We start from the raw sequence: 204074 nt of genomic DNA, 5'->3' as shown, positions 1-204074 counted from the left end.
CTGACCTTGGAAGTCTTAGTTTGTCATTGCATGAGGGTGTGGGCTCAAGACTTGAAACTTGAAGTCTCCTCAACTTCCAAATGCTATGAAGACCAGAGAGAGAAAGGTCTGATGTCAGGTCACCACAGCGAGTTAGTGACACAGGTGGTGGTTGGGGATGTACAGATAAATTTAAGCTGAGTAAAAATAAGCAGAGAGAGGAGGCCAGTGTTCACTGCGCGCCTGGGGCAATCCGTTCCTTATCTGCGTCCTCCTGTTGAATCTCTAGCTAGCCTTGGTGGTGCACGGTGTAGCTCTGGTTTTGCAAATGAGGAAACTGAGGATAGAGGCAGGGTGACTTGCCCAAGGTCATACAAGGGGAATCAGGATTTTAACCCAGGTTTTTTTTTATTTTATTTTTTACTATTATTTTTTAAAAGTCAGGCCCTCTCTCTGTTGCCCAGGCTGGAGTGCAGTGGCATGATTATGGCTCACTGCTGCCTCAACCTCCTGGCCTCAAACAGTCCTCCCACTTCAGCCTCCCAAGTAGTTGGGACTACAGGTGTGCACCACTGTGCCCAGCTAATTTTTTAAAAAATTGTTTCTTTTTTATAGAGGTGAGATTTTGCCCTGTTGCACAGGCTGCTCAAACTGCTGGCCTTAAGCAGCATTCCTGCCTCGGCCTCCCAAAGTGCTGGGATTACAGGTGCAAGCCACTGCCCCTGGTAGGAACCCAGATTTTTTGAAAATGTCAAAGCGCCTGTGCTTTCTCCTGTCCTGGGCTGTCCCCTTATGTGTCTCAAAGAGAAGCTGAGGCTCAGACACAGGAGAGCTGCCCCCTCTAGGGTTCCTAAGGGGCCTCGGTCCAGGGTCTCTGACCATCCCCCATGAGGCGTTAAAACCTGTCAAATAGTTAAGTGACCAGATAGACCTGGTCCTTTGTCCTCCCCTGAGGAGGCTGATGCTCAGTCTCTGTCCAAAGCTCTGGAGTTGGGGGACGGTGCCATAGGGAGACAGCTACCAGGATGGGCAGAGGGGCAGGGCCAGTGCCCCAGCTCTGCCTCTCCAAGGGCCTCCCTGGGCAGGCCTCTCTCCCCACGGCCTGCTGAGGATCCAGGAGGTCTTGGTCTAACACAGACCTGGCATGCAGGTGCTCGGGGGGCACTCAGGCCTCTGACCCCTGCAGCTGGCTGTGAGCCTCACACCTGAGCTGTGGGCTTGGGATCTAGTCTCTTCTCCCTGAGTGACGCCACCCTAGTGGTCCATGTGGGCCATGTGTCTGCAGTCACTTGCTCCCTCCTTAGGCCCGGGGAGCCAGCCACAAGTTGAACAGGCCCCTGGCAGTCATAGAGTCCAGCTGGTCTCACTCACAGGCTGCCTTAACTCAGCAAACCTCAGGCCTGGGGGCCTCGGCCAGCACACCTTCTCATTGCCTCCAGCCACTATATCAAGGTCCCTCCAGCATGGACCTGGACATGGCCAGGCCAGCTGCCCAGAAGGAGCAGTGGTTTCTTGGGGTCACCCAACCCAAGAGACGGGCATCCTGGTCTCCTTCCTTCCTTGATCCATCTCTGCCCCTCCAAGTACTCTTTCTCTTCCTCACGATGCTGCAATTCTCACTTTGGGGTCTTTCCCCAAATCTTTGAGTGGCCCTTGGCTAGTAGCTCAAACATCGCATCCCTAGCTAGGATCTCTGGGCTAAAGCAGTGTCCCCTGCCCCGGTCACTTTCTGCCACATCACCCTGCATTGTTCTCTTTAAGGCATCACAACTCTGAAATCACTTTGTTGACGTGTGTGTTGATGTGTGTGTTTACCTGTGTGTTATCCGTCTCCCTCATAGGGAAGTTGTATTTAGCACGGGTTAAATGAGTGAAGGAAGAAAGAGTGAACGAATGAATGGGTCATGGCCTGACTGTTGCTCAGAGCTTAGAAGGGGTGCTCTGACTCAGTGGGCTTAAATCCCCGCCCTGCCACTAACTAGCTGAGTGAATAGTAAACAAGTGACCTCATGTCTCTGGGCCTCTGTTTTCCCTTCTGCAAAGTGGGACCAGTGACAGCTTCCTCCCAAGGAATAGGAAAGTGAACACAGTGGTCAGGTGAGGGTCTCAGGATGCAGTGAGAGCTCACTGCCAGGGGCTGATGAATTGCTGGGCAAAGAACATTTCCTTGGGGTGTGTGGGGCTGGGGTCGGGGAAGTTTGAGTGCAGTGAGTGAATTTGGGAGCAGCGGGAACCTTGGATTCCGGTCCCAGCAGCTCCTCACTGGCCATGTGACTTTGGTCTGATGACTGTTCCGGGCCTCAGTTTCTCCATCAGACTCATGGGAAGACTCATTTTTCATGAAGACACACAAGAGATGGTTTGGGAGCGCAAGTGAGAGCATGTATCCGTGGAGCAGAGGGAGAAGGAGCACACACTTGGGCATCTGATGGGCCTGGGCTTGTGCCTCGGCTTGGAGAACCACTAGCTGTGTGGCCTTAGCCACAGTGAAGTGAAGGTGGGCCCCACTGAGAGTGGGACCAGCCCTGAGGTTGCCAGCTCCAGGCCTGCCCTTGGGTGCTCGCAGGAGGTGCTAAGTAGAGACAGATGGTAAAGGAACAATGTTGGCCCAGCAGGGAGAGTACACTCACACAGGAGGCCCAGGGGCTGTGGGAACCAGCCCTAACCCTGTGTGTCCCTAATCCAGACACTGTGTCAAGGAAGGCTTCCCAGAGGAGGCAGCACGGAAGCCAAGACCCAAAGGGTGAGGAGGAGCTGGCTAGTGATAGAGTGAGGAATGGGGAGGGGGAATGCCAGGCAGGAGAGAGCTGTGCAAAGGCCTGAAGGTGAGCAAGAGCTTGTTCTCCATAGGCCCCATCTGGTGGGTCTCCACTCCCTCCCAGGAGACTCCTGTTGTGAAACACCCCAGCCTAACATGGAAGCTGTGGATCTCTGAACTCAGGCAATCGGCCATCAGCATTTGTCTCAGTCTGCTCTGGTTGCTGCAAAAAAACACCACAGATGGGGTGCTTAAACAACACACAGTTACTTCTCACAGCTCTAGAGTCTGAGAAGTTCAAGATTAAGGTGCCGGCCAGTTTGGTTCCTGGTGAGGGCTCCCTTCCTATCTTGCAGATGGCCACCTTCTCACTGTGTCTGCGTGTGGTGGAGAAAGAGTGATTTCTCCCTCTTCCTCTTCTCATAAGGGCACTAATCCCATCATGAGGGGCCAGCCTCAAGACTGCATCTAACCCTGATTACCTCCCAAAGCTCCCATCTCTAAGTACCATCACATTGTGGGGGTTGGACTCCAACCAATGAATGTTTGCAGGGACACAATTCAGTCCATAGCAGCATTTGTTGGAGGCCTGAGGGCCAAGTAGGAGTACATGGGATCTGGAAGGACCCTCAGTGGTTTTATTCTAGAGGATCAGCATCATGAGGGCAGGTGCTGTGTCTGTCTGGGGCCCAGAACACAGTGTGGCACGTGGCAGGTGCTTGGAACATACTTGTTAAATGGAAGGGGGAATCCAGCACTCTCCTATTAGGTGGAAAAACAGGCTGAGCTAGCTAGGGCAAAGGGTATGTCCAGCATCATGCTGAAGGCTGACGGCCACACCGGGAAAAGGGCTGCCCCTCAGACCAGTTCAGCTCCACTTGCATCCTTTTATTCGACATTTATTTATTAATACCTACTGTATCCCAGGGAGCATTCCAGTGCAGGAGGTACAGCAGTGAGCAAAACTGACTGTCTGATTTCATGGAGCCTACTCTAGTGGGGAGAGGAGGGCAATAAACAAGATTAAGAATTAAAATAGATAGGATGTCAGGTGCTGACAGATGCCATGCAGAAAAGGAGTAGATCCAGAGGGGAGAGACAATGAAGAGAGGGCTGGAGTCCTTAAAACAGACATGTCCGGGAAGGCATCTCTGGGAAGGTGACATTTGAGCAAGGCCTAAAGGAAGATGGCGGTTTAAAACTATGCCCCCAAATTCCTTGATATTCTTCCCTTCAAGAGACGAGTTTAGGCCAGCCACGGTGGCTCCTGTCTGTAATTCCAGCACTTTGGGAGGCCGACGTGGGCGGATCACCTGAGGTCAAGAATTCAAGACCAGCCTGGCCAACATGGTGAAACCCTGTCTCTACTAAAAATACAAAAATTAGCCGGGTGTGGTGGCAGATGCCTGTAGTCCCAGTTACTCAGGAGGCTGAAGCCAGAGAATCGCTTGAACCCGGGAGGTGGAGGTTGCAGTGAACAGAGATTGTGCCACTGCACCCCAGCCTGGATGACAGAGCAAGACTTCATCTCACAAAAAAAAAAAAAAGAGAGAACTTAATTTTCTTTCCTTGGAGTGTGGACTGAACTTGGAGACTCACTTCAAGCTAGTAGAATGTGCCACAAACCAAGGCTTATGACTTCCATGGGTAGGTCATGAAATACGTTGCAGTTTCTGGTTTGCTCTTTCACTTGGAGGACCGCTCTGGACAAAACCAGCTGCCATGCCATGGAGAGGCCCACCTAGAGAGGAACTAACCCCTTCTTCCAGCAGCCAGGGAGGAACCAAGGCTTCCTGCCAGCAGCCTTGTGAATGCGCCACCTGGGAAGAGGACCCTTCTGCCCCGGTCAAGCCTTCAGATGGCTGCAGCCGCTGCCAACATTCCCAGAGCAGTGTCATCCGAGGGCCTGAGCCAGAATCAGCCACTCCTGGATTTCTGACCCATAGAAACTGTGTGATAATACGTGCTTGTTGTTTTAAGCTACTAAATTTTGGGGTAACTTGTTATGCAGCAGTAGACAAATATAGAAAGGGAAGAGTCAACCGTAGGGAAACTGGGGGTGACAGTGACCAGCAGAGGGAGTAGCAGGTGCAAAGGCCCTGAGCCTCCACATAGGGAAGGTGGAGACAGCACCTGTGGCCCAGCCCCCCATCTGGTTGGTCCTCAGTGTCTTTGTTTGCCACCAGTGCTCTCTTGACCCCTCCAGGGGTATTATTGAATGAGAAATTTGATGAAAGACCCAGGAAGGCTCAGAGAAGTTAGGGACTTGCTCAGCCACATGGCCAGTTGTGGCGAACCTGAGATGTGGGCTCACTCCAAGCAGGCATCTTCCGTGTTATGGCCACCAACGCTGACTTCTGACCCCTTCCCACACCTCCTGGATCAGACTTCCCAGAGGAGGGGCCTGGAATCCCCACTTTTATCACTTCCTGGGTGATTTGGATCCATGTTCCTGATGGCAAGCCCCTGCCCTGCAGGCCTCGGTTTCCTTGGGTTCTCTGCAGCTCCTGATCTTCAAGCCTCCCAGCCAAGACCATCTCATCCTTCAGAATCTACCCCAGGTGTTACCTCCTCTAGGGAGCGTTCCCCCGACCCTTCCCTGATCCCCAGGGTCAGAACTCCCAGCCACAGGTGGGTGCTGAGCCCTGCTCTGGCCCCTCTTCCACAGAGGTATTAATGATTGTCCATGTCATTGCTCTTAAACACTGGCTCGCCATTATTCATTTAGACGTCTGAGTCCCTGAGGCTGGAGAACACGTATGCTGTACCCCATACAAGCCCAAAAGCCAGTGTAGGGCCTGGAGCCTCATAAACTCCAGGCCCTACAGTACAGTGCAGTGTTCTGGATGGGGAGAAAAATCAAAAGATGGAAAAAAAATTGGAAGAAAGGAAGAAAAGGATAGGAGGAAGATGGGGAGAAGATGAAGGAGGGATAAGAGGAGAGACAGGAAAATTGTGAGGAGGGATGAGAGGAAGGACGGGGGGAGGGTTGAGAGGCGGGATAGGAGGAGGGACAGGAAGAACCAGGAGGAGGGTGGGAGGAGGAATAGGGAGAGTCCAAAAGAAGGCTTAGAGGAGGGATGACAAGGGGCTGGAGAGTGAAAGGATGGATAGGAGGAAGGTTGGGAGGGGAGGGATGGGGAAATGAATGCATGAATGAGTATCCAAGTGGGTGAACACAGTCTCTCCAACCACCGTGGCTCCCGTCTACCCAGACAGGAGTTGCAACTTGCTGTAACTCCAGGCGGGCTCGGCTAAGTTAACCAGGCCTCTGTTTTACTAACGCCCTCTTTTGCAGCAGAGGCAATTAGAGCTAACGGCTGGAAGCTTCTCCCCAGGCAGCCCCACCTGCCCTGTCCTGTCCCATTAACTTCCAATTCAACAGCCATCCCTGACCTGCAATGTATAATGAAAGACATTCAAAATATATCCAAATGGCATGAGTATTGATTTATTAATGCTGGGGAATGTTGCTCTAATTGAATTGAGATCCAGGAAGTAAGTTAATGTAGCTGACGGTGCTACAGGAATTGAATTACCCCAGGGCCCAGAATTATTACCTTTTCACTCTCTTTGTTGTCAGTGGGATAAATAACAAATCAATTGACGATTCACCCTGGTGGCAAGAAAAAAAGGCCCACGGAGCCCTGGGCACAGGGCTGGGGAACAGGCATGGGTGAGGGGTGAGGAGCTTCCTGGAGGAGGTGGAGCGGGAAGGGGAGAAGAGGAGGGTCGGCCCCTAGGCTTAGAACCCTGCCTGAACTCCCTACTCTTGCCAGCTTCTCTATTCCAGCAGCCAGAGTTCCATAACCCACAAGCTGCCCGGGCTGGAACAGCCATCTCTGCCCACTGAGGGCATCCCTCACTGCCTCTCTGGGGTCCAGAGAGTGGGATGAAGTTTCTCCAAGTCACCCGGAGAGTCTCACCACATCCCTGGCCTCACTTCTGTTTGCTCATCCTCAGGTGTCTGCGCCTGGTCCCTCTCCTTCTCCCTCTCGCCCTGGGCTTCCTATCTCTAAGGGTCCTCTGTGGTTGGAGGCCTCCACTGGGCAAGGGTTTCTGTCCCTCTGTGGAAGGCCTGATGTTCCTTTCACCTTGCCACTGAGAGATTCGTGCAAGAATTCTGGAAACGTCTGAGAGGAAGAAAGATTCTGGTTTGCTCCATTGTAAGGAAGAACCCCAGGAGTGAGGCCAAGAGGTTACAACTTCAACTAGCATCTTCCTTAAAATCCCCTGCACTCCTCTTCCCCGTTGTGTCTTCCAGCTTTCTCTCTGCCTCACCTCCAATGCCACACCTTTTAGGGGCGTGGCAGTCTCTTCAAAATAGAGGCTTGTGGACAAAGGCATGCCTGGTTTGCAAACCTAGGAATGCTCGTTGCTAGCTTTGCAACCTTATTGAATTCTTACCTCGGAGCCTCAATTTGCCCACCCATCAAATAAGAGCAAACCCCCCTTGAACCTCACACACTGGTGGCTCAGAAGTGCTGCAGAAAACACTCAGCTGTCAACGACAGCGGGGCTGGCGAGTGGCTGCCAGGGACCACATGCTCCTCCTGCCAGACGCCTCCAGCCGTCGGCTGTCCAAATGGGTGTCTGCAGAGCAGCCCGGCTGGCCGTGTTCTGGTCAAGGAAGAGAAAGGCTGAGTTAATTAAATCAACAGCTAACAGTGCAGGTTACCCACAAAAGTGAACTTTAGTGCCCCTAAAACCACTGACCAAAGGAGGGCTGGGAAAAAAAAAAGAAACCACAGTTGGAGTAAAATGGAAAAAGAAATCAGCAGCTCTCCATCACTTCAGCTGGCCACAGGTATCAGAATATTAATTGGTCTTTGACTCGATTTGGCTGTGGGAGTCAGGGCAGGCTGTGGCTTCGGGGAGCCTGACAGCACCATGGGGCCAGCGCAGGGCAGGCTGGGAGCTCACTGGCCACAGGGGAGGGGAGGGGAGAGGGGCGGGGGCCTGGGGCCTGGGAGGACGCACTTGTGAGCAGGGGGGTGGGCGGGTGTGAGTGTGGAAGTGGGTGTGGGCGCCCTGCGGGTGTGAGGCATGAGAGGCACGTGTGAGTGTGGTGAGCTGGCCGGGCCACACGCAGCGTCACTTGAAAAGAGCCCAAACCGTGCTGGGTGCAGAAAAGCTCTCCAGGCATGCTGGCTGTTGTTCTCATCTGGTTCTCACAACAGCTCCAGCAAGAAGGAGGCAATTCCGTGAAGGAGGCGGTGGAGGCTGGCAGATAGGGCTTGCCAGGTCTCTCCCGAGAGCTCCCGCCGCAGCTGCAGCAATCACGACACAGATCATGATATGGTTAGTTCATATTTAGGAAGTGACTGGTGGGACTTGAGCCCACTGCCAGGCACGGAGGAGGCACCGGAAGCATTTGGGTTGAATTTGCTCAGACTCTGAATCTGTGCTCTGGACAGGCACCTGTGCCCGGCCCAGGCCCTGCACTCTTTTCCAGTGGCTTCTCAGGGGTCGGCCTGCAGCAGCCAGGGGTGGGTATCCATGCCGTGGCGGAGAGATCAGAGTTGCACTGTGGGGAGTGGCTTTCTTTTGCCTGCAGCTGCTGCTTGGTGTTCTCTGCCGCTCACGGCCTATGAGCACAGAGATTGTGTCCTGCTCTTCCGCCTGCTGCCCACCCATTACATGTGCCCATGGAACATAAGAAGAGCAAGTCATCTATCTGAGGGGCATACCCGCTGCTGGGGACAGGTTCAGTGGAGCTCATGAGTGGTGTGGAGGGGCAGCAAGTGCCCAGCAGACCCTCAGGAGCACCTGGATGCACTTTGAGTTTGGGGGAGTCGGGAGGATGCAGTCTCTTTGCAGCAGTGCCCCCCATGCCTGGACAGAGGCCTTCAACCAAGGAAGGTCTGCTCAACTCCCCAGCCCTCTTTATTGATTTTGGGACACTGTGGGCAAGAAGGGCTCTTAGATCACTTGTCTGGCCCTTCAGTTCATAAAGGAAGTGATGAGGCACAGAGAGGGGAAGGGACTTGCTTGAGGTCACAGAGCAAGTCAGAACGCAGGGCTCCAGGTTTCCAGCTCCAGGCCTCTCAGACTTCCGTGCTTCCAGGGGCCATGTCGGTGACATTAAAACCATAGTGCAAGTGACAATGTGGCAACTGACGTTGGCTTCAGTGTCAGGAAGGCAAGAGGGAGAGTCCTTGTCTGATCCCAGGGAGGGGGGGCTGCCACCCAGCAGGAAGGTGGGCTTTATTCCACCAGAGCTTCTGCTTTTTCCAGCAAAGTTGGAAATCGGGGTTTTCATGTGATGTGAAGTTTTACAATTGTTAAATGTTGACAAAGCTAAAACAAAAAAAAATTCAAAAGCATGGTGACATGCAAAGCAAAATGACTCATTTGACACCTGTGGGTTACAAGTTTGCCACCTTGGGACTGTCTTTCTGTGGGGCTTGGTGGGTGGAATTGTGGGAGGAGGCGAAAGGCCTAGATGCTGCCAAGAGGATCTGAGCTTTGAGACACTGTTGTCTGATTATATTCATTCATTCATTCATTCATTCATTCATTCATTCATTCACCCTCTGGTCTGGGCTTTGCAGTCTCTCTTCCTTGTTTCAGGGGGTCTGCCTTCCCGTTGGCAAAATAACCTTGTTCTGAGATTCCCAACATCCCAGCAGCCAGACTACGGGCAATGAAGGATTTCCAGGGAACATGGGAACCTGCTGGTATCTCTCCTTGCATTTTTCTGGATAAGGTTTAAGGGCTTTCTTGGTGCGGTGGAGAGTGAAGCTGAGCTGCAGAGCCCACTCTAGACAGACCTAACCCCTAGTCCTGGTCCCATTCCTACCCTGGGGATTAAAATTTGGGATTGGCAGATCAGGTTTGGATCCAGGTTCTGCCACTAACAAGCTGTGTGACCTTAAACCAGTGACTACCCCTCTCTGAGCCTCGGAAAGAAGACCCTGCAGATGCCTGGCCCAAGTCCCCTCAGCCTTCACTTTTTCCCATTTGGTGCTGCTTACTGCACACGCCATGACTGTTTGCCCGAGGGCATTTCCTCTCTGTGTGAGTGAAATCGAAGCTGAAGGGCTTTGAGCCCTGGAACATATGCATCCGCTGAAGCAGCCCTCGGGCAGTAAGGCCTGAAGGCAGACAAATATCCCAGCCTCCTGTCCCCTCAGTTGGGATGATCCTGGGGCATATTCCACGCCATCTCCCAGCAAGCCCCAACCACTTTGGTTGCCCGCAGTGGTCATTTGTTTAATGACTCAGCCTTTTATGTCTTTCTTCCCTTCCCTGTCTCATTTCTCCTCTTCCTTACCGGTATTTCCTGGTATCATCTCTGAAATGCACTACTCACAGGGAACTGAGCCCTCACCTAAGGGCTGCTTCTGGGGGACACCATACTAAGAACCTCAGTTTATGCAGCTGTCAAATGGGTCCACTTACCATCAGCATAGCTTCAGAATTGCTGTGAGGGTAAACAACTTACTGCATATGTAAAATGCCTGGGAGCTGCCTGGTACCCTGCTAGCCTTTCCTCAATGGGTGGTAGGTTTTTTTATTTTTTATTTTATTTTTATTTTTATTTTTTAGACAGATTCTCACTCTTGTCGCCCAGGCTGGAGTGCATTGGCAACATCTCGGTGCACTGCAACCTCCGTCTCGCAGGTTCAAGTGATTCTCCTGCCTCAGCCTCCTGAGTAGCTAGGATTACAGGTGCCCACTACCATGCATGGCTAATTTTTTGTACTTTTAGTAGAGACGGGGTTTCACAATTTTGGCCAGGCTGGTCTTGACTCCTGACCTCAGGTGATCCGCCCACCTCGGCCTCCCAAAGTGCTGGGATTACAGGCATGAGCCACCGGGCCTGGCCAGGTGGTAGGTTTTATTGTTGTTGATGAAGGTGTTGTGACATTGGGCTGACCCCCAGGTCCCAATTTCAGGTCCTTTAGGGCAGTTTCGATGTGGGGGCCTGGCTGCTGCAGGAGGGCCTCAGGGGCTGGCTTGTGCACTGAGGGTGAAAGAGGCAGGAAAGACAGTGGCCTCTGTGGTGGGGACAGAGGGGATAGTGGGGTCTGGGTAGCAAGAGGGTTGGGCCCCCAGGGGAGCGCATTGGCACTACCCCTGCCCCCAGACCTCAGAGTTGTTATTGAAAATGGTGCTAATGGGGCCAAGCCCAGCTGTCACCATCAAGGGAGTGGGCACCACAAGGGAAGGGGGCAGAGGATGAAGGGGACCCTGTAGCCTGGTATGCCCCATGGCCACCTCATGTTTTAGGAGTTGCCTGAACTGAGTCTCCAGCAGGGGCAGGGTTTAAGAGAGACAGAGTCTGCTGAACTCAGAACAGAAGACTTCTGGGGTGGTGGTGCAAAGGCCTGGCTGTCTCCCTGGAAGAGCACATGCGAGATCTTTAACCTGCCCAGATTCTGGGGAGGCCACAGAGGTCAAGATCCCAGTAGGTTCTTGAGCCAGAACCTTGGTCAAGACACTCCCCACCTCCCGCCCCCTAATCAGTTTCCTCATCTTTAAAATGGAACTAAAAAGAATCCCACTGACTTCCTAGGCTTGTTTTGAAGTGTCCATAAAATAAAATTGAGCCAGAGAAGCATGTGCAAGCTCCTTCCCTGGGAAAGATCATGGCCTCCCTTCTCTGCCCAGGCCCTGAGCTTGTCCCTGTCTATGCCTCTGACCTTCTGCCTGCCTGGCCTGGAGGGTGGAGGTGCTGCACCTACATTTTCTTCCGACTTACCTGCCTTTGGCTGCAAACCTCACACAAACTCAGGGGGCCTGTGGTTGCAGCAGAATCTTTACGTCCAAAGGGATGTAGCTCCCTTTGGGATAAAGGGTTTAGGGTGCCCCCCAAAGCCTTTAAGGAATGAGGTTCCAAGTGAATCTCTTGTCTTCAATCAGTAGTATCCGTCCCTGCCACCAACACACACACATACTCACACACACACACACGTGTCCTCTCTCACAATCCTGCACGAACCTCCTGGGAGAGCCGTTCTGGACTTGGTCTCTGAGTTCCCACAGCCAGAATCACCCTCTCCTGCTTCACAGCCATCTTGCTCAAGAATCCTAAATCAAGCACCTGAGAGTGTGCAAAGCCCCGTCGTGTACTCAACTCTCTCATTTGCTCCACAGAATCGCCCCTTGAGGGTTGTAGGTCACAGTTAAGATTCCCATTTTGCAGATAAGAAAACTGAGCCAGTGGCCAGGACTAGGGTGAGGCAGGCAAGAGGCCCGGGGTGTAAAATCTAAGGAGGTGCTTGTGGTGTGGCACCCATCCGGCACGCGTGGGAGCCTGGGGGTGAGCTGCCCTGTGCCCCTCGCTTGACTCCATCCTCACCGTGGGCCACTGAGTCCTGGCTCTGAAGCTGAGGCTGGAGGGGCTCCAGGACCTGCCTGAGTGTCTCAGTGAGGAGGTGGCAGAGCTGTCACCAAGGTCCCTTTTCCCTGACCCTGGGCTGGGGCTCTTTCGTCTACACCACAGTGAGATAATATTTTTGGATGGAGGGATTTTTAGTGGGGAAAATGACCCTGGTAGAAGGAAGAGGGGTTTGTGTGGGGTTTTGGTTTTTGGTTAAATACAAGACCTGGAAATACACCAGGAGTCTGTCCAGGAACAGCTGGGAAAGCCCTTCGTGCACACAGTATGAGGCCCAGTGTGGGGGTTTGCAATTCTCATGATTCTTATCAGTCTTCCAGAAGGAGGGGACACCTCAGCATTGGGAGGTACTAGTGTCCTCAGGGGTGTGGGAACAGGACTATTTGGCAGAATCTGGTAACACTAACAAGTGCACAAATCCTGAGGCGCAGCCATCCCACCTCTAGAAGTAACTGGAATGGCTGCTGATGCTCCTGACGCGGCAGGCATTGTTCTTAGTGCTCTACACGGTATAACTCATTGCATGCTCACAGGGGCCTCTGAGGTAGGTGCAGTTATTGTCCCCATTTTCCAGATGAGGAAACTGAATTCCAGAGAGACCTGTCCAAGGTCACTTAGCCCGTAAGTGGCAGAGCCGGCTCCTGTGTCTGTGCTCTAAGCTGCTGTCTTTTTCATTTATTTATTTATTTTTATTATTATTATACTTTAAGTTTTAGGGTACATGTGCACAATGTACAGGTTAGTTACATATGTATACATGTGCCATGCTGGTGCGCTGCACCCACTAACTCGTCATCTAGCATTAGGTATATCTCCCAATGCTATCCCTCCCCCTTCTCCCCACCCCACAACAGTCCCCAGGGTGTGATGTTCCCCTTCCTGTGTCCATGTGTTCTCATTGTTCAATTCCCACCTATGAGTGAGAATATGCGGTGTTTGGTTTTTTGTTCTTGTGATAGTTTACTGAGAATGATGATTTCCAATTTCATCCATGTCCCTACAAAGGACATGAACTCATCATTTTTTATGGCTGCATAGTATTCCATGGTGTATATGCGCCACATTTTCTTAATCCAGTCCATCATTGTTGGACATTTGGGTTGGTTCCAAGTCTTTGCTATTGTGAATAATGCCGCAATAAACATATGTGTGCATGTATCTTTATAGCAGCATGATTTATAGTCCTTTGGGTATATACCCAGTAATGGGATGGCTGGGTCAAATGGTATTTCTAGTTCTAGATCCCTGAGGAATCGCCACACTGACTTCCACAATGGTTGGACTAGTTTACATTCCCACCAACAGTGTAAAAGTGTTCCTATTTCTCCACATCCTCTCCAGCACCTGTTGTTTCCTGACCTTTTAATGATTGCCATTCTAACTGGTGTGAGATGGTATCTCATTGTGGTTTTGATTTGCATTTCTCTGATGGCCAGTGATGGTGAGCATTTTTTCATGTGTTTTTTGGCTGCATAAATGTCTTCTTTTGAGAAGTGTCTGTTCATGCCCTTTGCCCACTTTTTGATGGGGTTGTTTGTTTTTTTCTTGTAAATTTGCTTGAGTTCATTGTGGATTCTGGATATTAGCTCTTTGTCAGATGAGTAGGTTGAGAAAATTTTCTCCCATTTTGTAGGTTGCGTGTTCACTCTGATGGTAGTTTCTTTTGCTGTGCAGAAGCTCTTTAGTTTAATTAGATCCCATTTATCAATTTTGGCTTTTGTTGCCATTGCTTTTGGTGTTTTAGACATGAAGTCCTTGCCCATGCCTATGTCCTGAATGGTAATGCCTAGGTTTTCTTCTAGGGTTTTTATGGTTTTAGGTCTAATGTTTAAGTCTTTAATCCATCTTGAATTGATTTTTGTATAAGGTGTAAGGAAGGGATCCAGTTTCAGCTCTCTACATATGGATAGCCAGTTTTCCCAGCACCATTTATTAAATAGGGAATCCTTTCCCCATTGCATGTTTTTCTCAGGTTTGTCAAAGATCAGATAGTTGTAGATATGCAGCGTTATTTCTGAGGGCTTTGTTCTGTTCCATTGATCTATATCTCTGTTTTGGTTACTGTAGCCTTGTAGTATAGTTTGAAGTCAGGTAGTGTGATGCCTCCAGCTTTGTTCTTTTGGCTTAAGATTGACTTGGCGATGCGGGCTCTTTTTTGGTTCCATATGAACTTTAAAGTAGTTTTTTCCAATTCTGTGAAGAAAGTCATTGGTAGCTTGATGGGGATGGCATTGAATCTGTAAATTACCTTGGGCAGTATGGCCATTTTCACGATATTGATTCTTCCTACCCATGAGCATGGAATGTTCTTCCATTTGTTTGTATCCTCTTTTATTTCATTGAGCAGTGGTTTGTAGTTCTCCTTAAAGAGGTCCTTCACGTCCCTTGTAAGTTGGATTCCTAGGTATTTTATTCTCTTTGAAGCAATTGTGAATGGGAGTTCACTCATGATTTGGCTCTCTGTTTGTCTGTTTTTGGTGTATAAGAATGCTTGTGATTTTTGTACATTGATTTTGTATCCTGAGACTTTGCTGAAGTTGCTTATCAGCTTAAGGAGATTTTGGGCTGAGACAATGGGGTTCTCTAGATATACAATCATGTCGTCTGCAAACAGGGACAATTTGACTTCCTCTTTTCCTAATTGAATACCCTTTGTTTCCTTCTCCTGCCTGATTGCCCTGGCCAGAACTTCCAACGCTATGTTGAATAGGAGTGGTGAGAGAGGGCAGCCCTGCGTTGTGCCAGTTTTCAAAGGGAATGCTTCCAGTTTTTGCCCATTCAGTATGATATTGGCTGTGGGTTTGTCATAGATAGCTCTTATTATTTTGAGATACGTCCCATCAATACCTAATTTATTGGGAGTTTTTAGCATGAAGGGTTGTTGAATTTTGTCAAAGGCCTTTTCTGCATCTATTGAGATAATCATGTGGTTTTTGTCTTTGGTTCTGTTTATATGCTGGATTACATTTATTGATTTGCGTATATTGAACCAGCCTTGCATCCCAGGGATGAAGCCCACTTGATCATGGTGGATAAGCTCTTTGATGTGCTGCTGAATTCGGTTTGCCAGTATTTTATTGAGGATTTTTGCATCAATGTTCATCAAGGATATTGGTCTAAAATTCTCTTTTTTGGTTGCGTCTCTGCCCGGCTTTGGTATCAGGATGATGCTGGCCTCATAAAATGAGTTAGGGAGGACTCCCTCTTTTTCTATTGATTGGAATAGTTTCAGAAGGAATGGTACCAGTTCCTCCTTGTACCTCTGGTAGAATTCGGCTGTGAATCCATCTGGTCCTGGACTCTTTTTGGTTGGTAAGCTATTGATTATTGCCACAATTTCAGCTCCTGTTATTGGTCTATTCAGAGATTCAACTTCTTCCCGGTTTAGTCTTGGGAGAGTGTATGTGTCGAGGAATTTATCCATTTCTTCTAGATTTCCTAGTTTATTTGCATAGAGGTGTTTGTAGTATTCTCTGATGGTAGTTTGTATTTCTGTGGGATCAGTGGTGATAACCCCTTTATCATTTTTTATTGCATCTATTTGATTCTGTCTTTAGAAGCGTTCGCCTGAGGGTGATCACACTCTCAGGACTGCAGAATGTTCACAAAGAAGGGAATCACATCAGTGCCATGAACAGGGGAGCCACACCCTCCAGAACATCCCTCAGTCCTCCCGGACTGTGAAACAGAATGAACGCAAACTACACACTGTTCCCCCGTGCTTTCTACTGACACTATATATAACTACATATTAACCGGAAAAAAAGGGACATGCTACTCTGTACCCGATCCCATCTGTTTAAGAGAAAAAGCAAAAGCACACACGGCTCTCTAAGCATTGAATGGGCTGGGGGTATCCAGACCAACTGGGTGCTGGTGCCGAGGCTGCCTCTAGGGATTGGTGGGGATGGAGAACTAGCTCTGGGAATGTGGGCAGTGGGCAGTGATCTGTAACAATGAGCCGGTGTTACTTTTCTAATTAATCAGGAAACATGTATTTTTTAAAAGAAAAGGTATAAAAGGATCTTAAAAAATGTGTCCTGAGGGGTCCCCCCTTAAGTTTTGGCTCCCAGACTCCCTGTGGAGGCCTCTGCCTCAATGACTCAGGTCTGTCCTTAGGGAGAGGGGAGGGACGAACGTGTCACAAGGAAATATTTCTGCTTTTTGTCTTTCTCAGCTCACCCTTTAGCCTGGGGCAGGTGAGGGGCTGGGGGCGTGGTGCCTGATCTTCTGCTGATGGCCTCAGTGGCAGAGGGCAGTGGACCAGGAAACTGGACTCTGCCTGGGAGCCCTCACCCTTCCTAGGTCGCCATGTCCCTCCTCTCCTCTTCCTGCCCAACCCTGACCACTTGTGTACACTTGGGGTATTTCTTTCCTCTGGCCTCAGTTTTCTCACCTGCAGAATGGGAATAATTTCTCTCCTAAACTCCCTCTAAGGATGAAGTAAAATGCACTTGAGAACTGTCGAGAAGGGAAAGATTGGAGAGATAATTACAGTTTTTATTTAGTAGTAACCTTTTGGATCAGAGAGATCTGGATTTGAATTCTAGCTCTCGCACTGACTAGCTGTGAATAAGGTAGTGAACCTCTGGCCTGTTTCTTCATCTGCGAAATAGAAATAAAAGTAAGTAATTTGCAGAGCTGAAATAGAAATTCAATGAACTAATTCAAGGAAGCATTCAACCTGGCTCCTGGCATACAGTAAGTGCTCAATAGTTGGTTGTCGTGATAAGGAGGAAGGGGCAAGGAGCTGCCCGGGGTGCCTGCAGCTCACTGAGGCCTGAGGGCATCAGCGGCTGTGCGGCCGGGAGGATGGCCAGTGTGAAGGGCAGGCACTTGGGAAGCTGGGCCTTCTTTCTGCCGTGACTTTGAGAAGGGGAACCAGGGCTGGGGTTTGGCAGGAGGAGTGTGGCCACTATGGCAAGTCCCACAGCCCGAACCTGGGGGCTGCTCTCCCACCGCACGCCGGTGGGCCGTTGGGGAATGGAGAAGTTAAGAGCCATCTCCTGGGGAGGGCCAGACAGGCCTGGCCGAGGGTGGAAAATCCCTCTGGTCAGAAGGCATGAGGAGTGGGAAATGCTGGCTCCAGGCCTGGCCACCTGCACCCCCCACAATCCTCAGTCTCACACCCGCTGCCTGGGCCCCAGGCTTCCCCAGCTCAGCCCCACCAGGTCAACCGAGGCCAGATTAACCTTCCTGAGGCCCAGCCTGGACTGGCCCCTCTGCCGGTCAGGCCTCTCAATGGCTCCCCAGTGTCCACAGACCCACCTTCTCACCCTGGCCTTCTGAGCCTGCCTCAGTGCACCCTCAACTTGTCTTCAGCCTTCCCAGTGTGGCTGGAGGGGTGGCATGAGGATCAACCAGTCCCAGAGTCTCCCAGGCTGATGGGGGACAGCCCTCCCTTCCTCACCTTTGCCCAATCCGGCACCCTAGACTTCTCCCCTGCATGGAGTACGCACTGGCTCCTGTGGGGACAGCACTTCCCAGCTTATGCAGCAGATCATCCATAGTCCCACTGCACAGCAAGGTGGGGACTGGGACCTCCAGGTAGCAGCCATGGAGATGGCCCTGCAGCTCCCCTTCAGGAGATGCTGCCTGGAGCACAGCAACTGAGCGCCAGCTCTCTGGATCCACCACCACGTTTCCCTGGAGGCCACAGGCCCTGCCCGTTTCTTCCTACCCTCCCTTCCCCAGCACAGTGGAGGTGTCATACCTGCACCCTGGCCTGGAGCCCTCTCTGCCTGCTCCTGTTCCCTCTCCTGGTTAATCTGCCCAGGGTCTCCCCCAAGAGGCCTCTCGCCCATCTCACCCCATCCTGGTGCCTGCTTGTCAGAGACCCAAACCAATGCACCCATTCAATAGTGGGGCAAATGGAAACAGAAGTGAGAAGTGACTTCCCAAAGTCACACAACTAATTATGGCCAGATCCAGGTCCAGAACCCAGGTTTCTTCCTTCCAGCACTTTTCCCCATGGCCTCACCCCCTTGATCAATAGTGAGATCCAGTGGCAGGACAGCCTCCCTCACAGGGAACGAGGCTGCCCTGGAGGCCCTGAACTCAGGCAAGAGATTCTTACCTGAACCCACATCTTGAGAGATCTGGGCTCCTGCCCGCAGGAGCCAACACCCTCTCCCCGGTGGTGGTGGGGGCTCAGGTCCTGTTGCCTGTGGGGGTCCTGCTGGGATGGGGAGGACTGTCTGCAGGGAGCCTGGGCGCCTGAGCCACTGGCTTTTAAAGCTGCACAACATTATTAAGTCCAGGCCACAGCAGGAGGGGCGGGTGGGCGCTGGGGCAGGGACGACAGGCCCTAATGGCTTCTGAACGACTCTCTGTCGCCATTTCCCACTTCTGGGGAGGGCAGGACAGGGGCTCAGGGCTCCGCGTGCGGGGAGGGACTGCTGGCGGGTGGGAGCTCTGGGGAGCCTGATCTTGCACTTGGGAGGCAGCCGTTTGTGAGGGAGGCTGTGTGACCAGCTCCACCTTTCATTATCAAGGGCCTCATTCTCCAGGGAGGGAAGGCAAGGCCCTGGGTGCAGGGACTTACTCAAGGCCACAAAGTGAACCAGCACGAGAGGCTTCCTGACCGCCTTTGCCCCTTGCAGTGAAGTGCCCCCTGCCCCAGCCTGCCCTGCATCAGATTCTCTCCCGCTCTTCCCACACCCAGGCCAACCATCTCCATCAGCTCCCTGGAAGATGCCAGGGTTGCGGCTTCTCCCAGGGAGAAAATAATCCAGCACAGCCAGCGCTTCTGCCTGCTTGACTCCCTCACTTCGGTGGGGGTTTATCTTCATCACAAAGCACACTCCTGTTACACATAAGTAATGCAATGTTAGCCTCTGCTCTCCAGGTGAATCATGAACCCGGGAGTTCCCACTTCTGCATCTTCCTTCTTGCAGCCATTCTCCCCGGCCCCCTCCTCTCCGTCCCTCCAGCACGACAAGCCTGTCCCTCCACTGGGCTTTAGCTGGGCCCTGCTCCCCCTGCTCCCCATGCCCCACCACGGAGCTCCACTCATCCCCCACATCCCAGCTCCAGGGCCACGCCTTTGGAAAGGCACCCTGCCCCGAACCCTTGATGCAGTGAGGCCCCCCACATGTCTCTTCCTGACACCCATTCCTGCTTGTCATAATTATAGTCATTGTCGATACATTTGGGATTCTTTGGTTCATATGTTTCTCTCTGTGCTCTACAGCAGGCTCCAAGAGCACACAGGGTCAGCTCTTGTTGTGTTTATAGTAGCATTTGATAATAATGAAAGGAAGGGAGGGAGGGAGGGAGGAAGGAAGGAAGGAGAAAAGGCGGGGGAGGGGAGGGGAGAAAAGGGAAGGGAGGAAGGGAGGGATGGAGGAAGGAAGGAAGGATGGATGGATGGATGGAAGGAAGGAGAAAGGAGGAGAGGGAGAGGGAAGGGAAGGAAAAGGAAGGGAGGAAGGGAGGGAGGGAGGAAGGGAGGGAGGGAGGAAGGAAAGAAGGAAGAATGGAAGGAAGGATGGATGGAAGGAAGGACAGAAACTGAGATTTGGGAAATAGACCATCAAACTCACACAGAAAATAACACCATAAAGGCAAGATGATTGCTTGAGTTGAGTTCCAAATTTGGCTTTGAGCTTCCCAGCAGCCAAAGCAGAAAGGAAGATATGGTCAGTGACATGAGTGTTGGTGTCAGAAAGGGGGAACCCATCAGTTCCTCAAGGAAGTCCAGCTGTTTGTGGGAGAGCGCATGGTGGCAGGGCGGCTGGGGTCCTCTGCCCCCCTCTGTGTGTGCACTCATGGCTTTCTCGAGGCAGTCTGTGGGTAAAAGCTGAGACGCTGCTGAGCGACGGTGTCTGTGCAGAGAGCTGAGGCGACGGACCACGGCTAGCCCAGGGGAATGGGTGTGTGGTGTGCCCACTCCCCTACCCCATGTGCTCCCAAATCCTCAGTCCATGGGTCAGGGATGATCATCCCAGCCGGGGAGCCCAGCTCCATGCCTGGCTCTTGGCAAAGCTTGGCTCTCAGAAGATCTTAGGCTGCGCCTCAAGGAGTCACCTCTGGCCGGGGAGAAGGGCTACCTGTGGCTGCAGGGTGTGGAGTGTGGTGGTGGAGGGTGGGCCCTGGAGTCAGCCTCATTTTCATGCCTACTCCAGCTCTGCCATTTCCCACAAGTTCCCTCCCCTTGCCCTGCTTCCTTCCTGCTTTGTGGAATGGGATTGTCACAGCACCGCCCTCGGGACGACGCTGGAAGGATTGAATGAGACAAAGCACATCCAGGGATGAACATCGTAGGAGCCCAAGACATGTCAGCACTTGTTAGGGTCATTATAACTAGAGGTGCCCAGTGCCAAAGCCAGAAGGTTCTCACCAAAGAGGCAGAGACTTGGTGAGAGGAATGTTTGCTTCCGAAATGAAAAAAACCAGGGGGACATATCTTATGGTACAATTTTAGACACTGTTGTCTTCAGCATCTCCCATGGACTTGCCCTGAACTTGGTTTCTCTGGAAGGAAGCAAACTGAGGCTCAGAGCCGCAGCCTTGGGCACGCCTAGAATGTGTGTGTGGGGATGGGGGTGGGTGGAGATGGGATGGACCATTTGGGAAGATGAAAAATACCAGGTATTAGGCAAATGCCCAGGCTCACATATACCCAGGAGGGGCTCTAGGAGTTCTGGAGAGAAAGAGACCATGCAGGAGGCCAAGAAGGGGTCCCAGGGGTGAACTAGGAAGAAGGGTAGGATTCAGGTGCCAGGAGGGAGGAGAAGGGCATTGCAGGTGCAGAATTTGTTCAGGGGACAGCCATGGGAGCAGCTGCCACCTGGTGCGGGACTCCACCCTGACTGAGCTTTGTCATGTGTGCTTACGGTCCTCAGAGCTCACATATGAGGAAACTGAGGCATGGGGAGACTAAGAAACCTGCCTGAGGTCACATAGCTTGTGTCTGGTCTGCTCAGGCTGCCATAACAAAATACCATGGATTGGGTGGCTTAAATAACAGAAATTTATTTCTCACAGTTCTGGAGGTTGGAAGGTCCAAGATCAAGGTGCCAGCAAGGTAAGCTTTATTACCAGAGAGGTTTCACCCTTCTCTTGGCCGTGGGCTGTTGCCATCTCGCTTTGTGTGTGCGTGGAGAGAGGGAATGAGTTCTCTGGTGTCTCTTCTTATGAGGACAATAGTACCCGCCTTGGGTCCACAGGGCCCCACCCTCAGGACCTCATTTAACCTTAATTACTCCCTTAGGGGCCCCATCTCCAAATATAGCCATAGTGGGGGTGATGGCATGTGAATTTGGGGGTCACAAATGTTCAGTTCATAACTTGCTATCGAATCTCTTGGTCCTAGCATTGGTTTAACCAGGCGCCAAGTCGAGATCTGAACCCAGACCACAGCCCTGGCCTTGAGCACACATGTCGGGGGGATGAGTGGTTGGGGCTCCCAGGCTCAGGGGTGCCTGGACAGAGCGAGGTCCTGCCAGAGCCGACGAGAGTCTGGGGTGAGCAGCAGTAGCAACCATGTAGAGGCAGAAGTGGAGGAGGGAGCTTCCCCAGGAAGGTCAAGGATCGATGGAGAGTAAGGAGAGCTGGTCTGGGCAGGACGAGGCACTCATTAGTGGGAGGCCCAGCTGGCCGACTGCTCCAGACCGTGAACTTGGCAAAGGGCAGCCACCCAGGGGCAGAGGGTGGCCTGTCCATGCAGATGGGACTCCCGAGGGGGTCCTGGCCAGATCAATGCGGGCAGCCAGGTCGATGACAGCTCAGCAGGCCCTGGGGGCGAGACTCCGGCTCCCCACACAGGGGGATCATAATAGCACTCATGCTGCATCAGAGCATGTGCTAAGCACTTCCCAGGCCACGGGTGCTATTGCAGAAGCCCTCAGTCAAGTTCAACGCCTTAGGTGTTTCACAAAGCCACCCTGCAAAGCTGCTCTTGCAATCCCCATTTTACAGAGGAAGAAATTGAGTCTTAAGAGAAATCGAAGGAATTTGCCCAATGCTGGGGAGTGGCTCAGACCCAGACAGCCCGACTCCAAACCCCAGACTCTTGATGATGAATTTTTGCAGGACCATCTCTCCTTGGCTGGGGCCTGGGCGCCTGTTTCTCCTGCGGGCTTGGTGGACAGACTGGTGGGCGGTCTTATCCCCTCTCCTTTGGCTGTCTCTGGTTTGGTTTCTTCAGTGAATGGCAGGTGGAGGTGGAGTGCAGAGGGGCAGGAAAGCAGAATTGAACTCCATAAGGCAGCTGAGCAAACAGGCTGGCCTGAGACCCAGTGAGGAAGCTGGGGAGGAGGAGCTGGGGCAACCATTGTGCAGGCGTGTGCACTGGCTGCCATCTCTCCACCCTCATGCCCCAGCTGTGGACTGGCATGGGCCCATAAGGCTTCTCTCCCAGACTGACCCTTACAACTTTGCCCTTTCAGGTCACTGAAACCTGGAGCCCCATGTTGGTGGGGAGGGGTACCAGCCCAGTGTAGATTGTTGTGTACCTACTGAGTGCCAGGCACAGTGGTAGGCACAAGGGATTCTATGGCAGGTTAAACCAGGACAGTCTCTACTTACATGTGGCTTACCGTCAATCAGGGAAGTCTGGCATTCATCACCTAATCCCACACAGCAAGGTGAGATTGTGGCTGGGACCAGCGCTGCGGAGGGGCCACAAGACAGAATAATGGTGGTGGTGGTGTGATCTAGCAAAGAGGATGAGGGAAGGCCTTCCCAAGGAAGCGGCAGTTGAGTTGTGCTCTCAAAGAGAGTAGGTTAAGAAGGAAAGGGAAGAATGTATGGCCTGTGCAAAGTTCCTGTCTGGGGAGGAAACGAGGAGGATGCTGGGGTCTGAAAGAAGGCAGCCAGAGGGCGGGAGCGCAGAGGAGGCGAGAATGGTTTGGGGAGGTGGCTGGAGAGGTAGGCAAGGGCTGGACACACAGGGCCTTGGGGTCATGTGGAGGAGGTGAGGCTTACTCTAAGAGCTGTGGGACATCACTGAAGGAAGGGACCGCATACACTATTTTGTGGATTCTAGAACACACATTTCACCTTTGCTGCCTATGAGACTGATATGCATCTTATAATCCATGGCACCTGGCGGTGTCTTTCTGCGTGGTACATAAAACTGTGGTGTGTCTTACAATCGATCAAAGATGCAGTTTATGGAATGGATGAGAGTGGGATGCTCCAGTTCAAGAGGTGAGGAGCCTGGGGTCCCACGTGCTCAGCTCCCCTCACCATGCAGGAGCCCCGGGTCCCTCTGCCATTCCCAAGACTCCAGAGAACACAATTCGCTTGGAAATTAAGGGTCCTGAGCTTGGACATGTTTTCACAATACATATACCCAGGCGCCACCCCACACATGCCGAATCAGACGCCCTCGGGGGTGACCTGGGAGTCTGCACCTGTCAGAGCTGCTGATGACTCTCATGTGTGCCAGACTTGGGAGCTGCTGGTCTATTTACTCTCCAAGGCCTCAGTCCTGACTTTCCAGGATGCTGTTTCTGGAACATGAGTTTTTAACTTACACAGGACATCATGTACTTTAAAGAGCACCCCACATGCTGCGCACAGTAGGCTGGGTGTGGGACTGCAGACATGGCGCAGCAGAAGTGGCCTGAGGTTGCTTCCCTGACACCTGTGGGAAGGGAGGTCCCAGGAGCCCCTAGAGCTGCCCTGCTCCAACAGCCTTTTCTATGCCAGCAAATCTTTTTCCTGAAAACCTTTCTACAGGCAATGGAAGGGTTGCTTGTCCCCATCCTGGTTCCCACCCTTTCCTCTGTCTTTATCTTCACTTTTTTTTTTTTTTTTTGCATCATCTGGGACAAGGGCAGCTGAGTTGGGGGACCCCAGGCTCCTCCCATCTACAACTGAACAGAATCAAATAACCACACACACTCTTTGTTTTCAGGGCAGTTGCTTTTGGCTGGGTTGTGGCTAATATGGGTCACAGGAGTCACCCAAGTGATGAGGATCAATAGCAGATCCAATTTTTCCTGCTTCAATTTTAGAGCATTTCAGGTTCACATTAGTTTGATGCAATTGAACAGAAAAGCAGCTGAGCAGCTGCCCAGATCCCAGAGGTCGTGCTGGGAGCTCCCCATTTTGTGGAAATGAACCTGCAAAGTCCTCTTCTCCCAGATGGGCCTCTGAGGCCTGCCAGGGCCATATAGGGGTCCTCTGCCCCCTTTCCTGCCCCAGGTAATCCCTCTGCTGGAGGAAGGAGGAAAGCAGTGGAGGGTGGGGTGGATGGCACAGCCAAGGCAAGGGGGTGCTGGGAAGATGGCCTGGAAGCTGCTTCTCTTCTTACCCCCAAACCAGGGTGTGGGGTCACCCTGGGCAGATGTAATTCTGCAACCTGCTTGCTAAATGCAGACAAAGGAGCTCATCTGTTTATTTTTAGTGCCTGGCAGCTGCCTGAGTCTCTGACAGGCTTAACAGTTCTGCTGCCTGGAGGAGGCTGTGTTGTGAGTGTGCGTGGGGTGGAGGGTGATTTTGGGGTCCCCAGATTTATCTTCCTTTCACAGGGCAGACATGTGGTTTACATGCTCACCATCACGACACCACACAATTGTCCCCAGTTCCTCAGACTTCAGACCTGGGATGAGGAGTGCAGAGATATATAAGGAAGGGTGTTCATTTCAGCAAAGGCCTGGAACTAACTGAAATGTCCATTAAGAGGGGAACAGTGGTTCATCCGGACAATGGAATCATAGTGGATAAACAGAATCTAGTGACATGAAAATGCACCAATCTGGAAAAATCTCCAAGACAGACTGCTAAGCAGAAAAATTAATAATAAAGCAGCACGACTGGCATGATGCCACTCTGTAAGAAAATGCATGACTATGTTTGAACCAGTGCACATCCACACAGCTCCGCCTCCGTAATCTTGGGAAAAGGATACGAAAGATTCATATGCTATGTTTGGAGGCTTTTACTTCTTCGTTCATGTACTTGACAAAAAAGCTATGGGAGTATGGGTATTTAGCCTTAGCCTTTCTGTTTTCTTTTCAGTATAAAATCTGCAATAGCTAAGAATTATGGTAGATGTGTATACATAAATATGGAAAGATTTCCACACTACTAAAAAAAGGCACATCAGAGAAAAATGTATATGGCTTGGCGCTATTTCTGTAAAGTAAATCCTACATATGTCGATCTCTGTGATATCCATGTGGAGTTTTTTTAATGCACATAAAAGGGTCTGTAGAATAGACACCAACCTGCTAGCGGGGCTCACCTGCTAGGAGGGGCAGGGGATTGTAGAGAGGAGAAGAAGGTGAAGGGAACTGTCACTTTTTAACTCCTAGGGCTTGTGACACCATCAGAACATAGGGACCCTGAGAAATGGGGACACATGGGCAGTGAGGAGGGGTGTGGGGCTCAGAGGCCCTGGTGATGGCGATGGTGATGGGAGACAGGTGGCTGGGGTGACTGTCTGTCTTTGAACTTCACGTCCTGGGATCTTCTGCTGCTCCTCCTGCTGCCTCGGAGACTCAGGGGCCAGGAAGGGAGGGGGACACTGTAGGGAGACTGCGTGTGTATGGTGGGGTGGGGAGCAGGTACGGGGGGCTTCTCCAGGGGCTGGCCCCTGCCTGTCCCTGAGGTTGGTGAGTAGCTAGGGGAGCTCTGAAGTCCTAACCTGCTCCCAGTTCTTCCTCCTCTCCCAGCCCTTTCTGGTGACCAGGGCAGGCAAGCATGGCCTTGGACGCTGGCTCTCGCCCCAGGGACTGACCATGGCAGACACATCCACAGCCCCTTTTCAGAGCCCTAATAAGTCATTCGTGTCTACCCACAGAGGCTGGACCTGGCCCTTGGCTGATACCAGCCACTCACAAGTCCCCAGGGCCTCCTGACTGCCCCTAAACTCCACTGAATAAATGAATAAGTGAAATGAGAGGAATAACAGATCTGCTGGTCACCTGGGGAACTGGAAGCAAAGAGAATCCTAGGGGGCCCATGGGCTAACGGTCCAGCTCTGAACAGGAGGGTGGACGCTGGGATGAGAGGGCGAGGAGAGGGCCCAGCTATCCCAGCTCTGGGGTGGAGAGCATGGTCCCAGCAGAGCCAGAGGAGTAAGGAAGGGTTCACAGGACTGGGTCGGGGGGCCACAGCACAGGGTTCCTGCCGTGTGCCCAGCCTGGGGCTGCTACTTTGCTGTGAGGACAGTGTCCCGATGGGCTAGGTCCAGGGAAACCTCAAAGAGGCTGTCGGGAAGGACTGTGTCTGGAGGGGCCAGTCTCTTGTAGCAAGTGGGTGCTACTCCTGGCCTCTCTGCTTTCTAGCTGTGTGACCTTTGGTAAAGGACTTCATCTTCTGAGCCCTAGCTTTCATCATCTATAAAACAAGGGTAATCATGGCACCTCCCTCACAGGCCTGTTTAGGATTAAAATGAGAGGCTGTATTTATTTAAAGTGCTTTGTGCAGCCCCCAGCATTTATTAAGGGTTGAATAAATGGCAGCGATTCTCCCTGCCCTCCACCTCATTCATATGAATATTATGGATTCGGGGTCTCGGAAATGCACAGCTACTCAGGGGGCTAGGCTGGATGATTCAAGGACAGGATTTCATGAGGGGAGAGGCTGGATGGGGACTTCTGAAGGCATTCTCTAAAGAGCTGGTGCCCAGGAAACGCTGCCTCCCTGGGAGCCACACACTGTTGTGGGTTTGGGTCTAGGCCCCGCCAGCCTTGCCCAGGACGAGGTCAGAGCTGGTCAGTGGCACATGGAGTTGTGTGCAAGTGTGGGTCTGCAGAGCAGCTGGGTGAGTGGGGAGGGCTTTCATGCTCTGGGGCTGAGGCCGGGGTGTCTGATCCTCCTGCTCCAGCCCTGGGGTTGGGAGCTCAACAGCCACTTCCTCAAAGAATCTTCAAGGGGCCATGACCTTGACACGATGCTGCCTGACCTGAGCAGGGATTCCCATGAATGCCTCCTTGAAGCCATGTGCAGTGGGATGGACAGATCAAGGCAAAACCTTGGCCCAGGAGCCGAGGCGGGTGGTGTGGGAGCCAGCATTCCCCAGAGGACGTCCTGCGTGGCCCCTTTGGTAGCAGCCTTGAAAAATAGAAAGTGGAAAAAAACAGCCCCCACATTAACTTGCAGGTGAGCAAATGGGCCTGGGAGGGGTGGGCCTGGGAAGGAAAGCATTTCTTCCTAAACCTGGAACCTGGCCTCCTTCAGGGACCTGGCCTCCCTGAAGGAGGCCAGCTCTAGGCCAGGCTGGTCACTTCCCTGAGTCTCAGCGTCCCCATTTGTGACACGAGCTTCACAGCTGGCCTAATCTCCCCAAAGATAAAGCTTTTTGGAACATGTAAGCCTCAGTTTCTGCATCTTTAAAATGGGGAAAATCATAGCATGCACCTCAGGGGCTGTAGTGAGAGTTAACGAGTTGATGTAAAGCACCAAGGCACCAGGCCCAGCCCGAAATACCAGACCGTGTCCAAAGCAAAGGCGGTGGGGATTTCCCCCGTCCCCTCCATTTTACAGAGGAGCAAATGAGGCTCAGAGAAAAGTGGTTTGGCAAAGCTCACCAGCAAGGCGTGGGTGCAGCTGAGACTGGTCACTGGCCCACTACCCTGCACCTCCCGGGCCCCACCCCAGGCCCTCCTTTGTCTCCCGGGGCTGGCGTCAGCAGAGTGCAGGCCCCTGTGGACCCACAGAAGTAACGCAGGTGACAGCTCACACCCACCCCACCCGCTGTCACCTCCTCAATTCCCAGCTCCAGCCCCGGGTGGACCTGTGGTCTGGACCAGCTGGACTCCTGTGGCTGGTGGTTGAGACCCCAAAGCCACAATCAGCCAGGCTATTGATTGAGGGACCCCTGCATGGTGGGACACTGAAATGGGTGGCAGGGCCGGGCCCAGCCCTCCAAGAAAGCAGTTTGTCTCTGCTCAGCCTTGTGGTCGTGGGCAGGGGGCTGGGCTTTGGAAACCCAAGGGGAAGCAGGCCAGGGGCTCTTTGCCAGTGGTCAGTGATGACAATAGCCAACACTTATTGGGCCCACACTCCACCGTTAACCTTTTCCCAGATGAGCTCATCTAATCCTCCTGGTTCTTGGAGGTAGGTAGTACCATTCGCCTCACTTTACAGGAGGGGAGACAGGAATGCATTGAATACCCTGCCCTGGGTCATACCACAAGGCAAACAGCAGAACCAGGGTTTGAACCCGGGCCATCTGGCTCCAGAGCCTGAGCTATTTGTGCCTACTCTACAGGGAAACCAGGGCCCATTAGAGGCCCATCCTTGAGGGGGGCAGAGGCAGCTCCTTGACTGGAGAGAATCAGAAGCCACTCAAGGCTCATGTGGATTAGTACCCACAAGGCCTGTCCCTGCGGCGGAGGCCTGAGCTGAGCCCCCAGGGACTCCACATCAGGCAGTTGGTGCCTTGGTCCAGCAGCAGGGCTTTGGGGCCAAAAGGCATGGGCTGCGTGAACTGGGATAGGCTCCCTACCCTTAGTTTGGAACAGACTAAAATCTCTGCTCTCACGAAGAAACCGAGCACTATGAGGGAAGATCCTGCTAAGGGGTCATGACTGCTTTCTGGGATAACATGGAAATCCAGGTGTGCTCTGACTGCTTTTCTGTCCCAGAAAGGTGGGGCAGGAGATGCCTTCCCCAGAGGTCCAGGGACCCAAACTCCAATAGGCCTGTCCAGCGGTGTCCAGCAGCCTAAAGCCTGGGTCACAGGACCCTCCTGGCTGATGGAGGCCACCCACTCCCTAGCCTGTTGAAGTTGACTCTTTCCTCCTTCATTTCTTCCTTCCCTCCCCATCCCTTCCCTCCCCATCCCTTCCCTTCCCCTCCCTTCTTCCTTCTTCCTTCCTTCCTTCCTTCTTCCTTCCTTCCTTCCTTCCTTCCTCCCTTCCTTCCTTCCTTCTTCCTTCCTTCATTTCTTCCTTCCCTTCTTTATTTGTCTTATACCAAGAATAGTCAAGACACTATTTTAAAATTGGGGGCAGGGCGCAGTGGCTCACGCCTGTAATCCCAGCACTTGGGGAAGCCAAGGCAAGCAGATCACGAGGTCAATAGATCGAGACCATCCTGGCCAACATGGTGAAATTCTGTCTCTACTAAAAATACAAAAATTAGCTGGGTGTGGTGGTACGCGCTTGTAGTCCCAGCTACTCAGGAGCTTGAGGCAGGAGAATCGCTTGAATCCGGGAGGCAGAGGTTGCAGTGAGGCAGAGGTTGCAGTGAGGTGAGATCGCACCACTGTACTCCAGCTTGGCGACAGAGCGAGACTCTGTCTCAGAAAAAAAAAATTAGGGTATAGTTTACATATAATAAGAGTCACCCTTTCTAGTATATAGTTGGATGAGTTTTGAAAACATATACAGTTGTGAGAACATTTCCATCACCCCCAACAGCCACCCCACACTCCTTTGTTGTCAATCAGTTTCCACCCCTGCTACCTGGCCACTGGCCGTCACTGATCTGCCTTCTGTCATGATAGCTGTGTATTTCCTAGAATTTCATATGTACTGAATCCTATATGATGTGTGCTTTTGTGTCTGGCTTTTCCACTTAGCATAATGCTTCTTTAGGGGACTATAATTCATTTGAGTTCATTTTTATAGATGGTGTGAGGTAAGGTCCAAAGTTGCTGCTGTTGTTGCTGTTTTGCATACAGAGGGCAGAGGATTTTTCCCAGGCCTTGAAACCTGATGGAGTTTGTCTGATTGGATTTTGAAATTGCTTGGGACTGGTGACTCCTTTTTTCCTTCCATTTTCTCCCTATTTGAATGGAAATGTCTATAACTGTTGTCTTATGCTGTCCCACCACTGTATTTTGGGAGCAGAAAGCTTGTTTTCTAGTTTCACAAATCTGCACATCCAGAGGAATTTTGCCCAGAACTGATTATATCCTCAGCCCCACCCATACCTGAGACTTTGCAGATGTGATGAAGGATCTTGAGATAGGGAGAATATCCTGGATTATCCTTTTCAGATGGATGCAGGAGGAGTCGGAGCTGGAGGAAAAGGCGATGTGATGACAGAAGCAGAAATTGGAGCGATGCACTTTGAGATGGAGGAAGAGGCCACAAGCCAAGGAATGCAGGTGCCTCTAGAATCTGATAAAAAGAAAGGGAATGGTTTTCCCTCAGAGCCTCCAGGAAGAAACACAGCCCTGCTGACACCTTATCTGTCTCAGGGAAAAATCTGAAATCTTGACCTCTGTAGCTGTGTGACAATAAATTTGTATTGCTTAAAGCCACAGTTTTTTTTGTGGTAATTTGTTTTGGCAATAACAGGAAACTAATGATGGCAGCAGCGGGCCATCTGGAGGGGCTGCTGCCATCACACCGGCTTCATCAGGGAGGCATGGCTGGGGCTGCATTCTCCATGGAGCTGGCAGGAGCCAGGGACAAGCAGGAGCTCCACCCCCTTCTGAGTTGGGGCGGGATCTCCGCTGGTACCACTGCAGCCACCCCAACCATGGCTGCGGACCCGGGCATCCCTGTGCTCTCGGGACCTGGGAGCAGGTGGGAGCCCCACTCTCCTGGGCGGAGCCACAGCTGCCCAAACTGTGGGTGTGAACCCAGGCATCCTTGCATTCTTGGGGACCCAGGAAGGGGCTCCCTGCCTTCACAGGCTCAGAAGTGCCCGCTCCCACTGCCTGGATTCTTTCTACTGTCGGTGCCTGCTCCGATCTCAGAGCAATGTGGGGCCAAGCCTGTGTGCTATCACAGCCAGGCCAGCGGTGCACACACTTGGGGCAGCACTGACATTCTGGCTCCCTGCTGCCTTGGCCCCCTCCAGACTTTGGGCACTGACAAACGTTGGGGAGGAAGCTGAGGGGGTTGCTGAGGGTGGGTCGACGCTGGCCTGCAGGTGCCCATTGGTGGGTGCAAGCAGCCTGGGGGCCATGAACAAGCCTGGGAGCAAGAGGCAGACAGGCCAGGGAGGGCTGCCATCTGCCTTCAGAGAAAAGCAACCCACCCCAGGTCCTCCTCTCTGCTGAGAGGACAAAGAGACGATAGGATGACCAGCTGTAGAGAGGAGCTAGCCTCTCTGCTGAGAGCCGCAGAGACAACAGAATAACCTGCCTGCAGAGAGAAGCCACCCCCTCTAGGGCCTCCTCTCTGCGGAGAGCTGCAGACAACAGGATGGCCAGCAGCAGAGAGAAGCAACCCTCTCTGCTGATAGCTGAACACTTGTCAGGACAACTAGCTGCAGAGAGGAGCTACCCTCTCTGCTGAGACCTCAACACTTGTTGGAACCTGCCTGCAGGAACTACACGCTCTGCTAGGAGCTGAACACTCATCGAGACACTCTGGCTGCAGAAAGGAGCTACCCATGGCAGGTCTCCTCTGAGCTGCGCTATTGCTCAGTAAAGCTCCTCTTCCTTTTGCTCACCCTCCACTTGTCTGCATACTTCATTATTCTGGATTGCAGGACAAGAACTCAGGACCTGATGAATGGCAAGGCTAAAGAGCTGTAACACAAACAGGGCTGAGATATGTCCCTTGCTCGCCATGCCACAGGCAAAGAGGAGAGAGGAGCTGCAGCCCTTCAGGGAGCTCAGGCCTGGGTGCTCCCTGAGCCAGACCTATGACTCCCTCCTTGGGTCCCTGTGGTTCCTGGCATCTCCAAGCTTCCAGGTGCCACTATGTTCCCAGTGCCAGCTGTGGATGCTGCTTGCAATGCACCTGGTCCAACCACAGACTCACAGAAAGCTGGCACTGGTGCTGGCACCTGGAGCTGCCTGCCCCACTGCAGCAGCCACACAGAGGTTTCCGGCCAGAAAAGTGACACCCCAAAGATCCCGTAGCACTAATACACCAACTCAAATTTGAAGAAGAATATTAAGAAAGCCTTGTCTTTTTAGAGACGATGGCTTATTATAAAGTGTAGTGATTCAAGGAGGATGTTCAAAAAATGGAAGAGAGAACCTCTGAACGCACCCACTTATAAATGGGCACTTCGAACGTGGAAGACGTCAGCATTTACAGAGCAACCTATTTAATAAAGAAATGGTGCTAGGCTAACTGGCTCTTCACACAGAAGAGATAAAATGCTATTCCTACCTCACACCAAACATAACGTACATTTCAGATGACCCAAAGCCCTGAATGGGAAAGAGCAAAATTTAAAATTTTTAGAAGAAAGTAATTATTCATGACATTGGGGGTACAGAAGTCTTAAAACAAAAACAAAAACAAACTAGATACAAAATTGAAATAATAAAATAAAAAATTAATAGTTAAGACTACATCTGTATTGAGCATATACTATGTATCAAGCATGATCTGCTCCACACTGCCACCAGAGCCACACATCTGACCACACCTGTGCCTGATTGAAGCCTTCTGAGCAGGGTGGTGCCCAGCCCACCAGGGGCAATGCAGGCCTACTTCTAGAGCAAAGGTTCCCACCCTCTCCTGAAGGCATCACACCCCACACACCTTCATTGCTTTCCGGCATTCCTTAAATACAACACCCTCTTTCGTGTCTCTAAGCCTTTGCACCTGCTCTTCCTTCTGCCTGGAGTGCATTCTCTTATTCACCACCTGGACAACTCCAGTGCATCCTTAAACGCCCAGCTCAGGTATCATGTCCCCAGGAAAGCATGCTGGCTTGCTGCGGGACTACTGCCTGCAGGACAACAGGCAATGTTGCAGTTCTCTCATCTCCACAAGCACTTACCTGGTGCTGTTCATTATGAAGTCTTTGCTGCTGCTTCCATTATGAGGGAGGTCCCTGGGGGTGAGGTGGGATGATGCATAACGTGATAGTTGAGTGTTGGCTCTGGAGACAGACAGTCCTGGGGAGAAATTCCAGATCTGCCATATTCTTGACAATGACCTTAAGCTTTCTGAGCATTTGTTTCTGTAGAGTGGGGCAGCAGGCCCACCTCCCAGGGGTGTTGTGAAGGTGAGATGAGATGACATGCGATGTGTTCATACCTGAGTTTGGGCTGATCTGAAAGCAGACCCTGCAACTCACACTAGGATGTGAGTTGCAGGTAGTTCATTTATGATCCCAAGGAGTACCTGTAAGGGGGTGGGGAAGAAACCAGGGAGGAATATGCATTAGCCAGCAAGTTATAGCTGTGGGCAACCGGGGCTCCATCCCACTGGGGACCCTGGGAAGACAGCGTAGAACACACCTGAGTGACCCCAGCTGAGCGGGGAGGGAGCTGAGTGTGTATTCCTCGGCTCTGTTCCAACATTGCTTGAGGGTCACTCCTAGGTGTGTGCTAACTCCCAGGACTCTGGCTTGCCCCCAACCACTGACCAGAGAACATTGTTGTGGGGCAGGGGGAGTTGCAGGTGCTGTGGTTGGAAGCTTTCCCATGGGCATGAGCCACAGGAATAACCAAGGCACGCGGGCGGCACTGCCATCTGCTGCAACCACGCATGCACCTGTGCGCAGTCACCAGAAGTTGCCCATTTGTTTTCTCATTTGTTTCCACAACCATCCTGGGAAAGGCATTCTGCCCATTTACAGATCAGGAGACTGAGGTCCAGAGAGGTTACCTAAGAAGACATTTGTTGAATAAATGAATCAATGAACAAGTGAACGCACAGACCTCTCTGAAGTGGTGAATTAAGTCAATCTGAGAAGATGAGAATCCAAGAGTCCCGATTCCCAGCTGAGGCTTGCATTCTCTCCCCTCATGCCCAGCTATCTCTGCACAGTGCTCTGCCGTCTCGAATCCCTTTCCACTCAGTAATCACTGAGCCAGTGGTGACTCCATGTTCAGGCTCAGGGGGGAAGCCCACTGGTGTAGGAGATTTGAGTTCTGGTCCTGGCTGTGTCTTCATCTGCGCTATGATGTTGGGTATGTCCTGGCCCCACTCTGGGCTCAGTTTTTCCATCTGTTAAATGGGAATGGGTGGATGTTAGATCAGCTAAGTCCCCCAGGCTGTTGGAACAGTGGGGAGGCTTTGGGTTGGGTTGCCCAGACTTGCCAGGTCTGGCATGGGAGATGGAGGGAACTGATGTGTCCCCTCTGCCCAGCATCCTGCTTGACAGGGCTGGCAGCTCAGTGGTTACAGCATCTCCTGATTTGGCCACACCTGGCTCTGAGGTCAGATTTTGGCCTGATGCAACGCTGGTGGCAGGCTTCACTCCGCAGACACACACTTCTGACGCTGGCCATGTTTGAGTCCTGACTTGGGCCTATTTGCTCTTTGACCCTGGTGATGGATGAAGTCCTGATTTGAACATAAACCGACGGCTGTCCCTTGTCACAGACTGATCCCTCAGCCAAACCATACACTGACTCCTGCCGGGGTACCCACTGACTCCTGATCCAACCACAAACCTCTGGCCCAGGCTGACTGCTGACCTTGGCCCCACGCTGACCACTGGGCAGCGGCTGGGCAGCCTGAGATTAGTCACTGGTGTTCCTCAGCCACTCTCCCCTGCTGGTGGACTTGAGATACAGCCCTTGTAAGTAGGAGAGTCCCCTTACTCTAAAGGGGACACACTGGACGAGACAGCAGGAGGCACTATTGACTGGGCCTCTCTGTCCCACCATAGCCGAGCACTGCCACCCAGGCTGGCTCTGCCTCCCCCAGGCTGGGATTCATCACCCGTGCTTGGTTCAGTAGCCTTTCTGGAGACTGCATCGTGCCCCAGTCCTTTGGGGTCCCTGAACTTTGGGGGTGCCAGAAGTGATGCATTCCATTAGAAACTAAAGAACCTTGAGTTACTCTCGGAAGAGCTCTGGTATGGAAGGCAGAAGACCGAGGCATGAATTCCAGCTATGCCACAGACTCACTGTGTGACTTTGAGCATGATCTTTCTGGGCCTCAGTTTCTCCATCTGCCCTGCCTCTTCCCTGCCAGATGTAGAAAGTGCTCCTTAACTAGGGGCATCTATGAAATGGGAACAACAGCGATTTCTAACTCAAGGTTGAATGAGATGAATCAAGGAGACAGTTGCCTCAGGGCCTTTGCACGGCTATTGTCGCTGCCTAGAATGCTCTTCCCCCAGACACCCACATGGTTCTTTCTGCTTTCTGCTTAAATGTCATCTCAGGGAACCTCCCCTGACCACACAGCTTAAAGTACTAACACCTTCCCCAAATGCCTTCTCTCCTCCTCCTAATTAATTTTTCTCCAGAAGTTATTATATGATCACTGGCACACACTGTATGCTTTTATTTTGCTTATTATCTTTCTCTCATGTCCAGAATATAAGTCTCATGAGGTCAGGAATTTTTGTCTGTTTTGTTCACTGTTGTGATCCAGCACCTAGCACACAGGTGCATAGGAGATGCTCAGTAAATATATAAATGAATGAATGAGTAAATAATCCATGTAAAGTACTTAAACTGCAGCACCCAGCACTAAGTACTTAATGCATGGTACTTGTTGTTGTGATGATTGTTGTCACCAGTGGGTGATGGCAAGGAGTTGGATCTTGTCTTTGAGACAGTGGAGCCCCACCTCCTCCTGGGAGCCTTCCAAGACTACTACCGTCCAAGCCTACCACACTCACTCAGAGCTACAGGGGTTATTGCATGGGGCAGCTGAACCAGCCGTTGACTTGAAATCAGCCAGTGTGGACTCCAATGGCAAGGTTACATCCCCTTGCTAAGCCTCAGTTTCCTCAGCTGTCAATGAAGGTGAATACAAGTACCTACCCCATAGGATGGTGTGGCCTAAAAGAAGTGGAGCATCACCAGTGCTGAGTGCAGTGCTGGTTGCATGGGGTGGCCATTGGCTGTAATTCCTGGAACTCCGGCACATGAGCTCTGTGTTCTGTTCTGGGGCCATCTTGCCTCATCCTGTGGCCTGTGAGTCCCTGGAGGGACTGGAACCTGGTGCTCTTGGTCCCTTGCTACCCCAGCAGCCTGTGGTCAGACCTGGGCCTATAAGGTGGAGATGCATCCTCATGGCAGGGGGATTGACAAAATCGAGACTGTGCATTTGCGTACTGCCAGTCACAGACACCAGGGGGCGGCCTGGCTATGTGTGCGGGGGGGTGGGGAGGGGAGGGAGGGGAATGGGGCTGGGGCATAAGGTGGGGTGGGGTGGGGTGGGGTAGGGTAGGAGGGATGGTAAGCAGGGTTAGGGGTTTGCCCTGGCTGGTAACTTTCAACGTCCCTCTTCCAGAGCCCACCTTGTCTTGTTTTGACAGACAGGGAGATGTCTGGTCTATCTTCCCATCTGTCAGCTGTTTTTTGAGTTCTGGTTGGGAAAGAGCCCAGGAGACCTAGGTTCTTCAGCCTGGCTTTGCCACTCACTTGCTGCATGACCTTGGGCAACGACCTTTCCCTTTCTGAACCTCAGTTTCCTCAGCTGTCAAATAGAAAATACCAGCCATAGTGTCCCATCATGTGGTAGGTTCCAAGGTTTGTCTCAATTTTGTTTTTAATCAATAAGTGCATTCATGCCTGCCACAAAGTATTGCCTCCTCTTCCTCCTAATTCCTTCTTCCTGGCTGATGGCCGATCTCACCCTATTATACATGTTGCCCTCTGTTGGCTGGCAGTAGAACTACAGCTTCCGATACTGCCCTCAAGTGCGGCTCAGGGGAGGAAGGAAGAGGTGCCGGGGGAAGGGTTTGAAGCCCAGTGTTACCGATCAATTCACTTATTCAGCTAACATTTATTGAGCCCTTACTGTATACCAGGCCTGGTGATAGGCTCTGAGAACACAGCAGCGCAAATGATATGGCCCATGCCTTCAAGGAGATCACAGTTACTTGCAGGTTTGCACACCTGGGATTTTCTTTGGCGTGTCCCATGCTCCTTCCATCTGACAGTGAGTGTAGTGGTTAGGTGCGTGGACTCTGCGTGTTGGGATGTCTGAGTTCAAATCTTGGCCTTGCCATTTACTAAGTGCCTGGCCTTGGATAAGCTATTTCACTTCTGTACCTTTGTTTCCTCGACTGCAAAATAGGGATAATAATACTACCCACCTCATAGGGTTACTACAAAGGTTGAATTAGTTCATATATCTAAAGTAATTAAAACAGTGCTTGATCAGTGGTGCATAGGTGTCAGCTAAAATAATATATAGTAAATATTTGTTGAGAGATAGAGGGACCAATATGTACATTTCTCCTACCATCCCCAAGGGGGTCTGATGTGAAGGTCAGGTCAGTTAAGCTCATTTTGCAATTGGCATTTTCCATTCGGAATGTCCTCACCTGCCTCAGAGCACAGAGGTTCATTTTCACCCACCCTTGGCTGGTCCCACAGGGTTCTGGGTGAAGCCTGAGCTGGGTATCCCAATTACCAGCAGGGTAATGGTAGAAGCAAGATGATTAGCTCAGTCTCTAATGCAGACCATGTGTCAATGGCGGTGCTGGCAGTGCTTGTGGTTATGGTGTTGATGGTGGTGGTGGTGATGATGGTGTTGATGGAGATACTGGTAGTCTGATAGTAGTGCTGGTGTCAATAGGGATGGTGGTGATGGTGGTGTTGATAGTGATGGTAGTGATTGTAGTGGTGATGACGTTGATGATGATGCTGGTAATCAGATAGTAGTGCTGGTGTCAGTAGTGACGGTGGTGATGGTGGTAGTAAGAGTGGTGTCAATAGTGATGGTGGTGATGGTAGTGGTGGTGGTAATGATGGTGGTGCTGATGCTTGTAATGGTGTTGATTGTGGTAGTGATGGTAGTGCTGGTTATGGTGTTAGTGGTGATGATGGTGGTGTTGGTGGTGGTGTTGATGATGTGGATGGTGGGGATGGTGTTGATAGTGGTGATGGTGGTAGTGGTGGTGATTCCAGTGGTATTAGTGATGGTGGTTGATAATGATGCTAGTGGTGATGGTAGTGATGTTCATGGTGATGATGGTAGTGTTGCTGGTGATGGTGATTATGGTAGTGCTGATGATAATGGTGGTGTTGGTGTTGATGGTGGTGCTGGTAGTGATGGTGGTGTTGATGGTAGTGGTGGTGGTGTTGATGGTGGTAACAGTGATGCTAGTGGTGACTGTGGTAGTGTTGATAGTGGTGGTGCTGGTGATGGTAGTGGTGCTGGTGGTGATGATGGTGGTGGCGATGGTGGTAGTGCTGGTGGGAGCTCTGGGGTTTGGTTCAGGAGACCTAACCTCTTCTCCTGGGTGAGCTCACTCTTCCAGCCACAGCTACCATCAATGTTCTGGGACAGGAAGATGGGATAGAGTCTCCCTCTGAACTCTCCAGAGACCTTTTTTGAACCAGAAAAAGGAAGTCATCATTGGAACATCAACTACCCTTCCTTATCCTGCCTGTAAGAACTGTGAGGTAATTTTTTCTCTGTGCCTCAACTGCCTCATCTGGGAATGGGAAAAGGGAAAAAGCATCCTGGTCCTGAACATGTTATTTTTGTCTTTGAGAATCTGATGAAACCTGACCCTCCTCCTTGGGAAATGCAGATAATGTGTGTATATGAACACACACACACACACACACACATACATACACACACACACACATACATACACACACACACATATCCCATAATTCCACATGGGATTTGCGGTTCCCAGCTCTTCTTTAGGTCCATGGACTCTCATTCTGTCCCCACGATGGGCTAGCCTCTACCTCCTCTGCCAGCTCTGCCATCCTGAGGCCCACTCTCCAGAAGCCTGAGCTGGGACTGGGCAGTGGTGCCAACAGCATCAGGAAGCCTGCTGCTGGAGGGCTGCTCCGGGCCCCGCCCAGCCTCCCCCTTACCCCTTGGCTGCACCACAAAGGCTGTTTGGGCTCCGGGGTCTGTGGAGGGCTCTGCCAGCCTGCAGTAGACGGGGGTTTGGGTGCCACAGTGTCAGTGGCAATGGCGTCTCTGGCTGCTGATGTGGGAGAGGTGACTTCACACGCAGCTCCTCCAAGAGCACGGCCTCCAGTGACTCAGTGGAATCAAGGAAAGAGATTTGCCACCTCTCACCCAATGGGGGGAGGCAGGGGTAGAGGCAAGCAAGAGGAGTCCTCCCCTCAGGAGGTGCCAGACCCCACTCCTTGCATATGGAGTTCAGGGGAGGGGCAGCAAAGAACGGGAACCCTTGAGATCTGAGTTCCAGTCTACCTCCAGCAAGAAGCCCTTCCTGTTCACAACACAGTACGGAGCATCTGCGCGCCCCAGGAGCCCTGGGAGACGAGGTTTGCTGTCTTGTAGGAAAAGGCCCAGGGGCCTTGGTTGACTTGGCCAAGGTCCCATAGCTAGGAAGGAGCTGAGTGAGGCTTGGGCCAAGTGCTACCTCCCAATGCAGTGCTCTTTCCAGAACCTCACGGCCCTGCTACCCACTGGCTGTGGGACCGGGGACAATCTCCCTCCTTTCCCACCTGCCTCCTCTGTAAGGACTCTTCGGGGACTTTCCAGCTCTGGCCTTTCAGGACTCCCCATTTTCACTGTCCCTCTGAGGCGGCGGGTGGTGGGTGATCACCCCATTTAACAGACGAGGAACAGGTCCAGACGGGGAAGCAACTTGGCTGAGGCTTCAGGGCGAGGAAGTGGCAAAGCGGGGCTGAGAACCCAGGTCTGTGGACCCCCAGCCACAACATCAGGGGCCCCGGCCGGACCCAGGCTTCTAAGAATGCAGTGCTGGTCCCAGAACCTGAGAACAGGGACTTTCAGGCTGGCTGGTTCCCAAGTGTGAGTGCAGGAGGGCCTGGCTCGGCAGGGGGTGGGAAGGGGCCAGCCACTTCCTGCTGGGGCTGGTGCGGTCCCCATGCGGTGGCCATCAGAAGCTGGCCACTTCCTGGTCTGGGCTGCCTTCCCCTTTCTGAGCCTGGGAGGGAACGAAGGAGCGGAGTGAGGTGCCCTTGCGTGCTGCGGCCTGGACGACGTCTGGCCTCTTTTCATTTCCCCTGCATACCGCTTCGCTCTCCACAGCCACCAACGGTCGGAAGCTTCTGGGAGCTGACTGCCAGGTCCCCTGTCCACAGCCGAACCCCTCCTGCCTACGGGCTTCCTCCTCCCTGGGGCTCAAGGGACTCCTAGCCCTGCTGGGGGTCTGCCCACCAAGGGCCTAGAATGAGGCATTGTCGTTTGTACCGAGGCTGAGAGGTGGCCATCGGTCTGAGGTTACACGCACAGCCAATAAGTGGCAGAGCTGTAATTGGAGCTCAGATGTGTCTGACTCCAAAATCCACATCCTTTGCATATTTAACAACCCCCTGTCCCCTCAGAGGAAGTCTGACCAGAGGAGGCTTGGACGAGGGGACATGGAATGACCCTGCTAGACACTGACCTCTGAGGCCAGTGATGGGACCAGCTTCTCCTTCCTGTTAGATCCTGGAACCCAGCCTGGTGCATGCCCCAGAGCAGGTGCTCGCGACACTGGCAGAAACACAAAAGGCATCCTGACTGTTCCTGTCCAGCTCCTGACACTCATGAGCACCTGCTGCATACCAGGCCTGGGCGTGGAGACACAGGACCAAGGGAGAAGACCTTGCCCCAAGATCGGTGGCCATCTTCCGTACCAGGCTTAGTGTGGACAATGTTTAAATGCACCTCAAATTCCACATGCAAGAGAGATCCTTTAAGTCCTTCCAGCAGGAAAGCCAGACCTGGGTTGCACAGGGACCCCCTCTGGTGCAACAAGGAGGTAGCAGGGTGTGAGGATGAAGAACGTGGAGCCAGGCAGGCCTGGGTTCAGATCCCAGCTAGACGAGCCTAGGGTGGCCTTGGGGAAGTGACTTCATGTACCTCAGTTTCCTCACCTGTAGAATGGGAATCAAACCATAGAAAGTGCCTTACAAGACCTCCCTTCAACCCACTCTGGATTAACAAACACTCTCCCTGTCCTTTGAAAGAGAGGCTAGTAGATGCCACAGCTTCCTGAATGTTCCAGGCAGGCCGGCCGCTGCTATTCCCACCTAGGCGGCTCCTCTGACTCAGTGAGGCTTCTTCCCAGACCTGCAGCTGCTGGCTGTAGTGGCCGAACCAGGGAGACCAGAATGTGAATGGGAAAGAGAGTCGTGTCACAGAAAACCAAGAAAGGACTTTGCAAAGGCCCAGTTATAGGCGAGTTGTCAACGGAAGAAAAAAAAAAAGTGCTGCCAAATGAGGTGTGGGCAAGACAGCCATAAAAGACTGGGGAAGACAATAGTTAAAATCCGTCACAAACTTTCATTGAATTAGGTGTAGACTAAAACTGGAGGGAGGGGGTGATTATTAAAAATCCAGAGGGAGTCTAGGGAGTCTGTGCTCAGATGGCTTCACAAGCATCTCTAAGGTCCCACTCCGCTTTAAAGGACTCCTAATGAGAGCCATAAACGCTGCTGCACAGGTTGGTTTTATGCAAGAAAAACAAGGTAGGACACCAGCTGGGGGCCTCAGTCTCAAAGACAGCCTTGGCCCTGCATCAGAAGATCATCTCATAAAAGTACACGCGCACGTGTTACGTTCAATAAAATGCCTACTTTATGTATCATATGATTTCCTGCATTAATTTTTTTTTCTATTAACCAACCACTGGTTTTGCTCTCATTGGATAAGAGGCTTCTGCTATTAATAGCACTTACCTCACTGGGCGGATGTGAAGGCTGAACGAGGTACCGATGCAAAGTGTCTGGCGCGATGCCTGGCACACAGTAAATGTTCAGCAAATATTAGCTGTAATAATCATCTCCAAATCCAGAACTCTCACTTGGCAGATGAGAAAACTGAGTCTCAGCGGCGTGGAGTGAGCGGGCTGCAGACCAAGGCCTAGAATCTGCAGCCCGTGTGAGAATCGCCCACATCTGAAACCCAAGCCTGCGTCTCCCCAGGGCCTCTCTCGTTGCATATTTTGGAGGGGGTGTCACTTCCCTGAGGAACGTCAGGTGGAGGTCACGGGAGCAGTGGTGGGTCCCTCAGCATCCTTCAGGATCATTGCACCCCAGCCTCCCACTGCCCATCCTACTCGGTGGAGGTCTGAGTTTTCCCTCTGGTTCAAGCTTAGGGTCAACCCTAAGCTTGTCTCAGTGACTCTCTCTGTGTTCACCGATCTTGTGTATTTTTATCTCAGAGGCTTTCATTCGTGTCTTTAATTATTTGTTTCAATGTCTGTCTCTCTTCTGAACGACTGGGAGTCCCCCGGGGAGCAGGCCTGATTCATCTGGAAACCCTGAACCCAGCCCAGTGCCTGGCTCCAAGCAGGGGCTTCACGCGTGTTTTTTGAACAAGTGAGCAACGGAACAAATGTGAACAAGTGGGGGTCCCCAGTGTCTCATCGTCTCTGCACCAGACTTTCTGGCCAAGGTTGTAGCAGAGAGAGGTTCACACTTTGTCTGACTTTGGAACCAGCCAAAAATGCCTCCAGGATTCATGGATTCCCTGCCATGGTACAGGCCCAGCAGCTGAGGCCCTAGCCTAGTGCCCAGACCCCTCCCGCTCTTTGTTTTCCTCCTTTATCCCTCCAGCCTCCATCCCTCCAGCCTCCATCCTTGTATTGCTCCAGCCTCCATCTTTCCATCTCTCCAGCCTCTATCCTTCCAGCCTCCATCCTTTCATCCCTCCAGCCTCCATTCCTCCCATCCCGCCATCCTTCTATCCCTCCAGCCTCCACCCTCCAGCCCCTATCCTTACAGCGTCCATCCCTCCCATCCCTCCATCTTTTCAGCCTCCATCCCTCTAGTCTCCATCCCTCCAGCCTCCATCCTTCCATCTCTCCAGCCTCCATTCCTCCAGCCTCCATCCCTCCATCCCTCCAGCCTCCATCCCTTCATCCTCCATCCCTCCAGTCTCCATCTCTCCAGCCTCCATCCTTCCATCCCTCCATCTCTCCAGTCTCCATCCTCCTCTTCCTAGGGAGCCTGAGAGTGTCTGGCAGGGCAGAACAGACCCTGGGAAACCCAGCCCTGGAGTGAGGCTCCCCTCCAAACCGTGAATGGGGTGTGGTTTGGGGCTTTGTCTCCTCTGAGTCACCTCCATGGTGTGGTGGGGTTGACTCAGACAGAGAGTGAGAAGGAGAACTTGGTTGGTCCTCCTGGTTTCCACAGGTCCTGAGACTGGCCAGGGTGGGGCTGGGTGGGGTGGGAGGACAGGGAGAGGCCCACACTGAGGAAGGTGTTAGAACCACACACTGGGAGGACTGACATGGATCTCAGGTCCCCGGGAGCATCTAAACCCCACACTTTCTGCTCTGGAACAGTGAGGGCTGGAAGCAGCAAGGTGTGGCGGAGGGAGGAGTCTGACTCTGTTCTTACCTCCTCCCCTCCCTAAATTTCAGACTCTTCACCTTACACCAAGGGGGTTAGTTCCAAATCCCCTCTAGCCAACTTCCAGCCTGAGTGCCAAGGCCAGGCTTTACCTAATGACCATGGGGACTGGAAGAGAAGAAAAACAGCCAGACGCAGTGGCTCATGCCTGTAATCCCAGCACTTTGGGAGGCTGAGGCGGGTGGATCACTTGAGGCCAGGAGTTCAAGATCAGCCTGGCCAACATGGCAAAACCCTCTCTCTAGTAAAAATACAAAAAAGTTAGCCAGGTGTGGTGGCATGCACCTGTAATCTCAGCTACTCAGGAAGCTGAGGCAGGAGAATCACTTGAACCCAGGAGGCGGAGGCTGCAGTGAGCTGAGATCATTCCATTGCACTCCAGCCTGGGTGACAGAGCAAGACTCTGTCTCAGGAAAAAAAAAAAAATAAAAGAAGAAGAAGAAGAATGACCAAGAGCTACCCTTATTTGAGCACTTACTGCATGCTAAGGACTGGCTGATTGTTCCATATGCATGACCTCATTTAGTCCTCATGATAGCCTTCCAGAAACCCACTTTGCAGATGGGGAAACTGAGGCTCAGTAGAACAATGACTTGCCGCAGGGCACACTCTAGGCTAGATGGTGAGCTGGGCTTCCCAGGTCTCTTGACCCCCAAATCCTCATCCTTGACTGCTTGCTCCCAAAGTTACTGTTTCCCCTCATCACCTGCACCCCAAGATGCTCAAAGTGGTATCTTCTGATTCTAAGAGGGTCAACCAGGGAGGCCAGCCAGGGCCACTGGTCTCTGACCTCTCTTGCTTGTTGACAGCCCCCGGGGGCTGTACTGCTGACTGCAGCCTCCCCAGACCATCTCTCCCCAAAACCCTGTCAGACAGCTCTGGAGGAGGCATTTGGCTTTCCTTTTACGGTTTTTCTTTTCTTTTAACTTCTCTGCAACAAATATAGAAAATACAGATAAGCACAGGAAAGAGCAAGAAAATCACATTCCTTATCATCTTCATTAGAATAGTGACATTTGGGTGCATTTCATTCCAGTATTTTTCTTTTATGCACTTGCATTGCCAGTTTTGTTTTTATGAAGACAGGATTGTTTGTCAACAGACATTTCCTGAGTACCCACTGCGGGTGGGGAGCTGTGCTCCGTCCATCAGCGACAGCTCCGCCTCTCCCCTCGCAACAGGTTCTTCCCTGAGAAGGGCTCCCGCTGCTGGGCTGGGCAAGATGGGCACCAGGAGAATGGGGCTTTGCAGCCTCGCAATTCAGAGCCAAGCTTTGGAGAAGGTAGATCTGGGCTGCTGGCTGTGTGGCCGCGGGGGTGCCGCTTGGCATCCTTTTCAAGAGTGGAGTGGCTTCCTTTTCTGTGGAGTGAGAGTCACCACTTGTCACACAACAGGTTTTGAAAATTAAATGGCCAAGTGAATGGGAAGGGTTTGGCGCCAAGTCGGCGCTCGGTGAGTGTTTCGTGGGCTCTCTGTGGGTCTCAGGGGACCTCTGTGTTGAGGGCATTTTACTTCCTGGTGCTCTCAGGGAGCAATGCTGGACCCAGGACTTGGGAGACACCTCATGACAGTTCAGTGATTCAAATCTTGCCTCTTGGCTTGAGGCAGGGCCTGGAAAACCTCTCACCGCCCTGCGGTGTTTCCAGAAAACACAGGCTCTGGCGCAGTCATCTTCCTTCCCGCCGGTTCCTAATATGGGTGTGATTTGCAACCGAAAAACCAAAGCCAACTTCACAGCTGAGACCACGAGCTCATCTCTCTTTGGGTTCTGTCCCAGCTCCCCGAGCCCTGGGGCTGATGAGGGTGGCGGAGGAGAGTCAGGGAGAGAAGGGGACCTGCAGAGGACGGAGGTGGGGTGCGGACTCGGATGAGGACTCAGGCGAGCTGCAGGGCCCAGAGGCACTCGGCCCCCCAGAGGTGCTCAGTACATGTTTGCCGAGTGAACACGAGTGAATGAGGAAGCCAGCTGAGGCGTGCGCACTGGGAGAATGGGAGGAAAGAAGCCTTCATCTTTTCTGCCCATATTTCAAACCCCAGTGCCCGCCGCAGAGCCTAGGGGCACCCAAAGGGCCCAGCAGAGAGGAGAGGAACAAACTCACCTTGCTGGTGGCTGCCCTCAGTCTCAGATGCCACTCTGTGACCCTGCCCTGGGCTCTGACCACCTCATTCCCCTGCAGCACCCCCCATGCCCTCTTAGGTCTCCCAGCTCCCATCTTTCCTGGGGAGCTTAGCAGGTACCATGCTGCGTGCTTGACTCTGGAGGATGGCACGCTCATGGTGGACTTTCCGGCACGCAGGGAAGACATTCTAGAAGCCATCTTGCAGGCAAGCAACTGCTCCACCCAGGGATGAAGCCACCATGTGTGTCGAAGCCAAGAGCCTAGCCAGCCATCCCCAGTGGCCCTGCTGCCTGGTGGCAGGAGGCAGCTGACTCTGGGAAAGGACCCAGAAAGAAGAGGAAGAAGGGGCTGGGGGGCTGCACGTGCTGGAGCCACTGTGGGGTCCTGGGAAGTGGCCTCTCCCTGCCTCTGAAATGAGGGGGCTGAGCCACAGGCCTTCAGAAGGGCCCCCAGACCTCTGCCCCCTGGAGGCACATCCATGGGTTTTGGAGGACAGAGAGTGCAGAGGAGGCTCCCAGCTGGAGGCGGTGGGCACCCCATGGGGAGCAGTGGGCAGGAGTTGGACTTACGAGGCAGGGCCGGCCCTCACCAGGGAAAGGAGGAAAGTGAGTAACGGTGACAATAATATGACAACTTCCATGACTGAGCACAGGGAGCTGGAAACTTCTCTCAAATGATCTCCTTTCATCTGCAAGACCGCCTCTTGCATGGCAGGCAGCAAAGGCCAGGGCATCTGGAGTCGGGCGGGCAGTGTTCATGCCAAACCTCACACCCTCGTCTCCTACTTGGGATCCTCAGAGCCTCTACCCTAGAGGGTGATTGGGCCGTGTCAGAGAGGAGTCACTTGGAAGAGTGTCTGGCAGAAAAACGGGGCTCACATCCTGTGATTATTATTAGTATTATTAATGCAGAGATGGAACCTCAGAGAGGTGAAGTCACTTGCCCAGGGCCACACAGCAAGTAAGTGGTGGGGCCAGCATTTGATTTCAGACTGTCCAATTCAAAACCTTAGTCCTTCCCCAATACCTCCTGGCTTGGCTTCTGTCTTACGTCCCTTCTGGTCCCTCAGGAGGACAAAGTAGTTAAAACCACAGTTGCCAGACAATTGCCCTTAGGTCCCATCCATTTCAGAGGAGAGGGATTTGCCAGAAGTCACACAGATAGACCTGGCCAGGGTGGAACCCTCAGTGGACAGACTCTCACGCCAGAGCCCCCCAAGTGTATCTGTGGAACCTGACAACAAGGTCACCCCCTTTCTGGCCCCCTGTTCCGCTCCCACCTCCCATGGGGCACAGGAAGTGATGGCTGAGATCCATTTCAAACCACAGGGGAAATTTTTTGTCTGGGCTGTACTGGAATCCCGCCAGGGCTTCAGGTCAGAGGTTCTCAGTCATATGCAAAAGACAGGGGATGTAGAATGGGCTGGGGAGGGGGCATTGCATTCCCATCACTACTTGGCCTTGGGATTCCCCTCGCCTGATCGGGCAGCTCTGAACTAGGCAGGCTTCCGAGTCTCCATCCCAGACTTGACTGCCCGGATCTTCCTGAGGTCATGGTCAAGTCAGGCCCTGGTCATCTCAGCTCCACGTCTGATCAGAGCTGAGTGCTGGGTGAGGCACGGCCGACCAGCCTCCCCTGCTGGCTCTGCACACTCACTGTGGGACCCTGGACAGGTCTCTCATCTTCAAAATCATCAGCTTCCCGCTGTCTCAGAATCCTTCCCAAACTTCCCTTCTGGGATTTCCAGGGAAGCTCGTCATAAGCACTTCTGCTTCTGCAGGACCAGCCTCCTGAACCCCAGCACCAAAAGAAAAGCTAAAGAACATTTTAAAAAATTTTTATTTTAAGCAGAGCAGGTGCCTGTGGCTTCTATCTTGTCCACCCTCCCAGCTGGCATGAGGATGCAATGAGCTTGGAGGAGAAATCTTTGCTCTGTAAAACTATAAAGGGCTGGAAAAGAACTGCAAACCATTCCTTCTTAGGCTGAAAGCTTCTGGAGGACAGCTGCTGGCCCCCTGCCGAGGCCTAACAGAGCACTGACACTCAGGGCTTTCCTGGGGGCAGCTTGGCTGGCAATGGGTAGTGTCCAAGTCTCTACAGCACACAGTGTGCCCCATCCCTGAGGCTGGCAAGGCTGAACCGTAAGGCAAGGGTTGGATCAAAGCAGGAATCGAATCTGGCTGGCACAGGTGTGAATAGTCCCAGACAGACCAGAGCTGATTTCCAGGGCCCTCGATACATTTATTATTATTATTATTATTTTGAGACAGGGTCTTAGCTCTGTTGCCCAGGCTGGAGTGCAGTGGTGCAATCACAGCTCACTGCAGCCTCGACCTCCTGGGCTCAAGCCACCCACCCGCCTCAGCCTCCCAAAGTGCTGGAATCCCAGGTGTGAGCCACTGTGCCTGGCCTATTACTATTATTATTATTTGGCGATGATGGTGGGGACTACTGGGCAGGGAACCAAGAGTCAGGATGCTAGCCCCTGCTTTAGCATGGCCTCCCTGGGAGTCCTTGGACAAGTCCCCTGCCTTTGCTGGGCCTCAGCCTTCCCCTCTGTACAATGGGGGGATGCCTATGATTCTGGGGCCAGGGCAGAAAGTTGGAAATGGGCAGAGCAGGGCCTCAAGTTTTCAGTGCATTTGTGACTTTCAGTTTGGAGACAGGCAGCTCTGGCCTTGGTGGAGATGGCTCTCCCAGCGTCTGTGTTTCAGAAGACGGGCTGGGAGTGAGGACTCTCAGCTGCAGTCTCCCATCCTTCCCCAACATGCCTGAGCCTCCAGGTTCTGCCCCGCCCAGTCAAGCAGGGTTCCCTTCCCCAACCCCCCAGTGAGTTGCTGTATGACCTTGGCTAAGTCACTCTACCTCTCTGGCTTCCATTTGGGGTAACAGAGTCACAAAGGCCTCAGCAAAGGGCAGCCTGTCCTGGCCACCCACTCCCCTCCCTTTGGCCACATATCATCCCTCCTATTGTAGCACCACTGAGCTGGGAGAGCCTTGGGGGATGGTGGAGGCCAAGTGTCCAGTTTCACAGGTGAGGAAACTGAGGCCCTGAAAGGTCTGCCCAGGGCCAGCCATCTCCAGTCCTCATGCCCTCTTTCTCTGCAGCATCGCTCTGTAGTAATAAAGAACACACCCAAATGACAGAGGCCGGCAGCTAGAGCTCCAGCCGACTTCCAAATCCCCAGGCTTCCACATTCCCAGACTTCTTTGAGCCCCTCTGTCCTTGTCTGTGGAACCGGGATAGCAGCAGACTCTGCTCACAGGCAGGGTAAGCCCTGGAGGGAGGAGGAGGGCATGAGAAGCAGTCTGAGGACACCGGTGTCCAGGGTGGCCCTCCTTCTCCCCACTCCCCCCAGGCCCCGTGCAGCGGCCCAGCCTCTCTCTTGCCATCCTTTGGCTTCCTGCCCTCAGTTTCCCCCTCGTGCCTCCCTGGCCCGTGCTGCCTCTTGCTAGGCCTCTAGGGCAACCAGGAGAACCCCACAGAAGAGGCAGCAGTGATGGCAGGTGGTGGGCACCGAAGCCCAAGCCCCTCAACCGTCCTCAGAGCATTTGATGTCAGAAGGCAGTATTTGTTTCCAAGGCCAGCTGCACTGCTGCTTGGTGTGCCCCTGCTCCTCTGCATGATTCCTACCTGGCGTGGCTGCTGCTGTGGCTTCTTCCGTGGTCATCTATCCTTTCCCCCCTTGCTGGCCTGGCTGCACCCCCTGAACACTGCATTGCCCCTGTTGGCGTGGCTGCTGCAGCCACTGTAGCCCTTATGTGGGCAGAAACGGCAGCGCCTTTGCTGGCATGGCTGGTCTGTGGTCAGATAAGCTGCTCCCCACCCACCCTGGCATGGCCACTGGGAAGCACGCTGTGGTCCACTGATGGCCTCTGCTGCCAGGATCCAGGTCTGAGGCCACAGCTGTCTGCATCAATGGCAGTGCTCGAGGCACTCACTGGACATCTCTAGATGGCGGCTGCTGTTCCTTCAATGGGGGCAGCCCAGCCTCACTTTGAAGTCCATCACTCAAGGGACCCCAGCTCCTCCAAGACCCTGGACCCCCAAGACTCTCTGTGCCCACCTCTTCCCAGAACCTCTCTCTGGCCCTGGTGATCTTTCGACTCCCAAGGATGGAGCTGAGTGGTCCTTTCTTACGGGACTTCAGGGTAGCAGAGAGTGGCAGCAGGACAGGGGACCTTCCTCCCTGCTCCCATAATGCTCCAAGGCCATCACAAATAGCCCGGGATCTCCAATAGCCCGTGGCACAGCTGCCCTGGGAGAGTAGGCTACTCTGAGACCGCCTGTCTCCCCCAAACCCTCATCAGGCAGCAGTTTCAAGGCCTGTGTTCTCCAGGGGGCATCAAAGGGATTTCTGTATAATGACAGAGAAGCTTCTGGAAAATTTTCATGGCCATTGGTGCTCCAGGCTTCTCCCAGCCTCTGGCCACCTTGGTGGTACTTATTCAGTCCACAAACCTTGGGGACCTACTGTGTGCCAGAGACTGTGCTTGCCGTGGGGATGGGGCAATGGGAGGCCAGACCCATCTCTACCCTGGGGACACTCACAGTCTGGGTGAGGACACAGGCGGAAACAGTGATTTAGCTGCCGTGGTAGTGAGTACACAGAGACTCGCTGTGCGTCACCAGGGTACCTGACAGAGACAATCCTGGAAAGTTCCTGGAGGAAGTGACCTTCCAGCCCATCTCTGAGCCTTGGGGAGGATATAGTCAGGCAATTGGGGAAGGGTCAGTGCTTCAGGCAGGGGAAGAGCATGTGCAAAGCCTCTGAACAGAAGGGGCATGCCCTTTATAGCCTTGAGTCCAAATCCTTATTAGTTACGTTTGCCAGGGACAGGTTGGCACAGTGGCTAAAGGCTGGGGCTCTGGCATCACATGGCCTAGGTTTGAATCTCACTTTGCTGCTTACTAACTATGAGACAATGTATAAATTACTTGACCCCCTCCCCATCCTTCAGTTTCTTCATCTGTAAAATGGGAATATTACTTTACACGAATGGTCCTGCTGAATCCCAACAACACTTCGCAAAGCTGTTGGGATTCAATGGGACCATTCATGTAAAGCACTTAGCACACAATAAATGCTCAATAAATCTTACCACGAATCTCACCTACTGAGCATCTGTGTGTGTTCCGCAGTTTATCTTCACACAGATCTGTGAAGCTTGGACCCACTGCTCCATTTCATAGATAAGAAGACTGAGGGTTAGAGGACTGAATAAGGTGGAGATCGACTGAGGTTTTGGAGGAATCAGGGAGGCTTCTTGGAGGAGGTGGTGGCTGAGCTGGGTGTTGAGAATGGCCACCCCTGCCCCACCCACCAGTCAGGAAGGCTCACTCTAAGCAGAGTATTTCAGCTTCAGGGGCTCCACTGGTCCCGGGCTCCCTGGGTCTGGGGATGGAACAAAAGGGCTGCCCTGGGCACTCCCAAGGCCTCCCAGGAGTCTCAGCAGGGAAGGCCCCATCGGGCCAGGTTCTCAGGCTACAGAGCCTCCAGCGAGCATCAAACAACAAAAAGGCTTTTCTCACTCTGGATGAGTCACCAGAGCGAGCAGACGCCCCGTCCCTGTGCTGAAGAAGATGAAACCACACATCTGAAGAAGTTTCCCACGCCACCACTTGCTTTAAATAGCTGCAGAGAGAAGTGGAGGAGGGAGGGAAGGGGAGAGGGGGTAGGGAAGCAGGGCTGTCCGCACCAGGACCTGGCTGGGGTCTCCCCCATACCCCAGGACCCTGACACGCACCCCTTGAAGCAGGTTGTTGATGAGAACTCAGGCCCCATGGGTGCCAGGGGAGCCCAGCAGAGGCCCAGAGCCCACGGTGGGCCAGGGCACAGCAGACAGATAGGCAGACAGCAGGAGACACATCCAGCTGGGCCGTGGGGTGCACACCCCTGTGTCAGGGTGCAGGCCCAGGAAGGGGGAAGTTGACCTCACTGTGCACCCCGGTGCAGCCTCTAGGCCCCCAGCCAAGCTTCCTCGCAGGTCACCTGACACCCCTGAGTGCTCTGGCTGTGCCCCCCTGCCTGGCTAGGTTCGTGACTGAGCCCTGGGCGGCATTTCCGGAGGCAGGCCGGGAGCTGGGGCTGCTTACGCACTTGCTGTCCCCCCCCGCCTCCAGCAGGGCCGGGTGAGAAGAGAGCCCCCCATCCCCCCCTTCCCGTAAATGAGCTCACCCCCACCCCAGGGCCTCACAGGGATTCTAAGAAGTGGAAGCCAGGCACCTGCTCCTCGCCCACAGCAGGGGGTGGGGGTGGGGTAGGAGGGGGAGGGGCAAGGGAGAGGCCAGGGGTCCTCATAACCCCTCAGCTCAGCCCTCAGGCCTAGGCCAGGGTTCAGGGGCGGCCCCAGGGGTTGGTAAATATTCTTTCCCTTAGGTGTGGAAGAATGCCCTCTCTGTTGTCCATGCGAGAGCAGTGCAGTTCAGGATGCCTCCATGGCCCGGGCCCATTTTTCAGAAGGCAAACTAAGGGAATCCCAGAGATGCCTTGGAGGCCAGTCTGGTTCCCTCCCACGCTGGGAGTAAGATCACCTCCTGGATGTTCGGGCAGCCCTTGGTGACCATCAGTGGCTCACTAAATATCTGCCTTTGGAGACCCTCTAAGCCAAGGCCCAGAGAGGGCAGTGATTTGTCCAAGGTCACACAGCAGGCCGGGGGAGGTCCAGGCATACCTCTAGGTGAGTCCATACCCTGCCCAACCCACCAGTACTGCCAGCAAACATTCATTTGGCATCTACTGGATCCTTTGCAGGGACATGGGATTAAATAAGACAGCATCCCACCGACGGGGTCCAAAAAATAATCATGAGCAGTCGCCAGAACCTGGGCCAGGGGATCTCAGTGCTGCCTTCTCATCCAGGTCTCGAGGCTTTGAAAAAATACAGATTCCAGGGCTCCAGCCCTGAGATTAGGATTCAGCAGACTGGGAAGGAGCCCAGGAACCTGCATTTTATAAAGTTCCTCTAGTTGATCTGATGGATTGAGAAGCTTGGAACAGACTGTAAGCAAATTGAGGGCAGGGGCTGCCCCGAAGGAGGGGAGGGGTTTTCCAAGGGCTTCCAGTGAGAGACACACACCCCAGCCTTCCCCTCCCACACCAACCTCTGCCTGTACACAGGGCCCAGCCCAAAGAGGCTTCCAGGAACGAGGCACTGACAAGAATAGTTCCAAGAGGCTGAATGACGGCCCCCGCCTCTCTCTGCTCTCCCCACTCCCGAGTTCACATGCAGGACAGGGTGGCCATGCTCCAGGCAGCCAACGAGGTGGGCGATCCCACTGTGGACGGCTCTGCCTGGTGTTAGGGCCCTGGCCTGTGCCCTCCGTCCCCCGTCTGCACCCTCCCTGAGGTCCCTGCGGCCCAGGCTGGGTGGCTCCAGGCCTCCGTAGGCTGTAGGTCCTGGGGTGAGGGGGAGTCTCTTGTCTGTCCAGAGAGTATGAGGCTGGGAAAGGCGGGGGTGCTAGGACCTGCAGCTAAGGTGTGTGCGGGCTCGCTTCCTGGTACTCGAGGAGTTTGGTGCTCCCGGGCCTGGTAGCGTGGGAAGCAACATGGAGGCCCTGGGCTGGGCTGTCCCTGTGTGCCTGGCAGAGCATCCAGCCAGGACCAGGCTCAGTGAGGACTCATGGACCGACTGATCTGGGGATGTGGGTGGCAGAAGCTGCCCCCTCCCTGTCTCTAACGCAGTGCCCAGCTCGGCCACCTCACGAGGCCACTGTCCTCTCAGACTCCATGTCTGCTTCTGTGCAATGGGCAGCAGGGGTGGGAAGAGAAAGGCTTGTCCAGGGCCACAGTGGGGCTAGAGGGAGCAGCCAGGCCCCTCAGCAGGCCTGCTCCTAGCGCCAGGGGCCACATCCCCACAGCCTCCGCTTTTGCAGAGGGCAGGGGAGACAGAAGTCACCGAGAGGAAGTAGAGAGCCCTCCCCAGACCCATCTGAGTGGGGCTGCCAATCGCCGGCTCTGGAGCTTCGAGCAGGGCATGGTGCCACGCCTCTCAGAACCCCATTTTCTCATCTGTGCAGCAGAGACCCCCCGACTCCAGAGGGCTGCTTTGAGGGTTAAATGAGCAAAATCTCGTGAATGTGTGAGGAATAGTCATTATTTCGATAGGCGTGATTGACATTTTTCTCACTAGAGTGTGAGTTCCAGGGGCAGGGGTTGTGCCTGACATTGGTAGGTGCTCAGTTGGTTTGTGGAGTGAATAAACGAGTGTAGAGGGAGCCGTTCTCTTGGCCTGTGCTGGAGGCTTCCTGGGGCCTTGTTCAGCACATGTGTGTGCTCACGTTTGTGTGCACCCATGTGTGTAGGCATGCATGTGCATGTGTATGTGCAGGCATGTATGTGTGTGCACGTGTGTGTAGGCATGTATGTGAATATGTGTGTGCAGGTATGTATGTGTGTGCAGATGTGTGCATGCAAGAATGTATGTGTGTATGCATGTGTGTAGGCATGTATGTGAATGTGTGTGTGCAGGCATGTATGTGTGTGTAGGTGTGTGTATGCAGGTAGGTATGTGTGTGCATGTGTGTGTGGGCATGTATGTGAATGTGTGTGTGCAGGCATGTATGTGTGCGTGTGCAGGCATGTATGTGTGTGTGCAGGTGTGTGTGCGCGCAGGTGTGTGTGCAGGCATGTGTGTGTCCGGGCATGTACGTGTGTGTCCAGGCATGTATGCGTGTGTGCAGGTGTGTGTGTGCACAGGCATGTAGGTGTGTGTGTGTGGGCATGTATGCATGTGTGCAGGGGTGTGTGTGTGTGCAGGCATGTGTATGTGTGCAGGTGTGTGTGTGTGCAGGCATGTATGTGCGGGAGTGTGTGTGCACGCATCCACATGCCTGCACACTCCTGCATGCGGGTCTGGCCCCGGTGTGGAAATGTGGGTCTGTGCATGGCCTGTCTGGGTCTGTGTTTTGCATATGGGTCTGGCATGTGGCCATTTGCATGTACTTCTCAGTCTGTGGGCCTATAGCTATGAGTGTGCTCACCCCACAGGTGTCCAGGCTTGGTCCGGAGTGAGGGTGTCTGATTATTGGTGTATGGCGGGTATGGGAGGTTGCCTCCTGCTCTCCTGACTCCCTCTCCCCAACCAGGACTCCAAGTTGTGAGCCCGCCTGGGAGTGCCAGACTATGTAAAACAGAGACCAGGCCCAGGGAAGCCCCTGCAGAGTGGCCCCTGGGGACTTCCAGGCCCCTCCTCCCTGGATGCCCCTCCCCTCAGTAAAGCCTTCTGCCCCTTCCAAAGTCTCATGACTCTCCACTCAGGGGCTTCCTCTCATATCTGGGGGCTGCACACAGTGCCCAGATTTCCCTGTCTGCCCTCTCTCCCACCACTGCTTTCAGCCCCTCTTGCAATGCCAGGCCTGGCGTCTCCCTCCTTCCTTTCTGAGGCCCCCGCTTCACTTCTGCACAGTTCCCCCAGCTGCTTTTGTGAGCTCCACTGTGCGCCAGCTCCTGGGCCCTGGCCCTTCGCCTGCATCATGGTTACCACTGAGAGAGCTTCTAGCTGAAGCCCCATTTTACCAATGAGGAAACTGAAGCTCAGAGAAGTTAAGGAACTTGTTCGAGGTCACACAGCAAGTGAGTGAGAATCAGACACAAACAAGACTCCAAATCCAGGTCTCTTTCTCATACAGCCACACCACCACCATGCTTCAAGTCATATCAATGACTGAGCCTCACTGGGAGGACCGTGTAAACCCCTTCCCCAGATGGACCCCAGGGGTTCAGGCACCTCCCATATCCATGGCTCATAGGATGAAGGCTCCTGGCTCTGGAAAAGGCCTCCTGGCCTCCTTGTGGAGGAACTCAGGCTCACCCTCTGCTCCTGGCGGAGCCATGTTTGGGCCTGGAAACCTCCAAGCCTACCCCAGTTGGGCCAACTTGAAGCCCCCAGGTCTTCTCAATGCCACATAGCACTTGCCTGGCGGGCCCCATGGAGAGGTCAGAATCCCCTTCGGCAGGGTCATTACTGTTTCCCCAGAACACGCTTCCATTTGGCAAGGACACGTGTGTTGGGGGAGCCATGTGGCTTTGATTTAAATTTCACCCTGGAAAAACGATGGTTTGGATTAAGGGAAGAAACAGTTGGTGAAATGTCATGGAAAGAAAGGAGGGGAGAACAGGGAACCTTTGTAGCAAGAGCAGCCCCCAAACTTTCAAACCCACATTCCAGAGGTTTCTGAAGGCCTGCCATGCAGACCTGACCTCCTACCCCAGCATGCTCCTGTCCTCTTCAGTAGCAGTGAGGTGTCCTCAGGAGATATCCCACTGGTCCTGCTCCCTCCTCTTACAGAAGCTGAAACAGAGGCTCAGGGAAGGGTGGCGACCTGCCTGGGGCTATGATGAGTTCTGGTGGCTCATGGAGCTCAAAGGAGGCTAGGGGTGGGGTGAGAAGAGGGACATGAGGCTCTGCTTTCCCCCACTCTGTTGGCACGGGGCTTGACCTCTCTAGGCCTCAGTGTCCCCAATGAGAAAGGGAAGAAAAAGGAATTACAGTATTTTCAATCTCCACTGGAGCTGAGCGAAGCCCAGGAGCCCTGTGGAAGGCCAGTGTGCTTGGCTCTGACTTCCTGACCCTTTGCTTATGCTGGGCTTGGCTCTGACAGCATCCCACGCGTGGCCTGCGCTGAGTTCCCAACACCCACAGTCCCCACCCTACAGACAGCAGACTGAGGCTCCTAGAGGCTAGGAAACTTACAAGGCTCCAAGAGGCTAGGAAACTTACGAGGCCCCTTGGCTAGGATGCGGCCCCAGGGGCTGTTCCTAACCACTGGACTGTGAGGTTGAGGCTGGGAAGAGAGTGGAGAGGATTTAGCCCAGGGCTGTGAGAGCTGGGAACAACCTGAAGCCCACACCCCCAGGAGTACCTCACAGTTTCTAGGTCACCAGCTCTGAGTCAGGAAGTCTCTCGATGTCATCCATTCATTTAGAGGCGGGAGCTGAGGTCAAGCAGAGGGATGTATCCAGGGCCACACAGTGGGGAGGTGCCACATCTCCAGATGGCCAGTGGGGGCTCTGTGGTGTGGATCCTGGAACCAATGCGGGATGACACTCTGACCCGTCAGGCTGGCCTCAGGGACTGTGCAGCCCTGCATCTTCATCTCTGTAGTGGCTGCTTGGGGTCGGAACTCCAGCTGTGGTTATGGGTCCATCTGAGACCAGGGTCAGGGCTCAGTGTGTGGCCGGGGCTATATGTCAGCAATGAGGGCTTGGTCTGTGACCAGGGTCAAGGCTGAGGAGTTTAATGCAGTGAATTGGCTGTAGAAGATAAAAATGGACTCGAAACCCAAAGGACAGAATCGCTGATGGGGGTTGTGCGTGCTGTGATGGGCCAGGGAAGAGCTGGGCACGGGGGCTCTGGATCTACAGAGGCAGGAGCTGGGGCACTTCGACCCCATGAAGTCCTCTTCACACCCACCTCTGCCTGGTGCAGCCCTCCCCCTTCATCCCTGTGCCCCCAGGACAACCCCATCTCTTTCCTCTGGGGAGAAGCCACTGGAAGTCATCCCCCTCCTGACTTGACACCTAAAGGGGCCAGAAGAACCATCTGCCCCCCAGTGCTGGGTTCCACCCGTGCTCAGAGCCCCATCTCACCCCACAGGATGGGAAGGGAACCATCTGGAGGACAGGAGAAAGGCCGCTCTGCACGGGTGGGGCGGGGATGCTGACGATGGACTGTCCAGAGCCAGGACTTAACCTGGACAGGTTGGTTCTTGAGTTCATGCTTTTAACCAACCACCATAGATTCCCAGAAGCACTGATAAAAGGTAGCCTTAGTATTATTTTAGCCAAGTCTGGCAGTGTGTGGCAAAATGCAGAGACTCAGGGGCCACCCTGAGAGAGTGCTGAGCAAGTCACAGCACACCCTGGGCCCTGGCACACAGTAGGGGTTTAACCAATGGGAGCCGGAGATGATCCGACAGAAGTGGCTTTCAGGCCCCAGGGCCCCCAGGTCAGGAGACACCACAGTGCGGAAATGAGAAGCCAGCTGGAGACCCCTTCCATGCCTGTCTGGCATGGGAACACAGCTGGCACTGCTTGATGGACTGTGCCTAAGCACCAGGGTCAGATAACCGGGCGCTGCTCTTCCTTTTTTTTTTTTTTTTTTTTTTTGAGATGGAGTCTTACTCTGTTGCCCAGGCTGGAGTGCAGTGGCATGGTCTTGGTTCACTGCAACCTCCGCCTCCTGGGTTCAAGCAATTCTCCCTTCTCAGCCTCCCCAGTAGCTAGAATTACAGGTGTGCGCCACCACGCGTGGCTAATTTTTGTATTTTTAGTAGAGACAGAGTTTCACCATGTTGGCCAGGGCGGTCTCGAACTCCTGACCTCAAGTGATCCACCCGCCTGGGCCTCCCAAAGTGCTGGGATTACGGGCGTGAGCCACTGTGCCCAGCCGGTGCTGTCCTTGTTGACTCTGTCTGCCCCAACCTTGCAACATCGCACTCTCTAAAAACAGACAAAAAATAACCGCAAACAACTGGGCAGGAAGGGACCCTAGAAATCATCACCCCTGATTTTACAGAGAAGAAAATTGAGGCTTAGGGAGAGGAAGGGACTTGGCCACAGTCGTACAGTGCTGTGGGAACAGTCCAGAACAGGGGACTTGCAAGCACACGGCTGCCCCAGGGACAGTGCCTGGTGATTATAGCCAGCATTTACACGGGCCTGTGGGAAGCCCCCTCAGGCTTCTTCTCATCTAATCCTCCCAGAGTCAGGTGACCATCAGGGTGGGCGCTTAGGGATGCACTCACCTAACACGCAAATGGAAGTGGTGAGGTCTGAGCCTGGCCACTGAGCACCAAGCCAAGTGCACCCGTGCTGTGCCACTGGCCTCATTCACACAGCCCAGGCTAGGGGGCCCTAGCATGTCTCAGCCTCCGCGCCAGCCCCCTCACCCCAGAGTCTTTGCAGAAGTGCAGCCTGTCCTCATTCCACCAGGAACACTGTTCTCTTCACCTCCTAGGCCATCTCATGAGAGGTAAGAGGAAGAAAAACCCACAGAGACAGAGGCAAAGCCATCCCACACCTGCCACCATTCCCCCTGGTGGATTTTCCCTGTGTCTCTGAATGCAGAGGCACCAGTTAACGTGGAGAAGAAATCAGGCTGGGGGCTCAGGAGCTGTGGCCTGGGGCGACCAGGGGCCAGGGCTGAAGGTGGGCAGCAGGTTGACCGACTAGATGCAATTAATTCATTCAGCACCGACCTTGAAAAGTGTCAGAGGGACTGCAAGAGCCAGGTCTAGTATCACGGACTAGAACACATCACTTGCCTTCTCTGGGCCTTTGTCATCCCACCTGTAAAATGAGAGGCTTGGTCCCATCAGTGATTCTCAGTCCCAGCTACACAGGGGATCTTTTATTTTTATTTTTGTTTTTATTTTATTTTATTAGTTTTATTTTTGTTTTATTTTTGAGATGGAGTCTCGCTCTGTCACCCAGGCTGGAGTGCAGTGGTGTGATCTCGGCTCACTGCAACCTCCGCCTCCTGGGTTCAAGCAATTCTCCTGACTCAGCCTCCTGACTGGATTACAGGCACAGGAGACCATCCCCAGCTAATTTTTGTATTTTTAATAGAGACATAGTTTCACCACGTTGGCCAGGCCGGTCTTGAATTCCTGGCCTCAAGTGATCTGCCTGCCTCGGCCTCCCAAAGGGCTGGGATTACAGGTGTGAGCCACGACGCCCAGCTTGGGGATCTTTTGAAACATATACTTAATTGATTCTGGGATGGACACCATTTAAACTCTTCCCAGTGATTCAACTGAACAGCTGGGGTTGAGGGTCCCTGGGCCAGACTCTGTGTCAGGGCCCCTCTGGCGCTGAAGTTTCGCCAGAGTATGGGGGTTACGCGTGTGGCTGCAGGTGTCAGACTGACTGAGGTTGGTGTCTGTGCGCCACTTGCTGCTGCGTGTGCCTGGGCAGGCCATGTCACTGCTCTGTGCCTCAGTTTCTCTGTCCGTGGTTAATCATAGCCTTCCCTGCACAGCATTTTTGGGAGGATTAATTGTCCTGGTTGTGTAAAGTTCTGGCACATGCAGAGGTAGGACTTGATAAGCCTGTGTCAAAATAGTAGGGATGACCGTTCCGGGAACAGGGCCTCAGCTGGTCACCTGCTCCTAGGAAAATGGGGAGGCTGCAGTGGGCTTTACCCCTGGACTTTCCTGGACTAGATGCTTTCCCACCAGCCTGAGCAGTGCTGACCTGTGGTGCAGCGGGGGCTGCAGGTCAGAGGCTGAGGCACCGCCTAGCGGAAACTGGGTGGGCTGGCTTGGGTACCTGCGGAGAGGGTTGGATGGACAGGAGCTCTGGGGCCATGATCTCTGAGCATGTCTGCTGCTGCCACTCCAAGATTTGGGGAGCCTAGAGTCCCTTTGGTCAGTTCTAGGTCTCTCCCTCTTGGCATCTGTGGCCTCTCCCGCCCCAAGCCCTCCCAATTGGCCCAGTGTCCCTGTGGAGGGGGGTGCTAAGCCGTAGTGGGAGGGGCGGAAGCTGAGAGGTGTAAGGGGAGGATGGGGGCTGCGGGTGGCTACCTCAGAGCCAGCAGCCCTCCTGAGTTCATCAAATGTCAGAAATATGACTTTGGACCGTTCACTGCCTTCGGTAAGCCTCAGTTTCCTCACCTGTAAATCGTGGCTGTTAAGTCCCAACTCGGGAAACTGTGGTGAGGAGAAAACGAGATCGTGCTCACAGCCAACATCTCGTAGACACGTGCTGCCAGATGGGCATCATGCCAATGTTATCTCAGTTTGTCCTCTCCATCCTATGAGGCTTATCAACACCAGCACCAAGCATCCCCATTTCACAGATGAGAAACTGAGGCCTGTTTGTTTCACTGAGCACCTGCTCTGCCCTCTCCCCTGAGAATGGGAAGGAAACTGTGCAAGGTGCCACAGCAGCAAGAGCCACGGCCTGGATTCGAGCTCGGGAACATTAGACACCAAAGCTCTAAGCCCTCCAAGCCCTGGGTGGACTGTGATGGGCAGACAGGTCCTGGCAGGGTTCCTGGAGTGAGGCAGCTGCTGTGAAGGTGGCAGTGGGAGGTGACACCTGTCAGAATCCAGAAAGCCTGGGTGCAGGCCCTGGGCTGTCAGTAAAGAGGAGGTGAGGTGTCTCCACTTGTGCCGGACCCAGGCTGGTGTCAGGACAGCAGGAGGTGTGGGTCTTCAGGTCCAGAGAACGCCTCAGGCCTGGTGTGGGTAGCACTGGTGACTGTGACGTGTCACCTGACACATGACTCCAGGTGACTGAGCATCTACTGCCTCTCCACCTCTGTTCCAGGCACTTCCTGCCCACTAACACAACTATCCAGAAAGCAGGACTACCACATCCCCATTTTACAGATGAAGACGCCAAGGAACAGAGAGGTCTAGTCAATTGCCCAAGGTCACAAAGCTAGGAAGGAGCAGAGTCACCGTCAAAGTCCAGACCCCCACCCTTGAACAGCTGTGCCATCCACCTCAAGTGTAGATACCTGCATGAAACCAAGAGGATCTGACATCTAGACTCTTGAACCTGCTGCCCGGGTTCAAATCCCAGCTCTGCCACTTACCGGCTGTAGGACCTTGGGCAACCGACTCAACCTCTCTGTGTATTCCAGTTTCCCCATCCATGAAATGGGGATAAAAATCAAGTACCTCCCTTAGGGGTACTTTGATGCTTAATATATCAAGTAGCCCGGCCCAGAGCAGGCCCCAGGAAAGAGTGGACTGTGGAAATTCACGTGGGGAATTTTTCATGGGAAAAATCTTTCATGGGAAGATAGTATATGCGGGATGGTCAGCAGTGGTTACTTTGGGAGTGGAATGGCAGGAGGCTTCCACTTTGTAATCACCACACTTCAACACATTCTCTGTTTTTACCTATGTTGTGATATATATTTTTTAAATAAAGAAAACTCTCTGAGCTGGGTGTGAGTGGGTGTCAAGACGTCTCTTGTGGCTAGTAAGTTGCTCTCTTTAGAGAAAAAAACAGGGCATTTTTATTGTACTTCACATAATCTGAGACACAGCTCATGGGGGTGCACAGAGGCCATGTCATTTCCATTCAGAGTGACAGGAAACAATCTGGCCCTCACTGGGCGCTCCATGCACAGGGCTGTGGGAGGAGCGCCAGCCCTGGAGCCCAGGACGTAGGTATCAGCCTCCTGTTCTGCCCCAACTTGTGATGAAATCTTTATTTGTTTGCTCAGCAAACTCCCCCTGCTGCTTCCTTGGTGCCAGGCCCTGGACTCCAGGGCTCTGAGTGTCCACTTCTCACTTGCGCCTACTGCGAATCCTGGAGACAAAAGGTAGGACAAGGCAGAAGCAGTCCCTGTCCCTCTGTGACCTGCAACCCAGCAAGGGAAGCCAGCACTATCAAATCATCCCACAAGCAAAGGTCAAATTACCACCTAATGAGTGTGGGAGTGGGGGGCGGGAGTGATGGAGAATAGGCGCTTGGAGAACCTCCCTGGGGACAGAGAATGATCAAGGCGAGGGGAAGTGCTCCTACAGATGAAGGGTGCACTGCCATGGGGAGCTAGAACGGCGTAAGCAAAGGTCAGGCAGTGCAAGGGATCCTCGTGAACCTGAGGGAGTGAGAGTGCCAATGGAATGAAGATGCTGACGGGGAGCTCGGTGTGAGACAAGAAGGAGGGGGGCAGGGCCAGGCCACAGAGGACATTGTAGCAGGGATCTGACCTTTATTCCAAGAGCCAGAGGCCATGAAGGGGATTAGGGACGGGGGCTAAAGATTTCATCCGAGATCCCCCTAGAGCATGGGGAGAAGGGAATGGGTGGAGGGTCAGAGTGGACCCCTGCCAATCTCCAGTTCTTCGAACTGCACAGGCCTGTACACAGCAGCATCAATAAATGGCTCTTTTCTCGGATCCATTCTTCTTCAACTCATGGAAGTAAAATTTAGATCTCAATTTTTATTATTTATTTAATGACTTCTTTTTCTGAACACAAAATATGTAGTCTAGAGTGCAAAGCGATAGGAAATTACCAAATTTGATGAGCTGCTGTGGGAATTAGGGGTTCGGCTCACTTCCTGAGGTTTTCTCAAAGGGAGAACCAGGGACAGAGGGTGCAGCTATGAGAATAAGGAAGAAGCCCTAAGCCTGTTTTAGGAGCTGTTCTAAGATCCCCAAGTTCCTTGATAGGTAGTGAGTTCCCTATTTCCGGGGCACACGTAAGCTGTCAAAGTATAATTTCAAAAAAAATAGAGTAAAAGCATAACTCTCATTCAAATATAGGTTGAACACATGTCAAAATTTGTTTAACTCCTGAATGAGGGAACCAGTAAGAAGATAAAGCTGATTCAAAGGAGAAGTAGAGGAATAGCACTACAGAATACTGGGAAAAGAATACTGGAATACAATGGCTCAGTGAGATACAAAACTGGTTAATGTCCTGATGGGCCAGAAGTCCGTAACTTTTGGGGCATTTTCTACTGGACAGAAATCTATATATTAACATATAACTTCTAAAGTCTGGTCTTCTAATGGCTCATACTAAGTCAAAGGTACCTTCCTCTAGATAATTAAATACTATCTTAGTCTGTTTGGGGAGCTATAACAAAATACCATAAACTGGGTAATGCATAAACCACAGATATTTATTTCTCACGGTTCTGGAGGCTGGGAAATCCAAGATCAAGGCGTCTGGTGAGGGCCCGTGTTCTCATAGATGGTGCCTTCCCGCTGTGTCTTCACTTGGTGGAAGGGGCAAGGCAGCTTTCTGGGGCCTCTTTTATAAAGACACTAATTCTATTCATGAGGACTCCACACTCATGATTCAATGACCTCCTAAAGGCCCTTCCTCCTAACCCCATCCCATTGGTGATTAAATTTCAACATATGAATTTTGCAAAGACACAAACATTCAGACCATAGCAGATACCCTTAGTGGGCCTGCTAAACAACACCCCAATATGACATTGAAAAGACCTGCTGCCCTGTCTTTGCCTATTTCCAAGTTTTGGGTAATTTTTCTTAACAAAGCTGGAGCAAATGGCTGCAGTGAGAGGCTGCAGGAGAGTTCTGGTGGTGGAGGGGCTGGCTGGCATGTTATCTTTTGCTGTGTAAAAGATTACCCCAAAACCTGCTGGCTTAAAACAATAAACATTTATTATGTTGCAATTTCTGCAGGCCAGGAATTCGAGAGCAGCTCAGCTGGGCATTTCTTGCTCAGGGTCTCTCAGGAGGCTGCGATCATGTGTCAGCTTGGACTACACTCATCTGAAGTCTTGACTGGGGCTGGCAGACCTGCACCCAAGGTGGTGCACTCACACAGCTGGCAAGGTGGTGCAAACTGTTGGCTGGCCTTGCCATGTGGGCCTCTCCATGGGTTGCTTGAATGTCCTCACAGCATGGCAGCCAGCTTCTCTCAGAGCAAGTGATCGATCCCAGAGAGAAGTAAAGCAGAAAAGTAGTATGCCTTTAATGACCTAGCCTCAGAAGTCACACTCATTCATTTCTGCAGTAGCCTATTGCCTACAGAAGTCAGCCCTGCCCAGTGTGGGTGGGGACTTCCTAAGGGAGGTGGTTAAGGGCCTTGTCAGTTTTGGAGACTGGTTCCTGCACTGGGCACCTTCAGGGTGCCTCAAGCCAGAGGCTGGAGTTGGTGCCGGTAGCAAGCAGGGATTGCCTTCAGCTGTATCACTGCCCAGGCTCCTTCCTATTCACCTGCTTGCAGCTGCTACACAGTGTAGGGCCTGGGACAGATGGCTCTGCTTTGGAGTCTCTCATTGTAGCACCTGGTTGTGTCTTCTGAGTAGCTTTCCCACCCCAGAATCTCAGCCCACAACAAAGTCTGTCTCTGGGAGAGTGCAGACGGTCAATCATTCACACCTTAGTATGAATGAGTTCATCAAACTTCACCTCTGGCAGTAGAAAAAATGTGAGATTTGGGATGGGAGCTGGGGCAGAGGGGTGTCGAGGTTGTAGGGAGGGTGGGTTGAGCAGTAGCCTTTCTGGGGAGTGGCAGAGGAGACTGTCTTGGAGGGAGCATTCAAAGGGGGACACCTCAGGCAGCACATGGGAGACTCCCTGAAAGCCAGTGGGGAGAGGAGGACCCAGGAGGCTGCCCACTGCTGAGGGTCACGGGAATCACCAAGTACCCAGGTGAGGGCATCAGGAGAGGGCAGAGCATGGCAAAGAGAAGCTTCTGTTCCTGGTGGTTTGACCCTGGCTGCCCGTCAGGACATGCCTGGCTGCCTGCTGGTGTGTCTGATTGAGGGGTGGTCTGCAGACCAGCAGAGCCAGACATAGCATCTGGGCCACCCTGGGCTCCCAGGGAAGTGAGGAAGGAAGGAGGATCCCACTTTGCCCATGCAGGCTGGCAACAGCCAGGGTTGGGAGTGTGACCAACCAAGAGACGCATTTCCCAGAGGCCTCCCGAGGCTTCAGGCCCAAGGCTGACCCGAAGCTTCCAGGCAAGGCAGCTGGAAAGAAGAGCCGGCGGTCCAGGGTGCAGACCTGGCCCTGTCCTCCACTGCACTCTGCTGAGCCATCAGACGGCTTCCTTCCCCGCCCTGGTTCCCAGCTCCCATCTGTGGAGCAGCTCGGGGCACTGCAATGGCCAGCTCAGGGAACATTCCCTCCTCTGTCCTCTCCTCTTGGCCAATCCTCATCAGAGGAGGAGGTGGGCAACCGGGAGAGAGGGTAATGGCCCCAGGGGACCCCATGCCCAGCAGATGCCCAGAGTCTGATCTGGGGTAGGTAGCCTCAGGGCGAGCCCAGGGGCACATCCAGCTGGGATATAAAGCTTATGGAAATGTCCCAGAGACGTTCATTTGAGGAGAAAGGGGGAGGAAGTCTGCCAGTTTGGGGGGTAATTATTTTGCAAAACTTTATGAAGTTTCCGAAAATCTTGTTTCCCCCTTCATTGAAACCATTGTTTTTCAAGGGAAATTGAATTAGAAGGTGGTGGTGGCTGGAGGGGGCAGGAGAGGGAAGAGTAAGCCACATGTTTTTCTAACTAACTGGGCGTCTGTCCTGTGCCAACAATTCCAGCAGCTCCTTGTGCTCTGCATCTGGGACCACCAGGGCTGTGGCTGGGGCCAGGAGACAGCCCAGCAGCTCTGGGGACAGTGGCAAGGCTGAAGAGCATGCCCCAACATCAGCTGCCTTCATCAGGGCTGGGCAGACATTTGGAGTTTAACTGAAAAGTGGGGTCAGGCCCTTGGTGCTGGGGTTTAAACTTAGGAGAAACTTTTGCAGAAAGCTGAGTGACCTTGGGTAAGCCTGGCAACCTCTCTGTGCCTCCGTTTTCCTCCTTGGAAGACAGTAGCCAGTAATGGGTGTCCTGAGTGGTGAGTCAGACAGAAGGCAGCATGAAAAGTGAAGAGTGCTGCAGGCTTCATTACGATTAGCACCACTGCCATCATCATCTAGTTAAGAGAGAGCCATTTACTAACACCCTTCAGGCCAATTCCGTGTGATTGGTAGAGACTGGCTGGGACACTCTAGAGCTGAATTGGAGCTTGATGGGAGAGAAAGTGCAAGGATCAACTAGCGATGCCTGTTATGGGTGCAGACTGGGAAGTAATGCACCTGTAATTCCAGCACTTTAGGAGGCCGAGGAGGGCAGATCACGAGGTCAAGAGATCGAGACCATCTTGGCCAATATGGTGAAACCCTGCCTCTACTAAAAATACAAAAATTAGCTGGGCGTGGGGGCGGGTGCCTGTAGTGCCATCTGCTTGCGGGGCTGAGGCAGGAAAATCGCTTGAACCTGGGAGGCGGAGGTTGCAGTGCAAGATTGCGCCACTACACTCCAGCCTGGCAACAGAGCAAGACTCCGTCTCAAAAGAAAAAAAAAGAAAGAAAGAAAGAAAGAAATAGAGGAGTGGCCAGGTGCAGTGGCTCTCCCCTGGAATCCTAGCACTTCGGAAGGCAGAGGCAAGTGGATCCCTTGAGCCCAGGAGTTCAAGACCAGCCGGGGCAACATGGCGAAAAACCATCTCTAAAAAGCAAACTGGGTGTGGTGGCACGTGCCTGTAGTCCTAGCTACTCAGGAAGCTGAAACGCAAAGCTTGCCTCAGCCCAGGAGGTCAAGGCTGCAGCGAGCTGTGATTGTGTCACTGCACTCCAGCCTGGGAGATAGAGTGAGACCCTGTCTCAAAAAAAAGAAAAAGAAAGAAAGGGGCATTAAACTTTCAAAATGTGCCTCTTCCTGCTTCACACATTTATTGGCATGTCTGCACTCAAAAACCTTCAGTGGCTCCTGCCACCTGCAGAATGAAGTCCAAAATCTTTAGCTGGTCATTCAAGACCCACTCTGATCTGGTACCATGCACACGTTCCAAATGTTTGTTTCCTCCTTCCCTAGGACGGGGTTCCAGCTGAGCAGGGCCATATGCCCACCCCTTCTTCCCCACCTTTGCTCCTGCAGTGTCTGTGCCTGAAATGCCCTTCCCACATCTCACCTGATGGGCTTCCTCTCCCAGCACCCCCACCCTAAAGCCCCGCAGCCCTCCCTCTCTATTTTCCCTTGCAGTCGTGATCAAACTTTATATCTCAACAAGATCCCCACGTGTTCTCTCGCCCGCTGAACAGTGAGCTTCTGTAACTGACCAAGTCGGCTTGATTTTTCCCTCTCCCTTTCCTGGCACAGGGCCAGGCATGTAGTTCCTTAGCCGGTATTCACTGCATCAATGAAATGAATGTCGAAGCACACAGAAGGCAGGGAGCTCCTCACGCTGGACCCTGGGTCTCTGACTCCCTGGCTAGTGCTCCTCCCGGAGCCCCAGCTTCTCCTCTGAAAGTCTGACTTTCATTCACATCGGCTCTTTCACGGCTTCCCAGGGCCAGCTAAACCTCCCTTCTCACCCTCTCTCCTTCTCTCCCATCCCCCTCCTAGCATGATCTGGCCACTGCCTGGCCGTGGAAGCCAAGAATGAAGACAGTAAGCCTGGAAGGAAAGCCATGACTGAAACCCTGCCACTGTCATCTCTGCAACCCGTTGGCTCCCAGCATTTATGAACTTACATGTCAATCCTTCCAGTGGGGTAGAGGGGGGATACAAGGACACCTCAGAGCTCTGACTAATCCTTCATCTCTAGGCAAGTGAACCCAGTGCTGGGGAAAGCGCCCTGGATTGGGGGCGTCTAAGTCACACGCTGTGACTGCATGGCCTCGGACAAGTCCCTTGCCCTCCCTGGGCTCACCTGCACAAGAGATCAAAGGATCCCTCCTGCACTAACAGACAAGGCTCATCCATGCCTCCCAGGAGAGCGGCAGGCTGGGACTGTCTCCTGGGGGTGAAGGGGCCTGCCCTGCCGTGCTCTGAGGGCCTGGCCTCTTGGCCCTAGTGCTTGAGCCCCCTCTTCCTGGGCTGAGTGTCTCAGGCTGCCTTGGAGGCTGTTTCTCCTAAACCTCAGCAGTCACAGGGACCTTCCTGGGCCAGAGCAATGCCTGAAGGGAAGATCAGAAGACAGCTCTGGGTTCTCCACCTATTTTGCAAACGGAAATGCCTTTGAGGGGGCCAGCTCTCATTGAAGACATTTACTTTGTTAATATATTTATTTATTTAGAGTAAGTTACATTGTAAAAATAAAAAAAAAGGTTCTGCAAAGAAAGGGAGGCTCCATTCCAGAGAAACAGAGACAAACAAATAGAGACAGAGAGAGGGGAACCCGACTCTGACAATCTGGGCATCTCCAAAGGCATCTCAGCCACTTGCAGGTGTCCTGACTGAACCTTCCAGCCCTGTTCCACTTCCCGCTCCTCCTTCTCCCGAACTCCATGCTCTTTCCACTTTCCGCTCCTCCTCCTTCCCAACTCCATGCTCTGGGACGCAAATTCCAGCCTCCAAGCCTTTGCTCCTACAGCCTCCCTCACCGGGAGTGTCCTTTCAGTCGGCTCAATCTTGTTCCTTGGGGAAGCAGTAGAGGGTGGTGGCTAAAGGTGGGTCTCTGGGCTTGGAAAGGCCTGGGTCCCAGCTGTGCCTCTGCCTCCTGTCTGCCACTGACTGCACCTCTCTGAGCCTCAATTCCCTGTCTGAAGAGATAACAGTAATATCATCCCTTGGCTTTGAGGAGATTTAAATGCTCTAAAATGCTGAGAATGGTGCCTGGTATATATTAAGTGCGTAACTTTAAGATGTTAGCTATTAAATAATTATAAGGTCCATAAATGCTCCACTGACAGCATGCCTCTGCTGACTGCTGAGCCCCCGAGGCTGCTGCCTCCTACCTGCATCCCTCAGCACTGATGCCACACTGGGATGCAAGTGCTGCCATGGCAGGAACCGCCTCTCCAATTCCCAGGCCACACAGTGCCTAACACAGCACTCCATCAGTGTTTGGGAATGAATGAAGGAGTGCTCAGCACGGTTGCTGAGGGGCTCAGTTCATTGCAAGAAACATTGATTGAGCACCTGCAGTGTACCCTGGCTGGGATGCGTTAGCTTCATCTGTGTCCTCTCCTCTAATTAGGCAGGGACCTCCCCTACTTGCCTCCTTGATGCCTCTTTTAGGAATGCCGAAATTGCCCATGATGCAAAGTATCCAGTAGGTGCTCAGCAAATGTTTGTTGCTGGTGAGGCTACAGTTGGAGAGGAGGGACGGGGAGGCTGTGGCATCTCATCAAAGCCACAACCTCTGGGCAGTCCTCATCCACGGCTGATCCCAGATAGTCTTATACTTTTTTGTTTTTGAACCACATGAATGTGTCACTCATTAATCCAGTTGCTATTGCAAGACACGTGACTCTAAAACATAACGGCTTAAAACAACATTTTATTTTGCTCGTGATGTCGCGGTCAGGAATTCAAGAAAGGCAAAGCAGGGTCTCTCTTGCTTGGGGTCACCTACAGTTGTCATCAGAGGCTGGCCAGGGCTGCATTCATCTGAAGGCCTGGCTGAGCTGGATGTTCAAGTTGACTTGTCACACTGCTGGCAGTTGATGCTGGCTGGTGGCTGGAGCACCCACCCGTGGCCTCTCAGCATGGTGGTCTTGGGCCTACTCAGGTGTCTTATGTGGAAGCTGGCTTCTCAAGCAGGAGTGTCCCAAGACACCCAGCCAGAAGCTGCACAGCCTTTTATAAGCTGACCACGGAAGCCACATCATGTCACTTTCATGACACTCTTGGTGGAAGCAGACACAAGCCTGCCCAGATTCATGGGAGGAGGCATAAAGCCCACCTCTTGATGAGTGTCAAAAAATTTGGCCCATGTTTGGATATACCACACTGATTTTTAAAATTGGATTAACTAATTTTTTAAAATGTTAAAGAAACTTTTTATCTCCACACTACATAGAAAATCAGTATCAGTGGCTGGGTGTGGTGGCTCATGCCTGTAATCCCAGCACTTTGGGAGGCCAAGGCAGGTGGATCACTTGAGGCCAGGAGTTTGAGACCAGCCTAGCCAACATGGTTAAACCCCGTCTCTATTAAAAATACAAAAATTAGCCAGGTGTGGTGGCACCAGCCTGTAATCCCAGCTACTCAGGAGGCTGAGGCATGAGAATCGCTTGAACCCGGGAGGCGGAGGTTGCAGTGAGCTGAGATTAAAAGCAAAAAGCACTATTACTTTCCTACTGCTGTGTATGAATTTATCAGCTTACATCAACACAAATGTACTCTCCCACAGTTCCCATAGGGCTGGAGTCCAGGCATGAGTCAGCTGGGCCCTCTGCTAAGGGTCACACTAGGCTGAAATTAAGGTGTCAATGGAGCTATAATCTCACCTGCTCTCGGAGTCCTCTTCCAAGCTCACTGGTGACAGAATTCAGTTCGTCATAGCTGTAGGACTGTGTCTCTATTTCCCTGCTAGCTGTCAGCCAGGGACCATCCCCAGCTCTTAAAAGCCACTCAAAGTTCCCTGCCACGTGGCCCCCTCGTGGGCTGTTCATAACAAGGCTGTTGGTTGTCTCCCAGGCTGGCAGAGCACACCTCCTGACATTTCACCTTTAAAATTTTCCTCTGATGAGGTCAGGCCAGCCAGAATAAACTCCCTTGTGACTGACTCAAAGTGAGGTTCATGGGTTCTGCCCACACTCAAGGGACAGGAATTATACATGCTGTGTACACCAGCAGCAGTGAGGAGGGGGTGCTGACCACAGCCATTATGAGCCCCCAGCTAGACACCATCATCCATTGAAGGCCCTGCCTGGGAGGCTCTGTTTAGGTGGGAGGTTAGCAAGTCCAAGAGTACAAGGACTCTCCAGCTGGAACTTCTGCCCTGATGCTAATCAAAGACATAAGCAAGAATGGAAAAGGGCACTCCACTCTCACCCTGTGGGTCGGTGCCCATCAGCAGCTGCCCCAAAGCACCCCATAGACCAGCTTCAGAAAGCACAAGACCAAATAACCACTAGGCCCTTCCAGCGATAACATTCTGAGACGTTGTCCATCAATGTCAGCTCCATTCTTTTCGGTCACGTGGTCTTAGGCTGGTCGTGGCAAGCCTAGGATGTGACAATGGGCTCTGCAAACTGTAAAGTGCTGTGCCAATATATGGGGTTGTTATCATCAGTCCTGCCTCCTGAGCCAAGCCAAGCTGGACTCAGTGTCTCCTCTGGGTACCCATAAAGGCTGAGCAGAGCAGAGCCCATCAACCTTCATGACACGGAGTAGCTTTCAGTGTTCTTGTAGCTGGGGGTGGCTCAGAAGGGACTGGGCTGTGACATCTCAGAGGCCTGAGAAGAGATGGACTCAGGGAACCTTCATACGAATAACCCTTCGAATCACTCTTCAAGGACACCATTATAGATGGTTCACCAACCAGAATTTGCTATTTTCATGGTTATCTAATATGCTTTAGGAGAAAAACATCTCTAGGGAATCCAAACTATGATTTGACAAATAAGGTTTTTTAGGATGAGGATAAATTTATTTAAGTAGAAAGAATGAATTAATTAATATAGATGTTATAATATATAATATATACTATAACATATATAAATATATTATAATATATAATATTCATGATGTGAATTAACATGAATATAACATAATATATAATATAACATATTATATAATATATGTTATTATCATATATGACAATATAAAATATATAATATATAATATATAGTATATTATATGTTATACGATATGTTATAACACATACCATGTGTTACATAGAGCAACGTATATAACATATATGTTACATAGAGCAACGTATATAACATATATGTTACATAGAGCAACGTATATAACATATATGTTACATAGAGCAACGTATATAACATATATGTTACATAGAGCAACGTATATAACATATATGTTACATAGAGCAACGTATATAACATATATGTTACATAGAGCAACGTATATAACATATATGTTACATAGAGCAACGTATATAACATATATGTTACATAGAGCAACGTATATAACATATATGTTACATAGAGTAACGTATATAACATATATGTTATAATGAGTAACGTATATAACATATATGTTATAATGAGTAACGTATATAACATATATGTTATAATGAGTATATAACATATATGTTATAATGAGTATATAACATATGTTATAATGAGTATATAACATATATGTTATAATATAGTATATTAAATATATTATATTAAATATATAACATATATGTTATATATATTTATATATAATTATAATATATATTATAATACATAACATATATATTAAATATATTATAACATATATTATATTTAATATAATATATATGTTTTCCTTTATATATATGTTCTATTATAATATATAATATAATGTATGTTACTATATTATAACATAACTCATATAATACGTGTATATGCACAATATGAATTTAGGGTAAGAAAAGCCATTAAGTTGTTACTGGAATGATTAAAATTTGGAAAAAACATCTTTGGGAAGACAGTTCACCACAGAGTGGCCCCAGAGCCCAAGGTTGTGGGGTGTGGCTGTTTCTTCCTGAGTCATCAAGCCAACAGGCAGGAGTTTAAAACGGGTCTTTAAGATGGGTCACCGCCCCCAGCCCCAACTCCCCAGCCCAATCCAGGATGCTGGTCTCTAACAATGGTCAGAAGCGCCTGAGGCAGAAAGCACCTCTTTGTAGACCCGGGGCTGCAAGGCAGTGGCTCCCTGTGTTCCGGAACAGCTGACCAGTGTGTAGTCTGCGGCCTTCCTAGTTGGACCAAAGAACGACCTGGCCCAGGCCAGTTGCCCTTGGGTGCCAACTTCCTGCTGAGGGAGAACCCGAGGGCCCCTGGAGGCTTCTGAGTCTGATTTCCGGTGGCCAGGGAGGGTACGTAGCGGGAGAGCTTGTGGCCAAGGTGGAGGGGCCCCGGGTTGGGTGGCTGGAAGACATGGCAACCCAGCACCGGCCAGGGAAAACCCAGGCAGGAAACATGGGCACCCAGCAGGCCTTCACGTCAGCAACAGAGAAACCAGCCTCGGCAAAGAGTAAATACATCCAGCCCTGCCCAGCCCAAGCTTGTCTCCTGGGGGCATGGCTGGCAGTAGCCAGAGCAGAGGGCACAGGAGGGGCGGCTTGGGGGAGCCCAGGCAGATGGTAGTGAGGCCATGGTGTGATGTCTTCCAGGTGCCCAAGGACAAGCCCACAGGCCCTGGCCTGTTCCAGGGACCACAAGTGCTCCAAGCTGGGTCTCTGGAGGCTCTCTATCACTGGGGAGGGCCTGGGATGAGGGACCTGGAGGGAGGAACAAGAGGCAGGATGAAAAAGGAAAGGGAGAGGAATTCACGCGGACTGAGCGTCTCCTGGAGTGTTCATGACTGGAGTGGCTGACACCCGCTGACCACTGACCACGTAGTCTCCCTGCAGCATCTTTTCACCAGATCCTCCCCGAAAGCCCTGGGAAGGAGGTATGGTTATACTGCCATTTACATGGAAACTGAGGCCCAGAGAAATTAAGAAACTTGCTCAACATTACACAGCAAGGAAGTGGTAGAGGACAATGACAGGCTGTCCCCTCTGCCCTCGAGAGCCAAAGTGCATTTCTAGTCAAGAAAACTTCTCCGGCCAGGCACGGTGGCTCATGCCTGTAATCCCAGCACTTTGGGAGGCCAAGGTGGGTGGATCACTTGAGGTCAAGAGTTCAAGACCAGCTGGCCAACATGGCGAAAACCCCACTCTACTAAAAATACAAAAATTAGCTGGGCGTGGTGGCACGCACCTGTAGTACCAGCTACTCCGGAGGCTGAGGCAGGAGAATCACTTGAACCTGGGAGGCGGAGGTTGCAGTGAGCCGAGATCATGTCACTGCACTCCAGCCTCCAGCCTGGGCGACAGAGTGAGACTCCATCTCAAAAAAAAAAAAAAAAATACCAACATGTCCTTCATATGAATATAATTTCCCATATGCTCACGCCTGCATACTGTGTTGTAATCAGCTTTGGCCCTCAGTGTACAGCAAACCTCTTGCCACATTATTGATTTTGATCCTGATGTTTCTCAAGGATGCAAGACCAGGCCTCCTTCGGGTCTCTGCACCAACACCGAGCCAGGTATCATGCAGTGGGGGTGACAGGCAGGGAAGACAGTGTGTCCAGGACTCTCAGAGGGTGCAGCCTGGCCCCTGGCAAGGGCTCACAGGTTCACTTTCTTCAGTGGACATTTGCTCTTCTATTCTCCACACCAGGCCCTGGGCTGGGCATTGGGGCACAGACATGCACCCGCCACAGCCCCTGCCCTCAGGGAGCTTTCAGTCTAGTTGGGGCATGAACAGGGAATCACAGAATTCCTGGAGAATAAATTAAACAACCTGGGAAGAAGACTCTTAACCCTCAAAACACCTGGTAGCTAAGTAGGAACCCATGATGGGCCAGAGATTGGCTGAGCGGGACAGACAGTGTTGTGGTGGGAAGTCAGAGGAGGGAGAGGTCTCTGTGGAAGGGCTGGTCGGAGACAGTTCCCTGGAGGTGCTTGGTCTGTGAGCCTTAGGAAGGTTGGCCAGGCTTAGAAGAGGGGAAAGGAGTGGCCACCAGGAGAAAGGCCTGTAGGAGGAGGAAGCCTAGTGAGCATCCGTGTCACGGGAATAATCGCCACTGGGCTTGCTCAGGGCTGACCTGGGCCTGGCATGGTGCTGAGCCGTCAGCACACAGACTCTCACGCAGCCTGTGACAGTGCTGTGGGGAAGGTAACGATGGTCTCATTTTACAGAGGAAGAAGCTAGCGTGACCAACGATCCTTGTTGCCCTGGACTGTCCCAGTTTTAGTACTGAAGGTCCCATGTCCCAGGAAACCCTTCAGTCCCAGGCTAACTGGGACAACTGGTCAGCGTAGAACAGTTTCTGAGCTTCACCACTACTGACGTTTAGGACCAGACAATTTTTTGTTGTAGGAGGTTGCCCTGGGCACTGTTGGATGTTAGCAGCATTCCTGGCTACTACCCACCAGGTGCCATTGCACGCCCCGAGTTGTGACAACCGAAAATGTCTCCAGACATTGACAAATGTTCCCCTAAGAGACAAAATCACCTAGGGTTGAGAACCATTGCCCTGAAGGAAGCTGAGGCTGAGAGATGAAGACACTTGCCCAAGGCCACACAGATGTAAATATCAAGGCTGGGACTGCTGGACTTCCCACGGAGCCAGGTGGCTGCTCCCGGCGTGGGCAGTCAGGGCATCCAGACAGCAACCCTCGCTCTGCCTCCGATGCACCATGTATCCTAGGCAAGCCATGCTCCGACTCTAGGCCCCAATTTCTTCATCTCTACAGCGTGAGCTTAGATTTGACAAACTCTGAGGCCCCTTGTGTTTCACTGTTCTGCCTTCCCAGGGACTAGGGCAGGGTCAGCCCAGCTGGTATGGGTGGGGAGGTAGGGTGTGGCACAGACCAGAGGCAGGGAAGTTAGAGGGCTGGGCAGGGGGAAGGGAGGGTGCTGGGCTGCAAGTGCCACCATCACGTCTGCCCACAGGGCACACCTTGTCTGAGCACAGGCAGGTTCTGAGCTGCCCACAGTGGGTCCCTTCAAAGGAGCAACAGAAAGGGGCTGAGCAGAGGGAATAAGAATACAGGGGATGGCGTGGCGACACCGCCCTCCAGGAAGCCTCAGCCTGTCTCTGTGGCCATCCCCATCTCTCCTTCCTTTGACCCTTGTCTGCAGGTCTTTGCACTTAATGAATGCTCAAGAAATAGTTTTTTGAGGCCGGGCGCGGTGGCTCACGCCTGTAATCCCAGCACTGTGGAAGGCTGAGGCGGGTGGATCATGAGGTCAGGAGATCGAGACCATCCTGGCTAACAAGGTGAAACCCCGTCTCTACTAAAAATACAAAAAATTAGCCGGGCGCAGTGGCGGGCGCCTGTAGTCCCAGCTACTCGGGAGGCTGAGGCAGGAGAATGGCGTGAACCTGGGAAGCGGAGCTTGCAGTGAGCCGAGATTGCGCCACTGCAGTCCGCAGTCCGGCCTGGGCGACAGAGCGAGACTCCGTCTCAAAAAAAAAAAAAAAAAAAAAAAAAAGAAATAGTTTTTTGAATAAATGAATGAATGAATGAATGTCCACCCAGATCCCGCCACAGCTGTGCAGAAACCAAGCTCTCAGACACTCTTGACTCTCCCAGGCCTGTAGTTGAACCATCACCCCCACCTCTGCTCCTGCCTCCCCACAGCCCTTCCTCCTCTCAAGCCCCTGCTGGGCCTGGCACATCGGCCATGCCAGGGCTGCCGTAGGGGAGGGGATATTCCCCCTAATGCAGGGTCAGTATCTCTAGTATCTCTCCCCTCGGCAGAGAGCAGCTGGCACCTAAGCTGGGGGATGCCTGGCAAGGCCTGCCTGGCTCCTGTGGGGAGACTCGGAGCCCCCAAGCTCCCTCCTCTCCCGCCCCCCACACTGTGGTTTGCTCACAGAGGAAGCAGCAGCTGGGCCCGAACACAAGGCCTAGAGACGTGCTTGCTGGGGCCGTGTGGAAAGTTACAGCCGCCACCACTGAGGTCTTTGAAGACCAAACTGTTTGTGTTCCCCACAGCTATTTGTGGCCACCGCGCCCACCCCCTACCTCCCGCTCTGACTTAGAGCTGGAGACTGAGCAGAGTTCAGAGGGCTGCGGCCATCCCTCCGCCAACCCGGAACCCAGCCAGGCCATAACCCAGCCCACCAAGCCGGCCTACCCCAACAGACAAGCCAACCAACCCAATCTGTCTAAGCCAGTCCAGTTCTAGAAACCCAAGTGACCTATCTCATCCCACTAGCTCTACCCAACTAACCCTGCCCAAGCCAACCCAAATCAGTCACCCAAGCAACAAACCCAACCCAAGGAATGGGCTCAACCCATCTAACCAAACCTAACCGCCCACCCCAACCCAAGGAGCCCTGCCCCACTACCTATCCAGCCTAATCAACTGATTAGCCCAACTCAACTGAACCAGCCCAATTGGCCAATCCAACTCAACTCAGCAGCCTAACACAACTAACTTGCTGAATGCAACTAACCAGACAACTCCAGTTAAACCAGCCCAAACCAACCCAACTGAACTAACCCAAACAAAGCCAACCCCAAAACCCAGTTCAACTAGGCCAAACCAACTCAATTTACCCAGCTCAAACCAACCTGGCTCTCTCAGTCCAAATAACCCAACCCAATTCAACCACACAGGTCATTTCACCTAACCAGGACAACCCAACTAATCCAGCCCCACTCTACTAACAAGCCCAATCTAACTAGCTCAGTTTAATCCAGTTGAACCCAGATAACTCTGCCTAACCATCCTGGGTGGTTGGGCCTAACTCAACTTAAATCCACCACATTTAAGATAAATCCTCCTAATCCAGCTCACTCCTTTTAACCCAACCCAGTCCCAAACAAACTACCCCCGCTCTCCCTACAAAGGGCACCCCAGCAGGTTCCAACACCCATACTATTGTTGTGCTGCTACCTTTCTTTATTAAAGAGCCCCTGGGGAAAGATGGGGACAACTCTGCCCCTGCCCTCAGGGACCCCACAGTCTCTCAGAGTTTGGGAGAGGACGCCAGCCTCCATGGAGCAAACCCTCCCTTGTGGGGGTCACCTGGAATCTGAGCCAGGCCTGCAGCGGGAGTGGCTGTAGCCAGTGCTGTGGGAGCTCTAAAGGGGGCACACCTGGTCCCATGGCTGACATGACACGTGTGCGGGTCTTGAAGCATTATTTTGACCAAGGGAAAAGGATGGGAAAGCACTGTAGGCAGAGGGAAGGACAGGTACTGGGCCTGCAGGTGGGGAAGCCCTGGGCCCACTTGACAACAGGAACAGTGTGCTGGGGCTGGAAGCTGGAGGCCCAGGAAGGACCACTAGGAGGAGGCTGGGGGGCCTCGAATGTTACCTGAAGGACTGGATCTCCGTGTCTTGGGCACCGGGGAACCAGGAATTTTGCTGAGCAGGGCAGGAGCTGATCAGACATGTGCTTTTGATGGCTCATCTTAAAGGAGAGAGTGGAACAGGGGAGAGAAGGGCCAGCCTGGGCCAGGAGGCCAGGCAGCAGGTGAGACACAGGAGGAGGGCCAAGAAGGGAGGAGCAGCATGGAGGGGGGAAGATGGGGGGAGCAGAGAGACAGAGAGGAGGGAATGTGAGAATATCAGCCTGGAAGGGCCTTTCTACCCTTCCTAGCTCAGGGTGCCCCTTTGCAGATGGAGACACTGAGGGCCAAAGATCAGGGTATGCCCAGAGCTTAGGACCCAGCGCAGAACTCCAGCCCAGTGTTCCTTCCTGAAGCAAATACTGGAGCCCAGCTCCAGGGGCCATTGTACGGCCCCTGTCTGTGGGCCCAGCAAATGAGGTCTCCTCCTGGTGGACAGCCCTGCCCCCACAGAGAAGGCCAAAGATGCAGGGCCCCTTTCCTGGCCCCGTGGGGAGCTGCAGCCTCCTTGGGAGACAGGCAGGCCCTGGGGATGTGTGTGGGATGGGGTGGGCATATCATGAGGTCTTTGGAAAAGAGCTTTGCCAGGAGAGGGTAGATGTGTGTGGGAAGGGGCAGTAATTGACACTGGGATGTCAGGGGCTAGGGTGTGAAATGGGCCCCCCAAGAGCCATGCCTACCCCATGAGCCATCACTTGGGGGATGGGGGCGCAACATGCCCAGACAGGAGGAAATATTGTCACCATCACCCTTCAGGGCAGAGCTGGACTGTCCTTACTGACCATTGGTCTGACCTCATCCTTTGACACCTGGGGACAGAGACTTTCCCTAGTCTACCCAGCAGATCAATGTCCGAGGAGGGGCTAGAACCAGATTGATGACCCAGCCCAGGGATGTCAGGCCTGTACCACCAGGCCATGCATCAGGTTCAGAGTCCAGGGCTGGAGGGGGACAGCCATGAGCTGAAGCACGGAGCATCTCGGTGCGCCCTGAGCCGGGAAGGGGCCCCTGGCCCGGGCCTCTTCCCAGCATGCTCTGCAGCCCCACCTTGCCAGCTGACTCTCAAAGGAAGCCCAGTCTGATCTGCCCTGGCCTGTGTTTCTAAAACTCAAGGGGAACTATTTCCTGGCTCCAAACCCTCTGCCCCCATCTGCTGGGCTGGGTCTCATTGATTTCAGATTGGGAAGAAAACAACTGCTTTCCCTGTGCTGACAGTGCAGATCAATAGAAACAGCTCTGCCCCTTGCCAGACAGCCTTGTGTGGCTGGTGGGCAGTGGATCTATACCAACCCAGGACCTCTAGATCCTGCCCACCCAGACTGCCTGCTTACCCCATTAGAGGAGCGAGGCCAGGAGATAGGCAGCCTGCTGGTTCTAAGTGCGAGTCGCCAGAGGAGGGGTCACAGTTTGGAGGGGGGAGGAATGGACACCTTGGGGTCAGGGGTGGGGGGCGGAGGGTTGCTAAGAGCCCACGCACTCCCAGAAGGTGCAAAAAGCTTGGAGCACCAGAACCCATCTCTCCATAACTGGGAAAACTGAGGCTCAGAGAGGACCATTGACCTGCCCAGGGTCTCATGTGAGTGAGCTCAGAGCTGGGATTCCCATTGTGCTTCCTTAAGACCAGAGCCAACCAGGAAGCTGGGGAGTGGGGCCAAGGCCAGCACCCTTACCACCCTTGCTCAGTGAGGACACCCCATCCCTGCTAGGAGGGGTGGGATGGTCAGCAGTTCAAGAGCATAGACAGTGAAGCAGACGGCTGGGTTCCAATTGCAGCACTTACTGGCCCTGTGAACTTTTGGTGCCTCCGTTTTCCTGCCTGTGAGATGGGAGTAAGCATTTATCTCAGATGTGATCAGAGAGACGCAGTGAGGCTTCCATGTTGGGGCCATGATGACTCCCCAGCATCCACGCTTAACAACGGTCTGTTGAGTAAATGGAAGGGCTTCCTCAAGTTCACGGTGAGTCAGTGGCAGAACCAGGAGCTGGAATCAGGCTTCTTGACTCCTGTTTCCTCATCTATATCATGGGGAGAGCAATGCTGCGAAGGGTCCACAGTCATGCACAAGCTCATCTGCAACAGCACCCAGCATGCGACCCACGCTCAAGGAAGGCCAGGCTCCCCTCGGTCCAGCTTGGGTCATATGTCCCTTCACAAACCAATCAACCAATCACCTTGACCAAGGGGTGGGAAGCCGCAGTGTCCCATCTGGGTTAGGTGCCACCCGGAGATGGGGCTGCAGCAGGTCCCAGAGCCCCAGGGACTTGACCTCCAGGCCCTGATGCCCACAGAGGGACAAAGCCCTGTGCATCCCCCACCTGTGGAATTCGAGCCTGGGACAAGAAAGTACATAATCCCTGCCATGGTTTCTAAGCACTGCCTAGGGATGCCCACGCCCAGATGCTCACTATCAAGCGGGGACTGTTCTAGCCCATGTCACCGGTGAGAACACCAGGGCAGCATAGGAGGTTAAAACGCCTTAATCATGATGTCTTGGAGCAAAATGTATGGCAAGTGTCCCCATCAGAGGCCTCCTTGAATTTAACTGAGAATTATTACATGTTCTCCTGCTGAATGGCTATTAGAATCGTTTGAATAACTGATAATAATAATAGCTGACATTGATTAAGCACTTACTATGTGCTAGGCATTGTCCTAAGCACGTTTCATCTATTAACTCATTTAATTCGTGCAATACTCCTATGTGGTAGGTCCTATTATAAACTCTGTCTTATAGATTAGGAAACTAAGGCACAAATAGGTTAACTCATCTAAGACCCCACAGCTAATGATTGGAAGTTTCCATCAAGAGAAATTCAATTCATCACGGTTTTGCCATATAATGGGAGAAGACCTCAGTTAGCATTTATAGGGAACGCTTCCCTTTCTTCTGCCTCTCCACCCGCTCCCTGCTGGTCTAAGGTTATCTCAATACTGCCTACTTACCAGGCGTTCTGCTAGGTGTGTTATCTACATGTAGTCCCCCTGGCAAGACCCCCAAGTCGGCTTCATCATCCCCATTTCACAGATGAGGAAACTGAGGCTCACAGAGGCACAGTGACTTGCCCCAGCTAATACCCACAGCAGGAGGAGGTGGAGCAGGGCCTGGACTTAGGGGCTGGGAGGGGGGTGGGGGACCTCTGGCCCTGCGGTGAGGACCTGGATAAATGGGGCGCGACTGTGGTGTGTGGTAGAACATTCTGTGCCCGTCCCAGCTCTCTCCCCAGCACACGTCTGGAAAACTCATCCCCAGGGAGGGCAGGAGTGGCCTGGGCATCCCGGAGGGCTGCACTGCCGGAGACTGGATTCCAGGTGACCTTGGCATCGGCTCCTTTAGGACCACAGCCTGACCCTTGTTTTGCTCAGAAAGCCCACACACCATTTCACACAGGAAATTCAACCTGGCCTTCTCACGTCCTGTTCTCAAGAAGAGAGGAAAAAAACCTGTAAATTCAGTCTCTGTGTTGTTTTTTAAACAGACTTTGAAATGTTTCCTGAGAGGGAGGAAGAGTTCACGAAAAGAAACGATAGAGAAACCTGCAGATAGAAATGGGAGGGAAAACACAGCACGAGGATGAAGAACCAGAAGAAGGAGAGACCTAGCAGAGAGGGCATCTAAGATGGAGACCTGGTGCAGGGAAGCTTCGGAAGTAGCCGAGAAGTTGCTGCAGAGGCAGAGGGACGGGGAGCCAGCAAGATACAGAGCAGCACAGGAACGCTTGAGGCTGGTGGAGGTCCCCACCCCACCTCCATCCCCGGCACCTCCCTCTGTCCAGCAGCAGCAACATCGCAGCAACATCATCCAGTCCTTCCACCCCCCACCTCTTCCAGGACGGTGGGAAGAAGCCTCGCTATGGGGTCAGACAGACTATCAGTGGCGTGCTGGACATGGCTGGCCTGGGCTGCTACCAGCTTGTACGAGGCAATTGTGAAATATTTGGGAATTTTACAGGCCCGTGTTGGTAGCTTGAAAATGGCCTTGGTGGGGAGTATTTACACCACAGGAATTGGCAAACACTACAAATTGGGGCTTTTGTTTTGTTTTGTTTTGTTTTTGAGAGCCAGTTTACCACTAGCATACCATTCATTGCCTAGGGCCTGGGGTACAATTCCAGCCATGTCTCTGAACAGCTGTGTGACCTTGATCTTGTCATTCCACCTCTTTGAGCCTCAGTTTCTTCACCTGTGCAATTAGAAGACCAATACTCATCTCACAGGGCTTTAGCGAAAATAAATTCCGAGTGTGTACGGAGCATCCACACACAGCAGGCACTCAACCACTGTCCCCTTCTTCTCTGGAGAACTCACAAGCCTGTCCTCTTCCACCCTTCTCACTTCCTTTTTATGCCTGAGGTTCTCCTGCTCGAGAATAATGGAGCTGAGCCTTGCACTATTTCAGTAGGAAAATGCTGATCATCCTGAGAGCGGAGGACACTGGTATGTTTACAAGGCCTTTAGTCTTCTTAAGTCAGCAGCCGTTAAGCCCTTGTAGGCACAGCATGCCAGGGAGGGCACAGGAGGGGAGGAGGAGGCAGGAGCAAAAGAGACGACTAAGACATGTTTCCTGGAATCACAGGACAGGGAGATGAGGTGGCACATCCAGAAATGACTGGTGCTGAGAAATAAATCACAGCGGACTTTGAAAATGGGATTCAGGGGATGCTCCCAAGGAAGGTAACATTCGAACTGGATTGTCCTCCCTGCCCTTCTCTCCCCTCCCTCCGTCTCTCACCTCTCTCTTTCATCATTCAATTATAATGTATTCATTCATCATTCATTCATTCAGCCAATATTTCCTGCTCACCTGCCCAAACTAAGAGATGAGGACACAGAACATGTGTTTCCCCTGCCCTCTAGGAGCTCACGGTGAGAGGAGACACAGGCCCGCAAGCAGCCAATTCCAGTGCAGGGCTGCCCCCTTTGCAGGCTGGCAGGATTGCAATACATGGAGATGCTAAAGAGGGCATTCCAGGGAGAGGAGATGGCATGAGCAAGGGCCCAGGGGTTGGACTGGGCAGGGCATATTCAGAAGGAGTGAGGAGGCTGAGTGGCTGGAGGGGAGGGTGGGATCCAGAGCCCAAGCTGGAAAAGGGAAGTCAGATCCCTGAATGCCTGGGGCAGGACATTGTTACCTCACCCAGCAGGGTGACTTCCATGGACTGGCAGAAGAGAGAGAGGACATAGAGGAGGAGGAACCTGAAGTCCGTGCTCCCTGACACCACAGTTGTCTTCAGGCAGCCGCTTGTCTATATACCCACCCTATTCTGCAGAGCTGGGTAGCTGCCACCCTCCGCAATGGCTGTCTGTGGTTTGGACACCCCCAGCTCCCTCTCTTCCCTCCTTCAAAAACAACATCTGGATTTTCTTGTGAGGAGCCGCCCCTCCCCGTGTTCCCTCCTTGTGGTGTGGGAGAGAGCTGACCCCGCCTCAAGTTCCAGGGGAGGGCTCATGACCCAGGCTACCCAGTGACAGTCAATCCTGGGGCCATGACTGCATTGTCAGCCAAGAGGTGTTCTCTTTCACAGAGGGTGGAAGCTGATGGGATGAAAGCCAAGTTGATGGTGACCCTTTATGACAAAGGGTCAGAAAAGCCTACGCGAGAAGCAGCTAAAGCAGAGAAAATCAGACTGGAATGAGGGGCAGAGGGAGTTTCTGATGGTATCATTTGAGCTCCCGGATCCATCTGTGCCTGAAGCAGGCCCTATTCCTGGAATTTTCAGTTCTATGAACCAGTATAATATTCCTATTGCCTGTTTATTTTGCTTTGTTTTGTAAGAGCCAGCTTGACAGTCTCTTCGTCTGTCACTTGCCACTTATCCTGACACAGCGGCTCCCCTAGTCCTTGCTAATGTCCGGCATCTCTTTCAGACTCAGCCCTGGGCTCACTGCGTGGACCTGAAGAAGCCGCTTAACCTCTGTGAGGCTCTGTTTCTCAGCTGTAAAGTGGGTGTGACCATCCCCGCCAACCCCGTAGGATCACCAACTAGCGGATGCGACCGTGCTGGTGAGGGGGTTAGTCGGGCAACTCCACAGAGCTGGGACTTGAAATGGAGCCTGTGTTTAAGTGGTTTCGATCATTGACCCCTCCCTCCGCTGTGTCTGTAGCCCACCTCCCCTCCTTTGACCTCCAGGCTCATCTCCAACCGTGCCCTGTGTCTCCACTTGCACCTCAAACACCTCATGCCCAAAAGAAAATTCTTGACTGTTCTCCCCCGAGCCTGCCTCCCACAGTCTTCCCTCCTCAGGTAGTGGGCACTTCATCCTTCCCCGTGCTCAAACTGAAACCTCCCTACAGCCTTGCCACCCACCAGCCTCTGCCCCGGTCCCCGCAGTCAGGAAGTCCTGCTGCTTCCACCTTCAAGGTACAACTCCCATTTCTCCCCACCTCCAGTGCTTCCTCCCTGGCCAGCCCCCATCACCTCCAGCTCGTGTTACTGGGGGAGCCTCCTAGGATCTCCCTGCTTCCACACATGTTCCCTACAGTCTAGTCTCAACAGTAGCCAGGTGGTCCACCTGGATCACCTGATCAGGAGTCTGATGAGGTCACCCCTCTGCTAAAAACCCTCCAATGGCTCCCACTACCATGGGAAAAAAAAAGAAAAAAAGCCAGGCTGGGCACAGTTGCTCATGCCTGTAATCCAAGCACTTTGGGATGCTGAGGCAGGCGGATCACTTGAGCCCAAAAGTTCGAGACCAGCCTGGGCAACACAGTGAAACCCCATCTCTACTAAAAAAAAAAAAAAAAAAAAAATTAGCCAGGCATGGTGGCTCATGCCGGTAGTCCCAGTTACTCGGAGGCTGAGGCAGGAGGATGCCCTGAGCCTTGGAAGTCGAGGCTGCAGCGAGCTGACATCCTGCCACTGCACTCCAGCCTGGGCAATGGGAGTGAGACCGTGTTTGGAAAGAAAAGGAAAAAACAAGAAGAACTCCTCACAATGGGCTTCATTCAGGCCCTGCACACCCTGGCCTCTGTTTCTCTCCAACTCCTCTCCTCCCACCCTTCCCCTCTGCTGCCTCCTTGCTATTCCCAGAACTTGCCAAGCCTGTTCCCACCTCAGGGCCTTTGCACGTGCTCTTCCTCTGCCTGGAATGTCCTTCCTCCAGATGACAGCAGAGTCCATGCACTCATTTCATTCAGGCCTCTGCTCAAGGGTCCCTTCATCCAAGAGACCTTTCCTGACACCTCTGTGCCTTTCAATCCTCTTATCCTGAATATTGTTTCCTTTTTAATGCTCTCTGCCATCTGACATATTCCATTTTTGTTTGCTTCTTGTGGTTTATTATCTTTCTCTGACTCCCCCACCAGTGTTGCTCTGTGAAGGCAGGGTCTTTTTGGCACCAAGCCTACAGGTGCCCGAAGTGGCTACATAGCAGGGCTGGCTAAGGTGCCACAGGCTGGTCTCATTCATTCATTCCACAAACATTCACTGAGCATATGGACTGAGTGTTGTTCTAGGTTGCAGAGGACACAACAGTGAACAAGGCAGACAAAGACCCTGGCCGCCAGGAGGCTTTCATTTGAGTGTAACAAGATAGGATGTCAGAGGGACACCAGGACAAGTGCTGGACTTGCGTCCAAAGCACAGCAGGAAGAGGCTGGGCTGAGCTGTGGTGTGTGGGGCAGGAGTCAGCACTTAGAGGGGCATCGACTGGGTGACACGGCTGCGAAAATTGACTTTGGGATTCTCGACTGCATTACTAAAAGAAGGGCACCCAGAAAAAGGAGGTAAGCATTCCCTTTAGCTCACACACCTGCACCCAGTGCCCAGCAATAGGGAAATAGAGAAATTTTGGCTCAGGAGTAGACTTCTGTGTGTGTGTCTGCCGTCCATTTTCACTTCTTCTGTGAACAGCACCTTTATTCTCCTTTGGGGAACTCCCCCAGCAAACACACACATACTTTCAATGCATGTGATTCGGGTAGAATGATACTCCACCCAAGCTTGAGCTCCACCATCTCTTGAGCTCACTCCGCAGCTCAAGAGATGAGCACATGACCCAGGCCTGGCCAATCAGCACTGGATCCTATATCTAATCATCGGTTTAAGTGAGAGCACATGACCCAAGCCCAGCCAATGATAATCAGTCCTGAGACTTTGCCTAGAAGGATAGAGAGGGGAAGCTCTTTCCCTTGGAATTGTTAAACTGATAAAATACAAAGCTTTAGTTGCTGAGGGCCACTAAGGGGAGAGGCCTGCCTGAAAGTGAGGCTAAGACAGAGTAGAGCACTGTGGAGAGCTGAGAGGGAGAATAAGAGGATCTGAGTCCTAATCGTGTTGTTTGAGCTTCTGGATGCAGCCATGCCTGAAGTCATCTGCCCCTGAAATTTTCAGTTGTATGAGCCAATGATTAAGCCAGTTTGCAGGGAATTTCCATAATACAGAACTACAGGAATCCTGATCATTATAATTCAGTTGTGGGTATCCCACTTTGGGAAGCTTTGATCTACTGGACCATTAGCAGAAGAAGGGTTTCAGGGTAGCAGGATGTTCTCAAAATCATGGCATTTGAGGAACAGTTGAGGGCAGGGTACCTGATGGCAAAGAACATGGGCTTTGGAGTCAGAGCTGGCCTCCTGCTCAGCCTTGTATTAGTCGGGTGATCTTAAGCAGGTCGCTTCGTGTCGCTGATGCTCCGTCTCCTCCTCTGTAAAACAGGCACAGTAACAGTGCCTGCCTCAGGCAGGAGGACATGAGATAACATGAGCGATGTCCTCAGTCCGGCGTCTGGAGAGCACCTGATGGGAGAGCTGACTTAGAGGCCTGGATAGTGTGGATGAGGGATTAGCCTAGTACTGGGGCTGAGGCAGGCAGGAAGCGGCGAGGGAGCGGGGATGGGTAGAGGGCAGAACTGGGACTGATGAGTAGAGATACAGAGGCTGACTTCAGCTGGACATAAAGGAGAACTTTCTCCCAGTCCAAGCTAGCCCAAAATGGCATGGACTGCCATGACAGGTAATGAGCTCCCCATCACCAGAATATGTGGCCACTTCAGAATGCTGTAGAGAAAGTTCAAGCATTAAGCCACGGCAGGAACTAAAGGAGCCCTGAGGTCCATGGAGCCTGGGGGTTGGTGGGGAGGGGGAGTCATAAGCGAGTTCCCTGAATGTTTCAGTTTTAGCGAACTCCCTGGGGGGATATTTAAAGCTTGATTCCCCCCAACCCCATTCCACCAACCCCAGGGCTCCACTATATTCGAGTGATTTTTTTCCTTCAGATTTGCAGTTCCCCTGTCAGGCTGGTCCAAGTCCAGGGATCTACTTCAAGGCAAACATGTAGGAATCATTGTCAGACCACAGAATGGAGGGCTACCTGGCCCCCTAGCCCGCCAGAGCCACAGCAATTGGCTCAGGAATCAATGGTCATGTGAACTGAGCCAAGCCAATGAGTGTCAGCCCCGGAACTTTTGCTGGAATTATTGAAAAACAGGCCCTCCCTTTATCTGGTTTGCTAAGCTTCAGCAGTAAGTTAGAGCTGCTGGCTGCCTTCTTTGCAGTTTGTAAGAAGAGCCTTCTCAAGAATGAAGCCAGCACAGAGGAAAGCAGAACAAAAGGGGTGGAGGGGAGCCAGGGTCGGGGAGGGATTTATTTTAAGGAATTGGCTCATGCAATTGTGGAGGCTGACAAGTCCAAAATCTGCAGGGTAGGCTGACAGGCTGGAGACCCAGGGAAAAGCTGATGTTGCAGCTTGAGTCTGAAGACAGATTGCAGGCAGAAATCCCTCTTCCTTGGGGAAGTCAGTCCTTTTTCTCTGAAGATGGTCACCTGATAGGATGAGGCCCACCCACATTATGGAGGGTCACCTGCTTTACTCAAAATTGACTGATTTAAATGTTAATCTTATCTAAAGAGTACCTTCCTAGCAGTGTTTAGACTAGTGCTTGATGATATATTGGGGCACTCTGGCCTAGGCAAGTTGACACATAAAATTACCATCAGAGCTGGGTTTTGTAACTTGCAATAACCAAATCGGTCCTGATACAGTCGGTTGCCTGGAGGCAGGGGGCGTGGACCAGGTCACCTTCCCACCTTCTCTGACTCAGGGAGTCCACCTGAAACAGAGGCGTTGGGGTATCTTGGAAAGAGCACTGGAATCAAGGGTCAGACCAGAGCATACATTTCTTTTGTTATAAGAAAAGAAATAATAAAGAGTGGTTGAAATCAAAGTAAGCATGGAAACAGCAGGTCACCCTTCTCTTTCTTCTAAGACCCAGTTACATAGAAGTGCTACAAGGTGTTCCAGCTGGACAGACAAAGCAGGTAGTAGAAACAGCCAGAATCTGAACCCAGAAAGGCCTCGGCATAGGCCCAACTCGGACACTTCTTGGCAATGTGACTAGGGGGTGTCCCCTGGCATCTCTGAGCCTGTTTCCTGACATATGAATGGAGGCAGTGATACTGACATCACCACATCATTATGGAAATTTAAGGAGGCCCAACCCAGTATGTGAAGTTTTTAGGGAGGCCTGCCTGGAGTAGGTTCCTAATATATGTGAGTTTAAGCTGAACAGGGTAAAAAATTCAACAAAAGCATTTATGGGTGCCCATGCCGCATACCACACAGTGCTGGGCACTAAAGGGCAAACAGATTCCTAGATGCTGACATCTTGACTACAAAGAATAGATGATGAGCCTGGCAGCTGGGGACTTCCTGGAGGAGGCATATGCAAGCTGGGTCATGAAGGATGAGCAGGATTTAGACAATGGCAGAAGAAGGGAGGGAATTCTGAGAGGAGAGAGCCCTGTGGGCAATGACCTGGAGGCTGAAAGGCACAGAGCATATTCCATCCTGGCCAGTATAAGGTGCATGGGGAGAAGCAGGAAGAGGGTTACCTAGAAGGACCCCAACACCAGGCTGAGGAGTATAGTGGTGACGCTGTGGTCCTAGGGAGCCATGGGAGATTGTAGACCAGGAGAGGACCAGGTATTTTGCATTTCCTGGGATTTTAATGGGGCTGAGGATTCCACCCCAGCCCAGGCTCCATGGTGAGTGGTCTCTGCCTACATCCTCCCCAGGCTTCCTGGAGGCCCAGACAAGCAGTGAGAACCACGGAGGGAGGCAGACAGCAGCCAGCTCGTCTGACACTTTGACCACATACAAGAAAAGAAGCTTATCTGATGTGCCTTAATGTGCAGAGTCTGCAGAGCCATGAGGGAAGTGTCTTGATTTCTCTCTTTCTCTGGCTGCTTTGCCTTGGAAATGCTACTGTAGCTCTGGTGAGGGTTGGGAGCAAGTACTCTGCTGTCATTATTGGGTCACATGGTGTGGTGGGACCCCAGAATAACATGGGGGGATCGGGCTCCTAATGCAATTGCAGGAGCAGGCTCTGCACCGCTGGGAGGATCTCTCCCTGTCCTCTGCTTCCCACTGCCTGGAATCCACCAGGACAGCTGCCTCCCCTGGCCCAGGGCCTGCTTTGGTCCTCACTAGGATGCAAGTGTGGGCCTGGGCAGGGGGCTCTGCCATCCAGGAGGACTCACAGGGAAGGCATTTCCATTGTTTTCTGGAAATGGATAGAAAAGCATAGGGATTCTGGGGGGTGGGAACAGGAGGCAACAAGCAGGGAAAGGGACAGACTGGGGGCCCTGGGACTTCTGAAGCCAAACCCTGTCCCTTTTGGCCCAGAGTTCCCCTGCTCATCACTGGAGCTTCCTGTACCTTGACATCCTCTCTCCTCATCACACCAAACCTTGCCACAGAGCACCTTGGGTCCCCAGGCCATGGTCACCAGTGTGCTGAAGATTCAAGGTCTTCTGGGAGTTTCTTTTCACATCCCACTTGCCTGAACCTGGCTGTCTCGAAAGACACCACCTCCATGCAGCCCTCCAGGAGAGGTTGCTCTCCATCAACTCCCCACTGTCAAGGGCTTCCAGACGTTGCCCCAGACAGTTCTCCCTCTCATCTCCCACTGAGCCCTCTGTTCCTCAGGGCCATCCCCTTCCTATCCCTACTCTCCAGGCCCCTGACCACACCCCCTTAGCCCTTCCAGCCCTGGGCTCCTGGGGGGTCATGTTCCTCTTTGCCCCCAGGCTGAAAGAAAGAACGAATCTGTGAATGGATGAGTGAATAAGCGCATGTTGTCTGCCTTCTGCCGGCCTCTCCTGCGAGACCCACTCACCACCTGAAATTGCCCCTGATAACTCGCCAGCGGATCCTGGTCACCGCACCCTATTTATGACCCCTTCCTTACAGGCCTCCTTGGACTCCCCTCATCCCTGAACCCACCCAGTCACCTTCTATGCTCACCCCGCCCCACCCTCAAAGCCTGACACATCCCAGCTTCCTGCCCTCTGACCTATCTCCTTAGGCACAACATTTCCATGGCCACGTCTGGACAACTGATGGATGCCCAAACTCCTGTCTTCTCTCGTGGGCTCCAGAGCTGTAGGAGAGACCTCCTCAGACATGGCAGGGCCAGTGTGAACCCCTCACACTCTGACCTAACAGGGTCCACCCCCATGTTCCTAAAGGCTCCACCCTCATCCCACCACACCTCAACAGGCCCTGCTGTGCTCCTCACCACCGTCCAGTCTCCAGGCCACAAATCTGGGCCAGCCTTGACTCATTTGACTCAGCTTTCTAAACACTTCTTAAATCCATCTCTCCCCTTTCCACAAAGCCACTGTCCCGTGTCAGGCCTCAGCCCCAGTCCTGGACATCACAGAAGCCTGGACATCTCCTGCCACCAATCCTCTCTCCCCACCACTCCCCGTCCAGTGCCACCCTGCAGTCACCCAGGTGACTTTTCGGAAATGCAAATTGGAGCCTGCCTCTCCCCTGCTCAATACCCTCCCGTGGCTCCCTACTGCCTGCCCACGGCTAAGTACAAATGCTGTGTCAGGGAACAGCAGCTTTCCCTTCTAAATCAACCTCTGTCCATGGTCCAGGACCAGACAGCATCACCAGACAAAATACAGAATGTCCAGTTAAATTAGAATTTCAGAAAGGCAACAACTATTTGGTATGGCCCAGGTAATATTTGACGTCCCACATTTTTATGCACTAGATCAGCCAACCCTAGGTTCAAAGTCATCTTGAGCTGTGCTCCCAAACCACCACCATGGCCTCAGCTGAGGGCTGGCGAGATGAGCCCCCAGCGTTCTGGAGCTGAGAAAACAGCGACACGGGGGCTTCTTCCTGTCCCTCCACACGTGCTGTGTTTGCCGTTCCCTCGGCCTGGAAGGCATCTGCCTACCCCATGTATGGGGCTCACCCCTTCTTTCCTCTGGGTCTCTGCTCACATGTCCCCTGCTGAGAGAAGTGTCCCTGACCACCCACCTAAAATAGGCCCTCCCTCACTCCATCCCTTTCCCTGCTTTATTTTCCCCAGATGTGGATGCCACCTGCCATGGCACACACTTACTCCTCCATTCTTTATCATCTCTGCCTAGGACCCAGCTCCAGAGGGACAGAGACTTTATCTGGTTCACTGTGAATCTTAGACCTGATTTGTGCCTAGAACATAGCAGGTGCAAAATAAATACCTGCGAGCAGAAGAAAGTCATCTGTCCCTCTGTTTTGGCACACTGCCCCGGGGAGCCACTCCGAAAGGGGCCAGTGCACCTCTTTGGCTCTGCAAAGCTCAGAAACCAGAGGGCACGTTTCTGACTTTTCCAAGTGCAGGAAAGTGGAGTGGCTGGAGGGGTGCAGGTTGCATTTGAGTGGGCAGAAGCCAGTCTGCCATTCTGGGAAGCTATATTTTCACAAATGCCACGTGTAGGGGAGCCACGGACCACCCCCCAAAACACACTCCTGTCCTCGGGGTCATACTGCAGAGAACCCCCGGCACATCCATGACCATGTTTGTGTGGCGATCACCTCCCTAGAGTGAGTGGGCCCGGTTGGCGAGCCCCTTCCACAGTTACAGCCCCTGTCTGTGGCCTGGGCCAGCAGGGGCCCATCCCAAAAAAAAAAAAAAAACCCAGGCAGAGGAGGGGTTCTTAACCTTTATTCGGGTTCCAGAACCCTTTGGGAACTTTATGAAAGCCAGAGACCCTCTCGCTGGAGACCACACGTTTTATATACTTTTGTGTCGGGATTTCGGGGGTCCCTGAAGCTTGTGTGCTCTGGGTAAGAATGCCAGTTGTGTTAAAAGAGAGTCTGTCTCTGTGGGGGAGAAGTCAGGAAAATTTAGGTATGGGGGAACATTTGGAAATATGGGGGGGGGATATTTGGAGAAAGAAAGAAGGAAAGATGAAAAGACAGCTTGAGCTCAAGAGGAAGAAACACCCCAAAACGTTGACAGTGTTTCATTCTGGATAACAGGACAGGAGTGATTTTTAAGATTTTTTTTTAGTCTTTTCAACTGTTCAGTATGAACCACGCGTCACTTTTGTTACCAGGGAGGAGAGGCAGACAGCACCATCGGGAGGGGAAAAAAGCCGGTGAAGGGTGCAGTGGGGCAGGCCTGGGGGAGGCCACAAAGGTCAGAGCCCAGCCGCTGGGCTCAGGCCTGTGGAGCAGCCCTAGCCCCCGGGGTCAGTGCCGTGCTTGGCCTAAGCCTCAGTTTTCCCACCTGGTAAATGGGGACTGATAGTGACGCCCCGGTCGTCACGTGAGGGTGAGTGTGAGGACGAGGGTGGGGGTGAGACGTAAGGGGAAATGTAGGCACACAGTTGCCTCTCTGAGGCCTGGGGTGGGGAGAGAGCTGGCAAGTTTTTTTCCTTTTTGTGGGAGGCAACTTCAGGTTCTTTGATCTGTTTCCTCGAAAGGGGGAAATCAAACCTCTGTGAGCAGGGGGCAGGGCGGGGTGGGGTGAGGGGAGTTAGGAACAGGGAGGAGTGGGAGCAACTTCTCCTCAGCACCCCCCACAAGAAGCCTGGAGGGCAGCTCCCCCTGAGTGACAGGACCACTTTCTGGGGGTCCCTGGCTTCTAGGCCCTGTGAGGGGCTGAGGTCAAGGGAGGAGACGCCTGGGGTGAGCCGATGGGCACGTCCAAGCCTGTGGGCTGATCCCTGAGGTCCAGAGGACACTGTTGAAACCACCTGCTGAGAGCTGCCCCCAGTCCAATTCCCTGATGCCTTCCAGACCCTCAGAGGGCCATACAGCTTCAGAGAGGGTAAGACATTGGCCTCAGATACACAGCCAGCATGCAGCAGACCTACATTCAAACCCCGTGCCGTCTGATACCAAAGGTGATCTAACTCTCGCAGCAGACATCCCCTCCTCAGGGCCTGGGCCCTTCCCATTCCCCGCCTTGTCTAGGAGATGGGTGCTGGCATCACACTCATTTTACAGATGTGGGGGTTGTGTCACGTGCTGTGGGTCACATTGCTTAAGTAACTGGCAGAGCCAGGACTTGAATACAGGTTGCTTGGTTGACAAGCCCAGCCTTGTCCACTTGCAAACTCTCCTCAATTTGATTCAACAAATGCACATTGAGCAACGGAGGTGCAGCAAGCCCTGGGCTGGGCACTCCGGACACTGGCCCAGCCAGTGAGGTCCAGGACATCAGACCCATTTAACAAAAACCCCAGTCAGCAAGCGGGGTCTCTGCCTGCACCTTCCCTCTCTGGGGCTGCCACGGCACCACACCACAAGCTGGGTGGCTTGGGACAGCAGCAGTTTATTATTTCCCAGCTCTGGAGGCCTCAAGTCTGAAATCAGGGTGTAGGCAGGGCCTCGCTCCCTCTGGAGGCTTGAGAGGAGAATCCTTTGACTCGAGGCTGCACCTGTCTGATATCTGCCTCCACAGCCCCATCACCTCCTCCTCTTGTCTGTTACTCTCCTTTGCCTCTTTATATAAAGATGCTTGTGATGGTGTTTACAGCCCATCCAGATAATTCCACATCATCTCACCTCAAAATCCCTAACTTAATCACATATGCCACCATATAAGGTAATATTCACTGTTTTGCCATATGAAGTAATATTCACAGGTCCCAGAGCTTAGCATGTGAATGCATCATTTTTGGGGTCACCATTCAAGTTGGGAAAGGCCACCCCTTTCTCCAATGATGTGGGGTACCTGGGGAAGCTTATGATGGGTATATGGGGGCAGGGGGTTCAGAAGATATAGGTTTACCTCAGGGGTGGTGGGGACAGGAGCCCAGGGCTACCTTAAAAGTAAGCCCTTACATGGGGCATGGTGGCTCACACCTGTAATCCCAGCATTTAGGGAGGCAGAAGCAGGAGGGTAGCTTGAGCTCAGGAATTCAAGATCTGCCTGAGCCATATAGCGAGACCCCATTCTCCACAACAAGGAAAAAAAAAGACAACAAAAGTAAATCCTTAGAAGACACTAGGGGGGGGCTCAGGGGAGTGGTGGAGATGGGAGTCACCTGCCTTCTGCCCTTGGTGACAGGGGGCTGCAGGCTGTCCCTGTGTATGTGTGGACACCCCCAACCCCACCTCCCAGGCCCCCTACAACTAGTTATCCAGAGACAACTTTAAGAATGTAACCGATCATGTCATGTACCTACCCCAAGATCAAATTAAACCCATCAGGAGCTTGTCAATGCTCTGCTTACCTGTGACCACCTTGACCACCTGACCATGCTGGCCCAGCCCAGCCTGCCTTTCTGTCCTCTCTTCACTGCCCCTGACCCCTTTGTTCAGTTTCTAAACCAGGCTGGACTCTTGCCCTCCTCTGAGCCTTTGCCCATGCTGTTCCCTCCACCAAGCACACTTTTCCCAGACCTCACCCACCTCCCCATACTTTCCACTCCTGACTCTGTGTAAATGTCATGTCATCCATGAAGCCTTCATGATTAAAATTAAATAATTATTTGTGAAGCTACTTGTTGAATGTCTGTGTATTAGTTCGTTTTCATGCTGCTAACAAAGACATACCTGAGACTGGATAATTTATAAGGAAAGAGGTTTAAGGGACTCACAGTTCCACCTGGCTGGGGAGGCCTCACAATTATGGCAGAAGGCGAAGGAGGAGCAAAGGCACGTCTTACATGGTAGCAGGCAAGAGTGCATGTGCAGAGGAACTGCCTTTTATAAAACCATCGGATCTCATGAGACTTATTCACTACCACCAGAACAGTATGAGAGAAACTGCCCCCATGATTCAATTATCTCCTCCTGGCCCCACCATGGACATGTGGGGATTATTACAATTCAAGGTAAGATTTGGGTGGAGACATAGCCAAACCATATCAGTCTGTTTCCCCCGTTAGACTCTAAGTCCCACAAGGGGAGAGATACTCTCCACATTGTTAATTGCCCTATCCTTAGCACCAAGCACAGGGCCTGACGCCTAGTAAGTGTACACAGTACATAGCTATCAAAGAAATGAAACAAATGCCAAGCCCAACTATCTGAGCTCTCTCTTCTTCAATGTTTCAGAAAAGCAGGGCATTCATTCGATCCCCCATTGGGTCAATCAATCAAATATTCATTCAACAAACATTTGTGGATGTCTGCTTTGTATGAAACCCTGTGCTGGGAGCTGGGGACACACTTCCTGTTCTTAGGACACTCACAGACTGGTGGAGGGGGCCAGACATGGGAACAAAAGCTGCTACAAACCACAAGCCTGGAGAGGGTGAGGAGCCTGAATGAGGTTTAGAGACAGTAGCTCCTCCATGGTTGGGAAGCAAGTGCAGGGAGGAGCCCAGTCTCTACAAAGTTCGAGTCAGCAGATGTGAAGTCTGGAGCTCTGGAGGCCCCACACACGGTCTGGAGGGCTGGGGCTGGGAGGGGTGGGTGGAGGAAAAACTAGGGTTTTCTTGCAGAAAGTGGAAGTTGTGAAAGCTTCAGCAAGGTGCTAACCGATTGTTCACCTATCTGGATGAGAGGTGGGGAATGAGTTGCTCACACCACCAGACAAGAGGTGGTACATGGGGAGTGGACAGTGAGGGAGGATGTAGCTTGGTGATGGAGTGAGTGGCATTCAGTAAGCCTTCCCCTTCGCCCCCTGAAGGGTCACCGAAAATGAACCGACAAAAGGCACATTACCAGGGGAAAAAGGCATACAGATTTAACATGCGTAGCGTGAGACAATCACAGGAGAACCATTACCCAATAGCCCAGTGAGGTCCAGATGCTTATATGCCCTTCTTCATGAGAGAAGAGGGAATAGGGGGCATAGAAGTAAACGGTTTTTAGGGGGAATGAAATGAATGGACCCAGGAGGCAGACATTATCCTGTGAATGAATCTCTGGAAACTGAATGGAAGAGGAAAGCAAGCAATGGTTTGGGACAAAATTTGAAGTTCAGTTTGGGCTCTATATGTGGCGTTTAATTTTCAGTGGTTTTCTCTATGGTTGCAGTTTTAATCTTCTCTGGTTAATAAAATTTCAGAGAAGGGGTGGAAGGCAATTGTGTTTCTCTCGGGGGGGTCCAGTTTCTGGAGAGATAGGGGAACTTCAGAGAATGGCTTTATCCTGGGCTTTGACAGCCAGGAAGGGCGCGGAAGGTAGAGAGAGCTCGAGGCTGCTTCTTCAGTTCAGCATGTGGAGTTGCTATATTTATTATTATTATTATTATTATTATTATTATTATTATTTTATTTTTTGAGACAGGGTTTCACTCTGTTGCTTGTGCTGGAGTGCAGTGGCACAATTTTGGCTAGCGGCAATCTCGACCTCTTGGGCTCAGGTGATCCTCCCACCTCAGCCTCCCAAGTAGCTGGGACTACAGGTGCACACCACCATGCCTGGCTCATTTTTGTATCTTTTGTAGAGATGGGGTTTTGCCATGTTGCCCAGGCTGGTCTCAAACTCCTAAGCTCAAGCAATCTTCCCACCTCAGCCTCCCAAAGTGCTGGGATTACAGGCATGAGCCACTGTGCCCGGCCTCCTTGCTCCTCTTTTATAGAACTGTCTTGGCTTTCCTTGGCCATTTATTCTCCTATATGAACTTTATTTTATTTTATTTTATTTTTTGAGATAGAGTCTCACTGTGTCACCCAGGCTGGAGGACAGTGGCATGAGCTCAGCTCATTGCAGGCTTGGGTTCAAGTTATTCTCGCCTCGGCCTCCCAAGTAGCTGTAATTACAGGTGTTTGCCACCACGGCCAGATAATTTTTGTATTTTTAGTAGAGACGGGGTTTCACCATGTTGGCTAGGCTGGTCTTGAACTCTTGGCTTTAAGTGATCTGTCCTCCTCAGACTCCCAAAGTGCTGGTATTACAGGTGTGAGCCACCACACCTGGCCTCCTATATGAACTTTAAAAACAATTTGTCAACTCCTATAAAAGATCTTGTTGGGGCTTTCATTGGACTTGCTAATATAATTTGTAAATTAATTGGAAAGAATGAGCATCTTTTGAAAATTAAGTCTTCCCAAACATAAGATGCATTGGGAATTCTTACCTCAAACAAAATCTCCCCCGCGATGTAGAAAACAGAAAGGTGTGGTTTGGACGCATGCATTCACCTCTGCTTCCTCTCTATAAAGTACTGTTGTTGTTGGTGGTGTTTTGTGTTGTTTTAGGCATAAACCCACAAAGTCAAAGAGAACAGGGGAAAAGATAACAACAACAAAGCGTAGGAACCTGGAAAGCAACGGCATGAGAAGCCACGGACTTGGCAGATCTGAGAGACCTGAATCCCTACAGACAGCAGTGGGGAAAGCCAGAAAGCCACTCAGCCTCTTACCCTGCAAAACCTCTGAAGACTCAGGGATTGGCAGCACAAGAGATATATCCGGAAATGGAGGTAAAGATGGGGCTGACAACAGGAAAAGTCTGCTTAGAAAGCAGTTAGACCCCCAGGTCTTCTCCCCACCCCAGTGGAATATTCGAGGTTTATTTTCTAAAAAGAGAAAAACAGAGGGACTCTGGATAGGAGGGGACAAGCCATGTAAAAGACAAAGGCTACTCTGCTGAAATGAAGGATCCAGTGAATGTGGCATACATACGTTTACGATCTTTTCACTCCAGAACATTGATAGCCAGTCCAGTACCTTCCAAACAGATCAGAAGGGTCTACCCTGGGGAATCCAAGCAGAATAAGATGAAAGATATAAAGATACTGACCAAGAAAATGACCCAGCCAGACCCCCTCTATAAAGTCCAGAGTCTGGCCGTCCCACACAATTACACAGAGCTTCTGATCAGAGTTTAGTACCTTGTTATTAAATAAGGTCAAACAGCAAAGAATCGTCAGCCATACGAAGAAAACCTCTACCCAGAAAGACAAGACAAAACAGAGAATTTTTTTAAAGTAACTTGGAAAAAACAGACTATGCAGGGAGATGAAATATTTTTAAAAATTATATCAACACAATCCTCAGAAAGTAAGAGAAGGGACTCCATCTATGCAGTAAGAAAAAGTAGTATGAAATGTAATAATTAGAAAACAAAATACAAATTCAAATTATTATAATAGAAATCAAAAACTCGATAGAGGCATTCAAAGAAAAAAAATTAAGATACCATCCCCCTCCCCATCTAAAGACTATAAAAATACAAAGAGATAGAAAATAAGAAAGAATGAGAATTTTATAATTCTTTAGAATCTAAAAAAAGAACAATGAAAAGGCAAGAGAGAAAATGATCAAAGAAATAATTATGAAAATGACCCAGGATTGATCACTATAAATGTCCAGATCAAAAAGATTAACTGAATGTCCAGAACAATAGAGAAGACAGGATTACATGAAGGCATCTCACTATGGGATTTCAGAACACTTGAGACAAAGAGAATATCTTCAAAACTTCAAGAAAGAAAAAGTAGGCTATTTTCAGATATTAAGAATTAGTATCTCTAGACTTATCAACAGCAGCACAAGAAGCAAGAAAGCAATAGAGAAATACCTTTAAAATCTGAAGAAAAATCATTTCAATCGTAATTTCTATACCCAGCCAAACTATCTATGACGTATGACCAAAGACATCAAATGCAACAAGCTCCCAAATAAATCTACCTCTCATGTGTGCTTTCTCAGGAAGCTAATGGAAGATATGCTCCATCAAAAAAGGGAGTAAACCAAGAAAGAGAAAGGATCCAGAAAACAGAGGGCTCAGTGTAAGAGAAGGCAAAGAGAACCCCAGGATGACAATGAAGGGAGTTCCCAAGTTGACAGATAGCAGCATTCCTTAAGAGCAATCGGTACAGACTGGATCAAGTTAGGGGATTCCAGGAGAGAGGGCTCAAAAAAGATGAAACTGAGAGAATACCTGAAGTTTTTGAATTTCTTCCCTTTCCCTTTCCCTTTCCCTTTCCCTCTTCCTTCCTTCCTTCCTTCCTTCCTTCCTTCCTTCCTTCCTTCCTTCCATCTGCTTCTATCACCCAGGCTGGAGGGCAGTGGTGCTATTACACTCACTGCAACCTCAATCTCCTGGGCTCAAGCAATTTTCCCACCTCAGCCTCCTGGGTAGTTGGAACTACAGGTGTGTGCCACCACCCCCAGCTAATTTTTATTCATTTATTTTTTGAGAGACAGGGTTTCAACATGTTGCCCAGGCTGGTCTTGAACTCCTGGACTCAAGTGATCCTCCCACCTCAGCCTCCCAAAGTGCTAGGATTATAGGCATGAGCCACTGTACTCAGCCATGACCTTCTTAATAGGAGATTTGGACAGCTAGCAGAGAGTGTAGGGATGTATTAGTGACAAGTACACAGAAAATTATGCAAATGAAAAGCTAAACAAATAACAACTCTAGGGAAAACAAAGCTGTGCAAGGAAGGAAATGAAATCAGAGCATACTACATGGCTCATCTGTGGGAAGCATTTACCCAGCTATAAAAATGGAAATACTAACAGTTAATCTAAACAAAATTGTAACTATTCAGTGAGGATGGAAAGGCGCTTGGTAAGGAGGGAGCCAGGTGAAAAGCAGCTCAGTCCTCCTCCATGGTGGAAAGTCATTAGATAATGCCAAAAATGGAAAAATCACAATGAGCTTGGGAAACATGCTATTTAGAGAAATCAAGGAAATACTAGAAGAAACAGTTCAAAGAACTGAAAGTGATTTTTCTCTGGGGCTAGGAAGGACAGCCTTCTAGAAATATTTGACTCTTTAAACCATGAGCATGTATAACTTTGAGGTAGAAAATGAAAGCTAAAATAAAAATGAAAAGATAGACAAAGCAGGTTTCTCTGGTCAAAGTGGTGAAGTGGACAGAGATGCCTTTCCCCCATCCAGCCTAGTCCTTGGGGCACCCTGAGGCATTGTCTCCCAGGGTTCCAGGGGACACTATTTAAAAACCAAGGCCTCACATGCTGAAGCTTGGGTAGGGGAATTTCAGGCCCTGGCACGGGGGTGAGGGAGTGATTTTGTCCCCTATCTACTGTGCCAACACATCACTTTCTTGATGGCAGGACAGCTTAGAAGGGTTGAGTTAGGAGTTAATGAAGATGCACGTGAAATGATGAGTCCTCACCTATCAGAGCTGGGAGACACCCTAGAAATCATATGCCCTGGCCGGGCACAGTGGCTCATACCTGTAATCCCAGCACTTTGGGAGGCTGAGGCGGGTAGATTAGTTGAATCCAGGAGTTCATGGACAACATGTTGAAACCCTGTCTCTACTAAAAATACAAAAAAAAAAAAAAAAGTAGCCAAGTGTGGTGGCTCATGCCTGTAGTCCTAGCTATTCTGGAAGATAAGGTGGGAGAATCACCTGAGCCCAGGGGGTCAAAGCTGCAGTGAGGTGAGATTGCACCACTGTACTCCAGCCTGGGCAACCAGAGTTTTCCTTTTTTTAATTTTAAAAATTAAAAAAAATAATAATTTATTTTAAATTTTTATTTATTTATTTTTATTTCAAAAAATAAAAGATAAATCATATGCCCTAAACTGACACCTCCCCATAAGGACAGGTTGGCCTGAAGATGTTTTCTGGCTTTGAGTGAGCTTTACTCAGTGGTGATGCAAGAATTGCCGAGAGTCATTATTGCCAGAGCAACCCTCGACCAATGAGACCTGGGAGCCAGTGGATACATACCCCAGCTCCCACGCCCCAGGGGAGCAGCTCTGTACTGCACTCCACACAGTCCCTCTGAACGTCCCTGGTGGGGTTGAGCTCCAGATATCCAGGACGGTAAGCCACCCCACCCTGCACCCTGTATGGGCTGCCTTCCCTTCCCTATGTCACTCATCACTTGCCCCTCTCCCTCACCCCTGCTTCCTGGGATCACCCCCCAGATAAACTGTTTAGACTCAGGGTCTGCCTGTGGGGGAACCCAAACTAAGACACCGATCTCAATCCTCCTTTCCCAGATGAGGAAAATGATGCAGAGAGAGAAAAGAACTTTTCTGTGTGCACACAGCAGGTTACTCCCAGAACGTGACATTGTAGAAAGAGCACTGGACCAAGAGTCGGGTGATGCAGATCTTGGCCTTGGCTGTGTGGCCCAGGACAAGTTCCTGCCCCTCTCTGAGCCTGAGTCCTCCAACTGTCAGCCTCGGCCTGTAACCTCACTGGCCAGGGCTCTCTCCTCACGCCAGGCAGACCCTCTTCCCACACGCTGTTATGTGCAGATGCTCAAAGCATCCTAGTTTAATGTCAGGAAAATGCACACAGAGAGAGATGGGAAGCCACAATCCTGGATGGGAACTCATTCTGTCATTTCCTTGAGGGCTGCTGAAATTCCTGGGATGCTAAGTCGGTGGCATACAAAATGCCCCACCATTTCCCAACCACATAATGACATCCCCCCTCCTTTTGCCTGGGTCAGCGAATTTGCTGGCCGGCACACCCCTGAAAACAAGGTCATTATTGTTGAAAGAGAAAGAAAAAGAGTGAGGGAGAAGGGGGGAAAAACCCTGAAGATCAAATTATTTTTTAAAATTACAACCCAATCCTGACATTCCCTGGGACCCAGTCCCTCAAGGAAAGCAGCAGGGACTGGGAGCGGCGTGGGAGCTGGGGGTTGATATGTCAGCTTCTAGCAAAGGCTTTGGGAATTCCAGCAGAATTCAGACACCGAATCTACCACTTCCTACCTATGCAAGCCCAGGCAAGTCCCTTTTCCTCTCTCAGCCTGTTTCCTTCTCAGTAATATGAGGAAGAGCAAGATAGGAGGACTTCCCCTCCACACATACATATGCATCATTTGTTAGGAGAATCAATGGAGGTCATAGGCACCACACCATGGAAGCCTGGAGACTGGAGAGAGCTCAGAGGGCTCTGGGAGATCCGAGTGAGCTCAGAGGGCTCTGGGAGATTGGAGAGAGCTCAGAGGGCTCTGGCTCAGACAGCCCTGTCACGGATCCTGATTCGACGTTTGTTTTAGGTTATTTTGAGCAAATCCTTCAGCTTCTCCAAGCCTCTGCTTCCTCTGCTGTCAATGGGACTAATAATAATAATAATAGAGACTGTCTGGGTTCAAATCTCAGCTCTGTCCCTTCTGAGCTGGACTTGGGCAAGTGATTTGACCTCTCTGAACCTCAGTCTTCTTATGTGTTAAATGAATTAAGTTGATTTATGCAAGGTTCTTAGACGAGTCCCCAGCTTGTGGTAGGTGCTAAAGAAGTGCTAGCTTGTGATTATTGTTAGTATTACTAGGTTTGTAGCGAGAATGCACTAAGAGGAAATGGTGAGGGCACAAGGCCTGGCCCCAAACAGATGCTCACTGAATGGAATGGGAAGGAGCCCTGGGCCAGGCATCCAGAGAGTGGGGCTCTCGGTGGCTCTCTCCCTGCTCTGCCTGCCCTGAGGGTGGGGCTCCCTTCCTTGCGCCCTCCTGCCCCATCCTAGCTGAGGAGTGCCCGCCTCTGAGCCACGCTGTGGTCACACAAAGCCCTTCCCTTACTAGGTCTAAGCCCGTGGCAGAACCCTTTGATGCTAAAAATAGATTATTCCACCCAAAGACCCAGAGAAAGATCATTTTATGAGCCAAAAGGGCTGTCGTTTGGGATTTTTCTTCTTCCTCTGAGGGGCCTGGAACTCTGAGGGAGGGAAGCATCTTATGGGCAAGACTCCAGGTCTCAAAGGAACACAAGAGAGGCCCCTGAGCTGAACAGCATCTCAGGGAGGTCACGCCGAGTGACTTCTCCAGCACCCCATCCTGCAGTCTGGTACCCAGGTTCAGGCAGCCCTTGGCTGGGTCGGCCTCCAGAAACCGCGGGAGCTCAGTGCCCCTCACAGCAGGCCTTGGAGGAAGTGAGTGGGAGGGCAGGAATCTGCTGGGGGGCGCTAAGGCCCTGGCAAAGTGGTGAGTCAGACACGCGCCCCCTTCCACCATGCACCTCTGCCCTGTACTCCCCTACACGCATGCATACACATGCAGTCTCACACACACGCGCACACAGACACGAGCTCACACTCACACATACACACCCACACACATGCACACATACATGAGTTCACACACTCATACACATGCACACTCACACACACTCACATTCATGCATGCTCACACCTACGTGCGTGCAGACACGAACTCACACACACATACACACCCACACACATGCACACACACAAGCTCACACACACCCCTACACACACTCACACACACAGACACGACTTCACCCTGGCCGAGTGCCCACCACATGCTCTTCCCAGGAGGTCCCTCTTCACCTTCACCCCTGAGGAGATGACAGGTGCTTATTTTTCCCACTTTGCAGGTGAGAACAGTGAGGTTCTGATAGCCCCGGACACTAGCACGCCCTTAGGTGGTGCCAGAGCTGGGATCTGAATCTGGCTCATCCATCCAACTCTATGGCCTCAGCACCTTCACCCCCTTGGAAGGGACTTTAGGGAGACACGGGGAGTGGAGGGGTATCCTGGGGACACGACGGGATGTGGCTGCAGCAGACCTGCCGGTGAATCCTTCTGACTCACCGTGTGACCGTATGTGAGGCCTTCCCCGGTGAGCCTCAGTTCCTGGGCTGGACGCTGGGGAGAGCCGTCTCCACCCTGTCTGCCTCCCGAACAGCTTGCTCTGGAAACTCCCATAGGAGGCATTTGTGCGTAGGTGGCTGTGGGGTGAGAGGAGCATTGCTGATCATTATTTAAGCAAAGATGACACTGGGCAGAAGGGGGCAGCGAGCCCATTCCTGGGGAAACAGGATGCATCCCAGCCTGCGCTCTCCCCCCTCAGTCAGCTAATCTCCCCAGGCCGACGCTGCTCCTCCTCCCGATTCCATCTGCCTCTTAAACGCGGGACTTCTCACTGAAACGTATTCAAACCCGAACATGCACTAAGGGAACTTCAGACAGGAGGAGAGGCAGCAGGTTGAGCTCTTGGGGTCCCTGGCGAGGCAGACGCTGCGGGTGGAGACAGTCCTTAGTTTGTCCTCGGTGCCACCACCCCTGTGGTACAAGAGACACTGAAGCAGCTGTATGGGGTGGCAGCTCCAGGCTCGGCCAAGAGCAGGGCCCGAGGCAGGAGGTGAGGACTGGTGGTTCTCGTTCTGAAGTGGGCACCGAGAGCAGTTTTTCAAAACAACAGGAAAGAGAGAAGCGGAGGGCGGGCTGGGTTTGAATCCTGCTTCCTCCACCAGCAAGCTGGGGGACCTTGGGCAGGTCTCTCCACCTCTCTGGCTCTCCCCCAGAGACTATCAGACTGCTTAGGCGCGTGGTGCCGTCCTCAGAGCCCACCCCTGGAGGGATCATGCCTAAAGCTCTCAGCATGTGCGCCCCAGGTGGTAGGTCCTCAGCTGATGATCCCTTGGCTTGGCCTGGGTGTTCTGGTCCTGGGTGGGTTGCACAGCTCTGCAGGCCCCATTCTCCACCCCCGGAGAGGGGCTGATCTGGCTGAGTGGCGGCATCTTAGTGTCTCTGTGCTAGCCCTCGAAAGGGAAGTGCCCCACCCCCACACCCACCCCCAGCCCACGGCAGATATCGCTCCAGCAGCTTCCCTGGGCTCACACCAGGATCTGCTGATGAAAGGCCAGAATTTGAACTCCAAGGCCAGTGTCCACCTCGAATCTGCTACCTGCCCGGTCCAAGCTGGCAGTGCGACTCCTGGAGGCTAAATCTTGGGGTTAATCCCTGTATTAGTTTTTTCCTCCTCTGAAAAGTGAGGAGGGCCACCCTGTCCTGTAGGTTGTTGGGAGGATCTGGTGGTTTGAGGTGTGCTGTCATCGAAATCATAACGTTCAGAGGCAGGGTCTGCATCCAGTGCTCATCGTGGTGACATAACCTCAGCCCTGCACACAGGTTAGGGAAATGAATTTCATCACCATTCACAGGAGACACCTTCTTAATTGACCCCCGGGTATCTCCCAGGATTCACCTGTACTTCTCGTATAAAATACCAATGGATGCCCTCAGCTGGCAGGCCCTTCTCTGGAATGCCACATCTCCTCCCACCAGCCACTGAACCGTCAGCTTACCAGACGTGAGTTGGAATGTGTCCCAACCAGTTGGTGCCAGCTGGGTTTGCATGGCTATAGAACGTCATTGGAGATTATGCCAGTCCTGGGCCAGTTTGCCCACAGATCAGCTCTGCTCATTCCCCTGTTTGGCTCTGTCACACAAGGGTTTGATGGCACGGGCTGCATTCCCCGAGCTCCTTGGCCAGCTGGTCCCCGCTACATTCAACCAATGGGAGGCACCAAGAGAAGATGAAAAACAAAAGCAAGGGAGAAGCCAGGGTGTTTCTCCCCTCTATTCTTTGTCTCAGGTGATGTCTCCATGTGGCTAAGTCTCCTCTGTGACTCTAGCAAATGCCGGACTGGCCCACTAAGTTCCTGCTTCTGCTGGGGGCCCTGGTAACCCCACCTCTCTCCGTGTCCCTCTTACCCAAAGGGTGTCAGTGGCTGAACTGATGCTCACACTGGGACTCCTCACTGTCTCTGTTTGGCTCCTCAGGTTGTCCCTCACCTGTGTTGCTAACACTCCCTGAATTAACTTCCAGGACTCAATATGGCTCCTGTTTTCCTGGTTGGACTCCGACTGATGATAATGCCATGAGGTCAATCGTGTGATGCCGAACAGGAGCCTCTGCTTCTATGAAAATTGGGAAGATTCAATGAAGGCAAATTGCTAAAAAATAAATTGAATTTGGTATGGGTGGGACATTGTAAAGGATGGAAAGAAATAGTAAAATCTAGATGATGCCACATGCTCATTCTTTCCTTAGCATCTTTACGTTCATATTCCACGTTAAAGAAATCAAAACTACGCCAGGCATGGGGGCTCATACTTGTAATCCCAGCACTTTGAGAGGCCGAGGCAAGAGGATCATCTGAAGCCAGGATTTCGAGACCAGCCTGGGCAATATAGTGAGACCCTGACTCTACAGAAAAAAAAATTTAAATTAGCTGGGCGTGGTAGTGCACACCTGTAATCCTAGCTACTTGGGAGGCTGAAGCGAGAGGATTGCTTGAGCCCAGGAGCTCAAGGTTACAGTGAGCTATGATTGCACCACTGCACTCTAGACTGGGCAACAGAGCAAGACCCCGTTTCTAAAAAAAAAAAAAAAAAAGAAAGAAAAGAAAAAAGAAACCCAAACTGGAAATTGTTAAGCTAGAAGAACAAGAGGAAGGCCATTTAATGCATATTTATAAGTTTAAAGCTAAAAGAAGGGTTTAAGATACTATTTTTATGATTCCCTTTTATTTTTATATAATATTTCTTATGATTCCCTACTTCAACCATATTTTTTTATTAACCTGATTTAAGTTTTTTTCAGTGGAGAACAAGAGGAAGCCTGACTGCCCACTGCACGACAGGGGAATGCACAATCAGAATTTCAAGGGAAGGGAGTCCCTGGAAATTGAGCACCTACTATGTGCCAAGCACACTCACAATTATTTTCTCATTGAGTCCTCTTTATGACTTTGGGAGGTGGGCACTACAGTTGGCTCCATTTCACAGGCGAGGAAACCGAGGCTCAGAAGAGTAAAGCCTCTTGCCCAGAATCTCACAGTTCATAAGAAACAAAGCAGGCTTCAGGTATGGCTGGTTTCAGCCTCCTTGTCCTTTCTGCTTCCCTTGGCAGCTTCCCCAGGGCTGTTTAAAGCTTAGCACATGCTTATGAGGGGGCATGTAGAGATGATAAGCCCCTTAGCGGCAAGGACCAAGCTTGGCTCCAATTCACCACATTGCCCCGAGAATGCATTGAACTACTCGGTGCACAGATGGATCACTGGGCCGTGCACAGCCTCTTGAATTCCCTCCCCTTCCTGGGCCTGGACTCAGGTTCCCAGGGAGGGGGAAGCCCCTCAGGGTGATCAAGTTATAGGGGCTTGGGGGGGGCCCACTCTTAGGTGTGGAAAAAACAGCAAAGCACGTAGGGTGGTATGTTCAAAACTGGAGGCGGTGTTGGTGGAATGGAAACAGCTCCTGGGCTGGGAAGCAGGGGCTTGGGTTCCACTGACTCATTGGGTGAACTTGGATGAGTCTCTGCTCCTCTGGGGGCCGCAGTTTCGGCTTCTGTATAAGGGGGGGTCTTCCCAGCTGTGTCATTCTCCAATCTATTTCACAGATGGCTGACTCCAAAAGGCATCAAATTCAACCAGGAGGTCAAGGCCCCTTGGCAGGTCCCCCCTGTGCCATTGACCCCTGAGGGTCCCATGCAGGCTGGCCAGCTGATGAGTTTACAACACAGGGTGGGGGCGGGGCAGCCTCTCCCCCTGCATGACTGTCATAGCTCCTTACTTGAGCTGACTCATAACGGAGCCCAAATTGCGTCATGGAGGCTCAGCCAAGGAAACCAATGTTTATGATGCCCTCACCCCGTGCCTGTCCCTTTGAAGAAGGTGTTATCCCCATTTTACAGGGAAGAAAACTGAGGCCCAGAGAAAGGAAGTGACTTTCCCCAGGGTCTGGCTGCTCAGATTCAGCAGAGCTGGGGCTGGAAGCCAAATCTGACTCTAGAGCTCTGTGGCTGTCACCATAAACCTGCTTCCTCTCTGGCCAAATTAGAACTCTTGTCCCCACCACCCCCACCCTCAGCACCAATTGACCCACCATTCAGGGACAGAAGACTGAATCTTCATGAGGCTTGAGATGAGGCTGAGTGAGCGTTTCCAAGGCCATCTTCTGCACATGTGCCTTGGGCAGAAACAAGTCTCTTTGGGACCTTGGACCAGCCCATCCTCTTCCAGGGATGTCCCCACCCCATCCTTGTTGGCCTACAGAGGCTACTGTGAGTCAGAGGCTGGTGCTAGGTTCTAGCCCCAAGCCTGGGGTCCCTGGGAGAGGCCAGGGGTTGGTGGCCAGGCTGCAGAGGGACTTTCTGAAGTCTTCATTTAAAGGGCATGGAAGGGCACTCTGGTGTCATGCCCAAGGTCGGGGCTGGTGAGTCAGAGGCTGAAGTTCCAATCCCATTCCAGAATACCACATGACCTTAGACAAGCTGGCGTCACCACCCTGGGCCTCGCAGCCTGGCCTGTGAAATGGGAGAGTAGAGCTTGCAAGGGAAATGGTAAAAGCCGCCACCTTTCCCCCACTCTCCACCCTCTCTCCCATCCTGACATGACTTTGGGGAACATGCAAGTATAGGGTTCAATCGTCTTCATGACTTTTCTACTTTTGAGCCTCTCTGGGCCTTGACTCCTCAAGGACATGAAGACACAAAGGGCGCTTCTGGTGAGGGGAACAGCATGAGCGAAGGCCCGGAGGCAGGGAAGCTCCCGAGCATCATGCTGGGGCAGAGACCCCCAAGGGGATGCGCAGGTGGCAACAAGAGGAGTAAAGGGCCCTGAATGACATGCTGGGGACTCAGCCCCCAGCCCTGCAGAGGGCCCCCCAGTGCGGGCAGGCCACCAGGTTTCCACAGGAAGGCCCTTCTCGGTGGGCAGGCCGAGGCCAGGCGTGAGTGCTGGCAATGCCACTTCATGTGTTTCCCGTTGTACTTAGTCCCAACTCCCATAAAAGCCCCAGAGGTGCCACCCAGCCACACATGTGGACACCTCTCCCTGGCAACAATGGTGGTGGACAATGGCAGGGAGTCAGCCGCAGCCCAGGGGCGAGGTGGCATGGCAGGGAGCTCTCCGGCCGCTGGTGGATCCGGGCTCTGGGCACTCGGTGAGGGGCCCGCGGGGCTCCTAGCCCGCCCAGGCCAATGCTGGCCTTAATTAAGAAGGAGTCTCCCACCCAGGAGCCAAACCACCCTCCTGGCCACGCCCACTGCAACCGCTTTCAGTTCTGTTTCTTGGGCCGCGTGCTGAGGCCAGCCTCACAAATAAAAGCCATCACTTTTCTATTTCTCTCTCTCTCTCTCTTTCTTTTTTTTTTTTTTCTTTTCCAAAAAGAGAGGCAGCCACAAGATCTTCTAAAAGGCCGTGACATCACGGCCCAGGTGACCGCGGCCCAGCCAATGAGCCAAGGCCGCGAGCAGGCTTCTCGCATCCTGTGAGCTGAGGTTGGGTTGACACTGGGAAGGCCTGGTCCCTCAACCACAGAACCACAAGGCCAGGCCCTTGCCGCCTCCAGGGCCCTGCGCGGGAGCTGGTTGGCTCCTGGTGCTCCCCACCCCCGGCCGCCCTCGTACCCACCAGAGCCTGGGCTCTGTCAAGGGTAAGCCTCATTCATTCATTCCCCGTGGCACTGGAGGCGGCCCACTCTGCTCTGTCAGCTTCGGAGCTCCTCCACCCTGGCTGCCGAAAGCCCCTTCCCGCCATCTAATGATACACTCTGCATACGCTTCTGTTGAGAATTTGTGGCTAGACATTCCTGTGGGACCGGGAATCCAAATTCTTGGGTACAAACAGAAACTTACTTTCCTTGGGGATTTTTTTCTCTCTCTCACTCACACACACTCTCGCGTTCTTTCCTTTTTTCTTTTTCGTAGCAGCAGGGGGGAAAAAAGAGACAAAAACAAAACAAAAAACAACAAAAAGCAACACCCCCCCCTTTTATTTTCAAAAGTAGCTAGAGGAAAAAAAAATAAAACAACAGCCAACCAAGTGAATCCCAACCCAACCCCCTGAAGGGCTGAAAATTCTCGCCTTCTTCAGAGCGGGGCATGGCATCGAACAGCATCTTCGACTCCTTCCCGACCTACTCGCCGACCTTCATCCGCGGTGAGTAACAATAGCCCAGGGCCCTGGGTGGGGAGCTGTGGCCAGGCCCCGGACCACGTCCCTCCACTGACCGCCCTGGCTGCCCTCAAGCGCACAGCCTGTCCGCCTAAATCCGCTGGCCTCTGAAAGCCTGAGGTGGGAAGAGGGGTTGGTGGTCTCTGTGGTCTCTTGGCGTGGAACATCGCTGTGGCACTTTCATCCTCCGCTGGTGGGGACAGTAAGCCGTGGGGGCGATGGATACTCCAAGACCTCAAGACCTCAAAGGGCAGCCCTCAGAGGGGCCAAGGGAAACTCTCAGGGACCCTCGGCTTGCTGCTTCACTAACAGGGCCCCAGGGCCTGCAGCCCCAGCCCCTGTCCTGCCTGGGACTCCCCACCTGGGCTCAGGAGGTCACTGCTGGCAACTTCTGGGGAGAGCTGTGGGATGCAGGGGTCTTCCTGGAGACCACCGCCAACATTTTGTGTGTAACTCCTGGGGTATCAGAAGCAGAGGGAGGAGAAGGAAGCCACAGGCTTTTGTGGAAAACTGCACAGAGCTGGGCTGCACTGAAGCTGGACCTGCACGGGGCAGGGGGACAGACCTCGAGAAAGTTCGTGGATTTGGCCACGGAAGAGGAGAAAGTGTTTCTGGGCAGCTTTTGCCTTTTTTGGTGGCTGCAGGGATGCAGAGTTCTGGGTTGTGTCTCCCAGCAAGGATAGGGGGTCTGGGATCCCCGACCTGGAGCCTCTAATGGGGCTGGGACTCATGGGGAGACTTCTCCTGCCTCTGTCTGGCATTTAGGGCTGATGCACCCTGGCCTCAGACACCCCCTGCTGCCTTCCTCCTCCCTAGCAGGAGCCCAGATGGGGCTGTGACACCTGAGACTGGGGATCAAGAGTCCCTGAGCTCAAGTCCCACGGCTCAGTGGCTTCCTTGCTGAGAGACCTTAGGAGGGGAGTTACTTAACCTCTCTGTGCCCCAAATAGAGTCCCCTCTGCTTGTGGAATTCTCATTGTCTGAGCCTGGGGGTGGACCATGTATAAGGGCAGTGCCTCTGGATGGTTCCAGAACAGAGAGGCTGCATGAGATCTAGAACTTCAGGGTTGGGGGCTGGTGCTGCCTTTCCTCAGCCGAGGCAGTCAGCAGAGATGCAGAGGTGGGTCTGCCTGCCTGCCTACCCTCCAGCCCATTGGCCTGCCCTGCCGCTGGCTGACCGAGTGATTCAGGGCTGCTGCCTGGGTGGCCGGCTCGGGGCAGGGACCCAGACACATTTGGGTGTTTGAGTCCTCAGGCTTCTGGGAAGGCTTGTCTGAGAGCGGGGCCTGTTCTTCTTCCCTGGTGAGGCCAAGGAAGGCTGTGCTGCTGCAGATGGGGACTGAGTCGGGGAGTGAAGGGGGCCTGCTGTCCCCTGAAATGGGGGCACTCCCATCAAACCTAGCTGTAGCTGATGATGAGCGGCAGCCCCAGGTCTGAGAGCTGAGAGCTGTGGCTGCTTCCTTGGAGTTGCTGCTATTATAACGTTGTTCCCTTTGTAGTCCTCGGAGCTAATTAAAGGCAGTTCTGTGGCAAGAAAATAAGAGTTTATAAAATCCATTTGCCGGGTCTTTGTAATCTGTATTTCTCCTTCCGTGCGCAAGATGGAGAAATGTAGGGTTTAAAACAAAGGAACCTTGGGAGACAGGGCTAGAGCCCCGGTCGGCCTGGGCTGGGTCCTGATCCTCGGAGCCTGGGAGGTGGCTGGCAGTAGCACAAAGGGCACAAAGGGAGAGGTGGCTTTGGCCCAACATGTCATGTATGCGCCCAGAGACAGGAGGCCGCTGGGCAGAGCGGGCTGATCCTGGCCAGCAGTGGCACAGAAGGCGCCTCATAGGCTAGGGTCTGTGGAGATGTTTGGATCTGGGGTCTGTGGCCCGAGGGCCTTCCCTCCACTTTTGTGGAGACCTGTCTCCCCTCTTCAGCCTTCTCTCTCCTGTTCATTTCTGCTCACGACGTGCTCGCCATGGGGGCCTGTCTCCCAAATCCCATCCCTGGAGGCTTACAGGGCTCCAGCTGCCAATTCCTTCCTCAAAGAGACGCAGCCCCAGGGTCCCATTTGCAGGGTGCCAACCCCACGCTGCCCCCTACAGGGTCCCTAACCCACCGACCCTTGGCAGTCTCAGGGAACCTTCAGGTTCCTCCTCGGAGTTGCGTTTTTAAACGCGTAAGACAAAATCCAAAGGATTACAAAGGAAAAGAAATCGATGGAAATACCATTGTCAAACTCAGAAAGCAAGCTGGTGACATATTGACTCACGTTTTCCATTTGTTGAACTCCATTTGTCTGTGCCTCTTCAAGAACTCACTGAGTGACAAGACCCCGCGGTGGGCCATGCAGTTGTGATGAGCATGAACAATATTTCAGGTCATCCCTGACCCCGCTGTGATACCAGAGAACACCTGTGATTTCCACTGGTGGAAAATCGCCATGGAATATGATGCTAAATTTCAGCTAGAGGCCAGGGAAAGGAAAGACACGGTTATCTCCAGCCCAGTGTCACAGACCCCCTAAATTATACGCAAGACAAAAACTCCAGGTCCATCCGGGTCTCGGGTTCTCAGAATCTTACTCGGGCTGTTCTCTCGTCCACAGGCTTTTACCAGAAGGGGAAGGGTCTCCCTGTGCCCCCCACTGCCTCCTCTTCCTCCTACCTGTGTCTTCCAAATGCCATCCCATCTCAGTCCCTGAGCAAAGTGTGATGGAGCCAGCAGGTTTTCTGAAATCACCGCCCCTAGAGAGTTTTAAACACTGGATTCCCAGTTCCTACCTCAGGCTGTGGAGGATTCTCCATTCCTACCTCAGACTGCGGAATCAGAATCTCTAGGGTTTGGGCCTGGGCAGGTGTGGTTTTGCAAATCCCCTAAAGCGATTCTGATGTGCCTCTCAGGCAGGCTTGGGGACTGCTGCCAGGGAAGCCCAGTCCCCTACCTGCCTCTGCCGCCTGTGTGCTGTGAGACTGTGTCTGAGTCACTTGACATCTCTGGATCCGTGTTCTCTCATGAGTAAAAGGGCACGAGTGAGTTGCATTTGGTGCCTCCTATGTGGGCTTCTCTGTCTCCCCCACCTGACAACCCAGGGTGGTCCCTAGAATTATCACCGAGCTCCTACTACCTCAGGGTCCCCATAGACCAACGGAAGATGACTTCCCTTTTGTCTTCACTGGCAAAAACAGGCTGAGAATGAAGCATCCCATCCATGCCTCTGCCTTCAGGCACCTGTACTCAGCCAGTGCCACAGCCTGTGCAGGGGCCTTCAAGGCAGCAAGGGAGAGATCCAGACCCCTGGAGAGTCCGACTGCTTGTGCATGACATTCCCACGGCTCCCACCCAGCCCTCCCCTCTCAGTTTCTCTGACTTTGAGCTAAGGGATCAGAAACTCCCCTCAGTTCACTGTGGAGAGAAGGGGTGTGGGAAAAGGGTGGAGAGGCATTTGGTTCCCATCCTGCAGTAGAGGCGTGAGCAGGAGGTGAGAAGAGGGCAACGCCTACCCTCAGGGCTGGTGCATGGATGGTGGAATTCTAGAAGCTGGAATGGAAGGTGTGAGAGGGCACAGGGGCCCCCTGGGGTCTACCCCCAGGCAGGACAAGGGGGATTTATTCTCCCTGTGTGACAAATGGGGAAGCTGAGACCTAAGAGCTGTGATCCAGACACTCTGTGTAACTAAGGACAAGTCCCTTCCTCTCTCTGGGCCTCAGTTTCCCCGTCTGACAATTATGGGCCAATGGCCCTGAGGACCCCTTGCCCATGCACGGTTCCACTGGGGGCCAGAACCTTCATTCTGAATCTGCCTCATGAGGCCCTCCTCTGCACCCCCTGGGGCACCCCCCCCTCACACCAGGTCACCTTTGCTGAACCCTCACTTGTACCCCCACAGGCAAACACTCACCAGGGACACTGGCAGTGGGTGCCCCTCCAGGGAGGGAAGCCAAGGAAATGGGCCCAAACTGCCACATGTAGGCTTTAAGGGGGCTCTGGGGCGGCGGGGGGGCAAACGCGTTCATCTGTTTAGTCAGTCATTTCCCAAAAACTTATCGAGGTGTAGAGTATCGAGATTCCAGCTTGGGCTTTAGAGCCAGGCTCTCCAGGTTCAAGTCCTGACTCTGCCCTCTGCCGTCACCTGCATGAGTTACTTCACTTCTCTGTCTCTGGTTTCCTCATCTGTAGGGGTTACACCAACCTTGCAGAGCTATGGAGAGAATTAAAGGAGCATGATGCCTGGCACAGAGTAGTTGCTCAATAAGCATTTTCCATTTGATGAACACCATGAGCATGGCCTTGTACTGGGAGCCCGGGGGAAACTGGGTCAGGATCTCCATCCTAAGAGCTCACCATCTGGTGTAGAAAAAGATGGGTCAACAGAAAATTGCCCTGGGGCGTGACAAAGGTTTTTTGGGAGAAGAACCAGGGCTGTGAGTTCAAAGAGGGGTACTAGCCCAGCCTTGGGAAAGAGAGAACAAGTCCTCTGGAGGAGTGACTTGGAAACTGGGTCCCTAAGGGTAAAGAGGTAACAAAGACAGGGAAAGGATGTTCCAGGCAGAAGGAACGTCCTGGGCAAAGGTGTGGAAGCAGGAAAGTATGAGCTGGCTCGGGAGCCACAGGGAGGGCTGGGAGCGTGGTGTGGGTCTGGCCGAGGTCCCCCTAGCAGTGGTTGGAGTTGGCCGGCAGCTCCTCCCCTGAAGATGCCTGGGAGAAATGGAAAGTGGACTCTTGGGTATGAGGCAGGCCTGTGTGGAGGCAGGGGGTGGACAAAATGGCCCTGGGCAGGTCTGGCCGAGATGGTCTGACTCAGAGGTCACCGGACAGGGAGGAGGCTGCCCAGACCAGAGAGGTCAGTCACTGTATCCTTTCCGAAGGTCCAGGAAGTTCCAATAACAGGGGACTCTCTGTTTTAGCACTGAAAGCTCCACGTCCCAGGAAACCCCTTCATCCCAGGCAACCCCTGATGGCTGGTCACCCTGAGCACATGTGTCCATGGGGCCTCCCCCTCCCCGCCATCCCTGGGAGAGGAACAGACTGACCGCCAGCCCTTCCGTGCCCACTATGGCGCTTGCCTGGCGCCACGTCTGCTAGGTCCCTTTGATGGCGGCTTCTGAGGCTGCCCTGCACACACCCGTCTCCCCAGACCACCCTGCCTGTCCAAAGTGCCCCCCAGGCTGGAAAAGCATTCCTAGGAGCCCCCCACTGCCCACAGGGTCTAGGCAGGCATGAGCCGACCCCACACAGCGGGACTGTGTGTCCAGGCCTCACCGCACCCACTCTGGCGGGCTGGAGGCCCCCAGCAGCCCCACTGGTCATATAGAGGGCTCATTGACGCCTGGGCCTGGAGGTGGCCGCATCAAAGCGGAGGCTCCCTCGGTTACCTGGAGGGAGGAGGCCGGGAGACGGATAAGCAGAGCCTGAAAACCTGACCTTCCAGCGGGCTGTGAGAGGCAGGAGGAGAGTGGCAGCCTCTGACCCCGGCCTTGCCACTGAGCCAGTCCGGACTCCTCCATGGGTGGGGAAACAGGCCTGGGCTCTGGGTTCAGTGGGGCAGCCCCAACACCAGCTCTTATTGCCATCTCCTGGGGATGCCTTATCTGCAGACTCTTCCTCAAATCTGCCACCCAGAGTGTGCCCCCACCCCCCGTAGTTGGGGAATCTCACCCAATCTTCCAGACTGAACCCAAACACCCCCTCTGCTAGGAGTCAGTGCTGGGACACCTGCAGCCACTGGGGAGCCCTGTCCTCCTGAGCTTCAGTCCGTGGGCCTGCCCTGAGACTCAGCGAGTAGTTCCCTACCTTGCTTAGTGGAAGTAAAGAGAAGGAAGGAAGGAAGGGAGGGGTGGAGGGAAGAAAGATTGCCTTTAGCCCTCAGTGGATCTACAGCCCAGGCCTTTGCCATCTGCCCTAAAATAGCACCTCCTGAAGCCCCTGGACACAGTGGGGATGGGAATCTCGGGCCTAGGGCTGGGAGTGGGACTCTGGTCTTGCTTTGAGAAGTCACAAGAACAAGGAACAGTGAATCAGTCCAGGAGCATATCAGAGCCCGGAGGCAGAGAGTTCCCCTCCTCATTTCATACATGACGAAACTGAGGTCTAAAGAGGTGTGTGGTCTTGTAAAACATTGAATTCAGCAGCAGGAAAACTGACTTTCCTTGCCTCCCTGGGGTCCAATCATCCGCCTTGCACACAGTTTAGGAGTCAGAACAATCTAGGCTTAAACTGCATGGTAGCTGGGTGACCTGACATGTTAATTCACCTCTTAAGGTCTCAGTTTCCTCCTCTGTAAAATGGGCTAGTAACACTGACCTCAAAGGGTGGTTGGGAGGAGCAACTGTGGCCCTACCCTGAGCCCCGCATGTGGCACCTGGTACACAGGGAGCACTGGCCTGGCACAGGCCGGCCTCCTGATCGGCTCGGGCCCCTCTGCGCCAGCGTGATCCCCTGCCACTCAACAGATGTTTCCACATCTCACCCTCCTGCTCTTTCTCCAGCGCCAAGCCCTGGTTTTTTCAGGGCTAGAGAGGGCTGAGCAGGCACAAGACTAGAGGGACTGTCAGACCCCTTGTCAATGGCTCCCAGGGATAAAGGAAGGCACTCTTCGGAGAGAAAGCAATGTAAAATGCGGCTATAAGCCTCAGCTGCAGCCAGGCTCTGCCACTTCCTCGCTGTGTGGCGTTGGGAGAGGTGCCTCACCTCTCTGTGTTTCATTTTCTTACCTGTAAAATGGAGAAAATGAATAGCACCCCCTCAAGGCATGTTGGGTAGGTTTAATGAGGTAGTGTGTATCACGTGCACAGCACAGGGCCCGGCACAGACAAGCCCTCATGGAATGCCAGAAATTACTACTATTTAATGTTCCTCCTCCTCTGCAAAAGCCTTCTGTCTGACTCTAAGCAGGATGTGGAAGGTGAGAAACCCTGGCCTGTCTTCTCAAGGCCCAGCTTCATGGCCGCCCCCTTGGGGAGCCTTCCCAGCCCTTCCCTTTCTCCCCTCCAGGCGGTGGGGGTGCTCTGCCATTGCTGCCCCTCACTACTCACCCCACAGGTGTCCAAAGGGTGTTCTTGGGAGCAGGGGCAGGCTCACAGGTGATATTCAGCCCTTCTCACTGAATGGATAGAGGAAAGAAAGAAAGAATGGATGGATGGATGGATGGATGGATGGATGGATGGATGGATGGATGAACGAATGAATGGGCTGACGATTGGTCAGCCTGAGAGTTTTCCAGCTTCTCCCTCACTTCCCCCTTCACTGTCTGGCTTCTTCTTTGAAACACTTGTTGGCGCGAGCCTGAGCACTCCGGTCCAATCGGTGCAGGCAGCGTGAAGGTTTAGGTTCCTCTTTGGGGTTTTCTTTCGAGTCTGGGAAAAGTGTTTTTGGCAAAAGGTTCAGACTTACGTGTGGGCGGAAAGGGCAGACGCATATAACTTATGATTTGAAGGGTGACCAAAGTCAGCCCCCTCCAAACATCCTTCAACGTGGGACATGGTGACTGAGATTCCACCAGCACATGCAGTCCCTGTGGGGGGGAGCTTTTGTAAATGCAGGTCCCTTCCCATCATGCACACCTGAGTGTCCACAGTCTGCCTGATTCCTTGGCCTTTGTTGAGAGGAGTTAAAAGGCTGGAGCAGAGGAAACAGAGGGCATCTGGGGGACGGAACGCTTGGAGAACGCAAAGGGAAAGGCGGATGGAGTGGAAAGGGGTGGGGAGGAAAGGAGGGGTCCATTTTGGTCATGCCCCTATTCCCAAACCCAACTTGCCTGGGCACCAGGGCTGAGGACCAGCACCTGTGGCTTGGCCTCCAGTGCTCCTTCCTCAAGCCTGAGTTCTGTCCCACCCCACCTCCGTGGGGTAAGCAGGGGCAGGAGGGGAGGCCTGCTGACGTACCTCCCCCAGCTCTTCGCACCCCTGTGTCTCGGGAAGAGGTGCTAGGTCCAGGGGGGGTGGAGAAAGGACCTCCAAGTCAGAAGTGATAAAGAGCCCATGGAGAGAGCCTGGTGCCCCCACATCTCCTACAGAGCAGCTATATCCCTTCCCAGGGGGAGAGAAAGCCACCTCTGAGAGCAAAGCCACCTCAGAAAAAAGACTAGAGGGAAACACTGAAAAGTCCATAGTAGTTAATACTGTGTGGTCCGCCATGATGGCAGGTAACCTTTATTTTATATTCTTTTGATTATTGTGTATTTTCCAAACTTTTAATACTTGTAAATTTAAGGGAAAACAATTTTTGTTTTCAGAGAAAGAAAGAGGAAGAGGCAGTCCCACCCTCCCAGGAACAGGCAAGCTGGGGCTCCCATCAGCCTGAGCTCCAGCCTGGGAACGGCCTGCTCCCACCCAGGCAAGGCCCTGCTGGCCACCCTGCTCTCTGTTCTTCTTCCCAAATCACTGTGTCTGTCACCTGCCTCCTTGGCTCTGCCCTGTCGGGCTGTGGAGCAAGGGTCTGCCCCGGGCTGCGCAGAGCCATGCATACAGTAGGTGCTCAGGAAATGCTTGTGACCTGAGGTGTGGTCCCAATCTGCAGACAGTTTCCCTGGAGAGGTGGGCCTACGTCCCCAGCGGACTTAGGATGTGAGGTGGGCGAATTGGTTGCTGCTGATTCATTCAATGAACATTTATTGAGCATCTACTGCATGCAAGCACTGTTCTGGGCACTGGAGATGCAGAAGTGAACACAATGGACAAAGATGCCTTCTCCCTGGGGCGCCACATTCCTGTGATGTGTGGAGAGAGACTGCCTCAGGAACCACCCTCCCCCCCAGTGTTTTTCAGTGTCCCAGCTTTCCATTTATAGATGGGGAAACTGACACTCAGAGAGGAGGCAGTCCTTGCCTGAACCCCGACAGCCAGGGAGTTGCAGATGCTGTTCTAAGCTCCAGAGCCTCGAGATTCAGCCCAGACCTTAGCCTACCAAGCCCTACTAAGGTAGGCTCTCTCCTCTGGCCACCCACACCCCTCTGGCTTAGGTCCTTCCTACCTATGCAGAATCTTGGCCTCCTGGCACTTCCATAAATGCTCTGGATTCCCCATTAAATCCTCATCACAGCTCCGTGTGCTGGGCATCACCACCTCCATTGTGGAGATGAAAACAGACTCAGGCAGATGGTGGGACTTGCTGCAACTAATGTTTAAGAAGAGGAAAGAGGACCTTGAGTCATCCTGTGGTCTGTCTGACATCAAACCAGCCCGTCAAACTCTCCCTTCTGCCCGGAAGATATCTTCTCTTCCTTGGCCTGAGGGCACCACCTCCATGGAGCCCTCCCCGATACCTCTAAGCGAGGTGATTCATATCCTCCTCTATGCAACCACAGCATCTTCAGGCCCTTCTCAAATACTTCCTGAAGTCTTTCTAGAAAGGGTGGAATCTGAGATGGGTCTAGAAAGGGCAGATCTGGGGAGGAAGGAACCTTGCTGGTACAAGCAGAGTGAACAGCATGGGCAAAGGTATGGAAGAAGGATCACACAAAAGGATTACATGGAGATGGAAGGTTTATGGGTCCTGTGGAGGGCTTGAGGGAGAGGAGACTGAGGAAGAAGGTGGGCCAGGCCTGGGGTTGGTCATGGCTTCAGGACACAGGGCTCCAGGACTGAACCAAGCTGGGCCGTGATGTGGGGCAAAGCATCCCATGATGCACAGGGCGGTTCTCTGAAATAGGCCAGTGTAGACATGGCCTTGAGGGTAGGTACGTGTGTGAACAGAGACCACAGGGGCCTCCCGCACCCACTCACGAGCCCTGTTTTTATCAGTCTCTAGACACACACCTGAGCAGCCGAAGCACACTTGCTCTGAGGCACGTAGAGGGCTCCGTGGATGGCCACGTCCGTGGTTGGACAAGGACAAGGGCGAAGGCTTAGAGCAGCTGAAGGGAAACCTGTCCTGGGGAGAATCCCAGGGCTAGTGACGGCGGCATGATTTTCAGGGCACAGTGCAAAATGAAAATACAGGATCCCTTGTTCAAAAATCAGTAAGAATTTCAGGACAGCGACCACAGAACACGAAACCAAGCATGAGGCCCTTCTAAGCAAGGGACCCTGTGCAACTGCCCAGGCCTGAAAATAAGCCTCTGTCTGCCTTTCCTTCCTTCCCTGGACTTGTGTGGGCTTCCATTCTTTATGAATCCACAGTGTTAAAATAATAATAAGTGAAGCCTTGGGTGAGAGCATAGCTTGAAGATTTTAGAACCAGTAAGAACATTAGGGAAAACATGACTCCAACCAACGTCCCCACCCTGTCTGCATTTTACGTTGTAGAACACCTGAAGGATCTAAGAAATTTAAAAATAAGCTCGGTAATCTCAACACCCAGAAAAAACCACTATCATTCGGTGTGTTTCCTTCCAGTCTATTTTTACCCCATGTCTTGTTTTTGCCTCTGTGGGTCTCTTTCCTCCATGTGTGAGGCCATGCAGATATGTCTGAGAACCTCAACAAGAATATCAATAGGCTGGGGCATGGCGGCTCCCGCCTGTAATCCCAACACTTTGGGAGGCTGAGGCAGGAGGATAACTTGAGCTCAAGAGGTGAAGGCTGCAGTGAACTATGATCGTGCCACTGCACTCTAGCTTGGGCGACAGAGCAAGACCTGGTCTCCAAAAAAAAAAACCACACATTAACAGTCATTACAGGTTGAACATCCCTTACCCAAGATGGCTGGGACCAGAAGCATTCAAATTTAGGACTTCTGATTTTGTCAGATTTCGGAATAGTTGGATTATACTTCAGTCCAAAATCCAAAATTCTCCAATGAGCATTTCCTTTGAGTACCATGTTGGCCCTAAAAAAGTTTTGGATTTTGGAGCATTTCAGATTTTAGATTTTTGAATTAGGGATAATCAACCTGTATAGGTGTTAGGATATGTCTAAGAAGAATCTAGAACGGCACCGTCCCGTAGGATTCTCTGTGATGATAGTAATGTCCCATGTCTGTGCTGCCCAACACAGTAGCCACCAGGGGCACGTGAATCCCGAGCGCTTGAAACGTGGCTACTGTAACTGAGGAACTGAATTTTTTATCTTATTTCATTTTAACTATTTTCATTTAGATAGCATTTAAGTATTTTCATTTAAAAGCTAATGGCTACTTTGTAGGGCTATGCAGATCTGTTTTTTTTTTTTTTTCATTTTTCTTTTCTTTTCTTTTCTTTTTTTTTTTTTTTTCAGACGGAGTCTGGCTCTGTCGCCCAGGCTGGCGTGCAGTGGCGCAATCGCACTCACTGCAAGCTCCGCCTCCTGGGTTCACGCCATTCTCCTGCCTCAGCCTCTCGAGTAGCTGGGACTACAGGTGCCCGCCACTACGCCTGGCTAATTTTTGTATTTTTAGTAGAGACGGGGTTTCACTGTGTTAGCCAGGATGGTCTCGATCTCCTGACCTCGTGATCCGCCCGCCTCAGCCTCCCAAAGTGATGGGATTGCAGGCTTGAGCCACCGCGCCCTGCCTTTTTTTCATTTTTCAACTCAAAATGTTTGAAAAGTTTTATACATAACAAGCACGTACTGCTTTAGTAATCAAAAGAAAGATAGTAAAAATTTTAAGTTTTTAAAGCATTCAATGCTACCGGAAAAAAAAAATACCTGAGTTTTTTAAAAGCCTATGATGGGGGAAGATTGATCCTGTTAGAATAGGATCTATTTTTACTTTTCCAGTCAACATACAGAAGAACGAATGTGGGGTTTAGAATCAGAAGCTGTGGGTTTGTCTACCGGATCTGCCACTTACTGGCTATGTGCCCACTTAACCTTTGTGAACCTCAATTTCCTCATCTGTATGATGGAGACATTGATGCTAGTGACCTCTCCAGGCCGCTGTGGGGGCTGAATCAGACAAGGAAGGTGAGAACAGGAGGAATGGCCTAGCGATGGTGCACATGACTGGAGATGATTTCTGTAGAGGTGGAGCCACTCATCCCTGCGAGAGGGTGTTCCTCACAGCTCTGACTCCCCTTGCCATTTCCTAGAAAGCAGGAAATGAGGGTGGCATCTCCCAACGTGTGTTCAGATGTTATCAGCTGTTGAGCAGAAATAATGGAACTCTGTGGTCAAACAAGATTGGGATTGGTTGTTTCAAACAATGTTCAATGGTGTTTTGCTGCAGGACTTGTCAGAGTCTTTGATATGCTAATGGCTACCTTGTTGGGCCATGGAGATCTAAAATAGTGTATGCTCAACTGTTTATTGAGTTATCTCTTGGGGTGAGATGATGCATCTGGAAGGGGCTGGTGTGTGCAAAGTCCACTTTTGGAAAAGCTGCTCTAGAGAGAGCTATTGGATCCACCATGGGCTATAAGCACTGTGGGGGCGGGGAAATTATCTTCTCAAGGACCTAGGAAATTGTATTGAGATTTCAAAGGAAAATTTGCTGGATCCTAAATACAAAAGGGAAAAGCACAACATTGAAATGAATCAATTCGTAATTGACAGTCTAGAAAATATAAATTATGACTCAACTTTTAAATAGTTCCATTAGCAGTAAACATTTACATAGCTCTTAACTCTATGTCAGCCACTGTCTAAGTGTTTTCCATACCTTTGCTCATTTTGTTTATATATGTATTTGAGACAGGTTCTGGCTCTGTCTTCCAGGCTGGAGTGCAGTGGCATAATCTTGCTCACTAAAGTCTCTGCCTCCCAGGCTCAAGTGATATACCTTAGCTCATTTAATCCTCACAACCCTATAAGACAAAAGCTCTTATGAGGCCTATTTTACAGATGAGAAAACTGAACCCCAGAGAGATTAAGGCATCTGCTCAGGTCACCCACCCAGGCAGCCTGCATCCAGAGCCTGCGTGGCTCGCCAAAGCACAGTAGCTATGAATTAATGGACGTTTCCTCAGGTCAAGGAGCATCCTTGGTCTTCTCTTGGCCCCATTTCTGGCAAGAGCTGGTGGTGCCCCCACGAGCTTGGTTCCCACGTCCTCCACCCAAACCTAGAGAGGCTGGAGCGACTCAAGGGGTGAAGGGAAGCCAGGCAGAACCAGCTCCACCACCTTCTTACTGGGTGAGTCATTGCCTCCTCTGGGCTTCAGTTTCCTCGTCTGAGAAATGGGCCAGTAATCATTTGTGGAACAAGAGAGGGGAGATTCATAAAACTCAGTGTATGGCCCATGCAGAAGGTACTTGAGGTGTGGTGGTCTTCTCCTTGCTCAGTGCATAGTTAGAGAAATTGAGGCACAGAGAGAGAGGGACAGGGCCAAAGCTGAGCTCAGAGAGCACCCCAGGGAGCTGGGCCAGAATCCCATGGCAACACATGCAGGGAAAGAGCTTCTTTCTCTCTCTCTCAGCAGGCACCCATGCTGCCTTATTTTTTTTTTTTTTTTTTTGAGATGGAGTCTCTCTCTGTTGCCAGACTGGAGTGCAGTGGCATGATCTTGGCTCACTGCAACCTCCAACTCCCTGGTTCAAGCAATTCTTCTACCTCAGCCTTCCGAGTAGCTGGGATTACAGGCACGCACCACCACAACCGGCTAATTTTTGTATTTTTAGTAGAGACAGGGTTTCCCCATGTTATCCAGGAGGGTCTCAATCTCCTGACCTCGTGATCCACCCACCTCAGCCTCCCAAGGTGCTAGGATTACAGGCGTGAGCCACCACGCCCGGCCTATGCTGCCCTTCTTACGGCAGCACATCAAGCACTTTGGCAGGGACCTCTGGGTTCCTCTCCCCTAGGCTCCTCAGCTCTCCTGGGGCCCTTCCACCTACTACAGGTCTGCCTGATCCAGGGTCATGCCCAGGCCTACTGCCCGGGCATGGTGCAGATATGCCCTGGTATTCCCGTCAGGTGCCCTCTTCTGAGCGAGGGGCAGGCACACAGGCATGGCCCTGTTCATGGCCCCCTGTGCTTGTCCAGGTACCCCAGATACTCCAAGCAGAGGGAGGTACTCCACATCCCTCTACTCCAAGAACAGAGATCCACCCCACGCCCAGCCACCTGTGAGACTGCTATGTTCCAGGGCTACCTGGCCCCCCCACCTCCTGTGCTTGAATTTAACGCTCAGCAGTTGCCATATTGAAATGCTGGATCATTTTCGCTCTGAATTAGTGTGTTGTAAATGAAGCCTGATGGGCTAGTGCAGCATGCCTGGGGACTTGGGGCCCGGGTCCAGTCTGCCTCCTGCTGCCTCCAGGGATGGGTTCTCAGCAGCCCACTACCTGCACTGCCGCCCTCCACTGAGGCAGGCATGGGGAGGAGAAAGGGGTTGGAATCTGCACACCAAGTTTTGGGGTGGCCCCTGAGCATCTGTGAGGGTCTGCACTTTCTGCACAAGTCTCCCCAGGTCCAAGTACGTGTGACATTGAACAGCAAATAAAAAACACCACCGTGGGTTGAGAGTCCACAGAAGAAAGGAAAAACTTTTGTTCCTGCATTTTGAAAAGGGGTCCTGTATTTTCTTTTTGCACTGGGTCCTATAAAGTAGGTAACTGGCCCTGCCTGAGGATTGGAGAGACATGCAGGACCCCCAGAAATACAGTGCAGGCATCGGGGGAGCTCAGATGAGCTGCCCTGTTGAGTTTCTGCAAGTGAGAGGAGGGAGCAACGGCTCCTGGGGTCTCCTGGGGTTCCAGGGCCCAGGCAAAAAGAGGAGGCTGCAGTGTGAGGACCCTGGGACATGGAAGCCCCGCCCACAGGTACCCTGAGCTCAGCTATGCTGACCCCTCCTGGGGTGGCCCCATGCTCTGAGCCAAGGCCCACCCTTCTGCCAAGCAGGGTGCCAAGGGCCAAGGCCAAACCCCCGCTCCAGAGAGGCCTGGCCCAGAGTGGCAGGCCAGAGGTGGTGGGTGGGCTCCTGACGGCCTCCCTGGCCCAGGCCGCGTGGATGATAGGCTGGGTGAGGTGGGCTGCTGGCCTTGGCTTTCACACACATCACGGGGAATGAAAAGCTCACAGAGGCCACTGCAGAGTGCAGGAGGCCAGGTCACAGTTCAGTCAGTGATGAAGGCCAGTGGGGGTCAGTGACAACTTGGACTAGAAATCAAGCTGTGGTCAAGGTTGGGACTCAGTTTGTGGCCGCTTGGGGAGTCAGGTTGGGGCCTCTCTCTGTCTCGTTCACATCCGCCAAGTCCTTGGTGTGGGTGCTGGGCAGGGTCTGAGTCACAGGAGGTGCTCAGTAAATGCTCCTGGAGGAATGAATAAATGAGTGGTCTGCTCACGGGGGGCGGGGCATGGCTGGAGTGCAGCCCTGGACGCTGGACGATTTGCACTTTCCATTTAGCCAGACTTGGATTCAAATCTTGGCTCTGCTTCTTACACCCTGAGGGGGATATTTAACCTCCTTTTTGCTGTTTCTTCAGCCATACAATGGGGAGAATAACAGTACCTCCCTCTCAGGCTGTTAGAGAATTCACTAAGACAAACCTGAAGTGCTCAGCTCCACAGCCGCCCGTGGGAAATGCTCCAGTATGTGGGAATGAATGTGATTGTATCAAGAAGACCTGCAGACCCCCATCCCCTCAAAGACACTCGCAGTGTTCACTGTGGTTATAAGACTTCAGGCTTTAACATTTTTTATGTGTTTTCTGTATTTTCCAAGATTTTTCATTGTGCTCATATTATTTGTATCACAGGGGCAAGCAGCAGGAGGCAGGGAGGTGGGTTCGATTAATGTGATTAATTTACAGTATTGTTTAAATAGACAATCATAAGAGGAGGTCAGGCAGAGTTGGCTCCCCTCAAGCATTCACTGGGGTCCCAGCTTCCCAGAGGCCCTGACAGCATTTGAGCCCTGTGGCCTCCCCACATGTACCCTTGTCCTGGATATGCCCCTCCCCCACATGCACACCTGCCCTGCATGCACCCCCAATGCACCCCTGCCATGTACAAACCCTTCTCTCCCATGCACCTCTGTCTTGCACGCACCCCCCACATGCACCCCGTCCTGCACATGACCCTCCCCGACATGCACCCATCCTGCATGTACCCCTCCTCCACATGCACCCCTGCCCTGTACATGGCCCTCCCCCACATGCACCCCTGTCCTGCATGTACCCCTTCCCTGCATGTGCCCACCTTCAGGTCAGACCAGCACCATCTGAGGGTTTCTGGTAAGACCTGCGGGTGTGCTGGGGCCTCTGTCACAGGCTGTCCCAGCTCAGCAACCAAAGTCTGTCCCTGCCACCATGTTAGGCCTCCCGCCTTGTGTGCCCACCCCCACCATGTGCATGTGAACACACACCACCCTCACACAAGCATACACACACTTCACAGGCCGCACCTGCTGCAACAGACACAGACTTTTCAGGAACTCCTTTTGGGGGGACCAAGGGCCACCTGGTGGCGTGGTCTGAGGGAGGCTGCAGGGGGAGGATGCTTAACCCCTACCCACGCTGCTCTTCTTATCTCTGGCCAGGAAATCCTTCCTCTTCCTGGGGGTCCCCAGACACCTGCCACGAGCTCCTGTCCACTGGGTGGATGCTTCTGGAGGGCTGAGGCCTCCAGGAATCCAGGACTGATGTGACAGAGTCAGGGCCCCAGCTCAGAAGGAGGTTTCCCAGCTGGGAGAAGCCTCAGTGATGTCTGGAGGGTCCCATTGTCTGACAGATGGGGAAACTGGCCCGGGAGAAGGTGGGGCCTCCCCAGGTCACCCCAGGAAGAAAGGTAGAAGCGGAGGAGGCAGCCTCACCTGGTGGAAGCACACAGCAGAGAGGGCAGAGGAAGCCAGTCCTGGTCAAACTTCTCTGGGCTCTGGGTCCCTCGCCTGGCAGACAGGGGCCACTCAGGCCCTGCCAGCTCCGGCTGTGATCTGCGGGGAGCTCCAGAAGGATTCAGGGAACTCCAGGTGAAGCCCACATAGCTCTCTGGGTTGTGGGGAAAGGAGGATGCAAACAGGGAGCGTCCCCAGGGGCCTAGGTTAACCCCCTGCAATCATTTCTGTCCTCTTCTTCCTGTGGGGTTAAAAAATAGCCTCCCATCTGCTGGGGCAGGGTGGGCCAGCCTCCATCTGGGGCCGTCAGGTCCCTCCTAGCTCAGCCTTGGTCAAAGGCCTGCCCACTCCAACCCCTCAAAGACCGGGCTTGGCTGCTTGTGGTGAGCTGGCCCATCTGGCAGGGTTCTCTCTCTCTTTGACTCAGCACTGAGTATCTGCACCCACTGTGCTCAGAGCCGCCACAGGCCTAGGAGGCTGTCTCTGACTCCCTGCTCTCCCATTTCACAGACGGAGAGGGTGAGCTGCCCAGGGCACATATGGAGAAAAAACAGGCACAGGACCTGGCTGCCCAGCTTCTAGGCCAAAGCTTGTCCTTGTTTCGGGGTAGTGCTGGGACTTTGCCCCATTGGGTAGCAGGCAGCCAGGTAGCAGGCAGCCGGACTACTGGGGCAGCGCCTTTGCACCCCCAGGTGACAAGGCCTAGGGCCCACAGCTCTCTGGAGCACCCTCAGTGTTCTCACCTGTAAGATGGGAGACAGCCATCCCTAGCTTCAGGGTTACCGTGAGGACACACAGAGACGCAGAGGGTCTGGCACGTGGTGAGCTCCGTGGGTTAATTATTACCAAGTATGATGTCTACACAGGCCTGAGGTCCAGAGGACCCTCAGACCACAGTGACCTCTGTGGCTATTTTGGTTGGAACTAAGCATCTGGGCCTTAGACCATAACGTGGAGAAATAGCTGAGTAAATGGGTATTTTCAGCGTTGGATGGAATCAGTGAGGCCTTGGGTGTAGACAAGGCTTTTCTCTGGAGGAGGTGGAATACTGCCCCCGGCTTTCTGCCAAGCTGAGAAGTCCAGGCTGCCAGTGGGAGTGGGGCTGGAGAGCAGCTGTGGGGAGGATGTGGGGCGGTGTCCGGAGCCTCTCAGTGTCTATACTGGTCTCAGCAACCCCAGTCCCAGAATCTGTCCTAAGGAAGGAACCAGGGATGCAGCTAAGACATCCACGCAGGGTGTTCCCTGACAGAAATCTGGAAACCCCCTAAACAGCCCATCACAAGGGAACTATGGTGGTCCATGAGTAGGGGGGGAATGGGCTTTCCACACCCTGGCCCCTACCAGGCTTGTCTAGCAGCCACTTGTCCCCTGCCATCAGGGAGGCTTTAAGAAAACAGGAGAACACACATACACACATGTTGGGGGATTTCAAAAGCAGGTTTAAAGGACCCCATACTGTATGTTCCCAACACTCAAAAAAAAAAGGAAGGAGAGAAGGGAGGGAGGGCGGGGAAGAGAAGAAGATAATAAATCTATACATACAGTAAGAAGAGCAGAAGGCTGAACACCCAGTGGGAACCATTGTTCTGGGTGGCAGGATTATGGATGGTTTTAATTTTCTTCTTCATAATTTTATTATTTTCCAATTTTTCTTTAATGAATGTGTATTATTTTTATAATCAGAAAAAAATGTGTTTTGTTTTAAGGAATGGGGGGCGGTTCAGGATTGTTCTTCCCCTTTTATAGACTCTGAAACTGAGGCCCAGAGTGGAAACAAACAGCATTCGTTCATTCACTCAGCCATTCATTCACTCACTCATTCATTCATTCATTCATTCATTCTCAAATGCTTCTGGGAACCCCCCTAAAGCCAGACTCAGTTTGAAGCCCCATGCCAAAGAGCTGAAAGGGGCCCATCTCCGTTCTCAGGGAGGTCACAGTCAGGGAACGTAAAGGACACAATAGCAAGTCCTTACAACGCATTCAGACAAGGGGCCATGGTGGGGAGGGGAAAGAGAGGGGGCCAAGTCCTCCTGGGAGTTTTAGAGATGGTCTCACAAAGAGAGAAAAGTAGGACAGGGCTTTGATGTATGAGGAGGAGTTCAGCAGTCAGAGAATGCGGAAGCACATACCCTGAAAAGGAACCGGGGGCTGTTAGAGAGAGAGGATCCACAGTGTTCAGGGGAATGGGTAGGGAGATAACATTAGAACATTCCATGAGCCAAGTTTTCAAAGGCCTGGAATTGCCTGGCTCTGCTGCTCAATGGTTATGTGACTTTGAACAAGTTACTAAGCCTCCTGGGCCTCAGTTTCCTCATCTGGAAAATGGGCTAACCACCTCATTGGGTTATTGCAAGAACCGAGTGAGTTAATAAGTGTAAAGCACTCAGCCCGGGTCTGGCATATTGAAGCGGCTATGAAACTGTCTGCTTTTATCATTTGCTATGATTTACACTTTACCCTGTAGGCATTCTGGGAGCCAAAGAGGGTTTTTAAGCTAGAAGTTAATGTGAATTCATTTGCTTATCTATTTCACTCATTCAACAGACATTTATTGAGATCCTAATACATACCCAGGAATGGTTTTATGTGTTGGGGATGAATTCGCCAGATAAAATACAAGACTCCTAAATTATTTTAATTTCAGATAAACGATAAATAATTGCAATATTTGGGGCAACTTTATACTAAAAAGGAGTTCATTATTTATCTGAAATTCAATTTAACTGGGTGTTTTATATTTCCATTTGTTAAATGTGACAACTCTATCTGCGAATGTAACACCAAGCAAGCAAAAAATCCCTGCCCTCCTGCAGCTGACCTTCTGTGAGAGAAAAGAGACAATTCATAAGTCAAGCTATTGTGTATCAGGCACTAATAAATGTGCTGAGGAACTGTCAATCAAGGAAGGGAGACATATTCGTTTCCTATGCCTGCCATCATAAATTAACCCACTTTTAGTGCCTTAAAAAAAACATGCATTTATAATCTTACAGTTCCAGGGATCAGAAATTCTCTATGAGTCTCCCTTGGCCAAGATCAAGGTCAGGGCAGGGCTGTGTTCCTTGCTGGAGGCTCTGGTGGAGAATTTGTTTCCTTGTCTTGTCCAGCTCCTAAAGGCTGTCTGCTTTCCATGGCTCATAGCCCCTTCCTCCACCTTCAAAGCCCACAGCTTTGAGCCATGTTTTTCCCACGCTGCCATCTCTCAGGTTCCCTAATCAGTTTCCACACCCCATCTCCCTCCGACTGTCCTTTTCTGCCTCCCTATTCCATGTGTGAGGATCCTTGTGATCATATGGGGCCCACCTGGGGAATCCAGGATAATCTCCCATCTGAAAGTCTTTATCCTTCATCACATCTGCGAAGTCCCTTTTGCCATATAAGGTAACATAGCCACAGGTTTGGGGATTAGGATGTGGACATCTCTGTGGCCATTATTCTGCCTACCACAGGAGACCAGAGAAGGCCTCTTGGAGGAGGCAGCAGGGACCTGAATGAAGTGGGTAGCTGAGCCAGGCAGACAGAATGGGAAGGGTTTTCCAGGTAAAGGGCAGCACAGACAAAGGCCCTGTGGTGGGAGTATGATGGGCATATTTGAAGGCAGGGTGGCTGGAGCAGGGTGAGGGAGGGGCAGAGTGGAAGCAGATGAGGTCAGAGAGGTGGAGGGTGGCAGGTCATGTAGACCCCATCAAGCCTGGCTAGAAGGGGAGAATCAGCTCTCTCCTGCCCCTCAACGGCCCCCAAGCCCTGCCCCTGAAGTACCACCCTGTCCTGCTAAGCTGACACCCATTCCAGGAGTACTCACATTTTAATAAGAAACTCTGTAAGGCCCCAAGGGCTAAGTCGCTAATGTTTAGGCCCAGCGATGGACAGTAAAGAGATATTTTATGGCAGAGAGGGGCACAGTCTCACCTCCCACAACACCAGGGAACTGGTGATCTTCCCTAACATCAAAGGCCAAACTCTTCTTAGAGTACTGCAAGATGAGAAGGAAGAGGCTTTCCCTGCAAACGAGGGATTCAGGTTAGATGTTCAAAAGAACTTCCTGTGTGCTAGCAGAAAACTGTCAGTTAAGGTTGGTAACATCTGGGAGCCTAGGTCCTGGCTGAGGACCCTGCCCTCAGGGGGCCTGACATTCAGGGACCAGCGGAGGTCCCACGATGACCTGGGGGAAGAATGAGTCCTGACTTTGGACTCCCCTGGGCCCCAGCACGTCACATCCCCTCTCCAGACCTGTTTTTCCGACACAAGGGGACTAGCCTCAGAGATCTTCGGGGGTCCTCTCCGCACTGGCCAACTGTTCCAGGGCTCTTATTTCCTAAGACAAAAACCTGGTAGCTGTGTGTTTGGCAGGCTACTTAACCTTGCCGAGCCTCAGTTTCCCCAACTGTAAGTGGGGATGATCACAGAACCCCCTCTTAGGATGGAGCAAGGATGAAGAGTTAAGCTGTGTGAGTTCTCAGAACCGTGCCTGGCACCGTGAGCACACCATCAGTGGGAGCTACTGCGATGAAGATTCTAACATCCTCAGGGTCTCAGAGCCTCAAGTCCATGACCCTGTCTCCAGGAGCCTCACATTTGCTGGCTGTGGGATTCTGAGTCTCCAGACACCCCCCTCCACCCTGCTGCCAGCATGCTCCCAAAGCCCTGGCCTCCCCCACGTGCTGGGTGGCATGCCTGCCCCACAACCACATGAAAAGTCATTCCCTCAGGGTGTCCCCACACCTGGGAAAACCGGCAGTCTGCCCGGCGCTGGTCCCGCCTGGTGGCTGGAACACCGGGCAAGATCAATGACACCCGGCTCGGCTCCCGGTGCTGCCACCTTGTTCCAATCAGGGCTGGGCGCCTTCCGCTCCGGACCCCCGCCCAGTCCTGAGCCGCTGCCCCCTCCTAGACCCTACCCAGCTGCCCACATTTCCAGCCTGTGACCTCTCAGGAGCGGTGCCCACGGGCTGGCTCCACAGTGGCTGCAGCCTGCCTGGACTGGGGTGGTTGAATAACATGCCAGGCAATGGGCAGGCTCCGAGGAGCACCAGGCTGGGAGGCGGGAGCCCGGGTCAGGTCCTGGCATTAGGGCACCGCTGATGCTGACCCTCCCCACTCTAGCCTCAGTTTCCTGCACTGCAGGTCAGGCTACTTAGGCTCACCCCATCTGGCTCTCAGGGCTGTTGTGGGAGAAGCAACAGAGAGAAAGGGCAGTAAGAGTTTTAGGAACTGGGGATACTAGCAGTGCAGAGGAGTGGGGAGAAGGCAGGTGGGTAAAGCCAGTTCCACTGTGCAGTGGGCCCTCCTACCAGCCCCCTTCTCCCTTCCTGGGTCCCTCTCAACCCTCTGGTCTCAGCTCGCATGTCACCTGCTCCGACAGACCTTCCCTGACCACCCTGTCTAAAGTATTGCCAAGAGCCCCTCTCTCCCCATCCACCCAGTCACTCTCTCTGACTTTACCCCCATCTGTTTTCTTGAGTGTCCCAAGACACTATCAAATATTGGCGTGCTTATTTATTTGCCTCCTTGTCTGTCTTCTGTCTGCCCTGCTGGAATCAAAGCCCCCAAGGAGCTCCATGGCTTTCTGGTCCATTGCTTGTATCCCCAGCACCTAAAATAGCCCTAGGTGCCTAATAAGTGTGTGTTGACTGCTTCAATCTAGTGCCAACTCCTTTTCCTCTGTCTGTTTCTTACTTCTCCTTTTCCTTTCCATCTCATCTCCCCCCCTCATCTAAGCTCAGAGCTGCTAAGGGCAGGACTGGGAACCTTTTCCCCTGAGGACACGGATGGGGGCAGGGGCAAGCCCAGGCCTCCGTGAGCTAAAAGGGCCTTCAGATCATCCAGCCACCCTGGATTTGATTAAGGCTCAGAGGTGAGGCAGTGAGAGGGCCCCCCACCCCAGGTCTGAGGACATTCAGTGGGCTTCTGGAAGCCCACTCAGGTGATAAATGTCACATTCCTGCCAGTGGAAACTTATGCCAACAGCAAATGACAGAGTGCCCAGTGTCTGAGCCTGTCACCTGGACTTGCCAGGCAGGGAGTCCAAAGCCTGCTCTAGCTCCGTTTGGCTGTACCCACAGCCTCAGCACCTCCCCAGCAGCCATGACCCTGTAAGGAGGCGGGGACTCAGGTCATCACACAGGGCTAGCATCACTCTGGGAGCAGATCTCCTAGGCAGCATCCTCCAACCCCAGCCAACCCCCCTGCTGGCCTCTGGTCCCTTGGGATCCGCTGTGGACCCTGGAGCCACCGTTCTGTCTTTTGTTTCCATGAAGTCTGAGCTCCCCACACAGCCAGGCCAGGAAACACAATCTGGGATCAGGCTGCTGAGGTTCAAGGCTCAGCTCTGATACTCACCTAGGGTGTGAACTTGAACACGTTCCTGACCTTGCTATGCCTCCGTTGTCCTACTGTTACAATGGGGATGATGATAAATGTACCTAATACAAAAGTGGCTCCGGGGATTCAACAGCATGTGTGAGTGTACATAACGCTAGTTACTATAATCAAGGGGCCTGGCTCCTCGGGTGAGGTTGCTGCACAACTTTGGCATTGACAGAGCTGGTTCAAATCCCAGCTCTGCCCCTTCCTATGTAGGTGCAAGGGACTTCCTTGCCTGTAAAGTGGGCCCACTGACACATACCTGAAGGGCTACTGGTCGGCCATGAGGAGTGCTTGGGGAGCGTGCTCAGCAGGGGCTGTTACCTAGAAGTGCTTACCTAGGTGGGGGTTGCCATGATGAGGACAGCTGCAAGGGCCTGCAGAGATTCAACTGAGAGTGTGATGGTACACAGGACCATCCGGATGAAACAGTGCAGCTTTGCTGCATCATGAATAATTGTACGATATTATGCACATTTGAGCATATTGTCCATTTTTTCAGAGGTTTGGGGCAGGGGAACTTTTTCTATATTTTATCTTTTGCTTTCCTTTAAAATATTTTTAAACATGTAAAATACATGTACAGAAGAATGTATAAAATATAAGTATTGTTTAAAGAAGAAGAATAAAGCAGACATCTATCTACCTACCACCTGGCTTTAAAAAACAAAGCACTAATGGGACCTTAGGGCTCCCACCAGTGTCCCTTCCCTGACTGCATCCCTCTCCCTACTCATCACAGGTGGCAAGTGGTGGGGACCACTCTCCTGATTTTTTTTTTTTTTTTTGGTAGATACAGAGTCTCACTTTGTTGCCCAGGCTAGTCTTGAACTCTAGGCCTCAAGTAGATCCCCCCACCTCACCCTTCCAAGTAGCTGAGATTACAGACACAAGTTACCACGCCTAGCTATGATTTTTGTATTAACTATTCTCTTGCTTGTCTGTCTGCTTTTCACCTTCAATGTCATTTTCTATTTATAAGAGCAGAAATTCTGGGATGACCTGAAAGACCAACAATAGGGGATGTGACTTGCTGGAGCTCTTGGAAATAATTTGTTCTCCCCATTTCATAGATGAGGAAACTGAGGTTTGGAGAGGGCCAAGGTCATGCAGATGGCAAGGTGGGAACCCAGAGCTGGTATGCTCTGAATCACGGATGATTGGCTCAGAAATGGAGCTCTGCAGTCGCTCTCTCATTTGTTCAATACGTGTTTGCTATGAGCTGAGCGTTTGAGACACTAGTATCTGGTCCGGCCCCTGCCCCATCTAACACTCGAACTCCCTGCACAATATCCTGGTCTCAACTTGATCTCTACCTCTGAGGGGACGTGTCCCTATTCCAAGCCAGCTCTCAATATTTCTATTCCTGGTATGGAGCCCCCAGCATCCATATGGTCCCTGCCACCTGGGAGCTCTTCATAGATCTGCCAGAGGAGCTCTTACCCCCCAAGCCTGCTCTCCTCCAGGGCAAAGTCTCCAGTTGCTTTAATAGTTCATCATGTGACATGGTTTCAGTGCTCTTCCCCATGCTGAGGCCCCTGGGGGTGTCACATGGCCCTAACAGAGGGGGCTCAGGATGAAGCCCAGAGAGGCCATGTGTTGGCCTAGGGCATCTCAACCTAAACCCAAACTCAGGTCTCTGGGCCCCTAGGCTAGTGCCCTGCCCTTCCACCCATGCTGCCGTGGGGCACCCTAGCTGCAACCCTCCCACTTCTCCCCTCCCACTGCCTTTCTCTGGACCAGGAAGACAGGCTCTCCTTGTCCCCATCGAACAATGAGGGAGCGGGTTAAACTCAGATGCTGGGGAATGGTTTGGAAGCCCCAGGGGGGCAAACCACCCAGAAAGTCCATGCCTCTGAATTGAGGAGAAGCAGAAACTTCCAGAGCCAGGGTTCGACTCCTCCCAGAGCTGCTCTGTAGAACAAATCCAAAGCTCTGAGCCCTGATTCCATGCCTGCCTCTGTGTGTAAAGATTTGTCCACACAATGGTCTGCTGTTTACACAGCTGTGATGTGGGTTTCTGCCCATGTGTGTGTCCACACCACTCATATAATGGGGCCTATCTGTGCATCTATCTGCGCATCTATACCAATAGGTCCATGCATGATGATGCAGACAGAGGCATCTCCTAGGAGCATCTTTGCACACACCTGCACTTAACTGTTTGCACCTGTGGCTGCACTGTAACAATGCTGTCCTCCATGAGGGCTTGTCCATGTGGGTGTGAGCTGCCAGTGAATGTGTGAGAGACTGTGCCCATGAGCGTGGGTGCTGTGTGTGAGTGCACACATGTAGGGTATAGATGTGTGTGCGTGTGTGTGTGCACTCTGCGTGCCCAGGGTCCAGTGGAGACTTTTCCCATCCTAGCCTCCTACTTCATGTGCCCCTCCAGTCCTGGAGTCTGGTCTTTCCTCCTCATTTTCCAGCCAAATTATAACCCCTGGAAAAGGGGCCTTTATTACGGAAACACTGACACAGCCCAAATGCGATTGGGGAGAAAAGGGTTGCTGCCATCCCCTGGCCCACTTTTGTCTAAAGAGAGTGTCTTAGTTCACTCTGTGTCGCTGTAACAAAATACCTGAGACGGGATAATTTATAAATAGAGAAATAGAAACTTACTACACATGGTTCTGGAGACTGGGAAGTCCAAGATCAAGGCTCTGGCAGGTTCCGCATCTGGTGAGGTCCTGGACTCCCTGTTTCCAAGGCAGTGTCTTCTGGCTGTGTCCTCCGGAGGACACAGAACATTGTGTCCTGAAGTCAGAAGGGCAAAGAGGGCCTAATCCATTCATGAGGGCAGAGCCTTCACCACTTAATCACTTCCCGAAAGGCCCCCCACTGCCTCTTAATACCATCACAATGGGGGTGAAGTTTTAATGTATGACTTTTGGGAGACATTCAAGCCATAGAAGAGGAACTTTATTGCCTGCCAAGGACTCTTAGCTGTGATTTCCAGGCCTGGACACTGAGGGTGCCTGACAGACCACCTGGGCTAAAGGCGGCGGGACAAGGGCAAGCTGAGCTGATGCTGAGGCCAGATCCTCCGAAAGTTTGTGCAGAGGCAACCGGGCCAGCTGACAGGAGCCTCAGAGTCAAGTCCACTTGTCAATAAGCACCTTCTGTGACGGTGGGCAAATCTCTGATCCTTCCTGGGCCTCGGTTTCCCCAGCTATTAGATGCGGAAATGAACAGACCTGTTGTAGATTAATATGGAATTCTAGAATGTTGAAGACAGAGAGGCCTCCTGGGGCTCAGGTGTGGTCCAATGCATTTATCTCCCTGAAGGGGAGTCTGAGGGCCAGAGAGGGAAGGGACTTGCTCAAGGTTACCCAGCAAGGAACAAGGAAATGGCTGCCCTGGATCTAGCAGTTGGCTCTATGAGCCTTAGGCCCAGGCCTGGTTATAGGACATGGCAATCTATGGGCTCTGTTCAGCCCCAACTTTCATCAAGAATTTGGACTCTTTTGAGTTTATCAAGGTGCCAGATCCAACTGCTTCCCAACCAGTGAGGGTGGCAGAGGAAAACTGCAGCGTGAAAGAGTGGAAGAAGACACAAGGAAGGACTTCCAGATGTTTAGAATGGAGAGCTGTGGGGGAGGGGGACAGGGTAGGGCTCCAGCCACATTCCAGACCAGACTCAAGGCAGTGACCTGCATGGAAAGAGCTAATAAATTTACAAGTGGCACAAACAACTATAAAACTGAGACTCCATCCCCAGCCCTATGGATCCAGGCCCAGGTCCACTGTTGCCCAGGCCCTCGGTTTGACACTGACTTGAGAACCTTCACTTCTCTGGCCTCAGTTATGCCTTCTGTTATCTGGGAATAGAGCAGCCTAACTGTGTGTATCCCCATCCCCCTGGGCATGGTGAAGATGAAATAATGCAGAATGTAGAGCTGCTAAGAGCACTCACTTTGGAGTCAGGGAGACCTGAGTTCAAGTCTAGGCTTCCTTGCCATATGGAAGCCTCTCTGAGCCTCAATTTTCCACATCTGCCCAATTCACAAAGTCATTCTGAAGTTCATCTCAGGTGATATAAGCAAACTGGCTAGTAGGCACTCAAGAAACCCTACTCCCCGGGATTGGGTACATGGCAGGGGCCAGGAGAGACGTGACAATTGGTGATGAGGGGTGGATTTGTGGTCAGGACTGGCTATATAATTTGGGGGGCCCAGTACAAAATGAAAACGCAGGACCTTTGTTGAGCAAGTATTCAGAAGTTCAAGGCAGTGGTGGCAGGGCATTAAAACAAGCTCAGGACCCTTCTGAGACCAGGGCCCTGTGCGACTGCATGGGTCACAGGCCAGAAAGCCGGCCCTGCCTCTGGGATATCTAGGGTGGCTCAAATCCAGTTCAGGTGGAGAAGCTGAGGCTTCCCCCACCACACTGGGGGTCACTCCCTCTCCCCAGGATTGCAGCTGGGACCATGACCGCTGGCCCTGCCACTGTCAGTGGACATCAGAGGCGGCATAAAAGACCGACTGTTGCCCACCTCCGTATGCCCATTTGTATCTCATGCCATGCGTACAGCACATAGTTGATTTATTTCCGCAAAGGGCTGCACTTTTTTTTCTTTTCCAAGGGCGATGCTGGAAAGCCATGTGGCTTTTATTGCTGGCAGGAATGTCTGAGGCGTTCTTTCACCACCACATGAAATAGAGCCGCAATCTTCATCTGCGTAAGGCCAAAGCCCCCAGTCTCCTCCGAGCCATCGGCCTCTGAGATTAATTAAGGCTTCACAAGGACTGACAGTCATCAGGACCTTTTTGGGGAGGTGGAAAATCCCTAATGGGCCTGGCTGGGCCCAGAAGCTGCTGGGTGGGCAGTGGGGAGAGGAGGGCCTGCGAGAGAGGAAGGTGCGGAGTCAGCGGGAGGTAGCTGGAGAGGCAGGGGGTGCAGACTCTGTCCCTGGCACTGGCTGTGACCTTGAGTGAGACTCTTCCTTCCTAGGCCTCAGTTCTGTCATTTGAGAAATGGGGATTTGGATTTGATATCTCAGAGCCCTTTCGAGTCTGACATTGTAAAATTCCGAATCCTGCCCACAGTTCTTCTGCCAGGATTCTAATTCTATTCCATGACTGTAACTCTGAGCATCTGGTTTTAGTCCACAAGAGTAGAGTGTAGTGGGCAGCAACATGGGCTCTGGGGCCAGGCTGCCTCGTTGGAATCCTACCCCTGTGGTTTCCCAGTGGTGCCAACTTGGACAAGTTACTTGAGCTCTCTAAGCCTCAGTTTTCTTTCCTGTAAAATGGGAGTGATAACTGTCGCTACTCCCTAAGAATACTGTGAAGCAAAAATGTGTGTAAAGCAACAGCCACTCAGAAGAGCCCTTTCTCTCCCTGCCCGCCAGAGCTGAACCCCACCCTGGGGGAAGGGCACATGTTTCCCAGAAGCCCCCTTGGCTCCAAGCTGCCCAGGTCTCTCTCACCACTCCATGGCTCCCAGTAGAAGAGTCCGTGTTTGATGGCTCTGCTGGCAGGTAGCTCTGCACGCACCTGCTGCTTTGGATGGAGAGCTCTGCGCTGAGAGCAGCGGTCAGAGTGCAGACAGCCCCTCCCTGATCGAGGAGTGGGGTGCTGGAAGGGCTCCTGAGAACCTGTTTGAACTTCTCAGATTCTGAGGCCCACAGAGGAAAAGCTCTTTACTTTCGGAGCTTGGGTTTCCCCATCTGTGAAATGGAAAGAATAAAATCTCTGCCCTTCAGAGGCACCTGAGGGTGAGCGACAATTGGCGGAAAACTCCCAGCATGCGGCAGGTGTTCAAAAAATTAGGGCAATTATTAGTCATAGACCAATGATCAAAGTCACAGACCAGATAACTGTCTTCCAGAAGTATTTCCCTGATTTACAGATGACAAGAGCGAGTAGCAGGGAGGGTGGTAGGAAGGCCCCACCAAGTGATGGGATCTGAAACCAGAAACCCCTTCCCTGGTAACCGATGGAGACGGTTTTTCTGCTCTGCGCTCCCGCAAAAGAAGTCTCTTTTCTCCGTCCTTGCCTCCCTTTCTCTCTCCCATCCTCAAAGCAGAGCACCCTCTGACCACCCACCTGCAGAACAGGGTGGGGATGGGCGTGGAAGGATCCGAGGTCATGTGGACGCAAGGGAGCTGGCGCCCCGCGGGAGGTGGAGAGGAGGTGGGTGGGGAGGAGGGGCCTCGGGTCACAACCAAACCCTGGGGTCCTATGGAACCCGCATGGCATGTAGAGGGGCCTTGAAAGTGCACCCCCGCATTCAGATGCAAACACTGAGGCCCAGAGGGAAACACGTCTGATTAGCACTTCCCCTGGGCGAGAGGCACTGAATGTGGCATCAGGGTGCTAGTGTATGAGGCCCAGGACTGGGCTGCAGTCTCCTGCAAGGCAAAGGTCCTGTCCAACTGCGTTTTGCCTCGAGGTGCTTGCTCCTGGCCTTGCTGGAGCTCATTCCAGATCCTGATCACGCCCTTTCCCCTTTCTGGGCCTCAGTGTTCCCATCTGTAAACTGGGGACTACTGCCAGTCCTGCCTCCTCGCAGACTGGTTCTGAGGCCAAAGGAGAGCAGGTGGTGGGTGCACCTTGACTATCACAGGACCCTCCCGAATGACCCTGGCAAGTCCTTCCTGACTCCCTGCAGATTTGAAGAGTTTACTGATTTCCAAGCCCAGGGCTGCTTAGCAGGATTTACCAAACCCAGCTCCCTCTCCCCATCACAATAGCTCTTTCCTCTGTATCTAGATGCTAGCTCTTCCCATTACTCAGCCACTAGGAGGAGAGTGCTGACATGCTTGGCCAGGTGATGCGTTCATGCCCCACATTTTGAACCAGAGCAGACTTTTAACCCGGGTCTGGCCCTCTCTAGCCTGGCTGACCTCGGACAACGTTCCTCTTTGCTTACATGGGCATAACACCTACCACATATGACGCCGTGGGGATTGAATACCATGAGCAATGCCCATGTGCGGCGCCTGGCACAAGGTAAAGCCTCAGCACCCCCAGCTGTTACTGTTCTTCCCATTTTACCCTCGGGGACCAAGGCTCAGGGGAGCGTGGACACCAGGCAAAAGTCTCAGACCGCACAGGCAGCATCTGGGTCCTAACACCCTCACCACCCTGCTCTCCCTTGCTCCTTCTCCCTCCCCTCCAAGTCTGGAACTTTCCAAAAAGGAAGAAAGATCTCTGTAATTTGAGAAGCACATTTGTGCTCCCACACATTCTGAATCCTTCCAGAGAGGCTGCCCAGGATAGATGACCCCAGAGCTGGACTCTCTGGAGCTGGACCCCCGGCCTACAGGAGACAACCCCTCAACCCAGATATATTGCCATTTTTCATTAACATTTCTCGCTTATATATTCAGAGATCATTATCTGAAATCAGGATGCAGATGAGTCCTAGTTTACTCAGCAGCATTTTCTTTCTGTTTCTTCAAACAATCGATCATCAATCACAATGATGCCCCTCCCCTCCTAGAGGGAATCCTTAATCCCCCTCCCGTGAAATGGAGTGGTTAGAATGACCTCCATTGACAGAAGAGGAAATTGAGGCTCAGTGAGGGGCATGAATGTCCCCTTTGAGTTCTAGGGCACTGGGCAGGAGATAGGTTTCACCACGGGTCCCTCTGGACAGGGGATTTAGGGCCAGGCTGGGAGAAATTTTCAGTTCTAGAAGAGAGTCCTCTGCTCTCTTCGCTGGACTAGGCTCCTGTGTGATTCGGGATATGGGGAACAGAGGCCTCCTGGGAAGGAAACGGGGTCCCTGGCAGTGTCCGCTGAGGCCCAGTTGCTACTCAGGAAAGGGTCTGCCCACAGGAGGGCGGCCGGCTGGGGGCGAAAGTGAGGTTCTGAGAGGAATGGTCAGACAGGCAATCATCGAGACCCAGCTCTGGCCGCCCTGTGATGGTTGCTGGAAACCCCGCTATGAGCTGACTCCACGTGGAGGTAGGTCACAGCCAGTCCTTACCTCCCCCAGGCAGCCTGTGGGCGAATTGAGGGATCAGGACAGCATGGACTGGCTTGGAGTCCTAGTAAGCTTTGAATATGAGAACTGGACATTTCACAGATGGAAGTGTGAGGCCCAGAGAGAGGAGGGGTGGGTCAAAGGCCCCCAGCAAGGATTGAGAGGTCTTATTTTTTCATGACAGTGATGGCTCCCGGAGGCTGGAGCACCCTCCATGTGCCAGGCCTGTGCTAAGCACTTTACACACAATTCTATGAAGGGCCACTATGAGTGCCCCACTTTACAAATGAAAGAAATGAGGCTCAGAGAGGTTTAGGCAACTTTCCCTAGAGCGCTGTGGGTGAGGGAAAAAGACACGCTCAGGCAGAGGGACTGTGGACCCCAGCTCCTTCCATAGCCCATGGACCTCTTAGGCGGTTTCCCAGGGCACACCTGCCCCTTGTCTGGTATACCTGGGGATCCCTGCCCAGGCGCCACAGAGTCCACATGAATCACACCTGCCCTGGGAAGGCGGCACCCTCACTGCCAAGAACGCACTTAGAGAGCACTCCTAAATGCCAGAGGGAGACGAATCCCCTTCCTGGGGCAAAGGAGCTGGCTCTATTTGCCCGGGGATGGGTTCTGGGTTTACCCAGCTCTAAGTCAAGGTAGGGTAGGGGAGTGTCCTGACCTTCTGCTTCCTAGCCCTGCTGTGGACAACTTAGGGTGCTCTTAGGTGGGGGCCACTGGGGAGAAACTGGCCTGTTTGTCCATCGATCTGATGGAAGAGGGAGAAAAGACGACGGTCCATGCCAACTGGGGAAGGGCGAGGGTGTCTGCATGCCCCAGGTGGGGGAGTCGGAGTTCTCCCTCCCATCAAACAGACGACAATTTTTGTCGGTCCGGGATGGGGAGGAAGCAGGTGGAAATTGGGAACAAGCTAGCCTGTTCTGTGGGTCTTCCCCGGGTGCCTGAAAACGCGAAGACAGAAGGCGTCCATCTTATCAGAGGTGAGGAAGGCGGCCTTGGTTTGACACAAAGCCATCGGTTTGTCTGAGACCTGGCCGCATGGATGGCAAGGAAAGGGCAGCTCCTCGGGGGCGGTCGCCGCGCCTGCACCCGGGGCCGCAGCTGGCGCGCATCTGTAGCCCGGCCGGGCCCGCACCTCCGCGGCTGGCAGGGCGCGGGCGCCAACTAGCGGCGGCTCCCGCCACTGTGCCTGCCAGGCGGCCCCGCGACCTTGGTCTGGGGACCCAAGGGCCTGCACCCGCCCCCCCTCCCCCCGCCGCCCTGGTCCCTTGGATCTGGTGCCCACGGGGAGCCAGCGCCCTACGGAGAGCCGGAGCCGTGCCGGGCCCTGCGCCAGGTGCCAGGGCCCACAAGAGTCCCTCATTCTCTGGAAACTTGTCTGTGAACCCATCGTAAGCGGAGAGGGAGAAATCAGGCGGAGGAACAAGCAAAGGGCACGGTGCAAACCGAAACCATTCGACAAATGGAATTTACCACCACCTGAAACAGCGGGTCATGGTCCCGCAACCTGCTCGAGGGCAGCACGTGTTGCCCGCCCCCGGCCAGGGCCCTACCTGGCCACGACGCGCTGCGCCTTCTCGGAGACGTTCCCGGAGGTGGGAGCGCCCAGGCTGGATCACTCGCTTTCCTCTAGTTCTGCTGCTCGTGCCAGCGCGTCCGAGGGCGCGCGGGCCTGGGTCCGCAATCGACAACTGCCAGGCGCAGGCTCTCTTAAAAGGTTCAGTAAGGGACCTTTGCCGTCCTTCCTTTCGACACGGCCTGAGGGCGTGCTGTGAGGTCCCGAGGTGGGTAGGGGCCAGCTCTCCCGGTGGTCGGGGTGAGTCCAGAGTCCTTCGCCCCTGGAGCGCACGCGGGGCTTGATTTCGTTTGGCAACGACGAAATGGCGCGCGCTGAGCAGGGGTCAGATCCATGATGAGATCTTGCGGCCACCGTCGGATCCTAAGCTTCTTTGCTTCCGAGGCTTGGAATTCATTGTTTTGCACCTGTCGAGAGCCGGAGGCAACGAAAATCTAGCCCCGTCTCCAAAGCGGCGGGGAGGCTCAGCACGCGTTCGTTCCCCAGAGTCTAGGGAGGTGTCTGGGGCGATAATTCGGAATGATTGTGGCTTGATCTTTCCCGTTGCCCTCCCAACTGTAGCCGGCCCCTAGGTCTGCTCGACAGACTTAGGAGGCGGGAGAGGAAGGGGTGATTTGCAGTGAAGCCCAGGAGAGGTTGGGCCACGCGGCTGGGAGTGGGAGCGGGGACCCGGAGCCGGGCGGGCAGGCAGTGCCTTGGCGAAGCTGTCCGCGGTCCCTGCGGCGCAGCCGGAGCGCACGGGCCCAAGAAGAAGTGGGGTTGGACCCGCAGAGGCCACTTTCCACCCGCATGGAGAAAGAAAATTCTCTCCTCTGAAAGCGAGGGCCCTTAGCTTTGCAGCCACTGCTGTTTTTCTTTTGCCACCGACGCGCGTACCGTTTCACGATGCAGGACCGTGGTTACATGCGTAAAGGAAAAAAAGAAAAACGCATTTTGCAGGCCTCGTCGTGTTTTTCAAAGAGCCACAGGCCGCCACAACGAAGAACGACGCCGCGAGGCCTGCAAGATCCTGAAACTTGTTTTGAGGGGAGAGCAGAGAGGAAAGGGGTTGTTGGCCCCAGGCTACTTAGGGTCCCTAGGAGACTCCCTTCCGCCTGTCCCCGGTTTGGCACAGGGGCCACCGAGGCTGGGACCAAAGCCGCGCAGGGCTGGGAGCAGCAAAGGCCGCCGGCCGGGCGTGGACGACGCGCAAAATCCCGTGTGGGGTGGAGGCTCTTGGGTCAGAATAATGTGCGGGACGAGGGAGGTGAGTAACCTCTTTGGGGCGGCTCCCAGTGCGGCGTCACCGGCCCTGAGACCCCGCGGCCCCCAGCCCGGGGTTGCAGAAGTCACAGGCCCGAAGCAGCAAGAGCTGGGGAAGCCCGGCCGCGGCCAGCGGGGAGGAGGAGCGAAGGGGTTGCGCCCCAGCGTCAGGGAGCTACGACCCGAGAGAGGGCGGCAAGGGCGCCTTCCGTGGGACCCGGACGTTCTAAGCAAATTTCTAGCATTTGCCCCGGGCTCCCAGAGCTCTCGGGGGCCCTGGGCTGTGGCACTGGGGCCTCCTCCGCGGGGTGGCGCCTTCCGCCCCTCCCCGTTGGGCGGCCTCCGGCAGGCCCCGTTCCTCCCCGCGAACGCCACCGAGGTGCCCGCGATGGGGGCTCCGCCGATTGGCTGTGCGACGCGTCGCTCCGCCAGCCCCGCCCCGCGGGCCCCGGGGGTACTAACCCCGCGCGGGCGGCCGCGGCCCCGCCACTTGATTCTGGAGGATTTGTTCTGGGGCTGCGGCCGCGGAGTCGGGGCGGCCGCGGGCGAGCTTCGGGGCGGGAGGCGGCGGCAGCGGCACAGCCCCGCGCGGGCCCCGCCGCGGCCCAGGCAGCCGGGACAGCCACGAGGGGCGGCCGCACGCGGGGCCGCGCGCCGAGGATGCGGGACTAGCCGGGCAGGCTGCGGGCGGCCGTCGGGCCAGCGAGGCCTCGCAGCGGGCGGGCCCTGGCGAGTAGTGGCCGGGCGCCGCCCCCTGCGCCCTGAGGCCCGGGCCCCGCCGCTTCTGCTTTCCCGCTTCTCGCGGCAGCGGCGGCCGAGGAGGCGCCCGCGCCGGCCGCCCCCGGGGGAAGCCGCGCCGTCTCCGCCTGCCCGGCGCCCTGACGGCCGCTGTTATGCGTATTCCCGTAGACCCAAGCACCAGCCGCCGCTTCACACCTCCCTCCCCGGCCTTCCCCTGCGGCGGCGGCGGCGGCAAGATGGGCGAGAACAGCGGCGCGCTGAGCGCGCAGGCGGCCGTGGGGCCCGGAGGGCGCGCCCGGCCCGAGGTGCGCTCGATGGTGGACGTGCTGGCGGACCACGCAGGCGAGCTCGTGCGCACCGACAGCCCCAACTTCCTCTGCTCCGTGCTGCCCTCGCACTGGCGCTGCAACAAGACGCTGCCCGTCGCCTTCAAGGTGAGTGCGGGACCCGGGGCGGGAGGGCGCCGGCCCTGGGGCTCCGGGCGTCTGAGCTGCGGGAGCCAGAGCCTCGGGAGCAGTGGGGATGGGAGGTGCCCGAGACGCCGCGGCGACACCCGGGCACCCGGTTCAGTCTGGCTGCGCGCTCGGCTCCGGGACCTCGGCGTTCCGTTTTGGATGCGCCCTGCAGGAATGACTTTTAACGGGGTTGCCCCGCTCCACCTGGGTTTTGGGGCGCCTTGCGTAGAGACGTTGGTGCGGAAATGGGCGGATGGGGTTTTGCGCCCCCCTAACCCGGATCGCTCAGATACAGCCCTGCGGGTAACGGAGAAGAGGATCCCGGGACAGGGGCAAGGACACCGCGGGTGGGGTGCGAACGGTGAAAGGGCCTACCCTCCGCCTCCAGCACCCCTCCTCCCGCGCCGCTTCGCAAAAGCTTCCTGCTCACACCCTCGGGCTTCCGAAATTTTACCGGACGGCGCTAGGCCGGGATCGGGGCACTGCTCTCCAGACGTTTGCTCGGGGATATTATGCGTCCCGAATGGCGAGTTGAGATTGGGGGACCCCTAACCCTGGCAGCCCCCAGCCATTTAGAGGACCTTTTTCTTTATGCCAGGGAGTAGGCGACTGTTTCATTTTCATTTTTTTAAGGGGGCAGCGAGATGAAACGAAAACGCCTCGGTTTTCCCCTAAACCTCTCACAGCTGCCGTGAGAAAAGGGCAGGGCAGGAAGGGCCGGCGGCTGGGGGTGGTGCTGCCCGAGGTGGCTGGAAGCTGAGGCCGTCCCTGCTCCCATTAAGACGACTCTAAATGGGAAAAAAAGGAAGAGTGGCTCTTTGAGGTCTCCCGGGTGACATCTTAAAATACCAGTGGGGGAAATCTCGCCGGGAGGGGCGGGAGGCCCGTGTGACTTTAATCGTCAGATCGGAGGTTTTACTGTCACTTGGAGCTTAAAAGGAGTCTTTGAAATTAAAAGAAGACAGGATGTTGACAGGAAATCTGGTCTTCTTAATCAGATCCCAAACATTTTCTCCTTGAAATTTTTACCATATGGATCCCCAGTCCCTGCACGCGGCGGCCACGTTTAAATAGTTGTGACTCTGTTTAAAGTCTGATTCTTTTTCAAAAGGCATCCGCCTCTCCGTGCTCCTGGGGGTGGGGGATTTGGGGGAGATGGTGTTTAGGGGGACATCGCCACCCCCATCCTGCAATTCCCGGCAGGTGCATCCTTCCATTATCAAAAGCCCCACTCTCACTTTAAAGGGGTTTTCTGGTGGCCTTTTTCAAAACACCAGTGAGTTTTGCATTCTGCATTTTCTCTGCATAACGAATTTAGGCTCTGCAGAGGCCAATAAACTGGGCCTGGTCCACATTTCAGGGCCAAATTTCATGCCCTAAACAGCTCTTGCATAAATTGAGTGGGGGTAGCAGCCCTGTTGTTATTATTGTTGTTACTCTTTCTCATTTGGAGACTTCGTTGCTAGGAGCATGTTGATTCCTCTTTCGCTGCAGCCGAAGACAACAGGGGAACTGCACCCCACATCATAGTGACTGAGCTGATTCACAGCTCTGGCTTAGATTTCATTGAAAGGATGATTTCTTGGGACACAGTTTATGTAAGCAGTTGATCTAGGATTTTGGTGTGGAAGCTCGAGATTCCATCTTCTTGTTTTCGTGATATTTGGGGGAAGGTCTTTATTGTTTTTAAGCCTCTTCTCCACCCTGCATTGGAGAAATACTCAGTGTGCCTGGGACCTGGGGGAGCTGCCCAGCCCAGCCCCTCCCCTCCTTTCCCTGGTCACCCTCTTCCTTTCTAAGCTGTCCCCCTGCATCCCCCCGCCCCGTGTCTTCAGGTGGTGGCATTGGGGGACGTGCCGGATGGTACGGTGGTGACTGTGATGGCAGGCAATGACGAGAACTACTCCGCTGAGCTGCGCAATGCCTCGGCCGTCATGAAGAACCAGGTGGCCAGGTTCAACGACCTTCGCTTCGTGGGCCGCAGTGGGCGAGGTAAGTGGAAGGGAGGCCTCGCCATTTCAGCATTGGCAATGGCAGGGGCAGCAGGGAAGGAGGTTGAAAGAGGGGCCTTAGAATCCCGAAAAACAGGTCTCCAGATGCAGCTCTGTCTAAAAACAGCAATTTGTAATCCTGTAGGATATTACAGATCGCTTTGAGGAGGTGAGGAAAGTTATGGTCTCTTGCCAGAAAAAGACAATTTTCTCCCAGTTTCTAGGGTTTACCAACTCCTGAAACCGTTCATGCCACCCCCTCTTTCCCGGTTAAGCACACCTGGTCTCACAAAAAATGCTGGCAGGAGATGGTGGATTAACAAGCTCAAAAAGGGAGCTTATAGGTCTTTCAGCAAGGCGGTTGCAGGACAAGTCCCTGATCTGTGGGGCCCAAGCACCCCAGCCACTCTCTCCATAGGGGGCAGAATATCCCCCACACTCTGAGGCTGTCTCTCCAGCTGTGGTCTCCCAGACCCAGTTTCCCAGCGCCTTTGAGCCCTAGGTGGTCTAGAACGGAAGCTAACGCAGCTGAATGTTGGAAAGCACAGCTCGAAGGCTGCCATCTCCTGCCCCAGAGTCAAGGCGGGTGTGCCACCCTGCCTGTCTGACCGACCTTGAGCAGCAGAAGGAAGGCGGGACGGGGGTGGGGGGCTGTTGAATGGGAGGCTTCTGGGACCTGAAACCCATCATCACTTAACTCCTGGATGGGAAAGTCCTGGAAACCCTGCCCCTGTGGAACGGAGGCCTGAGGGTCCACTGGCCCTTTAAGACCAGCCTGCCTACGAGAAGTGGCTGAAGTGGGAGTCGCCCTTCCCAAGCACCAGGCCCGCCTCTAGCTTTGTTAAGAAGTAAGCTGGGTTCCCTCTGCTCCCCAACTCCACAGCAGGCTGAAGTGGCTGAAGCAGAACCGTGCTTTTCATCACCAATAAACAGGACCTTCTCAAGGTTCTAGTTCCCTCTGAGCTGCCAGCCCCGCTCTGAAACAGGCATCTGGGCACCATTTTTTCCTTTCCAGCCGTTCGATGTATACATACAAATGTCAGCCATATTTTGACTTTTCAGCATTAATTAAAACCAGGACATTATTTGCATGTAATAACTGTTTACTTGTTACTTTTTATGAAACTGAAATAGTTTACATTCTTTCAAACATTTCCTGTTCCTGTTGGCTCCCTTCCCCACACACAGATTTCTTTCAAACGGTGCCCTTAACTGGTTGCAGGTTGATGGATGGAAAATGTTTGCTTTTATGAATTAAGCTTTCATTGCTGCTCCTAATTAGTCTCCAAGTCCCTTTTGTCATCCCCAATCTCTCAAACCCTTTGCGACTTAATCCCAACCCTGAGAGGACAGTCACTGGTCCTTGGTCGGTGGCAGACAAGGCTGATGAGCTCTGCTGACTGCGGGGCAGTGGCCAGGTCTGCTAGCCCAGGTATGTGTCAGGAGCACTATAGCTGCTGCCTGTTGCGAGGCGGGCAGAAGGTGCTGTCGATCTGGGAGCCCAGCAAGGCATCAGGAACTTGATTCTCCCTTCCCACTCTCTCTCCTGGGAAGCGAGAGAAAGAGAAGAGACGACGATTTTCTGAGTTACCGAGACCTTGTCTGGCCATTCTGCACACTGAGAATGATTTTTTTAGGGGTTTTCATGCCCACAGACCTTGAGCCCCCCTCCCCAGGCCTGCAGGGAGGGAAATGGGTTTCCAAGGCGTTGGTTGGGAGCTTGTCCTTGTAGCAGGAATGGCCGAGGCTGGGACTGTGGCTCTGGGAGATGCAAGAGGCTGAGTTTATAAACCATTCTCTCATCCATCTCCTCTCAGAGGTCCATAACCAGTCTCAGTGGTCCTGGGAGGCAGGAAGTGATCTGAGGAGGAGTTCCGATGTCTGAGGAACTGTGGCTAAGGCGTTCAGCCTTCAGAGGCTCGAGGTCTTTGAGAGCCTGCATTCTAGTATCAGCCACCCTGCGTTTGAGTCCCAGCTCTGCTAATGACTTGCTGGATGACATTGGGCAAATGACTTAACCACTCTGTGCCTCAGTTTCCTCATCTGTGAGATGGGGATGATAATGGTACCTACCTCATGAGATTTTGGGAAGGTTAGGGAAATTGACACAAGTGTATCAGCTGGCGCATATTGAGAGCTGGATACATGTTAGAGATTTTGTTACTTCAAATGCCTGGGACTGGAGGAGGACTTTGAGGTCCCTTTGAGCGGTGACAGCCACTGATTCTCTGATTACTGTGTGGTTTGGGCGGGGGTGGGGGAAACCCAGAAGGTGTGAACTGCTGAGTGGGAGAGGTGGAGGCGGTTGGCAGGGAGGAAGGAGGGTGCCGGGTCCGCTGGCATGCAGACACACATCTGCAGTGCCCATCCTGCTGACTGGGAAATTCCCACCTGAGAGAACAGTCAGTGGTTGACAGTGACAATCTGGGCCACTTTAGGAGATGGGACACTTTGGGAGTTAAGACTGGGGGTTGGGACCCAGAACCCTTGCCTGGGTCTCTTGACTTCTGCCAGAACTAAGAAGTCTGATGGAAACCTCTGCTTGTTGCCTCAATTTTTAGTTCTACATTCTGTCTGAATTCCAGGAAGATGGCTTTCCATGAAAGACACGCACCCAGTAACACCACAGAGCTCTTAACAACAGGGCTGAAGGTGTGAACCAAGAAAAGGAAGGGAGGAAAACCAGGTCATTGCTGTCTCCTGCAGTGATTAGGGCTGAGGTCCCTGCCCTGCCAGACACGAGGAGCCTTTCTTACAATACATATTTTATATCAAGCCTTACTATTCTACGTTGAAATGTATAAATAATGAAACCTACCTATTTACATGCAGTTGCAAACTATGTTATTCCATAGCTATGATGGAGAAAAAAAGGGAAAGTAATTTATAATAAAACACTGATTTGAATATGTAAACGTTGGGGCCACAGGACTCCATGAGGTGGACGAATGCCCTCCATGCAGAAGCCCACAGCAGAGGGAACAGGCAGGGTGGCAGGGCTCAATCTGAACCTGGCCTTGCTGCCAATACCATGACTTTCTGAAGTTGTCAACACCTGTTGGCAAAGCGCTGAACAAAATTAAAAAAAAAAAAAGAACTGTCTTTCCTTCTGGAAAATTCAGTAGATATTAAAAGTACAAAAAAAACCCTTGTTTTATGTAAAACTGAGTTAGGTTCATGACTCAGATAATTTTTTTTTCTTTTACTTTTTTTTGGGACAAGGTCTCGCTCTGTCGCCCAGGCCAGGGTGCAGTGGTGCGATCACTGCAGTCTCAACCTCCTGGTCTCAAGCAGTCCTCCCACCTCAATAGCTGGGACTATAGGCATGCGCCACCATGCTCAGCTGATTTTTTAAAATTATTTGTTGTAGAGATGGGGGTGTTGTTCACTGTGTTGCTCAGGCTGGTCTTGAACTCCTGGACTCAAGCGATCCTCCTGCCTCAGCCTCTCAAAGTGTTGGGATTACAGGCATGAGCCACTGCGACCAGCCAGAGAACTTTTATAAGCAAGTTTTTCCCTCCCAGGAAGAATTGAATCTTCACCACCCTGGGCAGCGTTGGGTGCTGGCATCCCCCACCACATACACGCACCCCACCCCTAACGCTGGCAGTGCCACCCCAACACTATGTTGACCACACGCCACCACAAATCCCAAAAATGCCCCTCTAGCAGGCGGCCACTGGCCTAAGTGAAAATGAAAAGCACATGAGCTCTCGAGCTGTGATCAACTGGTTAAAAAGCAACTGTGTGTCGACAGAGATTCGGGGTGCAGTGTGCCGGTGCAGGCTGAGGGGAACCGCTGGTTGGGGGAGAGATGAATGGCTTCTTGGCTGAAGCTGAGAAAACCCCGAGGTCCCCTGAGACTGAGACACGTCCCCTCCCCCCACCCATGCAGCTCCTGTGGGTGGGGCGGGGACCTTATACACATAGGAACCCAGGCAGAGAATGCTCAAGGACTTGCCTGAGGCCCTGCTGCCACCCCGGCTGGTTGATGATGGGTCCTGGAGGAGTTTCTGGAGCCCTAAAGGAAACCCATTTCCCAGACCAAGACTTCTCCCCTGCAACCAGGGCCAGCCCTCAGAGAGCCTGGGTTTACACTTCCTGGGCTCCTGATGGATTGCAGGTTTGCCTGGGACTCCTGCACAGAGTTATATCTAGAGGCTGAGAGAGAGGGATGGATGGGTTTGCCACTGCCAGGCAGAGAGAGAGCTGGGCAGGGCCGGGGTAGCTGAGGGGCACTCAGGGAGACAGCTTTCTCCCACCCCTGCTCCCCAGGCTCCCTGTCTCCCGAGGTCCAGGACTCCTGCCCCTCCCTCTCACTCCTCCTCTTAGGCCCCACACTCCTCTCCTTTGTACCTGGGAGGGGTGGTGACAGGCGTGGAAGCTGGTGGAAGCGGCCGAGGAGTGCTGGTGACCTCAGGGGTGGCATGTGGTTTGCTACCTGGTATGGGTGGGGGCTTCTCACTTCTCAGGAGCGGGACGTTAGTACCTGTGTGCAAAATGGGAGCCATTATCTCTGCCCTTAATTTATTTAACAAATGTTGTTGAGCACCTACTCTGTGCCGGATGCCGTCCTAGGGGCTGGAGACACTGCATGAACAAGACAAAAACTTGGGCCCCTGGGGAGGTTATAATCTAGTAGAAGGAGACAAAATGAGTAGATGGATTATTAAAAGCATATGCATTGTGAGAAAATTCCAGCAGGTGCAGGGAATAGAGAAAGGGAGTGGTAGGGCCTGTGATACTTCAGGTTGAGCTGCTTAGCGCTTTTTTTTTTTTTTTTTTTTTTTTTGCCCTGTGGGCCCCTCTGATAGCTGGTGAAGCCCGCACACCTTTCTCAGAACAATGATATTTTTAAGGTATAAAATCAAATACAAAGTATTACAATAGAAACCATTTCTATTAAAACATAGCAAAATACTTTAAAAATTGTGGTAAATGTGCTGCTTTATTCAATGTATTAAATAAGATCTAGCATTGGGCCTAATGACAACCATGGTTTTGAAGTTGTGATGAGCATAAAAGATATTTAGAGCAATCTGCAGCAACTGTAATGTGATATGTAAGTATCTGTGACGTCTGTTGGTGACAAGGTCACAGGTACGGCTGATAATACCTCTGTGGTTTGTTGCCTACGCTCGTACTTGAGAGTGATGCTAAATTTCAGTTAGAGGTTAGGGACAATACAATTGTAATTTTTTCCTACCCTAGTTCTCAGGCTCATTCAACTCTACGGAGCCAAGTTAAAAATGCCTTCCAGGTGTAGTGGTTTACGACTGTAATCCCAACACTTTGGGAGGCCAAGGCAGGAGGATCACTTGAGCCCAGGAGTTCAAGACCAGCCTGGGCACATAGTAAAAGCTTGAAAAAAAAAAAAAAGAAAGAAAGGAAAGAAAGAAAAGAAAGGAAAGGAAGGAAGGAAGGGAGGGAAGGAAAAGAAGGAAGGGAAAAAAAGAAATAGCCGGGCATGGTGGCGCTCACCTGTTGTCCCAGCTACTCAGGAGGCTGAGACAGGAGGATCACTTGAGCCCGGGAGGTCCAGGCTGCAGTGAGCTATGATCATGCCACTGCACTCCAACCTGGGTGACAGAGCAAGACCTTGTCTCAAAAAAATTAATTAAAATTAAAAATGCCTACTTCAGATAAAGTGACCAGGGAAGGCCTGACTGAGAAGGTGGGCGACCTGAAGGAGGGTTTTAGTAAGCTTTCAAATGCTGCTGTGGGCCCGGGGCCCTGTGGCAGGGCACTGGGACCCATTAGTCCTCCGTGTCTCCAGTCTGGCCCCTAGGGCTCTGGGCTGTCTGCCTAAACTCCCCGTCATAACCAAGAAGGTGCTGGACAATGCTGGCAGGGTCAGAGGCTCAGGGACCCCAGGAGAGTGCTGGGCTGGTTGGAGGAGAAAGAGGTCCAGCAGAGAAATGACCTCAGAGTGAGGAAAGGCAGTAGGAGGGGTCGGGCAGGGAGCCCGAGGCATCTGCCTGGCACTTCCCTAGACCATCTGCACTTCTGCTTCCAGAAATCATACAAAGTGGCCCCTGTGACCTGAGAGTGGGAGACCAGGTCTGTTCTGACCTGGGGCTCCGGGGGCAAGTGCAGTCAGAATTTCTATCCCTGCCTCAGCCGACTGGCTTAGGAAAAGGCTTCCAGAGAAGCCCCTCATTTCCCAGCTGGAGTGACACTCAGTGGGTCTTGAGCTTTAAATTCCCCCTGGTGTCTCAGAGGGCCTTGGGTCCTGTGGCATGGCTCCTGGCAGCCTGGCTGGTTTAATTTTGTTCCGGATTCTCCTGCCTCTGGGGCTAGAATTTTCACTTGATCAGTTGACTAACAAGTACCCGGCCATGCAAAGAGAACTGTGAGATACTGGTCTCCACCCTGAGCTTCATCTCCCACCTGCAACGTGGGGCTGTTGAAACCTACCTGCTCACTTTGGAGGCGTGTCAGGGGGACACCAGAGGGATGCGCTTGGGCAGCCTCTCTCCTTGACCATCCTGTGCCAGCCCTGGGGTACAGGTGAGAGTGCGAGACCATTGGCCCCTACCCACAGGGAGTTCCCAGGCCTGTACGTGGGATCCAGAGGCAGGGATAGGGGGATAAAGTCTGGCTTGGGGGATCCGCAAATCTCCCCCGCTCCCGGCCACCAATCTCATAAAGCATGAGGCTGTGGATCGTAATAGAGAATAGGGTGAGAGGAGGACTCTTACCCAGACCCCCAAACTCCCAGACACATCAGAGAATTCACTGTAGAAAGTAGAGAGAAGACTGTCGAAAGTAAATCTTCATAAACTGCTTTCTACACGGAGAAACCCGTCTGAACATAAAACGATAGAAGAACGAGAAATAGAAGTGAAAATGAAAAACCACCCAGCGTGTGAAGGCAAAATGTGCAGGCCTGTGCCCGGGGAAACTGATGGCCACAAATACAGCATGGAAAGTATTAACAAGCTTAATATATAGCAATTTTTAAAAGGCACTAAAACCTTCACAGGAAAGTAAAAGAACATGAAGCAGTAATTTGTGTTGGATTATGATGGATAATAATCATATAAAAAGTTTCATTCTCACTAGTAATAGAAAAAAAGGCAAACAAAATCAAGAGCGTGTAAAAGATCTTCCATCTTGATAGACACATCCCTGGGGTGTGACGCAGCCTCACACGCGAGGGTGACGACTAAATCTCTCCGGAGAGTCATCTCACTCCAAGAGGGATCCGCGCCCGTAATATGTCCCAACCCTCTGCTGCCGTGAAATCACTCACCGCTTCTTGGAATCTCTTCTAAGGAAATAAGCAGAGATGCAGACAAAGATTTTTATAAACAGAAGGTCACTTTCATTTTATTTTAAATGGTAAAAAAAAAAAAAAGTAGTATTTTAAAAGTTTTTTCCCCTCTCAGGAATTTTGAATGGAGACTTTGGAGCCAAATGTCTATCTAAAAATAGAACATTCTGGAAATAACAGTTGTGTCTACAGAAGAAATGTCTGCAGCTCCCAAATCAGTCCTTTTTCAGCTCCAGCTGCACACATCAATAAGAAATTAGCAACGATGTAAATACCCGAGAGTAAGGAGGTAGATAAATAAAAGATGAGGAGGCTTCCTTGAGTTGAAATATTTTGCAGCCATTAAAAACGAAGTTTATGGAGTTTTAATGACGTGGGAAAGTGCTTCTGATGTGAGGTTAAATGAAAAAAAAAACAGTATGAAAATCTGTATTTTAGTACCACTGCGACTGTGTAAATATACAAACCCATACAAAAAGAGCTGAAAGGGAAAACACCAAATGGTAACGGTGTCTATCTCCAGCTAGTGGAACCGTGGGGGGGGGGTGTCTTTTCTTCTTTATTTATATTTTGTATGTTCTTGAATTTTTCTACAAAGATCACCAATTACTTTCAGAAAATAGAATATACCCATCCTGCTCCCCACCACAAAATCGTGTGGGTCTCTGAATAGAAGAGACAGCAGAAAGGCCAAGAAGAGGGGAACATGAGCCAGGGTGGTCACGGCATGGGGCGGGGGGTTGACAAAGTTGGCGTCAGACCCCCAGGGGCCTTGAATGCCAAGCCCAAGAGCTTGAACTTCACCCAGAGCCCTATCTTCTGCCCATGTTCAAAGAGGACAGAGTGCCCCTTCTTGACAGTTAGGGGCTTCCAGGGGTAGATACAGGTGGGAGAGCAGGGTATTGTGGAAGCTCCAGGTGCCAACCACCTGCCTCTATTCCCCACTCTCCCCAGGGAAGAGTTTCACCCTGACCATCACTGTGTTCACCAACCCCACCCAAGTGGCGACCTACCACCGAGCCATCAAGGTGACCGTGGACGGACCCCGGGAGCCCAGACGTAAGTGCCACCGAGCCCCCTGAGCCCCTGCGCGGGGGAGGAGGGTCCAGTGCGGGAAGGACAGCAGCTAGGTCAGACAGATGGAGCCCTCCTCGGGGGGTTGCAGTCCTTGGCTCTGTGCCCCCACACACTGCGTGCCTGCTGGCAAACCCCTAAACCCTCTGGGCTTAGCCTGAGACCGTGGGAGGCCAGCGAGGAGGCTGGGAGTGGAGATGACTGTCCATGGAGACTACTGAGGGAGTCAAGGAAAGGAAAAGGATGGAGAAAGCTTTCAGATATGGCATTTGTCGGGTGCTTGTGTGTTTCTGGGTGGAGGTTGAGCCAGGCTTGCTTTACTCTGCCCCCAGCTTCTCTGCGGGTGGCTGAGGGATGCATGGAGGGCAGGAGTGATCAAAAGTCAGGGGCTGGTCTGGCTGTGAGGCCAGGCCTCTTCCTTGGAAACTGAGTCTTTGAATCTTAGCATGTGACTTGCTCAGGTCACCCAGAGTCCGGGCACCCAGACCCTATGAGCAGGGAGTTCTGGTCCATCAAAGCGAGTTTGTGTTTAATTCTCTCTGCTTGCTGAAGGTCAGATTAAGGCTGGGGAAGTGGGAGGGTAGGCTGAGGCTCTGTGTCCACAGAATGAATGAATGACTGACTGACTGACTGACTGAATGAATGAATGAATGAATGAAATAGAGCCAGCCAGCTTCCTGAGCTCCATCCCACCTCCCCAAGGCATTTTCAGCTTGGTGCACTGAAGGTTGGCCCACCCCTCTCTTTCTCAGAAATGTGACCCTTTGTAGTTTAGAAGACCTTTTAGCAGTCACTATTGAATGGGATCTTGATGACAGCAGAGCCAGAGGGGTCACCCAAGTTCCAGTGAGGAGAGAATCCAGGCCTGAGGGAGTTGGGTACCTGAATAGGACCTAATGCTGTGCAAGGAGCAGGAAGGCGCCCCAGGCTTCAGTCTTCCCAGAGGCAAGATTCTAGGCTGAGCAGGCCTGGGGCAGGAGGCCTGGGGCAGGAGGCCTAGCCCTGGGCTGGCCCCTCCCTTCTTGGGAGTCAGCTGGGCCTGACACCCCATCATCCAATTCCTGGGCCCATCCCAGCATCTGGCCACTTGGGAAAGGCTTGGAGCTGAGTCCAGCAGCCCTGGAAGAGTTTCCCTCCAGGGCTCTCAGGGTCACCTCTGCCAGCCCTGAGCCCCGGCACGCATCCTCAGGCCTGCACCGTCAGCTCCCAGCCAGCACTTGCCCTGGCCACACTCCTGCTGGTTCCCTCCTGCTGAGATCAGACATAGACCAGCCCATGCCCTTGGCCTTGGGCTTCATGACCCTAGGCAAGTCATGTCTTCTTTGTGGCCTCAGTTTTGTCATCTGAGAACTGGATCAGTGACTCCAGGAGTCTCAAGGTGGTGATGGCTGGGAAGCCCTCATGAGCCATAGACCACCATGGTGTAGAGAGCAGTTTCCAAGCCAGCCTTCCTGGCTGTGGGTCCTTGGGCTAGTCATCTCCGTGCCTCAGTTTCCTGAACTGAAAAATGATATTCGCACAAGCAGCTACCTCATGATGCTATTGCGAGGAAACAGTGGCTTAATCTATAGAAAGCACTTAGCGGTGGGGGTTAGCAAGGGATCCGTCACTTTAGCCAGGGCTGTTATCTGCAGTGTGACCTAGGGCAAGTCACTGACCTCTCTGGGCCTCAGCTCCCTCCTCCATGAAGTGTGATGATGCCACCCACCCTGCGGACCTGGAGATCAGGGGCGACATGTGGACAGCACGTGGCCGTAGCACAGAGGGGTCCCATGAGTCACTGGGTCCGCAGCGTTTTGTCGTCCTCAGTACCCAGCCCCCTTCCTGCACTCCCACCACCACCATTAGTCAACGGTGAGCTCTCTCATGGGCAGCAGCTGGGTGGCTGCCTTGGTAATAGAGGTGCAGGTATCAAGTCTCCATTGAAGGAGGTGGCAGCCCTGCCCTATGTCTCCAGGGGCAGGGTCAGCATGGACAGGAGCCTCAGTTGGGCTCTGGGTGGGGATGCGGCACTCAGAAGCCACTCCAGAAAGAGGGGAGCCACTCCAGAAAGAGGGAGGCACGGGACGGGGTCTTGACGCTTGGTGGGAAGATCCAAGGGACCGGGCAAGGTTGGCCCCTCTGAGAGCCCTCCATGCTCAGCCCAGCCCACCCCAGAGCCGCCCACTCTGCCCTGCTGGGACCCCTGGATGAGCATGGAGACTCAGCCCTGCCTGTGGGAGATTCCAGCAGAATCCCCTGCCTGCTCTTCCCTGCCTGGGTCTCCCAGACCTGAGATGGCCCCTTCTGGGGTGAGCTGGAAGGTAAATGCGTGGCTCAGGACGAGGCAACAAGAGGGAGGGACAGAGGCTGGGCCTGGAGACCCACGGCGTCAGAAGCCAGGCTTGCTGCACCACCTGAGACAGGTGACCTCCCTCTCTGGGCCCCGGCAGCGGCTGGATCAGTGGTTTTATTTACAGAACAGAGCAGAGATGGAGTCGGGGGGCAGTCTACTAGGTCCCCCATCCTTAGGACCTGCCTGTTCCTGTCCCTGGCATATCCTGGCCCTGAGATCAGGTCCCCCCCCATACCCTGGGTTGCAGCCCCACTCCTTTGTCTTTGGCCCTGGACAAATCCTTGGCCTTTCGGGTCCTCAGCGTCCCCATCTGTAAGAGTGAAGGGACCAGCTCAGCGGCTCCTGGTCACTGAGCAACCCCCTCCCTTGCGTCAGGCCCTGTGCAAAGTCCCCAGTAACTGATCTCTTGGGCAACCCCAGGAGAGGATAGAGGCCAGGGCGCAAAACCTTTTGCCCAAGGTGACTGTCAGCACACCCTGGGGGCTCCGACCCGGGGGCTGCGGGAAGTGAGGGCCACTTGGAAGGGCCTTTTCACCTCAGTGTGCTCAGCTGTCAAATGGATGGTATTGGTGTCTGCCTAGGGGAGTCGCTGTGAAGGTTGACTGAGTTTACCGGGGCCTGGCCCCAGGAAGTGCCCCCACAACCTTCACAGGTTGTTACAGGCCTTTTGTGCTCCTGGACTTCCTTTCCCGGCTTTTTTCCTGTTTTGCCACCTCCGACCCTCTGAAATCTGAGCCCGCTGTGGGGTGAAGTGGGAGTAGGGGCTGGTCCTGGGAGCCAAGGACTGGGAATCTGTAGATCCCTGAGGCCGGCTGTGGGTTCTGTGGCCGGGTCGTTCCCCTCTGGTGCCCTGCAGAGCGTGCCCGGCCTGCAGCCAGGTGGCCAGCTGGGTTTGAAGGCTGGCTTGGTGGCTTCCTGCCTGTGTGGCCTCGGTTTCTGAGGTTCTCAGTGCTGGTGTCCCTCAGAGTCACTGGGGGCTGGTTAAGAAGCAGGTTGCTGAGCCAGGTCCAGGATCCCAGCAGGAGGGGCGGTGACACCTGGCAAGTCTGGCATGGACCACGGTGGGGGAAAGGCCCTCACGCCCCCCTAGCCTGTGCCCGTTACCCCCTGCCCTCCCTCCCACATCCTGCTCTGGCCACCCTGGTATCCTGGCTGGTCTTTGAACTTGCCAGGGACACTCCTGCCTCGGGGGCCTTTGCACTGCTCTTTTTTCTATCTGGAACACTCCTCCCCGGACACCCCCAGATGCATGGCACACTCCTTCACACCCTAAAGCCTCTGCACTTCTCAGCAGCCCGCCTGTTTCAAGTGGCACACACACAGCCTTCCTCACCTCTCCCCCTTTTCCTTCCTGGCTTTAAGGTTACCCCGAGCACTTACCACTACCACCTTCTAAGGTGCTATCTAGTCCGATAGTTTGTTTCATTTGTTATTCATTTCTCCCATTTTGTTTTGTTTTGTTTTTTGAGATGGAGTCTTGCTCTGTTGCCCAGGCTGGAGTGCAGTGGCAAGATCTCGGCTCACAGCAACCTCCGCCTCCCAGGTTCAGGAGATTCTCTTGCCTCAGCCTCCCTAGGAGCTGGGATTACAGGCACACGCCACCACACCCAGCTAATTTTTGTATTTTTAATAGAGACAGGGTTTCACCATGTTGGCCAGGCTAGTCTTGAACTCCCGACCTCAAGTGATCCGCCCACCTCAGCCTCCCAAAGTGCTGGGACTACAGGCGTGAGCCACCGCACCCGGCCCCCTGTTGTTTATGCTCTACAAGGGCAGAGTTCTTTGCTCTGGTTTGCCAGGCCCTGGTATAGCTAGACCCTGAGAATGTGGGCAGGAGCCCTTCACAGCTGCTCCATAAATCGTTGATGAATAAGCAAATGATTCATTAATGTCATTTCGGGTAGTAGGAAGTCCTATGAAGAAAAACAAAGCTGGGAGAAGGAGTGGAGCGTGCAAGGGATGGAACAAGGGATGGGGCGGGGAGGCCTCCTGAAGAGGTGACCTTTGAGCAGGGGCCTGAAGTGAGCAGCCAGCAGAGTGTGGCTGCCGAGGGTTTGGCGTGGGCAGGAGAAGTGACCCTGAGCCCGCAGTTGGGCCTTTGAAGGCCTTAGAGTTTCTGTAGTTTCTTCCTGGGCTGAGGAGAGGCAGCTGCTCCAGGTCCCTGGCTCCCAAGATCCCCACAACCCCCAGGAGTGTCTCCTGCGCTAGGGGCAGGGCTAGCGGAGTCTGCCCAGCAGGAGGGAAGGGGTTAACCACAGACCTCCTGGGTTCTCCTAATCAACCCCAGGCCTCTGGAAGCCCCACTTGCAGCCCTGGGAGGGAACCGCTCGCCTCCCTGCCCGCTGGCCCCCGGCCAGCCCGTTTCCCTGCCCAGCCACCGACCCGGCTTTCATCTGCTCACAGGGGGCCGATTCACAGCAGACCACCCCAGGCCCGGCACCCGCCTGCGATTCCGCGAGGCTGTTAAGAGTCGGGTGTAAATCTCCTGACAGGCCGCAGAGCCGGCCTCGGGCCCGGCGCCCCACCCTGCTGCTGGGTAGACAGTGGCTGCTGTGTCTGGGTCACAGCCGCACCAGGCGGCCAAGAAGGCTGCCGAGTGGCTTCAGATGGGTGACGGGCCTGGTCATTGGAGCCCACACTGTCCCCAGCAGACGATGCTGTTCCTGTGGCCCTGCCCGACTCTGCTTTTCCCAAGAGGCTGAACACTGAGCTGGCCTCTTGCCAGCTGGACCTTACGGCCAGGTGACCCAGCTCTTCTCTCATGGAGGTCTTGGGAAGCGATGACCTTAGCAGCTGAGCTCCATGTGTGACCTTTCCAGGTTTGAATCTCAGGGGTGCCACACACCGTGTGACCTTGACCGTGTGCCTCCACTTTTCCATCTGTAAAACGGGGGTGATAGTCACAGCCTGTCAGAGGGATATGACCCTTGGAGACGACATGCATGGCCCCCCTTGCACAGTGCCCGGCACATCATGGATGCCTGCTAAAATGGTTGCCACTCCTATGACAGGGGCTTGTGTTGGGCCTGCATGGAGGCAAGGGGGTAACCCTGATGGTCTCTTGGTTCCCCCAGAAGCATCAGGTACCTGGCGGGGGTAGGACCCCAGGCTGGCCAGGCTGGTGGTGGGGAAGGATTCCCTGGGGACAGTGGTAAAGGAGCTGCCAACCCAGAATCCAGCCCTGGTCCTCTAGCTCCCACACTGCGTGACCCTGGTGAGTCCCCAGACTGGCTGGGGCCCAGCATTCCTGCTCCCACTTTGGCCTTTATCATATGCCTGTGAGGTGGGTCACCCCCACTGCACAGACGCATCAGAGAGGAGCTGTTTGCCTAGGAGCAGATGGCCAAGTCAGAATGGGAACCCAGAACACCTTCCTCAAAGGCCAAGGCCTGGTGGGCTGTGTAATTCTTGAAACCTTTCCTGACCCTCGGGGGTTAGAGGTGTGATCCCCATTTTGCAGATAAGACAGCTGAGGCCCAGAAGGCAAGAGTGGCTTGCCCAAGACAGTGACCACTGGTGGGTGAGAGCTGCCTGGTATGAGCTTGGGGCCACTGGGCCCTTGGGAGGGGCAGGCTGGGATCTGCCCTCCCATAAGTGAGGGTCATAGACACTAATCCAGGCCATGCTGGAGGAGCTGTCTGATCTGAGCCCAGCAGCTGGAGGCTGACAGCAGCCAGGACAGGCCCTGAGGGCCAACGCGGGGCTTTCCCCAGCCATCTCAGTCCTCTGCTTTTAAAAGCATGTGGCCTGTCCTCCAGCTCATCGGCACCCTCAGGGGTTAGACAGTATGATAACCACTTTACAGATGTGGAAACTGTGGCCCAGAGGCAGAGAGTGACTTGGTGGTCTAGAGCAGGGTATGATTGGAAATTGCACTCTCAACCCTGAGCTTCAGAGCAGGGAAGGGCCCCTGGTGGAGTCCACTGAGACCTTCTCATCTTCCTCTCCCAAGTCCTATCCTCCTGGGCCTGCAGATAGCAGCTCTGGGCCTGGGGCTGGACGGGGCCCTAACATCTATTGTGGAGTCCCGATACATCTATTGATGTATCGAACCCAGGCTGGCTGTGAACCCCGCCCTCTTCCGCCACAATAGATGTGTTTTCACAGGCTCTAGGGAGAGCAGGTGGCTGTGTGTCTTCTGCTTGACCTTGAGCTCACTGGCTGTCCAGAGCCTCAGTTTTTTCACCCATATGATAGGATGGTGGCAGACATTACTCAAGGGGATGCTGCCAGGCGAAACAAGATGGTGCTTGTCAGCTGCTTAGACGCTGCCGTGGAGGAAGCACCCAGCAAGCATCTGCTGCCGTTTTGATGATTTCCACTCCTGCTGGCGACTGCTTTAAAGGACAGCCCTAGCCTGCAGAGGTGTGATGGGGATCTACTGTGGGAGAAGGGGGGCTTCCTGGAGGAGGGGCTCCTGGACTGGGCTTCACAGGACAGAAAGCATTGCTGGCAGAGGCTGTCCTGAGCTGAGGCTCTGAAGAGTGGGGGGCAGAGAATATTCAAGAAATACTGGGAACAGCAGCAGCAGGAAGAAGTGGTAGTGGGTGGGCCCTGGGGCCAGCAGCCCTGCCTTCTTTTCTTTCTGGGGCCCCTCTGACCAGCGGCTGATCTTTGCTACCTTAAATCAGGGACTTTCAAAAGGAAGGGGCCTCAGTGAGCAGACTGTGCAGAGGGGAAACTGAGGCGTAGCAGGACTGGGCCCAAGGTGACGGAGTGGGTTAGAGCCAGAGCTCCCCACGCAGCTCTTGCTCTGGGTAACCGAATGAAAGAGGCTTTTTCTGAAGACCATCTTCTTTCCTCAGGCACTGGAACTTCTGTCCTATTCCCAGTGTGAGAGCCCTGGCCCTGTGGCTCTGAGACTCTCTGGCGCCCTGGCCACGTGGGGCCGCCTTGGCTCCCCTCTCCCCTCCCTGGCAGTGGCTCCAGCGTTCCACAGTAACAAGGAAGCTATTTCCGAAGTGCTGTTGGACTCCCCTCCTCCGGGAAGTCTGCCCTACGGAGGGCAAGGGAGCATGTGGTGGGAGCGTGGGTTCCGGGGTCAGATTACCTGACCCACAGCCTGGGTCCCGGAACAGGCGCTCAGCGTCGGTCTCATGGTGAAGCCTCGGTGGCCCCGTCTAAACAATGGGAACAAAAGGGAAAGTGTCAGGAAAAGAGCCCTGGGCTTGGAGTCGGGGGATCCGGGTGTGAATCCTGCCTTGCTGCTCAGGCTCTGTGTTCCTCACACGACTTCAGCATCCTGGCCTCCACACCCCGGTCTCCAGCATGGGGATGATAGTTCTGCTTCCTTTGGGCATGAGCAGAGATAAAAGCGATGGTCATGATGGTGGTGACCCACGTGACTGGAAAGTGTCCACACCTTAGGCCAGCACCTCAACCCACAAAGACAGTGTGATGGGGACACCGCAGCTCGGGGTGGGGGAAAGGAGTGTGACTTGAGTGAGGCCACCAGACTGCAAGTGACAGGACCCGTCCTCGAACCCAGGCTGGCTGTCAACCCCGCCCTCTTCCGCCAGGCCGCAGGAGTAACTGTAAACACTCTTTGTACATGGTGTGACTCAGAAACAGGGGACTTTATTCTCCTGTGACGAAAGTAACAAGGCCTGAGGTTTTGCACCAGCCCTATTGGCTCCCTTCAAGCTTGTGGCTGACTAAAACACCCAGATCCTTTGCACTCAGGCTGTTGTCGGATCAGTCTGTGGTCCCCACGTCCACCCGGCAGGCTTCATGCCTGTTAAGATTCTTCTGCTCACTTGTCCCCCAGCTCATCCACATCTCCCTGCCATTTCCAGTGGCCTCAGGAGCAAGGACAACATTTCCTCCAAGGCCTGTTAGGGCTGAGGACTCGGTCTGGAATTGGAAGCTCTGGCCGTACTGGGCCTGCCCTCCTCAGGGTAGCAGTCAGGTGCTTTCCACAAGGCATCTCCTCCCCATCCGCTCCAGGCCCCACCCATCCCACTTGCCTCGTTCACGTGACTTGCCCCATCCCCATGGGCATCTGAGTTTGCAGCCCCAGCTCCAGCTAAACTCGCCCCCAGCCCATGTTTTCCCCTTTGTTGCCAAGGGCCCTGGGAGGCAGCAGTGGGGGCCTGGCCAGAGACCAAATGGTCTTATTCCTGCCACCAAGTGTCCCATGGATTCCTGGTCTGGGGCCTCATTGGAGGAGAAGGTGGGGCTCCCTGGTTCTTGGTGACTGGCTGAGCCCCTGTGGCTCCCAGGCCCCCTGCTTTCTTTCTGAGGCTCCCAGATACCTGTTTGAGCTTCCAACAGGGATGCGTAGGGAGCTTGGGGGCCTACAAGTACCAGAATCCATTGCGTTCCCATTCTGAAAATCAGAAATCAGGCCCATGCGAGGCCTCGGGCTCTGTCCCCTCATGCCCTACAGTGGTCGACAGGCTTTTCCCACTTTTCGAGTCCCCAGCAATCACTTGTTCAGGCCCCAAGAAGCGCAGTGAGTTCTGTTTTACCTCCCACCTACATCTTGCCTCTTCTCCCTCTGCCAAACTAGAAAACGCACATGTCATTCTAGACCCAAGGCCTTAGGCAAACCTTCTCCTCCCCCTTACCCCCTCCCACATTTTTTTTTTTTTTTTTTTTTGAGATGGAATCTTGCTCTGTCACCTAGGCTGGAGTGCAGTGGTGTGATCTTGGCTCACTGCAACCTCCGCCTCCCGGGTTCAAGCGATTCTCCTGCCTCAGCCTCCCAAGTAGTTGGGATCATAGGCGCCCGCCACCACGCCCGGCTAATTTTTGTACTTTTAGTAGAGACGGGGTTTCACCATATTGGTCAGGCTGGTTTCAAACTCCTGACCTCACTCAGGTGATCCGCCCGCCTCGGCTTCCCAAAGCGCTGGGATTACAGGCGTAGCCACCATGCCTAGCCTCCATCTTTTCTAAAGGGTCCCAGGTCCAGGAAATCCCACCCCTTGTTCGGCGTGTGGCCTCCAACAAGCTTCCTCGCCTCTCCGCAGTTGCAGTTCTCTTACTTGTAAAAGAGGGCCTGGCCACCCTGCCTGACTGGCAGCCTCCCACCAAGTCACGTGAGGTAGAATGGCCGTGACCGTGTTAGGGTTGATCAGCCGAACCCTGGAGTGCACAGTCCTCCAAGGGAGCCGTCCTTTCCTCGGGTCAGCCCTGGAGAAGCTGCAGCCACTAGGGGGTGCGAACAGGGACGTTCCCGGGAGTGTTGCATGTAAGGGAACTAAAGGGGAAGCTTGAGAAGGACTGAAATGTGGGTGGAGAGGACTGCGGAGTGAACTGTGCCTCCAGTGGCCAGCAGGAAAGAGGGAGAGCAGCGTCATTCTCGCCATGCTTGTTGAATCCCTTCCGTAGCAGGGAGGATCCCCAGGGTTTTATGGGAACTCCGTCATTTCTGTGGGGCTGGATTACTGTCCCCATTTTGCAGATAGGGAAACTGAGTTTGAGCTCCAAGGTGTGCTACTAAGAAAGCAAGTTACAGAATGACACACCCGGACTGAGGCTGTTCAAGAGAGTTCCATGAGAAGCCTACTTTGCGTTTTCCATTCATGGAAGATGAAAAATGTCTGGAAAGAAACTGGTCACGGTGGGGACTCTGGAGAGGAGCTTAGAGCGGTGGACAGAGCCTTATCTGTAATGCTTTTATTTTTGTAAATATTCACGTGTTGCTTGTGAAATGTAAAATTAGTAATTAAAAAAGTGTGTGTGGCGGGGGAGGTCCCTGCAAGCTTGATATCACTCCAGAAGTGTCCCTCGGCCTCAGCAGGCCGCAGGAGGGTGGGAGCCTGGCCACCTTGACCCTCCCAGCACCTCTGAGTCCTCGGATGTGAGGCTGGGATTCTTCCTGTGTGGGCTCTGGCAGATAGGGAGTGGAAAATGCTGGCAGTTTTCTCCAGGTGTGACATCTCGTCCCCTGACCCCAGCTTCCAGGCAGAGATGGCTGTCTAGTCCCTCATGCAAGCCCCCTACACCTCTGCCCAGCATCCTGGTGGAGTTATTTTTCTGCCTGAGGCCCAGAGAGAAGAAGGCATGTTCTGGGGATCCCAGAGTGACTTAGGGCTGGAAAAGCCTGCAGTCCCCTCCTGGGGCCACCTCCCATTGTTCTTGTAGACATGGGAGACAGTGTGCAAGGCAGGCTGGGATGCTGGGAGGCAGAGGGTGGCAGTGCTCCTGGGTTATCTCCCTGCCTCCCTTGGGGGCATGAGCCACTTTCTCATGTCTGTTGCCTCAGTTTCCTTTTTTTAGATCTAGGGTCCTTGTTCCGTTGCCCAGACTGGGATGCAGTGGTACAATCAGCTCACTGCAGCCTCCACCTCCTGGGCTCAAGTGATCCTCCTGCCTCAGTCATCCCAGTAGCTGGGACTACAGGCTTGTGCCACCCCACCTGGCTAAGTTTTTCTTTTTTCTTTTTTTTTTTTAATTTTTGTACAGACAGGGGTCTCGATAGTTGCCCAGGCTGATCTCAAACTCCTGGGTTCAACTGATCCTCCCATCTCAGTCTCCCAAAGTGCTGAGATTATAGGCGTAAGCCACTGCACCTGGCCCTCAGTTTCCTCTTCTGCCAAACAGTGTGTTGTAGAGGTTTGGATCACCGTGTGTCGTAGAGGTTTGGATCACCACATGTCGTAGAGGTTTGGATCACCGCGTGTCGTAGAGGTTCAGATCACCGCGTGTCATAGAGGTTCAGATCACCGCGTGTCGTAGAGGTTCGGATCACCGCGTGTCGTAGAGCTTCGGATCACCGCGTGTCGTAGAGGTTCGGATCACCGCGTGTCATAGAGGTTTGGATCACCGCGTGTCGTAGAGGTTCGGATCACCGCGTGTCGTAGAGGTTCGGATCACCGTGTGTCGTAGAGGTTCGGATCACCGCGTGTGGTTGAGGTTCGGATCACCGCGTGTTGTAGAGGTTTAGATCACCGCGTGTTGTAGAGGTTTAGATCACCGCGTGTGGTTGAGGTTTAGATCACCGCGTGTTGTAGAGGTTTACATCACAGTGTGTTGTAGAGGTTTAGATCACCGCGTGTTGTAGAGGTTTACATCACAGTGTGTTGTAGAGGTTTAGATCACCGTGTGTTGTAGAGGTTTAGATCACCGTGTGTTGTAGAGGTTTGGATCACCGTGTGTTGTAGAGGTTTAGATCACCGCGTGTTGTAGAGGTTTACATCACAGTGTGTTGTAGAGGTTTAGATCACCGCGTGTTGTAGAGGTTTAGATCACCGCGTGTTGTAGAGGTTTAGATCACCGCGTGTTGTAGAGGTTTGGATCACCGTGTGTTGTAGAGGTTTAGATATGTGGGGTGGCACATAACGACCATTCTCTGTTCAGAAAGTCTTTTGAAAACCTCTGTGAAGAGGCTGGCGGTGACCTCAGGGTTCTCCCAGCAGAGGCCTAAGGTCAGACCTCAGGAAGAACTTCCCAGCAGAGTGAGGCATTTCTGTCTCCACTGAGACTCTGGGGAAGCAACGGCTGATGGGCTTCCTGTGCTCTGCAGGGCACCGGCAGAAGCTGGAGGACCAGACCAAGCCGTTCCCTGACCGCTTTGGGGACCTGGAACGGCTGCGCATGCGGGTGACACCGAGCACACCCAGCCCCCGAGGCTCACTCAGCACCACAAGCCACTTCAGCAGCCAGCCCCAGACCCCAATCCAAGGTACGGCACGGAGGGAGGGGCTGCAGCGGGGTGAGGTGGGGGTGGAGGGCCTCGATGTGGTCCAATCTGCCCCAGACCAAAAGCCTGTCCGAAGATCAGTCACTGCACCCCCTTGTTTTGTAGAGGAGCTGCTGGTGCTCATTGGCACCTGCAGACGGTTCCTGTGGGCTTTCTGTGTGCTAGCCATCATTCGTTCACTCAGCAAACACTGACATTACTGACACATGCCTGGTGCCTGGCCCCAGGGATCTGCATACCAGGAGTTCACTGTGCCTGGGGAAATGGGGTTAACCCCATAGTGCCCCTATTAAAATTGGGGCATGACTTGTCCAAGGAGCCGTGACAGACTCGCCCCTGCCATGTACAGTTTCCCCACCCCTGCCCCACAGCCTGCGATTTTTCATCTGAAAGTGGATTGGGGCGGATGCCTCCACCCAGGGCTGGGATGACATTCAAATGACATTACTGTACTCACACAAACTTTGCACACTGTTAAGTGACATTCCAACCCTAGAGAGGCACATAGCATTCCTGGGAAAGGTCTCCCACCCTGCCCAGAGCATCCTCCCAAACAGGAGGAGCTGAGGTGGAAGGGAAGACCGAGCTGGGGTCTCCATCTCCACTGCCTAGACGGATACAGCAAGCACAGTTGCAGCCAGGCCTCAGGCAGGTCTTCTGGAGTATCGAGGTGCCTGGCGCATAGTAGCCGCTCACTAAACGGCTGCCGGCTGCATCTCTCCTCTGTTCTCTCAGTCAGTGAGCTGGGGACATGGGAGGCTGTGTGCACAGCCGGCCCTTGGGCTAAGTGGGGTGCCAAGGGTGCTTGGTGGCCGGGTGGACAGAGGCAGGCAGCTGGCTGCCGTCACGGACTGTGCCCATTCTTTCTCAATTCCCCAGAGCCTGGTTAGAACCCCTTGGCAGATGAATGAATTGAGAGGCCTAAGAGGTTCAGAGCCACCCTCGGGTCACACAGCCCATCTGTGACCAGGTCCACAGTCTCCACAGTACCTGCTCCCAAGAACTTTCTGTACTTCTGAGGGGACAGATAAAGGGGCCTGGAACAGGGCTGCCAACCGGTCTGCCTGCCCCACCCCCTTTTCCGGTGCCACGCTGAGGTGGGGGCCGACTGGGTCTCTCTACTGACATTGTTCCAGGCATAGTGCTGCAGCCAGGGGCTGGATGCAGGCCTTCAGTGTGAAGAGAGGACCCCTCCCCTTCTGGCCTGGGCTCAGGACTTTTGGCCTTGGTCCTGCTGAGACGCCAAGGTTGGGAGAAGCCCCAGGCCCAGCCTCTCTGAGCCCAGGAGCTAGTGCATTTGAGACTCTCAGCTCTCGAGCCCAGGAGTTGGAGGTCTGCTCTCAAGAGGTAGCGGAAGGAGCCCTGCACGCTGTGCTCACGCCCACCCCTGCCGCGTAGCTGCCTCTGCTTCTGCTACCCATGGGCCAGCATCTGTCGAGGTGCAGTAGCCTGAGAGCCAGCCTTTCTCTGCCATGGACAGAGCCAGGCCAGGGGATCGGGGCTCAGCGGGGGAGCCAGAATCCAGGAGGTGGGGTGAACAGTGGCTTCCTGTCCACCAGCCCCCATGGAAGGAGAGCCCACATCTGCCCATCCACTGCTGGGTGGGCACAGCTTGGGAATCAATGCCTGGCCCCACGGCAGGCACAGCTGCTGCTTCCATCCTGGGCTGGGAGGAAAGGAGCCCAGCCTGTGTGGGGCAGTGGCTGACTTCTGCTTCTCTGCCTGCTCCCTCCTGAGGCCTGGCCCAGTCCCTCGCTAGCCCCCCACAGCACTGGGCCACAGGCAGCCAGGCATCTCCATCCTCAGGCCCATCCCCTTTGGGTGAGAGAAAGGGCCTCGGATGACCAGGACAGGGCGAGCATGAACTCTGCAGTCAGCTGGACCAGGCTAGGAATTCAGGCTCTGCCAGGCATTGGCTGTATGATCTTAGACAAGTCACTTAAACTCAGCCTCAGTTTTCTCATCTGTGAAGTGGGGAGAAGGAGGTCCCTGACAAAGAGGGGTTGCTGGCAGACCTAGGCTTGGGAAGTCACTCTCACAGGCCCTCCTCCCTCTGCCCTCGGACTCCCTCCTGGGGATCCCCCTTGGGACACCCCACCACCACTTCCCTCGGTGCCTGTTAAGTGCTTTGACCCTCCAATATTGGTCACTGGCAAGCAGTGCAGAGACCCCAGCACCTCCCATACCCCAGCCCCAGCCCCCAGCCGCAGCCGCCCACAATGGGGGCTTCTCACAGCTGAAAGGGCTCATTCAGCCACCATGCAGCAGCCCGGACAATCTGGAGAAGAAAATAAACATTTCTTTCCACTGTTGGGATTGGCCACTCGACAGTGCCCCGGGCAGCTCGGGTTTCCTGGGGCTGCGAGGCCGCAGGGTGGGGGTACAGGAGCTCCAAGGAAGCTGCTGGGGGGTCTGAGGGAGTGCTGAGGGCAGGTACTTCCCCCACCACCCCGGAGGAGGGGTGGTGGCCCTGAGGAAAGAGGCTGGAGGGGATGGTGGCAGGTCCAGGGAGGCCCAGCCCAGCGCCCTGCAGCCCGCGTGAGCTCTGAGGGGCACAGTCCTGCCGTTGTATCCTGCGGTCCCCATTTGTTTCCTTCGTCTTGAGAATGGGGTTCCCATCAGGCGGCCAGCACCCACTTCCACCCCACCCATCTCAGCTGTGCTGACGTGCCCAGCACCTGCAACAGGACCTCTCCCCCCGAGGGGCTCCCCAGATGAAAACTGGCAGCCAGGTGCCTCGGAGGCTCTCGGCCTCAAGGGGCCGGGACAGCCAAGTGACCTACTAGGGAACATCCCAGATGTCCCAGAAGGCCCCCGCCACCCAGACTGCTGTCCCCACATCTTCTTACCTTAAGCCAGGAGCATCACTCCGTTCGGATCCACGCCCAGGGCCAGAGTACGCTGCTGAGGGAAACATACCCCAGCTGACTTGGGAAGACCCCAAAGCCCCGAGAAGTTCCAAGTCCCAGCCGAAGTCACACACACCTCAGGCTCATAGCTCTCCGTCCTCAGCCAAGCCTCGGCGTGGCAGGCAGAGCCCACTCCGGCTAGCACCGGCCCTTATCCTTTGGTGGGTGACACAGAGGGGTTGCTGGGCTGGACAGACTGCACCTCTGGACCACTGCTGGGGGCTCATCCACCTCCCCCGGCTGCCAGAGTAGAAGGGAGGCCCTGCACCAGGGCCTCAACTTGGCAGGGCCCTGAATGAGCCAGTTCTCCTGGGTACCCAGAGTAAGAGACACCACAGCCACAGTGGCCTTGCAAAGCCTCATGGACCCCTGCTCTGTGCCCAGTGCCATTCTAAGTACTCGATGTGAATTAACTGAATCCTGATGAACTGTTATCGTCTCATGTTTTATATGGGGAAACTGATGCGCAGAGAGGTTAAGTGACTTGCCCAAGGACACAAAGCTAGTAAGTGTCCAAACCAGGATAACTGTCCGGCTCCAGAAGCCACACAGTAAGCCTTGATCCTGTGCTGCCTCAAAGACGGGACAGCTCCCTCTCAAGTACGTGTTGGGGCTCAGGACCAGAGGCCCTAGGATTGTGTGCCAGGTCCAATGTGCTGTGTGACCCTGAGGGAAGTGCCTCACCCTGTCTGGGCCTCAGTTTCCCCATCAAGGGTGTTAGACTCAATCCCTGAGCCCCTTTGAATGCTGAGGTTTTGGGGGTCTGTGATGACAAAAGTTGGGGACAGAGGATGGAACACCCTTGCCTTGGAGCCCATTGAGAAGCCACATTCCTGGGGGAGCAGGGGCAGAGTCTGGGCTGGACACTGTGACCAGGTTGGGGTCTGGGTCCCCAAGTTTGTCTGACTGCTGTCTCACTTTGCTGCCAAGGCAGGTTAGGGTGGCATCCAGTCACTGTGTGGCCACGAGTCGGCTCCAGAGACACAGGCCCAGGGTGAGGTGGAGGCCAGAGCTCCTGTGAACTCAGTGCCCACAACCCAGGTGTGAGCGCACAGAACCTCCGCGTGCTGCACCTGGGCAGGAGAGGCACGTGTGTCCCCAGCAGAGGCCTTGTGATGAGAACCAGTCCTTTCTCTGCCACAGAGACTCAGTCTTGCTCTCTCTCTGCCTCCATTTTCTTGTCTTCAAAAGCGGGTTCCAACTCCCAGTCTCACACGGTCATTGGAGCCCTTTACACATCCACGGCCTTCCCAGCTGTTAACATGGGCCGGTGGGGAGAGGAACCTGCCTGGGCAGGGCTGCTGGGAGGCCTGAGCTGACTCTGCCCTCAGCCCCACCACCGCATCCTAGGCCTCTCCTCTGCGAGGCTGGGAAGGAGGATTTAAAAAGAAGAATAGACCCCCTCCTCTGTTCTGTTGCTGCTGTGGGGGGGCTCCCATGGCCCCTCTTGGCCCGGGGCACGCTCCAACCAGCTTCCCGGCAGGTCTGTGTTCGGAGTCCTGGCGGGGGAGGCCCCGGGCAGCCTAGGGCAGGAAGAGGAGAGCCAGGTCTAGAACTAGGGGTCCCCCAGATGGGCCTTGGGAACCAGAGCCCAAGGTCATTCTTCAGGAAGCCCTCCTGGGGTTGTCTCGAGCTGGAACTGACCTCTTCCCTGCTGTCCTCCAGGCACCTCGGAACTGAACCCATTCTCCGACCCCCGCCAGTTTGACCGCTCCTTCCCCACGCTGCCAACCCTCACGGAGAGCCGCTTCCCAGACCCCAGGATGCATTATCCCGGGGCCATGTCAGCTGCCTTCCCCTACAGCGCCACGCCCTCGGGCACGAGCATCAGCAGCCTCAGCGTGGCGGGCATGCCGGCCACCAGCCGCTTCCACCATACCTACCTCCCGCCACCCTACCCGGGGGCCCCGCAGAACCAGAGCGGGCCCTTCCAGGCCAACCCGTCCCCCTACCACCTCTACTACGGGACATCCTCTGGCTCCTACCAGTTCTCCATGGTGGCCGGCAGCAGCAGTGGGGGCGACCGCTCACCTACCCGCATGCTGGCCTCTTGCACCAGCAGCGCTGCCTCTGTCGCCGCCGGCAACCTCATGAACCCCAGCCTGGGCGGCCAGAGTGATGGCGTGGAGGCCGACGGCAGCCACAGCAACTCACCCACGGCCCTGAGCACGCCAGGCCGCATGGATGAGGCCGTGTGGCGGCCCTACTGACCGCCCTGGTGGACTCCTCCCGCTGGAGGCGGGGACCCTAACAACCTTCAAGACCAGTGATGGGCCGGCTCCGAGGCTCCGGGCGGGAATGGGACCTGCGCTCCAGGGTGGTCTCGGTCCCAGGGTGGTCCCAGCTGGTGGGAGCCTCTGGCTGCATCTGTGCAGCCACATCCTTGTACAGAGGCATAGGTTACCACCCCCACCCCGGCCCGGGATACTGCCCCCGGCCCAGATCCTGGCCGTCTCATCCCATACTTCTGTGGGGAATCAGCCTCCTGCCACCCCCCCGGAAGGACCTCACTGTCTCCAGCTATGCCCAGTGCTGCATGGGACCCATGTCTCCTGGGACAGAGGCCATCTCTCTTCCAGAGAGAGGCAGCATTGGCCCACAGGATAAGCCTCAGGCCCTGGGAAACCTCCCGACCCCTGCACCTTCGTTGGAGCCCCTGCATCCCCTGGGTCCAGCCCCCTCTGCATTTACACAGATTTGAGTCAGAACTGGAAAGTGTCCCCCACCCCCACCACCCTCGAGCGGGGTTCCCCTCATTGTACAGATGGGGCAGGACCCAGCACGCTGCTGGCAGAGATGGTTTGAGAACACATCCAAGCCAGTCCCCCCAGCCCAGCTTCCCCTCCGTTCCTAACTGTTGGCTTTCCCCCAGCCGCACGGGTCCCAGGCCCCAGAGAAGATGAGTCTATGGCATCAGGTTCTTAAACCCAGGAAAGCACCTACAGACCGGCTCCTCCATGCACTTTACCAGCTCAACGCATCCACTCTCTGTTCTCTTGGCAGGGCGGGGGAGGGGGGATAGGAGGTCCCCTTTCCCCTAGGTGGTCTCATAATTCCATTTGTGGAGAGAACAGGAGGGCCAGATAGATAGGTCCTAGCAGAAGGCATTGAGGTGAGGGATCATTTTGGGTCAGACATCAATGTCCCTGTCCCCCCTGGGTCCAGCCAAGCTGTGCCCCATCCCCCAAGCCTCCTGGGAGGATCCAGCCAAATCTTGCGACTCCTGGCACACACCTGTCTGTAACCTGTTTTGTGCTCTGAAAGCAAATAGTCCTGAGCAAAAAAAAAAAAAAAACAAAAAAACAAAAAAAAAACAAAACAGTTTTTAAAACTGATTTTAGAAAAAGAAGCTTAATCTAACGTTTTCAAACACAAGGTCTCTTACAGGTATAGTTCCGTGATTATGATAGCTCTGTGATTATAAGCAACATCCCCGCCCCCTCTCCCCCCCGCGGACCCCCAGCTGCCTCCTGAGGGTGTGGGGTTATTAGGGTCTCAATACTTTCTCAAGGGGCTACACTCCCCATCAGGCAGCATCCCACCAGCCTGCACCACAGGCTCCCCTGGGAGGACGAGGGAAACGCTGATGAGACGCTGGGCATCTCTCCTCTGTGGCTCTAGGACATCTGTCCAGGAGGCTGGGCGGAGGTGGGCAGGATGTGAGAGGTGGGGAGTACTGGCTGTGCGTGGCAGGACAGAAGCACTGTAAAGGGCTCTCCAGCCGCAGCTCAGCTGCACTGCGTTCCGAGGTGAAGTCTTGCCCCTGAATTTTGCAAAATGGGAAAGTGGGCGCTTGCCCAAGGGCCAGGCTGCATGGATTCTCACATCAGAGTTCTCTGGCCCTAGAAAGGCTTAGAAAAGGCGTAAGGGAACTCATAAAGGCTAGCAGCATGCGGTATTTTAACTTTCTGCCTCGGCCTCTGTGGATGCAGAAATCTGCCCTACAAAATGCTCTTCATTGGTTGTCTCTGTGAGAGCACTGTCCCCACCCAACCTGTCACAACGGCCAGAACCATACACCAGAGACACACTGGCAGGTTAGGCAGTCCTTCTGGTGATCCTATTCCATTCCCTCCTGCTGCGGTTTCTCTTGGCCTGTCCTCACTGGAAAAACAGTCTCCATCTCCTCAAAATAGTTGCTGACTCCCTGCACCCAAGGGGCCTCTCCATGCCTTCTTAGGAAGCAGCTATGAATCCATTGTCCTTGTAGTTTCTTCCCTCCTGTTCTCTGGTTATAGCTGGTCCCAGGTCAGCGTGGGAGGCACCTTTGGGTTCCCAGTGCCCAGCACTTTGTAGTCTCATCCCAGATTACTAACCCTTCCTGATCCTGGAGAGGCAGGGATAGTAAATAAATTGCTCTTCCTACCCCATCCCCCATCCCCTGACAAAAAGTGACGGCAGCCGTACTGAGTCTGTAAGGCCCAAAGTGGGTACAGACAGCCTGGGCTGGTAAAAGTAGGTCCTTATTTACAAGGCTGCGTTAAAGTTGTACTAGGCAAACACACTGATGTAGGAAGCACGAGGAAAGGAAGACGTTTTGATATAGTGTTACTGTGAGCCTGTCAGTAGTGGGTACCAATCTTTTGTGACATATTGTCATGCTGAGGTGTGACACCTGCTGCACTCATCTGATGTAAAACCATCCCAGAGCTGGCGAGAGGATGGAGCTGGGTGGAAACTGCTTTGCACTATCGTTTGCTTGGTGTTTGTTTTTAACGCACAACTTGCTTGTACAGTAAACTGTCTTCTGTACTATTTAACTGTAAAATGGAATTTTGACTGATTTGTTACAATAATATAACTCTGAGATGTGTGGAAGGAGTCCAGTGCCCGGTTTCTAGGGCTATGCATGGAGGTGGGGTGGGGTGGGGGAGAGGATGGAGACCTCCTGCTGTTGCCCAGGAGGAACAGGAACAGAGACACCCAGCACCTTCATCTCCTTGCTTCCAACTTCTTCAGGAATGGCCGCAGAGACCACCCTGGCCACAGGACAGCCGGTGAGGCCTGCTCCTGTATGGCTGGGACCCCAGGAGAGCATCAAATAGGTCTTCAAAGTGCCACAACCCTTCCACCAATCATGAGCGGGCTGTGAGTCTTCCCAGCCGTGTTGGGAGGAATTCCTATGCCTGTTCCTCAGATTCACATTTCGGGAGGGGGCAGAGGCAGAGGGAGAGTCCAAGTGCCTTGGTGAGAACCCCCCTCTGAGGCTCGTGTTTCAAGATCTGTGGCAAGCTAGCAGCAGTGGGGATTGGGAGTAAGCGGCAACTTCAGTGCCCCCATTTTGCAGATGAGACAACTGCGGTGCAAAGAAGGAGTGTCATCAAGGTCCATGTCTCCCTGGGGTTGTCCATGGCTGAACTGGGACCACAGCCCAACAATGGTAGCATGGGTGTGATGGTGTGGGGACCTGGCTTGACAGCCCCCCTCCCACCTTGCCAGCAAGGAGGCCTGGTCCACTTGGGATTTGTACCAACACACAGCCCAGAGCCTGGCCAGTTGGGATTTGTGAAGGGAAATTTTTACAAAACAGACCTTATTTTTGAGTGATGCCCACCGACTTCAAAAACCACTCCCAAAGCTTTGCCCTGCTCAGTTTGGTTGGTCTGCCTGAAACTCAGCTCCCAACAAGAAGCTTCCATTTCCCTAGCCCGGCATCCCCTTTTACCCAAAAGACAGCAGGTCCATCTCTGGACAGGACCTCAGCCGTGGCTACAGAACTTCTCTGTTGGTCTGCTCTGGGCAGCCTCTGCCAGGGTTGGTCCTGAAACGGCATCTACATGGCCAAAACTGTTTCTATTTATTTGGGGTCACTTTGTAGGGGATGGTAGCACTCCTCACCAGGCACACTTTGGTGCCACAGCAGATCGGAGAGGAGCTGTGCCCTCCAGAGTTCCTGACTCAAATCTCCATCACCTGCACCCTAGCAGGCACGAACCAGCACACCCAGCTTGCCAAGGGGAAACTCAAGGTCCCGAGAAGTCTCAGCTTGCCTGAGGTCCCAGGGCTGCGGGAGGAAGTGCTGCAGTAGCCACAGCAGCCTGCAGGTGGCAATAGGGGGCGGCATCCCTGGGCAGCAGGTGGAGAGAGTGGACATCATCCCCTTTGGACAAGGGTGAGGAGAGGCTGCCTTGGTTACAGCAAGAATTCAGGTAAGGTATTAAGAAGAACTTCCCAACCTCAGGTGACTCATTCCCGAAAGGGCCAGCTAAAGGTCTTGATGTGGGGAAGGTTTTCCCTTCCCGAGCCGTGTGGCAGTGGGAGGTCCCTGTCCCTCTCTGAGTCTCCCTTTTTGGTCATACGCTGAATGAGCACCGGCCGTGTGCCAGGTGTGGAGTAGGACCCCACACCCCATAATCGTCTGCTTTGGGACAGGGTGTACCTGGCTTGAAGGCAGGGTTGACTTTCATAGTTTTACAACCCTGGCCTCCTGGACCCTGGGCCCAGCCCCACCCATGTCCCCTGAGCCACCAGCAAGAGCTTAGGTCATGTAGAAGCCAGTTCAGATTGAGGAAGCCATTTAGTTCCACAGCCTGGGAGCCCCTGGACTCCAGAATTCCGCTTTGGAGGCTCTAGGAGTCCTGTTGATCTGGGCTGGACTTTGAGTCCCTCCAGTTTCTTCAGCCCCCACAGCTTGAGGTTGGCCCAGATGGGCCCAATGATGGACCCAGAGAGCCGGCTGTGGCCTGGGGGCTCCCAGAAGTGGCCTCCTGTGGGGTGAAGTGGCCCAGATGGACCCGCCTTGCCGGCCCCTAGGAGCAGCCCTGCCACTGTTGGGCTGTGGCCATGGGGATGGCTTTGGCTTTTACACTGAGCAATGGATGTCCTGGCAGTGAGGCTACAGGCCAGAGATGACACATTCCCACGTTAGGGCCTGGTGAGGGCTTGAGGAGATGGCGCGGGGTGGGGCCAGTGCCGTGGGTAGGGGAGGGCAGGGCTGGATGCAGACCCAGCCCTGCCTCCCTCCTCAGCCCCGGCCTCTCCTCTGCTCCAGACTGCACCCCCGCATAAATGCAGCCCCCCAGCATGGCCCAGAGGGCAGCTCTCAGCTGCACCAAACAACCCAGCCTGGCCACGTGAGTAGAGAATACACCTCAGTGGGTCGGTTCATTTTGGGGTCGTAAATGAAATGAGCTGTCAAATGGGACGGGGGCAGGAGGGAGGCCAGAGTGAAAGAATGAACTGTTCCTGGCAGAAATCCAAAATGCCCCTCATTCCTCCCCATGAGGGCTCCAGAGCTGGGAGGGGTGAGGGGCCACATCGCCCCGACATCCGCAGCCACACCTGTGTGGTCCAGTGGCTGGGGAAGCCTGGGGAGCCGGATCCCGCGCTTCCTATTTTTAGTTTTGCAGCTAAGAGTGCGCTGTGTGTTTTATATATTTATATTCACCCACAGAAAGGGCCTGCCCTGGGCCTGGCCCAGGGGACCTATCATGGGAAGGGGAGTGCGGCAGCCCTGGAGCCGGCCTGGACTACCCTCCTTTGTGCCCACCCTGACGGCTGGCAGCAATGTGGGCTCTCTGGTGTCCAAACACACCATTTGGGCCACACCACCCCACTCAGCTCATTGGGCTGGGTGTCTTTGAGGCCTTGGCCAGAATTCATTCACTCATTCACCAGACACAGAGCCCCACCCCACCCTCAGGTGCCAGACACCAAGAACAAGGTGAACAAGTCACAGCCATGGCCTCAGGGATCTCACAGGGCAGACAGACAGGAAAGCAGGTTGTGCCAGCCCAGTGTGGATCAGGGCAAACAAGCCAAGCTCCTCAGAGAAAATGTCTCTCCCCCGAGATCAGATGGAAAGATGAGTAGGAATGGATCAAGCAGAGATGTGGCAGGAGGGAATCCCATGTGCAAAGGCCTGGAGAACCAGGTGTCGCTGAGCTGGGAGGATGGTGGGGCAAGTGGCGCAATGGTGATGGGAGGTGGGAGAGGATCCATGTCAGGGGTCAGTGGCACGGGGGAGCCAAGCGGAGATGTATGTGTTGGATGGGAGCACCATCATGGTGCGGACTGGGGATGAGGGTCCAGAGACCTGTTCACAGGCTACTAAAATAGTCCAGGCAAAGGAGAAGCCTGTGCAGAATGACAGAGGGAGGAGCTAAGAGGTATCTTAGACATCATTAGCACCAAAGTCACAGGAAGGGCACCATGCCCCAAACCTCAGGTTTGAATGTCTCTCAATCTCTCAGGGTTAGTGGCATTTCATGTGCCACTGGGGGCAAGGTCTTAACAATAGTCTTTATTATCACCCAGTTGGCAATTGCCCCCTCCCTCTCCACCACTTCACAAGTGAAGCCTTATGTCCTGCCTCAGTTTCCTTATAGAACCATGTGACCATACCAGAGGCCACATGCAGCCTCTCCTCTCAGACTTGTGGGTCCAGGACGCTCAGAGTCCGGCCAAGCTACCCCACTCTCCTTCATGGTCTGAAAATATAAAGATTATGAGACTCTCCATCTGCGGTTCCTGAGTTCTATATATTACATTTTAAGTAATATTTTTAGTTTTTATTTTTAGACAGGGTCTCACTCTGTCACCCAGACTGGAGTGCATTGCAGCCTCCAACTCCTGGGCTCAAGTGATCCTCCCTCCTGCCTTGGCCTCTCAAGGAGCTAGAACTACAGGTGTGCACCACCACACCTGGCTAATTTTTTTTTTAGAGGCAGGGCCTCGTTACGTTTCCCAGGCTGGCCTCAAACTCTTGGCCTCAAGCAAACCTTCCACCTTGGCCTCCCAAAGTGTCGGGATTACAGGATGAGCCACCATGCCCAGACTAAATGACATTTTTAAATGACACAAACTAATATATAATCATGAGAGGGAAAGTAGACAGTCCGGATTACCAACAAACACACGAGAAAAATGAGCCATAATCCCCCCCTCCAAAGATAACCACTGTTAATATTTTTAGGCTTTTCTCCCCCATTCAGATCTTTATTTCCTATAAATATATAAATACTTTTTAGAAATAAACATTTTTCTAGCCAGACACACACTGCGTATACAGGTTATCAATTAATATAGTTAAAAATAGAGATAAAATTAATCCAGAATGAAATCAATGCAAAGATGGGATTATGGCTGTTTTCTGTTTTCTTCTTTACAGTTTTCTAAAATTAGCACACTTGTTCAGGGTATAGCATATCAAATTCTAGACATAAATGTCCAAGCAGAGGAGTTCAAAATCATGCAAGGACTACCTCATCTGTCATTAGCTGAAACACCACCTCTTCCAGGTAGCCTTCCCTGATACCCTCATACTAGGTTTGATGCCTTCTCTTTATCTCTGGAATAATAAAAATAATAATAATAATAGTTAATACTTACTCTGTGCCAGGCACTATTCTAAATATTTCACCATTTTTTAACCCAGCCCATTGAGGTATGTATTATCATTCTCCCCATCTTACAGATGAAAAAAAACTGAGAAACAGGTTGGGTGCGGTAGCTCCTGCCTGTAATCCCAGCACTTTGGGAGGCTGAGGCAGGAGGATCACCTGAGGTCAGGAGTTCGAGACCAGCCTGGCCAACATAGTGAAACCCCATCTCTACTAAAAATACAAAAATTAGCCAGGCATGGTGGCACATGCCTGTAATCCCAGCTACTCAAGAGGCTGAGGCAGGAGAATCACTTGAATCCAGGAGGCAGAGGTTGCAGTGAGCTGAGTTTGTGCCACTGCACTCCAGCCTGGACAACAGAGTGAGATTCCATCTGAAAACAAAACAAAACAAAACTGAGAAACAAGGACAGAATTCCACCTGATCCTGACGAAGGCAGAGCAGTCGCTGAAAATATTAAGTTTCCTACCAACTAAAAGTATTGGAGGCTCAAAGTAAGAATCAAGTTGACTTTAAGAAAAAAAAAATATGACATTTCTACACATACTTGCTTATAAAGATTGATCAAGGGGGAGGAAAAAAAGAAAAAGAAATGAGAAAATGTCTTTTTAAAAAAACAGAGGCCCTTTCTCTGCGTCTGAGAGGGATGCCTCTACCTTTCTGAGTTGTGATTCTAAGATTTCACAAAGCATGAAATCAAAAAACAGAAGTCACTGTGACTGTCTCTGAATCTGTCTGGAAACCCCCAGCCCATTCTTCCCCGCCCAAGGCGGGGAACTTCATGAACGAGGCCTCCCCGGAGCTAGGTCTGAGCCTCTTCATGGCAGGCTCACCCCCCTACCCAAATATGCCCACAGTGGGAATATCTGCCCAGGCATCAGTCTTGCCCCGCCACAAACAGGTTCTATTTCTTTTTCCATGAAAACAACTCCGTCCTAAATCACTGACGCCTGAAATTAGGAAAATACAAGGCCTATATTATCATAAAACTATTTTAACACAGTGGGGCCCCTTCGGTGGTGGGAGCGGTGGCCAAAGACTCTGCAGCCCCTTCCATTTGTAGCCCCTGGAAATGCTCAGAGGGATGAGAAATTTGGTTTTCATTAGCGGCGAATGTGAGGAGCTCTGTCGCTCTGAATGGACCTTTGATTCTGGCTGGTGGTGGACTCTTTCCAGGGCCTGGTGAGTTTTGTTTTGTTTTGTTTTGTTTTCATATAAAATGGGCTAGGCCCTTCCAGCTTATATCTCCCTGTACTACATGAGAATTGGGCAACGCCCCACTCTCTTGACTTCTAAAGTCAACAGCTGGGGCCGGCAGGAGAGGCACCCAGGACCATTCGCCTTTATTGACTCTGAGGTTTTATTAAAAATGTTATGTTTCCTTGAGGCCTGTGCCAGACCCAACAAGCAGACTGGCCAGTGAGCAGCTGGCAGAGGCCAGGGGGTTTGCACTGCCTGGAAGACAACCCACCTTGACCTGCCTTCTCCCACTCCAGTGACCCCCAGAAATGGCCTCTGCCTTGGAATCTCCACAGAAAACCCTATTTCTTCCCCTCTACTTTGAGCAAAAGAACATTGGCCTGCTCTTTTATTCATTCAACACACATTGGTTAGGCATCTACTACAGTGGCGGGTGCTTGGGATGCAGCTGCAAACAAGTCACACAATGTCCTTATTCCCCTGGAGCCTACACCCTAATTGGGGAGAAAGGCCATAAACGAATAAATAGATCACATGGCTACAGACAGTAATCAGTACACAAAAAAATAAAACAGGAGAATATGATGGAGGAAGACTGGGAGTTGGAAGGCATCATTAGATAAGATGGTCAGGGAAGGTCTCTCAGAGGAGCTGACTGTGGACTACATAAACATAGCCAGGCATAGTCCAGTTTCACCCACTGTACCAGTTGTGGCATCTTGACTACAGCAGATCAACACTGTCTCTGGAATTTGGTATGCAGCTACCAATTTGGTAAATCCTTTCTTCCTGATATCCAACAGCAGAGAGGCACTAGAGCAGTTTACATGGCAGGGACAGCAGAGCACCTTCATGGTCCAGCCTCAGGACTCCCTCACTCCATCCTCCATCATGGTATCATTTAATTGACTCTCTGTTCCACATGGCTGGGGAGGCCTCACAGTCATGGCAGAAGACAAAGGAAGAGCAAAGGTGACTGTTGCTATGTTTTACCAAAGAGACTGGTGGCATTTTGAACTTGAGAGAGATGATTTAGGGCATCTGGTGGGAGAAATTTCTAGGCAGCAAAGTGTTCAAGAGGTGACTTGGGTACTGTTAAAAGCATTCAGTTTTATTCATTCACAAAGATATGGTTTGGAATTGGAACTTATGTTTAATGGGGAAGCAGAGCATAAAAGTTTGGAAAAGTTGCAGCCTGATGATGCAATAGATAAGAAAAATCCATATTCTGAGGAGAAATTCAAGCCTGCTGCAGAAATTTGCATAAGTAATGAGGAGCCAAATGTTAATCGCCAAGACAATGGGGAAAATGTCTCCAGGGCATAACAGAGACTTTGTGGCAGCCCCTCCCATCACAGGCCCAGAGGCTTAGAAGGACAAAATGGCTTCATGGGCTGGGGTCCAGAGCCCCACTGCTCTGTGCAGCCTAGGGACTTGGTGCCCTGCATCCCAGTTGCTCTAGTCATATCTAAAAGGGGCCAAGGTACAGCTCAGGCTGTGGCTTCAGAGGTGGAAGCCCCAAGCCTTGGCAGCTTCCATGTGGTATTGTGCCTGTGGGTGCACAGAAGTCAAGAATTGAGGTTTGGGAACCTCTGCTTAGATTTCAGAGGATGTAACTGGATGTCTAGGCAGAAGTTTGCTGCAGGGGTGAGGCCCTCATGGAGAACCTCTGCTAGGGCAGTGCAGAAAAGAAATGTGGGGTTGAAGCCCCCACATAGAGTCCCCACTGGGGTGCTGCCTAGTGGAGCTGTGAGAAAGGGCCATCATCCTCCAGACCTCAGAATGGTAGACCCACCAACAGGTTGCACTGTGCATCTGGAAAAGCCATAGATACTCAACGCCAGCCTGTGAAATTAGCCAGGAGGGAGGCTCTACCCCATGAAGCCACAGGGGCAGAGCTGCCCAAGACCATGGGAACCCACCTCTTGCATCAGTGTGACCTGGATGTGAGACATGGAGTCAAAGGAGATCATTTTGGAACTTTAATATTTGACTGCCCCACTGGATTTTGGACTTGCATGGGGCCTGTAGTCCCTTTGTTTTGGCCAATTTCTCCCATTTGGAACAGCTGTATTTACCCAATCCCTGTACCCCCATTTTATCCAGGAAGTAACTAACTTGCTTTTGATTTTACAGGTGCATAGGCAGAAGGGATTTACCTTGTTTCAGATGAGACTTTGGACTGTGAACTTTTGAGTTCATGCTGAAATGAGTTAAGACTTTGAGGGACTGTTGGAATGGCATGATTGATTTTGAAATGTGATGACATAAGATTTGGGAGGGGCTAGGGAGGGAATGATATGTTTTGGCTGTATCCTCACCCAAATCTCATCTTGAATTGTAGCTCCCATAATTCCCATACGTTGTGGGAGGGACCCAGTGGGAGCTAATTGAATCATGGAGGTGGTTTCCCTCATACTGTTCTTGTGATATTGAATAAATCTCACGAGATTTTATAAGGAGTTTCCCCTTTAACTTAGCTCTCATCCTCTCTTGCCTGCCACCATGTAAGACATTCCTTGCTCTTCTACCATGATTGTGAGGCCTCCCCTGCCATGGGAACTGTGAGTCAATTAAACCTCTTTCCTTTATAAATTACCCAGTCTCGAGTATGCCTTTATTAGCAGCGTGAGAATAGACTAATACACCCAAGGAATCTCTTAGGTCAGGTTTCCCTAGAAGCAGATCAAGAGGTGGGGATTTTTGTGGGGAGGACTTTCAGGGGAAGTGGAAAGAGGGAAGCAGGACACAGCAGAGAAAGAAAGTTAATCTATGACATCCCTGGGCTGGAGGCCAGCCTCATTCTGGTCTCATGAGGGCCTTTGGAGCATTAATTACAGCACTGACTTGTCCCCTCCAGATAGCAGACTTTTTGTGTCCTCAGGTAAGTCAGTTGGCAAGACTTGCCACACCCCCAAAGGAGCATAACCTCCACGGTGAGATGTCTACTGTTTGGCAGAGAGCAATTCTCCAGAGAAGGGGGCAGATGTGAGCAGTTTGCAGCCAATGCTCACACAATGTTAACATGACGGACCTGGGTGGTAGCGTGGGGTGTCAAGATGATCAAGGACACTGCAGTGGATGCTGTGGGTGAGCCTCTCAACAGACCCCCTTCACTGGACAGTTGCTCCCATGCTCCTGCTGCTCTAAACCTAAGGAGGAAAAATGGCAAGAACCCAAGATGCTTTAATAAAATATATGGCTGGGCACAGTGGCTTACGCTTGTAATCCCAGCACTTTGGGAGGCTGAGGTGGGTGGATCACCTGAGGTGAGGCGTTCGAGGCCAGCCTGGTCAACATGGTGAAACCCTGTCTCTACTAAAAATACAAAAATTAGCCATGCATGGTGGCGGGCACCTGTCATCCCAGCTACTTGGGAGGCTGAGGCAGGAGAATGGTTTGAACCCAGGAGTTGGAGGTTTCAGTGAGCCAAGATCGTGCCACTGCACTCCAGCCTGGGTGACAGAGTGAGACTCCATCTCAAAACAAAACAAAACAAAAATGTATGCACACCAGAGAGTGGAAGATAAAGCCTCTGAAAATTCAGGGTCCCCCGTATTGATGAAGATCTTAAGGAACCTGTGATCTGAGGCATGCCAAGCCATCCCCTCTCAGAAAAAAAGACAAGTTGCTGCATTTGCACCTCTACCATACAGTAGGATGAAAAAGCACCCCCCCACCCCACCACGAAGATATGTCCATGTCCTAATTTCCAGAACCTATGGGGATATTACCTTATTTGGAAAACAGATCTTTGCAGATGTAATTCAGTTAAGGATCTCAAGATGGGGAGGTAATCTTGGATGATGCAGGCAGGTCCTAAATGTAATGGCAAATGTCCTTATAAGAGACATACAGAACAGAGGCACATAGGGAAGAGGAGGAGGCCATGTGACCACAGACGCAGATTGGAGTGATGCAGCCACAAGCCAAGGAATGTCTGGAGCCAAGAGAAGCAGGAAGAGGCAATACACGGGCCTCGTGTATTGCCCGTGTCAGCCCTGCCAACATCTTGGTTTCAGACTTCTGATCTCCCCAGCTGCGAGAAACTGTCCTTCTGTTGTTTTATGCCCACCTTCTTTGTTCTCCTTGAATTTCAAAGCAGCATATACCACACTTGGGAATGCTACTCTGACCTATTTATTAGGCAATTCAGAAAGCTTTCAGTTCTGAGACAAAGCAAAAGAGAACGCTGCATAGGTCCAAGCTGCAGTGTGAGCTGCTCTGCTAGCCATGAGACTGAGAAGATTTATGGTGCTAGATAAAGAACTTGGGTGGAGCCTTTAACAAACCCCAGTAGAAGAGTCCCAGTACAGACCTCTAAAATTTTCTGCAGTGGAGAACTACTCTCCTTTTGAAAAACAATTGCTGGCATGCTACTGAACCCTACAGAGACTCAGAGCCTGACCATGAGACATCAAGCAACTATGCTGGCTGAGTTTCCCTCTGTGAGCTGGCTATGACCAGATCCACCAAATCCTAATGTGAGGCAGGCACAGCAGTAACCCACTGTACAATGGAAATGCTACAATGCACTATTCACAATAGCAAAGACATGAAATCAATCCAAATACCCATCAATGATAGACTGGATAAAGAAAATGTGGTACACATACACCATGGAATACTATACAACCATAAAAAGGAACGATATTATGTCCTTTGCAGGGACATGGATGGAACTGGGAGCCATTATTCTCAGCAAACTAATGCAGGAACAGAAAACCAAACACCACGTGTTTTCACTCATAAGTGGGAGCTGAACAATGAGAACACAAGGACACGGTGGGGGAACAACACACACTGGGGCCTTTCAGGAGGTGCGTGGGGAGGGAGAGCATCAGGATAAATAGCTAATGCATGCTGGGCTTAATGCTTAGATGATGGGTTGATAGGTGCAGCAAGCCACCATGGCACACATTTACCTACGTAACAAACCTGCACATTCTGCACATGTACCCTGGAACTTAAAATAAAATTAAAAAATAAATAAATAAATAAATAAATAAATAAATAAATAAGTATTTGTCATAATATAAAAAAAAGAGAAATGCTACAGTGATATTTGGGATTGAGACTGGCAGGTCCAGCAGGTACAAGTGGGTTACATGAAGAAGTGTGCCAGACCCCACGCCACCCACTTATGTTGTGTCTCTACCCACCCCTCAACACACACCTGTAGCCTCATGGCGATTTCCTGAAGCCGACTGTCAGAGGGGTAAGGGGCTCAGGTCTGGTTCATAGGTTGGCACACAGAACTATGAATAGATTTGGTCATCTCCATCTCATGGAGGAAGAAGTGTGACATGTCCACAGTGACTCCTGAGCTAGTTGATCAGCAGCCTGAAAGGACAAGATTAGAATATCTTGGATGGTGTGGTTGGGGAAGGCCCGCCCATAGAGGGGACAATTGAGCACAATGCGTGGCAAACACCCCAGTGTTCACAGAGGGCCTTCCCATTTACAGAGCACCATCGCCCATGAATCATGAACCCCTGGATCCGGGGAGGTGGATCCCTTTGTGGCTCCCTGGGCTGGGTTCCTGCATATCAGTCCTGGCTGCAGCAGGCTCCAGGTATGGGGATCTGTTTCAGCTTGGGCTGCCCAGAAGCAGACTTTGAGAAGAGAATTCACATGAAAGTGATTTCTTAAGGAAGTACTCCCAGGACAAGCCAGTGTCAGAGTAGGGGGAGCTAGACATGGAGGGTGAGGCCAGTTGAAACTGACCTGTGGGGGGCTCCGGAGTATAAGTTACACCTCAGAGTTTGTGCCCAACTGCAGGCCAGGGATCTGGGCTTCTATGCTTCTGCATGTGCACCTGTCAGTCATTCCTTTTTTTTTTTTTTTTTTTTTTTTTTGAGATGGAGTTTCACTCTTGTTGCCCAAGCTTGAGTGCAATGGCGTGATCTCGGTTCATTGCAACCTCCGCCTCCCAGGTTGAAGTGATTCTCCTGCCTCAGCCTCCCAAGTAGCTGGGTTACAGTCATGCGCCACCATGCCCAACTAATTTTTTTCTATTTTTAGTAGAGACAAGGTTTCACCATGTTGGTTAGGCTGGTCTTGAACTCCTAACCTCAGGTGGTCCACCTGCCTTGGCCTCCCAAAGTGCTGGAATTACAGGTGTGAGCCACCGTGCCCTGCCCACCTGTCAGTCATCACCATGGTAAGACAGCTCCAGGGGTCACGAATATCCAGGCACTCTGGCTCTGTGTGTGTGTGTATATGTGTGTGTGTGTGCATGTGTGCATGTGTGTGTGCATGTGCATGTGCGTGTGTGTGTGTGTGTGTCTGAATTTTGTGCACACAAAGCCCCTCTAATAGCTCAAGGGGAGCCCTCGAGAGAGAGTGGCAGGCACAGGCTGTTAGAAGCAAAGACACAGAGGAGCCAAGGAGGAGCTCACAGAAATGGAGTCATCTCCAGCCTCCTACCTAGTGATGCCCTTGGCATTGCCTGGTGCACTGGGCCATACATTATCCTGCTCAAAATTCATGTACTTCTTAGAACCTGAGAATGTGACCTTTGGAAATAGGGTAACTGCAGATGAAATTAGCTAAGACGAGGCCATACTGATGCAGGGTAGGCCCTTAATCCAATATGACAATAAGATGAGGAGAAGAAGACACAGAGACAGAGGGAAAGGGAGAACGCCATGTGAAGATGAAGGCAGAGACTGGAGTGATGCATCTACAAGTCAAGGGGCTCCAAGGATTGCCAGCAACCACCAGGAGCCAGGAGAGCGCCTGGAACAGATTCTTCCTCAGAGCCTCCCGTAGGAACCAGCCCTGCCAACACCTTGATTTTGGACTTCCAGCCTCCAGAACTGTGCAAGGAACAATGCCTGTTGTTCTGAGCCTCCCAGTTTGTGGCTCTGTGTCACAGCAGCTCTAGGAAATAAACACACCTGGGAGCATCTGGGTTATAGGTAAGAGGCAGCATCTGAGGCCCCTCAGCACTGATGGGAGACGGACAGGCTCACACCATCATCATCTGGCCAGAAGGACTTGGAAAGATGCTTATGTTCCACAAGAGAAAGGAGAAAAAGGAAACCACACTTCCACAACCTTCCAGGAGGTAAGGAGCTGTAGCCCCACCCAGAGGCAACAAACCTGGATCCCAGCTATGGACAGGAACACCACTAGTTCAGGCTGGAAAATGTATCCAAATACTGCTGCAGTTGTTTTTGGAACTACATCTGGCTAAATGGGAGAGGTCCTGGGCCTGGCAGCTGGACCAATGCCCAGTTACAGAAAGAGGAGGGAGTGGCTGGCTACAAGGTAAGTGGGCAAGGTTGCGGGAGAGGGAAGGAGTCACTCTCCTTTGCTCCAGAGACCCCTTGTCCATGAATGCATGTTTAGGAACAGCAGAGGAGGGGGAGCCTGGCTGGGGTCTTGCCAAGTTTACCCTCTGGGTGGCAGACCAGAGGCCATATCCCCTCAGCCCTGGCATCTTTTGCTGAATAAAGTATATCCACAGGCCAGAGGAAACCACCAAGGAGAAAGAATTCACTAGAAACAACATTGCCCAAACTTCACTCACTCAAGTACCATCTTCACACATTTTGCCATGTCTCAGGGTCAGCTCAGTATATACATAGATGGGTAACTTGGATTTCATCAAAATAAAAGTAGATAGTTAATCAAAAAACACTATCAAGGCCAGGCACCCAGGCACAGTGGCTCACGCCTATAATCCTAGCACTTTGGGAGGCTGAGGCAGGCGGATCACCTGACTAGCCTGGCCAACATGGTGAAACCCCATCTCTACTAAAAATGCAAAATTAGCTAGGCGTGGTGGTGCATAAATGTAATCACAGCTACTTGGGAGGCTGAGGCAGAAGAATCACTTGAACCTGGGAGATGGAGGTTGCTGTGAGCCGAGATCGCGCAATTGCACATTGCACTTCAGCCTGGGCAACAAAAGTGAAACTCCATCTAAAAAAAACAAAACAAAACACTATCAAGATCCAGCCTGGGCAACACAGCAAGACTCCACCTCTACAAAAAAATGTAAAAGTTAGCCAGACGTGGTGGCACACACCTGTTGTACTAGCTGCTTGAGAGGCTGAGTCAGGAGGATTGCTTGAGCCCAAGAGTTCAAGGTTACAGTGAGCTATAATCATGTCACTGTACTCCAGCCTGGGTGACAGAGTGAGACCTTGTCTCAAAAAAAAAAAAAAGACACTATCAAGAAAATAAAATGAGGCTGGGCACAGTGGCTCATGCCTGTAATTCCAACACTTTTAGAGGCTGAGGCAGGAGGATCACTTGAGCTCAGGAGTTCGAGACCAGCCTGGGCAGCATAGTGAAACTTCATCTCTACAAGAAATATAAAAATTAGCAGAGCATGGTGGTGTGCACCTGTAGTCCCAGCTACTGGGGAGGCTGAGGTGGGAGGACTGCTTGAGCTGGGGAGGTGGAGGTGGCAGTGAGCCAAGATTGCACCACTGCACTCCAGCCTGGGTGACAGAGTAAGACCCTGTCTAAGAAAGAAAAAAAAAAAAAAGGAAAATGGAATGACAGCAAATAATGAATAATGGGAGAAAATGTTTGTAAATCATTTATCTGATAAGCATCTAGAATCCAGGACATATAAAAAAAACTCTTGCAATTCAGCAACAGAAAGACAAAATAACCCAATTTAAAAATGGTCAAAATGCTTGAACAGACATTTTTTCAAAGAAGATATACAATGGCCAAGAAGCACATGAAAAGATGCTCAACATCATTAGTCATTTGAAAAATCCAAATCAAAACCACAATGAGATACTCTTTCATATCCACTAGAATGGCTATAATTTAAAAGACAGAAAGAGAGAGAGAGGAAAGGAAAGGAAAGGAAAGGAAAGGAAAGGAAAGGAAAGGAAAGGAAAGGAAAACAAGCACTGGTGAGAATGTGGAGAAATTAGAACTCTCATATGTTGCTGGTGGGGATGTAAAATGGTTCAGCCACTTTGGGAAACAGCTTGGCAGTTCCTCACAATGATACCATATAACCCAGCAGTTCTGCTCCTAGAATTGAAAATAATTCTCCAAAAGAATTGAAAACAGGTATTCGAACAAATGTTTGTACACAATGTGTACAATGAGTACAAATACATAGCAGCACTATTCACACAGCAAAAGTGGAAACAACTCAAACGTCCATCAGTAGATGAATGGATAAACACAACATAGTATATCCATGCAACACAACAGTATTCAGCCCTAAAAAGGAATGCTATCAACATGGATGAACATTGAAAACATTATGAAAAGTAAAAGAAGTCAGATACAAAAGATCACATATTGTATGATTCCATTTAAATGAAGTATCCAAAATAGCTATATTCATGGAGACAGAAAGCAGATTAGTGGTTGCCAGGGGTTGAGAGCAGGGACATGAGGAGTGGCTGCTTAATGGATTCAAGATCTCCTTTGAGTTGATGAAATGTTTTGGAGTTAGATAGAGGTGATGGCTGCACAACATTGTGAGCATACAAAATACCACTGAATTGTATGTTCAGTGTACAATGGAATTAACAAAAAATGAAAACAACCCCAATGTCCACCAACTCATGAGTAGATAAACAAAATGTTGTATATCTATACAATGGAATATTATTGGGCCATAAAACAGAAAGAATTTGACCACATTTTGGGCCATAAAACCCACCTTAACAAATTAAAAGGAGTAGAAATCATACAACTTCTGCTCGCAGACAACAATGGAATTAAAAGAAATCAATAACAGAAAGATAACTAGAAAATTCCAAAACATGTGGAGATTAAACAAAACACTTCTAAATAATACATGGGTCAAAGAAGAAATCTCAAAAAGAATTTTAATATTTTTACCTGATGAAAATTAAAACACAACTTATTAAAATGTGTAAGATAAGCCAAAGCAGTGGTTTGAGGGAAGATTATAGCATCAAATGCATATATTAGGAAAGAAGAAAAATCTAAAATCAATAATCTAAGTTTCCACCTTAACAGACTAGGAAAAGAAGGCCAAAGTAAGTAGAAGAAAAAAAAGAATAGTAAAAATTAGGGCAGAAATCAATGAAATTGAAAAAAGAAAATTAAATAATCAATGAAATCAAAAGCTGATTCTTTGAAAAGATCAATTAAATCAATAAGTCTATAGCCAGACTAAGAAAAAAAGAGAGGGAACACAAATTACTAATATCAGAAATTAAAGAAGGGACATCACTACAGATCCTATGGACATTGAAAGGATAAGAAAGGAATACTATGAACTCTATGCCCAGAAATTTGATAATCTGGGTGAAATGGACCAACTCTGTGAAAGACACAATTTGCCAAAACTCATAAAAGAAGAAATAGACAATCTGAATAGGCCTATATCTATTGAATCAATAGTTAATAACCTTCCAAAACAGAAGGCACCAGGCAGAGAAGAGTTCACTGGTAAGTTCAACCAAACATTTAAGGAAGAAATTATACCAATTCTCTACAATCACTTTCAGAGGATAGAAGCAGAGCAAATACTTTCTAACTCACCCTATGAGTCCAGCACTAACAAAACCAGATAAAAAAACATTACCAAAAAACAAAACTACAGACCAATATATCTCATAAACACAGATGCAAAAATCTTCAACAAATTACTAGCAAATCAAATCCAACCATGTATAAAAAGAATTATACCTCATTATCAAGTGAGATTTATCCTGGGTATATAAGGCTGGTTCAAGATTTGAAAATAAATTAATATAACCATCACATGAACAAGCTAAAAAAGAAAAACCCCATGATTATATCAATAGATGAAGAAAAATAATTTCGCAAAATTCAACACCCATTCATATAACAACTCTCAGTAAACTAGGAATTGAGGAGAACTTCCTCTATTTGATGAAAAAATCTACAAAAAACTTACAGCAAACACCATACTTATGGTGAGAAACTAGAAGCTTTCCCACTAAAATCAGGAACAAGTCAAGGATGTTTCCTCTCACCACTCCTTTTCAACATCATACTGGAAGTCCAAGCTAACTCAATAAGGCAAGAAAATGAAATAAAAGTTATACTGATTGGGAAGGAAGAAATAAAACTGCCTTTGTAGATGACATGATTATCTATGTAGAAAAATCCAAATAAATCAACACAAAAATCTCTGGAACTAATAGGTGATTATAGTAAGATTGTAGGATATAAGGTTGTTGTACAAGTCTGTCACTTTCCTATATACCAGCAATGGGCAAGTGAAATTTGAAATTTAAAACACAATACCATTTACGTTAGCACCCAATAAAAGAAAGTACTTAGGTATAAATCTAAGTAAATATATATAAGATTTATATGAGGAAAGCTACAAAACTCTGATGAACAAAATCAAAGAAGAACTAAATAAATAAAGAGATATTCCATATTCACAGATAGGAAGATTCAAAATTGTCATGATATAAGTTTTCCCCAACCTGATCTATAGATTCAGTGCAATCCCAATCAAAATCCCAGCATGTTATTTTGTGGATATTGAAAAATGATTCTAAAGTTTATATGAAGAGGGAAAGATCAAAATAATCAACACAATACTGAGGAAGAACAAAGTTGGAGGACAGACACTACCTGACTTCAAGACTTACTAGCTATAGTAGTCTTCAAGACTTAAAGCTATAGTAATCTTCAAGACTTAAAGCTATACTAATCAAGACAGTGTGGTATTGGCAAAAGAATAAACAAGTAGATTAATAAACAGAATAGAGAGCCCAACATAGGCCCACATAAATGTAGTCAACTAATCTTTGACAAAGAAGCAAAGACAATGCAATAGAGCAAAGACAGTCTTTTCAAAATATCATGCAAAAATCCATCTTTTAAAAAATATGAATAACTGGACATCCATATACCAAAAAAACTGAATTTAGACACAGACATTATACATTCCACAAAAGTTAACTCAAAGTACCTCATAAATCTAAATTAAAAATGCAAAACTGTAAAACTCTTGAGAAGACAACATAGGAAAAAGTCTAGATGACCTTAGGTATGGTGATGACTTGTCAGGTATAACACCGAAAGCATTATTGCTGAAATAAACAATGAATGAGCTGGAATTCATTAAAAAAATTTTTTAAACTTCTGTTTTGTGAAAGCCAATGTCAAGGGAATAACCAGACATGCAACAAACTGGGAGAAAATATTTGCAAAAGACATGTTTGATAAGAGACAGTTGTCCAAAATATACAAAGAACTCTTAAAGCTCTCAATAAGAAAAAAAACAACCCAATTAAAAAATGGGCCATGTACCTTAATAGACACCTCACCAAAAAAGATATACAGATGTCAAATAAGCATAAGAAAAGATACTCTACATCACATGTTATCAAGGGAATGAAAACTAAAATAACGGGATACTACATATCTATTAGAATGGCCAAAATACAGAATACAAACAGCACCAAACACTGAGGAGGATATGGAGCAACAGGAACTTTCCTTCATTGTTGTAAACGTAAATGTAAAATAGTACACCCACTTAGCACATAGTACAGTCACTTTGAAAGGTAAATTGTCATTCTATAAAGCTAAACATACTTTTACCATATGATTGAGCAATCACACTCCATGGTATTTACAGAAAAGAGTTGAAAACTTATGTTCACACAAAAATCTGCACACAGATGTTTATAGCAGCTTTTTTCATGCTGCCAAAAGAAGAAACCAGGATGTCCTTCAGCAGGTAAATGGATTAACTGTGGTACATCCAGACAATGAACTATTATTCAGCACTAAAAAGAAATGAGCTATCAAGCCATGAAAAGAATGGAGGAAACTTAAATCCATATTACTAAGTGAAAGAAGCCAATCAGAAAAGGCTACATACTGTGTGATTCCAATATATGACTGCTATTGTTTGAAAGTCCCCTCAAAAAACTGATGTTGAAGTTTAGTTGCCATAGTAACTGTTGAGAGGCAAGACCTTTAAAAGGTGATTAGGTTATGAGAGCTCTGCCCTCATGAATGGATTAATGCTGTTATTGTGACAGTTGGTTAGTTATCTAGGAAGTAGGCTCCTGATAAAAAGAATGAGTTCAGCCTGATTTCTGTTCTCTTTCTCTTGGCCCTTCTGCCATGTTATGGCACAGCAAGAAGGTCCTCACCAGATGCAGTTCCTCAACCTTGGACTTCCCAGCCTGTAGAACCATGAGTCAATGCTCAGTATTATTATATAAAATACATACATATATATTTTTTCTATATATTCTATATATATATTCTATATATACGTAAAATTACCCAGCCTGTGGTATTGTGTTATAGCAACAGAAAATTGGTGCACAGAAGAGGAGCTGTTGCCATGACAAATACTTGAACATGTAGAAGCTGCTTTGGAACTGGGTAATGGATAGAAGCTGGAAGAGTTTGTAGGAGCAGGCTAGAAAAAGCCTAGATTCCTGTGAATGGAGCATTAAGAGCAATTTTGCTGAGGGCTCAAAAGAAGGCCCTAGAACTAAGGACAGCCTAAATCTTCTTGAAGATTATTTAAGTGGTCATGACCAGAATGTCCGTAGAAATATGAACAGTAAAGGCCATTCTAATGAGGTCTCAGACAGAAATGAGGAACAAGGTATTGGAAACTAAGAGGAAAGGCCATCTTTGTTACAAAGTAGCAAAGACTTTGGCTGAACTGTGTTTATGTCTAAGGGCTTTATAGAGTGCAGGACTGAAGAGCAATGAACGGGGATATCTGATGGAAGAAACAGCTAAGCAGCAGAGCATTCAGGTTGCTGCATGGCTCCTTTTAACCACATACAGTGAGATGCAAAAGGAAAGGAATGACTTAAAGACAGAATTTATAATTAAAAGAGAAGCAAAGGAAAACTCACAGCCTGGCCTCCTAAAGAGTGAAAAGCAATAACATTCGGAAAAGAATACTAAGGGTGTGGCCAAGCAACCATTTACTTAAAAGATCAGGCTAGATAGAAGAAAGCCAGGTGTTATTCCTTTGGAGGAAAGACTCCAAAGACATTTCAGAGCTCTTCCGGGCTGTTTCTCTTATTACGGGCCCAGAGCTCTAGGAGAGCAGAATGGTTTCAGGGAACATGCCTGGGACATCCTCCACAGGCTCACTGCCCAGAGCCATCTCAGGACTCTGCCCCCATCATTCCAGTGCAGCACCTCTTGACTTCCCTGGCTGTGGCTTAAGTGGTCCCAGGTGCAGCTCAACCTGCTGCTCCAGGAGGTACAAGCTTTAAACTTTAGCAGCATCCACATGGTGTTAGGTCTGCAAGCTCACAGAATGCAAGAGCTGTGGGGGCATGGCTACCTTCAACTAGATTTAAAAGGGGGCCCAGGCAGAAACCTGCCACAGGGGCAAAGCCATGACAGAAAGCCCTATTAGGTAAATGCCGAGTGGAAGTGTGGGATCAGAGGCACTGCACAGAGTCCTCACTAGGGCAATGCCTACTGCAGCCGTGGAAGTGGGGCCACTCTCCAGACCACAGAACTGTTGAGCTGCCAGTGAGTGATGGCAGCCTGGGAAAGCTGCAGGCATGAGATCCCAACCTGTGAAAATTGTGTGGGCTGAGCCTAGCAAAGCCGTAGAGGCAGGGCTGCCCAGTGTGCCCAGGTGGCTGGTCGTGGAGTCAAAGGAGATTGTTCTCCAGCTTTAAGACTTAATCTTGTTTTCCCTTTTGGGTTTTGCACTTCTTTGGGGCCTGTTACTCCTTTCTCCTTTCCTGTTGCTCCCTTTCGGAATGGGAACATCTATCCTATGCCTGTCCCACTATTGTATTTTGGAAGTAGATAACTTGTTTTGATTTTGCAGACTCACAACTGGAAGGAATTTGCCACAGCATGAGTCATGCTTTGAGTCTCATCCATATCTGATTTAGATGAGACTCTGGACTTCAGTCTTTTGAGTCGGTGCTGGAATGAGTTAAAACTTTGGGGCTATTGGAATGGGATGAATGTTATTTTGTATGCAAGGAAGACAAGAGTTTTGGTGGGCCAGAGGTGGAATGCTATGGCTTGAATGTCTTTTCCAAAACTTATGTTGAAATTTCGTTGCCATTGTAACAGCGTGGAGAGACAAGACCTTTAGGATGTGATTAGGGCCAGGCGCAATGCCTCACACCTGTAATCCCAGCACTTTGGGAGGCTGAGGCAGAAGGATCACTTGAGTCCAGGAGTTCAAGACTAGCCTAGGAAACATAGCAAGCCCTCATCTCTAAAAAAATTTCAAAATTAGCCAAGCATGGTGGTACATGCCTATAGTTTCAACTACTTGGGAGCCTGAGGTAGGAGGATCACTTGAGCCTGCGAGGTCAAGGCTGCAATGAGCTATGGTTGTGCCACTGCACTCCAGCCTAAGCAACAGAGTGAGACCCTGTCTGAAAACAAAAACAAACAAACAAAAAAGAGGTGATTAGGCCATGAGAGCTCTGCTCTCTTGAATGGATTAATACCATTATTAGGGGAGGGGGTTAGTTATCGCAGGAGTGGGCTCCTGATAAACAGATGAGTTCAGTCTGAGTTCCTCTCTCTGTTCCGTGAGCTCGCTTGCCCTCTGCCGTGTTATGACACAGCAAGAAGGCCCTCACCAGATGCAACCCCTCAACCTTGGATTTCCCCAACCACGAGCCTAGTAAGTCTCTTTTCTTTATAAATTACCCAGTCTGTGGTATTTTGTTATAGCAGCAGAAAATGGACTAAGAGAATGACATTCTGGAAAAGGCAAAACTGTGGAGATGGTAGAAAGATCAGTGGTTGCCGGGGATTAGGGGGATGGGAGGAAGAAATAGGTGGCACACAGAGGATTTTTATGGCAGTGAAAATACTTTGTATGATACCATCATGACAGATACGTGTCATTATACGCTTGTCCAAACCCATAGAATGTACTACATTAACAGTGAACCCCAAAGTAAACTATGGATTTGCAGTGATAATGATGTGTCAATGTCAGTTCATCGGTTGTTAAAATTGTTCCATTCTGGTGGGGGATGTTAATGATGGGAGGCTGCGTATGTTGTGGGGGCAGGGAACATAGGGAAATCTCCATACCTGCCTCCCAATTTTGCTGTGAAACTAAAACGACTCTAAAAAAATCTTTGAATGTATTTTAAAAATGTTTTTAATTTAAAAAGAAGATTTTTTAAAAGGGTGAAACATGCTACAACATACATGTTCCATCAGTACAACATGTACTAATACATATTACAATATGGATGAACCTTGAAGACATTATGCTAAGTGAAAGAAAAGACCACATATTCTATGATTCCATTTATATGAAGTGTCCAGAATAGGCAAATCCATAGAGATGAAAAGTAGGTTTGTGATTGCAGGGGCTGAGGGACAGGGGAGTGGGGAGTCACTGCTAAATGGTACAAGGTTTCTTTTGAGAGCAATGAAAATATTCTGGAATTAGTGATAATAGGTTGTATGACCTGGTGGATAATACTAAAAGCCACCACACTGCACACTTTAAAGGGTTAATTTTATGGGATATGAATTATATCATTTAAAAATTGTCCTTGGGGCAGGGCGCTGTGGCTCACGCCTGTAATCCCAGCACTTTTGGAGGCCGAGACAGGTGGATCACCTGAGGTTAGGAGTGCGAGACCACCTGGCCAACATGGTGAAACCCTGCCTCTTCTAAAAATAAAAAAATTTAGCTGGGCGTCGTGGTGCATGCCTGTAATCCCAGCTATTCAGGAGGCTGAGGCAGGAGAATCGCTTGAACCCAGGAGGCAGAGGTTTCAGTGAGCTGAGATTGCACCACTGCAGTCCAGCCTGGGTGACAGAGCAAGACTCCATCCTAAAAAGTAAATAAAAATAAAAATAAAAATTGTTTTTGGGTCTAGAGTAGTTGGGGTGGAGCCCGATAATTTGCATTTCTGACAAAGTTCCCAAGTGATGCTGACACTGCTGGTCCCCGGACCAGACTTCGAAAATCATTTCATGTAAATTGCTCTGTGTCTGGCCAAGAGCAGCGGCTCAATACCACGTGAGGAGATTTCAGTGATATCCACAACCAACCATCTGATGCAGGAACAGGGTAATTTTCTTTAATTTCCAGTTGGGGAAACTGAGGCCCAGAGAAGGCGGTAACTACTGGGAGTCATGAGGGAGGATGGGACATGGCAGAGGTGGGACTCGAGCCCAGGTCTTCCAGCTCCACGTTGAAGGCTCCACCACTGGCCTGGAGCACGTGGGCTTCTCTCTGAATGGCCCCATAGACAGGGAAATATGCTCAGGAACATACCCAACCCTCCAACCCTCTCACTCCATCCTCAACAAAATCCTTCCATTCTCCCAACCCCTTCTGAGATTATATCTAAGGGCTGATCTGCCTGGCTCCAGATCTACTTCATTTGTGGATTCTGCCTCCTGCCACCCTCCTTCCCTGGCCCCCCAGGGCAAGTCTCAGCCGGATCCTTCCTGCTGCCACTCCTGCCCCGCCCCGCCCCGCCCCTCCCCGCCCCGCCCCACCCCACCCCACCCCACCCAGGGATCCAGGCCTTGGCCCCAGCAGGCATCACAGCAGGGCAGCCTGAACCAAGTCACAGAGGGGTGGTCTTGAGGTCTCCAAGAAGGTCACCTAAAGACATTCACAGTTAAGCCCTCACAGCTCAGGCAGAGCAATTTTGCATCTTTGTCTCATTTGCTCCTGTGACTTTTGCAGAAAGTGGCTTTCCCAAGGGCAGCCCGGCGGGCAGGCTTCAAAATAAAGGCTCTCCCTTCCTGGCCTTTCATTTGCTCATTCATTCAAATACTTACTGGGTGCTTGTTCCATGTCAGGGCCTTGGGAACACAAAGGTGATTAAAACACAGTTGCATGGCCAGGCACAGTGGCTCACCCCTGTAGTCCCAACACTTTGGGAGGTCGAGGTGGGTGGATCACTTGAGGTCAGGAGTTTGAGACTAGTCTGGGCAACATGGCGAAACCCTGTCTCTACTAAAAATACAAAGATTAGCTGGTGTGGTGGCACACGTCTGTAATCCCAGCTACTCGCGAGGCTGAGGCAGAAGAATCGCTTGAACCCAGGAGGTGGAGGTTGCAGTGAGCCGAGATCGCACCACTGCACTCCAGCCTGGGCAACAGAGCAAGACTCTGTCTCAAAAAAAAAAGAAAAGAAAAAAATATTAAAACAAACAAACAACAATAACAAAAAACAAAAAAACACAGTTGCAGAAGCTCACAGGTTGGGAAAGTAACTCGCTAGGACCTGAAACAATCATCACAGGGATGAGTCTGAGGTCCGACCCTGAAGACTGCTTTGAACGGTCCCCAGAGGGCACAAGCCTGGTCTTTATCCACACCCAGAAAGGACTGTCCAGAAGCAGCCTGGTATTAGAGCTGAGGTTTCCCACGGCCTGCTGGTCCTCTTATTCCAGGCCGGGGCCAGAGGTAGTAACACTTGGCTGCCCCATGAGAGAAGTGGGCAGAAGCTACCTGTCTGGGGGCGAAGTGACCACTGAGACAGCTAGCCCGGAGGAACTGCAGTCTCATCTGCTTTCCGGGGCTTAATGATGGAGACAAGCTGCTTCTCAGAGGAAACTGCTTCAGTAAAGATCTTCAAAAGGCAATATACTGTATTTTGGTGACTCTAAGAGGCTTGATTTTTCACATTTTAGTGTCTCTGAAATAGGGGTGTGTCTTACAGTAATTGTTGGCAGGAGGCCCTCTCCAGGGAGTGGTCACAGCCCGCTTACACCGTCACATCGACAATGGGATTCTGCGGCTTGGAAGGAAACCCTGGAGACAATAGAGGAGTGTTCTTTTAACCTCTAGGAACCAAATGGCTGTGGGTACGGGATGGAGGAGGTGGTAAATCGGACGTGTTTAGCAGCATTCCTCCCATGGGCGTCGAAAGTGGGCCAGCCCCGCACAATGGCAAACCCCTCGCAGGAGCCCAGCGCCAGTGGCCCTCAGCCACCTCTAGGAAATGCCGCATCCAGTAGTTGTTCCCTTGGTGGAAAGGGGCTGGGACAGCCACAAAGGAGGCTTCTAGGATGCTGGGAAGCTCTCCCCATCTGGGTAGTAGCTACACTCAGTGGTGGGCCAGTAAACCAGACCTCTGAAGGGAAAAAAACAGCCCTGGATTATGTAGCATTTGCCAATTTCCATGATGTAAAATACTCCCATTGCAGCTAGGGTTTGGTTTTTGTTTTTGTTTTTTGAGACGGCGTCTCGCTCTGTCACACAGGCTGGAGTGCAGCAGCTCCATCATAGCCTACTGCAGCCTCAATCTCCTGGGCTCAAGCAATCCTCCCAAGTAACTGGAACTTAACAGGCACACACCACCACATCTGGCTAATTTAAAAATATATATATTTTTGTAGAGACAGGGTCTCCCTATGTTGCCCAGGCTGGTCTCAAGCTCCTGGGCTCAAGCAGTCCTCCTGCCTTGGCCTCCCAAAGTGTTGGAATTACAGGTGTGAGCCACTGCGCCTGGCCCGCAGCTGATTTTAAGTGACCAACAATTTAAAAACCAGTTTGCAAAATTCCTGAGTGTTTAACAATGCTAATGTGAGCCAGCTCCAACGCACTGGTGAGTCTAGATGAATATTAACGTGGATAAAAATTCATCAAGTGTACTTATAATTTATGTACTTTGTTATATGTAAACACGCTTTTCCTCTCTAACATATTTTTGAAGAGAGAGGGAGAAATCTTCATCGCCAGCATTTGCTGGTGCGGAGAACAATCTTATGGGAAAGAGCTGGGCTTCTACTGCTCACTCAGAGTTTGTCTTTTTTTTTTTTTTTCTTAAGACAGAGTCTCACTCTGTCACCCAGACTGGAGTGCAGTGGCACAATCTTGGCTCACTGCAACCTCCGCCTCCCGGGTTCAAGCAACTCTCCTGCCCCAGCCTCCCAAGTAGCTGGGGCTACAGCCTCTGCCACCACACCTGGCTAACTTTTGTATTTTTTGTAGAGACAGAGTTTCGCCATGTTGCCCAAGCTGGTCTCAAACTCCTGGCCTCAAGTGATCCACCTGCCTTGACCTCCCAAAGTGCTGGACACAGGCATGAGCCACCACGCCCAGTTACTCAGTTAGATTTTGAATATGAAGAAGTTTATTTTCACATAAATCCATTTCATGTCATATAAGTTTATTTTCAGATAAATTTTCCTTCTATGTACAGACAACTGAGAGAGATACATATATATATGCATATATGCTTATATATGCATATATATGCTTATATATGCATCATATATAAGCATATATATGATGCATATATATGATGCATTATATATATGCATATATATGCTTATATATGATGCATATATGATGCATTATATATATGCATATATAATGCTTATATATATATGATGCATACAGATATGAAAGAGCTCTTTTAATTAGTCTAAAATAAAAAAATTCTATGTGATGAGAAATACTGTGTCTTACTGTAGCTGACAGCATTTCTATTTCCTGGGGTATATAAAAGAGTGGTGTATCTATATTCAATGATGTCATAGATTTGTTGAAATATAGTCATATATATTTTTAAGTTTGATGGATGTTCTCAACAGTTGCTTGGAACACTGAACCAGGAGTCAAGACCAAGAGATGGGTTCTAGGTGTGGATTTGACGCTGTGTGACCTTGGGTAAGTCAATTATTCTCTCTGAGCCTCAGTTTCCCTACTTCCAATGAGAGGTTGTAATAATATCTACCTTGCAGGGCTATTGTGAAGATCAAGTGAGACACTGTGCACTGGGCAGTTTCTGTCTCTCTTTGAGCAAGGCATGCTGACAGATCTGCAAAAGGCAACTAATGGTTGTCACTGTTGTTACTTAGCCTCTCTGAGCCTCCATCCAGTAAATGAACCCAAGTCCCAGGATTGTTGGGAAGAGCCACTGAGCCAATGCATAAGAAAGTGCTGTGTGCAAGCTGGGCAGTGCTCTACCAGTGAACAGGATTGTTAAACAGTCTAAAGACTGTGCACAACAGACATGGAAACCTATTAGGGCAATGAGACCATGTCTGGACACATCTCCCAAGGAAAGCGTGAAAAGGGAACCACAGAAACAGCACATCGAGGCTCAAACCTCACTTCCACATGTGGAAACATCTGTCAATCTGTGGTCAGACCTGCTGTCCCAGCCAGGCTTCTTGGTCATGTCAGAATAGAGAAGTGGCTGTGGGAATGGCTGCCTCGCCTTCAAGGGGCTGACATGTGGTCTTGGACAGAGGACAGGGGAGGAGGCACCAGGAGCTGAGCTGGAAACATTCCCAGTGAGGGACTTCACACAATCCCACCCTGGGCCCAGCTGCACTGTGGCAAGACCACGTGGCCCCGTGGCTAAGGAACGCGGCCTTTAAGAGGCTGTGTTCGAATCCTAGCTCTGCCCTTACTAGCCAAGTGGCCTTGGACACCCTCCTTTTGAGCCTCAGATTCTCCAGCTGAGCAGGCATGGGCTAATCATACCAACCTCCGGAGTTGTTGGGAGCATTAAACTAGATAATGCATGCCAAACATTTGGCAGACCTGGCACACTATAGGTGCCTTAGTGAGCATCTCTTTAACCTAGAGCCAGCTCTGGGTAGGCAACGTCAGGTTCTCCAAGCTCCATGCCCCCTATGAATGAGGCAGAACAAACAGAGAAGTCCACGTTGAACATAATGTTCGCTACATTCTGCTAAATAGAGAAGGAAGCGCAGGTGCTGTGGACGGACATGACGGTACTATCCCTCGACATGGAGGTGCCGGAAGGTTTTCTGGGAGAATTGGGTCTCAAGCGATGGGAGGGCGGGAAGGGCCTTCCTGGCAGACATGACAGCACAAAGCAACACACACGGGGGCTTCTGCTCCCAAGACAAACCCCTCATCTTTCTGTAGGGAGTCACAGGAAACCAATGTTTCTTCCTTATTCTGAACCAAATGCTCATGCTCAGCCGCCAGCAAAACAGGCTGTTGCCACCACCTCTACAGTTAAGAGTTAGAGAGTGAGCTCCCCAGTGCCCGAAGCATTTAAACACAGTCACTGGGCCAGTCCTGGGCCTCTGACCTCAAATATGTTCCTCTCTGTGTTCAGGGCAGGGTGGGGGCTGATACCTGCAGGCTGCGTTTTTCAGCGAGTTCTGCCAAAGCGAGGCACTGGGGGAGACTGAAGATGGGGCACATGTGATGAGAGAAGCTGGGTATCCCTCCCCTTCCCTGTCTTCCTTCGTGAGCTCAGCGGCAGCAGCCATGTCTCCTCTGTGCTCCAGCTCTCTGCCACAAGCCCCTGGCTGGTACTGGGTGACCCCGATCCCAGGATCTGCTAACCCCACCACCTCCCTGGCTTCTCCATCCTGGGGCGGTGGTGGTTTCTCGCAGTTGTTAATCTCTGGGTTAACTCATCACACCCTCTTCGGCTTCTCGGCTCTCCCATAACCTGTGTGACTAACTCCCTGTATGAAGGCCCTCTGTCTGCAACACCTGAGTGTTTTTCTGCTTTCTTGGTTGGACCCTAAAAGACATAAGTCTTTCCTGATGCCACAAGACAGGAATTCAAGCCATGGACAGAAGGCTGATCGGGAAGGTCCTTCCCAAGCCTGAGAGTCTGGGCTCAGCTTTAGGGCCTCCCAACATCCACGGCCCCCCAACCCATCCTACTGCCAACTTCCCTCTAAGGGGCAACAGACAGGCAGGCTCCACCCACGTGGGCAAACATCCGGGAGCACAAACTACAACCCCCACCCCAAACCGCCAGAAGAGCCCAGTCACCTTTCCAAGGTCCCCCGGAGCAGCACGCTGTTCCGAAGCACAGAGAACTGGGAAGCACCCTCACCCTGTGGCTTTGTGGACTGGCATCCTGTTTGCAAGCCAGGAAAGGCCTCTGGTACCCTCTGGGCCGGCATCTCCATCTGAAGGTGAGGAGACTGAGGTTCAGGCAGGGGAACTGACTTTCTCAAGGGCTCCTAGCAGGCAAGCGGCAGGGCCGGGGCTGGAACCCAGGCCTCCTGGCTCCCCGCCAGCACTCTTTTCTGCCTCCCTTGTTATCCTGTCCCTGGCCCAGCCTCACAGGAAACAGGGGTTCTCAGGCCCCCGGCGAGGCCGCGCATCAGAACTGGCTTCTGGAGGGCAGCTCAACAGGAGCTGCCACCACTGCTCCGGGTGCTGCTGTGGCCTGTCCAGCCTACTTTGGGGACTTCCATGGGCGTGGCCATGTCCCAAGAAGAGTAAATAAAGTCGTTTTCAGTTCTTGATTTAAAAAGTAAGAAAGGGCCAGGGGCGGTGGCTCACGCCTTTAATCCCAACACTTTGGGAGACCGAGGTGAGTGGATTGCTTGAGATCAGGAGTTCTAGACCAGCCTGACCAACACGGTGAAACCTCATCTCTACTAAAAATACAAAAATAGCCAGGCATGGTGGCAGGTGCCTGTAATCCCAACCACTCAGGAGGCTGAGGCCGGAGAATTGCTTGAACCTGGGAGGCGGAGGTTGCAGTGAGCCGAGATCATGGCACTGCATTCCAACCTGGGTAACAGAGCGAGACTCTGTCTCAAAAAAAAAAAAAAAAGTAAAAAAGAATCAGATTGAGTTTTGCCATGGAAACCTGTCCCCAATATATGAACAATAAATTGTGCAGGACTCCCTCTGGGAGGAAAAAAGATTGACAGAACTTTCACCTGGAAAGAAAAATGCCTAGAAGGGGCTGCCAAGCTGTCCACAGAGGTTAAGAATTGGGGAGGGGCAAAGGTGAAAAAACGCTTTGCTTTTTGCTTTATACACTTCTTAGTCATTTCACATTTTTACAATAAACTTGGTTTATCTTTGTAATTACAAGAAGAGAGGAAGAAAACTTATTTTCAGTAAAAATCTCTGTGGTTTGTTAGTGGCGGCGGGGGGGGGGGGGTCTCCTTTGGTCTCCTGGGACCCGGCTGGTTCAGCCTGACTCTCCTCTGGACGAGGGAGGAAGTCCAGGAGCCACACCTTCACTCTGTGGACAGTGCAATAAACTCCCATATCCGGCTGGGTGCAGTGGCTCATGCCTGTAATCCCAGCATTTTGGGAGGCCGAGGCAGGCAGATCACTTGAGGCCAGGAGTTCTGGCCAACATGGCAAAACCCCATCTCTACTAAAAA

The 204074-nt window shown here is 52.2% G+C and overlaps 1 protein-coding gene, 2 long non-coding RNA genes and 2 other non-coding genes across 12 annotated transcripts, besides 71 other annotated features; 2 read left to right on the top strand and 3 right to left on the bottom strand.

Annotated features, from left to right (window-relative positions):
* Positions 1189 to 1804: an enhancer, noted in NCBI's record as "H3K27ac-H3K4me1 hESC enhancer chr1:25398512-25399127 (GRCh37/hg19 assembly coordinates)". NCBI's record gives its function as "activates a minimal SCP1, AML or CMV promoter by ChIP-STARR-seq in naive H9 embryonic stem cells {active_cell/tissue: H9 hESC(naive)}" and the evidence as "EXISTENCE:reporter gene assay evidence [ECO:0000049][PMID:30033119]".
* Positions 18503 to 19006: a silencer, noted in NCBI's record as "fragment chr1:25381310-25381813 (GRCh37/hg19 assembly coordinates)". NCBI's record gives its function as "represses an EF-1alpha promoter that drives an FKBP-Casp9 reporter gene in an ReSE screen in HepG2 liver carcinoma cells {active_cell/tissue: HepG2}" and the evidence as "EXISTENCE:reporter gene assay evidence [ECO:0000049][PMID:32094911]".
* Positions 21718 to 22236: an enhancer, noted in NCBI's record as "H3K4me1 hESC enhancer chr1:25378080-25378598 (GRCh37/hg19 assembly coordinates)". NCBI's record gives its function as "activates a minimal SCP1, AML or CMV promoter by ChIP-STARR-seq in naive H9 embryonic stem cells {active_cell/tissue: H9 hESC(naive)}" and the evidence as "EXISTENCE:reporter gene assay evidence [ECO:0000049][PMID:30033119]".
* LINC02793 (long intergenic non-protein coding RNA 2793) lies at positions 24958 to 32658 on the bottom strand. Its single transcript, XR_947090.3, has 3 exons — positions 32447 to 32658; positions 29923 to 30112; positions 24958 to 27095 (listed from the first exon to the last, which is right to left on the bottom strand). It is a non-coding gene; the product is annotated as a long intergenic non-protein coding RNA 2793 (long non-coding RNA).
* Positions 26347 to 26886: an enhancer, noted in NCBI's record as "H3K27ac-H3K4me1 hESC enhancer chr1:25373430-25373969 (GRCh37/hg19 assembly coordinates)". NCBI's record gives its function as "activates a minimal SCP1, AML or CMV promoter by ChIP-STARR-seq in naive H9 embryonic stem cells {active_cell/tissue: H9 hESC(naive)}" and the evidence as "EXISTENCE:reporter gene assay evidence [ECO:0000049][PMID:30033119]".
* Positions 26887 to 27427: an enhancer, noted in NCBI's record as "H3K27ac-H3K4me1 hESC enhancer chr1:25372889-25373429 (GRCh37/hg19 assembly coordinates)". NCBI's record gives its function as "activates a minimal SCP1, AML or CMV promoter by ChIP-STARR-seq in naive H9 embryonic stem cells {active_cell/tissue: H9 hESC(naive)}" and the evidence as "EXISTENCE:reporter gene assay evidence [ECO:0000049][PMID:30033119]".
* Positions 27356 to 27405: an enhancer, noted in NCBI's record as "active region_442". NCBI's record gives its function as "activates an Ori minimal core promoter by ATAC-STARR-seq in GM12878 lymphoblastoid cells {active_cell/tissue: GM12878}" and the evidence as "EXISTENCE:reporter gene assay evidence [ECO:0000049][PMID:35858748]".
* Positions 39304 to 39363: an enhancer, noted in NCBI's record as "active region_441". NCBI's record gives its function as "activates an Ori minimal core promoter by ATAC-STARR-seq in GM12878 lymphoblastoid cells {active_cell/tissue: GM12878}" and the evidence as "EXISTENCE:reporter gene assay evidence [ECO:0000049][PMID:35858748]".
* Positions 40044 to 40103: an enhancer, noted in NCBI's record as "active region_440". NCBI's record gives its function as "activates an Ori minimal core promoter by ATAC-STARR-seq in GM12878 lymphoblastoid cells {active_cell/tissue: GM12878}" and the evidence as "EXISTENCE:reporter gene assay evidence [ECO:0000049][PMID:35858748]".
* Positions 41104 to 41153: an enhancer, noted in NCBI's record as "active region_439". NCBI's record gives its function as "activates an Ori minimal core promoter by ATAC-STARR-seq in GM12878 lymphoblastoid cells {active_cell/tissue: GM12878}" and the evidence as "EXISTENCE:reporter gene assay evidence [ECO:0000049][PMID:35858748]".
* Positions 41694 to 41903: an enhancer, noted in NCBI's record as "active region_438". NCBI's record gives its function as "activates an Ori minimal core promoter by ATAC-STARR-seq in GM12878 lymphoblastoid cells {active_cell/tissue: GM12878}" and the evidence as "EXISTENCE:reporter gene assay evidence [ECO:0000049][PMID:35858748]".
* Positions 42660 to 42709: a silencer, noted in NCBI's record as "silent region_450". NCBI's record gives its function as "represses an Ori minimal core promoter by ATAC-STARR-seq in GM12878 lymphoblastoid cells {active_cell/tissue: GM12878}" and the evidence as "EXISTENCE:reporter gene assay evidence [ECO:0000049][PMID:35858748]".
* Positions 44192 to 44261: an enhancer, noted in NCBI's record as "active region_437". NCBI's record gives its function as "activates an Ori minimal core promoter by ATAC-STARR-seq in GM12878 lymphoblastoid cells {active_cell/tissue: GM12878}" and the evidence as "EXISTENCE:reporter gene assay evidence [ECO:0000049][PMID:35858748]".
* Positions 44722 to 44811: an enhancer, noted in NCBI's record as "active region_436". NCBI's record gives its function as "activates an Ori minimal core promoter by ATAC-STARR-seq in GM12878 lymphoblastoid cells {active_cell/tissue: GM12878}" and the evidence as "EXISTENCE:reporter gene assay evidence [ECO:0000049][PMID:35858748]".
* Positions 44722 to 45303: a biological region, named in NCBI's record as "H3K4me1 hESC enhancer GRCh37_chr1:25355013-25355552".
* Positions 44764 to 45303: an enhancer, noted in NCBI's record as "H3K4me1 hESC enhancer chr1:25355013-25355552 (GRCh37/hg19 assembly coordinates)". NCBI's record gives its function as "activates a minimal SCP1, AML or CMV promoter by ChIP-STARR-seq in naive H9 embryonic stem cells {active_cell/tissue: H9 hESC(naive)}" and the evidence as "EXISTENCE:reporter gene assay evidence [ECO:0000049][PMID:30033119]".
* Positions 45304 to 45841: an enhancer, noted in NCBI's record as "H3K27ac-H3K4me1 hESC enhancer chr1:25354475-25355012 (GRCh37/hg19 assembly coordinates)". NCBI's record gives its function as "activates a minimal SCP1, AML or CMV promoter by ChIP-STARR-seq in naive and primed H9 embryonic stem cells {active_cell/tissue: H9 hESC(naive and primed)}" and the evidence as "EXISTENCE:reporter gene assay evidence [ECO:0000049][PMID:30033119]".
* Positions 45713 to 45762: an enhancer, noted in NCBI's record as "active region_435". NCBI's record gives its function as "activates an Ori minimal core promoter by ATAC-STARR-seq in GM12878 lymphoblastoid cells {active_cell/tissue: GM12878}" and the evidence as "EXISTENCE:reporter gene assay evidence [ECO:0000049][PMID:35858748]".
* Positions 45842 to 46381: an enhancer, noted in NCBI's record as "H3K27ac-H3K4me1 hESC enhancer chr1:25353935-25354474 (GRCh37/hg19 assembly coordinates)". NCBI's record gives its function as "activates a minimal SCP1, AML or CMV promoter by ChIP-STARR-seq in primed H9 embryonic stem cells {active_cell/tissue: H9 hESC(primed)}" and the evidence as "EXISTENCE:reporter gene assay evidence [ECO:0000049][PMID:30033119]".
* Positions 48020 to 48693: an enhancer, noted in NCBI's record as "H3K4me1 hESC enhancer chr1:25351623-25352296 (GRCh37/hg19 assembly coordinates)". NCBI's record gives its function as "activates a minimal SCP1, AML or CMV promoter by ChIP-STARR-seq in primed H9 embryonic stem cells {active_cell/tissue: H9 hESC(primed)}" and the evidence as "EXISTENCE:reporter gene assay evidence [ECO:0000049][PMID:30033119]".
* Positions 50124 to 51686: an enhancer, noted in NCBI's record as "RUNX3P2E2 fragment for enhancer region 2". NCBI's record gives its function as "Epstein-Barr virus responsive enhancer" and the evidence as "EXISTENCE:reporter gene assay evidence [ECO:0000049][PMID:26883634]".
* Positions 50239 to 50322, bottom strand: MIR4425 (microRNA 4425). Its single transcript, NR_039623.1, has one exon. It is a non-coding gene; the product is annotated as a microRNA 4425 (primary transcript).
* Positions 50695 to 51224: an enhancer, noted in NCBI's record as "active region_434". NCBI's record gives its function as "activates an Ori minimal core promoter by ATAC-STARR-seq in GM12878 lymphoblastoid cells {active_cell/tissue: GM12878}" and the evidence as "EXISTENCE:reporter gene assay evidence [ECO:0000049][PMID:35858748]".
* Positions 52165 to 52691: an enhancer, noted in NCBI's record as "H3K4me1 hESC enhancer chr1:25347625-25348151 (GRCh37/hg19 assembly coordinates)". NCBI's record gives its function as "activates a minimal SCP1, AML or CMV promoter by ChIP-STARR-seq in primed H9 embryonic stem cells {active_cell/tissue: H9 hESC(primed)}" and the evidence as "EXISTENCE:reporter gene assay evidence [ECO:0000049][PMID:30033119]".
* Positions 52565 to 52674: an enhancer, noted in NCBI's record as "active region_433". NCBI's record gives its function as "activates an Ori minimal core promoter by ATAC-STARR-seq in GM12878 lymphoblastoid cells {active_cell/tissue: GM12878}" and the evidence as "EXISTENCE:reporter gene assay evidence [ECO:0000049][PMID:35858748]".
* Positions 52692 to 53220: an enhancer, noted in NCBI's record as "H3K4me1 hESC enhancer chr1:25347096-25347624 (GRCh37/hg19 assembly coordinates)". NCBI's record gives its function as "activates a minimal SCP1, AML or CMV promoter by ChIP-STARR-seq in primed H9 embryonic stem cells {active_cell/tissue: H9 hESC(primed)}" and the evidence as "EXISTENCE:reporter gene assay evidence [ECO:0000049][PMID:30033119]".
* Positions 53479 to 54375: an enhancer, noted in NCBI's record as "H3K4me1 hESC enhancer chr1:25345941-25346837 (GRCh37/hg19 assembly coordinates)". NCBI's record gives its function as "activates a minimal SCP1, AML or CMV promoter by ChIP-STARR-seq in naive H9 embryonic stem cells {active_cell/tissue: H9 hESC(naive)}" and the evidence as "EXISTENCE:reporter gene assay evidence [ECO:0000049][PMID:30033119]".
* Positions 54333 to 54492: an enhancer, noted in NCBI's record as "active region_432". NCBI's record gives its function as "activates an Ori minimal core promoter by ATAC-STARR-seq in GM12878 lymphoblastoid cells {active_cell/tissue: GM12878}" and the evidence as "EXISTENCE:reporter gene assay evidence [ECO:0000049][PMID:35858748]".
* Positions 54533 to 54602: an enhancer, noted in NCBI's record as "active region_431". NCBI's record gives its function as "activates an Ori minimal core promoter by ATAC-STARR-seq in GM12878 lymphoblastoid cells {active_cell/tissue: GM12878}" and the evidence as "EXISTENCE:reporter gene assay evidence [ECO:0000049][PMID:35858748]".
* Positions 54693 to 54802: an enhancer, noted in NCBI's record as "active region_430". NCBI's record gives its function as "activates an Ori minimal core promoter by ATAC-STARR-seq in GM12878 lymphoblastoid cells {active_cell/tissue: GM12878}" and the evidence as "EXISTENCE:reporter gene assay evidence [ECO:0000049][PMID:35858748]".
* Positions 72534 to 72673: an enhancer, noted in NCBI's record as "active region_429". NCBI's record gives its function as "activates an Ori minimal core promoter by ATAC-STARR-seq in GM12878 lymphoblastoid cells {active_cell/tissue: GM12878}" and the evidence as "EXISTENCE:reporter gene assay evidence [ECO:0000049][PMID:35858748]".
* Positions 75872 to 76101: an enhancer, noted in NCBI's record as "active region_428". NCBI's record gives its function as "activates an Ori minimal core promoter by ATAC-STARR-seq in GM12878 lymphoblastoid cells {active_cell/tissue: GM12878}" and the evidence as "EXISTENCE:reporter gene assay evidence [ECO:0000049][PMID:35858748]".
* Positions 83656 to 84157: an enhancer, noted in NCBI's record as "H3K4me1 hESC enhancer chr1:25316159-25316660 (GRCh37/hg19 assembly coordinates)". NCBI's record gives its function as "activates a minimal SCP1, AML or CMV promoter by ChIP-STARR-seq in naive H9 embryonic stem cells {active_cell/tissue: H9 hESC(naive)}" and the evidence as "EXISTENCE:reporter gene assay evidence [ECO:0000049][PMID:30033119]".
* Positions 85580 to 85639: a silencer, noted in NCBI's record as "silent region_449". NCBI's record gives its function as "represses an Ori minimal core promoter by ATAC-STARR-seq in GM12878 lymphoblastoid cells {active_cell/tissue: GM12878}" and the evidence as "EXISTENCE:reporter gene assay evidence [ECO:0000049][PMID:35858748]".
* Positions 88932 to 89433: an enhancer, noted in NCBI's record as "H3K4me1 hESC enhancer chr1:25310883-25311384 (GRCh37/hg19 assembly coordinates)". NCBI's record gives its function as "activates a minimal SCP1, AML or CMV promoter by ChIP-STARR-seq in primed H9 embryonic stem cells {active_cell/tissue: H9 hESC(primed)}" and the evidence as "EXISTENCE:reporter gene assay evidence [ECO:0000049][PMID:30033119]".
* Positions 106978 to 107097: an enhancer, noted in NCBI's record as "active region_427". NCBI's record gives its function as "activates an Ori minimal core promoter by ATAC-STARR-seq in GM12878 lymphoblastoid cells {active_cell/tissue: GM12878}" and the evidence as "EXISTENCE:reporter gene assay evidence [ECO:0000049][PMID:35858748]".
* Positions 107148 to 107197: an enhancer, noted in NCBI's record as "active region_426". NCBI's record gives its function as "activates an Ori minimal core promoter by ATAC-STARR-seq in GM12878 lymphoblastoid cells {active_cell/tissue: GM12878}" and the evidence as "EXISTENCE:reporter gene assay evidence [ECO:0000049][PMID:35858748]".
* Positions 108008 to 108107: an enhancer, noted in NCBI's record as "active region_425". NCBI's record gives its function as "activates an Ori minimal core promoter by ATAC-STARR-seq in GM12878 lymphoblastoid cells {active_cell/tissue: GM12878}" and the evidence as "EXISTENCE:reporter gene assay evidence [ECO:0000049][PMID:35858748]".
* Positions 108468 to 108577: an enhancer, noted in NCBI's record as "active region_424". NCBI's record gives its function as "activates an Ori minimal core promoter by ATAC-STARR-seq in GM12878 lymphoblastoid cells {active_cell/tissue: GM12878}" and the evidence as "EXISTENCE:reporter gene assay evidence [ECO:0000049][PMID:35858748]".
* Positions 108648 to 108847: a silencer, noted in NCBI's record as "silent region_448". NCBI's record gives its function as "represses an Ori minimal core promoter by ATAC-STARR-seq in GM12878 lymphoblastoid cells {active_cell/tissue: GM12878}" and the evidence as "EXISTENCE:reporter gene assay evidence [ECO:0000049][PMID:35858748]".
* RUNX3 (RUNX family transcription factor 3) lies at positions 108687 to 174314 on the top strand. 6 transcript variants are annotated; one of them, XM_005246024.5, is made up of 7 exons: positions 108687 to 108805; positions 109246 to 109311; positions 143973 to 144238; positions 146095 to 146251; positions 154481 to 154585; positions 166408 to 166566; positions 171159 to 174314. In XM_005246024.5, the coding sequence occupies exons 2-7, from the start codon at positions 109254 to 109256 to the stop codon at positions 171701 to 171703; spliced, it is 1290 nt and encodes a 429-aa protein (XP_005246081.1). In that variant the 5' UTR covers positions 108687 to 108805; positions 109246 to 109253; the 3' UTR covers positions 171704 to 174314. The 6 variants fall into 6 exon arrangements, with proteins under 6 accessions (XP_005246081.1, XP_047289087.1, NP_001307601.1 ...); XM_047433131.1 differs by having other exon boundaries at positions 109157 to 109311; NM_001320672.1 differs by lacking the exon at positions 108687 to 108805 and adding an exon at positions 108815 to 108989 and having other exon boundaries at positions 109157 to 109311.
* RUNX3-AS1 (RUNX3 antisense RNA 1) lies at positions 109117 to 143368 on the bottom strand. Of its 3 annotated transcripts, NR_183339.1 has the most exons (6): positions 141799 to 143368; positions 134924 to 135083; positions 116346 to 116413; positions 113213 to 113512; positions 111584 to 111778; positions 109117 to 110850 (listed from the first exon to the last, which is right to left on the bottom strand). It is a non-coding gene; the product is annotated as an RUNX3 antisense RNA 1 (long non-coding RNA). The 3 variants fall into 3 exon arrangements; NR_183341.1 differs by lacking the exons at positions 113213 to 113512; positions 134924 to 135083; NR_183340.1 differs by lacking the exons at positions 116346 to 116413; positions 134924 to 135083.
* Positions 110249 to 110308: an enhancer, noted in NCBI's record as "active region_423". NCBI's record gives its function as "activates an Ori minimal core promoter by ATAC-STARR-seq in GM12878 lymphoblastoid cells {active_cell/tissue: GM12878}" and the evidence as "EXISTENCE:reporter gene assay evidence [ECO:0000049][PMID:35858748]".
* Positions 110509 to 110638: an enhancer, noted in NCBI's record as "active region_422". NCBI's record gives its function as "activates an Ori minimal core promoter by ATAC-STARR-seq in GM12878 lymphoblastoid cells {active_cell/tissue: GM12878}" and the evidence as "EXISTENCE:reporter gene assay evidence [ECO:0000049][PMID:35858748]".
* Positions 112225 to 112304: a silencer, noted in NCBI's record as "silent region_447". NCBI's record gives its function as "represses an Ori minimal core promoter by ATAC-STARR-seq in GM12878 lymphoblastoid cells {active_cell/tissue: GM12878}" and the evidence as "EXISTENCE:reporter gene assay evidence [ECO:0000049][PMID:35858748]".
* Positions 114755 to 114944: an enhancer, noted in NCBI's record as "active region_421". NCBI's record gives its function as "activates an Ori minimal core promoter by ATAC-STARR-seq in GM12878 lymphoblastoid cells {active_cell/tissue: GM12878}" and the evidence as "EXISTENCE:reporter gene assay evidence [ECO:0000049][PMID:35858748]".
* Positions 115245 to 115314: an enhancer, noted in NCBI's record as "active region_420". NCBI's record gives its function as "activates an Ori minimal core promoter by ATAC-STARR-seq in GM12878 lymphoblastoid cells {active_cell/tissue: GM12878}" and the evidence as "EXISTENCE:reporter gene assay evidence [ECO:0000049][PMID:35858748]".
* Positions 115835 to 115884: an enhancer, noted in NCBI's record as "active region_419". NCBI's record gives its function as "activates an Ori minimal core promoter by ATAC-STARR-seq in GM12878 lymphoblastoid cells {active_cell/tissue: GM12878}" and the evidence as "EXISTENCE:reporter gene assay evidence [ECO:0000049][PMID:35858748]".
* Positions 117853 to 119052: an enhancer, noted in NCBI's record as "CDK7 strongly-dependent group 2 enhancer chr1:25281264-25282463 (GRCh37/hg19 assembly coordinates)". NCBI's record gives its function as "activates an origin of replication core promoter dependent on BRD2, BRD4, P300/CBP, MED14 and CDK7 cofactors, with strong dependence on CDK7, by STARR-seq in HCT116 cells {active_cell/tissue: HCT116}" and the evidence as "EXISTENCE:reporter gene assay evidence [ECO:0000049][PMID:35650434]".
* Positions 118352 to 118401: an enhancer, noted in NCBI's record as "active region_418". NCBI's record gives its function as "activates an Ori minimal core promoter by ATAC-STARR-seq in GM12878 lymphoblastoid cells {active_cell/tissue: GM12878}" and the evidence as "EXISTENCE:reporter gene assay evidence [ECO:0000049][PMID:35858748]".
* Positions 118442 to 118591: an enhancer, noted in NCBI's record as "active region_417". NCBI's record gives its function as "activates an Ori minimal core promoter by ATAC-STARR-seq in GM12878 lymphoblastoid cells {active_cell/tissue: GM12878}" and the evidence as "EXISTENCE:reporter gene assay evidence [ECO:0000049][PMID:35858748]".
* Positions 118632 to 118811: an enhancer, noted in NCBI's record as "active region_416". NCBI's record gives its function as "activates an Ori minimal core promoter by ATAC-STARR-seq in GM12878 lymphoblastoid cells {active_cell/tissue: GM12878}" and the evidence as "EXISTENCE:reporter gene assay evidence [ECO:0000049][PMID:35858748]".
* Positions 119549 to 119608: a silencer, noted in NCBI's record as "silent region_446". NCBI's record gives its function as "represses an Ori minimal core promoter by ATAC-STARR-seq in GM12878 lymphoblastoid cells {active_cell/tissue: GM12878}" and the evidence as "EXISTENCE:reporter gene assay evidence [ECO:0000049][PMID:35858748]".
* Positions 121176 to 121225: an enhancer, noted in NCBI's record as "active region_415". NCBI's record gives its function as "activates an Ori minimal core promoter by ATAC-STARR-seq in GM12878 lymphoblastoid cells {active_cell/tissue: GM12878}" and the evidence as "EXISTENCE:reporter gene assay evidence [ECO:0000049][PMID:35858748]".
* Positions 123090 to 123615: an enhancer, noted in NCBI's record as "H3K27ac-H3K4me1 hESC enhancer chr1:25276701-25277226 (GRCh37/hg19 assembly coordinates)". NCBI's record gives its function as "activates a minimal SCP1, AML or CMV promoter by ChIP-STARR-seq in primed H9 embryonic stem cells {active_cell/tissue: H9 hESC(primed)}" and the evidence as "EXISTENCE:reporter gene assay evidence [ECO:0000049][PMID:30033119]".
* Positions 123616 to 124139: an enhancer, noted in NCBI's record as "H3K27ac-H3K4me1 hESC enhancer chr1:25276177-25276700 (GRCh37/hg19 assembly coordinates)". NCBI's record gives its function as "activates a minimal SCP1, AML or CMV promoter by ChIP-STARR-seq in primed H9 embryonic stem cells {active_cell/tissue: H9 hESC(primed)}" and the evidence as "EXISTENCE:reporter gene assay evidence [ECO:0000049][PMID:30033119]".
* Positions 126686 to 126795: an enhancer, noted in NCBI's record as "active region_414". NCBI's record gives its function as "activates an Ori minimal core promoter by ATAC-STARR-seq in GM12878 lymphoblastoid cells {active_cell/tissue: GM12878}" and the evidence as "EXISTENCE:reporter gene assay evidence [ECO:0000049][PMID:35858748]".
* Positions 134844 to 135343: an enhancer, noted in NCBI's record as "H3K4me1 hESC enhancer chr1:25264973-25265472 (GRCh37/hg19 assembly coordinates)". NCBI's record gives its function as "activates a minimal SCP1, AML or CMV promoter by ChIP-STARR-seq in primed H9 embryonic stem cells {active_cell/tissue: H9 hESC(primed)}" and the evidence as "EXISTENCE:reporter gene assay evidence [ECO:0000049][PMID:30033119]".
* Positions 138442 to 138511: a silencer, noted in NCBI's record as "silent region_445". NCBI's record gives its function as "represses an Ori minimal core promoter by ATAC-STARR-seq in GM12878 lymphoblastoid cells {active_cell/tissue: GM12878}" and the evidence as "EXISTENCE:reporter gene assay evidence [ECO:0000049][PMID:35858748]".
* Positions 141311 to 141530: a silencer, noted in NCBI's record as "silent region_444". NCBI's record gives its function as "represses an Ori minimal core promoter by ATAC-STARR-seq in GM12878 lymphoblastoid cells {active_cell/tissue: GM12878}" and the evidence as "EXISTENCE:reporter gene assay evidence [ECO:0000049][PMID:35858748]".
* Positions 141846 to 142435: an enhancer, noted in NCBI's record as "H3K27ac-H3K4me1 hESC enhancer chr1:25257881-25258470 (GRCh37/hg19 assembly coordinates)". NCBI's record gives its function as "activates a minimal SCP1, AML or CMV promoter by ChIP-STARR-seq in naive H9 embryonic stem cells {active_cell/tissue: H9 hESC(naive)}" and the evidence as "EXISTENCE:reporter gene assay evidence [ECO:0000049][PMID:30033119]".
* Positions 143201 to 143670: a silencer, noted in NCBI's record as "silent region_443". NCBI's record gives its function as "represses an Ori minimal core promoter by ATAC-STARR-seq in GM12878 lymphoblastoid cells {active_cell/tissue: GM12878}" and the evidence as "EXISTENCE:reporter gene assay evidence [ECO:0000049][PMID:35858748]".
* Positions 143871 to 144310: a silencer, noted in NCBI's record as "silent region_442". NCBI's record gives its function as "represses an Ori minimal core promoter by ATAC-STARR-seq in GM12878 lymphoblastoid cells {active_cell/tissue: GM12878}" and the evidence as "EXISTENCE:reporter gene assay evidence [ECO:0000049][PMID:35858748]".
* Positions 143871 to 144608: a biological region, named in NCBI's record as "H3K4me1 hESC enhancer GRCh37_chr1:25255708-25256441".
* Positions 143875 to 144608: an enhancer, noted in NCBI's record as "H3K4me1 hESC enhancer chr1:25255708-25256441 (GRCh37/hg19 assembly coordinates)". NCBI's record gives its function as "activates a minimal SCP1, AML or CMV promoter by ChIP-STARR-seq in naive H9 embryonic stem cells {active_cell/tissue: H9 hESC(naive)}" and the evidence as "EXISTENCE:reporter gene assay evidence [ECO:0000049][PMID:30033119]".
* Positions 144609 to 145343: an enhancer, noted in NCBI's record as "H3K4me1 hESC enhancer chr1:25254973-25255707 (GRCh37/hg19 assembly coordinates)". NCBI's record gives its function as "activates a minimal SCP1, AML or CMV promoter by ChIP-STARR-seq in naive H9 embryonic stem cells {active_cell/tissue: H9 hESC(naive)}" and the evidence as "EXISTENCE:reporter gene assay evidence [ECO:0000049][PMID:30033119]".
* Positions 144781 to 144960: an enhancer, noted in NCBI's record as "active region_413". NCBI's record gives its function as "activates an Ori minimal core promoter by ATAC-STARR-seq in GM12878 lymphoblastoid cells {active_cell/tissue: GM12878}" and the evidence as "EXISTENCE:reporter gene assay evidence [ECO:0000049][PMID:35858748]".
* Positions 146755 to 147024: an enhancer, noted in NCBI's record as "active region_412". NCBI's record gives its function as "activates an Ori minimal core promoter by ATAC-STARR-seq in GM12878 lymphoblastoid cells {active_cell/tissue: GM12878}" and the evidence as "EXISTENCE:reporter gene assay evidence [ECO:0000049][PMID:35858748]".
* MIR6731 (microRNA 6731) lies at positions 154409 to 154480 on the top strand. Its single transcript, NR_106789.1, has one exon. It is a non-coding gene; the product is annotated as a microRNA 6731 (primary transcript).
* Positions 158830 to 159345: an enhancer, noted in NCBI's record as "H3K27ac-H3K4me1 hESC enhancer chr1:25240971-25241486 (GRCh37/hg19 assembly coordinates)". NCBI's record gives its function as "activates a minimal SCP1, AML or CMV promoter by ChIP-STARR-seq in naive H9 embryonic stem cells {active_cell/tissue: H9 hESC(naive)}" and the evidence as "EXISTENCE:reporter gene assay evidence [ECO:0000049][PMID:30033119]".
* Positions 171428 to 171497: an enhancer, noted in NCBI's record as "active region_411". NCBI's record gives its function as "activates an Ori minimal core promoter by ATAC-STARR-seq in GM12878 lymphoblastoid cells {active_cell/tissue: GM12878}" and the evidence as "EXISTENCE:reporter gene assay evidence [ECO:0000049][PMID:35858748]".
* Positions 171578 to 171647: an enhancer, noted in NCBI's record as "active region_410". NCBI's record gives its function as "activates an Ori minimal core promoter by ATAC-STARR-seq in GM12878 lymphoblastoid cells {active_cell/tissue: GM12878}" and the evidence as "EXISTENCE:reporter gene assay evidence [ECO:0000049][PMID:35858748]".
* Positions 171978 to 172427: an enhancer, noted in NCBI's record as "active region_409". NCBI's record gives its function as "activates an Ori minimal core promoter by ATAC-STARR-seq in GM12878 lymphoblastoid cells {active_cell/tissue: GM12878}" and the evidence as "EXISTENCE:reporter gene assay evidence [ECO:0000049][PMID:35858748]".
* Positions 173195 to 173244: an enhancer, noted in NCBI's record as "active region_408". NCBI's record gives its function as "activates an Ori minimal core promoter by ATAC-STARR-seq in GM12878 lymphoblastoid cells {active_cell/tissue: GM12878}" and the evidence as "EXISTENCE:reporter gene assay evidence [ECO:0000049][PMID:35858748]".
* Positions 175335 to 175404: an enhancer, noted in NCBI's record as "active region_407". NCBI's record gives its function as "activates an Ori minimal core promoter by ATAC-STARR-seq in GM12878 lymphoblastoid cells {active_cell/tissue: GM12878}" and the evidence as "EXISTENCE:reporter gene assay evidence [ECO:0000049][PMID:35858748]".
* Positions 203036 to 203095: an enhancer, noted in NCBI's record as "active region_406". NCBI's record gives its function as "activates an Ori minimal core promoter by ATAC-STARR-seq in GM12878 lymphoblastoid cells {active_cell/tissue: GM12878}" and the evidence as "EXISTENCE:reporter gene assay evidence [ECO:0000049][PMID:35858748]".

The sequence above is a fragment of the Homo sapiens genome, chromosome 1, assembly GCF_000001405.40.
Source record: "Homo sapiens chromosome 1, GRCh38.p14 Primary Assembly".
Taxonomy (NCBI): domain Eukaryota; kingdom Metazoa; phylum Chordata; class Mammalia; order Primates; family Hominidae; genus Homo; species Homo sapiens.
Note: the sequence above shows the minus strand (reverse complement) of the source record. Positions and strands in the feature narration are given on the sequence as shown.

Coding starts and splice junctions, on each gene's coding strand:
- RUNX3 (XM_005246024.5), top strand. CDS start 109,254: ATGGCATCGAACAGCATCTTCGACTCCTTCCCGACCTACTCGCCGACC. Junction 154,586..166,407: donor CGGACCCCGGGAGCCCAGAC/GTAAGTGCCACC, acceptor TGTGCTCTGCAG/GGCACCGGCAGAAGCTGGAG. Junction 166,567..171,158: donor GCCCCAGACCCCAATCCAAG/GTACGGCACGGA, acceptor GCTGTCCTCCAG/GCACCTCGGAACTGAACCCA.